The 221,262-nt window shown below is 37.7% G+C and overlaps 6 protein-coding genes across 11 annotated transcripts; 4 read left to right on the top strand and 2 right to left on the bottom strand.

Annotated features, from left to right (window-relative positions):
* The first annotated feature begins 5,894 nt into the window (after positions 1–5,894).
* On the top strand, positions 5,895–17,924 carry LOC121726875 (beta-1,3-galactosyltransferase 5-like). The gene is made up of 7 exons (XM_042114509.1): positions 5,895–6,034; positions 10,176–10,231; positions 11,863–12,043; positions 13,381–13,552; positions 14,055–14,274; positions 15,949–16,071; positions 17,416–17,924. Exons 2-7 carry the CDS (start codon positions 10,186–10,188, stop codon positions 17,727–17,729), a joined length of 1,056 nt encoding a protein of 351 aa, XP_041970443.1. The 5' UTR covers positions 5,895–6,034; positions 10,176–10,185; the 3' UTR covers positions 17,730–17,924.
* A 1,723-nt stretch (positions 17,925–19,647) lies between these two features.
* LOC121726855 lies at positions 19,648–26,811 on the top strand. 5 transcript variants are annotated; one of them, XM_042114462.1, is made up of 8 exons: positions 19,648–19,773; positions 20,223–20,567; positions 22,196–22,261; positions 22,678–22,818; positions 23,503–23,571; positions 23,822–23,956; positions 24,039–26,327; positions 26,644–26,811. In XM_042114462.1, exons 1-8 carry the CDS (start codon positions 19,707–19,709, stop codon positions 26,793–26,795), a joined length of 3,264 nt encoding a protein of 1,087 aa, XP_041970396.1. In that variant the 5' UTR covers positions 19,648–19,706; the 3' UTR covers positions 26,796–26,811. The 5 variants fall into 5 exon arrangements, with proteins under 5 accessions (XP_041970396.1, XP_041970406.1, XP_041970414.1 ...); XM_042114472.1 differs by lacking the exon at positions 22,678–22,818; XM_042114480.1 differs by lacking the exon at positions 20,223–20,567 and having other exon boundaries at positions 19,651–19,773.
* A 912-nt stretch (positions 26,812–27,723) lies between these two features.
* LOC121729841 (probable serine/threonine-protein kinase samkC) lies at positions 27,724–30,817 on the top strand. The gene is made up of 6 exons (XM_042118487.1): positions 27,724–27,855; positions 28,163–28,370; positions 28,504–28,559; positions 29,343–29,411; positions 29,623–29,706; positions 29,787–30,817. Exons 1-6 carry the CDS (start codon positions 27,813–27,815, stop codon positions 30,815–30,817), a joined length of 1,491 nt encoding a protein of 496 aa, XP_041974421.1. The 5' UTR covers positions 27,724–27,812.
* A 4,806-nt stretch (positions 30,818–35,623) lies between these two features.
* Positions 35,624–58,221, top strand: LOC121728551. Its single transcript, XM_042116724.1, has 6 exons — positions 35,624–35,737; positions 51,153–52,196; positions 52,276–52,482; positions 53,482–53,644; positions 57,399–57,551; positions 57,948–58,221. The coding sequence occupies exons 2-6, from the start codon at positions 51,167–51,169 to the stop codon at positions 58,030–58,032; spliced, it is 1,638 nt and encodes a 545-aa protein (XP_041972658.1). The 5' UTR covers positions 35,624–35,737; positions 51,153–51,166; the 3' UTR covers positions 58,033–58,221.
* Positions 58,222–63,493: 5,272 nt separating this feature from the next.
* LOC121728540 (leukocyte receptor cluster member 8 homolog) lies at positions 63,494–201,538 on the bottom strand. Of its 2 annotated transcripts, XM_042116712.1 has the most exons (11): positions 201,485–201,538; positions 198,868–198,998; positions 79,560–80,244; positions 79,173–79,401; positions 73,072–73,238; positions 72,644–72,776; positions 72,045–72,169; positions 69,697–69,788; positions 68,059–68,236; positions 64,645–64,907; positions 63,494–63,931 (listed from the first exon to the last, which is right to left on the bottom strand). In XM_042116712.1, the coding sequence occupies exons 2-11, from the start codon at positions 198,985–198,987 to the stop codon at positions 63,857–63,859; spliced, it is 2,067 nt and encodes a 688-aa protein (XP_041972646.1). In that variant the 5' UTR covers positions 198,988–198,998; positions 201,485–201,538; the 3' UTR covers positions 63,494–63,856. The 2 variants fall into 2 exon arrangements, with proteins under 2 accessions (XP_041972646.1, XP_041972638.1); XM_042116704.1 differs by lacking the exons at positions 198,868–198,998; positions 201,485–201,538 and having other exon boundaries at positions 72,045–72,181; positions 79,560–80,503.
* On the bottom strand, positions 153,359–155,677 carry LOC121728559 (lipase 1-like). Its single transcript, XM_042116733.1, has one exon. It carries the CDS (start codon positions 155,176–155,178, stop codon positions 153,934–153,936), a length of 1,245 nt encoding a protein of 414 aa, XP_041972667.1. The 5' UTR covers positions 155,179–155,677; the 3' UTR covers positions 153,359–153,933.
* Positions 201,539–221,262: the final 19,724 nt, after the last annotated feature.

Here is a 221,262-nt window from a genome sequence, read left to right as displayed (position 1 = left end):
TTGTATAGCTTTATTAACTTTATACAATAAATTTTAAGTTAAGTATATAATATGCAAGAATGATAGACAAAAAATAAATATTTTTTACAACCACTTTGTTTTATTTCCATATAAGAGCTACAAATTTTTGTTATATACTTACTTAATTATTTTAGCTAAAAAAATATTAAAAAAATATTTAGTATTTCTTGTTAATGTGCCCTATGACTAGATTGTTTTCTGCTTTACATTTTTTTATTGTACCTATTTGATTAATTTTCAGCGAATCATAATTAGCGTCGTTTTCGTCATGTGTCTTGTGATGACGAGCCTGGCCCGGCCCCAGGAGTTCGAGGACGAAGACGACAGCGCGGCCGGGGACAGAAAAGGTACTGTCAAAGTCACATAACACAATATAGACTTAGGACGAGTCGGCGCATGAGTACCGAAAACTATTCCACCTCAATTTTTTTATACGATCCTCTTCAAATTGCCTTCCTGATGATATAAATGCATGTTGCCAGGGCGCAACCCGGTGCCATATTGTTTAAACAATAATTGCAAGGAATTGTTATTTTTCAACCAAACAATTTTTTTAATATTCTTTATTAAAATACCAATAAAAAGGTCCTATGATTTTTTACGATTAAGTTAATATTTTTCAAGATACCTATGAATTTTTAAAGGTTCGAAAAACCTCAAATCTGGGTACTATCGACCGATGAAAAATATATTAAAAAAATAAATAATATCAAGTAATATATTTTTTTAAATTTTGTATACAATAGTTAATAATATTGTTAATAGAGATTTCAAAAAATTTCATTGTTTATATCTTTTTTTTATCTTAGCAAAAGTAGACAAAAAATTGTGTTTTTGTATGGGGGCTCCCATACAATAAACGTGATTTTTTGGCCTTTTTTGCTCGTAATCAATAATAGTAACAGCGAGGCACTTGAAAATTTCACGAAATCCTTATTTATATTTTTACTTTAATAATTAGTAATAAAATTAAAATAAAGTAATTGTTTAAGGGGGGCTCCCATACAAAAAACACAATTTTTTGTCTACTTTTGCTAAGATAAAAAAAAGATATAAACAATGAAATTTTTTGAAATCTCTATTAACAATATTATTAACTATTGTATCCCTTTGCCTGTCCCGACCGGGACGAATTAACAAAAAAAAAATAAAATTAACTATTGTTTAAAGAATTAAAAAAAATATATATATTTGACATTATTATTTTTTTAAATATATTTTTCATCGGTCGAAAGTTTGAGGTTTTTCGAACCTTTAAAAATTCATATCTTTTAAAATATTAACTTTATCGTAAAAAGTCATAGGACCTTTTTTATTGGTATTTCAATAAAGAATATAAAACAAAATGGTTGGGTTGAAAAATAACAATTCCTTGCAATTGTTTAAACAATGTTTGTTTAAACAATATGGCACCGGGTTGCGCCCTGGCAACATGCATTTATATCATCAGGAGGGCAATTTGAAGAGGATCGCATAAAAAAATTGAGGTGGAATAAGTTTTCGGTACTCATGCGCCGACTCGTCTTAGTCTAATAAGTAATAAGTAGACGTCGGATTATATTATGCACGATCAAAGTGCCGAAATATGCATGCAAGTATGCACGATAAATGGCCGACAAAATTTGCACAATCAAAAGTCATTTATTATTAAAATTTATTATTTTTTGAAGAGCTTTCCGGTGGTGCCGTTAATAAAAGTGTAAATTTTTATAATTTCATCAAATCCAGTCTTTTTCATTTTTTATACAGCATTTAATTTTCTACCAACATTTTCCGATTGCAATCTTATGGCCCATGGAAGTTTAATAAATCGGTAACTACTTTATTCAAATTTTTTACTAATGTTGCCAACTACAAAGAAAAATTTTGTTTCTAGAAAGATATTGTACCTATCGGGTGTATTGCATTCTTGAAATGTGGATGGAGCTACATATTTAAAGTGTTTTGATCTTTCCTACCTCTGTTTTGTGGCCTCAGTGTGTGTCATGGTAGCTAGTTTGGAGACTACGACCGACGACAACTAAAACTACCGAAATATGCACTATCAACGAAAAATTCCCAAAATATGCAATATCGCCTAAAAGTGCCATTATATGCATTTGCATATGCAAGTATGGAAATGCATATAATCCGATGTCTGGTAATAAGTTATCATTATCGTTGATTTTGTAGTGAGTTACGCGCAATATGTAAAAAATAAAGCCATATTTACATACTAGCTGTTGCCCGCGACTTCGTCCGCGTGGACTTTAGCTTATAGCGCGCGGTGTCAACAAAATTTGTGTCAAATTTAAAAACTTTTAAAAACCCTGGTAAGTGGTATCCCTCTTAGGGCCGCGCTACACCGGAATGGCAGCGCTGAAAGTGTTCGCCTCGCCGCCGCTGCCATTCCGGTGTAGCGCGGCCCTTTATTAATCAAAATACCCAAAAACAGCTGTGCAGTGTGCACATAATCTATACTAATATTATAAATGCGAAAGTATCTCTGTCTGTCTGTCTGTCTGTCAGTCTCGCTTTCACGCCAAACGCCAAAACTACCGAACCGATTGTAATGAAATTTTGTATACAGATAGTCTAAAGCCTGAGAAAGGACATAGGCTACTTTTTTACTGAAAAAAAGGGTTGTCAGGAGGTATAAATGCATAAATTTGTTCAAATTAAGTTAGTTCCAAAAAATCATAATAGATGGCGCCGTGCGTCTTCTACATCGCTGACGCTTGCTCAAAAGTCTTTATATAAGAGGTGATATCATCTTACATTTAAGTTTCGATTTTTTTCGATTGTTATATCTATTCTACGGTATTAAATAACTCAGTACTTTATCTGTGCAGTGACGTAACCTTAAACCTATCAATGATAAATAGATTATGGGTAAAGTTGTGTAATTGGGGGGCTAAATAAGCTTTAAAATTTGGCATAAAATATAAAGTTTAATATAAAAAAATGATATACTTATTGTGTGCACACTGCACAGCTGTATTGATTTAAGGGGTACCAGGGTTTTTTTATAAAAGCTTTTGACACCAATTTTGTTGACATCGCGCTTTATAAACTGAAGTCCACGCGGACGAAGTCGCGGGAAACAGCTAGTAACTAATAAGTATGATTAGTCGCCATCTGTTGAATCGTATTAGAACTAAAATGTTCATTGCATCGATATATTTAAGTAAAAAATAAAACGCCATCTGTTTTCATATATTAGAAATTAAAATGTTGATTGCATTGATATATTTTCTGGATGGAATATAAGGCCAACACGGTACACTTGAACTCCTTTATTTTAGAGCGCCTTCTGTTGTCAACTTGTCACATATATTAGAAATGCAGTAGGAGTTCTATAAGATAAGATAGATTGATTATTATTATACCAAGTGATAATATTATTAAACATAATATTCTAACGTATTACAAACTATAAACAAAAACATAATAACTAATAAGTATGATTAGTTCTATGTTACAATGAAGTAAAAAATAAAACGCCATCTGTTGAATCGTATTAGAACTAAAATGTTCATTGCATCGATATATTTCTGGATTTTTTATAATATTATACATAAAATATATTAAAGATTTTTTAAATTTTATTTTAATACATATCCAAGACCCAGGAACATTGAAAACTTTTTGTTCCGCCTGCGGGACTCGAAGCCAGGTCCCCCGGGATGAGCGCTGGCCACGAGCAATACGAATTCATTTTCATCGATATTTTCATGGAAATAAGATATTTTCCCACATCAAAATGTAGCCTATGTCCTTTCTCAGACTCTAGAATAACTGTGTACAAAATTTCATTGCAATCGGTTCAGTAGTTTTGGCGTGAAAGCGAGACAGACAGACAGACAGGGATACTTTCGCATTTATAATATTATAGTATGGATAGCATATTAGTCATTAGTTACTCATTACATTAAATTATTACAGATTATTATTGTAAATGTAACGAACTAATCTCAAACACGCTGGAGCCACACTGTAGACTGTAGCTAATGAAAAATAATAGGCGTAGAGACCTTATAAAATACTATTATCATTTGCGTGGCTACATCATTTAATTTAAAACAATGTCACAGTTTGGCCCATTAAAAATCGGCCAAACTGCGAGTTTTATGCGTATGTGTGTGAACGTAAATATAGTAGAGCCTACTGCCTCGTGCCTATATAGTCCAATTAGTATAGTAAGTTCACCTCGGAATTCGAGATACCCGGCTGTTCATTTAATTTGTTATTTGAATATAGGCCTTCTTTGACCCTTTTCAGATGATGTCCAGCGAGTCCAAATCAAGGTGTACCGCGGGCCGACGCAACACGACGGGTACGCGCCCTGGGGCTTCTGGGTGAAACAGCCTTCCGATGACGAATAGACGCGACACTGTAGATAGAATATTATATAGGAACTTAGTTAATAATGATTATTGTTACTTAATGTAAATGAAAAACCAATTATTATTGAATATTAAGATTATTAACCCCCTTGTTGATAAGCATCGTATCAGCGTTACTTACTTGCTATGTTTTATAAATGAAAAACTTACACGTACTTACCTATTTAAAAAAAAAAAAACAGGCTGTAGTCACGATTATCAGCAAAAATAAATAAAAGTTGCTCACGCAAATTACAAACCAAAGAACGTTATTGTTATAGAATAAAATAAAATGTTAGAGCTAAAACTGGTATTATTTATCTATTCCAATATATACAAAATCATTCCCTAGAATCAAACTGTGCAAGTTGCGAAAACTTTTTTCGTTTCATTTGAAATAGTTACTTTTTAGGGTTCCGTACCCAAAGGGTAAAAAAAGGACTCTGTTACTAAGACTTAAAAGTCAGTCCGTCTGTCCGTCTGTCTGTCTGTGCATCTCCAGCACTCAAGAACCGCTATAGCTAAACTGAAATTTTCACACATTGTGAACAGACCTATATCTAATAACAGCTGTTGCCGCTATAATAACAAATAAGTAGAAACAAAATAAATTAAATATTAAGTGGCTTCCATACAACAAACCATAGATTTTGTTATGTCTAATTATTTATTTATTATTATTGACAATTGGTAATATTTAAATAAGTTAACCATACAGTACAATTAGCCTCTTTTATTTAACACATTTGGAATAAGTATATAATATTTTATACTTTGTTAATTTGTAAGAATAGTAATATTTCATATTATTATATTGTAGTTTATAAGCTAAACATTTGCATGCCCAGTTGGGCAAATGTGATGATACCATTGTGAAATCTACTAGCATCTTTAAGTAGGTATTAACTCTCATTTTGCAAATAAAGAAATTGAATTGAAACGTGATTTTTTTTGGAAATTTTTGCTCGATACCAATAACGACAACACATCTAAGACACTTGAAATATTCACGAAATACTCGGTTGTATTTGTAGTTTAATAAATAATAATAAAATTTAAATAAATTAAATAATGAAGGGGGCTCCCATACAAAAAACACAGTTTTCAGCCTATTTTTGCTCTATTGTGGTACGGAAACCTTCGTGCGCGACCAGCGCGAGTCGAACTCGCACTTGGCCGATTTTTTATATTAAATAATAAACGCATTGCAACGCAACAGGCACATTTCTATGAAAATCTGATGCGTCTGCGCAACGTAAGCATAAATAGAACACGCACAACATAAATAGGGATAAGAGAACAAAAATAGACAATATTTCGTCGTCTATAAATTCTAAGCCACGTGGCCAACCATTCATTAGAATTATAAACAGAATCATACATAAAATGCGTACAAATTTTTACCTGAACTCTGAAGTAATAATAAACTTTAGGCCCGAGTAAATAGATAAACGTATTGAAAGCAAACGATAATGCGATACCTAATCAGTTTGCCCAAGATAAGGGACTTAGGTGGACGTGCCCTGTGGACGCCTGTGGTCCGCAAGAAAAATTAAAAAAAAAAGTGTTAAAAATACCGCGCTCGCGCTGTCAAAAAAAGTGGCGGGAGATAAAAATGTAGATTTTTTGGAAGTACCTACGTTGAGTAGGTAAGTGATGTATCATGTAATGATGTCATTGAGTGATGTCGTCATTGGGCTTACAGTGGCCTAGTCAAGGTAAAAAAAAAGTAGCTACTCCCACAAGGCACCCAAAGACACTGCGCCGTTATTATTAAGTAGCTTTTTCAAGCAAACGTTTTATTTTTGGTTGAAATAATGAGTTCAATGTTTACATTTGTTTGATATTTCTCATGTATCTGCGGTTGTGTATATACCCGCTAATTGCTAAATACGTTACTTGGTTTACATAATATATTAATTATAATAGCTACTTGAGCTTGCAGAATACTACAAGTGTCGATTAGTTTACTTAGCAGGAAGTTTTGTCACCGATGACTAATTCATATCAATGTGCGACAGGCGAAGACGTCGGTGCTCATTAGTTATATAGAATTTGTGAAAGTGTCAAGCTCTTATTATATTAGTTATATAATAAGAGCTTGACACTTATATTAGTTATACAATGATTGTCGAAGTCTTCGATGCCGAAGACGTAGAAAAAGGAAAAGAGTTTGTGGAATAAAATTCTTCTAGATTTCTCGCGATAAACTTCCATACTAATTAATTTAAAATATTATTATAAATGCAAAAGTGTGTGTTTGTTACCTCTTGGCTCTTCACAAACCGGTGAATCGATTTGGTTGATATTTGGAATGGAGATACAGTGAGTCTCCGGACATACTTAGGATACTTTTATCCCGGAAAAACAGTTTTCACGCGATGAACGAATTTTGGCGCAACGTAGTTGCAGGCGACATCTAGTATACGTGGGAGAGCCGTGCTTCGGCACGAATGGGCCGGCTCGACCGGAGAAATACCACGTTCTCACAGAAAACCGGCGTGAAACAGCGCTGTGTTTCGCCGAGTGAGTGAGTTTACCGGAGGCAAAATCCCCTACCCCATTCCCTTCCCTACCCTCTCCTATTGCCCTATTCCCTCTAAAAGGCCGGCAACGCACTTACAACTCTTCTGATGCTGCGAGTGTCCATGGGCGACGGAAGTTGCTTTCCATCAGGTGTGACCCGTTTGCTCGTTTGCCCCCTTGTTTCATAAAAAAAGTATCACTTTGTAGCTATCAAAGTTTCTAACCGACTTCCAAAAAGGAGGTTCTTTACGGCTGTAGATATTTTTTGTTTTATTTCTCTCGTATCTGTTGTGATTGACTGGTTGTTGTGATGCAACATGTTAGTCGTAAGTACTATCGGCGTGGGCAGCGGAGCTTACGAAGCTCTGCCGTAAGTCGCACCAGTAATGTGGTCGAGGTCATCGAACTGCGTACAGTCAGCGATAACGATTGATCTTATTATAGATCAATGGTTTTTCCAAATCGATCGTAATATTGAATGATTATGTAAGTACTATCAGAGAAGGAAATCGGGGACCTAAGTAGTTTGGTTGCGTTACGTCAAACCCAGCTGACAGATCACAATTAACATTGAATTGACATATTCGACCAAATAACGTTGGTCTGTCATTTGTATAGGAATCAACTTCCTCGATGGTACATAGTTGAGATGAAGAAATCAGCAAATAAAACCAATGAGAAACAAACAAGACCAGAAGACAAACATAATTTAGAGTACACATAAGGATAAGTTATAATAAAGTTACTTGCTAGGTACACGTGCTTCCCCGCAAAATATTGCAGATAAAGCAAGAAAATAGCATTTTTCATATCTTAGCGTACAATAATTATTTCTTACTGTATAGCTTAAACCTAAAATATGTTTATCAGAATCTGGTACGTAGTTTCATAAGTTATAACACTTCCGCAGTAGAGTCCATGAGCATAGAGCAGGGGTCACCAAATGGCGGACCGCGGTTCGCCGACCCGTTATGTGCGGACCAAGCATTTTCGAATTTTTCGAAGATAAACTTTGTTAAAAATTTATGCGCCAAAATTAGTTTATCGCGTAGGAACCGTACATTTTTTCGGGATAAAAAGTATCCTATGTCCTTTCCCGGGACTCAAAGTATCTCTGTACCAAATTTCAGCCCAATCGGTTCAGCCGTTTAGGCGTGAAGAGGTAACAGACAGATAGACAGACAGACACATTTTCGCATTTATAATATTAGTAAAGTATATCTTGCACCAATTTCCCTTTTTTTAATATTTTTTTTTTTATCATAATATGACTGTGTCATGTGTGGACCGCGAAGGTCATTTCATTTCTTAATATGGAGTATTGACCCCGAGCGAAACTAATTGGTGACTCCTGACATAGACTAATGTAATCAGTCAGTGGTCAGGGGCTTTATTATGGATTGTAATTTGTGACTGTACAGCCGTGAAAATTAAGTAAATATTATGGGTAAAAATATTTTTAAAGTATTTTGTTTTTTAAAAAGTGAGGAAAATGAGAATGACAAAACTTACTTGCATTGCGAGCTAATTATTTTTAACGAACTTCTAGTTTTAATAATTTTTAATGAAGCAGGCAAACGAGCATACAGGTTACCTCATGGAAAGCAACTACCGTCACCCATGGACACTGGCAACATCAGAAGAGCTGCAGATGGTTTGCCGGTCTTTTAAGAGCTAATACGCTCTCTTCTTACAGGTTGCTTGAAAAAGCTACTTATTAATAACGGCGCAGTGTCTTTGGGCGCCTTGTGGGATCAGCTACTCTACTGGTCTTGAGTAGGCCACTGTAAGCCCCACGTACGAACTAGGTACTTACATATTATTATGTGTATGTACCTATTTCGGACAAAAAAACATGTTACTTATTTGAAATCACCAACAATAATATAATTTATGTGTCTCTTTCGACTGTACATTTTAACTACCAGACATACTGCAAGGTCCGATGTCACTTCAAAATTCTTATACATTCATTAATTATTTATCTAATGAAGCGCGTTTACTCATAGGCCATAATGTTTAACTAACAGCTGTAAGCTGTTACATAATATGTATACAACTTTAATATTTTTACGTTAAGGTTCGCTATAAATAGAAGATTACAATTTAAATTATTATTTTTAGGGTTCCGTGTCAACAAGGAACCCTTATAGTTTCGTTCTGTCCATCCGTCTGTCCGTCTGTCTGTCCGCGGTTTTGCTCAGAGACTATAGGACCTACAAAGCTGTAATTCAGCAAGAATGCAGATATTAATGATGCCGACAAAATGATATATACATTCTTAAAAAAAAACATTTTTTTTGGTACCTCTACACAGTACACATCAAGCGGGGATGATATTTTTTCGCGTCCACCCGACCGTGTGGGGTGTCGTTGGATAGGTTTTTTAAAAATATTACGAGTATTCATAGATCACTTTCCGATTTACGGATCCATTTGTGAAATACGAAGTTTTAAAGTGGAAAAAATCATTAGAGTCCAGTGTCCCCCCCTTCTACGAGCCAAACGGTCGCTTCTTGAAATGTGAAAAAATTTACGAGAGTACAAAATATGCTGAATTTAAAAGAAAAACAATCAAGGCTAAGAAGACTTCATAAGTTTTTGAGTTATAGTCAAAAACTTATGAACAACTAAATCAACTAAAAAAAAATGTATTCGGCGTACGTTTTAAGGAATTTGAACTTTTCGTTCAAATTCCTTAAAACGTAACTGAGATGATGTTGTTAGTAGTGTAAAACAAGTTATAAATGTACATTCATTGACCATACAAAAATTATCAAAAACTAGCGGTACTACGGAACCCTATATTGCGCGCGTACCCGACACGTACTTGGCCGGTTCTTAGTTTATCGTAAACAACTGTAACGTATTTGCTTGTAAAAAGATCCATACTGTTATTGGTATTCTATTATTATAAAATAATATTTTTAAGCATGTTATGACTGCAATCAACAGTTAGGTACTATCAGAGAAGTTGATTCATTGGCAGATGGCGGACCTAAGTAATTTGGTCGCGTTAAGTCAAACCCATCCAACCGATCACAGCTAACATTGAATTGACAATTTGACATACGCCGACCAAATGACGTAGGTCCGTCAACTACCTAGGAATCAATTTCCTCGATGGTACAATCTACTAAATACTAATAAAACAATAAATGAGACAAGTTAATAAATAACCAATATCTTTTAAAATAATTACTAGTAAACTAGTAAGTAACGAAAATAAATAACTGACATAAAATATTCTTGATTTTTTTTCAGACCATCAAAAATGCGGCGCGGCGGACGACAGACAACAAACTACCTTTTGTTAGTTGGTGAGTTAATCAACAAAGGTCAAAATACACTAATTTTGAAAGACTTCTTTGTGACAACCTAATCAGTAACCAGATAATTTGACTGAGTACTCTGGAGCACGGGAGCCAAGACGAGTAAGCGAAGCTCTACATACAAAGGGTCTACCAGACTAACTTTTCTTAAAATTATTCGAATTTTTGAGCACTCATGTATATTATAATATATTATAGTTAAAATATAATTTCTATTTTAACAATCCCAATCAATATTGTACAATATGTGTTTATGTAACTAATGTAACTAATCTATAGATAATATAGATCTCTACTTCACATCATTTTTGGTATGCGCCCGCGCCGCTAGCGAGTTCAAATTCGGTCATTTTTGACAGTGATAACAGCTTCAATTAACATCAATTAAGTTGAGGTTAGCTGGGTATTTAGACAACTTGGATTCGATAATTTCGACAGGCAAGTTAGAATTTCACAATAATTATATTTGGCAAAATGAGTCGCTTGACATGCCTTACGATAAATCTTATTATTTTTTCTAACTTTGCCGTCGAATTTATCGAATTCACGTTGACTAAGAACCCGTGACGTTAACTCACAGAATATTGGGTTAACCACATTATAAGACCATTAAACTCGATGCGATAATGATTCCCACTTCCCGCCTATGCGACTGTACTAAACGGCTATTAACTAATTGATTACCGCTTTTAAAATTTAATTAACATTGATTAAAAGCATTTTAAACGTTTAAACTATTTTATTGGAATTAATATTTATTATGTAGAGTATACGGTGTAGACATTAATTAATGATCTTTTTAATTTACCTCATTTACGGAGGGGATATTTTGGCGACTTGCCACATGCTTAAGTGCACATCCACACTGTGAAGACGGTCTTGTCAGTTTTCTTGTGTAAAAGATTGTTACCGTCGATACTTAATTAAAAGTGAGTGTAATTTGTTCTACTTTTTATTGTAAGAACACTATCTACGAAGAATTACTCACCTCAAACCATCAAAACAATACACAGGTGTTATCAAAAACTTGTCTCGGCTTAAATGATTGCAGTGGAAATGATAAGGAATACACAATGGATCATACATCGTATAATCCTGCATCGCACTATCGAAGTTTCTGTGGTCGGCAAAACATATTATACGTCTGAAATAACGTCAGCGGGCTTCGGCTTGACCGAGCATGCTGTCTCGCTTGGAAGGTCTTTTTTGCGGCCACTTCGCATATTCTTTATTTTATATAAAATAAGGGGGCAAACGAGTAAACAGGCCACCTGGGGAAGCAACTACCGTCGCCCATGGACTGGATACTCGCAACATCAGATGAGCTGAAGGTGCGTTGCCGCCTGCCGGCCTTTTAAGAGGGAATACGCTCTTTTACTCATATTGAGGTCGTATTGGTCCGGACTCCGGAAATACTACAGGTTCATTTCAGAGATTTACAGTGCGCGGCAGAAAGTTACGCGAAAAACGCACGGTGGACGACTGCCACTCATCATATTCCAACAACAATATTTAAGTCACAAAATAAAATATCCTCAGTCAATCTATAATGTGGCTACCTAACCTGCTGGTTTACTCTTATTTTAAGCTCGCTAGTCTTATTCCAACGTTTATTCCAGTGCCGCGTCGGAAAGGCGTGACAGCACGTCTGCTGCTGCTAGTGCTGTCAGCGGCGGCACTGGCAGCAGGCTGGGCGCTGGCGGACCGCATTGCGACAGCGCTGCTGTACCCGCTGCCAACAACGAACACCCTAGACCATCTCCGGATAAACAGGAGCTTGAAGTCCTACTTGGATAATATGTAAGTTAGAATCTAGATTGGTAACCTACATGAACTAATAATATAATAATAATAATAAGTAATAACTCCCATACCGGTTTCGGTGACGGTGGCCGGTTTCATGGAAACCAGGCCAGTTAAGCAGGAGTAATTTTTATAGTGCCCAAGTGTGTGCACAGTATACAAGAGCAGTCTCTGTTCCTTTACTCTGCCCAGTGGGACGGAAGACCGACACGACCGGCGAGAGATCAGGCGCAGGACCAACTTTTTTACATGCCCATCCGACGCATGGATCATCTTACTTGTCAGACAATCAGGTGATCAGCCTGCATTGTCCTAACTAAAGTTGGTAATAACATGTTTCCAACGCGGGAATTAAACCCAAGACCTCCGAGTCAAGAGCCATGCTCTAATAAACCTAAACCACTGGACCACGGAGGTGTTCTAATAGTTGCTGACTTCTAATGTAGGAGGCCCTTATCTTTGGGGTTCCAGCTGCCCCAAGTTATCATTTTCTGGCACTCTCAAAAAGCTGATACAGCTCTATGGGTATTGCTATGGTAGATACTGGCTAAGACACATGAAACATGATATTTTGCATCAATAACGATTATCATATCGATGATAAATATCTTTTCTATCTACTATTTTTTTTATTGTCAACAGCCATATGAGTCTGTCCGTCTTGAAAGATGGCAAATCCAAAAATGATTGCCTACTTACATAAGTATCAGACTATCACTCCATAAATTACAGAAAAAAAAATAGAAAAATGTGTTTTTAATGTTAATCAGTAGCGAATAACAATGTCAAAGTTCAAGTTTTAACTAAAACGTGTAGGTAAATTACTAGCGGTTTATTTAAGTAAGTAACTAAGTAATAATTATTATAAACTAATAAAAATTATATAATAACATCCTTAACTATTCGATTATAGTGGTGAGGTCACAATAACAAAATAATATTATGATAATTTGATAAAAATTGTTTAGTGGGTTAAGTCAGTTGTTTATATTTAGAGCTTAGTATTGTCATTATATTAAAAAAATGCGCTTTCTTATCGATGGAATAAAAACCTTATCAGAATAGTATCTAATATCTATTGTAATCAATACTAAGACTTAATCAACTTAGCTATGTTATTAATATTTTTTTCGATTGCGTGATGCGTCGGAGTTTTAAGTTTTTCGAGTAAATCGTTTATGCTATTAGGCCTATAACTGTGTTTAGTAGCTGACCCGGAAACGTTGTTTTCCCATAAAAAATATTTCTAGTATCAATATAATAAAAAGTAGATACAAACCTATTCTCAGGCCTAACGTGACACGAGAATTTTATATATTAGAGATAACTTCCAGCACGCTTCTACTGGAGCCCTCACCATCATGCGCGGGCGCCCCCGTGGTGGCGGTCGTCACCTCCACGCCGCACCACTTCGACCAGCGCATGGCCATCCGGGAGACCTGGGGGAGACACCTGCCCACATACTTCATCCTGGGACTTAATGGTACCGCTGTCGAGGACCTATTGGTGGGTACGTTTTTGCAATTTTGTGGTACTGGTAACTGGCTTTGCTTTGTGTTTAAAGACCCGATTCACAATGCGCAATTCGAAAACTTTATCGCGCAACATCCAATAAACGCTCGCCGCGCTAGGCGTTGACCAATGACCGTACGGTAAAGTTTCCGATTTTGTGTCGAATGGAAATCATGAATCACCCTACAGATTTTCAAAGTCTGCCTTTACAAAAAAAATGGATGTAGTAAAGCTAAGTCATCCATAAGGGAGATCGCAGACGGCACACTTTTTGTGTGATCGAGTCTGCGGCGCACATACAGTCTGCATGGCCGCGCCATGCCATTCGAATATTTACACATTCGAATAAGGAAAGCTTAATATTACTTATATCAATTCCATACATTTTGATCGACGATTCTATAAAGAAGCGATAAAGAAAACGTTTTGGCTAAAGCGATAATATTGTATGCATATTATAACTGTTTCCATTGTACCTAACCACATTGCTCTCCAGGTAGACAACTACATAGAAGCGAAAGAGCACCGTGACATGATCGTGTACCAGTTCCGCGACCACTACCAGAACCTGACCATCAAGACGGCGCTGCTGGTGCGATGGGCGGCGGCCGCCTGCCCCGGCCTGACCTTCCTCTTCAAGGTCGACGATGACATCCTCGTCAACCCCTGGACGTTGAAAGATGTTGTCAATAAGAGCAGCGATGCTAATTTGATAGGTAATTGACCGTTTAATCGATGAAAATTCTCGCCCAAAGGCTCATTAAAAATCATGGTTGGGTATCTAAAATATCGATAGTGACCTCTCTTGTATGTAGATGTGTCGCCTATTCCTCCTACCAGTTTATGAGTAAAGGAACATGGTGTCCTTGTGTACTATCAGAGAAGTTGATTCATTGGCAGATGGCGGACCTAAGTATTTTGGTCGCGTTAAGTCAAACCCATCCGACCGATCACAGCTAACATTGAATTGACAATTTGACATACGCCGACCACACGACGTAGGTCCGTCAACTGCCTAGGAATCAACTTCCTCGATGGTACAATAAAATGGCGGACCTAAGTATTTTGGTCGCGTTAAGTCAAACCCATCCGACCGATCACAGCTAACATTGAATTGACAATTTGACATACGCCGACCACACGACGTAGGTCCGTCAACTGCCTAGGAATCAACTTCCTCGATGGTACAATAAAATGGCGGACCTAAGTATTTTGGTCGCGTTAAGTCAAACCCATCCGACCGATCACAGCTAACATTGAATTGACAATTTGACATACGCCGACCACACGACGTAGGTCCGTCAACTGCCTAGGAATCAACTTCCTCGATGGTACAATAAAATGGCGGACCTAAGTATTTTGGTCGCGTTAAGTCAAACCCATCCGACCGATCACAGCTAACATTGAATTGACAATTTGACATACGCCGACCACACGACGTAGGTCCGTCAACTGCCTAGGAATCAACTTCCTCGATGGTACAATAAAATGGCGGACCTAAGTATTTTGGTCGCGTTAAGTCAAACCCATCCGACCGATCACAGCTAACATTGAATTGACAATTTGACATACGCCGACCACACGACGTAGGTCCGTCAACTGCCTAGGAATCAACTTCCTCGATGGTACAATAAAATACCTCCTACATTGCTGCTTGACAAATGGCGACGAAAGTATGATATCGACCACCGTTACTGAAATGGGTGTGGGTTGTAGATAGATGACTATTTATTTGCACTCACTCACTCAGTCTGCTCCAAACATTAGATTGCCTGATAAGATAAAATAGCAATGACGCTTTGTCCGCTAATCCTCTACAACGGCCTGTCTTTATCAGTATGTTTACATATTCGTCATTAGTCAGGTAATATTTACTATTTACATAGGTAGATCAAAAACAGTCCGACAGATAAACCGGTCAGCGGCCTTGTTTTGGTAACAACTCAGGTATAGAGGAAGTAGTTTTGTAAAGCTGTTATCGAATTGTTTGGATAAAATATGCCCTTTTTTGAATCGCAATGATCGAAACCAGGACACCTCCTGGTTTGGATCATAGCCATTGAAAAACTAAGTCACCACTAACCTAAATTCATATAAAATGCCGATATCAGTATAAAAAGTCTGAATGGTCTCATTGACTAAATCTGACTCCATCCGCGCTCTTCACACGCCCTGCACTCTACACTATCTGCAAAAATGATTTGAAATAATAAAAACTGTGCATTTTATAATTTTATAGATAAAGTAGATAAGTTACAAGGTTTTTCTCAAATTATAAGGGCAAAAATGAGTAAATGTTCATAGGTTACAAAATGTTAGTTATCGTGTTCTTCCACTCACGTCTTTAATTTTTTTCCTAACTTGAATTTCTGATGGATTTACTAATATAGGGTACCGCAAGGAGAACTCGTATGTTCACCGCGACGAGCACAACAAGTGGTACCTGCCGCGCTGGCTGCTCCGCCCGGACCTCGTGCCCGAGTACCTGTCGGGTACCGCCTACCTCATTAACGGTGAGTAAAGTTAAAATAATACAGGGAAAGTCTGAGAGCAAGCGATTATTGTTGATGTTGTCAGTGGCGGCCTTCACCATTGCGAGGCCCCGGGCGGCAGGTCTTTACGAGGCCCTTTGGTCGTCTATCTACCGCCGCCGACACCGGGACCTACCGCCAAAAAATCAAATAAAATGGCATTTTAAGACCTTTTGCTTTACGCGAGGCCCCTGCAAGAGCGAGGCCCCGAGCGATTGCCCTATTCGCCACCCCTAAGACCACCACTGGCTGCTGTGACAACATAAAAAAACTTCGCTTTATGCCACACATAGATACTGTAGCTCTACCATGAGTTTAAAGCTATAGTATTTGTCGATACTCGATACCGACTACGTATTAGTATGGCAAATTTCACAGCACCTCTAGCGGTCACTTGCGGAACTAAAATCGTCATACTAAATATTTAATAATAATAATAATAAAATGTTTTATTCATACATAAACACAATGCACTGCACACACTAAGCAAAAAAAAACAAACAATAAACCAAAAGAAAAAACTCACTGACCTCCATTATATAATAGAGGTCAGTGAAAAACTGCTTAACTAAAATAAAACAAACAACAAAAAAAATGGCATCACTAGGCAGTGCATTGCATAATGCCGAAAAGGATACCCACTCAGGTGTATTACCATGGTGCAGAACACTGCACCGCGGTACCTGATCTTCCGTGGTTCCTATATAATATTACGCCTGACGCAGGACAGATTCAACATAAATAATAATAATAATATACATATAATAATACAATAAAATAATAAAACCTCATTTAGAATACTTAAATAAGAGTACGGTAGCTGCTATTTACGATACTCGGTATCGAGAATCGATAAATACTAGCTTTAAACTCATAGTAGAGCTACTGATATAACAAATACGAAAGTGAGTCTGTTTGCCTATATGCCCGTTGCTTGTTACCTTTTCGCGCTACGCCGCAAAACCGACAGATGGGTTTGCTCGCACGTCATTCAGTGATATCGGTTGCGGGCGACATCTGGTGAACATACCCGCATGTATGAAAAACGTTGTAACTTGTAGTTGTAACGCTGTTCTTGCCAAGATTTTCTTGCAGTAACATTATTGCATAAGAACCCAGTTATAAGACTGAGAGCCTGTTGAACCACTTCCTGATAAAGTGCCTGATATGCTATCCCCAACTTTTTTGACAGATTCTCCATACTTGATCTGTGAAGTTAATTGGTGGATAGCCTTATCAGGAAGTGGTGAAATAGGCCCTTATTATTTCTTCTTACTTGACTACTTTTGAGATATCCTTATTTCATCCATATTTCATCATTTCCAGGTCGTCACCTCACCACAATCCTCCACACCGCATTCAACATCCCCATGATCAACCTGGAAGACGTGTACTTCACCCACCTGGTGGCCAGCGAGCTGGGGCTGACCTTGACTCATGACCGCCGGCTCAGCCCCTACAAGCCCTGGGCTCCAGCAGCCTGCCTCTACTGGACCCTGGCTTCGGCCCACAGCCTGACTCCCCAGGAGATGACCAGGGTCTGGCCTGGTCTTAGCTACCTTGGGGAACAGTATGATACTGGACAAAAAGTCTGTGGATTCTATGAAAAGTATTTGAATAGTGAACTGTTATTGTATTAGGATACGCGTACATATGACGAGGCGCAGCAGAGTGGGCCGCATTTACCGTGTTATATTTATCATGGCTTATCTTAAAAAGTCTTAAAAAACTTAACATAAACAACAGAAAATGCGGCCCGTTTCGTCCCCTATTATAACATGATGGTGTTCGTTTTAGGTATAAATTACGTTATATTGTTAATAGCACGGGCGTATATATAGCTTTGATGAGGGGGGGGGGGTCCCTAACGTAGAAAAGCGGCCAAGTGCGAGTTGGATCCACCCATTAAGGGTTCTGCAGCAGCCTAATTGAAAAAAATACATGTACCTCGCCGATGAAAATCGGTGGGTACATAATATGTCCCCCTTATATATACGCCCATGGTTAATAGCAGGTTCATTGTAGCCAAGATACTTTGGAGATGATGATGATAAATTGAAATGTGATGCTATTTAAATTTTAGCATTTTAATAGACCCTTGTGGCCAATATTATTTAAATATCCGTCATGTACAGTAACAAATCGTTTATGAGTATGACCGGCTTTTGGCAGTCGGTAAAAAACTAAGGTTGTGTGTAGTGCCATGTTTTTGCATTTAAAATAGTATTAATAATGAAAGAGTGCCTCTAATCATGCCAAAGTACTTTATAATTAAATGACTTTTGTTGCAAGTAGCGAGTAAGATAAACATAACATATTTTAAGAAATGTTTGTGATGCTGTTTTTTACGAATGTACATAATATTTTAATAATATAATCTGTTTATTACAACATTTTATTATTTTTAAATTTCCCTCATATATTTTGCAACACTTAGACGAAAAACTTCCCATGAGTAACTTTCCCGTTTTGGTGAGAAAAGTCTATTGTGCTGTGGGATGACATTCGATATCAAATAAATAATTATATAATTATAATGAATTGTTTATTGCACGCAGAAAAGTAATTAAGTACATAACATTCTAAAGAACACATTTTAAAATTATTACGTACAATATCTTGTTAATTGCGCAGAACTATACTAAGAAATTCTTATCCTGTAGGGGTTGCCTGCCAATTGATAATATACAGGGTGTCACTTTAACTAAGTGATAACTGATAAATGATAATACTTAGCTTAGGGCGTGCACGAGTAGTGTATGTCTATTGAGGAGTAGTAGAGCGGCCACGTATAGAGCTTGTGGAAGTTGCAAATATATAGGGGTTGTCATTTCTTAGTCAAATGTCCTACTGCGGGGCTAAAATGGTCACATTTAGCAATTCCTCTCAATCAATTCAGCAAATGAATTGTCAAAACTGTCAAACTGACAAATGTCGAATCAGTACAAAAATACAGAAATAAATTGCAAGCAGAGTTGCATTTTGCGATTTTAGAAAAATGAATCATATTATGATTCATGTCATGATTCTTCAAAGCGACCATTTTAGCCCCCTGGTTATATGAATAGCCTACTGGTTACATAATCTACGGAATATTCGGCGCTTCTCTCAACATGTCGGCGTCCATTGTGCGGCAGGTGCAGCGATAACGATTGATTGGGTTTCGTTTTATTTGCGGCATGTTGTGGGTTATTACCGATCAGTGGCAGAGACGGACTGTAATTAACATTAATAACCAAAATATTGTTCTACTTGGACCATCCCATACATCAAAATAATTAGCCTGCACCGTTTAGTATCTTAACATCGACTAGTCTCCACCTTGAAAGAAACTTGAACTATCATTATTATGGATATCTTGGCGATGAAGATATTTCCGTTTTAAGGATACCAAGGTTTAATTATTAACAATATGTATCGACTTTCCTAATACTTACTCAAAACCTTAATGGAAGTATAAGTTATACCTAATTTATAATATTTATTATTAATTATACTCCAAGTTTCTTCAAATCCGGGCCTCGATTATAAACAATCTTTTAAACAGTCAACGAAGCAAAAAGCCATATAATACACTGCTCTGGACAGAACGCCACAGTCATCAGCCGCAATCAGCCATGGATTTCAAACTGGCGCTAGTCTTCCTCGTACTTGTCGCCCTCGCCGGCCAGTTCGTATACGCGGGTAAGCACTAAGCATAGTAGCAGTAAAGGTAGATAAGATAGAATAAGTAAGATAGAATGGATGTCGATCCTGGCGACACCAGGTAAAGCGGTGGGAATGTGTGGTGCCAAAGCCCGATTAAAAGATAGAATGGAGGAGAAAGACGTGTCCAGCAGCGCATAATTCTTAATCGTACTATAGAAGTTACTTGGCTTCGGCTTAATCGAGAAAAGCAGTCCGCTCGGTTAGATAATCTTCTTTTGCGTGTTGCCACCTTCTCTCTTATTAAGAGAAGACGTTGTTAGATTTCATCAACATCAACAATTCCCACTTTTAGTTTAGTTAGAGGTCGATGTTCAGCAGTGCTTAGCTTTTAAAGACAAATAACTGACCCCGAAGCATTCCTCTTGGTTGGCTAGAGATTAACCTTTATAAGCCTTATGTATATAAAGTAAATGACAACATTCAAGATATGTATTACGACCGCTTTTCGGAGCGAGCGAAGGTGGTGGCCGGTTCCAGTTACAAGTGCTCCCCCGGCACCACCACCGTAAAGATCGTCGCCATCACGCGGGCGAGGGATTCCGAGTCGGAGTCGGACAGCCAGGAGGCTCTTCGGACCCACATGAACTCCGGGATAGAGGAGAAGAGATGCCTGATCTGCGTCTGCTCCGTGGACGGCACGGAGGAGCACTGCCGGGGCCGGCCGGCGCGCAACGCCAACGAGTGCCTGCGCATGGACTCCTTGAGGGCGGAGATGGAGCGCGGCCTGCCCTACGACCACGACAGGATCCTGGCGTACCGCATCCGGCGAGGTTCGCACAACGGAGCAGTTGAAATACATTCAACATGCCACTTTAAAACTGATCACATACGTATCCTCACAAATTCGCGCTAAAGTACGTCCGGTAGGCCAATTCATGCATGTTTTACAGTACATTCGACAACGACGGTACATTTGACAAACACAGAAATTCTATCGCAGATTATATCTGGCATTACGACGAAATTCCTTACGAGCCTAGAGCGCGGTGCCGGCGGGGCACGTCGTACTACACGAGCCACGTCCAGCCCAACAGCACGACTATCCTCGACCACGCCAATCGCACCTCGCTGCTGGACTACGCCAGCAACGACACCTGCTTCGCCTGCGTCTGCTCGGTGCACGGGCGGGAGGTGGGCTGCGTCGCCCGCCCGGTCTGGTACTGCAGCTACTACCGGGTCATCGCCCGGCCCGGATACATCAGGGACTGGTACAGCCGCCTGCTCGGCCAACCCAGCCCCGGATACGTGGCGAGCCTGTCCTACAGGTCGAGGCGGAGGATGGACACCGCGTTGTATGATCTGCTGGATCTAGGTAGGGTTTTGGGTCGCGTCGCTCGTGTTGGGACTCTTGTCTCTGTTCAGTCGGGTCGGAAGTCGAAGCCCGCAACCAATCTTTTGTTTAAGCCTGTTTTTTTAAATTTAAGTTTTTTTTTCTCGGTGCCTGAGTGAAAGATTGGTTGCAGGTGGAGACGCGCTGTGCTGCGACCACCCCAGCGGCCACCGGAGGAACCTGCACCTGCGAGTCCGGGACAAGCTGCGCCAGCTGCGGAGGAAGGTGCCCCGGGAGAACATCCTGGGAGACAGTCCTCGCGGCGACTACGTCGACTTCATTGTCAACAATGACTAGAACACAGAATCCCTGAACTTCAATACTTGGACATAGAATCAAAATATTTTTTTATATTTTAAAGTACTTTCTAAATAATTATTTGGATACTTTTTTTATTAAATACTAAAGTAATGTTTTTCACTTTTTTAACTCTGAAATAGATTTTTTATATTTATCTGTACTCTGTGTATCTTTATTATTTAATTTTGTAAAACGTTTTTAATAAAAGTTATCGCTTGAACTATGTTTTTGTTATTTGAAAATTCAGAGATTCTATGCTATCCCGACACTCGCACTGCACACTGCACAAAATATTCACTTTAACTTATTCACTTTTTTGCACTTTAATACTCACAGTTTAGAGTGACTGTTTCAACTGCACCGGTGTTTTTTTTAATATTTTATTTAAGTACAAGAATTTATTAATAACTTTCCTTAATATAATTATTAACTTTGAATTTGATTAAGAAATAAATATATTAAGTCTTGCAATAGGTTCATAGAAAGTAATGTTTTGCAAAATAATTTATAAATGGGGTTGGTAATATTTCATTGTAAGTAATGCATTTTTTTTTAATTTATTCGTTAATTCAGTCTGTATTCTCTAAACGAGGCCTTTGCATCCGTTGTGGATGATTAATACAGTATTTTCAGAGCGATGTAATCACTCTTTATAAAATTTACTGTAGTGCCTGGGACAAGATTTTAAATCCCTTACTCTCTAGGTACACTAATTATTATAATATTTGAATGTTAGCGTAGTTGTTTAAACTTTTTTATATATTCCAGTTGGTAATGTCAATAGTTCTACACAGTGTACGCCGTTCGTGTCTGAGTACAACGATTGCTCGGAGGGTAAGTGTGTGTTATTTTTAAGCTATCAAAACTAACCCATACTTCCATACTTACTAATATTATATATGCGAAAGTATGTCTGTCTGTTTGTTACATCTTCACGCCAAACCGCTGAACCAATGCTGCTATGGAGATACTTAGAGTCCCGGGAAAGGACATAGGATACTTTTTATCCCGGAAAATGTACGGTCCCCGCGCGATAAACGAATTTTGGCTCATCAGAGTTGCGGGCGTCATCTAGAATTAAAATAAATGCTTTATGCTAATGCATGTCAGTCTGTGTGTAACCTCTTTGAAGCTGAGCCGCGAAAACGATAGAGGTAAACATTGTTGATTGTTATTAGAGAAAATTTATGGATAGCAAAGTTGCGGCATAAAACTACTCGGCTAAAATTTATAATATTATGTTTATACAGAAAATCAGTGCTCCGGCTGCACTCGGTGCACCTGTGACAAGGACGGCAACTGGGAGTGCAAGAACGTGGTTGACTGTGCTGCTGATAATGATGATGAAGAACCAGTAGCATTGGACGTTACCCTGGACACCCTACTTGAAGGTTTGTGTTACGTAGTACATGCCCCTGAACGTAATTGAGTTGGAGCTCGCTCCAAATTTCTGTGAAGAAATTTCATCTCGCTCCAACTCCAACTCTGTCTTGATGATTTTTTAACTTAATTCATAATAATTGCCAGACAATAGACGATGCACTTTTATTGTACAAATAAATACATAATATTTATGCACGATATATATACATATTTAAAAAAAAACAGATTTCTTAGGTACTGCTGTTATACGTGCAACCGAGGATCAGAGCAGGCAAACTCTGATCGTAATGATTTTTTTTTTATGAAATAAGAGTACAAACGAGCAAATGGGTCACCTGATGGAAAGCAACTTCCGTCACCCATGGACACTCGCAGCATCAGAAGAGCTGCAGGTGCGTTGCCGGCATTTTAAGAGGGAACAGGCTAATAGGGGAGGATAGGGATGGGAAGGGAAGGGAATAGGGGAGGGCAGGGAAGGGAATAGGGTAGAGGATTTGGCCTCCGGTAAACTCACTCACTCGGGAAAACACAGCGCAAGCGCTGTGACACGCCGGTTTTCTGTGAGAACGTGATATTTCTCCGGTCGAGCCGGCCCATTCGTGCCGAATGCCGCATGGCTCTCCCACGTCTAAATCAAGGCAAAATTAAATTTGTGTCAATTTTAAATTATTTTTATGTTTTTCATTTAACAGAATTGAAGGAGAGAAAGAAAAACCGAGTGTTAACGCCAGCACCAAAACCTAAGAGTGATGTCGTAGTTGGTAAGGCATTATATACAATGGACAGCAAAGCATTATTTTGGTCAAAGCTTTACACATTTTTAGTTATCACATAAGCTTTACTTTTTTTCAGGTTATATTATTTCTATCTAATCACGATGCACCGATGTCGTCAATAAAAGTTGCACTCGCACTACTGTTTTATTTGCACCTTGCACCTATGGGCGGGTGGTAAGTATTGTTTTTTTTTATTTCAGGCTTGCTAAATATTAACTTCAAGTTATGTTTACAGGAAGAGCCACGTTTGAAGATTATTTCTCGCTACCACCCAGATTAAAGAGGTCGGTTGAGAGCGATAGTTTAACAAGCGACGATCCTGAAAATCGAACAATAAAGTTTTATAATACCGGAAATGAAATTCACGAAGGTAAAAATGTCATAAACTTGTATAATACTGTACGGAACGTAAATAATTGCAACTTGCTAAAATATATATTGTTTCTTTGCAGATACATTAAAAAGAAGTACTAATGACTCTGGAACTGTTAAAGCCCACAAGTTTGGTATAGAAGCTGTACCAAAAAATGCAAGGAGAACTTCTTCGAATCAAAACTATAGCAAAACAATACACAATATGCTGCATATTGAACCGACGCAAAATACAGAATTTGATCAAGGTGGAGAAAATAAAATAGAATCTTCAAACAATGAAAAAGTTTTACAAAATAAAAACATAGTTGGTAACTACTCTCAAAGTAAAAAGAATGCAGAAATATCAAAAATGGTTGCTAATGAATTGAAAGATGGCATAGAAATTATAGGAGAAAAGGGTTTAAATCCAGTGTCTAATATAACATTCACTCCGGAAAATGATACAGTAGTGGCAATGGCGTATGTGGCGGGAAATCTTTTAAATAAGTTATGGGAGATGGAAAAATATACAGGATATAGTACTATGGGGGCAGACACGCTTAAACATGAAAAAATTAATGAATTACTAGATTTATTTAAAGAGCCTTTGAGCATAAAACAAGAAACTTTGCTAAAAAATGCACTAGAAAAGTTAGCCAAGTCTATTGTTAAAAATAAAAATATTAATAACTTTACGTTTTGTGAAACTTTCCATATTAATGACGATAATGAAATGCCTTCAAGTGACAGCGAGAGCAGCGATGAAATTGATTTTCAATTTAAAACAAAAAATAGTGATAATAAACCATCGTTGACAAAGAGAATAGATTCAAATAGAAAAATTAAAACTTTATCCAAAATGAAAAATATTTTAGATTCAATAAATGATTTAGAAAAAGTTCAAAGAAATATTGAAGATGTGGGGAGATCACCGGCTATGCTTAGCTCGACAAAACATGAACATTCTGGTTCGCCAGCACCAGACACTATTAAATCTTTTAGAAATGTTGTAAATAAAATATCTAAGCTTCTCATGCCAACGACAAATGTACGAGGTGACAAAAAGGGTGATATCAAAAATGATGATAATATGACGTTCAAAGACCAGCTTATATTACAATACATAAAACTCATAGAGAGTAATTCAAGCTGTTTCCAGTTCAATAATAATTTAGAGACAGAAGCACAAACGTCGATTTTAAAAATTGAGGGAAACATCCTTAATAACATTTCAGAGTTTCTGAAAATAAAATCTTTTGAAGATCTAGTTAAAATATTGAAAAAAGAGACAAAGATAGACCCTATAAAACAAATAATTACAACGACTCCAAAATCTGAGCTCAGAAGCGAACAGGAGAAATCAATCAAATCAATCCCACGTGGAGAAAATACGACTAAAATGAAAACTGTTAAAGAAAACCTAAAGAAACATTTAAAAGCAGTAATTGACGACTTGATACAAATTCAGAGTGAGAATAACAGTAGCGAAGTAAAAAAGATTAACATAGCTCAAGCTCTACCTTGCATTTATGGTTTACTGAATGAAAAGAAGCCCAATTTTACCAAACCAAAAAATACAGAAGCGTCTATTCAAAATATAAAAACATTATTTAATGATTTGAAAGCAGATTTAAAAACCGGTGGCCCAACTCGGAGACAACATTCGCCTGAAGCATCATCGCAGTCGATAAAAGTTTTTGAGAGAATTTTAAAAAGTATGGATAAATTGCTCAAGCAAAAATCTCGCAGAAACTCGATGCAAACCAAACCCAAGACAGTTGGACAAATTGAAAGCATGATCGATAAAGCAAAATTAACTCATAGCTTATTTGATAACATGAAAGTGTTATCAAACATTACTGAGAAGAATCAGCTAATGTTACTCAAAGCTATAGAAGCTGAAACAAATAAAAAAGAAAGTATATTGACAAACTTACAAAAATCTATGGAAGTTATTGCGCAACTACCTGCTGATAAACAAAGAAAGATAGAGGATTTCATCGAAACTACTAACAAAAATATTGATTTGGGCCACAGACTGCTCGAAAATATTAAAAAAAAAATAAACGTTAAAGAATTGACAACATCAGCGCCGGAAAATACTGATAGTGAAGGAGCAACCGGCCGAAAATCAGACGAGGCTTCAGAGTATCGTAAAAGTAACTACAGATTCACTAGAGATCAAATCGTAAGTCAGCTAATCAAGAACCGCGTTACCGCTTACATGAAGAAGAGAGAGGCCATGGGGATGGACCTAAGCAACAATATTAAGTATCTAGTGGCTGGAAAAATTTTGTCGAAGCTGAGAGACGGTAACCATGAATTGGCCAAGGAGCTTTTTGAAATTTTCATCAACACTGGCGACGGAGACGCTATTTACTTCGAAAGTAAGAATTATTAACATCTTTAAAATAATCTTACGCTTTAAACCATTTGTACTTATTTACTTTTTGATGAGTACACAGGTTTGTACGTAATATAAATTATGGTTTTATGAGTAGTATACACTATACAGTTATTATACTTTTAAAGTTTTTTAACCTAAAATATGTAGGAAAGGAATTTCCTATTTCCTTCGACCCCTCCAGGGTTCGTGAGTCCCGAGGCACTCGCGACCCACAGGTTGAAAACCACTTTGTTATACAATGTTCGAACTACAGATTTTCAAACTTCAATATAGTTAAAGCAAAACCTTTATTTCAGACGATCGTGATAGAAAACCCGACCCAAGTGTTATTAAGCCCAGCAACATCCTTGGGGATGTTTTGGATGAGTCCGATTTGGAAGCAATGGATGCCACCCGTTCTCAACCCCCTGTCGACTACCTGAAGAATTTGCCCTATGTCTTTAAATAAATATTATGCCAATTAATTTTTACACCTAAGGGTCAAGTCAGACCGCAACGTGACGCGTAGATGCATTTCTGAATTTGTACTGAATGGACAGATTTCGATTGCGCGAGACGTCTTGCAAATCTGTCAAATCCATACAAATTTATAAATGCATGTACGCGTCACGTTGCGGTCTGAATTAACTCTAACTTATTATTAATGCCTTTTCCAATCAAACAGTAATTTATATCGGGCAATAAACCGCGAGGAAATCGACTTAAAACACTGATTACGGATATGGCCGAACGGAGACGAACATTGTTTCTTTGTAAGTTGCAAACGATTGTCGGAGGTGTGGGGCAGAATTCAACGATGTTAATATTATGTAGTTGGAAATTTTAAGCACCTTGTGATTTAAAAACCACTCTCAGAATGATTAAGATGTTTTGGCCCTTAAGATTAATTAATAACTAATTTATTCACTAGACATTAGTCACACTAGTAATTATTTTTACAATGCTTTATCTACAAATTATGATTAACTACGAATAATAAAAACTTATTATTCGCAGTTGATTAAATATTTTTTTAAACAGAGGTTTTTTATTTTATCTTTATTATTTATTATATCGCGATTTGGTAAAATCAACATACAAGTAACAAAACCTATTTTCAAAAATGTTTAATATAATTATCAGATTTATTAGATCAGGGAAAAAAATTATTAATCGTGTTTTATCAGCTATGCTTTATAATATTATGATCTAACCAAATTATGTAGGACCACCGTCTGGCCCCCCGCCTTGCGTGCTAAAAAACGATACATTCAAAATGTACTCTACATTTTTGGGTACTATCAAAAGTAGCTTGTCTTTTTACGTGGTCTGCTTCATCAAAATCATTTCCGAAAGACTCCTAGTTATATTTCTTCTTTATTATATTAGAATACCAGTCCGTTCCTGCAGTGTTGAATGTTAATATTTACTAAAACATCCGACCACTAACTAGATACAATTACTGTCTCACACTACATTGGACACCATGCTAGTGCTGTTGCTTTTGATTCACACAGTGTTAGCCAAAGGTATAACAATCTATTTAATTCTACTTTTATCAAAAAAGTTAATGAAATAGTTACTGTCAAAGAAATTTAGTCTTCGACACAAAAGTTATAGCCTCAATATAGCACCCAGACAGTTTGTGGCGTGGTAGCAGTTATTATAGCTATTTTAATGACAGGTTTACCTAATGTTGACACGCAGGCGACCTTATTTATTTTACATCGAGTTGTTAAAACAAATTACATAACATGTAACGTTGCTAATTACATTATCGCATTGTTTTCAAAATACAAGAAGTCTAGCTGACAAAATGGGTACCGCTCATTTCAGAATTTTCAGATACCCAAGACCACCCGATATTCAGAAACGTAAGCTCATGTCCAGAAGTTGGATATTTCTTGAGTAGTGGAGCAGGGGAGAACATCAGAGGAAAGCAGTGCCACCTTTGCTTCTGTCAGAACAATGGAGTAGCTGTGTGCTGGAAACATCAAAATTCAAGATGCGATGCAAAGACCTACGTGCACGATAAAAAAATAAGGTAATAGAAGTTAAAATAGGTTTTTTATAAGCTTTATTTGTAGTGCTAAGCAATGTGCTAAATAACTTTAAGTTACATTATATTAACCTTTCTACATATATTATTTATAACATGCCTTTCCACTTTAATCCAGGCCACGAAGAAGTCCGGGCTTTGCAGACCTGTTCTTCAAGGACGCAGCACGTGATAGTAAGTTTTATTATAAGTGCTAAGTCATCATCACTGGATTCCAGTGATGGATCTGCTTTTGCACTGTAACAATATACACGATCCATTATATATCTATGGACGCTTCACACCACGTCAGTCTGGCCCCGTGCTAAGTACCTAAAGGACTTGTGTTACAGGTACCAGACAACGGAAATATATTTAATACTTTTATACTATACATATATTTAAGATTTTTATTATATCATACACATATTTAATACACATCCAGACCCGGGAACTTTGAAAACTCTTTGCTCCGTTGGCGGGATTCGAACCCGCGACCTCCGGCTTGAGCTACCGACGCGCTCACCACTGAGCCACAGAGGTCGTCAAATCCATTAGCTGTAAAAAAGATCATGTTAAGTCCAGTATCCAGTTCATGGCAAAGCAATTGTACCAATTAACACTATAGCAAAACCAAGGACATCTGCAACACCAAAGAAGTTGCCCGCGTTACTCGTAATATTTCAATGAAACACAGGCGCGTTGATTGCTGATGATGAAATGATTATAGCTCTGCGTATGCGCACGCTAATTGCTTTGTAATAACGACGACGGAAAGTGGTAGGAAGCAGCGCGAGGAAGGTGGAGATTAAGCAAATTGGATAAAATGGAAGTAGCTGAGAGCGTTGACTAATTATTCAAATTTGAAGGATTACTTGCAAAGAATTTTAAACATTTTGACAATTCTTTTTAGCATTTTTCTAATTCACTACAAGTGAATTGGAAAATAATAAGTGTACCTATTTTCTTTGTTTATAGTGTTTCAGAAGCAGACGCCCGAGGAATGCAAGCCTTTTCAGGGAAGCTACAGCATCGGCTGTCCGCCAGGTATCACATTCATGTTATAGACGACAGCAAAGTGTTGTAAGTTTTCATATACGAGGATCAAATTTGCCACGGTGAAAATAGACGTGATACATTATGAGAAAAAATAGCAGAATGATACACAAGCTGTTGCTATTTTTCTTAAAAAGTGAATTGTAAATTGATTTAAGTACCAGCGTACCCAAAGTCTCATCATTGTAACCACTATTTTCAGCGGACTGGTGTATCGGGTGTACCGTGTGCGACTGCAACGCTAACGGCAGGTGGGACTGTCACGTCCTCAGCTTCTGTCCCGGTGGTAAGACCAACTTTGGATAAATAACAATTACTATATAGGCTGGTTTGTGATGTAACATCGTCTTTTTGTCATTGTTCCAGACAAACGCAAGAAAAGCAGTAAGAAAAGGAGGACAGTAATTAACGAGATGAAAATGAAACCTCCGTTGCATTATTCAACACCGACTCCAAAACCAACAACCAAGAGAACCCCACCAACAAAACCGACTACGAAAAGAGCAATGCAAACTAAACGACAGGCTCGAAAATATATGACAGTTCAGTCGAAAATGAAGGGGACAGCACCAACGAAATCAACACCTAGAAAAACTACGCCAATTCAGTCAAAAGTTACTATGCGAAAAAAACCAACAACTAGAAGATCGACGACGACAAACCAACCAAAAACCAAAAGAACTGTTTTAACGAAACCAACGATCAACAAAACTGTACAAACAAAACCAGCAGTCAAGAAAAACATGGACACAAAATCGACAGTAAAGAAAACAATGGCATCGAAACAGGCAATCACTAGAACTGCAACACAGAAACCAGTAAAAAATACCACCATTAATAAACTTAACAAGGTTCGGCAAATTAATGTAAAGCTACAGAACCTCAATACAACAAAAATAAAAACCAACCAAATGATGAGAATAAACACTAAACAACGGAAGGACACGGTGAACAATTCGCTCTCAAAAAAGCCGGTCAATTCAGCTAAACCTGTTCAGAAAAAAACTCTAACGGCAAATGTAAATCCCGCAATGAAAAGTTTTCAAAAAGTTACAAAAAAACCGATGAAGAATAATGTTAATAATACCAAAACAGTAACCAATACAATGATTTCGGTGAAAAATATCTCCAGTAAAATTATGAAGTCCAGTGAAAAAATTATAAACGAGAAACAGAAAAGTGTATCAAAACTAATCAAGATAAGTGATAAAGACGTACAACCAAAAAATAAAATAATTAATAATTTTAGGTCCGAGCCTCAAAGAAACGTTACTGTTATTGAAACGACAAATAAAATTAAAGAAAAGATAGTATCGAACAAAAAGTATGGAATGGCTTCCAAAAGATTGAATCGAAAAAAACGTTATACAAATCTTTTATTGAAGACAAATAAATAATCTAAATAAACTAAAATATAACTATATTTCGTTTTGTCTTTCATTAATGCTAGTCGTTTGGTGCTGAATGTTGATTGGTAGTGACTTTTTCTTAGTAACCAAAACTACACCTACATATTTTAAATTCTGTAGTGAAAAAAATTTGAAATGTTACCACAATTATTACAATTAGGCCAAATAATGCAAAAATATAGTAAGTGTTTTGGCATGGTCAGAAAACCTTATACTTATTATAAAGGTCACTAATACTGAACGAGTAAATTAAAATTTTAAACATATTATTTCTGTAATTGCATGAGTATTATGTACTTATTATTAAATGAGTAAAGCTATGATTATTACCTATTGCAAAACATCATCAACAACATCATATTCAGTATTCACACAATATTTTACGAATCATTGAATCGTTTTCGATAGCCCAGCGGCATTTTCTGACCTACAAATTAAAATAAATGCTACTAATAAGTGTCCTTACATAATAAGCTGTTGACAAGTTGCAGGCAGCTACTAAGTACGAATTCGGCGACGCTGACACTTCAAGAGCTATTTTGTACGAAGGGTGTTCCAATTATTGTATAGTGGATTAAACATATTAATATTATATTTACAGCCGATCATAGAATCGGAACTTTTTTGGAAGTCAGTCCATAAGTTGAAAGTATGGAATATATTGATATTAAAAATAAACCATAAATATTTAACGCTTTACTACTAAAACAAAACCAAAATAAAAAAAACTCCAATATACTAAACAATCAGTTTATTCTTAATCTATCTAGTTTTTATAAATACCACAAAAGGATCGGTTTGAGTAAGTGCCGTCTTTAACTTTAGTATCTCTTTACGTTTTGATCTTTCTACTTTATAGAAGCAGATAGCATTTAAAAATATTTTCGATGTTACAGGCGTCACACATTAAAAATACACAGAAAATCTACTCTATAATATCCTGCTCTTTGTCTATCTACTCTACTTAAATCACTCCCTACATCAACAAACGCAGAAATTCTGAGACGCTTCAAATTTTATTCTCTACTTTCTATTCCCAAACATTTTAGTTCTATAAGGGGCTGTTTCACCACTTCCTGATAAGTGCCGGATAGGCTATCCTTAACTTGACAGATAGAGTATGGAGAATCTGTCAAATAAGTTGTGGATAGGCTATCCGGCACTTTATCATTAAGTGGTGAAACAAGCCCTAATTCTCTGGTCATAGAGGCATCATCTCTATGCTTTATTTTATACAGTGTGTACAAAAATAAGTGATAATACTTTAGGGTAGAGAGTTTACTGTGAAAGTAGTAGCGCTGAAAGACGATTTTTTCACTTTTGTATGGGAAAGGGTCACGAGTTTCCCCATACAAAAGTGAAAAAAAATTTGGTCATTCAGCGCTGCTACTTTCACAGTGAACTCTCTACAAGGAACACGTACAAACCCTAAAGTATTATCACTTATTTTTGTTACACGCTGTAGAATTTTTTTGCAAATAACCAATAACGTAACTATTGAAGGTGCCACGGTACGGTAGTGTGTGGTGACCGCATATTTACCAATCACAGTAATGGCTCTTCATCGTGTTTTTGACAAATTATCTTAATTGTCTCTTCATTAAATAACCATTGGAACGCCGATGGTGCAACAGAGGTCGCACTTGCAGTGTTTATTGTAATTTTTAGGTCGTTTCTACAAAGGTCAAGCAACAAGTTACATAAACTCTTTGTACTGGTTCTGGTAATATAGGTCTACCAGAATCTGATGGCAAAAAGTGAGAAAATAATTTGACTCTAGCAACACCAGGGTAATGGAATAAAACATTTTGATCCTTTTTTTCCTTATAGCGGCTGGTTCTGTGTGTGAAACATTCAATTTATATAAAAATTTATCCAATGATCAAGGATATATTTTTTGAAAATCTGCTATCAAAATTTGCCATCAGATCCTGATAGACTTATAAAATATGTTATCGATAAAATAATTTATGGATAAATTATCACGTTTTTAAAAATAGGGATCAATCAAGGTATATGGATAGTCGATTATGTTTAAAACACAGAACAATAAAAACAGGTTTAATACGCCTAGGTTTGCAGGGTCCATTACTTATTATTATTATTAAACTAGGAAAAAAAATAATTATTTACGCCATCACAATATAAGAAACCCCAAAAATAACAGTATTTCTCCACTATTTAATTAATGTTATTATACTTATTAACCTTCCTCTTTAATCACCCTATCTATTAAAGAAAACCGCATCAAAATCCGTTGAGTAGTTTTAAAGATTAAAAGGAACAAAGGGACATAAGGGAAAAAAGCGACTTCGTTTTATACTATGTAGTGATAATTATTACACTTTTAATGAGTTAATGCTATGTTAAATGTTTTAATATCACGTTAACTTCTTCTTCGTACGAAAGATAAGGCCTTAATATATTTTACAAAACAATTTGCAATACAGAATACTTTAAATGCTTATTGTCAAGTACAGATTAATCCACCAGCATCCTAGGTAGATTCCTGCCAGAATGTATCTTTTGAAGTTTACAATACCTAATTACAAAGCCTAGGTCCTTTGTTACTAAAGGAAGTGTCCACGAGCCGCTCATCTCCGGTGCAGCGCGGCGCTGCGCAGGCGCATGTTGCAACGTCACGCTTCGCGCCCGCGCCGCTATTGCTTCCTCTTGCAGCAACCCTCGAGAACTTTATCGAATGAACCATTAAATAATCATTTTTTAATCATTATTTTTAATTAAATGTAAACATAATATAACTTGTGGATTTTAATTCCGAAAATATTCAATGTCAGATAAGTTGTGTGGGTATGTAAAAATAGAAAACAAAACAGCACTTAAATTTTACGAAATTCCCATCATTCATAAAAAGTTTCAATGAGATTTACGAAGGCTCACTTGCTGTAAGTTCTCTAAAGTCTAGATTAATCATGGATTTAATATTGTTATCTCTATTATTCTCAGTGTTGATAAAAGAGAAGGCACGATATTTTGACAGAAACCCTGACTGACGTAAGTGGACTTAAGCAGGGGCGTACCGAGGGGGGGCAGGGGGGGGGGCAGCTGCCCCCCCTGCCCCCCCTTTTTATATTTTCTCATTTTAGCAATAGAATGGTAAAGTTACTCTCATGTACAGTAATTTACGTCTAGAAGCCATGAACATCTTGTTGAAAATACCCTATTGGAGGACAAAACTATTATTTTTTCGTGTCGTATTTTTGGTTACAATATAAAAATCTTTTATCACTAAAGCTAAAATAAGTACAAAAAATATGCTTTAGAAATGAAATATATTTAAAATTAGCATAAATATAATAATTTTTGTCATATTTTCATAGAACTACAATTATTCGCAATATTTAGTTTGTTATTTGCTTCGTTTGTGTAGGTAAAACAAATAATAAAATTACCTCAGCATAAATATTTTATTGAAATTCGAACTACTAATAAGCCCTGGCTGTGTTAGGTCAACTCAGGCAACAATACTATGAAAATTGAAACCGAGTTTTGTAGTAACGTTGATAATTTTCAAGAAACAGGGTTTCAATAGGCAAAAAACTTGAAATACGTTACAATATCTAAACAGGCAAGGCAAAAGGTTTTATTTGTGCACATACTATATTTGTAAATATATAACCATTATTTTTACATATAAAAATGTGAAATTTTGGACCATTTATGTAAATACAAGTATTTATCCCACTTTTGTCCTATGAGTCATTGACAAGTCTATTTTGGTCCAGTTTTTTTTATAAATTTCAAATCAAATTTTAAATACAATACACACACAAAACATAATAATAATAAAAAATTAAAAAAAAAAACTTGCAGGAAAAACCCACTTTCTTTAGAAATTTTATTTAAGCGGTCAATTGACCGCTGCGGTCTTTCTAGGTAGGTTGTTATTTAAAACTTATAATTATTGAGCAATTGTTAAAACCACGTTATCACAATTTAAACAATCGAAAATTATCAAATGTCACGAGAGGAAAACGAATTTCACGCAACGGTAGCAAAAATATCGCAAATTAAAAATGAAAATGCGGTCATTTGACCGCTCCGGTCTTTCTAGTGTTAAGAAATTAGATGAAAGTAAAGATAAAGTAAGTAGTGAGCACGTGTACCGGTAGATAGTTGCAAGTGCTGGCCCTTCGCGTTACATAATCTGTGCAACGTTGCGTTTGAAAATGGAATGTAAACACTGCAAGTGTGCCATTTTTGAACGAAACTATTTACTTTTGCTTCATTTCTAATGAAATTATGTTACTTCTTCCAACTAACGTAGGGTATGTGATATTTGGAGTTGTGGCAAAATTTGTATAGACTGATTGCATGATTAATGTTTATTATTATAGATATAGTAGAGCGTTCCGCAGCACGGTGGACCGACGATTTGAAGATTGTAGCTGGCAGCGGATGGATGAGGGCTGCCCAAGATCGGGATGGTTGGCGCTCATTGGGGGAGGTCTACGTTCAGCAGTGAACGGCAATAGGCTGATGATGATCATGATTATTATATCTAGATATTTTCTATTTAATCTGTGATTTAAAAAACTCTCTTTTTCCTTATAATTTTTAAATAACATTATGTTTTGTGTGTTCTAATACACGTACAAAATCAAATTTAAATTATATCACCATTCACCTGTAACAATTAATGATAACTGACAGATCTAATTAGGATTTCAATTGAAAAACCTGAAATTCCTTCCTGATATGATTGTGTAAGTTCCTTTCACGGCCGCCACCCGCCTGACCCGCGCGCTGACATTCGCTAAGTTTGGCGCCAACTGCCGCGGACGCAATACGGTTGCAGAAAACGCGCTAATCGTGTGTTCCATTTTCAAAACTGTTTGTTTTGTGCATCGAATTTTGTGTTGTGTTTTTTTTTATTTAAAAATTTAGGTGCGTATGGAATATAATTTTTTATGGTGGGCTGCAATTTAGTTAATTAATAGGAGTATGAATTTGATAGATAATAACTTATTAAAATACTTAAATAATATTATAATACACTATACGGCAAACAAAAACAATTTCGAAAGTTTTTAAAACTACAAACTAGCATGCTGCCGCTTAAAAAAAAATTGTGGAGTTCGAAATTCACAACTTTTTAGAAGGTCAAACTTAGCCATCCTGAAACTAGCTCTGTATGTACCTACAAATTACTTCTATATTATATTTACATAATTTTGTTATAGTATGACCATATTAGTATATGGTCTGACTTTGCAATGATTTTTATTAAAGTCAGTAAGCTTGCGGTCTCTTTGACTTCAGATCTGCTCCTGGCTTGGCCTTCTATTAAGTAGATTTCAATGCAGTTTTCTACTCAAGACTGTTCAATCTTAAAGTTTATAAGTAGAAGTATAAAAGTTTATAATAATAAATTAGAGGATTCGACGTAAGAACGTTTGTGATTTTACAATTTGTCTCTCTTTCAGTTTATTCCAAACCCTTTTTCAAACCAACTCGCTGTTGCCCACAACAAATAGATCGCTTTATGGTTTAGTTATTGAATAAAATACAGAAAATCTCGCTAGTAAGCTCTAGATAAGCCTCTAGTTTTTTTGTAACCCAATAAATGTTTTCGTAAGATTCGATCACAGATTGTAAAGAGATTTGACCATGAGACGGAACAGCTTGTGGTGGGCAAAACACCCAAACTATCGTAAACCATTAAATTAATTATACCTAGACGTTTTAGAATTATTACAAACCTTAAACGGCGTTTCAATTATAGAATTTCTGTTTATAGCTTTGAGTTTGATGTTCGTGACTTTGTTGCTATTAATAACTTAATACATAATGATAGTATTTTAAATACTGCGTGAAATTTCAATGGTTGTTTTCCCGCAGTAAAATGATTCTATCTTAGTAGTACAATAGATTTATGAAGTTTTTTTTATGCAAATCATAAAAAAAAATCGCCGGGTCATAGCCGCTCGCTCCTATCGGCATAAAGTTGCCATAGTTCGTCATACAAAATATTTTTAATAAAAAAAAATAACTTGCATGATTCGATAGTACTATCGTCTGTCAAGAAAGTGAATAAATTAAAAAGTGGCAATATCGTAGTGTCATCCCTTTCAAATCAATCTAAGAAAAAAAGGATGACACTACGATGTTACCACTTTTTGATTTCTTCACTTTCTAGTTTCTTGACGGACTATACTATAGGTAAATCGTTCTGCTGCGGAAAAACAACCACTAAAATTTCACATTGTATAATTGTATAATTGCATATAATATAGTTAATAGAGGCTGTTAGGAGTCACATAAGTTATTATAAAATATTATTATAAATACTGGGCTATAAGTAAATTATAATTTATAACCTATACATTTTGTCAGTGTTGTTTTGATGTTAAATTATGTTAATAAATTAAGATATAATATTTTTAACTATCTTTGCGGTTACATCACGTTAACTTGAGTTTAACCTGTTTTATTTACGTGTTTTATGTTGTTTTATAATATACTAGCGACCCACCCCGGCGTCGCACGGGTATAAAATATATAGCCACTGAAAAAATAATTAAAATCGATAGCCCATGATCCTTCACCTGGTCTACTTCTTATCTGTGCCAAATATTTCGTTCGCGAGATAAGCCCTTTCAAATAATTTCCCCCGTTTTTTCCACATTCTCCTATTATAACTGGCTTCTGATAGCGACTTCGTTACTGCAAAAGGGAGACTGCCCGCGGCAACTCTACATTTCACTGCGAAAAAGTAGCCATTCCGTGGTAGACTCTATGTGCCAAATTATTAATATAATTAAATTATGCATAATGTATATTAACTCTAGCTTATCTACTACATTTATATACTCTAAACTAGATGACCCAGTGAATATATACGTGGGAGAGCCATGCTTCGGCACGAATGGGCCGGCTCGACCGGATAAATACCACGTTCTCACAGAAAACCGGCGTGAAACAGCGCTTGCGCTGTGTTTCGCTGAGTGAGTGAGTTTACCGGAGGCCCAATCCCTTACCCTATTCCCTTAACTACCCTTCCCTATTCCCTTCCTTACCCTCCCCTATTCCGTCTTAAAAGGCCGGCAACGCACATGCAGCTCTTCTGATGCTGCGAGTGTCCATGGGCGACGGAAGTTGCTTTCCATTTGCTCCCGTTTGTTCATTTGCCCCCTTATTTCATAAAAAAAAAATCATGTAACTTCCCTCTCAATATATAAACCATGAATATTTCAATACTAAGTAATATTAGCCGAATCGGTTCAAAGTTCGCGAGTTTCAGCAGGACTTACAAAATTATTTTTTTAGAGATACAGTGTGTAACAAAAATAAGTGATAATACTTTAGGATGTGTACGTGTTCCTTGTAGAGAGTTCACTGTGAAAGTAGCAGCGCTTTAGTCTTTTAAGACGAAATTTTTTTTTCACTTTTGTATGGGGAAACTCGTGACGCTCGGGCCCTTGCCCATACAAAAGTGAAAAAAAAATTCGTCTTTCAGCGCTGCTACTCTTACAGTGAACTCTCTACAAGGAACACGTACACACCCTATAGTATTATCACTTATTTTATTTTTGTTACACACTGTAGATAAATTATTATCTTACTAAATTTATTACAGTCCGCAAGGCTCTTTATTCATGATTATTTTACTTTTTATTCACTTTTTAAAGTTTAAATCAGTCGTTTATGGTGTTAAAATTGTATACACCGAACGACTGATTGTTGTGCCCTAATGACTAATTTCAATGTCTTGTTGAGTAACTAATTGTATACTACTGTGAGAAAAAGTGTTCTGAGGTCTTGAAGTTCATTTATCAAATACCTTATATAAGATAGTTTGGTCGATTTCCACGACACTAAATTGAAATTGAACGTCTAGGTATTAGATATCCATTTACCATACTAATGTTAAAAGCGAAAGTACGGATTTCTATTTTTTTTTTAATGAAATAAGGGGGCAAACGAGCAAACGGGTCACCTGATGGAAAGAATCTTCCGTCGCCCATGGACACTCGCAATATCAGAAGAGCTGCAGGTGCGTTGCCGGCCTTTTAAGAGGGAATAGGGTAATAGGGGAGGGTAGGGAAGGAAATAGGGGAGGGTAGGGAAAGAAAAAGTAGAGGGTAGGGAAGGGAAAAGGGGTAGGGGATTGGGCCTCCGGTAAACTTACTCACTCAGCGAAACACAGCGCAAGCGCTGTTTCACGTCGGTTTTCTGTGAGCCCGTGGTATTTCTCCGGTCGAGCCGGCCCATTTGTGCCGAAGCATGGCTCTTCCACGAGCAACGTTTTCACGCTTAAGCCGCTGAACTGATTTTGATGATTGGATGTTCGAGTTGTGCAAAAGGATATCGGTTAGTTTTTGTCATGAAAAAATGTATTTTTGTGCTTTAAGTATATATAAATATTTATGAACGAAAGCTACAATAAATTTGAGTATCCTTTCATTATAATACTTTAAATATCCTAAAATAACACTTAATATAAATGCCAAAGTGTGTCCGTCTGCCTGTGTGTCTGTGTGTTACCTCTTTACGCTTTAATCGCCGAACCGATTTTGATGAGTATGGAGATACTTTGAGTCGCGAAAAAGGATATATATGACACTTTTTAACCCGAAAAATGTACGGTTCGCGCGAGAAACGAATTTATACAACAATGGAGTAGCGGGCATCAACTAGTTCTGTATAATATGTCACTCGTGGCGTTAATTCCAAAATTTTCGTAATATATCTGTATATTAATACGTGAGCCAAAAACTTTGTATCCCTTTTGACGAAAAATGGAGAAACGTAGGTGAATGTGCACAGTTATAGTTTATATGGTGAAGGAGTGCATCGAGCTAATATTATTTTGAAATGATGCTTTTATCATACATTTTTTTAACAAATAAAACACACTAAAACACACACACAAGGAAAAATGACAGATTTTTTATTGAAAAGCCTATATATACGAATTATACTCTTTTATTTATGGTTGAAGTCTGTTGACAACAAGTTGACAAATTGAAAATGGATTATAGTTTTTTTTATTGAATCTTAGATACTATTAGACAATGCATACACGGCCAGTCTGAGATCAGCTGAGTCCCAGAGACAAGTTGAAAAAATATGATAAAGTCAATATTTTTTTTAAAAGGTAGTAGTCCTAATGTCGTTGAAACTAAGGTCGAATTTCGACCATTGGGCGATCTCTAGTATTTATTATTTATTTATTTATTTATTATTTATGCACAGAGTTACAAAGTCACATTATTATAGTTCTACTGGCAGCAGGTCAGTTTTAGATTTCCTCATTCTGGCCGAATAAAATGATGTTGAAAATGTTTCGTCATATAAACTGTATCGCAGTATCGTTTACCGCGATCTGACCGGCGGCGGCGGCGGCTGCGCAGGCGCAGTTTCGCCATTGTTGTGTTTCACCATCATGTTCTGGTACAAGGCCGTCACCGACGTGATTTTGACCTACGATCTTAGGTATGAACCGTCCACTTTGGATGCACATCATCCAAACATTGTTGAATACCATTTTAACCATTATTCTTCTTTTCGTCATGATAGTTCCGGAACTGATGGTAGACAAGGAAGAGGAAATCTAAAAATCTAAAATTGATTAATCTAGACAGAAATAAAATATTTTGAATTCGCAGAATGAATCGGAGAGCTGCGAACTCGTCATTCGGCATCCATGCGTGCGGCATTGCATGAGTTTATCAATTATTTATTATATACTCTAATAGTCTTAAGTGTAAAACAGAACTGAGGCGTGCTAATATAAAGTTTTTTCCCTTGTCTCACGGATTTAACTATACAAGTATACAGCCTAACGCGGATAATAAAACTTTTAAAAGAATATGTTAACGTAGAACTACTTTAGATGTTATCATGGCATATAATATATGCAACATGCGTTTGCGACACGTGGAGTTACGAGGGAAATCCAGATGTAGGTGATATCCGGGATCCGCATGCCCTGGAATTATAAAATCTGTACGACATTCTACTTTCGCTACTTCACAAAGCTAAAACAAAGGATAGTGACAGGCACGTCAAAGCGTGTGTATTTTCCGGAAATTGAACGCCTCCGTGGTCCAGTGGTTTAGAGCGTGGCTCTTGACTCGGAGGTCGTGGGTTTGATTCCCGCGTTGGAAACATGTTATTTCCAAGTTTGGTTAGGCCAAGTTTGGTTAGGACAATGCAAGCTGATCATCTGATTGCCTGATAAGTAAGATGATCCATGCGGATGGGCATGTAAAAAGTCGGTCCTGCGCCTGATCTCTCGCCAGTCGTGTCGGTCGTTCGTCCCACTGGGCTCTGAAAGTAAATGAATAGAGTGCTCTTGTGTACTGCGCACACACCAGGGCTCTATAAAATTACTCCTGCGTACCTGGCCCGGTTTCAATCAAAAACCGGCTACCGTCACCAAAACCGGTGTGGGAGCTATTATTATTTTCCGAAGCCTCGGAGGCTAAAAAGTCAAGTCAAAGCCAAGTGCGAGTTGCACTTCGCGCATGAAGATTTAGGTTTTTTCGGGAAACAGGTTTTGTTTTTCGGGAAATTCGATTTTGATGATTTTGAATAAAAACTGGTTATGAAACCCCAAAACTAATAAGTGCAGTTAATCTTGTGGTTAAGCACACTTATGCAGTTGTATTACCATTAAGCATCTTATGCCAATGACATAAGGATCACTCCCATACAAAATCCAAGGCAAAATAAAACTTAACGGAGTATAATTGTCAGCAATAAAAGATGCATATAAATTAATTATGAAAAAAAATAACCAGTTGCGGTGACATAATTGTTAAGTTACACGCTAAGATTGTCTAAAACTGACCGCACATTTGTCAGCACCGTACGCGTCGAACGCACCGCATAGTACCTACACAAAGTGCAGTGCTACAATGGTCACATTTAGCAATTCCTCTCAATCAATTCAGCAAATGAATTGTCAAAACTGTCAAACTGACAAATGTCAAATCAGTACAAAAATACAGAAATTAATTGCAAGCAGAGTTGGATTTTGCGATTTTAGAAAAATGAATCATGTTATGATTCATATCATGATTTTTCAAAGCGACCATTTTAGCCCCGCAGCGCGTACGGTGCGGGCGAATGTGCGAGGTTTCATATCGTTTCATACAACTAATTCTAAAATGCGGCGCGTTCGCCGCGTGCGTACTGATAAATGTGCGATCACCTTTATACCGAACTCCCGAAAGGCAATCAATGGATAACTCATTATGTTACATAATACTGTTAATTAAATATGTATTTACGTTGAATTATCCGATAAATGCAGATGGCGGACCTTCGTAATTTAGCTGAGTTATGTAAATAGTAGTACAAGATAAATTATTCTTTTTTCTACGTTGAATCAAAAATGTTTTTCTTGAAATATATACATATAATTATCTAATATTAATATTATATTAGTATATTATATTTCAGTGAAAGACCGTTTCAGTGTCCGTCTATCTGTCTCTTTACGCTTAAGCCGGCTAACCGAATTGAAATTTAATACAAATGAAATTGACATTGGATATTTTTTGCGAAAAAAAATATACAAAAGTTGAAGGCAACTTTTAGTGCAATATAATTAAAATATTTGTTGCCTTTGTAACTAAGTAACAGTAATTCACACTTGTCAGTAGGAAATTGCAGAAGCAAATGAAATTAAATACATAATTACATGTTATTACAATACACAGCTACAGCTGTATGTATGACGTATGTCCTCAGTACGCTGGCTGCGAGCCGCGGCGCGCGTTTATGTCTTATGTCTGGCGCGATGGATTTTAACAAATTACTCATTTCTTACGTTTTTTAAATTTGTTTCGTTTATCAGTGCACATTTTATTGTTAACTAATTTTTATATAAATTAAAATGTAAGATTAACTACTTAATTAGTATAAACACCGACTGTTTTTGTGACACAACCCAGTGAAACTATAACGAATTCACGACTAACGGCCGTTCCCAATATTTGATCTATCTCTGGTTTGCCCTACTAGAGATAGGAATAGCTCACAATTGACATAAAATATATATCCCTAATGTCTAATGTGAGCTATTCCTATCTCTAGTAGGGCAAAACCAGAGATAGATCAAAATATATTGGGAACGGCCGTAAGTAGATTGTAATAATGTCTATTTGATTTTGTCTAACATAACGATGATTAAGGTTTTAAACTGTATATTGTGGTCGTGTTAAACATTCAAGCGAAAAGTTCCTCGGGGATTGGGGCATACCAAATGTCTTCAAACTCTACTTCTTACCTAATTTAATAGCTCGGTTTCTTGGACCTTAGACTTTTTTCTGCTTTTTTTTTCAATTGGGGATATCAGCCGGGGCATGTGGGACTCCTTCGTAGTCAACCCAATAAAACCCCATGGTGCTCCGCTCCTCGCTTAAGGCAGAGTTTCGGGTACGATAGAACCTACCGCAAAGACTTTTTTTGCCTAGACAATAATTATTACAAGAAAAGCGTCCTAAAAGGTTCAATAGATTTTATAGTGAAAACGTGTCTCAGTTGGAAGCTGATTGAATGGCGTTACAACAGCGCCGCCGCGCCGGCTGACTGCGCCGCGCGCCGCTGACATAACACGACTCCGTGACAACACACTGATCGATATTCGCCGCGGAAACGGACACCTGTGACCGGTCACAGGTGACAGTACACTAAGGGTCAATTCAGACGGCAACGCGACGCGTAGATGCATTTCTAAATTTGTATTGATTTGACAGACTTCAATCGCGTGAGACGTCATGCATCAAATCTATACAAATTTAGAAAAGCATCTAGGCTAGATTTATAGGCAGCGGCGCAAAAGCGCTCTTTCGTCGCTACACCGCGAAATGAAGCAAATATAATATGTAAATAGAAGCGTGGTCGCACTGTCGTTGACATACATTTGCTTGTCATCTCGCAGTGTATTCGCCAAACCGCGAGTTCCGGCGGACGCATAATCCTGCCTGAGGTTAATTGTGATTTGTGCGGTCCCAGAAAAGATGTCATGAAACCCATGCCCCTGTCACTATAAGCCACAGGACTCTAGTAACATATTTTGAATGGCGACTTCCTTTTAAAACTTTGTTGAATGTGTTTTTTTCGGGTCACCTGATGGAAAGCAACTTCCGTCGCCCATGGACACTCGCAGCACGAGAAGAGCTGCAGGTGCGTTGCCGTCCTTTTAAGACGGAATAGGGTAATAGGGAGGGTAGGGAAGGGAATAGGGGAGGGTAGGGAAGGGAAAAGGGTAGGGGGTTTTGGGCCTCCGGTAAACTCACTCACTCGGAGCAAGCGCTGCTTCATGCCGGTTTTCTGTGAGGCCGTGGTATTTCATCGTATAGCCTTGCAGGCAACTGTAGCCTTGATATTTAAGTGTACACGGAAACAAGAAACGTAGCTAACATTAACAACACTGATACATTATGATAATAAATTAAATTACGACTGCATTTACATTTGAATACCGCAATGTTCTCACAACATCAGTACAAGGCACCGAATAATTACTTTACATTTTGCACCTATAAATCGTTTATATTCAATATAATCTAAAAATAATTGACCTCAAATAGAAATAAATTAGACTATAAAATACAAAATCACGTTTAAATTAAATTAAATTTTTAAATGTGTACTTACATAAAAGCTGCGGTTTTCGGCGAGCGGGCGCGCATGTGTTTTCAACACAACCTTCTGTTGCTACACTTTTACCCGTTGTTGACCCTTTTGGAATATTATCGTTTTCATCCGAAGTATCATATTCTACCTTAAAACTTTTGAGTATTCAATAATATATTACATACTGGATCAGCTATTTTCAAAGTGTTCTCTAAATTTTTCATCCAAAGTCCGAGGTAGCATGGAGACAATCTATGATATTCTATTATAAAAAAAGGGAGACAATTCATTCAAAGACAAATAAAAAGGAAAAATAATGTTCTTTGGGGGTCGGCTTATACTGTAATTTTTTTAAAAATTTTATTATAAAAATTGGGGCCGTGTAATGGACTGTTCGCCCATATCCTTTTTTTGTTATTTTATTATTTAGATTTTTCACACCAAGGATAATTGAAATAATATTAGGTATATATTTTTTTAATTAATTAATTAATTTAAAAAATTATAATATCACTTTACAACCAAAAAAATTTGAGCTCAGCTACTAGATATTGTACTCAGATTAGAATCTGAAGTAATACATATTGAACAACCACCATCTATACCTTTATCCACCAAACCTTCATTTAGTAATTATAGCCGCAGGCTTATTTTCCAGTTAATTTGTTTATGATACATGATAGGCAGTTGCTCAACAGCAAACATATTGACTGTTGCTGGAAGGCTGCATGTCGCAATACTCGAGTATTAACTCGGTAAATATTTTTATAATAATATTGCCCAATATGTTTATTGTACAATTAGCTACGCTTATTAGGCATGTACCTTCAAATGGCCAGCGAGGTCTCAAGTAATGTACACTTAATATTTATTTTGCCTTTAAGTCATAACATAAAGACAACTTGTAAAAGATCCTAATATAGTGTCTGTTTTGTCTTACCTTACCTCTCTATCCATTATAGTACCTACCTAATATATTTTGCGTAGATATGTACTTTGAACAATGTGTAATGTTGTGAAAAATGCTTTAAAGTTACCAATGTTCTTTTTTAAAATCGCCCTACATTATTATAATGGATAGGATAAGATTAGCTGCCGAATACTATTTACGGCTTATAACATCTACCTTCCGAAACCAGAGCATTGATATAATGATAAGATAAGACAGGTAGCGGACCAAACAGCATACAATCCTGACTCGCGCTATCGAAGATTCTAAGATCTGTGCGAAACAACGTTTGAAATAACCACAGTAGGCGACTCGCGCTATCGAAGATTTGAAATAACGACAGTAGGCATCGGTCTAAGTATACAGGGTGTAACAAAACTAAGTGATAATACTTAGTTAAGTGTATACGTATAGGTATCCTATATCGAGTTCGCTGTGAAACTGGCAGCGCTGAAAGAGTAACTTTTATTACATTTGTATGGGAAAATTTCTAATGCTCGGGGGCTTGCCAATATAAATCACAAAAAATGATTGCTGCTGCAGAGCTGCTACTTTCACAACGATCTCTGTGTAAGGGGTCGCCCTAAGGTATTTATCAGTTTTATTACGCCTTGTATAACCTCGCCAGGTCGCAACTCAAAATATTTTCCTTCAGGGCTCTCAAGCACAATATTCCTACTACTAACGCTTTACTTAGCTTAATAAGCTTTATAGCTATAAGCTAGCAGCTTACTGGAGCTTATGCCGCACGCCGGCTGCCACACTCCCACGCGCTAGCCTTCGACCAGCTCACATTCACAAGCTAAAATACTCAGTACGAGTATACACCAGTACACTAAATACAAACATTTAATGTTAAGAATGGCTCCCACACAGATTTCAGTGTCGCGAAGGCTGGTTTCATTGAAACCGAGCCAGACACTTTGTTATTATACGTGGGAGAGCCATGCTTCGGCACGAATGGGCCGGATCGACCGGATAAATACCACGTTCTCACAGAAAACCGGCGTGAAACAGCGCTTGCGCTGTGTTTCGCCGAGTGAGTGAGTTTTTCGGAGGCCCAATCCCCTTACCCCTACCCTATTCCCTTCCCTACCGTCCCCTATTACCCTATTCCCTCTTAAAAGGCCGGCAACGCACTTGCAGCTCTTCTGATGCTGCGAGTGTCCATGGGCGACGGAAGTTGCTTTCCATCAGGTGACCCGTTTGCTCGTTTGCCCCCTTATTTCATAAAAAAAAATATATATTATAGTGCTTCAGTGCGCGTGCAATACACAATTACACACTGTTCCTATCGTCGTTCCCGGTCTAAGGCTCCCAGTCTTATACCCAAAATACATACCTAAAATATTGACAGGAACATAATAAAAAACTTTTGTTCCTTTGGCCGAATTCGAACCGAGGGTCGGGCCCTTGGTTTGATCACTCGCACCCAACCACTAGGCTACAAGTCACACGGAATATATTTAAGTTGCGTTTTTAATAATGCTTATTATGAGTATTTAAATGGATTGTGAAATGTACACTAAGTATATCATTTCAATTTCATGGTACATACGCAGAGCGAGGTACGTACTCCGCCGAGCGTATCATTGTTAGAAAATATGTTATGAATAATATTTATAGCAACAAATATAATTTTGACCCTAAAACAGTGTTGAAATTAATTACGTAAATAATAAATATTATGTATCTTATGTTCCCCGCAATTTCCTTATTAACGTATTAAATATCACCACAATAAACATTGTGGTGATAATTTTTATTTAAGTAGGTTGATTACTCACTTAAGTTAAGTTACAAAATATGAGTTAATATTATAAATTTAATTCGATTATAGTAATGTAAACAATTTGATCAATAATTGTATAAAATTAAATGAAAGAAGATTAATACAAAATTTCAAGTTATTATAATACACAAATGCTTAACTGCGTCCATTTGTGATTTGGTAGTTGTCCCACTATGGATATGATTGGTATGCAAATAGTGGGAATTTCTGTAGTTTGAACGCCAAGTGCCAATAATTCTGTGTTACCTTATATAAAATAGAATTTTGCTTGTTGAGCGCAAGGCCTCATGTACTCGATATCTCCAAACAAAAGCGGTATTGACTGTACAGCGGTGAGCGGCTGCTGAGGCCGCGGAAAGGCCAAGGCGGATTGCCACAGATATTCTTATCATACACCTGATACCATTGTTCCGAAGTTTAGCACCGACACTGGTTTCGGTGACGGTAGCCGGTTTCATTGACACCAAGGACTGTTCAAATGTATGCGCGGTAAAACATTCCTAAGACTGGCAACGCACCTGCAGCTCTCCTAATGTTGCGAGTGTCCATGGGCGACGGTAGTTGCTTTACATCAGGTGACCCGCTTGCTCGTTTGCTATTTTTATAAAAAACCTCATCTTTGGATTACTGTTCTTTGAGTAAGAAACTTGTGATTATGTATGGTCTATGAATTTATGGATGTAAAACTTGGCAGTACTAATGATAATAAATCTTTAGAATTCAACCCCCCTTTTGTAATTAAAATGTAGATGATAATTTTTATAAAAGTCTAATATTATTGCAATCGAAATCTAGCATTTAAAAGATGATTTATGTCCCGAGACTGAAATTAGATAGTAGCAAACAATATATTTTAGTATCAGTACAATTAAATTAATTATTAAATAATGTTCTTCGCGCCATATTACTAGAATGTATATAAAATTGTTCGCTATAACGTTGCTCTAAAGCTGGTTTCAGACTACGTTATAATATAAAAGTGATATGGACACGTTCACACTGTACTCAGGTACTATATATTATTGGCTTCTTATACCCTATAATATATGGTGCGCGATATTATTGTCTATGACAATGAGTTTCTAAAATACTAGAGTAGCAATGTCTTACAAAAGATTCTCAGAAATGCGTAACCACTTTTTTGTTCAAAAGACAATGTCAAGTCATATATTCGTTATGTCATTATATATGTGAGATATGCCTGCAGGCATCTTCGAAGTGGCAACGCGTTGCTACCGTAAACTTCCAATCTAGTTACGTTAGTAACATAGAATATCATTGGTCTATGAACTATAATATATTATATATAAAATTCTCTTGTCACAATGTTAGTTACCGTACTCCTCCGAAACGGCTTTACTGTTTTTTACCAAATTTTATATTGCATATTCAGTAGGTTTGAGAATCGGCTACTGGGTACTTTTTATATTGATATTTCTTCTTTTTATATTGATCATTTGTTGAATAAATAATAGTTAATTATTACAACTGCGTCCATAGATATTATTATTATTATTTAGTAACTTAAGCATATAAGCATTAAGCATAGAGTGAGCTTAATCTGAAAAGTATTTAAAATCGGTAAGTGAAATCCTGAAGACCAAGTAATTTATATATTTTTTTTTAGTTTATTTAAAAAAATCAGATATATTTTAATGGACTTCGAAAAAGGAGGTTTAAATTCAAAATCAAAACTAGCCAGTTTTCGTATAAGTACGTTAGTCTATATGTATATCAGCGTCCGAACACATTTGCAAAAATTTCAAAAGTATGTATTTATGTATGTGTGTTTGTTTTTATGTTTGTGTTCGCATATCTCCGGAACCGCCAGTTCGATATGAGCGATGTTTTTTGTTGTACTAGGTATTTTTCAACTTAGGGGAACACAGCAAGTTATATCAAAATCGGTACCTTTTGAGATAGGGGATTTTGAAGTAGGGCTTAATTTTTTCGTTTTGATCCCCTTTCTTATTATTTCTCGTACCCAAAATGCCGCATGACTACTAAGTACTAAGTAATCGTAAACAGTAATTCAGCTAAGCCTGTCGGTTATTCAACGTATACTATAATGAGGAATCAATAACAAACACGTTTCTTACTCACGATTAAGTAATTCTACTTGCTCAAAATTGCTACGGTTACATATTACGTTGATAATAATACCTAACCATTATGGCCGGTTTATTCCAATCCAGCCGTGGATTACTATTAGAATAATCAATAATGTAAACGCCAAACGGGCACTGGACTGCAAATTGCAATTCGGTACAATCTAGAGCACCTTAACCTTTTTGTTATAGGTTCGGACCACAAACAAGATTTGGTCTTGGTGACGCGGGCCGCAAGCTATAGGATTTCGTCGAACTGTCGTTTACATACATTAATTGCTTGTCACCTCGCGGTGTAACCGCCAAAACGCGCGTTCGCGGCGCTGCTTATAAAACCAGCCTTATCCTCCTATATCCTCTCTCGATCCTTTGGGGTTCCCACGGTCCCACTGTAATAGTCTACTGCTGATGTTGAAATTAACAACCGTGATTACCAAATAAGAGAATATACATTTCATACCCCAAATACTATCAAATACCAAAACCACAGATTGTGGTTTATCTAGCGGTCATTTCGCAACCCTTCTCGTTAACTGGCCCTTCGCTAGAACATTATGTTACAGCGCACTGTGATTATTCGTATTATATAAATTACGCGTAAATGTTTATGTAGAAACAAGTTCATGGAACCGGTAATTTAATCTTTGAATAAAAAATATTTAAAAGAGAGATACAATATTAGGAATAAAAAAATATTTAACTGAAAGATGCTTGCAATCATAATAAATATTCATGTTTTTATTACGAGATGTTGCCACCATTTCTGTCGTCTTTTCCCTATATTATCTTTCACCAAATTGGGTCCAACGGTTGAAGGCAACAGAGAGCCAAACTTTCGTGTTTATATTAGTATGGACGTAATCGTTATAAAATGTCGTCTCTCTCGTCAGGAAGTAGGAACATAACTGTGTAAATAGAGACAATTGCATGCAGATTAGTGTCGATTTATTCTATTGTCGTCGAGAGGAAAATGCGTAACATTTTTGCATTCATTGTTATGCAAGTTTAGGAGAAAGCCATTTACATACGCACAATGGTTTATTATAATGTTCGCACCTGTCCCACGGTGTTGGGCAAGTGTCCTCCCGTTGTCTAATATATAACGCCGGTCGCCGGTTGCGGTGGGAACTTAAGGTTGTCTATGCAGACTTACTGGTTTTGGCAACCATTTTGTTATGCAAATTATTATGATGTTATTGTAAATCGGATCCTATCGGATGTCAAAATGTATCTGGCATCCTTTATTATCTAATTTGCGTGGATTGAAATTAATTGATGTTGTTAAATCCTTTGACTTTAGATTTTATGTTTGTCAAAGCAGTTGACTCATACAGTCAAGTATAAATATTTCCTTAAAGTTTTCAAGTATAATGTTACGAGTTAATGATGATTGCAAAATTGCCGGTACCAATGCCATGACTGGACTCTAGCACTAGATCAGCGTTAACGTGCAGTGTAATGGAAACATGTTTACGTAAAGCTACTGAGCTAAACGGAAACATAATATTTGATCCCAGCCCAGTATCCAGTAGATACGAGGCGCCAACTATTGTATTATTGTGAAAGTATTTGTATAATTAATAAAATATCAGAATAACTAGATGTAGCGACATGTGTAAAATAATGTATGATTTTAGCCTAGACCGTAGTAAACTTTACAACGCTTTATAACGCAGCTATGGTCCACGTAAAGTTATTTTACTTCGGAATTTGAATGAAAATGATATTTTAATAATCATATGATTATTATATACAAAAGAATATTTACGGAGTACATTGGTACTCCGTAAATATTCTTTTGTAAGTAAAATATTTGTTGACGGGTGAAGTTTTATTTTAACTTTGTTCTTTTTGTTTCAGATGGATTCACCAACATGTATCACAGAGTGAGACGAAAGATGAGTTTAAGGATACGATATGGTTTAATATTATTAAGTTATTTATCTCTAGTCTTAAGTAAATCTATCGATATCAAACGGGGGTTTGGCACCGACCTCGACGACATCGACAACGATATTGTCGATTTCGACGATGAATATTATTTTAAATATAACAAGAAGCTAGGAATGACTCCGTGGAGTGCCAATGATTACCATAAGGACTCCTACAAATACACGATAGTGAACCACGAGGTAACAGAGTCGATGAAAACGAAAAATAAGACAGAAGAAGACAGAAGAAAAGATCTAAATAAGAACGATACAAGTATTAATCTCCAAGCAATTCTGCAGGAGAAGACGACAGAGCTCAGTGTCATTCCCTTAGAGTTACTGAGTACGACAGATATACCTGTGGAGGTTGAAAGCACCACGGAAGATTTGACTGTGATACCCTTGAGCACCGAAAAGGTTCCCACCAAAATAACTATAAACCAAACGGTGACGGTGCCGGCGTCGACGGAGATGTCCGAAGATTTTAATTTGACCACAGGGTTCTTTGAGTTGACTACTAAACCTTATTTAAACGAAACCACCACTGACCCGGAGAAAAATGTAACGGAAGAGGTCACAACAAATCCAATTCATGAAACTGCTGAACTACCGAGCTCCAAGGAAGCTGCTCATAAGCGTGAATCTAAAAATATAAAGGAAATCGATGATAGCGAAGAAAGTATAGATACAAACGAAGACGTACCGATATTCACAGAATTAGATACAGAAGACGTAGAAGAGGTTCCAGAAGATTACTACGATTCAAAAGATGTAGTTCCGACCAGCGCACCAAAAACTGACGCGCTGTCAGTGCTATTCGGTTTCGCTGGGAGTGTAGTCGGGAGTGTTATGGAGACTGTGGCCGAGAGAGTCATGCCTAAGGGACTTATGGATTTGTTCAAAAGGATGCAAAAGCAGAATGAAGCGTTAGAAGCTGAAAAGCTGAGAAGTCGAGAAGAAAATGGCGGTATTGGTATGTACAGATTTTTGCTCTAGCGCGTTGTCTTTCCATGTTTTGGATATTGAGTCAAATTCATTGTTTACTTTTATAGGGCAGTTCACTCGAGGAGTCATCAAGTCCATTTCCTCCGGTCTCAGCAAGCCCCTCACCCAGCTGATGGCTGGAGCTAGAGACAACGGCTCCCTGGACAGCGATCACGGGTTCGTCAGCAGTTTGGCTTCCGGAGTCAGCAGCGTCGCCAACGTCGCTAACTCTATGGTGGACTTGTTTAAGGACAGAGTCCAGGCAATATATCCCGGTGGGTGAAGGATTTAACTTATTTGAGTGTACTTTTGATATATTTTTTTAATGGAATAAGGGGGCAAACGACGAATAACGAGCAAACGGGTCACCTGATGGAAAGCAACTTCCGTCGCCCATGGACACTCGCAGCATCAGAAGAGCTGCAGGTGCGTTGCCGGCCTTTTAAGAGGGAATAGGGTTATTACCCTATTCCCTCTTAAAAGGCCGGTAAAGGGGAGGGTAGGGAAGGGAAGGGAATAGGGGAGGGTAGGGAAGGGAATAGGGTAGGGGATTGGGCCTCCGGTAAACTCACTCACTCGGTGAAACACAGCGCAAGCGCTGTTTCACGCCGGTTTTCTGTGAGAACGTGGTATTTCTCCGGTCGAGCCGGCCCATTCGTGCCGAAGCATGGCTCTCCCACGTATAACTATTTTAATTAAAATTACATTGTAATGTTCTAAGGACCTATATTGTTATACTTACGTATAACAATGAGTATATAATTTTAAATCATAAAAAAACCACGCCATTCGTTGAGCACTTTGCAAACTTGACGTACGTCTTTACTCTCAGATTTTTTATCTAGTCAATTAGTTACGTATGACAAGAGCAATTTGCTTTCATTGTAAAAATGTTCATTATTTTAATGGCACAATGATGGGAGCCGCTTAGAAAGTAATTACAGGCGCAGATCGGCCGTGACTTCCGAATGGAAAGCGGCGGCAGATCTTACGTTATCTTATTACGATCACAATGTGCGGTATCTCCTGTCTGGTTTTCACACTTGGCAATCTGGTTACAATCGAGGAGTAGTAAAATTATGAAAAATCGTCATTTAGGCGAAATCATGCTTCAATGCACTTTTTATTAGGTTTTTTTTCACTTCTTTTAAAGGTGTCAATAAAAGCTTCAATACATTGCACAGAGATGTCTATATGCTGCTGGTATCTTCTGCTGCTGCTGTTAATACTAATAGCGAAGATGATGTTACTCATACTGATGTTGGTACTTCCAGGTACGGTGTGGTGTGGAGACGGACGGTCATCATCAGCCCGCTCCGGGGAGCTGGGGCTGTTCTTCTTCACGGACACCTGCTGCCGGCAGCACGACGCCTGCAAGCTGTACATCCTGGCCGGGGAGACCAAGTTCGGGCTCACCAACACGGGGCTATTCACAAGGTAAAAGAAGGAATAAGGAAAATCCGTAAAATATTTTTAAATATTATGTGTACAGACTACAGTGTAGACGTTATCACTTTGACCTGTGACCTGTCACACTCGTGACCGGGGTCGATGGCGATAATCGATCACAAAAACCCTTTTATGATCTGAGGGACAAATAAAGGATTCGCATTGAAATAAATAGTGCGACTTTCGTTTGATATCTTCCTGAATAGTTCCGCTGTCGATGACTTGCGTTTCTTTCATCTCTACATTAACAATGTACCTTTCTAGTCGTGTAATTGATGTTTTGTTTAGAACCGGATGTACAAGCTATTATTATAGCTTCTAGATGCGAAACATCTTTGAATAATTGTTTGTTGATAACCATTAAGGTACAAGTGGAAGCCCGCTACATGAAGCGGCAGCAGACGACGTGTCGTCGCGACACTGGGCCCGTACCATGAAACGGTTTTGAGACTCGAACAATCGGACGAGAATGCCGCGTCCTGCTCTAACAACGTCATTTCACGTTTGTTAGAGCAGGACGCAACATTCTCGTACGATTGTTTGAGTCTCAAAACCGTTTCATGGTACGGGCCCTGGTTTCTATGTATTTCTATAAATAAGTGTCGTGTCGCTAGCTGCGGAGGGTATTTCATAGAAATACATAGAAACTAGTTGTGTCGCGAGGACACGTCGTCTGCAGTTGTCGTGTGTCTCTATCGTATCTATATTGAAGACTTTTTAATCGTAACTCGTAAGCTTTATGAGATTTTTGACATTTGTTTCTGTTTCTAATTATTGCACTCTTAATCTTGCATCAAAGGGTCACGTGGCGTATGTCACTAGACCAAGGCTCAAGCGGGTATGATGCAGCAAAAACGACCACCATTAAAACCGGCCCATGATCATTTCGAAAGGCATTTTTGCCTGATAATCGTATTTCGCAAGGGCCAGCCTATTACAATATTTTGTGCACGTGTTGTGGTGTAACGACATATTTGTGATTATGATCTTCATGATTGTGAGCTTTCGTTTTGCAGCGTTCTCTAAATTGGCTCTCGTATAAACTGCTTATAGTTAAATCTGATAGCGATCTTTGATGTGAGATTTTGATCGTAAGTTTTTATGCAAGTCAAAGTTTTGAACGACAACGAAGTTAATTAGAAAGCTATAGTGCATAGTATCCATACTAATATTATAAATGCGAAAGTGTGTCTGTCTGTCTGTCTGTCTGTCTGTTCCCTCTTCACGCCCAAACCGCTGAACCGATTTTGCTGAAATTTAGTATGGAGATACTTTGAGTCCCGGGAAAGGACACAAGATACTTTTTATCCCGGCAAAATGTATGGTTTCCGCGCGATAGACTAATTTTGGCGCTACGGAGCGGGCGGGCGTCATCTAGTTAAAGTATATACCACAGATCTGCGCTTACGGCGAAGCCAATAAATGGTAATGGTTTTTGTAGTTCTTAAATTGTTCCTTATACGGTATACCTTTCGAGTTAAAACGCATTAAGAAAAAACCATTATGAAATTCATCTCCTAACATGTAGGTATATCTACATAATGATGTTTATTATAATAATGATAACTTATGGTGTTATAATTTAAAGCCGCTTTGACACCTACGGTCTCTCGATCACACCAGCCTTGTTCACGTAATAGTTGTTATGAAATGTCAAGATCATACAGTTTATACACATTTTGAACTCTATCACCAAAGTAATAGGAGCTAGGTTTGAAACTGTGTTATAATAATATAGGGACAAAAACTCGGAACATGACCGTGATTGTCACTTCACTGTTCAGAGTCAGACATTAATAGAAGACACGAGTGGATGATCTGGGTAACTAACATTTTACAACATAAGATCAATTACTCATAATTCCTTTTACAATTTGAACAAAGTCAGACATTAATAGAAGACACGAGTGGATGAACTGGGTAACTAACATTTTACAACTTTTTTTTTTTTATGAAATAAGGGGGCAAACGAGCAAACGGGTCACCTGATAGAAAAGCAACTTCCGTCGCCCATGGACATTCGCAGCATCAGCTGCAGGTGCGTTGCCGGCCTTTTAAGAGGGAATAGGGTAATAGGGAGGTTAGGGAAGGGAAGGGAAGGGAATAGGGGAGGGTAGGGAAGGGAATAGGGTAGGGGATTGGGCCTCCGGTAAACTCACTCACTCGGCGAAACACAGCGCAAGCGCTGTTTCACGCCGGTTTTCTGTGAGAACGTGGTATTTCTCCGGTCGAGCCGGCCCATTCGTGCCGAAGCATGGCTCTCCCACGTATAAAACATAAGATCAATTACTCATATTTCCCCTTCCAATTTGAACAAACCTTCTAACTTATCTTCTTCATCATCTAGCTAATACAGGGTGTAACAAAACTAAGTGATAATTCTTTAGGGTGTTATGGATGCCCTATATAGAGTTCGCTGTGAAAGTGGCAGCACTGAAAGAGTTCCTTTTTTCACCTTTGAATGAAAAAAATCATGACAAATTACAAAAAAAAAAATTGCTCTTTCAGCGCTGCTTCTTTCGCAGTGAACACAATATAAGGAACACACACATCCTAAAGTATTATCACTTAGTTTTGTTACACGATGTATACTGGGTGTAACAAAACTAAGTGACAATACTTTAGAATGTGTACGTGTTCCTTCTAGAGAGTTCACTGTGAAAGTAGCAGCGCTGAAAGACCAAAATTTTTTTTCACTTTTGTAATGGGAAACTCGTGACGCTCGGGCCCTTGCCCATACAAAATTGAAAAAAAATCGTCTTTCAGATCTGCCACTTTTACAGTGAACAAGGAATTCGTACACACCCTGAAGTATTATCACATATTTTTGTTACAGTCTGTAGATATAGAGATAGATTCTATTTATAGCTAGATACATAGAATCCACATTTTTTAATTTCATATCATTTTCCCGGTCCTAATGCCTCTATTTATGCAATAAAAACGTCAGTTTTCAAATTATTAGTTATCCACCCCATCCACTCATGACTTCTTTATAATACTGTCTGAATATTAAATTCTAGTTACATTCAGAGCCTTTGCTCACTAAACCTTGGACTTTGAATGGTCCTGATTTTAACGCAACAAAAAATAACTAAATCTACCGCTATTTTGACGTTAATATCCTGTATGTATGAAAAATTGGAAACACTCAAGATAGTTAATAGCACCAGACATTGCTTCACGAAATTCCATAGCAAACAATTTCATCTATCAATGATAAGATTAAGGATTTTAATGTTTTTCAAAGCATATTGCTAGATTATTTTTAAAATTTTGAAAATTTTTACTATTAGTCCTTTGGTCCTTTTTCCATTTCAGGTTTTTCCGTCAGTGTTTCTTTATTTTTAATGTGGCGGCGCCAAAATACATTTTAATTGGCGGCCATATTTGTCGCCGGGTGATAGCCGCCAGATCGATGAGATAACTTGCATCACCGGTGAAAGTGTGCCAAGCGCGAGTCGAGAATTAACACGCACTTCGCGCCGTGTTACGTTAAAAAACATAAACAGAAGAAGAATCGGCATGCAGAACACGTTAAAGTACCTCAGTGACCCATCTATGGTTGAACGGCATTTTTAAATTTTTCACTCATCTTATACAGTGTACATCCCTTTTATGATGATTTACGACAGCACAGTTCAGGTCAAAATTAATTGTCAAGTCCGTCTAATCCGCCGATCACTCCTCACTCACAGCACAGGTTTTGCCTCCGTTCTGACCTGACGTTTCCTCTTTCCAGGTCTCACTGCAGCTGCGACGCAAAGTTCCGGTCGTGCCTGCAGCGCACCAACTCGCTGGTGTCGTCGCAGATCGGCCTCACGTACTTCAACGTGCTCGGCCCGCAGTGCTTCCGCCGCGCCCACCCCATCGTGCGCTGCGTGAGGCGCACGAGGTACGATGACAAAGTTTGCAGACGAACAGCCTCAAAAAATTGCAATCTTCCTCCTGGAGTACGACTCTACGTAACTGAATAAAAAAGAAACGACTTCGACTTTAGTCTACTCCATATTTCCACCACTGCTACAGGAGCAGTCAGTCAGAGCCAGGGTCCGCTGATGACTGCTTTGACAGCAGACGTGGTTGTACTGTGTATCAAGCGATGTGCGCATGTGAGCGACTTCACAGCGTTTTTGAGCGATTTTGCTTTTAATAATTCAATTGTTTCTGACAAATATGATACCACCTTAAACAAAGCATAAGTAATACCCTCAAAATATGTTTCAATAAGCATTTAACCTATTATGTTGTTACTTGGATCAGAATGTTATTAACAATTTTAATTTAACAGGATAACGGGACAGAGGTGCGAGGAGTACGAGCTGGACGTCACCAAGCCGAAGATGTGGCAGTGGTTCGACAACGAGACCTTCTGAGCCAGGAGTCAGGACAGACTTGGCCCCTGGAACCGTACCATATGCAGTCAAAACATACAAACATTTGTGAAGAAAAATTAAGTTTGTTGATGAATTGTAAAGTACAAATTTTTAGTTTCTCGACGCAGAAAAAAACGATAATCTTGATTTTTATACATGCACTTTGCATCCGTTACAGTCAAACCTGGATATGAGCGTATAATATGTGACCAGCCTGCCTAGCATACGCCAACGAGATATCTCACTGTACATGTTTCCTCGATGTTTGATGGTTTGTCTCTTCATCTCTATTGACCCTAGAATGACAAACATTTATTCTCGCGTAGATCTATCATCGAAATAACACATTTTTATAGAGTTGTGTCGAGATAATGTCGAGATTTTTTGACATTACGAGACGAGTAGTTTTTAATTATCCCGAGAGTAATTTAGATTTAGTCATTAAACATATTGTGATAATTAAATTAATATGATTAAGTGTACTTAAACAGTGACAAACACTGAACGTATCAAATGTATAGTTTTTTACGCGTACAAGAAAAAAATACTTTTTTTGTACAAAAACAATAGCCAGACGGTATTTAAATAACTACACCGAATCTAAATACACCTTGTTATATATTATTATTTATTAAAACCTTTAAAATATTTTAAGACGATAAAATGTTTATACATAGGTTAGTACTAATAAAGTGTATTATTTTTACAATTATTTTTACTCATGCATTTTTAATTTTTAACTTCTCAACTTCTCTTCTTCTTCTTCTATAATTTCGGGATAAAAAATAAAACAACACGGTATTTTTATATACGAAACATCAGAATATATTTCAAAACTTTTACATAATATCATAATTAATTAATAAAATGTCAATATACTACAACGCAATTGCTATAACTGTCAACAAATGAACATCAAAACTCGTGCTATGTTAAATTGGTGATTCCCAAAATTCGTAGATCAAATCTAAACGACCGCAAAATTTCCAGGGGGAACCACCAGTAGTTTATATATCAGTATAAATATTTTTAATTTTTAACAGAAATTTCAATGTTTACTCAAAAATGAGTCAATTACAACTGCACTCAGAATTATTGCTATTTAACCTTAATTTAATGATGACTTTGTCATATAATTTATGTAGTTATGTGATCACTGCGGCTGTTTGTCTTAAAAAGAACTTTGCTGAATGATTTGTTTAAACTAGTTTAGAATAATTTCGTTTATTTTAGACGGCTCGTTCTGTAATTTACCAGTGGCTCCCCTGGCGGCGGCTGTACGGACTATTAACACTAAAAACCTTGACAAAATGGACGTATCGCTACCATTCTACGGATAATAAATTGTGCATTAAAAGATATGTTCAGCAATAGCTTGTTACTGATATTGAATATTAAGGCTATTTATATTTTCAAAGTATCGAAAAAAAAAATATATTTTTTGCGTTCGATCACCGCAGAGAGCAGTCCGCAAAGAGCAGCGCCCGCAAAGTATTTTTTGTGGATATTGGCAAAGTTATTTTATTAATTCTAGGTTAATTCTACGTCAACGAGGGTTTGGTACCTATTGAAATATTTATTGATCAATAATTTAATAATTATTAATTTTGCGTCAAAGCTGCTCATTACGAAAATAAAAGTTAGAAGCTAAGAAAATATTTTGTAATTTTAACGTATAATATTATTTACAACAAAGGTGGAGTTTAATAATGGAGGCAAAATAATCCTGATTTTTTAAAGAAATTACCAATGCTATTTATATTTTATAATTGTGTCCAGTGCTAAATTAAATAAATTTAAAAGTGCAAAAATAATATCTCGAAAAAATATCATATCCATTGTAAAACATTTACTAGTTTGTTGAGATAAGGTAATTTTATTTATTACATAATTATTGGGTAGCACACGTTAGTGATATATTTACTATATTTAATTACATGAGTTACATAATATGTTACTTTAAACACATAATATCTTGTAATGGACACACCGAAGACACATCAGTCACATGATTAAATAATAAGAATAATTGGAGTGTACCAAATATTAATAAATAATAGGTATAGCCTAAAAGGGCTGGGAGTAGTTTTATACTATTTAGTCATGTGATTGAAATATTCATATCGTTACAATATTAATATAAAAGTCTATGGTAAGCTACGCCTACAATACATGAAAAATCTATTGGACTATAAAATACAAAGAAATATTGCTTAACATGGTCCAATGGGATTATAATTATTAGGCTCAAATTTAGTTGAGGAGTCAGACTCGGGTCTCCTGGACTTCGAGATCAATATTAATTACTTGAATACGGAAAAAAATCTTCAGACTAGGTGCAGGAATTACCTTGTCTTGATTTGTTCACGGTATTTTATACATCTGAATTCTATCACCATTCTAGCATAGATATAATTAATTCAAGTAAATATTAAACTCCAAGTGCAGATGCAAAGTCATTTAAGCTGTTTTGGAAGAATATAATTAGCCATTTTAACAATATTGGTATGGCAGCATTATTTTAATGATTCTAAACGCAACTATCCCTGTTTTCCAATTGCAGCACTAGAGCGCATTATGCTGCATATTGCTCATGCTTGACGTTGAACGTATCAACTGCAGCAAAAAAAAATTACGTTCCAATTGGCATTCTTATGTACCTTAGGGTGAAGCCAAATGAGTTGTGAGTCGCAGAATTTCTGCCGCGTAAATATATTTTCATACAAATCATGACTCACAAAATTACGCTCGTGTGAATAAAACAGGACTTTTGTATGAAACTGAATGCAGCAGAATTCTGCCGAACCGAAATTCTGCGACTCACGACTCACAAATTACGCTCGTTTGGCTTCACCCTTACTGAGTCGTATTATTCTCTGCAATTGGAAATCAGGGTGTATGAACTAGCAAGCTACGATGGGCCAGGACAGTCCAAGGGCGAAGTGAGATTGGTGTTCTGTTTGGACCCTGGGGTTACATAAGCGTTACTCGTTGGGTGACTACACACTCATTTACTCCAACTACGAGTACATCTATAAACTATATGAAGCGATTTTAATGTTTGTGGTAAAAACAGCATTCTTGTGTCTCGAAAACAAATATAATTATTGAGGATCCATTTTCTTGTTTTGATCTTCGTGTTAAAAGCTGGTGTGAAACACAATTGAGTCCAATTTGTGACGGTGGGTTCTGGCTGCCGATTAAAATCGCTCCAACAACATTGGAATGACGAACATCGATATATTAAAATACATTTAGATTTCAACGATACATCTAGTAATTCAGATAATTTCGTCCTACTAATACTTACAGTTCCTAATCTAGCGTCGTCGACACTCGCAGCTACGAAATCAACTAACATAAGGCAAACGGGTATATTGGAGGGACTTAACATATTTACTAAACAGGCACTAAAATTTCATAATTGGTTTGATAATTTCTAGGATTATTGGGATCTAAACAACGTAAACTAACGACCGCTACATCTCTGTATCGCGACACACACTGAGCAAAGATGATACTATAAGTGTACACTGTACATATTATAATACATTGCTCATATTGGGCTGTAGTATTAATAAGTAGGGGAGTTACATTTTCTATACTTTTTATATGGCTAATCGCAGAATCGATCATAAGAAGTATGGTAAAACGCAGATTAGAATATTGTGCACATAGCGTATTAAAGACAACGTAACGTTTTAAATAGTTTGTAACATCATGACATGTTTTACTTGTCATGGTCGATTTTTGTCTATAATTCCAAATTCAAGAAATGTACCCCAATAGTACCATCCTTACATTCTAGTGTCCTGTGTCTTACTTTAATACTTTTTAGTATTTTCTTGGATGGACTTTTATTAGCAGTTCCATCTGTATACTCGTTCTAGGAGTTGACATACTGGGAATTTTAAAATCCCGCTTACTGAAAAAACATTTACTATGCATTCGCGTTTGGTTGCCATTGTCTGGCAAGTGGCTTTTGCAACTTAACAGACAACCACGCAAATGCAAAATCTGTTATTCTCATACAATTTCAAAGTGTTAATCGGAAAACTTTCCATATTTTTACCTTTATAAATTGTGATAAGTGGTAAGATTTTATTGGTTTTATTTATAGTTCCCACAGCCAACTCCTCCTCGTCTTTCCACCATCATGCGTACAGTGTACACTGAGTCCTCTAAGCCACTAACTACCTATTCCTAATTCGTTAGCTCAATTTCTGAAGCCATGGACCCAATTTAGTTATAGTCACTAAAATTTATTTGTATTCGAAAACTCTATACTCCAAATTTGTCCGACAAATCTAGATACAAAAGCTTGGGAACGTAACGGTATAGTGAAAGTTAGGAAGGAGTAATATAAAATCTAAGGAATACTGACATTAACCTGCCATACGAAGGTTCTCTCATCCCCACGATCACACTAATAAAAATTTTACATTATCTAAATTACATTAAAATTATACAGTAGGTATATGATGTCTACGTTTATAATCTAGCTGTATAGTGCAAGGCTTTAAATTAATGTGGACGGGGCGCTGCTGGTAAAGGAGAATTGTTAAACACATGTCAAAAATGACGTTTTTGTATGATAGAAGCGTAAGTTCCTTTTCTCGCCACGTTTATTTAAAGCCTTGTCGAACTGTAGTAAATTTTGACTAAAAACTGCGTCATGTTATGTGAATGTTACATAGATTACTCGATATAAACAGCGGATTTAACTCGTATATAAAATATTAGCGTAATGTAAATTGTAGCAAATTATTGCTAGTTATGCCTGATCCAGTTTCTCTGGATCAGACTCTGCAAAGTACTTCGCAGCACGACAACTGTGCTAAGGATACAATTTTAGTTATTTCATTTATTATGTAGGAATTTAAAAAGGAAATATTTCTGAAACACATTAATTACATATTTTTGCTTCCTCCGTCTGAAAGCCGAACTCTGAAATTATATCACAATAATTTTTGGTAATGAGTATTTTTTGGGAAACGATTTAAAAAATTATTGAGATCACATAAATACTTAAGATTACTAATACTACGAATAAAATACACAATAGTAGTAAAATGCGCTTCAAAATACTGAACAAACATCAACCGCAAAGAGCAGTCGCCACAAAGTATTCCCGATACTTTGCCGCGCTTGGACAACTCTCATTTACCTACAAACGGCTGACCTTACACATACTTAGTTTGTCGTATGTCTATTCTATACACATGTATCATCATCATTTTAAACCCTTTTAATCATTGTCTCTTATATTTTACACGCCGGCCCGTGATTTTGCGCCCAGCCTTAAATGCCTCCTCGTTATAATCTTTCAGCAGCAATAAATCAAATTTTATTACCTAAGCGAATATTTATAATAAAATAATTGTATATAATAATAGCAATAAATGCGTTAATACTGCTCGTAAAATCACAAAATAATAATTATAATAAAGTTCATCAAAATTTAAATGTCCTACGTAAATTGCTTAAACGGTTTATGTAATAGTCGAGCTCGGATAATAATTAAGTTACAAATAATTAATTATGGTTATTACTACAAAGGTGACGTCGCTACTGTAATGCTGGATTATAATAGCTCTTTAACCTTTATAATATAATCTCGACTCGTATAATCATTAGTTAGATGAGCCAAAATTATGTAGTTACTTCACATCGAAACGAAATGAGACTATACTTAATATGTCTTTTTATCCAAGCTCGACGCCATGAAGTTAGGTTCGGTACGAAGTTGTAAGGTATGAAGTTAGGCGAGGTTGGGCGCGCAGTCGAAGAAGGGGAAGCAGGCCACGGGCTCGGCGGGCGCGTGCTACAGCACGTGCAGGTTCTCGCACGACTTGGACTTGGAGTCCCGCGCCCACACGCGGCCCAGCAGACCGCGCACCTGGAAACGACAGACATGGTATGAGATCAGGGCCTGTAGACAAGTGGCAAAGCGCTAACGCTGACGCTAACGCTAGCGCTACAAAATGTATGCGATTTGACATAAGTCATCGCTTCGCTAGCGAATACTAATGTCAAATCCATACATTTTGTAGCGCTAGCGCTAGCGTTAGCGTTTTGCTACTTGTCTACGGGGGCAGATCATGTGGTGCACAGATCTCTTCAATATAAAGTCATCTGTAGCAGTAAAGCAAACTGTACAAAACGTTACAATCCTCATTGCATCGTAACAAATAGCATCAAATAGCGTGACGCCGCGTATATTATGTATACTGAGTCTTTGTGAATAGTTTGTGAGTGTTACTTTGGAGTCATCTATCGACTAGGAATATATAAAGGATCAGTCAATAACCAATATTAAAGTAGTATGAGTTACGTTATAACTAATAAGAGGGTTTGTGAGGATATGACGAGGAAGTATTAACAGGAAGTGCAATCAAAAATCAAAATTGTTTTATTTCTGAATTTAAAAATAAATATTTTCAGAAGGTTTTATATGGTGCCTACGACCGGTTGTGGTACAATGTTAAATACTATATTATTACTGTTAAAATATAACACCTAGATAAAAGTAAAAAGGTTCCAGAACCGTTAATCTGGGTGAAATTTAAAACGAGGTTTAGTAAACTTGAAGATGATGAAGCCAGTGTATACCTTGACGCTGGCGGAGAGCCTGGTGCGCTTGCGCGGCGTGCTGGCGGCGGAGGCGGGCGGGTCGGGCTCGGCGGGGGCGGCGGGGGAGCGCGCGCGCGCCCGCGTCTTGCGCGACGTGCTGCGCTTGCGGGCGCGCTCCGCGTGCTGCTGCTTCAGCCGGATCTGCGTCAGCAGCCCCACCAGCAGCTCGTCCACGTTGTGGTTGATCCCCACCGACGTCTCGATGAACTTGCACTCGTACGACGTCGCCAGCGCCTTGCCCTCTGTAACGTGATGACGATATAAAGGTTAGGTTGTGTAATAAATGGTATGGAATAGAATATGATGATCATTGGGTGTGTGAGCGAAACACAGTCAGCGATAGCTGGGTGCAAATCGGAGTATGCCTCGTATTAATAGTTTCTGTAGAGGCCCATCCTAAATAAAGATTTTCCCTACAAACTCAAACTCAAAATTTTTTATTCAGAATAAATTTTTTCAAATATTCTCTGAACGTCGGGGCTACACAGATGCCTACCACCGGTAGTACAAATCTTGGTCACTGTTGTGTGAGAATTTCGTATCATAGATACGACAATAGCGGGCACTATTCCTGCATTTAAGCATGTGTATTAAAAGCACCGACACTAATTTCGAATATCGCGTCTGATGATACTAGACAATACAATCCGATTCCCAGAAACAGTTCGCAAATCAAAGGAAACACTGGAGCACTGTTAAAGCGATTACTGGTCCAACTACACATTCCTCCGTCGAGAGGTCCTCGGCCACTTAACCGACTTTGCCGGCACCGCCCACTCCGCTCCAAAATTACCTGAAAATATTTCAGCCCGAATACTTCGGCCCCCAAACTTTGTTTCGGCACATAAATTTCCCGAGTCGTTGCGGGGAGTTGGCAAAAATGGTAAATTCAATTGCGGGGCTTTTATCTCAAAGTTTGTTCTAATTGATGGTAATTAAATGTAAAACGGCCGGGGACAGTCCTCGCCTAATTGTCCGTGACGAGCGCCGAAATGACGTACTACAAACTGTTGTTGCTACGTAGCGTAAGTACTTTCAGAGAAACTTATTTATTACAGTTCGGGGGCATTCGTTATTTGGTCAACTTATGCCAAGCCAGCCAACAGATAACGAATAACTTTGACTTGACATAACCCGACCAATAAGGTAGGTCCACAATGTGCATATTATGAGTAAATTTTTTGATGGTACTTGAGGTATTTTACTATAGGTTGAGGCAATAATTTGACAGATACAGTTGTGAATGAAAACAGGAGAGGCGTGTGATTTGGTGAACTTCAAACATTGAGAGTTGTTCTACCTTAAAATGTTATTCACCTCGTCACTCGTATTTAAAACGTAGAAATCCTTTGATCAGCTCGGCACTGAAATAAAATACGAGTGCCAAGATCACGAAGCCTTTAAACCTGAAGATTCACAGCCGCCGTGACGTATTATTTAGACAGGTAGTTAAATATTAAGCAGGCAATAAGATACGTGTGTGGCACAAACGAGCCACACGCAATCGCAACTGCGAAAACCAAAGCTTGTTATTGGTATTGGCGGATTGATACATTTCTTTAAGTTGGATATCCATAGATGAATTGGCAGACTCCTTAAAATCTACATAAACTTTTTTTACCAAGTGAGTATAAGGTCACCGGCTTAAATTTCAATTCATTCAAACTTTGAAGAACGGTACAAGTAGACTTGAAACTCTGGCCTGGGAATAGGAATAGGAACTAGGAAGCTTGTGGTCGGTCTGCGGCGACACGGGGCTTAGCTCTCGGAGCCCGGTACGAGGTGCCAATCAATCTGGCTCAGGTTAAGCCCCTACCGGAATCGAACCCCGTCAGTTTCCTGATGCTAGAAATTCTAATTATGTACTGTAATTTACTACCTCCATTCAAATGCCTCCAATATTATCTTGTGAAGTAAGAATGGTATAAGTACGTGTTTTATTCTATAAAGTTTTTCGTACCGTACTTATGTAAATGTTCGCCTATATTTTTTACTCATATACAGTTCAGTACAGTTCATTAATCATATTTTTGATTGAATGATTATTGAACTGTACTAAACTGTATCATTGGGAAAATTACGAAAGGACGGTCTTCTTTTAAATTGCCATTTATTTCTACTTAATGCGAACTAAATACGAGCAGGGCCGGATCTACCATATGGCTATTTGGGCTTAAGCCCAGGGCCCCATGAGTTCAAGGGCCTCCGCCCCCAGCTAAGTCAAGTCAAAAATAGACGATAATGCGAAATAATTCATAATTTTATTAAATTTTTGTTGGTATCCCTAAGAATCCTACGATCATGGTTATTATACAATTTAGGTGTTGGTACTACGAACTGACAGTTAAAATGTTGTGGCCCTAAGTAGTTTCAGTCCAGGGCCCCGTAAGCTCACGGTCCGTCCCTGAATACGAGTAGCTAATTTCCGTATAGTACTGCACCAAAATGGCTTAGCTGAGAATTACCATTTAAATTACGTAGGTTTTTATAATCTTAACGTTTATTCTTCGTTTAAAGTCACTTCCACGGCGATTCTCGCACAGAGTATCGTGTTAACGGGCCAGCAGCGTTACTTCGCATATAAATTGCTCCTATTACACCGCTACATAATGTTTACCCCAGGTGGGGCGATGGGGCGTCGGACCTCTTCCCCATCCGCCTCGTGCTCCGTGATAAACGACATCGAGATTAAAACGGGTTCACCTGGAAGACGTAATGAAAATACTAGGGTCCGATTAATTGAAAAGTTTTATACGCATTAAGTATTTGTGGAGATGTTAGTTTTTTTCTATGCGGAGTTTAATCCGACTCGACGAGCTTGTTATGCAGTTGTCCGCAGTAAATAAATCCTATCAAGACAAAGTGATATCAGCAATAACATCATGCGACTTCTCAATGTCGGCCATGATTAATCGCGAATTCGAAAATATAAAAGAGCGTTAGCGCAAACTCGACGTCCATTATTATTTATTCGCCTATATTATGATTTTGTACGTGAAGACATATTAAGTGGATGTCGTAGCACTCGTAGCTGGCAGCGAAGATTTTACAACTTTTTTCTCTTTTACAATTTGAACAAACTTTGTAACTTACTAACTTCATTAACTAGCTACTATATTTAGCTGTGCATAGAATCCACATTTTTTGATTTCAAATAATTTTTTTGGTCCTGAAGCCTCCATTTATGCAAAAACCGTCACTTTTCAAATTGTTAGTTACCCACTTAATCCACTAATGTCTTCACATGCTATCCATCATAGGCCAATCTGGAGACGAGAATAACGTGCGATACAGCACAGATGACAGGAATCATACAAATGTTTTCCACATTACGAATAACCTCGTGGTTTTGACTACAGCTGTCTGTACCTATAGTGGCATACTGCGACTCACCGTCAGTGGGCACGACGCGCGAGCGGGCGAGGTCCGCCTTGTTGCCGACGAGGATGACGGCGCGGCGCGAGGTGTGGCCCGCCGCCCACAGCGCCTGCAGCCGCCGCTCCGCCTCCGCGAAGCTGGCGCGGTCCGCGGTCGAGTACACCACGCAGTACCCGTGCGCACAGCCTTCCGTCTGTATAAAAATTGTTCAAAATATATATATCGACACATAGATCTCCTTCGGAGGAAATGTAGGAATTGCGGCTACCAACGCGGGCGCGTGTTCACACATTTGTGCCACCACCTCTGCTAGCAGAGGACCTCTAATGGATTGCATTTATATAAGTCAGTGATCCACCAAGAAGCATTTCTGGGACAATCATTTCGTTTCGACAAGTAATGTGCTTTCTATATTTTGCTTCATCTCCTACACCTCTATAACTGGTCTGAGTTATTGCTAATAATAATTACTTATGAAGATACGCGCGTTATTTGTAATAAATAAGAAAAAATATATTGCATGATGTTAATCTATGATTAATTCTTAGACTGGCTAATGCCATAAGCCTAAGGACCTAAAATGTGTTATGATTCCTCTTTTCAGAAGTTTTCCATTTCACATTTAATCAGGCCCTCAATTTTAATCTGTGTCCTATTGTTTGGTAGGATTGGGGAGCTTTGAGCGTGATCCCAATAATCTGGATGTATAGTGGGGGTATTGTCACGGCAAACTCATAATGCCCAACTTTAACGGCCCGAAGTTTCGACAAATATTAATCGCATCATCGCTTTGTTCTCAAAACAACTTTGTGGATACCTAGCAGATAATATCACAAGCCACAACATACAGCGAACTACTGGTTTTTTTTAAATGAAATAAGGGGGCAAACGAGCAAACGGGTCACCTGATGGAAAGCAACTTCCGTTGCCCATGGACACTCGCAGCATCAGAAGATCTGCAAGTGTGTTGCCGACCTTTTAAGAGGGAATAGGGTAATAGGATAGGGTAGGGATAGGAAGGGAAGGTATTCTGTTCCCTACCCTCCCCTATTGGGAGGGTAGGGAACAGAATAGGGTAGGGGATTGGGCCTCCGGTAAACTCACTCACTCGGCGAAACACAGTGCAAGCGCTGTTTCACGCCGGTTTTCTATGAGAACGTGGTATTTCTCCGGTAGAGCCGGCCCATTCGTGCCGAAGCATGGCTCTCCCACTGATGATGACTGATTCCATAAAACAAGTATACCTTAGCAAGGGATTAGACGACGTGATGATTGGCTACTTTGTGCTACTGTGTATTATTTCTATGAGTTTAAAGAATTTAAATAATAAAAAGAACTAATGTTCAACTAGTGCGACTGCTCAATAAAGGTACGTACGTAATTTAATATGTCAGTCGGACCCGTGTTGCGTGGGTGGGGCAATCTTTCTCATCGGAAATGTAAGTGAATTTATTTTGATGTTTTCCTTATCTCCTACTTCCTATTGTACGACATATAACTCTCTGGCACCTGAGATCAGAAGGTTTCAAAACGAGATTTAATAGTCCTTTTTACTTACCGCCCCAACGGCCTACAATTCCCTAGAGGTCATAAGTATCTAGTATGTCTAAAGGCAAAAACAATTTTACTGTAAGTAATGCCTCAGTCACTCACCACCATGTAATCGGGAGGTTCGTCCAGAAAAGTGATCTCCGACTCCTCGCCCGCCAGCAGCACGCACACCGACTTCTCACCAGACTCGTCGTCTGAAAAGTTCAAAATAAAGCCTTCAATCATTTAAAACTGCTTGATAACCTATTTCTAATTCCTACCCAATTAATTATCTATTTCGCAAAAAAATCTCTCAATTGCGTTTGAGACGTTGAAATTTGCAAAATGAAAAAGGTAGTAGGTAAGCCTTTGTTGTATCTGGAAGGCTGTGGAACATCAAACGGCGTAATTAAAGTCGTCATTATCGTTCGACGTGATCACTGGAGCGATGCTTTGATCTTCGCCAGTTAAACACGTAAATATAAGGTTCGCGATCGAATATTTATGGGTCTGAGACTGGTAAAATTTCTGGCACGAATGGAAAATCACTTGAATGGAGCAAGGAAATTGGGCAGAATATGTAGGTACGATTTTAGATCAGGAAAAGACGCACTAAATAGTTGTTAATTCAATCAGATATGAATCCTGATTCACAAAGGCGGTCCAAATTTAATTATCGCGCGGTTATTGGTCAACGCTTTGTCACTAGTCAATTTGACTGCCACGCGGCTAGCTTTGACATGAAATGTGAACCAATGCAGTGATCTATCGCAATGCGGGCTTCATTCATTTGTATTTAGAATTTTAGTTCCAATTTAAGGTTGTCTATAGGCTGTGACTACCACACTGAACTCTATTATACAAAAACGCTGGTCTTACGATACCCTTTGAAATGACAGCTGTTTATTGTGCCTATTTGAAGCAGAATCAGCGCCCCCAATTGCCCCACCCGGGGGAAGAGAACTAAATTTGTCGTAAAAATGACGTTTGAAAGTCGCCATATTGGCGCTGATAGCAGTAGTGGGAGTACTTGGAACTAATACTAGTTTCTACAACCAATAGCGATTAAGTGGCCATTGGCAAGTTACGTCAGATTTAGTTCTCTTCCCCCGCATTGGGGGTGCTGATTCCGCTTCAAATAGGCACAAAAAGCAGGTTGGTATCATAAGTCCAGCGTACTTGTATATTGGAGATCAGTGGACTACCATCTATTACATTTAAAATTGTTGTCAGCTAGCTCTATCTTTTTAATTGTCTTTATAATATTTTATGCAAATACTCGTAAAACTCCGCAAACGATTCCGAGATGAACCATAAAAATGTTCATTCAGCTCCTAACTTGTTAAACTATTTAAAACTTACCGTTCTTGGCTCGTGCAACAGCTCTTCAACGTTTTTACATCCCAATTAGCTTCTGAACCTCAGCTCAGACTTTTATTTTAATCATATGAATGCGAGCGTACTTGGGAACGTTTGAAATGGATTTTTAGTGAGGGTTTTTCTAAGAACTAAAGATGCTTTTATAAATGTGTGTAAATATCCAGGATGTGGTGCTTATGTGTGGTCGTATTAGTTGCCTCGAGCACCTTCATGCAGCTGTCGTTAAGTTTTATTGTTTTCAATAAATAAAACGAAAATACTTAAATTGTGTACGGTTCACCAAAGTACTTCTGTTACACAAGCACTTTTTCTCTCAAGTGGGTACTTTAACGCTAATAGATACCAGCAACATCAGATTATACCTGTACGGTCAACAGTTTGTCGACAATATCTACATCACGTTTCGCACTGTCAGCGTGTACGCCGCCACGCGTTATTATAATTTACTTTAATTAACCAGTTCGCGTCAAGCCGCCAATCGGTTCGCGTGCTCTCTTTACCATTTAATCATTAAACCATTTTGGCATAAGTTAAGGATTCAATAAACCTATTGAACCTAACTTGTCTTTTACTCTGTACGGAACCAAACCACCGTACAATACCTGTGTCTGAAATTTTCTGTCTGTTTGCCTCTTTATTGTGCATAGTTTGCCATTCCACATAGTATAAAACGATTCACCGATGCAATTTTTAAGCGGAAATCTGAGCTACCATACCTACCCAATGAGCCAAGTCGAAAGCGATAACCAACCACAACAACCCTTTCTTGCTAAATACTCACATACGGATTTGTTCGATCGAGCAATAACGTCGAGTAAAACCCGCGGCTCGGGCTTTCGTCCACACATTCAGCATTGCTCGATAGTTTTACTCTAAATCGAAATATTATCTATTTAATTCCATCGAGCCGGCTCGATGTGAGCCTTCGAGCTGTGAGTTTGCGGTCCACACACACAGTAATTATTATTACTCGATTTGGAGTAAAACTATCGAGGAAAACCATAGGTGAGTACTTAGCATTATGATTTCAAGAAGCCTGATAGACCAGCAACGAAATGAATCACAAGAAAAGAGTAGGAAACATTACTCACCGATGCTAGTGTCGTACGCGTGGAGGTACTCCGAGGTCATGAATTGCCCCACCAGGCTGGACTTGCCCACGCCCGGTCCGCCCAGCACCAGTACCCGGTACGCGCTCAGCCCAGCGGACGAGTCTCTGGAACCGAACCTGTGGTCATCGCCACTTCATATCGTACTACAGGTGGGTTCAGTTCACATCATGCACAGGTTAAGGTCTAACATGCAAATGGTATTAGTTAGGTCTGATACATTTCAGTTATGATAACAGGAAGTTACTCTGTTACTACATTTTACTGTGATGCGTAGGTCTAAAAAAAAGATTTACACACAGTTCATAAATTCGGGTATATTATATCTACGGAAGAGATGTCTTCTGCAGACTACGTTGGCGGGGTTGTGGTGGTAACTACAGTTAGACCTAGAGCACAAGCCAAAAACCTGGACATCGGTGGGTTTAACTTGTTGAATCCAGTGCTTTATTAGGGTGCCCTGGTCTACTCCTTACTACTAAAACAGTGTTTACTGCAGATGCCTATGGTGGTAAGACGTGGGTTGGACGGTGTGGGCATACCCTCAGTAAATATTTCTATGAAATGGGGTCTGTATGTACCTGGAAGAGGCGAGCGAGCAGGGCGCCGATGCCCGGGTAGCGGGTTCGGTGCTGGACGCGCTCGATGCCACCGACGTGTTGGATCGCGACCGCCGCGACCGCAGGGAGTCGCCGCGGTTCACCACACCTTTGCCTGGCGATGAATTATAGCTATAGCAAAGCAAAGAGCCAAAGAAACATCAATGTTAAGAGAAAACAATGGTAACCTAAGGTTTTTTTTTAATAAATGGCTTCTTAAGCTGTAAGTGGAAATAACGTATCGGGCTGCGATACATGGACTTAACTTCAGTCCAAATACTTCCTTCCATACTTCCAAAATCGAGTTTTAGGAGGGTCGAGTCTTTTTGATACCTACGGCCTAGTGGTGGTGGTAGTGGTCCATGGATTTACGTAGGCTTTATGTATCAAGGTTGTCAAGGAGGACTCACCGGTGATGCTGAAGTGTCGCAGGCGATAGTACTCCTCCTCGACGCCGGTGTTGGGCATGGAGGCGACGCGCGCGCGCTGCTGCGGCAGGCCCAGCAGCTGCCGCTCACCCGTGCGCGACCGCGCCGCCTTCACCGACTGCGACCGCGAGTGGTGCGGGCTGCCGTACCTGCAACATTCGTGATGATAACCTTCATGTTCAAAATTGTGTTTTTGTACCGTCTTGGGAATATGGAAGAAGTGAAACTAACCCACCTCGGATGTTAATGACTTACTAATTAATAATTATACCTCGTAGGAACGTACTGCTGTTTGTTGTTATTGCAAGTTTAGTATTCCGAAAAGGTGGTAGAAAAGACTCAATAATTTGAAACACTGTTGTGTTGATGATACTGAACTAATCGGAACTGTGTTGATGATCGAGATCATGAATTAATTAGTAACGCATAATGACTATTACCAATTGTAATTATAATTATTCAAATCCAGGTAAGGATTAAATTAAGAGTTTCCAATGGGAAGCACCATTTTATGGGGGAGTAGAGATGACAATATGAAATCAAGAGATAGAGTACATAATATCAGTGATTACATAATATATGAATTAAATAGCAGTATGCTACATGTTACTGCTACTTTTGCCAGGCTATTACATATATAAACAACTGTGAATACTGAATAGTGACCTGCACTACGAGTCCTTAAACTTCTCTCGCACAGACTCGAGTGATATTTAAGAGCAAGTTCAGTGCCAGGGCAATAGCACTTACTCTCGCCCCATTTACTGGTGACAACTCAAATATATTCTACAATTCCACTAAGTACTTGTCGCTTTGCGTCCTTCTCATTGCAGCCCGATTTTCAGCAAAATACACGCTATATATTTTCATTTAAACTAATATAGCTACATAGTAATATACTAGGCAACATTGCAAGCTCACGTTTTAATATAAAAGAAAAGGGTTGGCTGCGCGATATTTTTAGATATTGTAGCTCAGGCGTCGACCTTCATTTTTTGCGCCGCGCTCTGAAGTCCTATTAAATATTAATAAAGACATCGGGGGTTCCGGGAAAAACGTTTCGGATCCGGAGGCTGCCATCGAATTACCATTCGGATAAACGTTCGCCTCGCGCCTGTCAAACGGAGCGAAATTCGCCTTCTCGGGACAATTTCCCAGCACGGAGTTGTCACTTTTTCCTCTATTTCGTCATTTTCCAGGGGAGAGTATTTTATAACGCTAATGAATTTTGCGTAATAAAACATGACACGCCGCGACAGGTTATGAATAAAAGATATCTACGTCTCGGCCGACTTCATTACATTTTCTTTAAAAAAGAAATTTATAATATTTCGTCCCACTGCACTATAACACTGTGACAGTAATCGAGTTCACCTCGCAGGACGCCCCGCGCCATCCGCGTCGATCAAATGATGTCATTCGAAAGGGCTTTAAGAGGATTCCACACCGCCGTTTTTCCATACAAACGCTGTCCCCTGTTTCCTCCCTGGATAATGCCGGTAGAGTTATGATTTTTTTCCTAATATCTATGGCCACTATTAGCATGTCCCTATGTTTTCTTTTTTTTCATAATTTAATTATTAAAAAATATAAGAACGTCCAAAAACCCAAAAAAATGGCCAGATTTTCCTCTGTGTTCAAACACCCAGAAAACAAAACTGGCTAGAATATACAAAAAAAATAAAACATAGGAACACAGCTCAAGCCTTGCTTTAATTCTTAATGAAAAAATTACTTAAATCGGTTAAGTTTTGGAGAAGGAATCAGCGGACAACGAATCGAAGATTTTCTGTTCTTTTATTAGAACTTTTGTCGTGTTGTCTCTATCGCGCTCTGCGGTGGGAGACTTGAGATTGGTGAGACAGCAATACATTTTCAAATACCTATTTTCAATTTCTCTCGCCCCTGGTGTATCCTCTTAAGGCCCAGTAGTCCCTAAAATAAGCAGGTCGATGTCTCTCAGTACGAATATCGACGTTAAGGACAAAATAACATTCATATCAGCGCGCCTTGTACAGTGGCTGTTACGCGCTCGCCGCGTGCCTTGATAATAGAAAATAGGAGTAAAAACCTTTTGTTTTTAGTATTACACAAATCAAATATATCAAATCGTTTACGTTAGGTTACGACACATATACTACATTTTTGTTTTTCTAGAAAGTGTGTAATTTAGCCATAAAATGATTTTATTATGAAAAACAGCGTCCTAACAGTCATCTTTGAGATTTTTTTTCTATCAAGCAGAATTGTGTACTGATATACCTTTGCGTATAGGAAATTTTCTCAATTTTAAAACGGTACTTATTTTATACTTAAATAAAGAAAGTAACGTGTTTTAAAAAACCTATTTCACGTAGTTGCAACAACCACAGCGCCTTAAGTTCGAATCCAAGTTTTAAACGAAATTTCTAATCGCCTCATTGAAAGTAGCTTTAGGGTCGTCTCTGTTGGCTGACGAGTGTTCGATGAATATTCATCGAGCCTCATTGTAAGGTTTAATGTTTTAAACTGATTAAGAAACGAAGTTAACCTTCGACTGGAGATTAGTAGATTACTGTAGGTGACCTAGGTTAGCCTCATCGGGTCTTACTACTGGCAAATGAAGGACTTTCTCGGTTATCTTCAATGTTAATAAAATAAATATAATAATATATATTATGTATTTAATTAAACATCAAATACATTTTTTTTAATTTAAGATGGTGGTTTAACTAATACAAGAAACATATAATTTGAAATCGCACTATCCATCATATTAGGCAATTATTAGACAATAGCAGCTCATGTAAAAAGTAAATGAACCGTACAGAGTTTTTGTCGAAACCGAGGCCGATTTTTAATTATCCAGATTGTCTGCAACTTTAGAATTCAATTTCGAATTTGAAAAGTTTAAAATTGAATATTTCTATCAAACGTAAAATATTAAAACGAAATAATGCCAACAATTTCGGCCTATTATTTAATTCACGCTTGTTTAATGCCGACATTTGTTTTCTAAAAAAAATCGGCCAAGTACGAGTCGGACTCAAGGGTCGGTCGGACGCACAAAGGGTTCCGTACCATAATATTTTAAGAGCAAAAATATAAATATAAGAGCAAAGATATTATGTTATGAGATTTTATTTTTATTATTGATTGTAAAAGTACAGGTAGGTACTAATTAGTATTACGTATTTTCTAAATATTTCAAGTGTAGCTATTATTCATATGAGTACTTAAAGCAAAAACGGCCGAAAATCACGTTTGTTGTATGAGCTAAGACCCTTTTTTTAGTATTTGTTATTAAAGCCGTAACAGATATACATAATCTGTGAATTTCAACGCTCTAGCTATTATCGTTCTTGAGATACAGCCTGGAGACAGACAGACGGACAGATAGACATCGTAGTCTTAGTAATAGGGTCTCGTTTTTACCCTTTGGGTGCGGAACTCTAAGAATAAGCCGTCAGATTCGTTCGTAATTCGGTCTGAAGCCAAAAGTTGGTCTGAATTTAATTATTGCAAATGAATAGGGCCTAAACCAAAGTCGGCTTCGGGGCTTCGCCCAGACACAAATTAAATATGGAGGTAAATTGCTAACATGCGTATAGAGCAGCAGTACTCAACTTTTTATACGGGTCACAATTACATTTTATTCTTGGCGTTGTGACATGAATTATTTAGGGGTAAAAATAATGTTGCTTAAGTGATTTAATATTGAAACAATGGGGATTGTCCATTTTTTTTTAATTTTGCTCATTACAAAAACATTTCGAGGAATAAGGTCAGTGATCGTTTTTCTGTATATAAACGAAAAAAATACCCATTACTTATATTTTTGAACAAATCCGTTTACCCTTTGTTTGACCTTCAATGGCGTTAAATTAGCAATAAATTCGACCAACATTACGTTTCGAACTTTTGCTAAGCTTCTCGTATCAGCTTTCACATAATGAGAACTTGAATTTGACGAACCAGCCATTATAAATAAGATTGAAAGGAAATTTAAAACAAATGCAGAGGTCAATTGGCGGCCGATGATGACGTCAGAGCGAAACTTTAAAAATTTATTGAGAAAAAACTAGCCAATGAATTTCAAAATTATTTAATTTATATTCTTAAAATACCCTATTTTAACGAAAAAAAATATAAAAAGTACATGTGATTTTTTTGGACAATGCCCATTGTGGCGACTTATACAACTGTGCAACGAAATGTTTTTGTTAGGCACAACAAAATAATAAACCCATTCATCTTGAAACAATCTACACTTAACTTTCCGGTGGGCCGCAGGTTGATTATGGCTGGTATAGAGCCTAAGCCTTTTATGCACCTACATCATGAATAAATTATACAGTACAAGCTACAGTACAAGTATACAGACATTGTATACAAAATATAGTGTACATTGTACAATTATTAATTAGTTAACGCTGATCTATGCGCGGCCGAGCGTGTACCGGAATACATTGATTGATAGCTGATCACTACAATAGCTTATTTAGTCACTGAATATCGAGTTACAGTGTACCTGAGTATTATATTAATTATTATCAGTGTGTCATGCTTGCAAATAGGATTCATTCTCAAATGCTAAACTTCTACTACTAAAAAACCTACTCCCTACTACCAACATTGTAAAAATAAAGGTTTAGAATGTTTGTGGCAATTCAGTGCAATAAAATTAAGAAAAAAGCCGCTGTTTAAAATGACAAAGACTGTTTTTACAATTGGGGCGGGTCACGAAGTGGCGCACAAAAGTGCTAAGCGGACGAATTCATGACGCCTCCTCGTCATTATTTAAACTTCAGTACTTATTCCGCGACTGTCACAGCTCGGGATATTACAATTTTCATAATAAATTCTACGCATTCGTATAATTCTACGCACAAAAATATAGGCGATCCTATTCTTATATTCATGGAGCACAATTTAACAGTGTTAAGAGGATACACCAGGGGCTAAAGAAATGAAAAAAAGTACGTGTTATATCTATAGCAGCTGTCTCCCTTACCTCAAGCCTATACCGCAGAACGCGATAGAGACAACAATCAGGGGACAACGATTCGTTGTCCCCTGATTCCTTCTCCAAAACTTAACCAATTTAAGTACTTTTTTCATTAAATAATTAAGAAAGGCTTGCGATGTGTTTCTATGTTTTATTTTTTTTGTATAATCTAGCCAAATCTGTTTTCTGGATGTTTGAACACAGCGGAAAATCTGGCCATTTTTTGGGTTTTTGAACGTTCATATCTTATTTAATGATTAAATTATGAAAAAAAAAGAAAACATAGGGACATTGCATTAGTGGTTGTTGATATTCAGAAAAAAATTATAACTCTACTAGCATTATCCAGGGAGGAAATAGGGGACAACGTTTGTATGGAAAAAGGGCGGTGTGGACTCCTCTTAAATAAGTATGGGAATGTGCATACGCGGGCAAGATCTTATGCTTAGTCAGGCCGAAGCCCTCTGTAATAGTTACTACTACGACCGACGTAGAGCCCAATATATTTCAATGTGACGTAGCAAAAATACTACGACGTAGAGTCCAATATAATATTTCAATACGACGCGCGACGCAGTAAAATTACTACGGCGTTAGCTTAGATATTAATACTTACTTTGTAAACCAAAATGGTGGCTAAAATGCTTAAATGGTGCAATGTAGATTGTAGAGTTTATTTTACGTAAACATAAATGCACTATACTGATTTTATTACATACCCGGTAACAGTAATAAGCACAAGATCGTTAAAGTTATTAGCTATTAAGTATTTAATTGTTGTCTAATAAACTTGCAATAAAACTACCGCGCAATCAGCAGAAGGTAACAAAGTTTTACTTGTTTTGCTTTCAAATTATTTTGTATTATACGCCAGCTTCATGAAATTAAAGGCGGGGTGACGGCTAGGCACACGACTTACGCTTATTTTGTCTCTTTAGTAAAAAACAATTTTTGATATTACGCCTTTATTGCCCGGGATCAGCGATATAACATAACGACCCGCAAAACAATGTTTCGAGTAGAAGCCGTAACATTTCGAGCTTCGAGCTTGGAGAGATCAGAGAACGCTAAACCATGGTAAAACAATAAAACCCACCTCTTGTCAAACTCATGCAGGTCCTCGGACGTGAACTGGCTGGTGACGTCCAGCAGTTGCTGGATGTGGTCTTGGCGGCTGGCGCGGCGGCCGTCCTCGTCCCGCACCAGGATCGTGGAGCAGCCCCCGTAGTCCAGGGACAGGGATGGCTGCTGCACCACGATCGTCGTCCGCCCGGACGGGATGGACGCTGCTGACTCCAGGGGGTTCGCTGTGACGTGGACTTGGGCTGTTGAAAAAAGACGGATGATGATGGTACATAGGATGGGATGCTTTCGTTTATTTCTCTTCTCTTCGTATAAATAAAATGGAGACGATAGAACGCCTATCAATGTGCATTGAATATCGATAGTTAAATTTTTGTCAGTTAACAACGTAAACACCAACCGGTAGACTGTCTTCTGGAGGAGACAGGCGGCACGGAGTGCTGGTGCGTGGAGGATCTTCTCCTGCTAGTGGTAAACACCTCCGTGCCCTCTAGCTGTCGGCGCAGCTTGGCCACCTCCTCCTTGTAGTACTCCTGTTTCTGCTTGTTCTTCAGGCGCGGCTCGCTGCCCCGCCGCCTCGTCGCCTCCGGCTCGAACTTGAAGTGGGTCTCGTACTTGGAGGTGTTCGCCTTCGGGCTCCGGGGCTGCTCGAGCTTCGGGTCGAAAGGGATCTGGATTGAGGTGGAGGGGCCGCTGGTCTGGCTCACTTGGGTCCGGTTGCGCTTCTCCGGCGGCGGCGGCGGGGGCGGCTGCTGCGGGGGCGGGGGCTGGGGTGGCTGCGGGGGCGGCGGAAGCTCGGGGTCGGGCGGGGGCAGGTCGAAGACGAAGCGCGCGGGCGCGGCGGCGGCGGCGGAGTGCGGGTGCGCGGGCGCGTCGTAGTCGCAGGAGGCGCGCGCGCGGTGGTAGGAGGGAGGCGCGGTGGCGGGCGGCGGGGGCGGGGGCTCGTCCATGAGGCAGGCGGGGGGCTCGGGCTCGGCGTCCATGGAGTCGTCGGTGCCGGTGACGGAGGTGAGGGCGGTGGCGGCGCTGTCCGTGCTCGTGTTGATGGTCTTGTCCGACGTCGTGCTGCTCGTCATCGCCGCCACCTGCAGACAACGCCGGCGATGACTCATCGTTACATACTCGTTCAAATTACAAGGGTTATAATTATTAAAATAATTTAAAACGCTTAATTTATTGCTGACATGTGGAAAGAGAAGGCACATTATTTGTGCCAAATGCCTCCATATTTTATAGAAATGGAACACGAATCTGCGCTTTTTAACATGTTATACAATTCAATGTTTTAACATTATTTAAACACACAATAAAATACGTATCTTAGAAAAAGCGGCACCGCGCTACGAAGCTCCTCTGTAGAAATAGAATCTATTTAAATAAATAGCTGGTAAAATGAAAAATAATCATAATCTTAACGTGGAATATCTAAAAGATAAAAATACAGTAAGACCCCAGTTTACAGTAAGTGAGTGTCGGCCGACCTCGCGGCTTGACCGACATACGCTTTCAGAGTGGATAATAGCTTGCGCAGCTTGTGTAGCTCACTGGCACAGCTCGTGTAGCTCGCACGAGGTTTCATAAGGGTAGTTAAATAGTAGTGACCGACCGAACTTTCGGTTTCGGTTTCGGCCAGTTTCGGCCAAAAAATCTAGTTTCGGCCTTAGTTTCGGTTTTGGCCAAAATATAGCCGAAACTTTCGGCCCCCCCGAAACTCATGCGTCGTTCGGTAAACTTCGCAGTTAACTCGTGCTTGCTTGCCAGCGAGGCCCCGGCTCAGTTCGCCACCATCTATTTAATCGTGATTTGAGATTATGTTTTCTATATTAGTCCCAAATCAAAAATTAGCACTTCGTTTTATTTTTATTAAATTGTGTAAACTTATTGCTATCGAAATTATATTATTAAATTTTATTTCTACGACAAACGCAGGTTTATTTAATATACATAACATTGGCAAATTACGTTATATTTTAACAATATTTCCCAAACAATCGATTTAGTAATTATTTTTTTATTTAAATATTTAAAATTAACTTTTAACTATGGACACGCTATCTTTTAGACCATTCATACCCTGCTAGAATCTTCCCGCCCAACTTCCCCGTAAGCTTCACTCTTGCGGCCCTCGGTATATTTTTCAGGTTTAGTGGCAAAACGCCTTCTGGAGCAAAAAATGTGACGTCAACTGCAAGTTTGCTTAGTAATATTTTCGTTTTGAACTACAACCGTGGTCATGTCCGTGTTTCCCATAAAAATAATATACTGCAATTGATTGTGTTTTCAGTAGTACGTTATCAGATTATATTAGAGCGCGGTTCTTGACTCGGAGGTCGTGGGTTCGAATCCCGCGTTGGAAACATGTTATTTCCAAAGTTTGGTTAGGACAATGCAGGCTGATCACCTGATTGTCTGACAAGTAAGATGATCCATGCGTCGGATGGGCATGTAAAAAGTCGGTCCTGCGCCTGATCTCTCGCCGGTCGTGTCGGTCTTCCGTCCCACTGGGTTATGAGAGTAAAGGAATAGAGAGTGCTCTTGTGTACTGCGCACACACTTGGGCACTATAAAATTACTCCTGCGTAGCTGGCCTAGTATCAATGAAACCGGCCACCGTCACCGAAATCGGTGTGGGAGCTATTATTATTAGTACGTTATTAATGTCTAAGGGAGGATTTCGCCAATCACACAACTACGTTTTATAAAACTCAGTTCTCATTAAACGCGTTCCTACGGGGATGTAAATCTCGTTTTGTTTCAAATGGATTTCATAATCTTCTCTTAATCACGATTAATAAATCTAAGTTTATGTGACGTCACGCAATGATTTTATATTGTTTTATCATTTTGGAGTCTAGTTACGTTATTTTATCATAAAAAAAGCAAGAAACGATACATAAACTATCCAAACGCATCATTTTTTTCGTCTATGATTTTCGATTCGCCATGACACTACACTTTAACGGCTTTTATGAAGTTTAACCGTACAACATTGGACGTTCTGAAGATAAAACTCGGATTTGCTGTGACCGTTATGTTAGTGAAATGCAATTTGATGCTATAAACGCGTTTATACGTTTAGAACCGATTTAGTGTACACTAAGCGCGTTCTATTTCTTAGGTGAAATCGCACCTAAATAAAATGACTTGAAATAACTTATGATCTTGTTTCTTAGGGTAATCCTCCGTTAGAATACAGTAAGGGGAATTTCACCAATCACACTTAAAATTCGTTTTATTTAACTAAGTTCTCATTGAACAGTTAACGCGTTTATATGGTGACATAAATCTCGTTTTGTTTCAAATTGATTTTATATTCTTCTTTTAATCGCGATTAATGAATCTAAGTTAACATTACGTCACGCGATGATTTTTATACGTTTCTATCATCTTGGAGCCTTGTCACGTTGTTTTAGTGTCAAAATAGCAAGAAACGATAAATAAGCTAACCAAACGCATATGTGAAAACTGTCAACTTTACCATTTTTTTCGTCTATATTTTTCGATCTGTCATGACACTGTACTGACAGAACTTAAATGTGTTTTATGAAGTTAAACCTCGAATATTGGGCGTTCAGAAGATAAAAATCGGATTTGCTGTGAACGAGTTTAGTTTATGTTGGTAAAATGCAATTGAGTGTTGTAAACGTGTTTATACGTTTAGAACTGGTTTAGTGTGCGCTAAGCGCGTTTAATTTACTTTGGTGAAATCGCACCTACTTGGAATCGCATAAAAGTACGGAATATAGTACAAAAAGTTTCTAGGTAAAATATTTGAGTCTAAGATTAATAATATTTATTTTAGGAATGTCGCAAAAACTAAAAAATTCAATGTAGTACTTTCTTTAGTTTAAAAGTTGTAATTTATGTTAAAAATCAATAAATTTCAGTTTATAATCGTAATTTTGAATGTTTTACCAAGTTTCGGTTTCGGTTTCGGTTTCGGCTGAAAAAACAGTTTCGGTCGGACACTATTAAATAGACATACATACAGCCATTTTAAATAATTTAATTACAACTTTCAACACGAGGTGGAGAACAATAGTACATACATTAATTGTGATGGACATTTTGATGACATTTTTTAAGAGTCGTATAAATAGAAATAATGTAACTGCCGAGTTTATTCCTTAACTTTTTAGGATTAAGTTATGAACCCAAATAATTTTATTTATTTATTTTATTTCTTAATAAAAACTTAACTTAACAATATACAATTAAAAGTTATAGAATTAACTAGAAGCCATTGACAAGTTTTTACAAATAAATCCAAAGTTATCTTATTTCTCAACTCTACCTTCTAAGTGTATCGACATATAAACAAATGTTTGGATAATAAATTAATCTCAGGAAACAAATGAGGAAGCAAAACGTTATAATTACTGTCGTTTTACACGAAATAGATGTCCTGTGGGTCACGCGAACCAATCATCATCATTACCAGTTTGTGCGGCCAATACGCATGTTTTAATTAAGGGACCGAGGGCCGCTCGTTAAAGATAATGAGAAGGGCGATGCAGCACTTAAATATTGATAGAAGGGCTCATTGGATATTCCATCTTCGTCCTTAGATTGGAGACGTTTTAATTTTCAGTGATGTTTCAGCGTCATCTATGTAAGTTGGTGAATTAATTATTGTCCAACTAGGGAAAAGATATTTATAGGTATAAGTATATATAACTAACCCAAATTCTGTCCGTGGGAGAGCCATGCTTCGGCACGAATGGGCCGGCTCGTCCGGAGAAATACCACGGGCTCAAAGAAAACCGGCGTGAAACAGCGCTTGCGCTGTGTTTCGCCGAGTGAGTGAGTTTACTGGAGGCCCAATCCCCTACACTTTTCCCTTCCCTACCCTCCCATATTTCCTTCCCTATCCTCCCCTATTCCCTTCCCTACCCTCCCCTATTAGCCTATTCCCTCTTAAAAGGCCGGCAACGCACCTGCAGCTCTTTACGGAAGTTGCTTTCCATCAGGTGTAAGGTCGTTTGCACCCTTATTTTATAAAAAAAAATATATTATACGTTTTTTCCAGTAAGTTACGTAAGCATTACATTATATCATATTATGTAGATGGACCCTTATTTTGGATCCTTTTGAGCAAACATTGTGTAGGTTGCTATTTCTAGGCGTTGATTTTCGTTACCTTGAGCAAAACAATATTTTGACTCTTTTGTTTTCAATCGTTGTAAATGGAATATTACTACCTACTTTTCATGTCTATCTCGACCTAATAAATAAAGATGGCCGTGAATTTATCTTTTATATCGAATCAATCTATAATTCATATTATTGTTATTATAATTTTAACGTTTTTAAGGGATATTTTATACCTAGGTAGCTATTACTATTCTTACGTCTACGCTTACGTCATGAAACAGGTGGTGATGATGATTTAGACACGTCGGAGTTTGTAATTGTTTTGGAAATAACTCAGGGAGAGCGGGCGAAATTCGTGGAAGTTGGTCGGAGGAAATTACATTCGAGTTATATGGGAACAAGTTAAGAGGATACCACAGCGGCTAGAGAAATGAAAAAAAAGTACGTGTAATATCTATAGCTGTCTCCCTTACCTCAAGCCTATACCGCAGAACGCGATAGAGACAACTGCAGAAAATCCAGAAAATCAACGATTCGTTGTCCCCTGATTCCTTCTCCAAAACTTAACCGATTTAAGTACTTTTTTCATTAAAGATTAAAAAAAGGCTTGAGCTGTGTTCCTATGTTTTGCTTTTTTTGTATAATCTATCCAAATCTGTTTTCTGGACGTTTGAACACAGTGGAAAATCTGGCCATTTTTTTGGGTTTTTGAACGTTCATATCTTATTTAATAATTAAATTATGAAAAAAAAGAAAACATAGGGACATTGTATTAGTGGCCGTAGATATTCAGGAAAAAAATTATAACTCTACTAGCATTATCCAGGGAGGAAACAGGGGACAACGTTTGTATGGAAAAAATGGCGGTGTGGAATCCTCTTAATATCGCGTTGTATCGACACAACCAATGCGGTGCTGAGAATATGTTGGTTATTTATGTTTATGTTTGATGTGTTATTTAGAAATTGAAATATTATGTTTTATTTCATTCGAAATATGAAATCGTTTGTTGCTATATTTATAAATTGACACCTTCGGACTAGCGGTTTAGAGCGTGGTTCTTGACTTGGAGGTTGTGGATTTAATTCCTGGATTGAGAAAATGTTGTTTTAAAATTTGTTTAAACAAGGCTAGTCAGTAGTAAAATCAAATCAAATAATTTTTATTCCGAGTAATTTTTTTGGGAAATTCTTTTTTTAACGTCGAAACTATGATGCCAACCAATTTTAACTCCGTGGCTCTTGACTTGGAGGTCATGGATTTGATTCCTGATTTGGGAAAATGTTATTTCCTTTGGTTAGACAAGGCGGAGTCGGGCTTCTCTGACAATTCGTTGGGATGGAATGGAATGCAGGAAGTCAGTTCTGTGCCTGATCCCTCGATTGTGTTATCCATCCCACTATCTTATGAGAGAGGATCTGCAGAGAGTATCCTTGTGTATTACTCACATACTTGAAGGCTATAAATAATTCCAGGGCCTGCTCCCGTCGGCATGGCAGTTAATCGCTGATTAAATATTCCCTATGCCGTTCTTCGTACACAACAACTAAGAGAGTGATGTTGACAAATCAAAAATAATATCTCAGACAAGCGCAAGTTGGTCAAATTTCGGTGAATATTGTCGCATAGCGACATGGATATGTCACATAGCGACATCTTTTAAGCGTCTTTGTTACCTTTACGTCTAATCGATTGCGATCGTTTGAATAAAAAGTGAGGTTGGCAGCGCCATCTTTTAGCAAATGTTGTAGACTGATTAATTCTCTGCTGAGATATCTGATATTTTTATCAGATGTTTTCCTTTTTATTAGACTGTTTATTAATTAAATAAAAAGTATTGTTTTTTTTAAATACCTATCTAAAAATATATTTTTTATAACTTTAAATAAAAAAAATGTCCTTCCACCTTTGCTCTTTGACAGTTGTCTTTGTCAACTTTAAAAAATATACCGGCTCGAGGGTATAAAAACCCTCCAGCCCGGTACATAATCCTTTTTTATTCCCTTTTAAAAGGTCCCCAGTTTAGGGGTGCTCTGTCCCGGACTACTTTGCCCTGCTCCATCCGGACCACTTGCTCTGTCCCGGACCACTGTTACGGCTGGACATCTGCTCTATCCTGGCTGCTCTATTCCGGCTGCTACTTCCCTGTCCGGACCACTGCTATCTTGCAGCAGAGTTTGCTTCGCCTGGAGTCGACCACGTGCTGCTCATGCCGACTGATTGACGCACCTACCAAACACTGAACTAGCTGCCACCGACGGGGTCCCGAACATCTCGGCTACCAACAGCTGGCCGTCGACACGGCGCCTGTCTCAAGGTCAAAGGAGACCTGAGGAGCTGGAGTCCCGCAAGTCGCTGTCTGACCCAGATAAGTGTAGTGTCCCTACCCGTGACTTCCAAAGACTACGAAAAAGACTGAGGCTAGGCTTCGCGTTACCCGCTCTCCGACTAGTTAGGTTTCTCTTTTTTTGTTCTAAATAAATTTGTTAAAATGTTATTTCTTCTTTTTTATTTATCTCTTCTCTTCCTTTTTATTGTCCCTGCTCCGGACCAGGTGACAATATGGGTATAGCTGCAAAGTTATGAAGTCAAAAGTCCGCTAAAGTTTGAGCGGTCACGACCTGAGAGCAGAACCCTTAGAAATTGAAATTTTGTTAAGCTCAATTTGACACGTATCCACATCAATATTAATATTTTAAATATGAAAGTGTGTCTGTCTGTTACCGGTGTAATTTTGGCGCAATTGAATTACAGATAATATCATTTAGTACTTATATGTTTTGTTTCATGGTGCTACATCGCATTAACAAGGTCGGGTGTAAACCTTCAGTGTCAGTTCCGTACACAATAATTATTACTGCTCAGCCGACGGACAGCTGACACCACCCGCGCCCACCACACAGCACTATTGTTGTACAGTAATTAGTCAGTCAAATACCATTTAATAGAATACCAATTTTGTCTCATGTTAGTAAAACTTTTAACGCGATGGATCCAAGTTTCTATTTATACAAAATTGATTCACTTTCTGATATTGAGGAGAAAGCTTGGTATTTAAGGCATCATTTACAATTTCTTCTTAATGTTTAAATAGCGCTGGAAATATCAACTGTAGATATAACTCAGAATTTCACCGGCTTCGTGGAATACTGTAATACGTCTATTTATCGATTAATTTCATTAGAAACAATAAACGTATTAGTTTCCTACACGTCTACACCCGCAATAAATTTTCCCCTGTTCCCGCCGTACGTCCCACAAATATCCTAATATTCCGAAAATAAGATATTGTTATTCACAATTTCGTTTGCGCAAAACAAGTTAACCCCAAACCGTGCATTATGCGGAATGAACTCCATGTCCTCTGATCAAATGTTGTCCAAATTGGTTCAGCGGTGTATAATCAGGGCAAGCGAAGCGAGCCCTAGTATATCCTACAACCTGTACATTTTGTGTTACACTTTACAGAAAAACTATATAACGCCTATAATATTGACTTGCGCTTTAACATAGCATTTTTTATTTATATGTAGATGTGTTATCACCAGTCAGTCAAGTGACGACGCGAGCCTTCACAAAGCTCGGCTTTTAGCTAGTAATATAATAATAAATAATAATAAACAGGTAAAGCGCGCAAGATTGAATCTATTTTGAAATGACGCGTAGCGCTTCTACGGCTGGCGTAGAATGGCTACGATACTTCGTAGATAGGAGATACACGCAAAAGGATTATAATAATTATAGCTGTTGCCCGCGACTTCGTCCGCGTGGACTTCAGTTTATAGCGCGCGATGTCAACAAAATTGGTGTCAAAAGCTTTTATAAAAAAAACCCTGGTACCCCTTAAATCAAAACAGCTGTGCAGTGTGCACATAATATATATATTTTTTTAAATTAAACTTATATTTTATGCCAAATTTTAAAGCTCATTTAGCCCCCCAATTACACAACCTTGTCCATAAACTATTTATCATTGATAGGTTTAAGGTTACGTCACTGTATATACTTAATATAAAGTAAAATTATTGACTTATTAATTAACGTAAAAAAGAAATAACAATCGAAAAAATTGGAACTAACATGTATGATGATACCACCTCTTATAGAAAGATGTTGGGCAAGCGTTAGCGCGATGTAAGAGACGCACGGCGCCATCTAGTATGAATTTTTGGAACTAACTTAATTTGAACAAATTTTCGTATTTTCACCCCCTTACAACCCTTTTTCCCAGTAAAAAAGTAGCCTATGTCCTTTCTCAGGCTTTAGACTATCTGTATACAAAATTTCATTACAATCGGTTCGGTGGTTTTGGCGTGAAAGCGAGACAGACAGACAGACAGAGATACTTTCGCATTTATAATATTAGTATAGATTCCGCTTGAATGGATGAGGTAACCATATATTTTGTATAACTTTATATATGTGTTATGACGGCATAAAATTGCACTCAGTATTTGCAATATAATAAAGTAAGAATATAAAATACTGCTATTAAAAGATAAGTAACAAAACGTAAATAAATAATGAAAACATGCGCGATAAAATACCTCTTACAAAGTAACATTAACAGCTATTTATTATATAATATAATAGCTATTAGGCACAAATTCGTATAAAACGTAGCATTCAGTATTTTATGTAGAGCTGTATGTACAGTACATGGAATAATGTGAGGTAGAGCCAGGTAGAGCGGACGAGGCCTGTGTCTGACAGCCCGTGCTCCGTAGCTTCGGTAGAGTATGCGCTACGAACAATGTAGAATGTTACCTAAATTTGATTATTAGCAGTCCACATTCTCTGTCAAAAATAAAGAATATTAGTGAAATAATTACTTGGATACGTTAATTAGTTTCCGATTTATAAGCAAAACAAGTTGTAACTGTACGATGCGGGCAGCCGGTTACGGTGTGACGTCATAGCACAATACCGCCGCGCGGGCCCTATACAATAAACGTGATTTTTTGCTCTATCTCGATAACGGCAACAGGTAGGCACTTGAAATTTTCACCAAGGCCTTAATTATATGTGCAGTGTGCACTTTAATAATTAATAATAATATTATGATAAAATAAGGGGGGCTCCCATACAAAAATCACAATTTTGGCCTATTTTGCTCTATAACGTATATCATACGTGGGAGAGCCATGCTTTGGCACGAATGGCCGGCTCGACCGGAGAAATACCACGTTTTCACAGAAAACCGGCGTGAAACAGCGCTTACGCTGTGTTTCGCCGAGTGAGTGAGTTTACCGGAGGCCCAATCCCCTAACCCTTCCCTACCCTCCCCTATTTACTTCCCTTCCCTTCCCTTTCATAAAAAATAAATAAATAACGGTATGTGTATTCATGAGCGTGTCCGATTAGTAAAAAAATATAAATAAATAATCGGCCAAGTGCGAGTCGGACTCGCGCACGAAGAGTTCCGTACCGCCACAGTGATTTTTGTATGAGACGCCCCCTTCAATTTTTATTTTATTTTAATATTATTATTAAATATTAAAGTACACATATAATTAAGGCCTTGGTGAAAATTTCAAGTACCTACCTGTTGCCGTTATTGAGGTAGAGCAAAAAATCACGTTTATTGTATGGGGCCCGCGCGGCAGAATTGTGCTATGACGTCACAAGCGGTCGCGGGACTGTTAGCGGGAATCGATATTTTTAAAAACTTTGAATGCCTATAAAATCAAAACTACAAGGTATTTTTGACTGCAACAAAAACTAGTGTTTTTGTATACATACAGGCTTTACTGTGACAAAATTTCAAGCAATTTGGCATACCTAGTAACATTCTCCATTGTATGTAGCTGCTCAAATTATTGTAAGTATATAGCTGCTGCCCGCGACGTCGTCTGCGTGAAGGCAAAAGTGGATAGCGTTATAATATTATGTTGCCTATATGTTGACACAACCTCTAAGTAATATGCATGCAAAAATTGAAGTAAATCCAAGCAGTACTTTTTGAGTTTAGCCCGGACGTACATAACGGCAAACAGACGAAAATTCTATAAACTATATTTTTGGTTTCGATATCGATTGTAGCACGCCCTAAGAATTTTTTTTAATATTAAATGTACTGTTTTGACTTCCCTTCTATTTTATTATAACAATATGTCTACAGCATCTTGTGGAAGATACATGAAGAAAATCGGCGAGAAATTTTGCACAACGCCAAGTAACTAGAAGCGATCCGTCTGCAAGTTTCTTAATTCATTTAAAATTACCTAGCTATTAATATGAATGGGTAATCAGTAATCACTAATCATTTGGTATGGCTACACAGACTACGTTCAGCAGATTTTAATGTTATAATAACTAGCTATTTGACCGAGCTTTGCTGGGTATTCGATAAAACACGAATAAAATGTCATTTTCTAAAAATGATTCCTAGCTAGATCGATTTATCGCCCCCGAAAACCCCTATGTACTAAATTTCATGAAAATCGTTGGAGCCGATTCCGAGATTCCAATTATATATTTGTATACAAGAATTGCTCGTTTAAATATATAAGAAAAGATATAGCCTTCTGATATACCAATTTACTTAAATAAAAACATTATGTCTATACATTTTTTATTCACTGATCATTTCCTGAGCTCTTTAAATAATAAATACCCATCGAGTAAAACGTAGCAGTGAATACAACAATTTAATATTCATAGAAATATCAGAAAATAGGACCTCGTTCGAAGTTATCATGCCTTTGTCATCATCCTTTTTCCCTATACATAAGGATCACTTTTGTACCACTTCATGAACTGTGACATGTTATGAGGGTCCGGACGTCCGCCATTACCGAACCACGTGTCAACATAATAAGTGTTTTGTTACGTTAGGGCTTACAGTTTATATTTCCGAAAGCAAAACTGTATTGAGTAATGTATTGTAAATAATTGTAATGTAATATTAGTCTTTGGGGTAACAATAATGTAATGTTACGTATAACTTCTTAGGTTAGTTAAAGTCTGTCTGTCAGTCTGAAGTGGTAGAGCCATGCTTTGGCACGAATGGGCCGGCTAGAACGGAGGAATACCACGGGCTCACAGAAAACCGGCGTGAAACAGCGCTTGCGCTGTGTTTCGCCGAGTGAGTGAGTTTACTGGAGGCCCAATCCCCTAACCTATTCCCTTACCCTCCCCTTTTCCCTCTTAAAAGGCCGGCAACGTACCTGCAGCTCTTCTGATGTTGCGAGAGTCCATGGACAACGGAAGTTGCTTCCCATCAGGTGACCCGTTTGCTCGTTTGCCCCCTTATTTCATTAAAAAAAAATACTCTGAACCGAATTGGATAATTGGTTTGAATATACTTGAAGTCCACGAAAGTACCTACATACGGTTGCTTAAACTACGAACATTCGAGTCCATACTAATGCTATAAATGCGGAAGTGTGTCTGTCTATCTGCCTGTTTTCACATCCAAAGCGCTTTTTTTATGAAATAAGGGGGCAAACGAGCAAACGGGGCACCTGATGGAAAGCAACTTCCGTCGCCCATGGACACTCGCAGCATCAGAAGAGCTGCATGTGCGTTGCCGGCCTTTTATGAGGGAATAGGGTAATATGGGAGGGTAGGGATGGGCAGGGAAGGGAATAGGGGAGGGTAGGAAAGGGAATAGGGGAGGGTAGGAAAGGGAATAGGGTAGGGAATTGGGCCTCCGTTAAACTCACTCACTCGGCGAAACACAGCGCAAGCGCTGTTTCACGCCGGTTTTGTGTGATAGCGTGGTATTTCTCCGGTCGAGCCGGCCCATTCGTGCCGAAGCATGGCTCTCCGACGTGTGAAGCGCTGAACCGATTTTGCTGAAAATTATCATGGAGATAATTTGAGTGCCTGGAAAGGACATAGGATACTTTATTATCCTGGAAACATGTACGGTTACCGTGCGATAAATGATTTTTGGCGCAACGGAGTCGCGGGCGTCACCTAGTGCTTTATATTCAGTAGACTAGGTTAGATTTTGTCGCAGCTAGGCCTTGGTACATTAATGTGACCTAAACTGTGTACAGTATGATGTATGCGGTTCGGAAGTGACCCGCTTTTTAGACCACAGGCCGGCCTCGTTGCTTTATTTACTTTACATACACCTATTTACCATAATATAAATGGTATTTCATGTTACATAGATCTAGAACTGTAGCTTACTTATTACTACAATTACTAATGGGATGCGTATGAGATACAAGTTACCTCATCTACTGTCGTAGTTAGTAAAAGTGTGTATATTGTAAACCTGGCAATATGTTATTTACAGCTTAGTATTATAATGATAACGAAGACGTGAGTGGAAGAATCGAACAAGTAACATTTCGTAACATACGGACAATAACTCATTTTTTCCTTATTATTTTCGAAAAACTTGCAGATTACCTACTTCATTACCTAGCTAATACATCTGGTTACACATATCTTCCACAGTTTTTCTATTTCAAATAATTTTCCGGTCCTAAAGCTTTCATTTAAGGCCCTGTATTCCCAGAAACGGACGATTTTCAAGATTTAAAAGTGACAGGAGGCATAAAAATATAGTAATTTAAATTCTGAAAAAAGATATGTGCTAGTTAAGGATCTAACACAGTGGTATATTCCACTAGCTGTTGCCCGCGACTTCGTCCGCGTGGACTTTATAGTAGTTCCCGTACATCAAATGAGTCGTTTACGCGCAAATCAGAAAAGTATATTGTGTGGGAATCGCACATTTTTCCGGGACAAAAAATATTCCTTGTCCCAGATACAAATTAGTATCTCCAATCTCCATGCCAAATTTCATCAAAATAGATTAAATAGTTTAGGCGAGAATCATAAAAGTTTATTGTGCGGGAACCGTATATTTTCCGGGATAAAAAGTATCCCTTGTCCTTTCCCGAGACTGAAAGTATCGCCAAACTAAATTTCATCAAAATATATTGAATAGTTTAGACTTTAGGCGATAATCATAAAAGTTTATTATGCGGGAACCGTACATTTTCCGGGACAAAATTAGTATTCCTTGTCCTTTCTCGAGGCTCAAAGTATCTCCATACCAAATTCCATCAAAATACATTGAAAAGTTTACAGGCAAATCATAAAAGTATATTGTGCAGTAAACAGTAATTTTTCCGGGACAAAATGTATCCTATGTTCTTCTTCGGGACTCAAAGTATCATTATACCAAATTTCAGAAAAATGGGTCCAGCCGTTTACGCGTGATGTCGTGACCACGCGAAATATAACGTTCCGCGCAGCTTCGCCCGCGTAAATTAGATATTTCACAGACAAATTAGTCCACAAAAAATAGCCTATGATCCTTCACGTGGTCTACTTTTTACCTGTGCCAAATAACAGAAAAATTGCTCCAGTAGTTCGTGAGATAAGCCCTTTCAAATAATTTGCCCCGTTTTTTTCCACATTTTCCTCTATTTCTTCGCTCCTATTAGTTAAAATATAACCTATAGCCTTTCTCGATAAAAGAGCTATCTAACACTGAAAGAATTTTTCAAATCGAACCAGTAGTTCCTGAGATTAACACGTTCAAATAAGCCATTTCAAATAATTTCTCCCGTTTTTTCCAGACTTTCCTCTATTTCTTCTCTCCTATTAGCTTTAGCGCAATAAAATATAGCTTATAGCCTTCAACAAACAAACAAACAAACTAACAAACTCTTCCGCTTTATAATATTAGTATAGATTACATAATATCATGAACTTCACTCGATAGAAAAAACTCCCACAGTTACCTCTTCTTTTAACGAAATTGCCATAATATATCCAAATTATTTGGAATTGTCAGATAATTTTTGTACTGAATTAAAGACAAAAAATATATCTAGGGCGTTTCGTTTTTTTGACTCGATGTAATTGATGTATAAAAAAACGACGATCAAAAAACTATAAAATTGCAGGCGCCCTTTGTGCTCGGGCTCGGGCTCGGTTTGTGCCCTTTCAGTCGCACACTTTGCGCCTGTAATTTTATATTTTTTGATCGTCGTTATTTTATACATCAATTAAATCGAGTCAAAGAAACGAATCGCCCTAGATATATAATATATTTTTTGTCTTTAATTCAGTACAAAAATTATCTGAAAATTCCAAATAATTTGGACATAGTATGGCAATTTTGTTTAAGGAAGAGGTAACTTTGGGATTTTTTTCTATCGAGTGAAGTTCATAATATTATGTAATGGAATATAAATACCACTGTATTAGATCCATAACTAGCACATATCTTTTTTCAGAATTTAAATTACTATATTTTTATGTCTCCTGTCACTTTTAAATCTTGAAAATCGTCTGTTTCTAGGAATACAGGGCCTTAAGCAAAAAAACGGGAAGTTTTTTCATGTTAATTACCCTATTCTTCCACTCACGTCTTGGATTAATGATGTATGTCATGATGGTTTCGACTATCACAACATAACCTGCGTTTTTTCAGCTTCGCGCTTCTAAAGAGGTTGCTTAATATGAAGGATTCGATAGTGATGAGCAATAAAACTGTTCCTTAAACCGACAATAGGCGGGTTACTGTGTCCCGGTAATGGATTGGTCCGGGGTTTATGTCCCATCCCCTCCCCCTAACCTCCCCCAGCTCCCCGCGGCCGGCCGATACCATCCATCACTCACACAATAACCGATAAATAAATGAGCTGTGTCAACGTCTAGTGAATGATGCTGCACAGCTATTTATATATGACCTTTGTGTATAAAATAAAGGGGCTAGCAAGCAAAAGGGTCACCTGATTGGAAGCAATTACTATCGTCGCAAATGGACACTCGCAACATTAGAAGAGCCTGCAGGTGCGTCGCCTTTTGAGAGGGAATACGCTCTCTTCTTGAAGGCTTGCACTTTGCAGGTCGTATATCCTACTAATATTATAAAGGCGAAAGTTTGTTTGGATGTATGGATGTATGGATGTGTGGATGTGTGGATGTATGGATGTTTGTTACTCTTTCACGCAAAAACTACTGAACGGATTTTAATGAAACTTTACAATAATATAGCTTATACATCAGAATAACACATAGGCTACAATTTTAACCAACTTTCAAAATGAGGGAGGTGTTATGTTCGTTTTCTTATGTTCAACGATTACTCCGCCGTTTGTTAACCGATTTTTAAAATGATTCTTTTGGTATATAGGGTATCATCCCAATTTGGTATTATATTCACAAAAGTGGTGATCTGATGAAGGATGCATAAGTAATCGAGGGAACTCCTCAAAAAAATTTTTTTTCAAATACTTTATTCACTTTATTGCAATTGTTTTACAGTATACATTAATACGCTAAACTGAACAAGCAGTTTGTAGGCGTTCCGCTCAGTGACAAAAATTACATGCAATTGTAATACAATGATAAAAATTACACAAAATATAATTCTAACAAGTAACATAATTACGAACTAACTAAAAAGTGTGTGTGTGTGTGTGTGTCTGTGTGTGTCGGTGTTTGTGTGTGAGAATGAGTCTAAATTTTTTTATTACATTTTCTTAGTATATCCAAGCATTTCTTTGAGTTTTTGTTTTAATTTCTTTTTACACTTTATTTTCTTTTCCTCTCTTAATAGCTTAAGGCGGGGATTAATCTCAATCAAAAACGATAACCTTGCACACAACCAAAGACCAAGCGTATACGCATCGCAATAAGATTCATTTTAGCTTAGCATAAAACTACAGGTTCTCGGGCAGATCTTCTCTATTTTTCATGTTTTTTTAAAATATGTTTGGAAATAAATATTAAGAAACAAAATTGTTCGGTTAAAGAATTTTTAATATAGATTTACTAACAATTTATTCAAATAAAACGTACAATTATCCTAGTTAATACTTATACTTCGATGAAATAGAGTTTTTTCGGAGGTAAGTTTGTAAATTAATTACAGCCAAAGTATTACGTTTTATTAAAATGTTTATGGTTTAAGGTATTTTGAATATTGTGCTTTATATCTCATATATTTTTAACACTTCGTTATTATATTGGAACTAGGTAAACCGGGAGTCACGGAATAACAAATTGGGGTTTATCCTCGCCTTAAGCCCCAATTTCACCAACGACTGTTAAAGTTAACGCCGGAATTAGTATGACGTTACCTCTTTCGATTTTCATATGAATGAAAGAGAAGACATTACATTTTAACAAGCTGTTAACACTAACAGACGTTGGTGAAATTGGGGCTAAACTTATTACATAACTTAGGCACTATATACTTCCTAGTTCTTTCCCCTTATTATTATATGGAAACATGTGGTGACTTCAGTTTCGTGAGAAGTATTCTAAGCATATGCTACCAACAAGTAAGATTTTGCACCGAGGTATACCTGGTATACCGTGGTTCGGAAGGTGCTGAGAGAACTCCTGATTCTTTATAGATACAAGTTTGGGAGTTTCGGCGTTGTTTTAAGAACGGAAAGCATATGCTACTATGCAAATTACATTCATCATCATCATCATCATCATCACTACCATAACTCTATACTAATATTATAAATGCGAAAGTATCTCTGTCTGTCTGTCTGTCTCGCTTTCACGCCAAAACTACCGAACCGATTGTAATGAAATTTTGTATGCAGATCGTCTAAAGCATATACTACTTTTTTACTGGAAAAAAGGGTTGTAAGAGGGTGAAAATGCGTAAATTTGTTCAAATTAAGTTAGTTCCAAAAATTCATAATAGATGGCGCCATGCGCCATGCGTCTCCTACATCGCGGTGAAGCTTGCCTAGACTTCTTTCTATAACAGGTGGTATCATCTTACATTCGAGTTGCGATTTTTTTTCGATTGTTATTACTTTTTTACTTTATTAAATAACTCAGTACTTTATCTATGCAGTGACGTAACCTTAAAAGTTAAACCTATCAATAATATAAATAGTTTAAGGGTAAAGTTGTGTAATTATGGGCCTAAATAAGCTTTAAAATTTGGCATAAAATATAAAGTTTAATTTAAAAAAATGAAATACCATGTGCACACTGCACAGCTGTTTTGATTTAAGGGGTACCAGGGTTTTTTTTATAAAAGCTTTTGACACCAATTTTGTTGACATCGCGCGCTATAAACTGAAGCACACGCGGACGAAGTCGCGGGCAACAGCTAGTGTCCGCATATTTCATTGCATAAGTTGATAAAAAATGCTATGCTTTATCGAGACAGTCCCAGAATGCCACACGTATTTTTATTTATTTGTATGTATAAAAATAGTTCGTTTCGTTATTTACTTAATATAACCCAGTTTAAATTATAAATTTATCTCACAAACTGGTGAGATAAACCACGTCGTATGGGCGTGCATCGCTACAAAGTTGTTTAATAGGGCGGACTAATCCGCTTTGCCGTCGCGACGTCCACGTTATATGCTATCAAACTAAAATACTATGCTAAACCAAAGGGAAATATATTAGAATTTAAAAGATCTACATCAATATAATTATAAACTATATTCCTTCATACTGATTTTATACAAATATATTCAATTCTTATGCTTGACCAATGATTGCGAGGTTGCGGGCAACAAGTAATGTATTACAATCTGCTCCTTTTTTGGAAGTCACTAAAAACAGGAAATGGAACGAAAGATGTCCATGTTTCATCTGTGTAAGTAGATTGCATAAGATAATACAAAAGGATCATAGGTTCTATTTATGCATCACGTAAGCATACATACTTCCATACTAACATAATAAATGCGAAAGTGTGTCTGACCTCTTCACGTCCAAACCGCTAAACTGATTTTACCAAAATTTTGTATGGAGGTATTACGAGTCCCGGGAAAGGACATAGAATGCTTTTTATATTGGAAAAATGTACGGTTCCCGCGCAATGTGCAACGGAGTCGCGGGCGTTATCTAGTTATCAATCACCGATTCTGATGCTAATGATTATAAATGGTAAAACCAAATTCTCTTATTAGGCAGATTCATAAAAATCGAAATGAGCAGAGAGCGGTAATTAGTAAAAGTTATGTAAGCTCATCATATGGTTTAATCTTATTTTTTTGGGCATTGGATTTATTAGATAACTAGATGACGCCCGCAACTCCGTTGCGTCAAAATATATTTATCGCGCGGGAACTGTACCTTTTTCAGGGATGAAAAGTATAATACGAGTAATATGTCTTTTCCCGGAACTCAACGTATCTGCATACCTTTAACGCCTCCGTGGTCTAGTGGTATAGAGCGCGGCTCTTGACTCGGAGGTCGTGGGTTCGATTCCCGCGTTGGAAACATGTTATTTCCAAGTTTGGTTAGGACGATGCAGGCTGATCATCTGATTGTCTGACAAGTAAGATGATCCATGCGTCGGATGGGCATGTAAAAAGTCGGTCCTGCGCCTGATCTCTCGCCGGTCGTGTCGGTCTTCCGTCCCACTGGGTTATGAGAGTAAAGGAATAGAGAGTGCTCTTGTGTACTGCGCACACACTTGGGCACTATAAAATTACTCCTGCGTACCTGGCCTGGTTTCAATGAAACCGGCCACCGTCACCGAAACCGGTGTGGGAGCTATTATACCTTTCAGCAAAATCGGTTCAGCGCGGTTTGGGAGCGAAAAAGTAACAGACAGATAGACACACTCTCGTATTTATAATATTAGTATGGATTTTACACCAATATTTTAATTGGTATTTCGCAAACAACTTGCTCATCAAATCTATACTGAAACGCCGTAGAAACATGAGCGTTATATAGTCTAATTGGCTCACGGGTCACTAGGTCTTATAATAATTGGACTTATTTTAGGGTAAATTTTTAAATAGTATTTAATAAACATTTCTACAAAATACATGTAGTAATACTTTAGTTTAGTTTGGACAAATCTGTTGTTGTTGCCCGGTAAAGCTATATTTTCTATGATCTATAGCAGCCTTTCTCAAAGTGTGCTCTGCGGAGACCTGGGACTCCGCAAATGCCTTGTAGGAGTTTTAGAAATGAGATCGGATGCCAGCATTAAGCATAGAGGCAATTCGTTCAAAGACAACACTACTTTTTTGGTAGTCGGTAAAGTATGTTTTTATTTATTTATTGCAAAAAAGTGGTACAAAAAGGTATTAAAAGGGTTCCAACACCAAAAAAGTTTGAGAAAGAGGTGTATCTTGATACCCATCCGGCGAGGCGAGAGACAAAGTTTATCCAGAACCTTTTTTAGATCAGCGTAACGCTGATCTAAAGATTCTGGATAAACTTTTTTACCTCTCATTATTGCGTTTCCGTGGCGGTTTAGAGTTTAGCTCTTGACGTGGAGGTCGTGGATTCGATTCCCGCGTTGCAATTTTTTTCGATAACAATGGAAGCTGATTACCTTGTCTTTCAATAAAGAACCAATTTTCGAATTTCGTTACAACAATGCAGGCTGACCACCTTATTGTCGGAGAAAAATTAAGAAAAAACAAATCAATAAATCTACTACTTGAAATTATGTAGGTACGTTTTCTCTGTACTCAGTATAAAACAAAGTCAATTAATAAGGACTCGCGTAGCGACATCGGAAATGAATAAAACTTTACCTCATCTCCTACTTTCGTTTGTTTTTCACTAACTTTTACAAAGTTCATTCAATAGCGCTGAAAATCAATGTTTATTACGAAATTATTAAGATAAAATTTCCAGTGGCAGTCCAGATAATTGCGAACACGTAGGAGTTATGACTGAGGGCCGGATAATCGAGTTTCTACTGTATAGTATATAATATTCGGTATCTATATATTTTTAAACATTTTTCCATCTATAGGTATGTTACGCGAACTTCGTTTTATGGCAATTCGTTAATCGCTCGGCAGCTGCACATTTGCCGGGATATAGCCCACCTTATGTATTTTCCCGGGAATATAGGTTACATCCGAATACATAAAATAATGTTTTATTCAAAAAACTAGATGTCCCGCGCGGCTTCGCCCGCGTAAATTAGGAATTTTACAGAAACCGTACATTTTCCCATAAAAAAATATTTTCCCCGTTTTTCCCGCATTTTCCTGAGTTTCTTCGGTCGTATTAGTCTTAGCGTGATAATATATTATATAATATAGCCTATAGTCTTACTCGATAAATGATCAATCTAACACTGAGATAAGTTTTTAAATCGGACCTGTAGTTCCTGAGATTGACGCGTTCAAGCAAACATACTCTTCAATGTTGTTATATTAGTAAGTACCTGATGGACTTGTGTTACAGGTACCAGACAACGGAAATATATTTAATACTTTTATACTATACATATATTTAAGATTTTTATTATATGATACACATATTTAATACACATCCATGACCCAGGAACTTTGAAAACTTTTTGTTCCGTCGGCGGGATTTGAACCCGCAACCTCCGGCTTGAGCTACCAACGCGCTCACCACTGAGCCACAGAGGTCGTCAAACTATTTTTAGACATAAAATAAAGATTTTTTTTAATTACCCGGCGAGAAGAACCATCGTAAGAAACTCGCACGGGGCCCACTTTTTTACCAAAAAAAGTAAGAAATAAATTAATCTTTTAAGATAAAGTTTACAATTTTGTAACTAAATATTATATACAATATCCACATACATAATTGTAAGTCCTATAATAATGAAGAAGTAGCCTTGCAAGAAGCCATCCTACTCCCAAGGTGTGACATCGTTTATGAAATCATTGACCTTATAATAGGCTTTAGCACACAAACGTTCTTTAACTACTTTTTTAAATTTATTTGAACGTTTTCTGGGATTTTGTTGTAAAGGCGTATACATTGACCTTTAAAAGATTTACTGACTTTACTAAGTCTGATCACCGGCATATCTAGCTTGTGCTTATTTCTAGTATTCCTAGAGTAAATGTCACTTTTAACTTTAAATTTACTTATATTTTTTCTAACATATATTACATTAACCAAAATGTATTGAGAAGCAACAGTTAGAATACAAATTTCTTTAAATTTATCTCTCAGAGATTCTAAAGCAGACATTTTATAAATAGAACGTATGGCTCGCCGGTTCGGGAACTAGCCCGACAAGAAGAACCGGCGGAAGAAACTCGCACCGGGCCATCTTTTACCAAAAAGATGAAAAATTATTCTTTGAACTGAAAGAGATTTAAATAGGCACAGATTTAAAGAAACTTCTTGCATTTATATTATTAGTAGGAATAGAATTCGTCTCCAATATCAGTATAAACAATAAATATTTTCGAATTAAAGTTTGAACTGTCCGATGCTCGGATTATTTATGACGAGTTAAGCTGCGCTTAAAGCGGTCTTAAGTCTAGACGGGCTCGTAAAAGTTTAGAGAAGTATTATGACGGGTGATGCTGCGACGCACAGATAAACGAAAACAATATACCATAGACTTATATATTACAATAGATAGATCACAGAACGAAGAAGTGTTCTCGAAAATACGTTTGACGGTTTGACGTAGTATGCGGTATGCCATATCGGCCTTGCCGTGACAATGCCTTGCCCAGCAGTTCATGGACACCCCATAAAGTTAATATACCTAGCGGAATAGAGAAACAAAGGCCTGAGCAAGAGAGATGTCACTATCAGTAACACTGCGTGGTAAAAAGAGACGTGTGATACATGACAGCAGCACTTTTTTTTTGACGTCCAGTCGGCACGTGCCGCACGTTGACAATTTTATCTCATATAAATCATGTTCAATCATGCTTGTGTAAGTGTATACGTACACATATTTTTACACACAGATGAAACCAATTTCGGTTACGTTTGACAGCTCGAGATTGTTGCTCTATTCCGCTAGGTATATTACCTTTATGGGACACCCTAAAGTACTACATCAGGGGTCACCAAATGGCGGACCGCGGTCCGCATCCGGACCGCCGACCCATTGTGTGCGGACCGAGCATTTTCGATGATGAACTTCGTTAAAAATAAATTTCGATCTCGACTTGCTGATGAACAATTCCAGGATATAATATCAATTACTTGCACTAATTTCACTCTAAACATCAGAGATAATAATTAGTTACAAAAAAATTACACTTTTCTCATTGATAATGTAAAAAACTTTGTAATTTCCGTAGTTAGGTACCTTTGTTTCATACTTAAATATTTTTTTGAAAAAAATTGTAAAAGCGATGAAGCGAGGGTGCGACCAATTAATATGTAGTTGTCTCTCATTGACACAAGACTGAGATAAGTATTGGCTGTACGCTTATTTTCTCTCTCTCTAGCGAATGGCCTATCAAAAGTGTGTTGCTGAGTCCATTATCACAGACTAACACTCTATGTAATATTATGTATATTATGAAAATAAGGAGGTTGTAGGACTTTGTTTATATGATATTATAGTCGCCATTGCTTTATAATCGCAATTGCAATACTCTGAGAAATACATAATTAATTATTCACGTCTCAGTCATCATTCTTCGACGAATACGACGCGTGAAAAATGATTACCGAAATGAACTTGGCTCGGTTGTAACGAACGTTCTATTTTTAAATAAACGTCGCCCCTGAGCAGTAATCAAAGCGTTTTCCCGCCTCGATTGACGTTTCACCAGGCTGCATCCGACCGCCGAGCAATTTCACACCCCACCGCCATCCACCGGTACCCACCGGTACCCACCGGTACCCACCGGTACCCACCGGTACCCACCGGTACCCACCGGTACCCACCGGTACCCACCGGCACTCATCGGTACCCATCGACACCCAGCCGCCGCGTAACAGAAGAAATGACAGAAATGACGTATCATCGGGGAGGCCACCCATTTGTAATTGATTAATTTGATACATCGCAAATGTTATCATGTAAATCTATGGTATTCTATTATAAAAAGGGCATAATATTCGTCGATGATTGCCCATTAGTAATAGCCAATCATGGTCAGTTAGCCATTATCTACGTTGACTTTGCAATTTGCATGCTATATTATCAACACAGCTTTACAATAACAAATTCCAAACATGGTTATCGATCAGTCGGGCCTTTAATAGGACTTATCGTCTATTAAAATAGGATTCTTCAAAGAAAACAAACTGAAAGATGGATTAATAAACTACAAGATTAATAAACTACTTTTAATTCATTCCATTCTCAGGTTGTCCCGCTTACACGTTAGGCCTTAAAAGATCGATTAGAGATATGAGAATTAAACCCCTAGTAACAAAATCGCGTGCTAATCTGACAAGCTGTAACACTTAACACGTCGCTATCAGCTCGCGTGTTGCCCGCCCGTGGCCAGCCCACGCGTGGCCAAAATGGCCAAACCGGTGGTCATTCCTTTAAGGAAGTCCCAATTTCATTAATGGAAACGTCATTCAGTCGCTTGTCTCATTAACGTCGAACATTTCTTTTATGATTATTCATAGCTTTAACTTAGCTTTAACGGCAGGATATAAATTGTGAAGCAGTTTACATTTAATCTACCATTTAATATTATAATTAATGCTTTACAAAAATATATTTGACGTGGGAGAGCCATGCTTCGGCACGAATGGGCCGGCTCGACCGGAGAAATACCTCGGCACAGAAAACCGGCGTGATACAGCGCTTGCGCTATTTCGACTTTCGCCGAGTGAGTGAGTCTACCGGAGGCCCAATCCCCTACACTTTTCCCTTCCCTACCCTCTCCTATTTCTTTCCCTATCTTCCCCTATTCCCTTCCCTACCCTCCCGTATTACCCTATACCCTCTTAAAAGGCCGGCAACGCACCTGCAGTTCTTCTGATGCTGCGAGTATCCATGGGCGTCGGAAGTTGCTTTCCATCAGGTGACCCGTTTGCTTGTTTGCCATTTTTTATTTCATAAAAATAAAAAAATGGCGTTACTTTAGAGTTTGGTAACTAAATTTATGGAACATCCAGATTTATTATACCTAATACTAGCTGTTGCCCGTGACTTCGTCCGCGTCAACTTAGTATACCTAATAGCAAAGATGGATAGTCCGCTAACAAATATGAAAAAAGTAAAATATAACCTCCTCCTTTTTGGAAGTCAGTTAAAAAGTAGCCTAAGTTACACCTTACTACATCAGCTATCTACCAAAAAAAGTCCCGGCAAAATAGCTCCAGCCGTTTCAGAGATTAGCCGGAACAAACAGACAGACAGACAGACATACAGACAAAAATTGTAAAAAATGTTGTTTGGGTGTATGTAGCGTATATAGATTCATATGCATGTAGTAAAAACGGTTCTTTGAATATTACAAACAGACACTCGAATTTTATTTATATGTATAGATGTATAGATTAATACCACAGTTTTGTTCTGGAAAACCAAAGTTACAGATATTTTATAAAACTCTACGAATAATCAACTACTAAATTATTATACTAGGCAAACATAACAACTCCATTATTATCTATACATATAAATAAAATTGGAGTGTCTGTTTGTAATATTGAAAGAACCGTTTTTTACTAAACTCCGATTTTTAATTCAAGATCAAAAAAGCTACTACAGATACGTCACTGTCAAAGGTGTCAAAGTGACTTATGTCATTGTCAAGTGAATATTTCAGGTTTCGCCAACCTTTTCGCAATATGTTACTTTATTTATTATTGGCATTACTGGTCAACATAATGATTAAACAAGGTTTTCGTCAAATAATCCTTATTGATACAAGCTTTTATATTAATATTAATGGTTTTTACTAGAACCCAGATGATACTCTTACATCTTAGTCTAAATAGGACGTCTTTTATGTTTGAATAGCATTCGTCCCTCTCGCACTTACATAATTTACAGAATAGGACAAATGCTGCTGTAAAACATATAAGACATCATTTTATCATATTTTTAATATTATGGGAAAGAGATTCGGAAAGGTGAAAATAAAATCACTTTTCATGCGCATTTTTTATTCTTCTTCACTATAAAAAAATGGCGGCGATAAGATAACGACCATAAAGCGAGCTACATACAATTTTTCTGCTATCTTGTAAATTAGGTACATGTATATTCAAATTATATATTAAGTATGCTACTTTAGCCTGTAAATTGTTGCCCAAATGTTATGAATACCTGAAGTGATTCATAACCATAAACCATAGATACCAGTAAAATACCAGGTATACTACCAAAAATTACCGATGTTTAAGATTTTATTAGGGCGTTTTGTATTTATGTAAAATAAAATAACTCAGGTTACTTATTTAAATCATCTGATTAAAATTACTAATAATTAAAATTATCTAAGCCTTGTTTTTTAGAAAAAAAGGAATATACTCTTGCACAAATATTTTATTGCAGTGGCAATATTGTAGTAGTTTTTTTGATCTTGAATAAAAAATCGGAGTTTACATGCATATTATGAATGTATATACGCTACATACACCAAAACAACATTTTTTACAATTTTTGTCTGTATGTCTGTTTGTTCCGCCTAATCTCCGAAATGGCTGGAGCGATTTTGACGGGAATTTTTTTGGCAGATAGCTGATGTAGTAAGGAATAACTTAGGCTACTTTTTAACCGAGTTCCGAAAAGGAGGATGATATATTTTACTATTTTTTGTAATTGTTCTCGGATAACTACGCCATTTGTGGACCGATTTTCAAAATTCTTTTGTTGTTGTATAAGGTGAACCCCGATTTCGGTCACATGGTCACAAAAGTGGTGATCTGATGATGCGATCCATGAGAAATTGACGGAACTCCTTGAAATTCATATAGAAACATAACTAAAGTTTACGCGGACGAAGTCGTGGGCAACAGCTAGTATTGAATAATTGTGATGGTAAAAGCAAAATATTTTATCGATGCCGTAAAAATTACAGTTTTAGGAATGAGCTATTAAAGTTTAACGTTTAGGCCTGCTTTAATGTTTTGCTTGAGAAATTCTTTCGTGTTAGTAAAGTCAGAGACTATGTACACTACTACATTTTACATGCGAATCCCCATCACCTTGATGAGTATTGAGTGGTGCCAGTCTTCCACCGTGGGTTTTTCGCGTAACTTTCTGCCGCGCACTGTGATACCCTAGAATGAACTGTCACTGTAGTCCGGGTAAATACCTGTCACTGTAGTACAGTCACAGTTCATTCACTACGACCTGCAAACCCTCAAGAAGAGTGCGTATTCCCTCTTAAAAGGCCACCAACGCAGATTGCAACTCTTCTGATATTGCGAGTGCCCATCGGCGACGGTAGTTTCTTTCCATCAAGTGAACCGTTTGCTCAGTTACCCCCTAAAATAAAAAAAAAACCCCTTGCTAATAAAATATTTAAACAGCTTGTCTTTGAAAAACTCACGGCATGACAGAATAACAATTGGCGGTCCTTACAACGTATAGGCCATGTCAAAATTATTAATGTGAACTTTGAGGTTCTCATGCCGATGCCAGAGCCTGGTTAGGAGTGGGTAAACGCAATAAATAATAACTAATTACTCGTATTACTAATTAATGTCGTTAATCGAATGGGCATGTAGAAAATCAGTCCTGCGCTTATAATCATTAAAATCCTTATCTACTCTAATTATAAAATTCCTTTTACATTACTAAGTTTATACATAATAAACATAATAATAATATGAATATTGAATACAAACAAAAATGTTACCATGTGCAAATACAGAATTGCTACAATACTTTTACAGTAGAGTTAGGCCGTGTAGATTCAGAAGCTTGACTCTACATGAGATCTCATATCTTTTTCACAGGGTAAACGTTACGTAGTCGTCTCGGCAACATTTTACAAGGAATGTTTTTGATGGGATTTTAGTTCATTTGTAAGTTGGTTCTTGTAAGTACTTATTTAAAGGTTTTTTAGTTACTGTCCCGTGTAAACTCTTATGTCCTAAAAAAAATTGTGAAAGTCTCATATAAACCTCCACCCCCCGCCCATTTTAGGAGATGGAAGGCGAAAGTTATAAGTTTACTAGCTGTCCCGGCAAACGTTGTTTTGCCATATAAATATTTTTTGGTATGAAAAATAGATGTTGGCCGATTCTCAGACCTACTCAATATGCTCACAAAATTTCATAAGAATCGGTATAACCGTTTCGGAGGAGTACGGGAACGAACATTGTGACACGAGAATTTTATATCCATACTAATATTATAAATGCGAAAGTGTGTCTGTCTGTCAGTCTGTCTGTCCGTCTGTTACCTCTTCACGCTCAAACCGCTGAACCGATTTTGCTGAAATTTGGCATGGAGATACTTTGTGTCCCGGGAAAGGACATAGGATACTTTTTATCCCGGAAAAATGTACGGTTCTCGCGCGATAAACGAATTTTGGCGCAAAGGAGTTGCGGGCATCATCTAGTATAAGAATTTTTTTTTGTTGGTTGTATACTAAACTTAGATTACACACGAAATTTCAGCTTTTTAGCACTTCAGGAAGTAGCCAAACATTTTGATGATCATCAGTGTGTTAGTGACGAAATCGGTATTTTTGCGATATCAATAAAATCAAAAGTATTAAAGCTATTCAATTGAAACTTTGTATGTTTAATTAATCTATTATTGACATAATATTCTGAGAATATGAACTATCTGGTACATCGGAAACCAACTCTATGAGGGTTCAAAAAACGACGAAGCTTGGCTCATCTCGGCGGGTGCACTACCGTGCACCCAGATATGTAAACGATTGTCTCGATGTGTGTGTATCTCTATTATTATTAATTACAGTTTGAGGGTTTTTTACTGTGATTGTTTGTATATATTATGTTCGATTTCTATAGAGTTTTGTCGATTTCCAAAATGAGAATGATTTTACTGTGTTTTTATAAACCATTCTCGATATCTATTTATCAATATAAATAAAACTGAGTTTTTTTTTAGTCTTGCCAAAACTCCGAAACGGCCGAATTTTAGTCCTGAACGATTTTAGGAAGTCCGAGGAAGTTTTATATAAGAGGGAAGGGATACGAAGTTCGCCGGATCATCTACTGATTTATAAAACTTTTATATTGAGCGAAGTGCACGTTTTTTGGCACGAGCCAGTTATACGTAACAATACAATTTTATTGCTAGTGATCGTTTTATTTATTGAAAATAAAAGGATCCATTCGTGAATAAAAATTGTATTGAATAGATGTTTGTTACTGTCGCGCAAAAACTACGTTTGCGGATTTAGATGAAACATTTGCTGTTTTCAATATTAACAGTGTACTTGTGGACCGACCAACTGTATGTGAGTACTTAGCATAACCCGCGTTTCACACGTAGGCGGAGTCGCGGGAAAATCTACGGGATTAATTCACATAAAACTCCCAATTCTGGCGATAATCGTAAAAACATAACTTTTATTTACAATTAAAAATGAAACAATTACCGCTCCGCGAGTGTCTCGGCCGTTAAAGGCTCGGAATACTCTTGCAACTTTTAATCGGCGTTTTATTGAATCCAGTATTGCGTCTGTAACGACCTCCCGACGGTTAATAGCAGGCACTTCGTGTCGACCAAATACTTTCCTATATTGCCCCATAAATACTAGATCGCTATTTAATGAGAGGCGTCAATGGCCAGCGGACGAGCCTTTGATTCGTACTATTCGATAAGAACATTATACAAACGCTCGTACGGTGAAGGATAACATCGTAAGGCTCAATTCACACTCGGGTTGAGTCGAAGCGTATGCTATGAAGATGCTTTCATATTTTCGTACTTAAATAATAGAACAATGGACATAAATATGCTTCGGAAAAAAACATGACACGTCGCGTCGCTTCGAGTCTGCCCCAGTTTGAGTTGAGCATGAAAATTTGTATATATTCTTCTGGACTAGACAGACTTTATGAGCATGAGGATACCTTTATTTTAATTTAATTTTATTTATTTATTTTGGCACATCAACAGCTTGTAGGAGTTTACATTTACTCTTAAATACCTATCTCGGGCACTGCAGAATTTGGTTAATGCGCTCAGATAGTGTTCAAAATGTCATCTACGACGGATAGGCCGGTGGAAATTAACATTAAATTCGCAAAGCATGATGTAGTGCTGCATTTTTGGTATATTGTTTGGATCAGTTAGGGTGATGTAAATCCCAATTTGCAACTTCGAAAAAGTTGTGCTCGCTGCGCACCACGTGATAAACTGCGAAAATTTTCGATTTTTTTCACTTTTTGCTCTAAAAGTCATAAACTATGCGTTTCCGACAAGTAATATTCACTACATAAATGAAGTTAATTAAATTGGCAACAATTTAAGCCTAACCGCAGCTCTCTAACCTTATAACAACTAAGCTATGGCCCTTCAAAGATGGTCCGTTTTTCCCGATAATTTGATTTTGTTTTTTTTGTTCTCCTCTGTGGGTTGGGTTCTGCCAGCACTAACTTGCGCTTTCAGAAACGTGAACGTGGCAGAACAGGTTGCATTCAGTATACCACCAGTGCGTTCAACCGAGGGGAAGTTGAAATGCCCAGTGGGTTTGAACTCTTTCTTCACGCATTTACTGGATGTGACACCACATCTGCACTTTTCTGACAGGGAAAAAGAAAATTGTGGGGACAATTTTAGAAGAGGCAGGACCTAGTAGATCTGGCTGCCGTCTTCCTCCTAACAGATGCAATGCATGAAAGTATTGCTGAAGCTGGCGAAAAGTGTCTGGTGGCACTTTACGGAGGTGCTCCGGATACTCAGAGACTGCACGACCGGAGGTTCAAGCTGTTCGTGAAGACAGCGCCAAATGCAAAAGTAAATCTTGCACGTCTGCCTCCAACCATCGAGTCTTCCTCTTTTCATGCGTACCACCAAGTGCAAAAGTGGAGTAGAGATGGACCCCATCGAATGGGGTTGGGAAATGAGCTCTTGCGGCCTTATTCCAATAACAACTCACAAAGAGCCAGCCCCACCACAGCTTCTCAAAATCATAGCCTGCAAATGGTAAAAAGGATGCAGGGGGGCATACATTTGCCTAAAAGCTGGGCTCAAATGCTCGGCTTTATGCTTAAACTGCTCAGGAAAGTCATGCGATAACGCCGTCTTGATTTTGATAGATGAAGATGATAATGATCCCGAGGAAGTTGATAAAGAATAGGAAAGTGAAGAGCTTAACGAACCAGAGGAACGTGACAAACCTGAGGAGGAAGGAAAAATTGAACCTCAACCAAAAAAAAAAACGCCGAGTGACTGCAGCTTCTTAAACATTCAATTTGAGTATAAACTTTTATTTTACTTTCCCATTTTGTACTTTTGTTGTTTTACCTAGCCTGCAAAAGTATTATCCTTTTTATGATTTTATATGCCTTTTGTTTTAATTATTTAAAAATCTATTTCTACCCTCTTTTTGTTTTTCAGATATCGTGAGTGAACTATTTGTCTCACAGACTTTGTTATGTGCTCTAATGAAAGAAAATTAAATGTACTACAACTGTATTTTACGACCTTCTCATAGAACGAGCGGTTTTGCCAATGTTTTGCTTCAAACGGGAGCAAAACTAAAAATTTCAAATTTTCGGGAAAAACGGACCATCTTTGAAGGGCCACAGCTTAGTTGTTATAAGGTTTAAAGAGCTGCGGTTAGGCTTAAATTGTTGCCAATTTAATTAGCTTCATTTATGTAGTGAATGTTACTTGTCGGAAATGTTTATGACTTTTAGAGCAAAAAGTGAAAAAAGTCGAAAATTTTCGCAGTTTATCACGTGGTGCGCAGCGAGCACAACTTTTTCGAGGTTGCAAATTGGGATTTACATCACCCTAACTGACCCAAACAACATACCAAAAATGCAGCACTACTTTTAGGTTTACTATTTAGGGTTTTTTAGTATCGATTTCTACTGGCCTATGATACGAAAGGCCTCGATTGAATGATGATTCAATTTCTGGTTGTCAGTCAATCAATCAATCATTTATTTACTTCGTGGAAAAAATTGATTGATAATAATATAATTGATTGAATGCATTTTTATTTATTTCGTTGCAACCCTGATTCAAAGCTAGCTGATAATGAAACTAAGAGCTTCTCGATAATATCTTACAATAAGCTTAAAAGCTACAATCACGCCTACATAAAAACTTGTGGCTTTTCTTACCGGGCTCGAAAACATGCGTTGGAAGAATTCACTCCTACGGAATTTAATTTACATGAACAATATTAACTTAACTTCATCTTAAAGTAAAAAAAGAAAATTATATCACAACCCACGGCGCTCAATTGTGCCGCAGGCTACAATGTAAGTAAGTACTTAACGTTATATAAAAAATGTATTTTAAAGGTTAAATGCCCATAAGTTCGAAATATAAATAACATTGAAAACATAATAAAACTTTTACAATAACTTACATTAACTAAACTCATACATGGGAGAGCCATGTTTCGGCACGAATGGGCCGGCTTGACCGGAGAAATACCACGTTCTCACAGAAAACCGGCGTGAAACAGCGCTTGCGCAGTGTTTCGCAGAGTCAGTGAGTTTACCGGAGGCCCAATCCCCTACCCTATTCCCTTCCCTATTCCCTTCCCATCCCTACCCTCCCCTAATACCTTATTCCCTCTTAAAAGGCCGGCAACGCACCAACGCACCTGCAGCTCTTCTGATGCTGCGAGTGTCCATGGGCGACGGAAGTTGCTTTCCATCAGGTGACCCGTTTGCTCGTCTGCCCCCTTATTTCATTAAAAAAAAACTCCATAGTAATTTAGTAAAGTGACAGTAAAGTAATTTCGAGTTTTGCGACTTAGCCCAATAATCTCCAATCGGTCCGCTTATTGCTGTGCAACGATAGTTATCAACTCTAAGAAGTTTTGGTTGAAAATCGTCCTCATTTTAGCTCATGCGTAGTTTATGACTTACAGACTACAGACACATTGCACATTATACCGGCAAGTCGGCCACGGGCCAACATAATCCAATGTAGTTATAATTTATACTCGGCGCGGAGCACGCGAAGCCGAATTTATGGCCGCCCAGGTATTCCAGCTGTCTACTTTACTACGAATATTTACTTAACATTTTTCATAATACTATTTTTAATGCTTTTAAAGGTAAAAAGTTTGGAGTAAATATTTTTTTGGTCGCTAACGTCACATTAAAACTATACCATGTTCTACGTAATTGTGCTTGTTATGTTTCACAATCTCCTCCATTCACAATTTTAATGTCTGTTCGAAACAGAACGAAACAGAAAATGTCTAATTTCCCGCCTCCTCCATGTTTTCCGAGCCACCTTAGCTGACAGTCTGGGCTTCGGCTTGACCAACCGCGCTCGATCGAAAGCCCATGGGGTTCGCACACATTCTCAATATTAAGGGCCTATTTCACCACTTCCTGATAAGTGCCTTAACCACTTAAAGCCACTTAACTTGACAGATCGAGTATGGAGAATCTGTCAAAAAAGCTGTGAATAGCCTATTCGGCACTTTACCAGAATGGTGAAACAGGCCCTAAGAATATGATGTCAATTGTCAAATTACTTATTACCATTTTCGAAAGCAATTTAAATATACTTTTGGCTCATGAAATATTATTTTACCTTTGGGAGTGTAAGTTTAGTCTCCATAAGTTGTACTCTCCGGTGGCGCTCGAATAGAAAGTTTATTTTCATGTCATTTCAATATGTCGAATTTATCATTTCGGCTCAGAAAAGGAATTCAAGACAAAAATAAAATGGTGTGACTTTTAGAAGGTCCTACCAGAGGCTACCGCTGCGCGCCGGTTCGGGAACTAGCCCGGCGTAAAAAGTTCGCACGGAGCCACCTTTATAAGCTAAGAAAGTAACATAATACTAATATTATGGTGCAGATCAAAAACTAAAAGAGGCAAGCAAAAAACCAAATAAGATCTTACAAGGATGTTTTGTAAAATGTCACACGGGAGTCAGTAGGTACCTGTTCTCTTGTATTCCTAAGTTTTAGCACCAACCTAAACTCTTTTAAAAGAAATACCGAAAGGATTTTAATAAGAATAAGTTTTAACCTCCATTAGCATATAGATTGCTTATTCTAGAAAATAATAAAAGGTTACAGTAGATAAAAACACCACTTGCTCGAAGGCAAAATCAAAATTATTAATAAATAATGCGAATTACTGACCCAATCAGGCCTTTGCCGGATGATTACGGTTCGTTCGTAATTTATAATTTAAAACAAGATGGCCGCTTTGTTTTTGATTTCTGAAACATAAGTTGTTTTGGTTATTACGCCTACATAAATTAATGTATTGAAAACTATGTTAAGCGTTATGTTTGATGCTGTACACTTTGATTCTGATAAATGATAATATTATGCCTTATCACTATGATATTATTAAAACATCATTTCCCTATAATGTAAAAAGTGTAACAAAAGAAAGTGATTCTATTTTAGGGTTTCTTTGTGTCCCTTATATAGAGTTCACTGTGAAAGTAGCAGCGCAATAAGAACAATTTTTTATTGTTATTTGTATGGGCAAACGCCCGATCGCTTTTTTCCGACTTTTTCCCATACACAAGTAAAATAAAAAGTTACTTTTTCAGCGCTGCAACTTTCACATTGATCTCTATAAATTATTATAGGAGATCCATACACACCCTGAAGTATTATTAATTATTATCACTTAGTTTTGTTACATCCTGTATATTGACGCCTCCGTGGTCTAGTGGTTAGAGCGTCGCTCTCGACTCCGGAGGAAACATGTTATTTCCAAGTTTGGTTAGGACAATGCAGGCTGATCACCTGATTGTCTGACAAGTAAGATGATCCATGCGTCGCATGGGCATGTAAAAAGTCGGTCCTGCGCCTGATCTCTCGCCAGTCGTGTCGGTCTTCCGTCCCACTGGGTTATGAGAGTAAAAAAAGGAATAGAGAGTGCTCTTGTGTACTGCGCACACACTTGGGCACTATAAAATTACTCCTGCGTAACTGGCCTGGTTTCAATGAAACCGGCCACCGTCATCGAAACCGGTGTGGGGAGTATTATTATTATCCTGTATATAGTAGTAGCCAATAACTAGCAAAATTAAATAGTCCAAAGAATCCTATTAAAAGTACAAGTCACACAAAGACAAAATACTTCCGGTTTGTATCCGAATTCAGAAGTTCTATTTATTCTGTTTACACTGAACACAATGAAGATGCGGGTTTGTTCAAAAATAGTAAATAAAGGAGAAATCTGTAGCAGAAACTATGTACACGTACCTAGCTTAACTTAATCTGTTTATAGAAAATATTTTTATTATAACCTAATTGCTTTTAAAACTAATCTAATTTCTTTTTGTTGTGTATGGGCATTTACCCCATTTCTGTTTTCTATTTTTTATTGATTAAAGGATAAGTTCTATGTTCCATAATATTATTATTATATAACTTCATATTTAGTTAAAATGAAATAAGATAGCAGCAGCGGCCATTGAACTTTCTAGTCTAGGAGCGATAAGTAAAATGCTCGCACTGTATTGTGTTAGCTATAACAAAAATTTAACTCTTATAAAGACACAGTCTATTAAAGATTTATCGGAAAACCTCTCGGTAACTCTTACAATGATAATAATCTCCAACTTATTTTGAGTTCAATGCTACATACGATAATATCGCCCTTAGAGTGGGAGTCACTTCATTGTCAATTGCGGTTTGTATAGAAAACGATGAAATATGACAAATTTTTTGACCAGGAATCAATGACCTTGTACACTATCTTTACTTTTTAGATATTTTAGATCGTAGCGTTACGTAAGAGGGACCGCAGACTTCCAATTTCAAATTGACCGACTAAATCGTATAGTATACTGTTAGCTATGGCGGCATAAGAGAGCTCGCACATTGCATCCAACTAAAAGTTGTACAATTTAGTTGGATGCAATGTGCAAGCTCTCATAAGCCGCCATAGCTAACAGTCATACTATACGATTTAGTCGGTCACCTTGTAATTATTGTAAGTCTGCGGGGACCCTAACTGCTCTACGTGTTTAGTGTGTGTGATGATGATGACTTCTCTTTTATATTTTTACGAATTTAAAAATATTGTTGATACCGTTGACGGTGAAAATATTTTAGTGTAGACCGTAGGGACCACAGTAGGGACACACATAATACATGACATACCACATTTATTTGCAAAATAATTTGAATGCGTTCCATTTTAACGTTTATAAATTTTTCACCAACGACAGCAGAGTTTTTCATGTCACATAACAATTCACGCCGGTGCCCGAACACGTTTGAAATAAAAAATGTAACTGTCATTCGCCGTGCAGTTCGAAATTTGAATTTAGAATTCGCCCATGACTATTAACAATGTCGGATGTGCAAAATCGTCATTTTCATTTTATTTCATAAAATATGTCCTTATAACCAAGGCTATCATGAGCTGAAAAGAAAAAATTTATATTGTGCGTAGTTTCTGAAATAGCCACATTAAAAATGTCATATATTCGTCCGCAACAATGTCGGTTCTGGCACTTCCGACAAATCAGCATTACTCGTACCCCGTTAAAAAGGTCAGAAGTGACTTTTCTCATATTTAGGCATAAAATACGAGATACTCATAATAACATATCAAACGTAAATCTATATATATAAAAGAAAGTCGTGTTTGTTACAACACTTATAACTCGAGAACGGCTGGACCAATTGCCATGGTTTTTGATTTGTTGGATTTGTTTCCGTCCCGAATAGCAGAATACATCTTAAAAACAATGAAAACTCGATATGTGTAATGATTAATGAATACTTTATCATTTCAATAGATGCTGATTTGTTTATTACATGTCAAACATTTGTTGTCCAATCCTGTCAAATAGTGTAACAACTATTATTTTTTTTGGAGCTTATGGCCTGGTTGCTGAGACCTTTAGCCCGGCCGCACATTGTCCGAAATTTCTGATACGAAACATTTGAACGTCGGCCGGACCGCCACACCGCACACTACGTCGGAAGCTGGCTGAACCGGCAAGACTAGACGATAAAGTACGAGACGTCATCTTGCAGGAGTTAAAGGGCGAAGAAGGTCATGACAAATTTACCGGCGAAAATTACCAGCAGAGTCACCGGGAATTTTTATAATTTTGTAATTTAGAAGACAAGACTTATTTTATTACTTATTGATTATGTTTATTTTTATGAAGCATTTTTAAAATAGGTTTTGATGATTATTGCGCACATGTTGCCTCCCCCGGGAGTGTATTTATTTTTTGTAAAATGTCTACAAAGTTCAGGTACTGTTATATTTGTTTGTTTTAGACATTAATTTTCGAAATTTTTTTATTAACTGAAAATAATACCTAAGATTTACCCATTATTGGTTCCGCCACCAGAGCCATTGTGCTCCCTGCTTTATGGCGAAACACTAGAATCACGACATTTTCCTTCGGTTTTCCTTCCTGGCGCTATAACTCGAGAACGCACGAACCGATTTCCACGGTTTTGCATTCGTTGGAAAGGTCTCGGGCTCCGTGAGGTCTATAGAAAAAAAATCAGAAAAACCTTCAAGAGAAAAGCAGGAAAATAGGGAAAATAATTTTATGGCAAAACAACGTTTGCCGGGACAGCTAGTAACTTATATAGTATAACCCTGAAATTTCAAGATCCTACTTGAAATAAGTAAAAAGTTATGCACAATTTAGACTTTGAATCGCTCTCCTGTAAAGTTGTCGTTTTTCACATCCGACATTGTTAATAGTCATGGGCGAAATTATAGTTATTGATTTGAAGCTGCGTCTGCGTATGCTTCAATGGATGGATGTGAACTAGCATATTGTTACGTGCTAGGGTTCGAGGATTTGGAGAGAAAGACCTGGTGACTCTCTTGAAGATTTTATTAACACTGCACTAAACACTAGGTCACAACACTTAGCACTAAGTCCAAACACTAATCACTAGGTCCAATCACTAAGCACTATCACTGTCCTAGGTCGTAGCCAAGTCGCAGATTTCACTGGTTCACTCACTATTGATCACTTGTTGTCGCCTAAAAGATCGCTCAGATCGAACTGAACTGAATTGCCGGGCTGTCTACCTGCGGCTTTTTATATGGCGAGACGAATTCCAGAAAGTTCCCGATACACGTAAACAAGTAAACAAGTGTGGGAAATTTCTAGGAGGCTCGAGCATGTACCACAATAAACTTATACAACTAAAAGTAACTAAAGTAGTAAACACGTAAACAAAATAAACCGGTAAACACGTAAACAAATGTTGGGACTTTCTAGAAGGTTCGAGTATGTACTTGCGCACCTCATGCCATCTAGTGTTCCCTCGATAAGTTTCGCTGGTTTGACGCTAGATGGCACTATATGTCCGTGACAATCTATACTTATAAAATTACATGTCGTAACTGACTGACTGACTGATTCATCATCGCTGAGCAAAAACTGTAAAAGTTACAGCCACGAAATTTGGTGAGTAGGGTTGTTTTATTAAGTAGACACTAAGGAAGGAATTTTGAAAATTTTACCCCGAAGGGTGTGAAATAAGGGTTGAAAGTTTTAATGAAAGTCCGTCATTTCTTGAGTTAGAAACGTGAAACTTTATGTTTGGGTTACTGATTAAAAATGATTGGATACGTGTTTAAGCGTTTCTGAAAATTCTACCCCCAAGGGGGTGAAATAGGGGTTGAAAGTTTAAATGAAAGTCCGTCATTTCTTAAGTTAGAAACATGAAATTTATTTTTGGACTGCTGATTAAAAATGAATGGATAGGTATTTAAGCGTTTTTAGAAATTCTACCCCCAAGGGGGTGAAATTGGAGTTGAAAATTTGAATGAAAGTCCGTCATTTCTTGAGTTAGAAACATGAAACTTTATTTTTGTGCTACTGATTTAAAATGAATGGATACGTATTTAAGTTTTTCTGGTAATTCTACCCCCAAGGAGGTGAAATTGGGGTAGAAAATTTCAATGAAAGTCCGTCATTTCTTGAGTTAGAAACATGAAAGTTTATTGACGTTTGCGTTTGACGTTTGCTTAAATATTTACCCTTTGTATAAGGAACCACAAAAACAAAAAGGAGAAAACTATCCATCTTTGTTATTATACTATGTTAACGCGGATGAAGTCGCGGACAACAGCTAGTATTATTATATGCCCTTCTTGGAAGTTGGCTCCAACACCGGATAAAGCCGTAATAGCGGATGCTGAAGTTGATGTGATGTGTTGATGTTAATTGTACATCTTTTACTACGAGCCCTAAATGAGACTAGGAAATTGAGGAATCTTAAATCTCTAGGACTCTGAAGTCTGAAGTGCGAATTCCGACCTGAGATATATTATCGGTCCGGTTTCGGAGGTTTTTTGACACGAATATATTAATTACTTAATACTTTTAATTGGTTTAAGTCAAAATATTAACCAATAAGGGCTTTCGCCCACTGCGACTTTTAGTACCTAGCGAATAGCGATACAGTCGCGCGAATATGAAGGGCACGACTGCATAACTACTAACGCGCGTTAGTCGCATTTGCAACTCCATACAAAACACACAGCTGGCGACTGCATCGCGACTGCATCGCTACAAAAAGTCGCAAAAGGCGCACGGCCTAAATCTTGCTGTTAATATATCCTCAGAAACTGACTACATATTCGACTAATATAATTTTTATATTATAGAGTTCGCAACGACGAGACATTTCACATTCTATAGAACTGACGTTCTACAAACGTGAATCTGACGTCTTACAAAAGTCAGTTCCATGGAACGAGAAGTGTCGCGTCGTGTCGTACTGTCACATCAGTGCGGTCTTGCCTTTATTGTAAATGTGTCTTATTAATATTTTTTTAATATAAAATTAAAACAGCAGAAAGTTCAAATTCAAAGAAACAGTAAAGGATTGAGTAAATATGAAAGGGTTAAGTAAATTTACATTTTAAAATAAATAATTATACAATGGTCACGGAAAACTACTGTTGTGCGATGTAACATAGAATTTTATAGCGTAACACGCAGATGTTAACTAGTCACCGCGTTCTAAAGAAACTCTATGGACTGTGGAGTATGGAGGTAGGCGCCAATTATTTAATTTCTGCGTGTAGTAGGTTCATTGTACAACGCCTGTTCTGCTTGGTGGCAAAACGCGAAGCAGAAACAGGCGTTACTGTTTTTTTACATAAATTAATGATATTTTATACTCTTTGTACACGCCTCGCACTTAGTGTTTAGTACTTAATTATTTATATTTGTATAAACATGTTCTAGTTAACATGCTAATGTTAGTAAGTATTTTTATCAAACTAGGGTTCAGTTAGGTAAGTATTTACATAAAATGATAAATAATTCACACAGCCAGACACGTCCTCGCATTTATATTCGCAAAATGTTAAGAATGGAATGTTGCAGTTAACATGTTCATAATTTTAAATAGTATTTTAAATAAATCTGTTGTCAGGACTAAACACAACATTTAAATAATTTTCACAGACAGGCGGGCATTTTTACATAAAGTTTATATGTATTAATATTAGTACGGGTGTAGGTATGGATTATTATAATATTATGGTTGTGAGATTATTTTGACATTTCAGCTGCTCGTCCGTTAGTCTTATAGTATAATATTACTAATTTTGTGTTATATAATATGAGTCATGCACTTTAATTGATTTTTTAAATGACTATAATATTTAAAGAAATAAAGTTAAAATGAACATTATTATGTCTTCCTTCTGAAAATTCTGTTTCGGCGATATAAAGTTTTTAATAGCTGTGATCAAGCGGCGGGCGAGTCAAAGTATTGTTTTTATATTCCGCCATATTGGGTCAGCCGCAATATTTCACCGAACAACAATGGTGCATTTCAGAACGCGCCCAGTGAGGCGAAACGACACGTCATATCGATAAAAAAATGTTTCGTACGAGACGACTTTACAGGCAGATTTACATCGAGTCAGTAACTGACGCCAGTCCACCGCGCCGCCGTGTCAGTGCACTTCCATAGTGTCAATTGATTTCAATTCAGCACAGTACACTGACGATAGCCAAGTGACTGACTCAATGTAAATCTGCCTTTACACTATGGCACTGCCAGGTCAAAACTGACCTGTCAGTGGACTGACGTCAGTTACTGACGCAATGGGAATCTGCCTTTATATCGATATTTATGCATTTATTGTCGATCTAATTATAACTTACTAGTTGATGCCTGCGGCTCCGTCGCGCATTTGATAGTTGGGCGGTAACTGTACATTTTTCCTTCTTGTTGTTATAGCAGCAATAGAAATGTACAATCTGTGAAAATTTCAGAAGTTTATAATGGTTTCTGAGATAAAGCCTGGAGACGGACAGACGGACAGACAGACCGACTTGCAACGAAGTTATAGAGTCAAGTAATAGGGTCCCGTTTTTACCATTTGGGTACGGAATCCTAAAAATCCGAATTATATGCTACTTTAGCATCATTAATATATTTTGTAATATTTTGTATTTAATATTATAGTTTGCGTCAGACGTTCAGAGATTAGTATCTGGTAGGAAGTAGGATATCATCATATTATTATTATTTTACAACAAAGAGAATCTTAAGTCTTAATAGAATATACAGGGTGATTTTTATTGTATCTCGATCTATTATAGGATCTACTCATAAATATACAAGAAACTTGCTGTGCAAGAAGCATTCCTATTCGACAAAAAAAAAAAACAATTAATATTTGCTTTGCTGCTTTTTGCAAACTTTTATTCGACAAAAAAATCAGCTTTTTTTGTCAAATACGAAATATTTGTATGAAAGCAGCTTATTTTGTAGGGTAGAAAAGTTGTTTGGTTTTATGAATACATTCACCCCGTAACGGAATGAAATCGCCCTGTACATTAAATTGATGGTGCCATTGTGGCGTAGTGACTGTAAGTAATAAGTATGGGTACGTTAACGTATACAATGTATTACTTAGTATAAGAATACCTAATGCATGGATTCTTATACTAATACATTGTATACTTTAATGTACCTATAACTTATTACTTATAGTCACTACGCCACACCATTTATTTGAACTGCTGGTGACATTTATTTGAACGAAACGAAACAAACATTATGGCAGATTATTATCAAAACCTGTTGACTCACTGTGACACGACGTCATTGGTTCCACGTGTAAAATTTTTTTGTGGATCTCGATAGACGATAATATTGGTTATACATGTAAAACGATATGAAATTTTATATTACTAGCTGTCCCGCCAAACGTTGTTTTACCATATCTTTTTTTTGGTATGAAAAATAGATGTTGGCCGATTCTCAGACCTACTCAATATGCTCACAAAATTTCATGAGAATCGGTCAAGCCGTTTCGGAGGAGTATGGCAACGAAAACTGTGACACGAGAATTTTATATAAATAAGCTCTGCGCCAAACAGGATAAATTATACTCGACTTGGAAAAATAGTTCGCATGCCCCATCCTTAACATTACAGTATAATATAATAAGAAACAATGTACATAAGCTTTTAGAAAATAAAAGAAACGCCTACTACATTAATCACATACAAGATAATTTCAAAAATATAAAAAAAAAAATGAGATTATAAGTCAAATGATGGGTCGTGTTAAGCTTTCACTAGATGAAATAATTTTGAGAGCCTTTGATGCGCAGGGAGCTGGCACAAAACTTTGCGAGTGAATTTGATAAAGCGGCTAAAACAATTGTTCCAAAATGCAATATAAGTCTCCTAGATCATAATACTTACACTAAACCTGTAAATTGCAGCATTCTATTTAAAAAGGCAAATTATAAGTCCACAATATAATTAAAACATTAAAAACAAACAAGGCTCCGGGAATTGACAATATCAATGTGTCGGATATTAAAATTGCTGGAGATGGTCTAGCGCTAGCAATATCGAATCTAATCTATAGTAGTGTGGCCTCAGTTAACTATCCCAATGAATTAAAAATAGGATGTGTTAGACCTATCTACAAAAAAGGAAAACGGAACGACTACGACTAAACGATATGTGTAACTGTCTTAAATTTTGTTCATGTTATCAATTTGCGGACGATACTTGTCTGTTGTCGGCCGATGAGGATCTCCGCAAGGCACTCGAGCGTTTACAAAAAGATTTTGACGCAATTCAACGCTGGTGTCATGATGCTGGCCTAGTAATTAACGCTTTTAAAACCAAGTTATTGTGTATTAAGTCACCATATCTTCGGAAACAATCTGTGAACCCTAAATTAATTGCTCATGAGCACAGCTGCTTGCATCTTACCAAAGTTGACTCATGTAATTGTCCAACTATCGAGGAAGTAAGCTCCCAAAAATACCTTGGGTTGATAATAGACGATAGATTTAATTGCAACCATCACATTAAAATTATATGCAATAAACTACGTCATTTTTTGGCCAACATTACCATATTAAAAAATAGAATTCCATTTAAAGTTAAATTAATGCTATACAATTCGTTTGCCGAGTCTTACATACATTACGGACTGAGCACATACGGTCGTACCTACAAAAGCTACTTGAATCAAATATATACTCTGCAACTAAGAATTCTGAAATGTATAGTTTCTCCAAACATAAAACAAAAATATCACAATAACGATGATGGATTATTTAAGCATTGTAAAATTTTACCGATTTTTACGAAATTTAAGTATACTGTGTTAAAAGAACAATATTTTAATGAAAGTTTAAAAGTATTAACCGAACACCCTGTAAGAACTCGAGCAGTCACACATAACCGGCTCCTGACGACTCGAGCAGGGCCTGCAATAGGCGAGCGAAGTACTAGCTATATCGTTCCGCGCCTTATCAATGAGTTACCTTATGAAGTAACAAATAACTTAACTGAGAATAACATCAAATCTAAACTAAAAACCTATTTTCTTCAAACAAACATTTAAGTACCAAATATTTATCTATCTTGTTCCTAATTATTAACGTTTAAAATAACTTTATAGTACCAACTGCTAATATAATATTTTATAGTTTGTTTAATTTATAACCACACCTGTGAATAGGACTGCATGGCAGCATTGCACAAACCTCATTGGTTTTTAATGCTGTTTAAATTAAGTTTAATAATTGTATGTCTTATTTGATAAATAAATAATAATAATATATTAGATCTTTTTTTTTTTTTTTTTTTAGTCGGGAAATGCATTATGCATCCCCGGCAGTGCTGGGGAAGACAACCGGGGTATGTGGGACTCGCTGCGGCTGATGAGATGGTAAGTGACCGCAGCTCTACCCACTAAAACCCGACCGTGTTCCTTTCTGCGCCGCTACTCGCAGAACCACGGGAAATGTGGGGCCACCGCAGTTCTATCAGCGGGCGTCTGCCTGGTCGTCGGCAGACACGTCTGATCGAGGGTGTTCAGACACCCTCCAGGCCTAACAGAGACCCTACTAGGGCTTGTTTAGGTCATTCCTCTGTATTTACGTCGCGATGCACTGGAACACATAGTGCGTCGCGACCCGCTCGGGGGCTCTGTACAATGGACATCGGCGTCCCCACACCGATGCCCCGAGAACCCCGGCTATGGCGGAACGTTTCGGTAGTCATTATTGACCCTACGTCGCCTTGGCCGGCTACGTCTTCGAGGGTCGAGCGCCTCCCGCTCGCGTATGCGCTCGGCCTCCTCTTTGGCGGCCATTACATGCTCAGCAAAGTCTTCAACCGCCCTCCATCCTTGATTGCTGCCCAGCATCGAGCGAACCAATGCTGGGAGCGAGGTGTCATATCCGATGGCGGCCGTGAGGGCCGCACGTTGTCCATTCCAAGAGGGACAGACCGATACAGTGTGCTCGGTCGTGTCCCTGTCTTCGTCACAGTGGTGGCATCTTGGGGTCTCTTCCCTTCCGACGATCTCGCACAGGTACCGACCGAAGCACCCGTGCCCGGTCAGCACCTGTGTGAGGCGAAATGAGAGAGTTCCATCCTTGCGATCAAGCCACTGTCTAAGTACTGGGCGGATGGCCAGAACTAAGTCCACGCTGGCTTGCGGCTCTTCTAGCCGCTCTTGCCACAAATCAATTGCCATGTCTCTCGCATCTCTCCTCCACCGACGTACGGCATCCGGTAGGGGGTTGCTGCCCCCCGCGCGGACCGCAGCGCAACGCCAGAATACATCGGCGAGGGCACGCGCATCCAAATCTCAGGGGATGGCCCCCGCGAGCAGGCAAGCCGCATCTTTGGAGATTGTGCGGTAGCCGCGGACTGCCCGGATGGCCATCACCCTTTGTAGTCTTCCTAGCGCGAGACTGTTTTCCTTGCGCAATCGGTCTGCCCAGATCGGCGCCCCGTACATTGCCATTGAGCGCACGACTCCCAAATAAAGTCGCCTGCAACTCAGGCTTGGACCCCCGAGATTTGGGAGCAGCGAGGCCAGGGCACCTGCCGATTTTGACACCTTCGTTTGGAGCTGTTTGAAATGCTCCCTAAAAGTCCATCTTCCGTCCAGGACGAGACCCAGGTAAGTCATAGATGGAGTGACTTTTATCTGGATCCCGCCAACTACTATCTCCAGTCCGGGTGGTGGAGGGTTCCGGGGCCTGTGAAAGCACATAGCCTCGGACTTTTCCAGGGCCACTGTCAGTCCTAGTCCGCGGATCTGACGGACGATCTGAGCGACTCCAGCCGTCGCGCGGACCACTGCCTCATGATATGTCTTGCCGCGGCTGATGGCAAGAGTGTCATCCGCATAACAAAATTTCTCGACGCCTGGTATATCGGCGCCAGAGAGCACTTTGTCGTATCCTAAGTTCCACAGGGGTGGTCCAATAGCTGACCCCTGTGGAACGCCGCAGTCCACCTCTTCTTCCTCCCATCCATCTTGGGTTGGAAACTGCACGGAGCGATCCGACAAGTAATTGCCGACAACCATATTAGATCTACCATCTCACAATTACAGAATGAGGCATTTTTCAAATTTATTCATGACTAGCTGACCAGGCAAACGTTGTTTTGCCATATAAATTACTTGTAGTTGTAATGCAGTTCTTTATTTTTAAAGAATATTATTATTATGGAATAGAATATTATTTTCCCACCTGGATTAAGAGCTTGCTGTCAGAAATATCAAAGCACGCTAGCCCCGCCTATACACCCCTCTATTCTTCAATCGTGAAAATAGTAATGATTCCATGAATCGTGCCACCGACAATTGTGCTTTGCGCTGCAACTAATAGTGAACAATATCGCGTAACATCGCTTCCCTCATTATAGCACGAAAGTAAAGGTCGTAAGTCCCAAAAATGTTTTTATGATTACTTAAAAAATTAAATACTTACAATACTAATAGCCATTATTTTATAAAGTGTGTGTTTATAGTAGTGCAAGTTATTTAATGATAGTAACTCAATAAATATTTGTTGAAAAGCCCAGAAAGATTCATAATTTCGAAAAATATTACTATCGAGTCAAAATAAGTGAATCGTGTTTTCCGTTAGGCAAATATCAGATAAATATACAATGATTAAATAAGTCTCAATTTCATTTGTCAATCGTCTTCCGGGATCGTTATACTTATTAGGAAACACCGTGGGTGTACCGAGGGGGTCCCCCCCCCCCCCCCCCGGATCATGTTGACGTCCCTACTAAGTATATTATCTAGTACTTTTATCTATAAAAAATTAAAATTAAGAAAACGATTTTTTGCCATTTGTTCGCGCGCGCTCGACTAGATACCGCGCTGCAGAGAAAATTTGATTTCAGAATGCGGCAACTCAATATTGTAGTGTGTGTGTAAAACAATGCAGAAATATTGTTGTGTGCGTAGATAATCGGGTTACCAGATACGTGACTGGTGCCCAATCAATGGGGAAAAATTAGTTGCTGTGGTCTTGTAATTTATTATTATTGTATAGTAAGTGCTGATTTTTCAATCACCAGATAAACTTTACCATTGGAATAAAGTCCATTCGAAAAGAATGCGATAAAATAACAACGTTGTTTAGGTCAACGAAATAATATAATGGGTACAATATTGATGAGAAAACAATACAAAAACAATGGTAGGAAGTTTAACGAAAATTAAGAATGAGTCATAAAAAAGCAAATGTTAAATTTGTTTTCTCATTTGTTACTGTATTGTGTACATAAAATGTAAACTGTATTTAAGATTTTTTATTTTAATATGATACTCCTAATTCATATTTATTAATACACATTCATGATCTAGGAACTTTGAAAACTTTTTGTTCCGTTGGCGGGATTCGAATCAGCTACGCTAGCTAGAGATTTTAATGCGCTCATCCACTCAGCCACTAATCACTATGTATATGTATATAAAAAATATATAATAAATAAATAAAAATCACAATCTCAGAAAAAATTGGGAATTTTCAGTTTATGGCAACTGGCAACACTGAACATCAAGCGGTACTCCGATCCGAATTTTCAGGTTTATATTATTTTTCTGTGTTTATGACGATTTATATTATATTTACTGATGGTATGTGATGCCAGTACCTTTCTTGTTTCTTGTAGTGTTATTATTGCATAGTCTCACTACGCAAACTGGCATTTTGCTACGGACGTAATTAAAAATTTCGAAAATTATCGACACATCTACCTCACCCGAAGCTTGCGGCGCGACTGGCGCGGTTACGCCGCATCAGGCGTATGATTTGTTGCCGCATTTTTCAAGTACTCCGACGGTATCTAGTCTTACCGAGTACCGACGACCTTAAAGATGATCTAGATATTGAACGGGAGCGGAGGGCTTTGGCGGTTCGAGGTAATATGCTGGCCCGCAGGTTTGCACGTTGTACGGATAAAGTGAAGATCGCACTCTTTAAAGCATTCTGTCAGAATCTGTACACGGGCGGCCTGTATATTTTGGAATTCCTAAGTAAATATTAGTAAGTATTTATATACTTTAGCCTTTAGTTAACTTTTTATTAGTTTACCTGTCTATACTCAGCATCTATATATTAATACGTGAGCCAAAAACTTTGTATCCCTTTTGACGAAAAATGGGAAAACGTAGGTGAATGTGCACAGTTATAGTTTATATGGTGAAGGAGTGCATCGAGCTAATATTATTTTGAAATTGTGCTTTTGTCATACATTTTTTTATCAAATAAAACATTACACACACTACAACACACACACTAGTAAAAATGACAGATTTTTGAGTGACAAGCCTATACATACGAATTATACTCTTTTATTTATGGTTGAAGTCTGTTGACAACAAGGTGACAAATTGAAAATAGATTATAGTTTTTTTTTATTGAATCTTATTGCGGCTCTTCACGATGGGCCAGCGTAGTGGGCCATCACGATGGGCCAGCGTGTGGAGGACGTAGTGGCGTAGGATGGCCGGTGGCGCCAGCGCTGGCCGTGGAATGGCGCCGGTGTCGGTTTTTCGACCGCACATCAAACGATGATGGCCCAGCGATGGCGGTACGCCTCTACACGCTGGCGATACGACAGTCGGTGCCTGACCGCGGTCGCGTGAGGACGTCGTAATTCGTATCACAATTTACGAATTTCATTCAAAATGACGAGTACGTGGTCTCATAATGAATCAAACTATATTAATATGATAAAGCCGAAAGTTTGTATGGATGTTTGTTACTTTTGTTACTCTTTTACTCAAAACTACTGAACGGATTTTAATGAAACTTTACAATAATTATTATAGCTTTTACATTATATATGTACATAACTCCTGACTCTTTAAAAATACAATTTTGGGAGTTTCGGCGTTGTTTCAAGAACGGAAAGCATATTATGCTATTATTAATACATTCATCATTGTCATCATCATCACTACCATAAACCATCATACGTGGGAGAGCCATGCTTCGGCACGAATGGGCCGGCTCGACCGGAGAAATACCACGTTCTCACAGAAAACCGGCGTGAAACAGCGCTTGCGCTGTGTTTCACCAAGTGAGTGACTTTACCGGAGGCCCAATCCCCTACCCTATTCCCTTCCCTACTCTCCCCTATTCCCTTCCCTTCCCATCCCTACCCTCCCCTATTACCCTATTCCCCTTAAAAGGCCGGCAACGCACCTGCAGCTCTGCTGATGCTGCGAGTGTCCATGGGCGACGGAAGTTGCTTTCCATCAGGTGACCCGTTTGCTCTATTTCATTGCCCCCTTATTTCATAAAAAAAAATATTTTAATTCTAGTCTCGAAATAATTATTCGTAGAATTCAAGAGAAGGTTCATAGTAGGAGGGAGGTGATACGAAGTTCACCGGGTTATCTGGTGAAGTCATAAATTATTAAAAATGCACGTTTTGCATTGCCGCAATGGCTAATGCTTACACGTACATCTTGAACGACGTTTAGATCACAACTGAACACGGCCATCATGTAGAGGCGTTGCGACCATTGCATAGCCATCGCATGCGCCATTCGATCGACCAGCGCTGGCCCATCTTGAAGAGGGGCCATAAGATACTATTAGACAATGCTTACACAGCCAGTCTCAGATCAGCTAAGTCCCAGAGATAAGAGTTGAAAAAAATATTATGATAAAGTCAATATTTTTTACAAAATGTAGGTAGTGGTCCTAATGTCGTTAAAACAAAGGTCGAATTTCGACCATTGGGCGATCTCTAGTAATAATTAGTATCTAATTGTTGCTCGCCCCTCTCAAACTTGTCTATTACTATTACCAAGAAACTGTCCTTTCTTGGTATCACCATAACCCCAAGACAACTAACAAGGTAACAGACATACAGACTTTCGAATTTATAATATTAGTATGGGCATCGATATCGATATCGGATATTCCAGCACATCCCCACCCCATGACCGTTTCTGGAATCTCTCCTCCCCTCCCCTCCCCGCTTCCCAACTTCCCCACAAGCCCGCACGTCAACAACAAAGCTCTGTTGTTCGCCGCCGCTGGAGCTCGCCACACTAATTAAAATCATTTGTCACCGAAAATACAGTTTTCAATAGCGATTGTAAGCCCCGAAAATGAGAGTTTCCTTATTATGGACGAAACGGACATTCGTATACAGTGTGTAACAAAAATAAGTGATAATACTTTAGGGTGTATACGTGTTCCTTGTAGGGAGTTCACTGTGAAAGTAGCAGCGCTGAAAGACCAAAATTTTTTTTCACTTTTGTATGGGAAAGGGCCCGAGCGTCACGAGTTTCCCCATACAAAAGTGAAAAAAAAAATTGGTCTTTCAGCGCTGCTACTTTCACAGTGAACTCTCTACAAGGAACACGTACACATCCTAAAGTATTATCACTTATTTTTGTTACACCCTGTATATATTATTATAAATACGAAAGTGTGTCTGTCTGTGTGTTACCTCATCACGTCTAAGCTGCTGAACCGATTCCGTTGAAATTTGGTATGGATAAACTTTGAGTTCCGGGAAAGGACCAAAGACTTCTATTTAAACTGATAATTCTTTGGAAAGGACACAGGATACTTTTTATTCCGGAAAAATGTACGTTTTCCTTCCTTCCCTCTCGTATCAAGGCTGCCAACCCACTTCCGGTTAGGTGTTGGTTTGATATGCTGTTCATAGACGACGGTAATGAACAGATGATATTATGATGATATTTTATTACCATTGAAAAAAGTAAAGTACCTACTCCGGCTATGACTGCTAGTCACCTCACCAATTCGGATGTTCAGATTAGACTATACAGTGGTTTACCTACTTAAACCAACCAAATAATAAATATATACCCGCCAAAACTATAAATTAGTAATAACTAATAACCCTTCTTCGTCATTGTCGGTTAAAAAAAATAATTTCCGTCCTCCCTTTGCCAGAGTAAGTAAAAATAAGCGAATTTCAATAGGTACTTACTGTCGTTTCCGGTTCCGTTAATTAATTCCTTTTTTTAGGGTTCCGTACTCAAAGGGTGATAACAGGACCCTATTTATGATATTTCGATGTCTGTCTGTCCGTCTGTCTGTCCCCAGGCTGTATCTCAAAAACCGCTATAGCTAGAGTTCTGAAATTTCCACAGATGCGTATTTATGTTGCCGCTTTAACAACGAATACTAAAAACAAAATAAAATTAATATATTTAAAGGGGGCTCCATACAACAAACGTAATTTTTTTCGCCTTTTTTGCTCGATATCAATAATGGCAACAGGTACTTGATATTTTCACAAAGGCCTTAATAAGGTTAAGGTAATATAAGGTTGGCCTAGAGCTGAAAATAAAATATGATTTGTGCTTACATACATTCTACCAAGAAGTTGGTCACACCAAGAACTTCCTTTAAAAAGCACGGTCCGTTTGGATGGTAACCTTCTAAGTTTAAAATCAATTACGTTTGGATGTCTTTTAAAGATTGGACCTCATCTGGCAGCACGGAATCGCATTTGTTCCGCCTGTGCTACCACGTGCTGCAGTGTGCTGCCGCATGCGAACGAGCGCTATCGCATTCCGCAGACAAAAAAGGCGATCGCGATAGCAAGTGATCGACGGTAAAAGGATGCGTTAGCATGCTATCGCGCGCTTCAGCGTTCCGGAGTCTCCCTGCCGACCATTGCATTTTTATTTTTTTTTGTCCGTGATGCCGATCGCCTCGAGGATTCCTCCGCGTGCTATCGCATTATGCTTTCTGTCTCAGTCTAGCAAATGGCAATTCTAAGCGACAGAAAGAGAAAGGGCGAACGATGCCCTAAATGGCCGCTCTATAATTGTATTCCGTATGTGCTATGAGAGAAGTTGATTCATACCTGATTGAGGTGGCCCTGCGTAAGTTGGTCGCGTTATGTGATATTATGTCAAACCCGAAAGATCACATAACCCGACCAAAAGACTTAGATCTTCAAACTGTCATTGAGAAACAAATTCTTCGATGGTATTTTCGTATAAATATGTATTATCATTAAAACACTTTGTGCAATATGCAAGTGACCAAAATGTTTCATGCTATCTTAGATAATAATATCAATTTTAAATCTATATAATAATCCTAAATATTAAAAGATATGCAAGTATGTACTATCTGCTATAATATGATTATTTATCATACAGATGACTTCGAACATATAAACTTGTTGTTTATTAAAATAATAATTGCCCTTTACAAAAGCAACAATAAATAAATATAAAGCAAAATAACAGCACCAACTGTTTTGTAAAAATTTAAAATATTTTTGTAATTCTCTCAGATAACACTGGAATACATTTAAATGAAATAAATATTAAGTTAAACTCAACTATTATACTATACCTTAGATATTAAAGCAATGACGTACTCGTAATTATCACGAATAGTACAAGTCTAAATAGTTAAAGTGAATAGTATAAGTTTAGACTTATAAATTACTAGATGACGCCTGCAACTCCGTTGCGCCAAAATTCGTTTATCGCGCGGGAACCGTACGTTTTTCCAGGATCAAAAGTATCCTATGTCCATTCCCGGGACTCAAAGTATCTCTATACTAAATTTGAGCAAAATCGGTTCAGCGGTTTGGACTTTAGGCATGAAGATGTTACAGACAGACAGGCAGACAAGGCAGGAAATCCCGAATCCGCATTTTAATTAAAATTATTCATACAATGTATCTAGCTAATACACTCTTCGTGTTTTCAAATTAAGAATTTCAGACGGTCCTAGAATAGAATCCAGCATTTAAAGCTGATGATGATACTTCATAATTAACTAGCATTACTAGCAAACCGCCCCGGCTTCGCACGGGTACAAAATATATAGCATAATAATATTATGTGCCCCTGAAATAATCAGCCAAGTGCGAGTCGGACTCGCGCTCGTGCGTGAAAAAATTGGCCAAAAAAATTTTGTTATTTTGTTTGGGAGCCCCCCTTAAATTTTAATTTAATTTTGATTTTAAGTACATACGTAATTGAGCAGTTTGTGAAAATTTCAACTGCTTACCTGTTGTCATTATTGATATCAAGCAAAAAAGAACAAAAAATCACGTTTATTGTATGGGAGCCCCCGTAAATATTAATTTTATTTTGTTTTTAGTATTTCTTTGTTCTTCTTCTTCTTTTTTTCTTTTCTTGTTCTTGTTCTTGTTCTTGAGATATAGCCTGGAGACAGACAGACGGACAGAAAACGAAGTCTTAGTAATAGGGTAACCGGTAACGTTTTTACCCTTTGGGTTCGGGACCCTAAAAATGATCAAAATCGATCCAGTAGTTTTGATTTATATTTGTCGCAGAGAAAGAGGATATCAGGGATTTCACGAAATCCCGGTAGATGCCGAATATTCTTGTTTAATATGACGTCTTCTTACTAAAAATATCTAGTGGTATATAATTTATAATATATGTCATTTCACTAAACTAAATCTAGTGAAATTTCAGAAAAGCGGATACCGCCGAATAAAAATCGAGCCACGCATTACCATACCCACACGTGACACGGGCACTAGTGAGAGTGAAACACACGCGTTCTTGAGATACAGCCTGGAGACAGACAGACAGACGGAGAGACAGTTTTACCCTTTGGGTACGGAACCGTAAAAACTAGGATAATCGAAGATCTGGAGTACCTGGAGTACCTGTGTTTTCTAATCAAGGTGACCATGATTAGAAAACACATAAGAGCCTAAATAAACTGCTAACAGATCGTAGGGTTCAGTCTGCGTTTGCAAAGTAAGCGGAAAAAAATATTGTAATTATTTAGGACATCACATTACAAACCTCAAAAAACACCAGTACCTCTCCACTATAGGATGTTATTATACTTAATATAAACCTTCCTCTTTAATCACTTTATCTATCTATATATTAATACGTGAGAGAAAAACTTTGTATCCCTTTTAACGAAAAATGGGGAAACGTAGGTGCATGAAATTTCTCACAGTTATAGTTTATATGGTGAAGGAGTGCATCGAGCTAATATTATTTTAAAATTATGCTTTTATCATATATATTTTTAACAAATAAAACGTTACACACACTACGACACTACTACTAGGAAAAATGACAGATTTTTGAGTGACAAGCCTATACATACGAATTATACTCTTTTATTTATGGTTGAAATCTGTTGACAACAAGTTGACAAATTGAAAATGGATTATTGTTTTTTTTATTTAATTTTAGATTAGGCAATGCTTAAACGGCCAGTCTGAGATCAGCTGAGTCCCAGAGACAAGAATTGAAAAAAACTATGATGAAGTCAATATTTTTTACAAAATGTAGGTAGTAATCCTAATGTCGTTGCAAGTAAGGTCGAATTTCGACAATTGGGCGATCTCTAGTTTAAAATAAACCGCATCAAAATCCATTGCGTAGTTTAAATTTTAAGATTAAATTTGGAGACAGAAAAAGTGACTTTGTTTTATACTATGTAGTATGTAGTGGCTCTGGTAGTGGTGTGGTGATAACAGTTGGATGCAGAAAGCTGAAAAAGCTTTTATTATAGGATTCCTTGGTACAAAGTGGCACTATTTAGTATTTAATGTATTGCATAATAATATACAGCTTACGTAACTGCTATTTTTTGCGAAAATCAAAAGGACATTATAACGATTTAATGTAATACAAAAAACGTAGATATGTCTATCTCGATCTGTAATCAACAACACATTTTGCTAAAAATTCAGTCACTTGTAGTTTTTCTTAGCGCGAGGTACGTGCGCCCTGCTGCACGATAATATTATTCGAGTGTCTATAGTTAATGCGATAAAGATAGGCATCCCGTTCCTCATCATACGTTCGTTCGAACACGGCGATGGAGTCCAGGGACGCGGTGAAGCTCCTCGTGATGGTGTCGCTGGGAGTCGGCACCCTGGTGCATCCGGTCGGCGACGGCACCCGCCGCTACCTGGACCTGCACCACCCGCACCGCAACTTCACCGAGACGTGCGCCGCGCACCGCTACCGCGCCGAAGAGCACCGCGTGCGCACCGCCGACGGCTACCTGCTGACCGTCTTCCGCGTGGGCCGAGCCAGCTGCGCGCCGCGCCGCCCGCCTGTGCTGCTCATGCACGGCCTGCTGCAGAGCGCCGACGCCTTCCTGGACCCCGGCCCGCGCGCCGGTCTGCCCTACCTGCTGGCCGACCGCTGCTTCGACGTGTGGGTGGGCAACATGCGCGGCAACTACTACGCGCGCCGCCACGAGACCCTCGACCCCGACCGCGACGCCGCCTTCTGGGACTTCTCGATCGACGACATCGGCCTCCACGACGTGCCCGCCACGATCGACTACGTCCTGAGCTCCACCGAGTCGCAAAAGTTGAACTACGTCGGGTACTCGCAGGGGGCGACGGCCCTCCTCATAATGTGCTCGGAGCGGCCCGGCTCCTGCGACAGGGTCGGGCTGCAGATCAACCTGGCGCCGGCCGTAAAGTTGACCAACATGCGCTCCACCCCGTTCCGGGCACTGGCCGCGTGGCTCAGCGGGGCGCACCGGGCGCTGGGACCGCGCGAGGTATTCGCGAGGGAGTCCGCGTACCGGGTACTGGCGTCGCTGCTGTGCGCGGCGTCGACGCGGCTGTGCGGCGGCGTGCTGGCGCTCGTCGACGCGGCGCACCCGGGCTCGGTGGAAGGCGCGGCGCTGCACCGCGTGTTCGCGCACTTCCCTGCCGGCGCCTCCGACAAGATGTTCGTCAAGTACGCGCAGAGCCTCGCCAGCGACGGCTTCGAGAAGTTCGACCACGGTGCGGACAACGTGCGGGTGTACGGCGCGCCGCGCCCGCCGCCGTACGACCTGAGCGCAGCGACGGCGCCGGCGGTGCTGCTGTACGCCGACAACGACCACCTAGTGGACGCGCGCGACGTGCGCTGGTTGCGGCGGCGGCTGCCCGACGTCGTCGACGTCATCCGGATCGACAGCCCGCTGTGGAACCACTTCGACTTCCTGTACAGCCAGTACATCCCCGACCTGCTCTATTTGCACATCGACAGATATCTTACGCTGTACACTGAGCTCTAGCAGCAGCAGGAGTAGTGGCCAATAAGAACCTTATTAAATGCCTGCAACGATCGACGCTGCAACGTTCGCTTGTGACAAGTCTGCTGCACGATGTGACTTTCAAATACAATAACGTGTTTATAAGCTTTGTGGTCCACACCGAGATGGTGCGAGCAGGACTTTGAACTATTTGCTTTTTATCTACATTAAATACAATTGTCTACTCAGCACACACGTTCCTAGTTCCTTGGCCTTGATAACGGTCGTCGGTCTACTTATATCTATTTGGGGTGATGATGAGTAAACCATATCATTATGTCATAATGTTGCATTAGAGTTTGTAAAAACTTTTAGATACTTAGGACATATAGTTGCAGATGATTTGTCAGATGACGATGATATAGAGCGGGAGCGAAGGGCTCTGGCTGTTCGAGGCAACATGCTGGCACGCAGATTTGCGCGCTGCTCGTGTGAAGTTAAGATAACCCTTTTCAAGGCCTATTGTCAATCCTTTTATTCGAGTAGCTTGTGGTTTCGTCATCGGCGTCGGACAGCCAGTGCCCTTCGTGTACAGTATAATGACATTTTCAGGGTGTTGTTGCGGCTGCCTCGCTTCTGTAGTGCTTCTTCAATGTTTTGTGAAGCACGTACGGACGATTTTTATGCGATTATTCGCAAAAAAGTAGCGTCTATGCGTCAGCGCTTACGTGAAAGCAGCAACAGCATCCTGCAAATGATATATGCAAGATTTGACTGTCCCATTCAAGATAAATGGATGAAAATCTTAATGGGACTAAAAATAGGATAGGTTTGTCATAATTTTAATGTGAACCGTAAAATTAATAACATTTGAAGTGATGATTTGTATGTGATGATGATTTGTTCTGATAATGTTTGGTAACGCAATGACTTAAAAAAAAAAAAAAAAATTCTATGGATGTTAATCTGAAAATAAAATGATTATTATTATTATTATTATTATTATTATTACATTTTCATACCTCAATCATTATCTTGATTCATTACTATTATAAGGAACAAGGGTTTCGATGTCCAAGAGTATATTTCTTGACCCAGGTGAGTGGTGACAAAACAGTGTGATTAATTAGTTTTTAATTTGTTTAGTCTAAGTGCCTTTTTATACCTTCTGGTTACCGGTTACCGGGTAGCCAGTGCCGGTTGCCGGGTAGCCAGTGCCGGTTGCCGGGTAGCCAGTGCCGGTTACCGGGTAGCCAGTGCCGGCTACCGGAAGGTGTGAAAGGCTCTGACGAGGTACAATACTATTTTAAGTAAATAGTTTAAGTTTCAATCATAGAAAATAAAATTCCCATTTACCTGGCCATCCATTTTTGTTTTTAATGGTTCCGTAGTCAACAACGAATCCTCATAGTTTCAGTCTGTCCATCCGTTTGTCTGTCCGTCTGTCCGCTCCGCGTTTTTTTTCGCGTCCACCCCACCGTGTGGGGTGTCATTGGATAGGTTTTTTAAAAATATTACGAGTATTCAAAGATCATTTTACGATTTAGGAACCCATTTGTGAAATATGAAGTTTTAAAGTGGAAAAAATCGTTAGAGTCCAGTGTCCCTTCTACTATCTGAACGGTTGCTCCTGATTATTATTTTTAACAAAGAATTAAAACCGACTTCCAAGGTAAAAACAATAATAACATCCTTATAATATGAACTAAAAAGTATTATCATCATTTTGAAGTCGGTACCAGATAGCTGAGTCTTCAGTTCTCTGACAGAATATTTGAAACTTTTGGAACTGGCACCGACTTTAAAATTATGAAGATTGAGTACAGAAATAGTTGAGGTTTAGCCGAATTCGGAAAAAGGCACTACTTATTAGATAGGAAAAAATATTTAATACTTTTTAGTTCATATTATAAGGATGTTATTATTGTTTTTACCTTGGAAGTCGGTTTTAATTTTTTGTTAAAAATAATAATTTCACTCTTTTTAGTTACCTACTAACCATCGCGTAAGTATATTTAATATTCTACTTATCTTAATTCTTATTACAATTTGTTAAGAGTCACACGTGCTCACAAATATCAGGTAAGTAGATAATTTTAAACAATACATTTAAAAAATCGAAGTGAACAGTAAACACGTGCTAGCCGCTAGGCAATTATTGTACCTATAAACTTGCATAGGAATTCGATTTTCGATTTTCGATTCGAAAAAAAAAAAAAAAAAAAAATATCCACAGCCGAATATATAACCTCCTCGTTCTTTGGAAGTCGGTTAAAAACAAAAATTTCGTTAAAAGAAGAGGTAACTTTGGGATTTTTTTCCATCAAGTGAAGTTCATGATATTGTGTAATGGTGTAATGGAATATAAACTCTGGACACTGTGTTAGATCCTTAACTAACACATATATTTTTTTCAGAATTTAAAATACTATATTTTTATGTCCCCTGTCACTTTTAAATCTTGAAAATCGTCCGTTTCTGGGAATACAGGGCCTTAAGTATAATATACAGTATTATGATTGAACATAACAAATATTGTCGTATCTTTATTTGAAATGATCGAAAAACCTCGATTTTATTATTAAGTACAAATAGTTAAACACTTAAATTAAGATATTATTATCATTATTATGTGAAAAAAAATCACTGAATGAGAAGGTAAATTAAAAGGTTTTTGATTTTATATTTCAGTTGATTTAATGAGAGTTAAATTAAGGTTCACCATTTCTGACGTATAAAAATAACTACTTGCTAGATCTCGTTCAAACCAATTTTCGTTGGTAGTTTTAATAGTAATGTACATCATATATTTTATTTAGAATTATCATCACTTTAGAAGTTAGAGGGGGGACACACATTTTACCACTTTGGAAGAATCTCTCTCGCAAACTATTCAGGTTAGAAAAAAATGATATTAGAAACCTCAATATGATTTTTGACGACCTATCCATAGATACCCCACACGCATAGGTTAGATGATATTTTTTTTTGTTTCAGTCAAGTACCTATACCTATATACCTACCCCTTACATTTATAATGTTTTTTCCGTTTTTGTACCAAAATCTTAATGTGGTTTACATACATATTGTACTTACCAAGTTTCAATAGTATAAGTTTCGGAGAAAAGTAGGTAGGTTTACTCGTTGTGCAACTCGGGTTAAGATTATATTGTTTAAAGCTTATTGCCAGTCTTTTTATTCGAGTGGGTATAAGAATGGTATGGGTTGGGTATAAGAATCGAACCTGTGACGCTCTGCGCGTCCAGTACAACAATACTTTCAGAATGCTGCTGGGGCTACCGTGGCGCTGTAGCGCTTCTGGTATGTTTGCCTCTGCGGGTACCGACGGTTTTAAAGCGGTAATACGCAAAAAAACGGCTTCACTTATCCAGCGTCTACGAAAATCAAACAACAGCATTCTGAAAGTAATTGCAGATAGATTTGACTGTCCTATCCAAGAACATTGGATAAGGATAGTCATAGGAGTAATTTAAGTTAAGGAAAATTATTACTAACATCACTAACATAATATTTAGTATATTTTATAAGCATTTGTTATTATTTATTATTATAATTTTGTAACTAAAACACTAACATTACTATGGGCACATTGTTTTGTCTGAAATAAATGTTTTTCATTCATTTATCATTCATTCAAAGTGGTTGTGACATACGGACGGAAAGCTACAGACAGACAGACATGACGAATCTATAAGGGTTCCGTTTTTTGCCATTTGGCTACGGAACCCAAAAAAGTACTTACTTATATAAAAATATTTATCTTAATACGACAGCATGATTATAATTATAATATTATGTAATAATGTTATATAGAAAAGATGTATGCCACGTATGTTTAAAATATAATAATTATTTCAAATCAAATAATTCAATCAATCAAATTAGCCTATAATATTCGTCCACTGATGGACATAATATTATATCCTATTGTATGGCCGATATCCTGTATATTGTATTATATTATTATTATATTTATATCCTGTATATAAATATAATAATAATTATGATTAAATAATTATTATTATATTTTTCGGAGCAGCCACCGTTTCTAATAAAAATATTTAAATAATACTGCATCATTGTATTTTTTTCAATCAATCAAAAAATCATTGTATTATAATAATATTATAATAAATTCTATTCTCATTTAGATTGTGCTTGTAACAAAATCTATTCTTTTATCCACACCTTAATTAAACAGCTCTGCTGTTTAATGAATAGATATAAGTACGGTATGTTTTTTTTCATAAGTACATAAAATGTGAACATATTTTATTATTAAAAATATATAAAAGTTAAAAACAGTTTTACGACCCAAGAGACTGGTTTGACTAAAAACTATAATATCATTCTATACCTTATATTATAAAACTATTTATTTGTAATAAGTCATAACTGAGCAAATTAAACTGTATGTGTTAAAAAAAACAGGGTAAGTAATTAAAAAAATGCAATAAAATTCAACAAATTGTATATTTATGGTTTTTGGTGGGGCGCTTTTCCTCAGTGTTTCGACGTACGAAACCTTTTTTAACTTTTTTTGTTGTTTTTCCATAAGTAATATAAACTATAAAGTATTTCGCCCATGGGCCCTATTATGAGCTCTTAAATCCATTCACTTTACGTCCTTATACAGTCAGATAAGGACGTAAAAAGAATGGATTTAAGAGCTCATGATAGAGGCCCATATTATTTTATTGAAGTGACTAATGGCACCATGGCAACGTCCATCGCTATGCCGTCGCACAAACAATGGTCGCCGTCAGTCTCGAGTTGTAATAATTTACTATTATTTATTCAACAAATGCACTTATCAATATAAAAAGTAGCCAGTAGCCGATTCTCAGACCTACTGAATATGCATAATATAAAATTTGGTAGGAATCAGTAAAGCCGTTTCGGAGAATTACGGTAACTAACATTGTGACACGAGAATTTTATATGAGTATAATTTAGTATATAAGCAAATACTATGAGCAAAACTGCTTTATTTTGTTGTATGAGCTCCTAGTATACGGAAGCACGTACGCACGCAGCTGATTTTTATTATAAATGCCTGTTTGTTTTTTCATTGGTACGCAAAATATATTTTGCTGCCGCTTTTTGACAGGCACAAAATATAGGATAGGAAATAGGAATATTTGTGCGAGTATACGAGGCGAGTAGTGATAGAACCATGTAAGTACGAATTTCTAAGTACGGTACGGTAAATGTGGCCACATGATAATTGATTATTAAAAGACGTAAGTGGACAAAGTGGATATAAACTACGTTACTAAGTGTAAGAAGTGGATAACTTTTTTTATGAAATAAGGGGACAAACGAGCAAACGGGTCGCCTGATGTAAAGCAACTACCGTCGCCCATGGTCACTCGCAACATCAGAAGAGCTGCAGGTGCGTTGCCGGCTTTTTAAGAGGGAATACGCTCTTTTCTTGAAGGTACCCGCAGTATTTCCGGACCTATACGACCTGCAAGGTCGTATAGATACGGAAATAGGTACTGCTGGTGATAGTTCGTTACAGAGTTTTACAGTGCGCGTTTTAAAGGGCGGTTAAAGATATTATAATATGATATTATAATATCTTTAACCGCCCTTTAATCTGAATGAAAAGAAGAAGTGACTTCTTCAACAAATTTCATATTTTATAACAAGAAATACGAAAACAATTCTGCTAGATTTCAAATTTTGTAACAGCTGATTTTGGTAAAACAGTTTGCGACAACTAGCTCCATCTAGCAGATATCAACAGAAACAATAACTAACTTCTATCTTGTACCATAATGGAAAATATTACATTCAGAAGAAAAAATTTAAAGGCTAATTCAGACACTAATATCGCTATGATTTTAGACGATGAATCACTAATAAATATTTCATCGCGGAATTACGCTCAGATGTGGCTTCACTCTGCATCCTCTATCGGTTGTATCACGGGGAGTGCTCTGAGGAGTTATTGTTCGAAATCATACCACCTGCGCGAAAAATATACCAACCCTTATCACCTTGGTGAGTGGCAATCTTCCACCGTGCGTTTCTCGCGTAACTTTCTGCCGCGCACTGTAAAACTCTGGAACGAACTATCACCAGCAGTATTTCCGTACCTATACAACCTTGCAGGTCGTATAGGTCCGGAAATACTGCGGGTACCTTCCAGAAAAGAGCGTATTCCCTCTTAAAAAGCCGGCAACTCACCTGCAGCTCTTCTGATGTTGCGAGTGACCATGGGCGACGGTAGTTGCTTTACATCAGGCGACCCGTTTGCTCGTTTGTCCCCTTATTTCATAAAAAAAAGTTATCCACTTCTTACACTTAGTAACGTAGTTTATATCCACTTTGTCCACTTACGTCTTTTAATAATCAATTATCATGTGCCCACATTTACCGTACCGTACTTAGAAATTCGTACTTACATGGTTCTATCACTACTCGCCTCGTATACTCGCACAAATATTCCTATTTCCTATTCTATATTTTGTGCCTGTCAAAAAAGGGGCAGCAAAATATATTTTGCGTACATACACAACGTAAATTTGTTGAAGAAGTCACTTCTTCTTTTCATTCAGATTAAAGGGCGGTTAAAGATATTATAATATCTGCATGTAATATTCACTTGCTTAAAAATTAAGGTCTAACAATCCACTTACTAGTTTTGGTCTGTTTTGAATTGAAATGTTGAATGTATCACTTCACAAACTTCACAAACAATTTCACTGATGTGTTGAGTGTTTTAGTCTATAATAATCGACTTTTACTCTCAATAAATTATGATAGCTGTCACCCAATTTTCTTATATTATCTTATATATATATATATATATATATATATATATATATATATATATATATATATATATATATATATATATATATATATATATATAAGAGAGAATCGTTTGCTTGTTACGCTGCGGATCCCTATGAAGAACGCCGACGCAGCACCCGACCACAGTCACGCGGCAGCGGCACGAGGCGCGGAGTCAGCATTCCTCAGTTTACAGCATTTTTGCAATAGTTATTTCGCGTCACTTATTATTCGATCGTCGAATAGTCGAGTCAATTTAATTATAGTTTAATTATTGTAAGATTTAATTAATAAAATATTTTAAGAAATTTTGGTTTTTTTTGGAAGTCGAACTGCTGCGAAATATAATTGGCGCAGTCGTACGGATTCGGAAGTAGCCCTCGTAAAGGATATCGCAATCGTGCGCGTGCGATCGCTACTTGGCTTCCAAAAGTCTTTACCGAAGAAAGAAGAACCTTCGCGCAGCAGAAGACTGTATCCAGCCATCGATACGCCCAGAAAGAGCCGAAATGCAGCTTATGTGAGTACTTTTAGAATCACTCTGAATTTGCTCCTTTCTTATCCTTTAAGTACTTAATTTTATTTCCAAGATTTTCCATCCGCGACAATCGAGGACTTCTAGAATTAGTAGTAGATTTAAATTTTTAGATACGATTAGAGAAATTAGTGAAGAAAATTCAAATTTAAATATGGCAACTATGGATGATATTTTTAAAGCATTAAGATTAGTACCAGATTTTGATGGAAACTCGAATGTCCTTACTAGATTTATTAAATTATGTGATCAGCTCGTAGAAAAATTTGTAGTTCCAGGGAATGATTTAATTAATTTAGCTTTAATTAATGGTATATTAAATAAAGTAACTGGACCTGCCGCCAGGTTAATTAATTCGAATGGCATACCCGATACTTGGCAAGGTATTAGGACAGCTTTAGTGAATAATTTTTCGGACCAACGTGATGAAACCTCTTTATATAATGATCTTGCACTTTTGACACAGGGGTCTTCAACTCCTCAGGAATATTATGAAAAATGCCAGAACATTTTTAGTACCTTAATGACTTATATTAGTTTGCATGAGACGATTTCCACTACTATTGAGGCAAAACGTAATTTATATAAGAAGTTAACCCTGCAAGCCTTCCTACGTGGTTTAAAAGATCCTCTAGGTTCCAGGATACGCTGTATGCGCCCTGAAACTATTGAAAAAGCCCTTGAATATGTTCATGACGAAATGAATATAATATATATGCAGGACAGAAATGACTCACATACTGACCGACGTAATCATCATAAAATTAATAATAATTTTAATATGCCCGGTACATCTCGTTCATTTAACCCTCCACAACCACCACCTCAATTTTGGCAGCAACGACCTCAAAATAATATGTGGCAACCTAGGCCTATGTTCAATCAAAATCAAGGACCTTCTCGTACTCAACAAATTTTCCGTGCTTTACCCCCAAATTTTAACCCTCAGAGTAATGTCTTTAGAATCCCCAATAGAAATAATTTTTCATCGAATAATTTTGCACAGAATAATTTCGGACGGAATAATCAGAATAATAATAATTTTAATAATAGTAATCAATCTAATAGACCTGTTCCTATGAGTGGTGTTAGTCATTTTACCCCTAAGCCGTTACCCTTAAGAGGACATGACTGGACTAAACAGGGAAATCCGCCCCCATCGAATTATTTTAAATCCCGACAGTTAAATTTAAATGAGTGCTATGACCAGACTTACTGTGACCCTTACATGTACTATGACCCTAATGAATATTATACAGAACCCATTGAATATCCTTATGACTATTACTATGACCAACCTTCTTTACCTATGACTGAAAATAATATTAGCTATGAAAATTCTGACTCTCAGGACACTGAAAGCCAAAATCAAAATTTTCAGAAAACCCCGAAATCAGACAAACCACGATAGAAATTAATTTACAGACTCAAAGACAGTTACCGTATATTCAAATTAAAAATCCTCCACTTAAATTATTAATAGATACAGGAGCCAATCAATCTTTTATAAGCCCTAATGCAGTTAGTAGATATTTTCCTAATTTTCCTTGTAATTATGAACCATTTGAAGTGACCAATGTACATGCTACAACCCGTAACGATTATTCTATTACAATACCTTGTTTTTCAGAATTTAACGACAGAAATAATATAACTTTATTCATTTATAAATTCCATGACTATTTTGACGGACTAATTGGACTTGACTTACTTGACAAATGGGAAGCTAAAATTGATTTAAAGAATAGAAATTTAATTACTACATTAGCCAGTAATCCAATTTTAATGTACGATTCAAAAAGTTGTAATTTATATGAAGATATAATTCCCGCTCAAAGTTCTAAAATAGTTAGAGTTCCTATAAATGTTCATGACGGAGAAGCAATAGTTAACGAGCATATTGTATGTCACTGTAAAATAAGAGATTGCATTACTAAAGTTAAAAATAATAGAGCTTATATACAGGTAATTAATGAAAGTCCAAATGATGTAATATTTTCTTTAAACCAACCAATTAGTGCAGAATCTTATAATATAGAATGCCATAATTATAATATTGTTAGTGATAGAGCAAAAGCAGTTTTATCTAAACTTCGTACTTCTCATCTTAATCCCGAAGAAACTAAAAATATAGAAAATTTATGTGCCCGTTATGCAGATGTATTTTATCTAGATGGAGAAACACTTACATTTACAAATAAAATTAAACACAAAATTAGAACTACTGATGAATCCCCTGTACATGCTAAAAATTACCGTTATCCATATGTCCATAGAGAAGAAGTTAGGAACCAAATTAATAAGATGTTAGATCAGAATATAATAAGACCTTCAGACTCTGCATGGAGCTCTCCTATATGGATAGTACCAAAGAAGGCTGATGCGTCTGGAAAAACTAAATGGCGTCTCGTAGTAGATTTTAGGAAACTAAATGAAAAAACTATCGATGACAAGTATCCCATCCCCAACATTACCGATGTACTAGATAAATTAGGCCGATGTCAATATTTTAGCACATTAGATTTAGCAAGCGGATTTTATCAGGTAGAAATGGATGAAGCAGATATTCAAAAAACAGCATTTAACGTAGAAAATGGTCATTATGAATTTTTGAGAATGCCTATGGGACTTAAGAACTCTCCAGCTACTTTTCAAAGAGTTATGGACAATGTTTTAAGAGGACTCCAAAATCAAATCTGTTTAGTTTATTTGGACGATATCGTTGTTTTCAGCACTTCCCTTCAGGAACATATGGTAAACCTTGAAAAAGTATTCCAGAGACTTAGAGAATCGAACTTTAAAATACAGATGGATAAATCAGAATTCTTAAAATTAGAGACAGAGTTTTTAGGACACGTAATTAGTAACGAAGGAGTTAAACCCAATCCAAATAAAATTAAAGCCATTGAAAATTATCCCTTACCGAAAACCCCTACAGAAATTAAGCGTTTTCTCGGATTTTTAGGTTACTATAGAAAATTTATTCCAGACTTTGCCAGAATTACTAAACCCATGACCCAATGTTTAAAGAAAGACAATAAAATAACTTTAGATGAAAATTATATCAAATGCTTCAATCATTGTAAAACTTTACTATTAAATGACCCAGTACTACAATACCCAGATTTTACCAAGGAATTCATTTTAACAACAGATGCTTCGAATGTTGCAATAGGCGCAGTGTTATCACAAGGTGTTATAGGTTCAGACAAACCCATTGCATATGCTTCCAGGACTTTGAATTCAAGTGAAACCAACTACAGTACAATAGAAAAAGAGTTATTAGCAATAGTGTGGGCAACGAAATATTTCAGACCGTATCTTTTCGGACGTAAATTTAAAATAATAACCGATCACAAACCACTCCAATGGATGATGAATTTGAAAGAGCCCAATTCTCGCTTAACGAGGTGGCGCTTAAAACTTAGTGAATATAATTTTACAATAGTCTATAAGCAAGGAAAAAGTAACACGAATGCCGATGCCTTATCACGTATAGAAATAAATATTCATGAAGATCCAGGTTTAGAATTAGAATCTATTATAGCTAATATGTCTCACGATAGTCGTACAGTTACAGCACCTGAAATAGCAGAATTATTAGATGACTCCAGAACACTTACCGTTCACACTTCCGACGAAAATCCAATTTTAGAAATCCCAATTACTGATGAACCCTTGAATAAATTCAAGAGACAGATAGTTTTTAGTATAGTAGGCGATATTAAAAGAAAACCCATTTTAACAAAACCCTTTGACACTCATACTAGAATTTCAATACAGTTATCCGAGTCAAATCTAGAAGAAGACGTAGTTAATGCAGTTAAAGAATATGTGCATCCCAATATTAAAACAGCTTTACTTTTTAATCCCCCTTTGGCAATGTATACAGTTATTCCTATTTTACAAAGAATGTTTAAAAGTTCAGCTATGAATTTAGTTTGTGCAAAGAAAGAATTAGAGAATATAAAGGAATATTTAAAGCAACAGGAAATAATTAATAAGTATCATGATGGTAAAACAAATCATCGTGGTATTAATGAGTGTTATCTTGCCCTTTCTAGTAGATACTCTTGGCCCCATATGAGAGAACAAATTACGAAATTTATTAATGAATGTATAATTTGCGGACAAGCCAAATACGATAGAAACCCTATAAAGCAGCAATTTAAAGTAGTTCCCCCAGCCAGTAAGCCCTTTGAATTAGTTCATTTAGATTTATTTACAGCTCAAAGTGAAAAGTTCCTTACAATAGTCGATTCATTTTCAAAGTATGCTCAAGCTTATTATTTAAAAGATGGTACAGCCATTAGTGTAGTTCAAGCTTTACTTCAATTTAGTACCCACCATGGATTACCCATAACAATTATTACAGATAATGGTCCCGAATTTTCCAACCAATTATTTAGCGAATTTATTAGGTTACATAAGATTCAACATCATAAAGTTGCACCGAATACACCGAATGAAAATGGTTTAGTCAAAAGATTTCATTCAACTCTATTAGAGCATTTACGTATACTTAGATTAGAAAAGAAACATGATTCCGTAGTACTTTTAATGCCTTATGCAATTTTAGGTTATAATAGCTCTATTCATAGTTTTACAAAATGCAAACCAATAGATTTAATTACAGGACATTTTGATCCAAGAGATCCTTTTAATGTAGACCTTACGTCGCATCTGTTACAGCAGTATATGGTAGATCATAAAGAACGTTTGAAATCAGCTTACTCCTTAATAAATGACATGACTACTGAAACTCGTAATAATGTAATGGACAATAGAAATAAGAATAGAGAACCTGAAAAAGAATACTTACCTGAACAACAAGTTTTTATAAAAAATCCTTCAGCATCCAGACAAAAATTAGCTTCTAGATATACTCACGATAAAGTTATGGCAAATCTCCCAATTCATATTTATACTAAAAAGAAAAAGTTACCCATAGCAAAATCCCGGCTGAAAAGAGTGCCTAAAAGCGCTCAATTGTTACAGGACAATACTGACAATACTGACGACTCTACATCTAAGCAGAACGCAAGAAATTCAACTTGAGACACTTGACGACGGACCAGGACTCTTACCTTTCAAACTTGGACAGACCAGGATCATTCACCAATATCACACCTTTTTACAGCATGTTAACCTAGAAGACATAGAATCTAAAATTAATTTAGTGTATTCCCAAATTCAAGATTTTCGTCCTTTACTTAACAATAAAACCCTATCCTTATATGAACCACATTTAGAATATCTCTCAGGCAAATTATATAAAATTACAGAAATATTGCAAACGTTTAAAGTTTCGCGTGTTAAAAGAGGTTTGATCAATGGACTAGGATCTATTATAAAAAGTATATCAGGTAATCTTGATTATACTGATGCAATTAAATATGAAAATGCTTTAAAAGTTTTAAAAGAAAATCAATTTAAATTAGAATCTGAATATAATAATCATATTAGTTTAAATAGAGAATGGTTACAGCATCATACTAAAATATTAAATACTATTGTAGAAAATCAAGATAAAATTAATAAGACTTTAAATTATATAATGGAAAAAGATTTTAAGAGAGAAACTGAATTAATTAAATACGCTCATTTATCTCAATATCTTTTAATTTTAGGTGATAATATAGATAGTTTAACGATTGAATTAGTTAATTTAGGAAATATGTTGAACTTGAGCTTTGCATCGAGCACAGCACATTCAATTATTAGTGTAGCTATGTTAAGAAGTATGATTTCGAAAATTAAAGTTTTATATTCAAGCGAATTTACTTTAGATATAGATTTGAGAGAATATTTTAGAGTTATGAAATTTGGATATTACTATCTAGATAATAAAATAGTTTTAGTTTTTAAAGTGCCGATTGTCCTTCCTAAACCTTTTGACCTTTTCAAACTCTCTGCAGTTCCTAACCGAAATCATCAAATTCTTATTCCCATGTCTCCTTATATAGCAATTCAGGAAAGAGATTCTAGGTACATAGAAACAGAATGCTTAAAAGCTAATTCGGCATATTATATCTGCGAGGAGAATCCTGCTCATACCTTCAATAATCATGATGAATGCATCCACACTCTTATTACGAAGCAGCAGCTCTTGCCATCCTGTAAACTTACCTCTATATCCCAAGAATCTGAAGCATTCGAGCAATTAGACCAGAAGCACTACATTCTTAGTTTTCCGAAATCAACTAAAATTCAAACATCCTGTGGAAAATTGCAGTATAAAACTCTAAATGGAAGCTATCTCGCTATTATACCTCAAGGCTGTTCCATCCAGACTCCAGAATTCACTATTTCAAATTCAAATGATATTATTAAAGGACAACCCTTAAGAATCTCAGATATCGTTCCTGTAAAAGAAAATCAACCCTCTGAACATATTTTAAATTTGAAATCTATCAACTTAGAAAAACTTCATAAAATAAATTCAGAAATCATGGCGCAACCGAAAATTGATTTAAGAAGCTCTCAAGATTTATCTATCTATCACACTACTATTCCTGTATATCTGATATTAATAATTGCTATCATTATCTGCATGACTATGTTCCTGTATCAGCGTTTTAGCAAGTTGCAGCCATCAATGGAGCACAAAGAGACTCAGAATCCTGGAGAAGTGAGGGTTGATCCATCAAGCATCCCAGCAACAATTTTAAGAAAATAGTTGCTGATCTTCGGGGGGAGGTGTTACGCTGCGGATCCCTATGAAGAACGCCGACGCAGCACCCGACCACAGTCACGCGGCAGCGGCACGAGGCGCGGAGTCAGCATTCCTCAGTTTACAGCATTTTTGCAATAGTTATTTCGCGTCACTTATTATTCGATCGTCGAATAGTCGAGTCAATTTAATTATAGTTTAATTATTGTAAGATTTAATTAATAAAATATTTTAAGAAATTTTGGTTTTTTTTGGAAGTCGAACTGCTGCGAAATATAATTTGCTTAAAACAAAACGGCTTCGCGTCATTAGTGTTGCGTTTGTTTTTTTCTCATGTTTTAAGAAAATACTAAGTTACTTATTTGATGTGAATATCTCAAGGAAAACAACACATTCAGTTTTTGTGTGAGGTTAAATTACTATTTGGGGGGCTGCGCCCCCCCTTCCCCCCGCTCCAAGAATAGTTTGCTTAAAACAAAACGGCTTCGCGTCGTTAGTGTTGCGTTTTTTTCTCATGTTTTAAGAAAATACTAAGTTACTTATTTGATGTGAATATCTCAAGGAAAACAACACATTCAGTTTATGTGTGAGGTTTAATTACTATGCGGGGGGCTTCGCCCCCCGAACCCCCCTACTTGGGGGGCTCCGCCCCCCCTTCCCCCCGCTCCAAGAATCGGTTGCTTAAAAAAAAACGGTTTCGCGTCGTTAGTGTTGCGTTTTTGTATCATCATATCATATCATATATAGATTAATTAAAAATAAAATTTAAAGAAAATAAATATTTAAATAATTAATTTTTAAAGAAGGAATATATTAATATTATATTATCGTCCAAATTAATGTAGCACTTTGAGATATACGCCAAATGAATGGGCCTAAAAAGTTGAACATTATATTGTATGACGAAAAATCTCTAAACCATGTAATGGGAGAAAGAAGTTAATGAAGGTAAAAGGTAAGAAAAAAATCACATAAAAACACCCTATACCGCACATATGTGCAATAAGGTGTTTATTGAAGGTGTTTAGTTTTTTTTTTGAATCTTAGATACTATTAGACAATGCTAACACGGCCAGTCTGAGATCAGCTGAGTCCCAGAGACAAGAGTTGAAAAAAATAATGATAATAGTCTCTGATCTTTTTTACAAAATATAGACCGTAGTAGTCCTAATATCGTTGATACTAAGGTCGAATTTCGACCATTGGGCGATCTCTAGTAAGGTTTTATTCCCTACAATGCCCCATATAATAGTGGTCGCTATTAACGAGAAAAATATAAAAGTGGTCCCTGGACCCTGACCAAGGAAAGGTTAGGAACCCGCAGCCGCGCGACTTCCATACTAAAACGAGCTCGTTTTAGTATAGAAGTCGCGCGGCTGCCGCACTGTGAATTGTGAAGGCAGCCTAATATTGCAATAGCTACGAATACTACATTCAAATTGACAAAATAAAGCCGTTGACAATAATTGGCACACAAAGTATTCGGGCCACATTTTGTAAAGCCATTTTGTGGCTTATTCCACAAATCCCCGTTGAGAATCGGAACACATTTTTTGACACTACTTCCTTAGTTTTTATTTTATTTGTATTATATTATTCGTAGCTTGTAGCTCATAAAATTTGACCGAAAAAACTGTAGCTGTATTTTTCCGGAATTAGTATTTTAGATAGATTTAGCTGTCAGGGATGGCATAGCGACATGGAAGAGGGAGGGACTTCTAATTATTTACTGATTGTCCTGAACTTTATCTCGAAGATCTCTGTCAGTCTTAATACCCCGATTTGACATTCATATATATAGAGTATTATCCATGATTATTTTTCCGACCCAAATATCGACCAATAAAATTGCACCATTCGACGTCACGTGGTACAACCTACATGGTATTATACTGATAATTTTTTGAAAATTTTCTCTGGTAGTTGCTATATATAAAAAACAAATTCTAATTCTATTGGCCGACATTTGGGACGGAAAAATAATCCCCCGAATACCACACGAGCTTCAAAATTATCTGGCATTTCCCTCAAGGTTCCCTGCAAACAAATAAAGTCGTCAAGTTTTTCGCGCTCGTGATTTTTTAACCTGAAAAACTTGACTCCTTCATTTGTTTGCAACGAACCTATCGGGAAATACCCGATAATTTTGAAGCTCTTGTGGTATTATAAGTGATAATTTATCACTTCATATTGGTACTGTATCAAAACTGTACATTTTTTAAAATGAAATAAGGGGGCAAACTGGCAAACGTCACCTGATGGAAAGCAACTTCCGTCGCCCATGGACATCGCAGCATCAGAAGAGCTGCAGGTACGTTGCCGGCCTTTTAAAAGGGAATACGGTAATAGGGGAGGGTAGGGAAGGGAAAAGGGTAGGGGTTTGGGCCTCTGGTAAACTCACTCACTCGGCGAAACACAGCGCAAACGCTGTTTCACGTCGGTTTTCTGTGAGCTCGTGGTATTTCTCCGGTCGAGCCGGCCCATTCCAGCCGAAGCATCGTTCTCCCACGTCACAAATCATTATATTATATACTACACAGTACACAATCGATAAACTAAGGAGTGATAATTATATGCAAGCGCACGTGGTGACCCGGTGAATAAGTACAATGTTTCAATTGTTTTTGTTGTACAGAAACAAGAATTATAATAATTATTGTGAGGAGTTGCACAAGTAAAAACAAGAACAAAAAAACCAAATTATCATAGCAATTACTTTTGTAAAGTTACTTCTATTTATATTGAGAATATATTTTGTTAGATTGATTTTTTGTCTATTGGCCATTCCGCCTGCGAAGGTGAACCTTTCAGCCATTTACATAAAATGGTTCTAGTTTTAAAATTCATCACCATAGAAATAATATAATTAACATATATACAATAATACTCCTTTTTTTTTTCATTTCATTGAAACCAGGCCAGCTACGCAGGAGTAATTTTATAGTGCCCAACTGTGTGTGCGCAGTACACAAGAGCACTCTCTATTCCTTCACTCTCGTATCCCAGTGGGACGGAATGCCGACACGACTGGCGAGTCTTTTAACACGCCCATCCGATCCATGGATCATCTTACTTGTAAGACAATCAGGTGATCAGCCTGCATTGTCCTAACCAAACTTGGAAGTAACATGTTTCCAACGCGGGAATCGAACCCACGACCTCCGAGTCGAGAGCCACGCTCTTAACCACCACGGAGGCGTTTTTATTAATTATATTATTAATTAATACAACGTTGTGTAGTTACACGATAATTAATGTTGCCGGATAAGATATCGGTCCCCAACAAAATATTATTATTTATTATACTTAGTTCAGATTTATTCAATTGTATAGGTATGTCAAAAATGGTATGTTTAGCATAATATGAATTCTAGTTTGATTTCAAGATAATATAACAAGTTTAGTTACAATTAAAGATCTAAGTAATAAAAACTTCAGACATTGAAGTTATAGGTTAATAACATAAAAATAACATCACGTTAGTCATGTTAAAGTTAATAAAAAAAACGATGAATAGGTACTAGGAGATATAATTTATGCATGCTTTTTAGGGTTCCGTAGTCAACGAGGAACCCTTATAGTTTCAGTCTGTCCGTCCGTCTGTCTGTCTATCCGTCTGTCCGTCTGCCAGTCCGCGGTTTTGCTCAGAGACCAAAGGACTTACAAAGCTGTAATTCGACATGAATGCACATAATATTAATGGTGCCGGCAAAATGGTATAAATAAATTCTTAAAAAATATAGTTTTTATGTTACCAGCAGGGCTAAAATGGTCGCTTTGAAGAATCATGATATGAATCATAATATGATTCATTTTTCTAAAATCTTAAAATGCAACTCTGCTTACAATTCATATCTGTATTTTTGTACTGATTTTACATTTGTCAGTTTGACAGTTTTGACAATTAATTTGCTGAATTGATTGAGAGGAATTGCTAAATGTGACCATTTTATCCTCGCAGTACCAGGTTTATACACATCAAGCGGGGATGATTTATTTTTTCGCGCCCGCCCCACCGCGTGGGGTGTCGTTAGATAGTTTTTTTTTAAATATTACGAGTATCCATAGATCAATTTCCGAATAAATTTGTGAAATATGAAGTTTAAAAGTGGAAAAAATCGTTAGAGTCCAGTGTGGGCCTCCTTTCTCTAGCTAAACGGTTGTTTCTGAAAATGTAAAAAAAATCACGAGGGTAGGCAATATGCTGAATTTTAAAGGAAAACTATCAAAGCTAAGAAGATCTTATTAATTATTGAGTAATAGTCAATCATCTAAAAAATGTATTCGGCGAAGTATAAAGGAACTTTTTGTTCAAATTCCTTTGAACGAAACTGAGATGATGTTGTTAGTAGTGTAAAACACGTTATAAATGTACATTAATTGACCAATCAAAAATTAGCGGCACTACGGAACCCTAATTTGCGCGTGGCCCGACACGCACTTGGCCGGTTTTTTCATAAATATAGACTCCAAAATATTAAAAAATCTTAATTAACATTAATTAAATAATTTATTCTCATGTCCTGGCTGAGAGCCAGTCCACACGGCGCGTTGCGTCGACGCAGCGCTGCCGTAGCGTTGTTTACATACAAATAACCAAGGTGTTCACAATGACGCACATATGACGGACAACAGCCCCCGAGACGAAGCGGTGTTGACGTAGACTGTAGGCCTACTATGAAACTGTTTTGAAACAATCGGATGAGAATGCCGCGTCCTGCTCTAACAACGTCAATTCACGTTTGTTAGAGTGGGACGCAGCATTCTGGTCCGAGTCTCAAAACAGTTTTATGGTACAAGGCCTGCTTCGTAATAAACACGGCCAGCTATGCGTCAAAATATTTTAGCCAGTCCACACATCTCAACGCACCGTGAGGACTGGCTCTAACTTGAGCGTTGGCGTCATCCTCAAAAATGGACTTTTAAAACCTACCTACGAGCTTACTATAATTTTATATAACTACCTACATACCTAGGTTTTTGGCAATCGATTAAATCGTTCACTTACACCTAATATCTACAATTGTCCACAGCCAATAGTCAATACACTGGTCACCGATTTACAATGCAAATCTCCCGGCCGGCCGCCGACATCATACTCGCAGATCACTTCCCCGGCCCGAGCGCGCTGACCGGCTACGTGACGCTGTACCGCAGCAGGTACTTGTACACGGTGGGGAAGATCATGTCGGGGATGTGCCGGCTGTAGGTGCAGTCGAAGTGGTTCCACAGCGGCTCGGCCACCTCCGTCGCCTCCAGCACGCGCGGCAGCCGCCTCACCAGCCACGCCACGTCCTGCACGTCCACCAGGTGGTCGTTCCGCCCGTACAGGATGACGCTGGGCGCCGTCACCGCCGACAGGTTGTACGAGGGCGGGCGCGCGTCGCCGTACTCGCGCCGGTTGCGCTCCTCCCCGTAGTCGAACTTGGCGAAGCGCGGGCTCTCGAAGCTCTGCGCGTACCGCACGAACGTCTTGAGCGACGTGCCCGCCGGGAAGTGGCCGAACATGTTGAACAGCGTGTCGTTCGAGATGGAGCCGGGGTGGAAGGAGTCGAACATCGCCTCGGCCGTGCCGCACAGCTTCTCCGATTTCCACGACAGGTGGCACATGAACGCCAGGAACTCGTGGCCGAGCGCGCCGCGCGCCAGCACCTCGTTGTAGCCCGCCATCGCCAGCACGCCGCGCAGCTTGCGCAGCGTCGCCGCGAACGCGCGGTAGATGACGGACCGCGTGTGCGTCTGGCGCGCGGCCGGCGCCAGCCCGATGTGCACGTTCACCTTGTCGCAGGCGCCCGGCACCTCCGAGCACATCACGAAGAACGTCCCCGAGCCCTGCGAGAAGCCCACGTAGTTGAGCTTCCGGGCGCCGGTGTGCTGCAGCACGTAGTCGATCGTCGCTGGGATGTCGTGGAGGCCGATCTCCTCGACGCCGAAGTCCCAGAAGGCGGCGTCACGGTCGGGGTCGAGGGTCTCGTGGCGGCGCGCGTAGTAGTTGCCGCGCATGTTGCCCACCCACACGTCGAAGCAGCGGTCGGCCAGCAGGTAGGGCAGACCGGCGCGCGGGCCGGGGTCCAGGAAGGCGTCGGCGCTCTGCAGCAGGCCGTGCATGAGCAGCACGGGCGGGCGACGCGGCGCGCAGCCGGCGCGGCCCACGCGGAAGACGGTCAGCAGGTAGCCGTCGGCGGTGCGCACGCGATGCTCCTCGGCGCGGTAGCGGTGCGCGGCGCACGTCTCGGTGAAGTTGAGGAGGGCGGCGCGCGGGGTGCCCAGGTAGCGCTTGGTGGCGTCGCTGACGGGCAGCGCGCTGCGGGCCAGATGCGCTAGCACGACCGTGCACGCCAGCAGCAGCGCGTGGAGCGTGACCTTAGCTTTAGACGCCATGCCGCGGACTGCTGACTGCGGCCGTACTCGGGGCGCGTGCGCTCGCGCCGCTACATATATGCTAATTATAATTACGTCAAGTGAATCCTGCTTTATATTAGAGGACAGGTTTACTCGCGATTTTTGTGATAATCGCCCGGCGAGGAAATTAATATTCTACGTTTAGGTATACCTATTAATTCACGTTTTTCTGGCGAGTTTTAATCGGTCGAGCCGATCGCGTGACGGATAAAAATAAAAACAGAGTACACGTGAGTCGCGAGTCGTCGCTCGACCGGTCGGCACTAGCGTAACTCCGAATAATCATAAACTTTATCGGTCAGCTCGTTGTGAAATAGGACAAATTCTCGGTCGTCCGTATGGAACAGGGCGAGGAGTGCGGTCGAGCTCCCCAAAATACTACGTAAAATGTAGCACTTCACCGCATTTTAAGTCGCGGAGAGACCGAGACGGAAGTACCGCTGCGAACTGTGCAGTTAGCAAAAAACCGGCCGAGAGCCATTCGCACTCGAGTACGACGGGTTCCGGACAAAACACTAGCAAAGACGTCTGTTGGACGGAAACTTTAGAATTTCATTTCATTTTCTTTCGTTATCGCTTCGATAACTAAATCATATCATCAACTATTTATCAATTATAATAATTACATATAACATGGGGACGATCACAGGGAGTGCAGTCCTAGGAAAGTGGTTTTACCCTTCGGGTACCGAACCCTAAGGTCCTACACGAGCATCGAGAGCAGCAGTAAGTTTCCGCTGCTATTTCATTGCTAACTCGTCCTGACCTTCTCCTCGCCTCGCGAGCTGGTCTGGAATCGTAATGTTGCTTATTATTTATTATTGCTTATCGACAAACGACTATTGCGTCTTAACCGAGAACTGAGCCTCGGAGAATCCCACAATACAAGGGTATTTCAATACAACTTTTTAGAGAAATGAACGAGTATTATTTGCTATTTCGGGTATTTCATTAGTAACATCTGATTAAAAAATATTCGTGGCGACAGAATTAAAAGAACAAACGTTTTACACGAAATACCATGTATTACAGAGCTAAAATAAGGTTAAGGCTTAGCCTTATTTTAGCTTAGTAATTTTTATTATTATTTAAAGCCTTACCTTATAATATATAATTAAAATTACCAAATCTTAAGTGGCTAGCTCCAAATATCTCATCTGTATTGTCTAACCGTCTGTCTGATGACTTTTCACTGTCCGCCTGAAATCTATAAACATAATAATCTATAACTACAGTTTTTATTATCAGAATTTCATTGAAAAAGTACAACAAGTGCAGTAGCATTGATCGTGAACTGGCGATTCCTTGAATGGGTTTACTGACTTCACCTTCACACCGCGGCTGTTCAGCTCAATAATATCGCACTTAATTTCCTGCAGACAGCAGAACCGACAGTAAATAAAAAATATATCTTAAATAACTATAAATAATCTTAAACTCGACATAACTTGAAATATTAAATGATTTTTGGGATTAGACTCACAATTTTATAGTGTATAGTGTAGAACAACTGCTATAATAATTATGTGGACTTGACTCAAACAATATTTTTTCAATTCAGCTTTACATCACATCAGTATAACAGTCCCGTGGACGTAAGTTCCCGAACTCGTGGTACGGGTGTAAGTTAAAAGAAGATCGATAATGGTACTAGAACAATTTTTTTTGTGGTTACTATCAAGCTAATTTTTGTAAGTAGCTTCATTTTGATAAGACGAACAACATTTTATATTCGAAAAATCTCGAAAGTGGTAGCTAACAGTGATAGAATGGATTTCATATATTATTGACTTGATGGTCCTAAAATATGGATTGTTCTATTTGTAGGACAATGTTACTCTTAAATCATATGACTATTAATCTATCAATATACAAAAAATCAGCTCGGTAGGATTCCGTTATAGGGTTCTGTAATTAACAAAACTTGGTTGACTACTGAACCCTAAAACGGAACACTAACAAGCTGATTTTTTGTATATTGATAGGTTAATAGTTATGTAATTTAAGAGTAATATTGTCATACAAATAAAACAATCCATATTTTAGGACCATCAAGTAAAATACGTATGAAATCCTTTCTATCTCTGTTAGCTACAAACACAAAAAATTTGCTTGTTAGTAATGACAAAAAAAATTGGATCCCGTACTAAATGTTATTATTCCTTACAAAATATTATATTTAAATATTATCTTTAATAGGGCGCAGGGCGCTCATAGCACATACAGTAATTAGTTTGACATTTAATTGCACACGTCATATCAGAATATTGACAGAAAGGTTGTCAAACGTTTTGTTTACTTTGCCTGTGCTGGTGCTAAATCTAGCGACAACTTGCAGTAGCATATCTTAGCGGGCCCTCTTGACCACTGATCCACAGAGGTCGTTAAAGTATTATACAGGGTGTAACAAAAATCAGTGATAATACTTTAGGGTGTGTATGTGTTCCTTATAGAGAGTTCACTGTGAATAGCAGCGCTGAAAGACCAATTTTTTTTTCACTTTTGTATGGGGAAACTCGCGACGTTCGGGCGCCCACACAAAAGTGAAAAAAAATTTGGTCTATCAGCGCTGCTACTTTCACAGTAAACTCTCTATAAGGAACACATACACACCCTAAAGTATTATCACTTTTTTTTGTTACACCCTGTATAAGTAAATGTATTATAATATTATGTATGTTAGTTTTAAGGTATTTATAATATGAGTCTTTGTTGCCCGAAGTAAATAAAAAAGTATAAACTCCTATCGTTATTGGCAAACGATATTTTCTTGTGTAATGTAGTAAGTAGAGCTAGTAACAGGAAAGCGTGGCACGGTCACGGCCCAGCAGACCGAATCATGTCCGACTGCAGTCAACGAGGACGGACGAGGACGGACAACACGCGGACGTTGGTGCTAAATACTCACCATTAGCCATTTGGCAACAGCAACTTTGGCTAGCCCTCTGGTCGGTTACCCATAAGTCTCCCGCAACACTTTTGATTAGTGTATTATATTTCGTGTATACCGGTGATGAGGGTGTAACAAAACAAAGTATTATACTTTAGGGGTGAGTACGAGTTCCATGTAGAAAGTTCACTGTAAAAGTAGCAGCGTTGAAATACCAATTTTTTTTTAACTTTTATATAGGGACACTCGTGACGCTGTTCCCTGGGGCGCTTGCCCATACAAGAGTGAAAACATAAGTACTTGGTTTTTCAGCGAAGCTTTTAACATAATTTTGTTACACCTTGTATGTACAACCAAATTAAATTCTTAGCTAAATCAATCACTTGCTAATAGCTCTCGGCAATAACCGTTTATCGTTGTAACAGACGATGTGTGAAAAACGATGATTCTTAATATACATTTACATCGCAGACAATTGGACGCTGTTAAGCATTAGTGTCCTAACCCACACAATTTTATGTTGTTTAATTTTGAATGCAGTCTTGTTCTAAATCATCTAAGGAACATACCTGCATTCAAAACTCAGTACGCAATTTTTTTGTGGGTTAGTACACGAATGCTTAACAATGTCCAATTATGGTTATACTTCTTGTTGAGATTCAAAATATACCTTTTCAAAAATATTAGGTGCAGTTTAATGTTTTGCTGCCTCTCCACGTTAGTACTTAAGCGGATACAACAAGGGAGCTAGAGAAATGAAAAACATTAAGTATATTTTGTAAAATCTATTTCTATTGATGTCTCCCAAACCTCAAGCCAGAGATGCAGATGCAGAGGGCGATAGAGATTAGAGACAATTACTAAGTACAAGTACAGCTTGCACTGTACGTCTGAACCGAAAATCCCCTAATTTCTTCTCCAAAACTTAACCGATTTTTTCATTAAAAAAAAAATAAAAAAAAAAAAAATATCCACAGCTGAACATAATATAACCTCCTCCTTTTTGGAAGTCGGTTAATTAAAGCAAGGCTTGAGCTTTACTTACTTGAACTGTGTTCCTATGTTTTTTTTTGTATAATCTAGCGTTTGTTTTCTGGATGTTTGAATACAGCTGAAAATAGGACCATTTCTTTGGGTTTTAGAACGTTCATAGTATCTTTTTTAATATTATAATTAAAATATAAAAAGAAAGGAAACATAGGGACAGGGTAATACTTGGCCATTAATATTTAGGAACAAAATTATAACTACCGGCATTATCCGGGCAGTGGACGGCAGTCGCCGGACGCGTCGACGGCAGCCGTCGAGTGCCGCCGACTGCCGTCGACAAGTGGCAATACAATGAAAAAAAATCCAGCGACTGCCGTCGACGCGTGCCGTCGACAAGTGCCGTTCGTATGTAAGAAACCTTAAAGGGCATATCCGTTTGCCATAGTGCCCATAAATACGTCGATTTTGCATGCCACAGCTTCGTAATCATGGTTATAATATATCCAACGTAAAGAGGGGCAGTTAGAGTCAAACAATAACAGCTCGTCATCTTATCTAATAACACACAATACAGCGGCAAACGACGAGCGAGAAATTAGATACGAAGCAGAATATAATAAAATAAAATAAATAATAATATAAGTAATAAAATAAAAATATAAAACCAGTTATAGACTTAAAATCTCCCAGATAAAAAGTTAGTTTAGTATTCATTGACTATATAATATTATGCTCATAATCACATAGAGTATACACACACATATAAACTACTTAGACGTGGGAGAACCATGCTTTGGCACGAATGGGCCGGCTCGACCGGAGAAATACCACGTCCTCACAGAAAGCCGGCGTGAAACAGCGCTTGCGCTGTGTTTCGCCGAGTGAGTGAGTTTACCGGAGGCCCGATCCCCTACCCTATTCCCTTCCCTACCCTCCCCTAATCCCTCCCCTTCCCATCCCTACCCTCCCCTATTACCCTATTCCCTCTTTAAAGGCCGGCAACGCACCTGCAGCTCTTCTCATGCTGCGAGTGTCCATGGGCGACGGAAGTTGCTTTCCATCAGGTGACCCGTTTGATTGCTTGCCCTCTTATTTCATAAAAAAAAAAGTAACATAATATTTATAGATATCTAGACTAGATATATATTAGTGTTGGCCGCAACTTTGTGCCGCCACAATTTCAATTATTACGAGTTCCGACCGTACTTCTGTGATGAAAACTATCTTATGCTAATATCTTATTATCTTATGCTAAGTACTCACATACGGTTTTTAACCGACTTCCAAAAAACGAGGAGGTTATATATTCGGCTGTGGATATTTTTTTTTGTATGTTCGACCACTACTCCGCCGTTTGTGAACCGATTTTCAAAATTTTTATTTTGTTATATTAGGTTTCATTTCTATTTGGTCCCATTTTCACAAAAGTGGTGATCTGATGATGGGATCCATGAGTAATCGAGGGAACTCCTCAAAATTTATATCAAAACATATGGTGATTTTGGTTTTATGAGAAGCATCCTAAGCATGTGCTACCAAAACGCAAGATTTTGCACCAATGTTTACTATGGTTCCGAAGATACTAAGAGAACTCCGGATTCCTTATAGATACAAGTTTGGGGGCTTAGGCGTTGTTTTAAGAACTGAAAGCATATGCTACTATGCAAATTACATTCATCATCATCATCATCACTACCATGTCAGGGTCACCAATGTCACAACTCACATGGTTGTAAATGGATACAATATACACACAACACCATAACCTATCATCAGTCATCACGTTATGTCCTTATTTATTTGGTACATTTCAAAGCGATTTAAATACAAAAAAAAATATACTTAATGTTGTTTCAAAATACATAATAAGTATTTCAAGTAAGTACCACAAAATTGAACATAAGTAACAAATTCAACCTTTACTCCAGAGCGTAAGGCACACATTTGGGTTGGACTGAAGAAAACGGGGCACTATGAAAAGACTTAGAAAAATTTTTCGTCAAAATTTTAACCTCTTATAACCACCCTTTTTGAATATACCAATCGATAGGGGGCGCCAAGGGGAGCAAAAAAGCTCAGATAAACTTTAAATATACTTACGCGATGGTTAGTAGGTAAGTAACTAAAAAAGTGAAATTATTATTTTTAACAAAAAATTAAAACCGACTTCCAAGGTAAAAACAATAATAACATCCTTATAATATGAACCAAAAAAGTATTAAATAATTTTTCCTATCTAATAAGTAGTGCCTTTTTCCGAATTCGGCTAAACCTCAACTATTTCTGTACTCAATCTTCATAATTTTGAAGTCGGTGCCAGTTCCAAAAGTTTCAAATATTCTGTCAGAGAACTAAAGATTCAGCTATCTGGTACCGACTTCAAAATGTTGAAGATTGAGTACAGAAATAGTTGGGTTTAGCCGAATTCGGAAAAAGGCACTATTAGATAGGAAAAATTGTTTAATACTTTTTAATTCATATTATAAGGATGTTATTATTGTTTTTACCTTGGAAGTCGGTTTTATATTTTGTTAAAAATAATGCTCGATAGTTTTACTCGAAATCGAACAAAAACCACCGTGTGGACCGCAAAACTCACAGCTCGATGGCTCGCATCGAGCCAGTTTGAAGGCTCGAATCGAGCCGGCTTGACAAATTTTTGACACAGTTATTCTTCCTTAGTTTTATTAGTCGTAGCCACAGATTCGTAGCTAATTTCCTTCGAAATGTAGTAAAACTATCAAGCAATACTGAATGTATGGACGAAACCCCGAGCCGTGGTTTTTACTCTACGTGAATGCTCGATCGAGCAAAACCGTATGTGAGTACTTACACTTATATTCTTTCCTGGCTCTAAATATTGTTTTGTGCCAGTGAAGGTATTTTTATTTAAATACTAGTTGACGCTCGCTACTCCGTTACGCTAAAATACGTTTATAGCGCCGGAACCGTACATTTTCCGGTATTAAAAGTACTATGTCCTGTCCCGGGTCTAAAAGTATAGAATACCAAATTTCAGCAAAATCGGTTCAGCGGTTTGGACGTGGAGAGATAACAGACAGACATACTTTCGCATTTATTATATTAGTATGGACACCAATGATTATGTTTCCACTTGTTGGCAACACCTAGAAGTCGACATCCGGCGACCGCTGATTGGCGCGTTTTTGCTGTCTGGTGGGGCGCCATGTCGAGTGGGGGCGCCACTGGACTGAATAAAACGGACGTGCTTGGCGGTTTAAGGGCTTTTTGCAAGATCACTGCAAGATTGACGTTAAAAGTTATAATAGTGTTCGCGTTTCCCTTGTGATTAATTAGTGTCATATCGTTTATTTAGGACGTTAATTATTAAAGTATTTATTGAAGATTTATGACATTTAATGATTTAAAATAAATACCTGTTAGACGGTGTTCACGTTTACTTAGTACCCGTTGTTAACATCAGAAGTGCTTATCTACGCGCCATGGGGAAGCATAAGAAGAAAAATCGTAAACGCGCTCGATCATCCAGTAGTTCGAATAGTTCTAATAGCGCGGTAAGCTCTGCCAGTGCCCGAACCCCGTCACCTCGTCCGCCGAAACATAAGCGGAGGACAAGAGACCGGTCAAGTAAGCCTACACGTTTATTTGGATCTAATCTGGTGAGTCAAAATAATTCATCTACTTTAAATAATATTATACCAGAATTTGACCCTTTGAAAGACGATATTAATGCATGGCTTAAAATTATCCAGTCTCACGCAAATACGTTTTCTTGGTCTGACGAAATAACCCGTTATCAAGCGTTAAATAAGCTTAGAGGTTCAGCCAAATTATGGTATGACTCATTGTTACGCACTGATCATCAATGGCCGTCGTGGAAATGGATAGATTGGCATAATAAGTTATCTGTTAGCTTTCAAATTCAAAGAAATATGTTTGAGCTTTTAAAAGAAGTAATAGAACGTAAACCAGTAGAAAACCAGTCGTTATATGAGTTTTACTTTGACCAAAAATGTAGAATAGATAGGTTACGTTTGAATTTTTCTGACCAGGATGTAATTTCAATCGTTCTCGGTAATATTAGTGATGGAAATATAGAAGCTAATTCGTTTAGTTCGTGTGATCAGTTCGCAAGTTATTTGCATAGTCGAACTTATAAATCAAAAAAACAAGCGAACGTCTCACATTCAAAAGTTAATAATATCCAATTACACGCGGGTAGTAGCATAAATATGGCGAATAATAGAACGGTGTCGTCGGGTCTGTCCGGTTCGAGCGAGAGTGGTTTACAAATACGAAAAACAATAAAGTGTTATCTATGCGGTGGCAATCATAAACGTATGCAATGTGATATTAAATGTGAGTTTTGTGGAATTAGAGGGCACGTTGATTCTACATGTAACCGAAAGAAAAATGTTAAAAGTGAACAAAAATGTGATAAGCCGGAAGTTAAGTTAGTATCGTCGTCGAATTCACGGGATAAATTTGTTAAGAGTGTGGTTTTTAATAATACGCTATTTCACGACGCGTTCATTGATATGGGTAGTAGCTGTTCGATTATTTCACAGTCGTTAGTAACGAAATATAATTTACGACCGTCTGTATTACCTGTTCCGATTACGTTACATGGATTTAAAAAGCATTCGGTACAAACTGTAAATACTGTGTTAAAAGTGAATTTAAGACTTGATTCTGTGGACATAAAGGACGTAGATTTTTATGTAATGGACGGCTTAGACGGATGCGATATTTTGATTGGGCGAAATGTTACGGAACGATCTAATTTAATGTATGTTAGAATAGGTAAAGTTTTGCAATTTAGTTACGCGGAGGGTTCGAATGAATTTTGTAATAGCATTGGGGAAGAATTTGTTTTTGATACCGATTCTAACTACAATGAATTAGTGACGTTGTTTCAAAAGTATAGTGATTGTGTAGCTAGGTGTGTCAAAGAATTAGGAAAAGTTAATAATCATGAAATGGTGATAAATTTGACAGATTCCCGTCCAATTTACTGTAGGCCTTTTAGATCATCGTTAAATGATAGAAAAATTATCCGTGAAATGGTTGATGAGTTATTAGTTAATGATATTGTGCGGCATAGTGATTCTCCGTACGCCAGTCCGGCTCTTTTAGTAGGCAAGAAAAATGGCGAAAAGAGACTTTGTATTGATTATCGTGCCTTGAATAAAATTACGATAAAAAATAAATACCCGATGCCACGAATTGAAGATTTAGTTGATAGGTTACAAGGAAACGAATGTTTTACTAGTCTCGATTTAAAAAGTGGGTATTACCAGATACGAATGAGTGAATCTTCAGTATCAAAAACGGCTTTTGTTACGGAAGACGGTCACTATGAATTTTTGAGGTTACCATTCGGGTTGGTTAATGGTCCGTCATGCTTTCAGGAAATGATGAACAAAGTATTAGGGAATTTGAGATTTGGAAATGTGATAGTATATTTAGATGATGTTTATTTGGTCACTAAAACAATTGAAGAAAATTTAAAATTATTAGAATCAGTGTTAGAAATTTTTCAAAAAAATGGATTAACTTTAAATTTAAAAAAATGTCACTTTTTCAAATCTGAAATTGAATTTCTTGGCTATAAAATAAAACCAAACGTAGTAATGCCGAATGATGCTAAATTAGAAGCTGTGAAAAGTTTTCCGACACCCAAGAACGTTCATCAGCTTCGTCAATTTTTGGGGTTGATAAATTATTTTCGAAAATTTATAAAGAATTGTGCAATGATATCGGCACCTTTAACTAAATTACTAAAAAAAGATTCTGCTTGGGTGTGGGAAAACAATCAAAATACTGCATTCTTGATTTTAAAAGAGAAATTACTTTCTGGTAATGTATTATCTATGTTTGATCCATCAAAAGAAAAAGTTCTGTATACCGATGCCAGTCGAGAAGGTTTAGCTGGTATTCTTATGCAGGTTACTGACGAGGGTGAAAAACCTATCCATTATTATAGCAGGCAAACGACAGAGGATGAAAAACGTTATCATTCATTTGAACTCGAGTTACTTGCAATTATCGCTTCATTACAAAAGTTTAGACTTTACCTATTAGATTCTCCGTTCAAAATTATTACTGATTGTAATGCGGTTAAGTATGCCTTGACAAAAAAAGAAATAATACCCCGAATTGCACGATGGGTTTTATTGACACAGGAATTTGCTTTTGATATAATCCATAGAGAGGGCTCGCGTATGCAGCACGTTGACGCATTAAGCAGAAATCCCGTGCCAACCGGGGAAAAGTACGAATCGGAAGTAATTATGTCGATCACTGAAGGTGATTGGTTGTTATCCGTTCAGTTACAAGATCCAGAATTAGTTAAAATCAAAGGAATATTAGAGTCAGGACAAGCCGATGATAATAAGGATATTTTTGATAAATACGAAATGTTAGGTAATAAAGTTTACAGAAGAACAACTCGCGGTCGTCGCTGGGTTGTTCCAAAAAAATGTATCTGGCAAATAATTAAAAGTAACCACGACGATTTAGGACATTTCGCATTAGATAAAACGGTAGAGCGTATTGAAAGTTTATATTGGTTTCCTAGAGTACGTCATACGGTTAAAAAATACATTAAAAATTGCATAAATTGTGCTTATTATAAAATGAAAGGTGGTCCTAAAGAAGGCGAGCTTTACTCTTTGCCTAAGCATGCTCAGCCTTTTCACACACTTCACCTCGATCATTTGGGTCCATTTGTAAAATCAAAGTCCGGAAATAAGTATCTTTTAGTCATGGTAGATTCTTTTACTAAATTTGTTTTTATATCCGCTGTAGAAACGACTAGCGCAGCTAATGTAATAATGGAATTAGATAAAATATACAAACATTTTGGAAATCCACGACGTATTATAAGCGATGCTGGTACGGCTTTTACATCTAAAGACTTTATTGATTATTGTACAAATAAGAATATTAGACTACATAAAGTTGCTACAGGAATGCCTCGTTCAAATGGGCAGGTTGAAAGATTTAATAAAACCATCCTAGATGCCATGCGAACTTTAGGAGCTAATAGTGATGACGATTGTTGGGATCAGTACGTTACAATATTGCAACAAGGTTTGAATACTACGATACACAAAACTATTAATGCAGTTCCAAGCGAAGTTTTCTTCGGGTATCGCTTGCGTACTGACGGTGACAGCATTATAGGTCTAGAACTTGATAACGGGGATATAACGGATGTGACTGATTTGCGTAAGAAAGTGGATCGAAATTTAAAAAGCAATGCAATTAATCAGAAAAAGAATTTTGATAGTTCACGAATAAGGGCAAAGAAGTATGAAGTAGATGATTTAGTACTCATAAAAATTCAGAGCAAGAGTAATGAGGGTCAAAGTACAAAGTTAATGCCAGTATTTAAAGGTCCATTTAGAATTAAAAGCGTGCTAGGCAATGACCGATACGAGGTGACGGATTTGAGAGGTTCAGAGCGTAGTGACAAGAAATATACGGGCACGGCAGCTGCCGAGAATATGAAGCCCTGGATTAGAATCGATGATTGGGCTATGGAACAAACAGTATAGTAAGTACACCGTGTTGGCAAGTATGTATTAATTAAACGGCTCTTACAAAAAAAAAAAAAAAATTAAAGTATTTAATAAGTGCTGTAAAACATTTTGATTTCATGATGCAGATTGCTGATTAATAATTATTTTGGTTAAAATAGTTTGTTTTGCGTATTTAGACTGATGTGTTATTGGAGTTGTTGTACTTAAGTGAAGCGGTTACGCTCTTTAAGTGTATGAAACTCTAAGTAGCATTGTGGTAGCTCTATCGATGTGATCAGATCAACTCGGTCTCTCAAGTGAAGCGTGTGCTCTTTGGGTGCGAGGGTCTGGTGATCGATATAGTGTGTTAAGGTTGTTACGCAAAACAAATATTTGCTATTTAAGGTATAAACTTTTGATGAAGCTTATTAGTATAGTTTTAACATTCTGTAATATGTTTCAGGATCATATTATCAGCATGAGGGGTGTCAGGGGCTGACACCGTGCAGAATGGCCGTGTTGGCAACACCTAGAAGTCGACATCCGGCGACCGCTGATTGGCGCGTTTTTGCTGTCTGGTGGGGCGCCATGTCGAGTGGGGGCGCCACTGGACTGAATAAAACGGACGTGCTTGGCGGTTTAAGGGCTTTTTGCAAGATCACTGCAAGATTGACGTTAAAAGTTATAATAGTGTTCGCGTTTCCCTTGTGATTAATTAGTGTCATATCGTTTATTTAGGACGTTAATTATTAAAGTATTTATTGAAGATTTATGACATTTAATGATTTAAAATAAATACCTGTTAGACGGTGTTCACGTTTACTTAGTACCCGTTGTTAACACACTTTGCAGTAATAAAATAGATGATTGTTTCCAATAAGTCAAGTTCTAGCGTTGACCTCAACCTTGATAATATGTATAAATAAGACGATAAAAAATTATATTAATATGACGTCACAAGAAGATTACGATGTAGCTAACTAGTTTATGTCAATAATATTGAATATAGAATTGAGATAAAGCTTTTCACGTGAGGTAGGTTCATAATTAACGCAAACAGCCAATTTCGAAAGTTATAAAGTATAATTGTCATATTTTTGCTGTCTATGCTTTATTTCTGCTAATCAACTATTATCTAAACTTTAAAAATAAAAATTAAAAAAAAATGTTTTATTTCTGAATAGATTTGAATCAAATACTTTGAGAACGTTGTTGCTACTGGTGCCTACTGCCTGTCACTGATTCGAGAACTAAAACTTTAGTTATTCATTTTTGTTTATACATAAAATTTAAAGTTATGCCATGTGAGGTCTGAAGACTTTGTATGTAAGTTTTTATTTTAATAACATCACACACGTCAATTATAATATAAACACTTTATTGAGATGACGTTAATTATTCTTAAGGGCACTTAGATAATTTCCATACAAACAAGGTTCATTCCTCGATAAGAGGTACAATCTTGACATTGTTCCAGAATACAGAAATAAATCAAGATAGAACGGCTAAGCGGGTGGAGTGCGCGTGTTTCAATCTTGCTCTGTCGTGCAAGATTCGTTGAACGTTTATTTAGTCAGCGCGCACGTCTCGACTTGATTACACCGGAGTGGTTGTGCAAAAATGCCTCATTGTGCAGTGTCTAATTGTAAAAACAGAAGCACGAAAGTGAATCGGTCAAAAGAAGGTATTTCTTGCCACGAGTAAGTTATTTGTTTTAACTAAAAGCAAAGCAAAAATTGACACGATCGATTCCTTAGCAACGCACGCGCGTCGCTGTTCTATCCTGATTTACTTCTGTGTTCCAGAATATTTCATTGATAGCCGTATGATAATTGAATGCAAAATTGTTCATTTAGTAGATGATTAATTTTATCAATACTTGATTATACTATTCTGATAACGCACCTGCAACTCTTCGAATGTTGCGTCAATGGGCAAATGGATGGTAGTTGCTTTCCATCAGGTGAATCATTTGCTCGTTTGCAATTTTATAAAAAAAGGGCCGTTCAAATGTTAAAACAAGTAACCCGACACCGCGAGAGGCAAGTCTGTCAATTCAATTTTTCTTGTCTCGTTTAATTTTTAAATCGCATCACCTCGTCCCGTTACGAACCGTTGCAATGTAACTTAACCCTAATGCCAATTTCATCAAAAGTTAAAGTGAAAATCTCACGACTTCGTATCACTAATACGAAAGAAAGAGACCATTAAATCAACGATTAACAGAGCCTGCAGGCGTTAATTAAATTAACACTTGTATCGCAAGAAACGTTTACTCAGAGCAGTTTTGTGTAAAGGCGACCCCAATATCCCAATGACTCCCAATCCTCGCAGCAAGCGACCGCGACTGACAAAAATTCTAATAAAATGCAACTTTGTGACATAGGCAATAGGTTTTATTTTGCTCTACACCATTGCGAAGCAGCGGCGCCATACGTCGCTAGATCAATGTTGGTAAAAAAATTATAAACCTTTAGCTTAGTTCATAAGTATAGCATTTCATTTGAGTTTTCGTCGTGCGGCTTGCCGCGAGGATCAGAAAGTCACCTGTAGCCGTCGAGAGAACCCTAAAAAAAGATCTTCAGGGCCTTGTATTATTCGCAATGTCCATAATTTAAAACGATTTAATAACAAGTGATTCAATAGCTGCTGTATCTACGTGCCTGTGTTGTCGAGCACCTAATAACAATTCACAAGTCCTTGCAGGTATTTAGCAGCATTAATAATTAAAGCAGATCATGTGGCATTTAGATTTACATTTTGTGAAACGGTTTTGGGAAAGGCTCGCGGAAAACAGAACAGATTGGCGCAAACGGATAATAGAGGGTATCAAATTTTACGATGATGCCTGGTTCCAAGCTCTTAAAGCCAAAAAAGAGAAAAGTCAAAGTCAGTGTTCTGTGCCATCCTCTCTAATTTACTGTGGTCGCCTATGTCGCTCACGTATCGTCTTGCACAGCCATCAAAAGAGCTGTAACACAGACTAATACGCCGTAAATCGTCTGACACAGACGTAAAGGCCAATGGTGATGAAACGGTTATGTACAAACTACATCACAGGTGAGCACGAATATCTGATCGTTTCAATACTCTATTATATTTTATTCTTATTATGTTATCATATTCTTGGTAGCTATTCTAATCATAATAAAATCTGAGAAAACAATAATATTATCTTTTAATTAACATAAAATAAGACAACACGATGAACAATAATTTATGTTGCAAAACGATACAGTGTAACAAAAAATAAAGATTAATATTCTTACAATCATACTATTATAATATATAATAATTAATTTTCCTTGAGTACAACGATACGATTATTTTTGTTACCCAACTGCGTCAGAAGAAGGGTTTTGTTTTTCGAGTGTATGTGTATAATTGTGTGTAATGTATAACTTTATTGCCAAATTCTGGAAATGTTGAACCTGGCTTTTGTATTTGTGCTAAACCTAGATAGAGTCTTAGCTATTTGACGACCTCTGTGGCTCAGTGGTCGAACGCGTGGTCAGCGCTCAAGCCACGGGTCGCGGGTTCGAATCCCGCCGATGGAACAAAAAGTTTTCAATGTTTCTGGGTCATGGATGCGTATTAAATATAAATATAATGTAATATGTATCATATAATAAAAATCTTAAATACATTGTATAGTATGAAAGTATTAAATATATATTTCCGTCGTCTGGTACCCGTAACACAAGTCCTTTAGGTACTTAGCACGAGGCCAGAATGACGTGGTGTGAAGCCTCCATAGATATCATTATTATTATTTATAGGGTCTTTTGGGATAAGTTTTTTCCAATATCGTTGTTGACTGGTTATAACGACGGTAACGTGTTTGACATTAGCCACGAATACTAACCTCTGTTCCCAATATTTGATCTATCTCTGGGTTTGCCCTACTAGAGATAGGAATAGCTCACAATTGACATAAAATATATTAAGTATGTCTCTAATGTCAATTGTGAGCTATTCCTATCTGTAGTAGGGCAAAACCAGAGATAGATCAAATATTGGGAACGGCCGTAAATTAATAGAGTTTTGGCTTCTGACAATAAAATGCCCCAGAAACCGGGCACTTGTCAAATCATTGACACTGCATACATTAAACTTTAAAGGGTTGTTTGCACTGACCTCTACATATAGGGACCGTGCAGAGCGATGACACTGCCACTAGTGACGAGTAGCCGAAACTTTTACGAAAATTTTATTGACAAGCTCAAGTCAAGCTACGGAAAATTAAAGGATTTCTTGAGAAATTTGAGTATTTTCAAGCATTGTTGTATTCCCGGATGTTCTAATACATACAAGAAAAATAAAGGCAAATCGAACGATCTAAAATTTTACTATTTTCCTGCCAAAAGTATTCACATGCCATGGCTTATTGAAAAACGAAAGAAATGGATAAAAGCCGGTAAAACATACGTAAGTACTTAAAAAGTTCCATGAATGTTATGTGTAGACTCGTAAAAACACTGAATTTTGTAGATTATAACCGTAAATTCATTTAGATGAACACAATATGAACCTAACCTATAGCCGTTGCTTCTTTCAGTAAACATCCAAACTGACTTCCAAGTTCCATCTAAATATTTTTTACATACCTATGCACCGCTCATTTAATTGGCCAAGATCGGAAAATCCTGTACACCCGGCATATAATATACCTACCTACAATTTTTCCTGGAGAAGAAAATAAAAAAACTCTTTTAAAAAAGAATTTCAAAGACATCAACTAGAATGCAACAAGTTGCATCAAAAGTAAGGACTAAGGATCATTTGGAGAAGTCCTGTCAGGATTTCAACACTGAGGCACAGAATATAATAATTAGTACTCCGTAATAGTGTTTCTATCTGTAATCTTGTCAACGTGTTGGTTCTCAAAAGGATGATTCTTCAAGTAGGAAAACTATTAATAGTGCAGTCTTTGTGTGTTATTTAAAGAATACTTATATAGTGTTTACACCGATGAGGTACACTAGTTAAAAATAGTGACAGACAAAAGTTGTAAAGATGGTATCGAGCGAATCGCAGAAGGTTGATGAAATAAAAGCATTTATTTTAGTGAACTTGTTTTATTTTATTAATCCACAAGCATTTTCAGTAATTATTATAAGTATTTTTGCATCTTCATTATTTTATTGCAATATTTATCAAGTTTTTACTTTCTATGCTGATGGATGCTACTAATTACTTTTTCAGATATTTTCTTAGATAACTAGTTAAGCTTTATACATTTTTATTCACGCTTTCGTTCTTTCTTTACGGTTAGAAACTCATCCATACTCAATATTATAAATGCGAAAGTGTGTCTGTCTGTTAGCACTTCACGCCCAAACCGCTGAACCAATTTTACTGAAATTTGGTATGGATTTACTTTGAGCCCCGGGAAAGGAAATATAATACTTTTTATTCCGGAAAAATGTACGGTTCTCGCGCGATAAATGATTTTTGGCGCAACGGAGTTGCGGGCGTCATCTAGTCTTTTACTTTAATCCTTCGATCGCGGATTCTTGGAAATCTGTTGTTGTTCTCGCGGCCGCATGTGGCAACTTGGGGGTGTAAGTATTAAATCATTTTATAGTCTAAAACATATAAAAAACACTTATAAACTAGCTAGGGTCAAAGAGAATGCGAAGCCAAAGTCACTCACAAGTTACTTCTTTTACTCGCACCGTGTCGCTGCTGTCGAATTACGACGGCCTCTATAGTTTCTGCACGGTCCCTATAATACACTGGACAGGCTATGCCGTACAAAATGACAGCTATTTTTTGTGCCGATTTGAAGCGCCGCGGTGAGCGTACTGTGAACTAATTACATAGAAAATGACAACCGCCATTTGCAAAATAGTAGTTCCAAGTACACTCACTACTGCTTTCACATAGCAATCAGCGTCAATATGGCGACTTTCAAATAGGAACATTTTATTGATAGCGATCGCCTGTCCAGTGTATTATAGAGGTCAGTGGTTGTTTGTTTTTGTCAATAAATGGTAATTATACACACAATATTACGACCCAAGAGCCAGCGACAAACAGACTCCTGTCATTTTATAAAAGCTGAATGTTTATTTGTTTATAACCCCTGTAGAGGTAAGAACGACCATCAACTATGGAGTTATAATACTTATATCTATGGACGCTTCACACCACGTCAGTCTGGCCCCGTACTAAGTACCTGAAGAACTTACGGGTACCAGACAACGGAAATATATTAATCAATACTTTTATACTACTTATATAGTTTTTATTATTCGTAGACTTATAAATATATTATTTAAGATTTTTATTATATCATACACATATTTAATACACATCAACGACCCAGGAACATTGAAAACTTTTTGTTCCGTCGGCGGGATTCGCACCCGCGACCCCCGGCTTGAGCTGGCCTGCCACACACTCTTAACCACACACCCTTAACCATGTAGCCTGATATAAATAAAAAAAAAATAAAAAAAAATGAGCCACAGAGGTCGTCAAGTCAAGTCAAAAGAGGTTTCGATCGCGGTTATTTTAGGAGGCATCTAGTTCTGAAGGTCTACTTAATCGACCCGAAACTCCGTAGTTACTGGTCATTCTTACCTCATTCCGTAGGGGTCATATACAAGGAAACTTTAGCTTTCATGAAATGATGAAAGTGTGGTTCTCGCTGGCTCTTGCTCTAACAGGATAATAGTGTCAATGTGATCTGTCTGTTTATTTATCAACATTCAACACAAACTTGATATTTATCATCAGAAATATAAAGTGAGTTAACAGCAAGGACATATTTAGGACACATAATAATTTATAATATATTCAAAGGTCTAGGGCAATTCCATTAGGCGATCTGTCAGCTCGTTTGGATAAACGGTTGACGAATTAATAGACAGAAATCTGTGTACGGAACCCTCAAACATTACGACCGACAACTAGTATCATTATAATAATATTTTTATCCTATCCATATAATTAATAATAGTTTAAAAAAACTAAAAAAAAATCGGCCAAGTGCGAGTCGGACTCACGCACGATGGGTTCCGTACCATTATAGAGCAAAATTAGGTCAAATTTTGTGTATTTTTCAAAAATTTAGATTGTCATTGGCATTGTCATTAGCTTTGTCCACACTGCGCCTTTTTCTGTTCGTCAAGGGCATGCGTTATAACAACGCGGTCAACAGCGAACGTGAGGCATGCCCGCGACGCATGCCCTCTGACCGTATCCAAAACTTCAAAAATGACAATATTGGCGTTGCGTTCCTTGACGCATTCACTTATTGAATGCGCCAATATGAAAGTTGATGACGAAAACTGAAGGTGAAAGTGCACAACGGACATAGCTATTGGCTTCTTGCCTCAATACGTAATTACGTAAGCAAAGTTTCGAATTAATTAGACTGCTGGAGATAGGAAAAATCTCGCTCCGAATTTCCGTTACATACATACAGCCCAAGCTAATAAAAGCGTGTTAAAAATGAATTTTCCATTTTGTTAGTCTCGTTAATACTCGAGAACGGCTGAACCGATTTGGCTAACTTTAGTATTGAAATGTTTGTGGAAGTGCAGGGAAGTATGGTAGGAGGACAGTACGAAGTTCAGCGGATTATCTAGTTAATAATATTTTATTGTATTCCGATAGACCTAGGCTATTGAAATTTGTCCCAGTCCCTTTCTTCAACAGCATACCGGCAGTCGGCCGCGTGACCCAGATCGCGGGATCGATACCCGGCCGACGACCCCGCGACGAGCCCGCTACGACACGATACTACCCTGTTCATACTACTGGCTACTACTACTAGGTACTACTAGATAGGCATAGTATCTTAAATTTCTAATAATAATAAGCCTAGAACCGTTTAAAGCAGTAAAGGCTACCAATTTGTTTCAAAATTGTCGGGTTGCACTTCGAAGCCCCGGAAAGCCGGCAGAAGTGCAATAATACATTTTCGCCGCGTTATAGAACAGTTACATTTTCTCCCTACGTTTTACAAAATTTCGATCACGTCACGTGTCCTTACGCAAAAGAACTTATACTTAAATAAATTAAGAGTCCCTTGTAAGACAGTAAACACTATATCGATATATCGCTCACTTCCTGACGCCAAAGTTCAGTGTTAACATTCAGTTATGCAGTCCTTGTGGACGCATACCGACTTATTCATAGAGGAGTTTTCCGTCAGACTACACTAGAATCACACTAACAACGTAAGGGTCAGACCGCAACGCGACGCGTAGATGCATTGCTAAATTTATATTGAATTGCCAGACTTGTGTGACGTCTCACCGCTCACGTTCTTGAAATCTAGTAAATGGAATCAGGCGTTACTTTGCGGAAATCCATAACTTAAAATTTAGTTTGTTATTATTTTTAGCAATATTCCGCGAAATAAACTTCCACTTTTAAGTAAATGAGTGAGTGTACGCATAGGCATGCGTACAGCACCTCCCTCCTCCCACACTGCCTATGCGTACAATCGCATGCAAGAACCTGCAAACACCACCACCACACAAGCAATAATGTTGGCAAATCCGCGCAAGGCCCCTCACCACCATGCTGCATGCAGGTTGAAAACCTCGGAAAACACCGGGGCATTTTCAGAATGTGGACTCTACGAACTTAACGGACGTTGTTCGTAGAGTCCACATCCACTAAATTTTATTCTTGAAATCTGTCAATTAAATACAAATTCAGAAATTGCGGTCTAAATTGACCCTAAGTCCGAAGTCGTGATTTTCCGTGAGACTACGCTAGGACCACACCAACGTATGCCTGGAAATGCCAAGCAGTAATAAGGATTGTTGGAATTATTGAGATCCATTGGAAAGGTCAAGCTAGAATTTTCCTCAAAGGCATGGTGCATTTCCATGGTGCAACGAACTAGAAAATACCTTATAATCAATTACCTATTAAAAGTTTTAGCCCGACTACACAAATTATATAACTCGTCTAGAAGTAGGATAAAAAGAATGAAAATATTGTACAGGTATTTTAAAATATTGTTTCCACGCACACGTTAAGCCGGATAACCTAATTTTCGAATGCGTCAATGGGTCTATTAATATTTTATTGACAAAAATGAATTTCAATTAGTGTTTTCAAACAACAACTTCAACAGGAACAGCGGGGCTAAAATGGTCACATTTAGCAATTCCTCTCAATCAATTCAGCAAATTAATTTTCAAAACTGTCAAACTGACAAATGTCAAATCAGTACAAAAATACAGAAATGAATTGCAAGCAGAATTGCATTTTGCGATTTTAGATAAATGAATGAATCATTATGATTCATATCATGATTCTTCAAGGCGACCATTTTAGCCCCGCTGGAGGTTCTGCCGTAGTTAGGTTAAACGTAGTCATCGTCGTTTCCAGTAGGTCTAGCCCTGTTACGATCGCGTGCGTCCGCAGGGACGGGCGACGCGGCGCGCGGCGCGACGTTGCGTAACATAACGCGACGGTGACCGTCGCCGCATACCGCGCCCGATAACGATCTAGACTAGTCTACGATAACCCTTTTTTTATTACGCACTTTAGTGTCAATTCAGATTGCAACGAGACGCGTGGATGCATTTCTTTTGTACTGAATTGACAGACTTCAATTGCGTAAGACGTCTTTCAAATCTGTCAAATCTATACAAATTTAGAAATGCATCTACGCGTCGCGTTGCGGCCCTTATACGCCCCCCGGGTTGGGGAAGTGTCTCGTACTGAAGCACCCCGGGGGTATGTGGGACAGACTTTTACCCACTAAAACCACCTGCGATTTGCCATCAGCCGTAAAACGAAGGGTATCCTGGATCTAGTAGACAACCCTGCGTAGTTTTGTATTAGGGTCAGTTAACATTGCGACGATTAAATACTTAAATAGTTACTGACGAGGCGTTGCAATAAATCAGCCATATATAACTTAATATAACTTAATTATTTTAATTCCTAGTTTTTGAAATAAAAACTAGGAATTAAAATAAATAAATAAAAAGAGGGCTAAGATAATATAAAATTAAGTTATATAAGTTATATAATTAAAATGAATAAATGAAAAGAGGGCTAAGATAATATAAAATTAAGTTAAAAATGTTAGTAAATAAAACATAAAAAAATAATACAATTAATGTAAAAATTTAATAACTGTAAGCAATTGTCCCACCTCCTTGAAGGGGGAACAAGAGGTCCCATAGTAGGCGCCGCAAAAAAATCATCCATTCAAATTCGGAATAGTCAGCCCAACACGGCGAGCGGCTAGTCTAGCACTTCTTCTTCTTGATAAGCTAATAAAGTTTAGTTAAAAAGCTTAATTTAAAAATTCATCGCATAAAATCGCATAACATTGGTTTGATTAGTAGGTTAATTTTGATATTTTGTATTATAAGGGCAGATGACGCAAATAGTAACTTAAAACCACTTACCACAATAGCCAGAACTAACTCTGTCTATTGTGGTAATAGACTATTTTTCATGGGTAGAGTTCCGCTGTTTGCGTTCATAAAATAACGGAACAAATCTATATATTTTGATGACTCTACATTTTTTCATAATTTTTATGCACCGAAAATATTGCTTATAAAAAATAGCAAAACACCTTCCAATTTCAGTGCCGAAAAACTAGAATTTTCGTTCGCTCGTCGGCCAATTTTCATCTGTAAAAGGGAAAAAACGCGCCCGCGGCTGCAGGCCTCGCATTTGAATACCGCCGACGTCAGCCGTTACATTTGACTCGCAAATCTGTTCAATTGTTTTTGTAAGTAGTTTGGTAGCGGGGAACCGTTCACAATGATTTCCCGAGCACGGCTTATAGGTTGAGAGCTTAGAGAGGAAAATTAGCCTCAATTGGCAATGCTGAACCGCGAAGTTTTGACATTTTCAACCTCTGCACGTAAAATTTAAAGATACCTACGTTTAGTTATACGGGTTATAACTAAACGTAGGTATCTTTAAATAATTAATAGACTAATCACTGAAGTTCGAAGAAAGTAGACGCGACCAATGTATGATTTATGAACAACTTATTTATATGTGCGTCTCACGATTAAACGGATAAGGCTTAAACTGATGCTTAAACTAGGCCTTTAGGATATATCTTGCAGAAAGTGTAAGCTCCCACTTCCTATAAAACATTATCCTGCTAGTCTGTTGTCTTGTAGTGACGTCATATCTGTGACGTCACAGTACTGTATTCCACGTACCGACCCTGGGGCGGAACTATTTAATATCGCTCGTAACTCGTACAACGCTCGATTGTCTTCGACCTATCTAGCTGTGGACGTAGACGGCGGTGGACCTTTGTCCACCGCCGTCGCCGGACCGTCACCGAGAACGAGATTATTTTTAACCGACTTCAAAAAAGGAGGTTATAAATTCGACGCGTATGTAGTATGTAATATATTTTGTCAAACTAATACATACCAAGTTTTCGTATATGTTAGTCTATATCAGTTTCTGAACAAATGTGCCTTTCAAAAGTGTATGTATGTATGTTTTTATGTTTTTGTTTGCATATCTCCGTAACAACACGTCCAATTTTAAAAGTTATTTTTTTGTTGTACTATGCATTGTTCAACTTAGGGAATACTGCAAGTTTCATTACAATCGGTTGAATAGTTTTTGAGGGAAATTTTAATTCTCAATTACGTACAAATTGAAGTCAGTTTAATCTTTTTAAAATACTATTATAGGACCGATAAAATCCAACTGCATGACTTAGGCTATAGGTTTCATTATATACTGACATTGGTCTAGCGACCCATGCCGCCGCTTTGTAGTAATAATATCATCATCATCATTTAGTGCCCTCTTCATAACGAAGTCCTGGGCTAATTTCTTTAATTGTGGGTAGCTACATCTGGTCCATTCCTTTATGTCATCTATCCGTATATAGTAATAATATACCTAATTGTTTTTTTTTCTTACCACAATGTACATTAATTATGAACTTAGACTTTGTTACAATAGCAGGTTGTTGTAGGGGACCGGTGCCTAAACCTGTACTTCAGGACACCGGGTCGCAAGTCCAGATATAAAGTTTAGTAGTGGCGTAGAGCAAAATCAGACCTATACATACAGTGGCATTTTATCGTCCCAAAATAATCTCGTTTTCGGTGACGGTCCGGCAACGGTGGACACAAACTCTTCAAGTTTGTCCAGAGTTCTACGAACTCTTTATCAAATAATTATATCCATTATCACGCGGACAGTAAGGTCAACGTGTCTATTATCAACTTATCACATGAAATGCCATGGGAAACACGGGACAGACAATGTGTATTAAATATGTATTAATTAAACGAATTTATACATATTTAATACACACAAAATTATAATCGTTATCAGTAGTATCTACAACACAGATTAAGTATTATATTATACTAGCTGTCCCGGCAAACGTTTCTTTGCCATATTATAAAGTACTAGATGTCCCGCGCGGCTTCGCCCGCGTAAATTAGGACTTTCATAGAAACCGTACATTTTCGAATAAAAATAGCTATAAATACTCCTTTCACGTGGTCTACTCTATATAAGTGCCAAATATTGCCCCAGTAGTTCGTGAGATAAACCCTTTCTAATATTTTCCCCGTTTTTACCACATTTTCCTGAGTTTCTTCCGTCGTATTAGTCTTAGCGTGATAATATAATATAATATAATATAGCCTATAGCCTTACTCGATAAATGAGATATCTAACACTGAAATAAGTTTTTAAATCGGACCTGTAGTTCCTGAGATTAGCGCATTCAAGCAAACATACTCTTCAGCACGCAAAAAAAAAAAAACATACTCTTCAGGTTTATAATATTAAGTATAGATTTTTTTTAATTATCGCTTGACAAACTCGAGCCTTGATCTAAAAGACTATGAAAAGGCTCATAATCATGGGACGATGCATGGTATAATATTATGGTAGTGATGATGATGATGATGAATGTAATTTGCATAGTAGCATATGCTTTCCGTTCTTAAAACAACGCCGAAACTCCCAAACTTGTATCTATAAAGAATCAGGAGTTCTCTCAGCACCTTCCGAGCCACGGTATACCAGGTATACCTCGGTGCAAAATCTTACTTGTTTGTAGCATATGCTTAGAATACTTCTGACGAAAACGAAGTCACCGCATTTTTCCCCATAAATTTTGAGGAGTTCCCTCGATTACTTATGGATCCTTCATCAGATCACCACTTTTGTAAATATAATACCAAATTTGGGATGATACCCTACATACCAAAAGAAAAATTTTGAAAATCGGTTAACAAACGGCGGAGTAATCGTTGAACATAAGAAAACAAACATAACACCTCCCCCATTTTGAAAGTCGGTTAAAATTGTAGCCTATGTGTTGATTCTCAGACCTACTGAATATGCATATAAATTTTGGTTAAAATCAGTAAAGCCGTTTCGGAGGAGAACGCGGCATAACATTGTGACACGAGAATTTTATATACATATAAGAAGTATATCTACACTAATATCATAGACAATAATATCAAGGAGCGAATTGTTTTTGTGATTTGTATTTGCAAGTGCCTCTGTGTCAAAAAAAATCCATCCAAAAATAAAGTTGCTCTTTCAGCGCTGCTACTTTCACAGTGAATTCAATACAGAGGATACATACACACCCTAAAGTATTATCACTTAGTTTTGTTACACCCTGTGCATAAATCAAGACTCAGCTTCTAGAGCCCTCAGTACTGAGCTTCATGCCTTATCTTCTGAAGCGAAATAATTTCGAGTACGAGACTCGAGTGAAGGCACGCCGTTCAATTAATTTGAAGGGCTGTTTTAAATACGTATCCCAGAGATTTACTTCAAAACGTTCAAATATTTGAGGGAAAGGCAAATATAATTTAAGAGTTGTCTGCGGAAATCGTGGCCACACTGTTCAATCTTATTCAAATGAATTTGAAACGTCTACAATATAAACACTCCTTCGTCTCAGAGTAGACAGAGAGTAGAGTAGATAAGTCTATTGTGTTCGTCTTCTGGCTGAACACGGCTTCAATTTGTTCTGAATTGGGAATCGGGAAGGAATAATAATATTATGTATAGAAACGTTGTGAAACGTCGAACAAAACATTTTGTTGACTGTCTGTGCTGGTACTGCGTGTAGAGTAAAACACTGCAATAATATAATAAATAAATATATCCTAGTAGCATTTTATAATAAAGAAACTACAAAAAAAATTAACGTGACCAAAATACGAGTAGGTATGTTGTGTATTTGACCTATTTGTTTTCTGGGCGCGGTGAGAACGAGACCCTTAAATTGGTAGTATAATACCCGCATAACAATAAGCTCTTACATTTATTTCAAAATGAACAAAACAGTTTCAATAAATTCGTCATAATATTTCAACTTTCGATCCGATATCAATAAAAAGTCAGCATGGGCCTTTTGTGTCGCCGTCAAAGTTGAAACCTCGTAATTGAGTCCGCGAACGAGTTCCGGGCAAACGCGGGAACTCCCGGAGTTTTCAGTAACTATTACCCATTTAACAACTATTTCATTACAGGTTTAAAAGCTTAAATATTTAACTAATTAAAAATTACACACATACATTGTAGCACCAACATCACCAATATTCAGATTAGCAGCCTGTTTTTATTGGCCCATGAAGGACCAAATACGTAACATTACAAATGTGTAGATCGACGTATTATGATTGGCAATCGTGGTTACGCATCAACTGTTTCAAGTTAGAGAGGCCTAAGCGCCTATTTTATCTGGACCATTGTTACGAATCTGTTGATAACCCATTCTTTAAAATCATATCGTTAGGATTTAGATCAAGAGGATACACTTAGCTAGGCATTTGATTGGCTAGTTCCTGGGCCCGTACCACGAAACGGTTTTGAGACTCAAACAATCGTACGAGAATGCCGCGTCTTGCTCTAACAAACGTGAAATAACGTTGTTAGAGCAGGACGCGGCATTCTCGTCCGATTGTTTGAGTCTCAAAACGTTCATTCCAGAGTTTTACAGTGCGCGGCAGAAAGTTACGCGAAAAACGCACTGTGGAAGACTGCCACTCATCAAGGTGATGAGGATGGTATGTTTCTCGCGTGAGACGATAGCGAAAAGTTGCAGGTGGTATGATTCCGAACAATTCCTCAGAGCACTCCCCGTGATACAACCGATAGAGGATGCAGAGTGAAGCAACATCTCGGCGTAATTCCAGGGGGTCCAAGCTGTTTGAAACACTATGGCAGTCAACAATTCGAGCAGCCCTTCGTTGGATACGATCCAGAGGGAGCAGTTGGTATTTTGGCGCCCCTGCCCAGAGATGAGAACAATATTCCATATGAGGCCGAACCTGCGCCTTGTAGAGTTGTAGGCGTTGGTCCGGACTGAAGTACTGTCTCGCTCTGTTAAGAACGCCAACCTTCTTCGAGGCTAATTTGGCCTTACCCTCAAGATGATATCGGAACTGGACTTCGCTCGATATGTTGACGCCAAGTATCTCAATGCTAGGGGAGATGGTTAAAGATGTGCCCTCGAAACGAGGATAAACGACCATTGGTGACTTTTTAGTGGTGAACGCGCAGACTTGTGTCTTGGCGGGGTTGAATTGGACTAAGTTACGTCTACCCCATTCAGAGACCTTCTCCAATGAATTGGAGCTACGGAAAATTAAAGGATTTCTTGAGAAATTTGAGTATTTTCAAGCATTGTTGTATTCCCGGATGTTCTAATACATACAAGGCAAATCGAACGATCTAAAATTTTACTATTTTCCTGCCAAAAGAATTCACATGCCATGGCTTATTGAAAAACGAAAGAAATGGATAAAAGCCGGTAAAACATACGTAAGTACATAAAAAGTTCCATGAATGTTATGTGTAGACTCGTAAAAACACTGAATTTTGTAGATTATAACCGTAAATTCATTTAGATGAACACAATATGAACCTAACCTATAGCCGTTGCTTCTTTCAGAAAAACATCCAAACTGGCTTCCAAGTTCCATCTAAATCCATCTATGCACCGCTCATTTAATTGGCCAAGATCGGAAAATCCTGTACACCCGGCATATAATATACTTACCTACAATTTTTCCTGGAGAAGAAAATAAAAAAAAACTCTTTTAAAAAAGAATTTCAAAGACATCAACTAGAATGCAACAATTTGCATCAAAAGTAAGGACTAAGGATCATTTGGAGAAGTCCTGCCAGGATTTCAACACTGAGGCACAGAATATAATAATTAGTACTCCATAATAGTGTTTATCTTGAACCATCTTGTCAAAGTGTTGGTTCTCAAAAGGATGATTCTTCAAGTAGGAAAACTATTAATAGTGCATTCTTTGTGTGTTATTTAAAGAATACTTATATAGTGTTTGCACTGATGAGGTACACTAGTTAAAAATAGTGACAGACAAAAGTTGTAAAGATGGTATCGAGCGAATCGCAGAAGGTTGATGAAATAAAAGCATTTATTTTAGTGAACTTGTTTTATTTTATTAATCAACAAGCATTTTCAGTAATTATTATAAGTATTTTTGCATCTTCATAATTTTATTGCAATATTTATCAAGTTTTTACTTTCTATGCTGATGGATGCTACTAATTACTTTTTCAGATATTTTCTTAGATAACTCGATAAGCTTTATACATTTTTATTCACGCTTTCGTTCTTTGTTTACGGTTAGAAACTCATCCATACTCAATATTATAAATGCGAAAGTGTGTCTGTCTGTTAGCACTTCACGCCCAAACCGCTGAACCAATTTTGCTGAAATTTGGTATGGATTTACTTTGAGCCCCGGGAAAGGACATAGGATACTTTTTATTCGGGAAAAATGTACGGTTCTCGCGCGATAAATGATTTTTGGCGCAACGGAGTTGCGGGCGTCATCTAGTCATTTACTTTAATCCTTCGATCGCGGATTCTTGGAAATCTGTTGTTGTTCTCGCGGCCGCATGTGGCAACTTGGGGGTGTAAGTATTAAATCATTTTATAGCCTAAAACATATAAAAAACACTTATAAACTAGCTGGGGTCAAAGAGAATGCGAAGCCAAAGTCACTCACAAGTTACTTTTTTTACTCGCATCGTGTCGCTGCTGTCGAATTACAACGCCCTCTATAGTTTCTGCACGGTCCCTATAATACACTGGACAGGCTATGCCGTACAAAATGACAGCTATTTTGTGTGCCGATTTGAAGCGCCGCGGTGAGCGTACTGTGAACTAATTACATAGAAAATTACAACCGCCATTTGCAAAATAGTAGTTCCAAGTACACTCACTACTGCTTTCACATAGCAATCAGCGCCAATATGGCGACTTTCAAATAGGAACATTTTATTGATAGCGATCGCCGGTCCAGTGTATTATAGAGGTCAGTGGTTGTTTGTTTTTGTCAATAAATGGTAATTATACACACAATATTACGACCCAAGAGCCAGCGACAAACAGACTCCTGTCATTTTATAAAAGCTGAATGTTTATTTGTTTATAACCCCTGTAGAGGTAAGAACGACCCTCAACTATGGAGTTATAATACTTATATCTATGGACGCTTCACACCACATCAGTCTGGCCCCGTACTAAGTACCTGAAGAACTTACGGGTACCAGACAACAGAAATATATTAATCAATACTTTTATACTACTTATATACTTTATTCGTAGAGTTATAAATATAGTATTTAAGATTTTTATTATATCATACACATATTTAATACACATCAACGACCCAGGAACATTGAAAACTTTTTGTTCCGTCGGCGGGATTCGCACCCGCGACCCCCGGCTTGAGCTGGCCTGCCACACACTCTTAACCACACACCCTTAACCATGCAGCCTGATATAAATTAAAAAAAAAATTAAAAAAAATGAGCCACAGAGGTCGTCAAGTCAAGTCAAGAGAGGTTTCGATCGCGGTTATTTTAGGAGGCATCTAGTTCTGAAGGTCTACTTAATCGAACCGAAACTCCGTAGTTACTGGTCATTCTTACCTCAGTCTGTAGGGGTCATATACAAGGAAACTTTAGCTTTCATGAAATGATGGAAGTGTGGTTCTCGCTGGCTCTTGCTCTAACAGGATAATAGTGTCAATGTGATCTGTCTGTTTATTTATCAACATTCAACACAAACGTGATATTTATCATCAGAAATATAAAGTGAGTTAACAGCAAGGACATATTTAGGACACATAATAATAAATAATATATTCAAAGGTCTAGGGCAATTCCATTAGGCGATCTGTCAGCTCGTTTGTATAAACAGTTGACGAATTAATAGACAGAAATCTGCGTACGGAACCCTCAAACATTACGACCGACAACAAGTAGCATTATAATAATATTTTTATCCTATCCATATAATTAATAATAGTTTAAAAAACTTTTAAAAAAATCGGCCAAGTGCGAGTCGGACTCACGCACGATGGGTTCCGTACCATTATAGAGCAAAATTAGGTCAAATTTTGTGTTTTTTTGTATGGGAGCCCCTCTTAATTTTTTATTAAATATTAATATTATTATTAAATATTAAAGTACACATAAAACTAAGGATTGTGTGACCTATTGCTATTATTAATATAGAGCAAAAAGGCCAAAAAATCACGTCTGTTGTATGGGAGCCCCCCTTAAATATTAATTTTGTTTTGGTTTTAGTATTTGTTGTTATAGCGGCAACATATTATATACACAATCTGTGAAAATTTCAACTCTCTAGCTGCTATTACCGTCCTTGAGTTGCAGCCTGGAGACATACAGACAGAAGGACAGAAGGACAGAAGGACAGAAGGACAGAAGGACAGAAGGACAGAAGGACAGAAGGACAGAAGGACAGAAGGACAGAAGGACAGAAGGACAGAAGGACAGAAGGACAGAAGGACAGAAGGACAGAAGGACAGAAGGACAGAAGGACAGAAGGACAGAAGGACAGAAGGACAGAAGGACAGAAGGACAGAAGGACAGAAGGACAGAAGGACAGAAGGACAGAAGGACAGAAGGACAGAAGGACAGAAGGACAGAAGGACAGAAGGACAGAAGGACAGAAGGACAGAAGGACAGAAGGACAGAAGGACAGAAGGACAGAAGGACAGAAGGACAGAAGGACAGAAGGACAGAAGGACAGAAGGACAGAAGGACAGAAGGACAGAAGGACAGAAGGACAGAAGGACAGAAGGACAGAAGGACAGAAGGACAGAAAGACAGAAGGACAGAAGGACAGAAGGACAGAAGGACAGAAGGACAGAAGGACAGAAGGACAGAAGGACAGAAGGACAGAAGGACAGAAGGACAGAAGGACAGAAGGACAGAAGGACAGAAGGACAGAAGGACAGAAGGACAGAAGGACAGAAGGACAGAAGGACAGAAGGACAGAAGGACAGAAGGACAGAAGGACAGAAGGACAGAAGGACAGAAGGACAGAAGGACAGAAGGACAGAAGGACAGAAGGACAGAAGGACAGAAGGACAGAAGGACAGAAGGACAGAAGGACAGAAGGACAGAAGGACAGAAGGACAGAAGGACAGAAGGACAGAAGGACAGAAGGACAGAAGGACAGAAGGACAGACGGACAGACGGACAGACGGACAGACGGACAGACGGACGGATGGACAGACAACGAAGTCTTAGTAATAGGGTCTCGTTTTTACCCTTTGGGTACGGCACCCTAAAAAAACTTTTTTGTGTTTTTTTCAAAAAATTAGATTGTCATTGGCATTGTCATTAGCTTTGTCCACACTGCGCCTTTTTCTGTTCGTCAAGGGCATGCGTTATAGCGCGGTCAACAGCGAACGTTAGGCATGCCCGCGACGCATGCCCTCTGACCGTATCCAAAACTTCAAAAATGACAATATTGGCGTTGCGTTCCTTGACGCATTCAATTATTGAATGCGCCAATATGAAAGTTGATGACGAAAATTGAAGATGAAAGTGCACAGTGCCAGTATGGACATAGCTATTGGCTTCTTGCCTCAATACCTACGTAATTACGTAAGCAAAGTTTCGAATTAATTAGACTGCTGGAGATAGGAAAAATCTCGCTCCGAATTTCCGTTACATACATACAGCCCAAGCTAATAAAAGCGTGTTAAAAATGAATTTTCCATTTTGTTAGTCTCGTTAATACTCGAGAACGGCTGAACCGATTTGGCTAACTTTAGTATTGAAATGTTTGTGGAAGTGCAGGGAAGTATGGTAGGAGGACAGTACGAAGTTCAGCGGATTATCTAGTTAATAATATTTTATTGTATTCCGATAGACCTAGGCTATTGAAATTTGTCCCAGTCCCTTTCTTCAACAGCATACCGGCAGTCGGCCGCGTGACCCAGATCGCGGGATCGATACCCGGCCGACGACCCCGCGACGAGCCCGCTACGACACGATACTACCCTGTTCATACTACTGGCTACTACTACTAGGTACTACTAGATAGGCATAGTATCTTAAATTTCTAATAATAATAAGCCTAGAACCGTTTAAAGCAGTAAAGGCTACCAATTTGTTTCAAAATTGTCGGGTTGCACTTCGAAGCCCCGGAAAGCCGGCAGAAGTGCAATAATACATTTTCGCCGCGTTATAGAACAGTTACATTTTCTCCCTACGTTTTACAAAATTTCGATCACGTCACGTGTCCTTACGCAAAAGAACTTATAAATAAATTAAGAGTCCCTTGTAAGACAGTAAACACTATATCGATATATCGCTCACTTCCTGACGCCAAAGTTCAGTGTTAACATTCAGTTATGCAGTCCTTGTGGACGCATACCGACTTATTCATAGAGGAGTTTTCCGTCAGACTACACTAGAATCACACTAACAACGTAAGGGTCAGACCGCAACGCGACGCGTAGATAGATGCATTGCTAAATTTATATTGAATTGCCAGACTTGTGTGACGTCTCACCGCTCACGTTCTTGAAATCTAGTAAATGGAATCAGGCGTTACTTTGCGGAAATCCATAACTTAAAATTTAGTTTGTTATTATTTTTAGCAATATTCCGCGAAATAAACTTCCACCTTTAAGTAAATGAGTGAGTGTACGCATAGGCATGCGTACAGCACCTCCCTCCTCCCACACTGCCTATGCGTACACTCGCATGCAAGAACTTGCAAAAACCACCACCACACAGGCAATAATGTTGGCAAATCCGTGCAAGGCCCCTCACCACCATGCTGCATGCAGGTTGAAAATCTCGGAAAACACCGGGGCATTTTCAGAATGTGGACTCTACGAACTTAACGGACGTTGTTCGTAGAGTCCACATCCACAAAATTTTATTCTGGAAATCTGTCAATTAAATACAAATTCAGAAATTGCGGTCTAAATTGACTCCACACCAACGTATGCCTGGAAATGCCAAGCAGTAATAAGGATTGTTGGAATTATTGAGATCCATTGGAAAGGTCAAGCTAGAATTTTCCTCAAAGGCTAACCATGGTGCAATGAACTAGAAAATACCTTACAATCAATTACCTATTAAAAGTTTTAGCCCGACTACACGAATTATATAACTCGTCTAGAAGTAGGATAATAAGAATGAAAATATTGTACAGGTATTTTAAAATATTGTTTCCACGCACACGTTAAGCCGGATAATCTAATTTTCGAATGCGTCTATTAATATTTTATTGATAAAAATGAATTTCAATTAGTGTTTTCAAACAACTACTTCAACAGGAACAGCGGGGCTAAAATGGTCACATTTAGCAATTCCTCTCAATCAATTCAGCAAATGAAAATCAGTACAAAAATACAGAAATGAATTGCAAGCAGAATTGCATTTTGCGATTTTAGAAAAATGAATGAATCATTATGATTCATATCATGATTCTTCAAGGCGACCATTTTAGCCCCGCTGGAGGTTCTGCCGTAGTTAGGTTAAACGTAGTCATCGTCGTTTCCAGTCGGTCTAGCCCTGTTACAATCGCGTGCGTCCGCAGGGACGGGCGACGCGGCGCGCGGCGCGATGATGCGTAACTTAACACAACGCGACGGTGACCGTCGCCGCATACCGCGCCCGATAACGATCTAGACTAGTCTACGATAACCCTTTTTTTATTACGCACTTTAGTGTCAATTCAGATCGCAACGAGACGCGTGGATGCATTTCTTTTGTACTGAATTGACAGACTTCAATTGCGTGAGACGTCTTTCAAATCTGTCAAATCTATACAAATTTAGAAATGCATCTACGCGTCGCGTTGCGGCCCTTATACGCCCCCCGGGTTGGGGAAGTGTCTCGTACTGAAGCACCCCGGCGATATGTGGGACAGACTTTTGCCCACTAAAACCACCTGCGATTTGCCATCAGCCGTAAAACGAAGGGTATCCTGGATCTAGTCGACAACCCTGCGTAGTTTTGTATTAGGGTCAGTTAACATTGCGACGATTAAATACTTAAATAGTGACTGACGAGGCGTTGCAATAAATCAGCCATATATAACTTAATATAACTTAATTATTTTAATTCCTAGTTTTTGAAATAAAAACTAGGAATTAAAATAAATAAATAAAAAGAGGGCTAAGATAATATAAAATTAAGTTATATAAGTTATATAATTAAAATGAATAAATGAAAAGAGGGCTAAGATAATATAAAATTAAGTTAAAAATGTTAGTAAATAAAACATAAAAAAATAATACAATTAATGTAAAAATTTAATAACTGTAAGCAATTGTCCCACCTCCTTGAAGGGGGAACAAGAGGTCCCATAGTAGGCGCCGCAAAAAAAACCATCCATTCAAATTCGGAATAGTCAGCCCAACACGGCGAGCGGCTAGTCTAGCACTTCTTCTTCTTGGTAAGCTAATAAAGTTTAGTTAAAAAGCTTAATTTAAAAATTTAGCGCATAAAACCGCATAACATTGGTTTGATTAGTAGGTTAATTTTGATATTTTGTATTATAAGGGCAGATGACGCAGATAATAACTTAATACCACTTACCACAATAGCCAGAACTAACTCTGTCTATTGTGGTAATAGACTATTTTTCATGGGTAGAGTTCCGCTGTTTGCGTTCATAAAATAACGGAACAAATCTATATATTTTGATGACTCTACATTTTTTCAAAATTTTTATGCACCGAAAATATTGCTTATAAAAAATAGCAAAACACCTTCCAATTTCAGTGCCGAAAAACTAGAATTTTCGTTCGCTCGTCGGCCAATTTTCATCTGTAAAAGGGAAAAAACGCGCCCGCGGCTGCAGGCCTCGCATTTGAATACCGCCGACGTCAGCCGTTACATTTGACTCGCAAATCTGTTCAATTGTTTTTGTAAGTAGTTTGGTAGCGGGGAACCGTTCACAATGATTTCCCGAGCACGGCTTATAGGTTGAGAGCTTAGAGAGGAAAATTAGCCTCAATTGGCAATGCTGAACCGCGAAGTTTTGACATTTTCAACCTCTGCACGTAAAATTTAAAGATACCTACGTTTAGCTATACGGGTTATGTCAAATCAATGTTATAGTAGTGACTAGGCATTATAATTTATAGACTAATCACAGCTGAAGTTCGACGAAAGTAGACGCGACCAATGTATGATTTATGAACAACTTAATTATATGTGCGTCACGCGATTAAACGGATAAGGCCTAGAAACTGATGCTTAAACTAGGCCTTTAGGATATATCTTGCAGAAAGTGTAAGCTCCCACTTCCTATAAAACATTATCCTGCTAGTCTGTTGTCTTGTAGTGACGTCATACCTGTGACGTCACAGTACTGTATTCCACGTACCGACCCTGGGGCGGAACTATTTAATATCGCTCGTAACTCGTACAACTCGATTGTCTTCGACCTATCTAGCTGTGGACGTAGACGGCGGTGGACCTTTGTCCACCGCCGTCGCCGGACCGTCACCGAGAACGAGATTATTTTTAACCGACTTCAAAAAAGGAGGTTATAAATTGGACGCGTATGTAGTATGTAATATATTTTGTCAAACTAATACATACCAAGTTTTCGTATATGTTAGTCTATATCAGTTTCTGAACAAATGTGCCTTTCAAAAGTGTATGTATGTATGTTTTTATGTTTTTGTTTGCATATCTCCGTAACAACACGTCCAATTTTAGAAATTATTTTTTTGTTGTACTATGCATTGTTCAACTTGGGGAATACTGCAAGTTTCATTACAATCGGTTGAATAATTTTTGAGGGAAATTTTAATTCTCAATTACGTGCGAATTGAAGTCGGTTTAATCTTTTTAAAATACTATTATAGGACCGATAAAATCCAACTGCATGACTTAGGCTATAGGTTTCATTATATACTGACATTGGTCTAGCGACCCATGCCGCCGCTTTGTAGTAATAATATCATCATCATCATTTAGTGCCCTCTTCATAACGAAGTCCTGGGCTAATTTCTTTAATTGTGGGTAGCTACATCTGGTCCATTCCTTTATGTCATCTATCCGTATATAGTAATAATATACCTAATTGTTTTTTTTTCTTACCACAATGTACATTAATTATGAACTTAGACTTTGTTACAATAGCAGGTTGTTGTAGGGGACCGGTGCCTAAACCTGTACTTCAGGACACCGGGTCGCAAGTCCAGATATAAAGTTTAGTAGTGGCGTAGAGCAAAATCAGACCTATACATACAGTGGCATTTTATCGTCCCAAAATAATCTCGTTTTCGGTGACGGTCCGGCAACGGTGGACACAAACTCTTCAAGTTTGTCCAGAGTTCTACGAACTCTTTATCAAATAATTATATCCATTATCACGCGGACAGTAAGGTCAACGTGTCTATTATCAACTTATCAAATGAAATGCCATGGGAAACACGGGACAGACAATGTGTATTAAATATGTATTAATTAAACGAATTTATACATATTTAATACACACAAAATTATAATCGTTATCAGTAGTATCTACAACACAGATTAAGTATTATATTATACTAGCTGTCCCGGCAAACGTTTCTTTGCCATATTATAAAGTACTAGATGTCCCGCGCGGCTTCGCCCGCGTAAATTAGGACTTTCACAGAAACCGTACATTTTCGAATAAAAATAGCTATAAATACTCCTTTCACGTGGTCTACTCTATATAAGTGCCAAATATTGCTCCAGTAGTTCGTGAGATAAACCCTTTCTAATATTTTCGCCGTTTTTACCACATTTTCCTGAGTTTCTTCGGTCGTATTAGTCTTAGCGTTATAATATAATATAATATAGCCTATAGCCTTACTCGATAAATGAGATATCTAACACTGAAATAAGTTTTTCAATCGGACCTGTAGTTCCTGAGATTAGCGCATTCAAGCAAACATACTCTTCAGCACGCAAAAAAAAAAAAACATACTCTTCAGGTTTATAATATTAAGTATAGATTTTTTTAAATTATCGCTTGACAAACTCGAGCCTTGATCTAAAAGACTATGAAAAGGCTCATAATCATGGGACGATGCATGGTATAATATTATGGTAGTGATGATGATGATGATGAATGTAATTTGCATAGTAGCATATGCTTTCCGTTCTTAAAACAACGCCGAAACTCCCAAACTTGTATCTATAAAGAATCAGGAGTTCTCTCAGCACCTTCCGAGCCACGGTATACCAGGTATACCTCGGTGCAAAATCTTACTTGTTTGTAGCATATGCTTAGAATACTTCTGACGAAAACGAAGTCACCGCATTTTTCCCCATAAATTTTGAGGAGTTCCCTCGATTACTTATGGATCCTTCATCAGATCACCACTTTTGTAAATATAATACCAAATTTGGGATGATACCCTACATACCAAAAGAAAAATTTTGAAAATCGGTTAACAAACGGCGGAGTAATCGTTGAACATAAGAAAACAAACATAACACCTCCCCCATTTTGAAAGTCGGTTAAAATTGTAGCCTATGTGTTGATTCTCAGACCTACTGAATATGCATATAAATTTTGGTTAAAATCAGTAAAGCCGTTTCGGAGGAGAACGCGGCATAACATTGTGACACGAGAATTTTATATACATATAAGAAGTATATCTACACTAATATCATAGACAATAATATCAAGGAGCGAATTGTTTTTGTGATTTGTATTTGCAAGTGCCTCTGTGTCAAAAAAAATCCATCCAAAAATAAAGTTGCTCTTTCAGCGCTGCTACTTTCACAGTGAATTCAATACAGAGGATACATACACACCCTAAAGTATTATCACTTAGTTTTGTTACACCCTGTGCATAAATCAAGACTCAGCTTCTAGAGCCCTCAGTACTGAGCTTCATGCCTTATCTTCTGAAGCGAAATAATTTCGAGTACGAGACTCGAGTGAAGGCACGCCGTTCAATTAATTTGAAGGGCTGTTTTAAATACGTATCCCAGAGATTTACTTCAAAACGTTCAAATATTTGAGGGAAAGGCAAATATAATTTAAGAGTTGTCTGCGGAAATCGTGGCCACACTGTTCAATCTTATTCAAATGAATTTGAAACGTCTACAATATAAACACTCCTTCGTCTCAGAGTAGACAGAGAGTAGAGTAGATAAGTCTATTGTGTTCGTCTTCTGGCTGAACACGGCTTCAATTTGTTCTGAATTGGGAATCGGGAAGGAATAATAATATTATGTATAGAAACGTTGTGAAACGTCGAACAAAACATTTTGTTGACTGTCTGTGCTGGTACTGCGTGTAGAGTAAAACACTGCAATAATATAATAAATAAATATATCCTAGTAGCATTTTATAATAAAGAAACTACAAAAAAAATTAACGTGACCAAAATACGAGTAGGTATGTTGTGTATTTGACCTATTTGTTTTCTGGGCGCGGTGAGAACGAGACCCTTAAATTGGTAGTATAATACCCGCATAACAATAAGCTCTTACATTTATTTCAAAATGAACAAAACAGTTTCAATAAATTCGTCATAATATTTCAACTTTCGATCCGATATCAATAAAAAGTCAGCATGGGCCTTTTGTGACGCCGTCAAAGTTGAAACCTCGTAATTGAGTCCGCGAACGAGTTCCGGGCAAACGCGGGAACTCCCGGAGTTTTCAGTAACTATTACCCATTTAACAACTATTTCATTACAGGTTTAAAAGCTTAAATATTTAACTAATTAAAAATTACACACATACATTGTAGCACCAACATCACCAATATTCAGATTAGCAGCCTGTTTTTATTGGCCCATGAAGGACCAAATACGTAACATTACAAATGTGTAGATCGACGTATTATGATTGGCAATCGTGGTTACGCATCAACTGTTTCAAGTTAGAGAGGCCTAAGCGCCTATTTTATCTGGACCATTGTTACGAATCTGTTGATAACCCATTCTTTAAAATCATATCGTTAGGATTTAGATCAAGAGGATACACTTAGCTAGGCATTTGATTGGCTAGTTCCTGGGCCCGTACCACGAAACGGTTTTGAGACTCAAACAATCGTACGAGAATGCCGCGTCTTGCTCTAACAAACGTGAAATAACGTTGTTAGAGCAGGACGCGGCATTCTCGTCCGATTGTTTGAGTCTCAAAACGGTTTCGTAGTAGGCCTACTGGTTCTATTCTCAAGTCAGGCATTAAATGGTTTTATTCTTTGTTAATATATTTTTTTATATATTGTTAACTCCAGGAATACGAAGAAATAAGATACTTCTATTTATTGTACAAAATAAATTCAATATCAAATACAGTAGTAGTCTTGGAAACTCCAATATATACATTTAATACAAATTGTCCAAGTCAAATAAAATGTCTCAATAGACGGTCGTATTGGAAACCTTTATATTTCTCGACAAAGGATTACGATTTCAGATTTCTTTCAAAGAAACAGCCAATTCTTTGCAAGTAACTTTTTTGTTGGTCGTGGAAAAGTAAACAACGGTCAGGAACAAACATGGTCATCAGATGTTTGACTTGACACTCACGTGTTGACCAGGAACTGATACCTCGAGTGCCCTTCGCTCTGTATCTTTATGACATAATACAGATAACAGATTAAAGATATTCAGCAGGCTTAGGAATAGCATGAGAATTTAGAAATAATTATCAACCTAAGATAAATGATTTATTAACATAAGATCTGAGTAAAACTTTGCTTTACATCTAATTTATATTTAGATCAAGAGTCAATATTCTTTTGAAAAATAAATTATTACACAATATCATAATAATTAGTAGCTCAGTAATTTAATTTCATATCAAACAGCTAGTCGCGTTGTCTACTGGTTGTCAATTTTAACATAAACGTTATAAAGGACCTGGGGGTGCTCGTATTACACCGATGACCAATAATTATGAACCACTTATCTAGAGTGTAGAGCTGTAGACTCTTAAATTAAAATCTTGTTTCAGTGTTCGAGACGTCAAACGTCATAGACAATTGACAGCTTTTTTTTTTTCTACCAATGTTATGCACATGGTATAATATTTATTATCTTTTAACTCTTATTTTCTTTATTAATTTATTTAGTATTTAAGTTTATTAATTTAGTATGCTCTTAGTTCCTAATTGTATTGTTCAAACTATATTATTGTGAGCTCACTCATTGGTCCCAGCAGAAAATCAGTGCAGCAACTTGCTGCTCATGCTGAGTTGGGGTCCATTTTTGTGAGATCACACAATATAATCTAATTAAGTATTGTACTGTATCCTGGTTCTTTCGTCCTTTGTAATTTATATTGTGTTGTGTGATGTGCAAAATAAATTTTTCTTATTCTTATTCTTAAATAATAAACTGCAGATTCTGATTTTTAATTCCACACGTTACACTGCAAATAAAAATAACTCTTCCTTAACGAATTAAAAATCCTTTGTAACCTACGAATAATAAAAACTATTTGTAACTGAATAGACGGCGAGATCGTATAAGTCGTTTAGGCAGTTAATACGCCAGTTCAGTTTTACTGCGGGTAGTATAACGCGCCGTTTCATTGGCTGGCGGTTTACGAGGGAGCCAGCCGCCTTATTAGTTCCACACGTGCACATGGATACTGCCCACGTGACCAAGCAACTCGAGTATTAGAGGCTTACAGGGCCGAAAGGATCCTGTCATGGGGGCAAGGATGTAAAGTAGATCTTATCTAAAATTATATAAACGTTAGTTGTCGTTTGGGCTAATTGAAAATTGATGCTTACTTAACTTCGACATGAGGATTTGAGTCAGGAGGCGTTACTTTCAATAATTTTAACAAGGCACTTTACTACGAATAACAAAAACTAGGGATTTAATTTTCAAACACGTAGGCATCATATTACAAATACGTAGCTACTAAGGGTGGGTTGCACCAACTTACTTTAACTTTAACTGCAACTTTAACTATAACTTTAACTACAATGCAAAATGTCAAATCTTTGATTAAAGAAAAAATGGACGCCATATTTAACTATAACCATAGAGCTCGACAACGCTTTAAATGCCCGTGGCGAAAAACGCCATTTTTGACAGTTCTCCTTTACCAGCAGCGCCCCCCGCCCACGTTCATATAAAGCCTTGTCGGACCAGCAACGTCTTCTGTCAAATTATGTGGTCAAAGTTAAGTTTAAAGCTAAATTTGCCTTAACTATAACTATAACCTTAACTTTAACCACGCCTCTGGTGCAACCCAACCTAATTGTTTTGCTAAGCCTTCAAGTTCATAAATTGTCAGTAAATATGAACCATCTAGGTCGAGACGAAATTAAAAAAAAAACTTTAGGATTAAGGTATTTTTAGGCTTCGAATAAAGTAATCAAGGTATGAAGTCGTGCCTCACAATTCTCGCAGTATTGTGTAGCTCCAAGTTTCATTACACTGATGTTCAGTAATGGCGCTGGGCGGGCGGAAATGACGTCACTATCCATTTCCTATTAGTGTGCGGCTGACTCATGATTGGATTATGTTGAGACATTATTGTTTGATTTGATTTTTCTTTCATGCGCGATATTTCTTATTTTGTTGAAAATTACTATCTCTTAGGAGTTAGGACATAACACTACTTTACTGTTGCAATACTGGACATAGATTATTTGCAGACTGTGGTCTAATAGAATCGGGCATTGGGACCCATATTCAACGGTGAAATTATGATATCTTAATGTTCGTAGTGACCATTATTTTGAAGACAATGTTATTAAAAATAATAATAATGAATACAAGCTTTCATTAATCATTTTCATTAATTATATCTCTTGTCTAAGGGTACGAGGTATATTTTGTCGGATGTTTTTAGAGCAAACAGTTCGGTCGGTCCGGCAGACTTAGCCCGGGGCGAAATTTATAAAATAGGTATTACAATAATCATTATTATCAGCTCAAGCAGCATGCTAGTAGAAATGCGTTACAAAAATAGGATTATTAACAGTTTGTAGAAGAAATTAATGTTTTTAAACTATTGCACAGCTTTTACGGGCTTTGAGCCTAGCGACTCAATCGAGAAATTCCTTAACGAAAGGAACCTACCAGTCGGTTTTTTATTAGGCTCTAATCGCACGCACCCAAACAGTGTGCGTGCGATTAGACGAATGCGAATAGGCTTGATGACACTTTTTTTTTCTTATTGGTAATTGAACGACCCTTAAAAAATAGAAACATCGCTGAAATAATGACTGATAGCTTAAAAATTCACTAAGATATGACAATTCAAACATCTCATAAAATAGACCTGCCCGAAACGCTCCATACAAAGTGCTACGAAAGACTGACGTCACTCTTTCGTAGTTTGTATGCATCGGGAGAGAACTTTGTTCGATAAGTATATTAAATATTGCGTTTATGAAAGTGGTTTTGTAACAAAAGTTGCTTTTAATTGCATAAGTTATCGAATGGTATACAAATATTAAGAAATATAATTGAAAAAAAAATCGACTTGATTATCCAACTTTGAAGGCGCATAACAAAAAAAATACAAATGCTATCGAGCTGAAATTTTGGGAACACTTATTTTTTACCGTGATTTCTTTATTTTATTAACAAAATTCGCTAATCTTTGACCTTGGCACCATCCCTATTATAATTGCATAAGCTTTACCGCGGCAGTCCCCGAGTGCCACACGTATTTTTTTAATATTTTTTTTGTCTACATCTAGTTATAGAAACCATCCTTTAAATAAATAACAAATAAAATGAATTTAAAGAAAACACCAATACTAAAACATCAGATCACGAGACTTTGGGTCCCAGGCACCGGAATTTCGTTTAGCATTGTCTCAGGCGCAAAGTCTGACAAAACTTTGCTGAAAGCGAAACGCGTAGACGGAAAATAAATTACTAAAGTTTCACCAAAAATTGTACAAGTTGAAAACTTTGTTTGACGCGTGTATCTTGTGAATTCTTTCCATTTAATATTCTAAATATGGATGAACAATAGTGCGTCGAAAAGTATATTTATTTGTTATTCAATTCACATTTCGTCGGGATTTAGTCGACTCGACGCTGCTACTGGAATTCAAAAGCTTTTCTCGAAATCTTACAACAATATACGCGGAGCTTGAAAACTTTCGAAATACCGTGGTTTCCGGAGACGCCGTGAAAAGCTTCTACTAAACAAAAGAAGCAGTACCGTATGTTGAAGCTGTGTTTTACGTAAAATCGTATGCTTTTAAATTTATTTATTAGCCTACCTACTTTTAGAGCGTACATTTTTAAATAGTCTAATCACGTGGTCCTCTCTAAATCTGTCCCGAATAACATAAAAATTGCTCCAGTAGTTTGTGAGATACAATAAAAACCATTTATAACCAAGGAAAATTAGTAATTATTTTGCTTCTTTGACATTGGGATTCGAATTCCGGCCTCAGCGCCAATGGACCAAAGAGATCGCCAAAATAAACAACATGCACAAAATATAGGTACCTACTATTCCTTTTAGAGAGTTGGTCGCTTAGGTACTTAGGTAGTGGGGGGTGCTTGGAGTGGTCGCTCGACTTCGGTCTGATGATCACTTCTACACCAGCCGTCACCAGAGTACTAGTGTTCAGTTATACGTTATTTCTGTGTTTAATTCACTCGCCCAGACATTGTACATACTGTACAAGTGATATAATATTAGGTTGCAGATGTACTACGAAATTAGTAATAGTTTCATCCACACCACCACCACCACCACCATCCAACATTTTACAGAAACACGTTACAGACCCTAAGGCCATCTTGCGCCACTCTAAGGTAATATGCAAAAATGATGCCTTTCATCGTAGCCTACAGCTAGCCTATGATGTTACTATAATCATGAATGTCGTATTGTCGCCTGATTACATATTATAGAGTTCTCACAAGATACTCTGGTCAAAAAAATGGCTGCCTAATACACCTGGGGTCATGTGCAGATTTAAGAAAACCTTTAATATCGGTCTATGGTAGTGACGGTTTATATGGAGGAGTAGATATGGCCTAAATCTAGACTGACCTTGGAGGAGGTGTGGTGCCTGTTGGCGGCGGAGTGCGCCCTCCTGGTGGCGCGGTAGTGCAGCCGCCGGAGCGCGCCCCCCAGCCGCTCGGGGGAGTCCTCGCCGCGCGCCACCGTCATGCTGTCCACACCTGCCGAGAGGTACCAGTTAAGCAGGCCATACACGCAAGGGTACCCGATAGGTTTGCCTGAACAAGGCGATAGTTCAGGGAAACCGGAGCGTCTACGTTACAGAACTGTGCAGATTTTGCCTCAATTTTGCCTAAACAGGCGTAACTGCACAGGGAAACCTGTCAGGTACACCCTTGCGCTTATGGCCTGCTTTAGAGGAGTATGCTATGGCTTAAAATATACATAACAGATGACGCCCGCAACTCCGTTGCACCAAAATTCATATACCGCGCGGGAAACGTACATTTTGCCGGGATAAAAAGTACCCTATGTCCTCCCCCGGGATTCAAAGTATACCCATGCCAAATATAATCAAAATCGGTTCAGCGGTTTGGGCGTGAAGAGGTAACACTTTCGCATTTATAATAATATAAGTAAGGATGTAAAGCTGTCAATAGTTTTGACTGCAGTTTTATGATAGTGGTTATCTACAATTGATCAAACATATATATACGAACAAAGAGAAGCTGTCGCTTAAGGGTTGATTCAAACCGCAACGCGACGCGTAGAATAGTAGAATAGTAGTACTATAACATTTCTTCTTCTTCTTTTTTAAAAATGGCTCCTTAGTGAATCGCCAATGTCAGAGTGTGCTGACGAAAACTCTGCCTTATAAGTAGGTTTTATGGAAAAACAAGGGTACGGTGAATTACGGACGTGTACGGTGTCTGTTGACTATTCCTTAACCTAGAACAAACACAAACATAAAGAGTTAGTACCACACCTTATAATTTAATTTGGTTAGTATATATAAAATATGTACATAAAGTTTTTACAAAGGGAGTATTTACAAAGGATAGGATAGATTTGAAATCGGTAGGGCGAGGGATTTTAGGAGGAAGGATATAAAGAGGATTGGTTCTTTGGACAGGAAAAGAAAATATGGTCTAAAGTGCCCTCGTCTATGCCACACTCACATAGTGTGGCATCTCTAACCCTAATTACTATAACATTTCTAAGCTATACAGGATTTGACAGATTTCAATTGCGTAAGACGTCTTGAGAATCTGTCAAATACATATAAAATAAATGCATATCTACGCTTCGCGTTGCGGTCTGAATCAACCCTAATTATTCGTTTTATTTCAAAATATTATTGGCTAGTTTCAGTTACGAGAATTAAGTTTTAGAGCCATTTTGTATTCACCTAGATATGTAATGACTCAGATTTGGTTATTTTTCCTTGTTCCTAAGATACAACAATAAAAATAATTAACTGGTAATTGCGTAGCAGAGTCTGCCAGATGGCTGTGAAATATAAACACCCTGTTTTTATGTTTTTAATTTAGTTAATGAACATTTTTCAGGACACTTATTTAGGCAATTACATCCTCAAAACTCAACAGCGGTATAAAACTCGGTAATTAAATAAAAACTCGTCATTAATTCCCGAAAACAGGGGATTTTCACTGGGACACAAAACAGATGTCCATACTAATAATATTATACGAAAGTGCGTTTGTCTGTCGGTCTGTTATCTCTACACGTCCAAATTTGGTATGAAGATACTTCAAGAGAAAAATGGACGGTTTCCGGGCGATAAACGAAATTAGCTGCAACAGTCGCAGGCTTCATCTGAATGCAAATGAAATGAAGATTACAAGTTTCGCGCAAAAAATACGTTTTATCATTTCGATAACGCTATGTTTCTGTGGCATTCGCGTATTTTTGTGGCTGGGAAATGAATATGAACAATAAATAATTTAAACATAAATAATTTATGTATTTATCGCCAGCCAGGCGTAAAATACAATGCATAGGGATACATTTTAAATTATGAGTGGAGTGCGAACGGACGACCAACAGGCTGGTTGGTTGCCGACAATTCAAAACATTGTTAGAAGATAGTATTGTTCTTTCAAAGCGGCCGAAAGAGCTAAGTCATTAATTGCTAATTCAGCACCAAGCATTTTCCACTTTTCCTTTTCTTACCAGCTTTAGATTAACTAAGGTCTCGGGACCTTAACTTAGTCATTCCCTGGATACCGTTTAAATAGTTGACTAAGTTTAATTAAACTATTGTATTGTGGTGTACAGTCTGTGCCCTAGGGCCTCGTTATTAATTTAAATTGCTTTTGTTTTAGATTTTAATCAGAATGAGTCCCAGAGCACGAACTTTTGACCAGACGAATTCCGAATTCAAAAGTGTACCATAGAAGAAATTGGTTCATAGGCAGATGGCAAACGTTCGACATTTGGTTGGGTTATGTCAGTTCAATGTTTGACATAACACGACGAAATTACATAGGTCCGTCATCTATGAATCAACTTTTCAGTTAGTACCTACAATAGGTCTGCCATGACAGCACGATCCCAAATAATCAGACAATTTGCCTGGGGGCTAGTTTGTATGTTATCTTAAATGTTAAATTCCATACAGTGTTCAACAATTTCGACATCGTAATTAGCAAGAGCAATTTGGCTAAAGGCCCTGGGTATTTCTTACCTGTGGCGTGCTCGGGCGAGGGTCGGGGAGAGTGGATCTTGGAGGCCTGGGTACGCCCATCCGACTGAAACAAACAAACGCACATTATATTTGATATATTAGTGAATTTATAATTGTAAACATAGTTTAAGAGTAGCTTTATATTATAGTTGCGAAAGTATATCTGTTATGTCTGTGTGTTCCCTATATTCACGCTAATAAGGCGCCTAAACAATACTGATAGAATTTACAGGAAAGAACATAGAAAACTTTTTTTTATTGCGATAAGACGTGTGGTTATTGGTTATACATGCGTTTTCATACGAATTATAGTCATATATAAAGTTTTCATTCATGGTAACGAAAAGCTGAAAACCAAGAAACATCTATGTATTATTATTTATCATTATAAACATCTTTATTATACTATTTCTGAATTAATTATGTTCTAATCTAATATTTAGCCAGTGAACTTGAACGCGAATAATTTTAAACTTCATAACTTCATAATCAGAACTTCTAGAAGTTTCGTAGCTAATTTAATGAAAGCGAAGTTAAAGGCGTTGCTTGGGCTTAGGTAATGTTTCAATAATAGTTTGAAGTATTACAAGATGTATTAAATTTCGTTAAAGCTTATAGTGCGGGAACCGTACATTCTTACGTACGGGATAAAAAATGCTATGTCCTTTCCTCAACCTTAATTACTCCATACCAAACATCAAAATCTGATTTGTGATTAACTCTAATAAAAAAGTAACGGACAGGTCGACGGAGAGGCAGGCAATCAATTTTTAATATTAGCAATGATTATCTATTTTCATCGATCCATCTACTAAGCGAGCACTTGCATAATAAATGGGCAAATAATCTTACGATGCTGAATAGTAATGTAGGGTGCGAAGTGCTAATATTTTGCTTAGTTAAATATTAAAGTATTACCTATTAAGGATTATCGGTAAAGTAAAGTAAGTCTTACTAGAATGTTGTCTGCATTATTTACGTGAAATATGTTTATTGCGTTGTAACTTGTAACCGTACATTTTGTTGATAAAATAACTATTATAATAATATGTAAGGACATAATATCATTATTAAGGTTTTTACCAAATTCGATCTAAAACATCATTAACATTACTTTTTGGCTTTTTATAATATTATGACTACATAATAATATTATTACGTATCATAGCTGCTATTATAACACTATTGACTCCAAAAATCCAATTCGTCAATGCATTATCATTTCTACCACTGCCACATCAGTCATCACATCAGCCTCAGGCCGAATACAACAAACTACAGAGATGACCGACCACTTACATCCCCGGGGATTCCCCGCCTGCGGGAATCCTGTAAATTGATAACTCCCCGCGGCCTACCCTGACCGCTACGTCACAGTTTAAATGCTGCGTAGTGCGTCTAAACAATTAATGATGTCCGACTCAAGTCGGAAAGGTGAGATGAGGCGTAGAAATTTATACAAATCCATACTACCTATATTACAAATGCGAAAACGTGTGTCTGTCTGGATGCCTGTTACTTATTCACGCCCAAACCACTGAACCGATTTTCTGTTTGATATGGAGATAATTTGCGTCCCGGGAAAGGACATAGGATACTTTAATCCCGGAAAAATGTACGGTCCCCGCACGATAAACGATTTATGGCGCAACTGCGGGCATCATTAGTACTATATACATCATTATTCAACTATGCTCTGTATACATACGGTGCAGTTATATATAATACTAGATGTCCCGCGCGGCTTCGCCCGCGTAAATTAAAAATTTTACAGAATCCGTAGGTACATTTTCCCATAAAAAATATTTCCCCCGTTTTTCCCACATTTTCCTGAGTTTCTTCTGTCGTATTAGTCTTAGAGTAATAATATAATATAACCTTCTCGATAAATGATGAGTCTTACTCGATAAATGATCTATCTAACACTGAGATAAGTTTTTAAATCGGACCTGTAGTTTCTGAGATTGACGCGTTCAAGCAAACATACTCTTCAGGTTTATAATATTAGGTAGATATAGATTTTTTTAAATTATCGCTTGACAAACTCGAGTCTCGATCTAAAAGACTATGAAATGGTATAATATGGTAGTGATGATGATGATGATGATGATGATGAAGAATGTAATTTGCATAGTAGCATATGCTTTCTGTTCTTAAAACAACGCCGAAACTCCCAAACTTGTATCTATAAAGAATCAGGAATTCTCTCAGCACCTTCCGAACCACGGTATACCAGGTACATCTCGGTACAAAATCTTACTTGTTGGTAGCATATGCTTAGAATACTTCTCACGAAACCGAAGTCACAATATGTTTCCCTATAAGTTTTGAGGAGTTCCCTCGATTACTTATGGATCCTTCATCAGATCACCACTTTTCTGAATATAATACCAAATTGGGATGATACCCTATATACCAAAAGAAAAATTTTGAAAATCGGTTAACAAACAGCGGAGTAATCGTTGAATATAAGAAAACGAACATAACACCTCCCCCATTTTGAAAGTCGGTTAAAATTGTAGCGTATGTGTTATTTATTTAATATTTTAATCAGCACATGAATTGAATAACAAAATTTTTTTCAAATTAATCGTAGCACCATCTGTCAGGACAAACTAAAATTGAAATAGAATAATATTGAATGCGATGATAGCGCCGTCCGCCGGATCTAATGTAAAACATTCCAAAATCAACAACTCCTTATAAATAAGAAATTAATTGAAAAAACATTTTCCAGTAGACCAAACTGTAAATCTAAACCATTCTCGAATCTCCACGAACACACACAAAAAATTTCATCAAAATTGGTCCAGTCGTTTAGGAGGAGTTCAGTCACATACACACGCACACAAGAAATATATATATTAAGATAGTGAATCCACTGGCAATATTTGCCCTCTATGTTAATTTTAGAATATGTTTGAGCTCAAGAACGTAAATATATTCTAGCTACTGTATTGTTCAATATTAATTAATCAATATATATAGCAAAATATATTTTTTATTTCTGATTATAATTGAAACAATGTTTTCCTTATATGCCAAGCCAACTTTAAAATGCATAAGTACAACTTTAGTAAATAGTTACAACTTAAAATAAATATTTATTGTTATGCACAAAGAAGGAAAGAAAAACCGATCCAACACGTAAAACTACTAAGTGCTCGTAAAATTTGAAGTTATTTTGGAGGAACTGGCAAGATAACATTTTATTGTGTTTGATACTGCAACAGCGGTACTTTTACTGTCAACACTGTGATAAATAAATAAAATGATAAACGAACATTCACTTCGATAGGGGGCGAAATTTTGTATCACACCGAGAGAAAAAAGTGTTTATTCAACGGCCGTCCTTTCTACATAAATTAAAATCCTAAGAAGCAACAGTAGGTATAATGAAAATGAAGTATGGGCGTAGCCACACTGGGGCAAGCCGGGCCCCCCCCCCCCCCTGGCTCTGACCTATAAGGTGCCTAACTAAACAAAAAAAATATATAGCTTACTACAATCATAATTCGTAATATCCGTAAGAAAGTTACACAAAAAAATTAGTCGACATGAAAAAAGTGCGATCAAAACAAAAAGCGCGCACGACTTACGCGCGCATCGCGGCGGTCTTTTGAAAGCGAGCCGTATTATCGAATAAGTCTGTATTACATTTTATTAAAACGCATAATTCATAACACTAACTATTCATTAATTAAACAGCTGTAATGTAGCCGCGGGGAGGGGGGAGGGGGTTGACTGCTGCCCCACCCTGAGCCCAAGGCTGGCTACGTCCATGCCTATCACCAATGCCTATGCCTAGCACTAATTTGGGAACTACCGCGGCGAGAAGAACTGGCTTAAGAATAGTCTGTTCGCGTGAGATAAATTGATTATGATTTTGAACAACAATAAATTTCTAAGACTTCGTTTATTAGATCCATGGATCTAATGAACGAAATTTTTTTTTTTTTTTTTTTTTTTTTGTGCGCAGGGGAAACCCATCATGGGTGCCCCGGGTTGGGGATGTGCCTCAGTTAGCTGAAGCACCCCGGGGGTATGTGGGACTCTTACCCACTAAAACCACCTGCGATTTGCCTTCAGCCATATACGGAGGGATATCCTGGATCTGTCTAACACAGGACTCCCTCCATGACCGGCCGGTCTGCCTCAAAAGAGACCGGACTTCCACCAAAGTAAGGGAACACTCCGGCAAACTGAAGCGTTCCCCTCGGCGCCGGGACTAGCTAAGCCGGGCAGGTTCCCATCCTTGCCCGGAGCCCCGGATTAGACGGAAGTTTGGAGGTTCGCGTAACGACGCCTCCGCACTCCCGTCCTACGCCGGCGGAGCGGAACGGAGGATGGGTCATCCTCTCTGTTCCGCTCCGCGGCCTCTTTCTGCGAAAGGACGGTTTCGCAGAAAGAGACCGCCGCCTGCCTAATGAACGAACATGTTTTAAGCTACCCAATATTATAAATATCAGTTATACGATTTTAAATATCGCCATGACATCAGTTAGCGGAGGCAGTAATGCGCTTATATACCTACATGGAGGCCAATCGAGTCGTATCGGACTGATCACAGGCCGACCGGCGCGACGTATGGAGTCGTTTTGATATCACGCCAAACAGATTTAGTCTTCCAATCCTTATGTGGGACACTTGTATAATAATGGAACTTTACGACTAGTCGAGCATTATAGCCCCTGTAAATGGAAAATTCCAATTTATTAAAAGAAAACATGGGTCTACTGCGCGGGCTATGTCGGTCAACCCCATTCTGTCCCCGGCTACTTTATTGTCTCCTAGCATGGAACGACGCGACGCCACGACACAATATAAACACATGCAGTACTACATATTGCCTACAACTTCGAAATTTTGCTGTCGCACGAGAACTTTACATTATTTTAGAGATATAAAACTATGCATGTTCTTTCCCGGGACTTAAAGTATATTTTTACCTAATATCAAAATCGGTTCTATAGTTTAATTGTGAAATAGTAACAGATACATAGACACACTTTCGTATTTATTACAAATTATTACATTATATTCAATACTAGCTGTTGCCCGCGATTTCGTCCGCGTGGACTTTAGTTTATAGCGCGCGATGTCAACAAAATTGGTATCAAAAGCTTTTATAAAAAAACCCTGGTACCCCTTAAATCAAAACAGCTGTGCAGTGTGCACATAATATTTCATTTTTTAATTAAACTTTATATTTTATGCCAAATTTTAAAGCTTATTTAGCCCCCCAATTACACTACCTTACCCATAAACTATTTATCATTGAGAGGTTTAAGGTTACGTCACTGTATATAATATAAAGTACTGACTTATTAAATAACGTAAAAAAAGAAATAACAATCGAAAAAAATCGTAACTCGAATGTATGATGATACCACCTCTTATAGAAAGACGTTTGGCAAGCGTTAGCGCGATGTAAGAGACGCACGGCGCCATCTAGTATGAATTTTTGGAACTAATTTAATTTGAACAAATTTTCATATTTTCACCCCCTTCCAACCCTTTTTTCCAGTAAAAAAGTAGCCTATGTCCTTTCTCAGGCTTTAGACTATCTGTATACAAAATTTCATTACAATCGGTTTGGTAGTTTTGGCGTGAAAGCGAGACAGACAGACAGACAGACAGACAGACAGAGATACTTTCGCATTTATAATATTAGTATAGATATACATAATAATATTCATCATCATCATGATCACAAAAAAGTCTGAAAAATGCTGTAATTATTATAACTGAGTCGTGTCCAAAATCAAGTACACAGTGCAAGTGGCATGTTAAACCTGCGTGAAGCGACGACGCGACGCTGCGTTAATTCGAGTGGTCGAGTGGTGAAGATGGTCTACTATATACATTTCTATTGTGGTCGCGTTGTGGGAAATAATGTTGTGATAATTTTGTGAAGAAACTTTTTGTGGATATATTTTCTAAACCTTGCTACTTGTCTTACTATACTACTTTACAGATATTGTTATTTAATTCGAATATACCTATCACCATTTATAACTATCACCACAAATGGTTAAGCTACTAGTACATTAATCTTATATATAAAATTCTCGTGTCACAATGTTCGTTCCCGTACTCCTCCGAAACGGCTTGACCGATTCTCATGAAATTTTGTCAGCATATTGAGTAGGTCTGAGAATCGGCCAACATCTATTTTTCATACCCCTGGCCTTAAGTAATAAGGGTTGTTCACATTATAAAAATTATTTATATGGCAAAGCAACGTTTACCGGGTCAGCTAGTCTTATATATAAAATTCTCGTGTCACAATGTTTGTTCCCGTACTCCTCCGAAACGGCTTGACCGATTCTCATGAATCTTTGTGAGCATATTGAGTAGGTCTGAGAATCGGCCAAAATCTATTTTTCATACCCCTAAGTAGTAAGGATTGTTCACATTATTAAAAATTATTTATATGGCAAAACAACGTTTGCCGGGTCAGCTAGTATTATTTAAATGAGTATAGAGATTAGCGCGTTCAAACAAACAAATTAAAGCTTCGGCTTGATAATATTAGTATGAATATTAGTATCTATACGTGGAAGAGCCATACTTCGGCACGAATGGGCCGGCTCGACCGGATAAATACCACGTTCTCACAGAAAACCGGCGTGAAACATAACCCCTACCCTATTCCCTTTCCTACCCTCAACTATTCCCTTCCCTTCCCTACCCTCCCCTATTACCCTATTCCCTCTTAAAAGGCCGGCAACGCACTTGCAGCTCTTCTGATGCTGCCAGTGTCCATGGGCGACGGAAGTTGCTTTCCATCAGGTGACCCGTTTGCTCGTTTGCCCCCTTATTTCATTTAAAAAAAATATATCAAAGCAGTATTAGTTGTTACTGATAGTTTAACTAGCAGAATCATCCCATATTTGATATTGCTCTAAACTTTGTATACAGTATCTGCAAGAAATATTTACAGCTCTGTAACGTAACATTTGTTCTCGAAGATGCTGCGGACCTCTCGTCTATACACATATTGTTTACATAGTTGTAGCTTGTACCACAGTGAGACCTTAGGCTAGCCAGACGCCCGCATCACTCTAAAGGTGGGCCTCCGATCTTTGCCGCGAGCGACCGCGACCTACATTCAAACAAAATGCCACTTTTTCTACCGACGTTGATCTAGCCATCCATGGCGCGGCTGCTTTGCTGTGACGTAGATCAAAATGAAACCTATAGCTTAGGTCATAAACTTAGACGGAAGACATTTTGAGACTTTGACTGCTTTTCCACCAGAGCTGAGCGGAGCTGTGTAGCGAAGAATGTGTTTTTGAGATGCAATAGCATCGCCGCGCTGAGCGATGTCATGGCAAAGTCATGTCAATGAAGCGATTCTATTGGTTTTCAAAAACATATTCCTCGCAACACAGCTCCATAGTGGAAAGGCAACCTTAAGCTAAATTCTTTGTGTGTACCTAAAATGCCACTTTATGAACTAGGCTATAGGTTTCATTTTCTACCGATATTGGTATTATTGGCATTGGCCGTGGCATTTTATTTAATTTTTTTCCGTCGCGTGTCGCCAGTATCAGAAGACCACCTTTATAGTCGAGACTGATTAAAAGCTTGTCTTATGTGAACGCTTAACCTAACTTACGTAACCTGCGGATCAACGTATAACTCACACCGGGTACAACTTGTATGTGTGTTATAACTTGATCAAATGAAACTTTGTTTGGCTTGGGATTTGACGTAAGCGTCAGTCCACAGCGATGAGCTATTCTCAAGGTATGATAGAAAATTAAACTTCATTTGCAACACAAAAGGATTGAAAAATCGTTTTGTCTGTTTCGCATTCCATATTATGGCGAATTTTGTCGCCCGCTTTGCACTCCATGAGTAATTATTTCTACGGGTACCTAACGGGGAAAATTATTTGAACGCGCTTAAATTTCACGAACCACTAGAGCGATTTTTATGTTATTTTGCTCAAATATTGAATAGACTACGGGGAAGGACAAAGGGTACTTTTTTGCACGAAAATGTTAAAAAAACTGTATACATTTTCCTCGAGCCGCGCGTAACGCCTTGTATATCTGTATAAATTTGGTTAGCCCGTGTACATAGATCTAAGCACTGGAACGAAAATATTCTCTGAAATCTATTAAAAGACGGTTCTTTACGTGAATAATATAATTTATTCTTCGGTCGCGTCTCGTATAGAGGTGGAGGCGAGCATTCACAAGCGAATAATAAAAATAACGCCTATAATACAATTCTTGTAAATAGCATTAGGTAGCATGTGTCTAATACAATCTTCGGAATTATATTCTGCGAAGCCTGAATATTTCCCAATGATATGATCGGCTCTTATGTGGAGGCATTTCTAATATTTGTACAGTTTCAATGTTATTTTATTTTGAAGCAAATGTATATTTCTTAATTTCCTAAGATTTTTTATCTAAATAAGCGTCTTTGAAAACATTATCTTTAAATTGTACAGGAAGACTTAGTATGAATAATGATGCTACGTATTCGCAACGTTACCGAACGAGATACAGTTATCATGAAAGTAATAGGTACAGTTTGTGAGACTTGACCCTATGTAGAACAACGAAATTGAGTATTTACCGATATTGTGTTTACAGTGCGAATAGTCTATGTTTACATGTGGACGGTGTCCGAGCTGAGGGCCTACGCCAACGCCAACGCCACAAAAATTCGCTAGCAAAGCGATAACATTATGTCAAATCGCATAAAATTTGTTAGCGTTTGCGATAATCGCTTGCCACTTGTCTACTAGGGCTGGCCACTTACGGCCATTCCCAATATTTGATCTATCTCTGGTTTTGCCCTACTAGAGATAGGAATAGCTCACAATTGACATAAAATATATGTCTCTAATGTCTAATGTGAGCTATTCCTATCTCTAGTAGGGCAAAACCAGAGATAGATCAAATATTGGGAACGGCCGTTAGTGGTTGACCGATAAATTAGTGCAGGTATTCCAGTGAATCAGGCAAACGTAACAACGCGTAGAGGCACGTCACTAAAGTGATTACAATATTACTCACTAAATATAATATTTATATTTTCTACGTGGGAGAGACATGCTTCGGCACGAATGGGCCGGCTCGACCGGAGAAATACCACGTTCTCACAGAAAACCGGCGTGAAACAGCGCTTGCGCTGTGTTTCGCCGAGTGAGTGAGTTTACCGGAGGCCCGATCCCCTACCCTATTCTCTTCCCTGTCCTCCCCTATTGCCTTCCATTCCCATCCCTACCCTCTCCTATTACCCTATTCCCTCTTAAAAGGCCGGCAACGCACTTGCAGCTCTTCTGATGCTGCGAGTGTCCATGGGCGACGGAAGTTGCTTTCCATCAGGTGACCCGTTTGCTCGTTTGCCCCCTTATTTTATTAAAAAAAAATTGAGTCACAAAATCACTATAAATTAAGTAATTGCGTTATCACGTTGTTTTATTACACTACACCCGGTAGATTTATACAATTATTTTTACTAGTTTTTGTCTAATTATTGTCCAAAATTACTCGAGTTCCATCTGTAGGATACTGTATTAACGGATGGTTATAAACAACATTTTAACCGACTTCCAAAACTGACGAGGTTTTTCGGCTATCAATTTTTTTATTTTATTTTAATTAGTATTAAGAGGGCGACTTACCCCAAAAATCAAAAATCGTCCTTCTCTCTTCACACTCACGCCCGTCTTTCATATGCCAGGTGAAAAAGGACGACGCGGATTCATCGCCAAATTAGTTTTTTCTCAATAACTCGATAAATATACAACATTTTAAAAATCCGCTAGGTCGATCTCTCAATGATAGAATTTTATACAATGTGATAAAATATTAACTTAGTTCAATGCACGGTTATGGCCATAAATGAAAAATTCATGAAAATTAGATGCATCTTTGTGATTTTTTTCTATCGAGAAAATTTTAAGATATCGTGTTTTTGTTCAGATCGAATTCTCGGAAATATAATGTAGTATCAAATTTTTTGAAAATGAAACAATTCGGGGCATATTTTCAAGTATAAAAATAAATTATAAAAACGACACTTTAGGGTTAGTCGCTCTCTTAACGCAGGAGCTACTTTTTGGTTTAAGCGGTTCGTATAAGGAAACGAATTAAATGCGATTTTTTAATGTAAGCACACAGATTGTTCCGTATCGTCAGGAATCAATGACGCAAGTTGTGTAAATATTACACGGCAAAAAGACGAGCAAAAAATACAGAAACGAAATGGTTATTTAGTTTTTATTCTAGATGATTATTTCAGACGCAACGGCCACACTCGTAGACATTTAATATAACTCTATCTTTAATTTAATTAAGAATTGAATAGAAAATGTATCCAATAATATTAATGTCAACATATTTATTAAAGTAACACTATTATTTATGGATCCAATACACTACAGGTGCCACAAAAAGTATAACTTAGGTATCCTAAAACTATGTAAATAATATATACCTGTACAACATATTCTGAAGCACGTAAATAACTCAGTTTAGATCGTTTCATTAACATACAATATTAACATAACAAATGCGAAATAATTAAATCCACGCATAAAATGACGCCCGAGCGCTCCGACGCCATGTTGGAAATGCCAGTGACGGAGTTACAGGCAAGGTGCCTATGGGTCCCCAAGATCAGGTCTGTCAATCTCTGATTTACTACTGTGAGGCTCGACTCACAGTGGCGCAGAGTTAACAAACACCATATTATCCATCTATTCTGTTTTATTTTTTAAGTGCAAATGGCTACCATAAAAATAAGGCATCCCACATTTTCATTTCGCTTTTTAACGAATATGTTGTTTTCGAAAAACATGACTCGTCGTGACGCTTCTGCACTATCCTATCGTGAGTTCAGATTCATATTCAGACAGACAGTGTCATGTGTGTCAGACAGCAGTAAAAACTCTGATGGTAGTGTCAAGTATCAACATAAATCTTGCCAGTTGTTATAGGGCCCTACTTTATGTTTTGCCCCGGCGTCCTCGGTAACTTAGCTACGCTACTTAGGGGTGTTGTGTCGGGGCACAATTTGTGTAATTCCGTTGAGCCTCATCCATACTATAAATGCTATAAGGTAGATCAATCCTATAGTACAAATAATAATATGCAATCTTACCTTATCTTCATACAAGACGAAATAGGTCACGCGTCATTTTAGGTAATTAATAATAACTTCTCTTTCTCTCTTCATTAAAACCAGGCCAGTTACGCAGGAGTAATTTTATAGTGCCCAAGTGTGTGCGCAGTACACAAGAACACTCTCTATTCCTTTTACTCTTCATAACCCAGTGGGACGGACGACCGACACGACTGGCGAGAGATCAGGCGCAGGACCGCCTTTTACATGCCCATCCGACGCATGGATTATCTTACTTGTCAGACAATTAGGTGATCAGCCTGCATTGTCTTAACCAAACATGGAAATAACATATTGTTTCCAATGCGGGAATCGAACCCACGACCTCCGAGTCGAGAGCCACGCTCTTAACCACTGGACCACGGAGGCGTCATTTTAGGCCATTATAGTAAGCAGAAAGATGCAGTATATCACGTATGTGCGCAAAAATTATCTGTATTCAGCAATTTTAATTTGAAGAACATGACTGAGTAAATATTATTACTAATAGCGTATACACGTAGTATATAGTACTTACTACACGTAGTATGTAGTACTACTGAGTAATATTTATACTGTGATAATACTGTTGAGCCTGCAACCCGTATAATTCACGGGATTAAGCCATGAAGTATAAAGGTACGTAGATATTATAACGAGTTGCAGCGTGGTGGGCTGCGTTTCTGTACATTGTCAATGGCTCATTTCACACTAAGAAGTTGCAAGAATATTGGGTTTTAATAATGTTAAACAAGAATTTTCACCAAGAACCTACAATACTATAAAACTAGGCCTTTACATCCGTTGTGGATGATTTATACAGTATTTTTCAGAGCGAAGTAACCACTCCTCAAATATTGTAGTGCCTGGGACAAGATTTTTAAATGTCCGTATGGTTGCCCAAGCGCATACGGCATTCTCGCATCATAGTCGGCCTAGTCCAGAGGAAAGAACTAGTCAATACGTCTCCAACTATGTGCGGGTTTCCTCCGGGTCCGTATTATGTACTTGAGATCAGAAAATATCTCATAGGTACACGCCTCCACCCGGGTTCGAACCTGCACCCTCTAGGAGTGCGAACTGAAGGTCTGTCCATTAGGCCACGGACGCTCTCTTACAGTACTATAGTAGTACAGTACTATAAATAACTATAAAATAAAAATAAAATTAAGTATGGAAATACTTTGATTCCGAAGGGCCTTGTCACAGATGCCGAGTAGAGTTGCGTGTCAGTGGCGAGGCAGTGGTGAGACAGTGGAAACAGACAATTTGATTGGCCGAGTGCACTATCTCGCCATTCTACTCGGTAGATGTATTTAAAGACCTATGATAGGATATAGCATAGTTTTTATCCTCACAAAACGAATCGCGCGTTCACCAACGGAAACTAAGTTATTTAATTAAAGCTCAATCCTTTGTCTATATCCGTGCCGCGACAGTCCATAGAGTGCGAGTCGGATTAAACTCGGTGGGACGATTTAAATGCGAAAACTTTTCAGATAAGCTTATCGGAGATTCGCCTGCCTTCCAGGGGACGCGGGAGGGAGGGTCGAGGGGGGAAGATATCGGAAGTATCAAACTTTAACTTATGCAGTTATAACTCTACGTAAAACGTCGTAAATTGTGTTTATCGACGGAACATAAACATAAGGCGATGTTCACATTGAAAGGCTCGACCTTTCAATGCATGCATAATTTAATGAGTCATTCAAAACTGAATTTTATTTACTACACAAGAAGATACACATTGCATTGACAGACTCATTTAAATTCTCGGCGACTCGCGAAGTCGCAATGTGTACTGACCATAACTTGTATTTATCGACAAAACATAAACGTTAGGGTATAAAAATCCCATAAATACGTCATAAAATTTACAGACGACGTTAGCTGCAGATAAAGACCGATTTGGGATGAAATTGTGTCCTTAAGTAGTCACAGTTATTTTTCATGTGGCAATAACAAAGATCGTACAACACATAATATATAGATAGTAATATTATACTGTGATTTAAGAGTTCCGTACCTACAATCCATACCAATTTTATAAGTTCTGAAGTTTCTCTGTCTTATTTTACTCTTCAACTAAACAGGTTTTATGAAATTTCGCATGAAGATACCTCAATTACCTCAATTGGAACAAATAATATCCGCACAAAACGACGACTATGACCACGACCACGGTTTTTGACCATGACCACGGTTCGCGTATTAAGGACATCAGCAAAGTAGCAGGCAATATCTAGAATATGTTTTAAAGTATATAATATACATGTAACATAATATAATATCTATAGTTATTATCAACAGCAGTGCCGTCGAGCGGATAATCATAATATAATCATGTCACACGCCGCTGACGTCGCGTTTTTTATTGCCGCTGCTGATTGTTTTAGCCCCAGCCCCCAGCTATTTGTATCTCGACGGGGGAATATTCATCATATTTCTCTCTTTTTAACTTGATATTACAATAGGTGATATATTTTGATCGAATACCATGGCAAAATTAAATAGATATTGAAACTAACGACAGATTTAATATAATCTACTCGCTTATTGTCAAATATGTACTATGATACCATATACTATATAATATAATAGTTGGTCGCATTGTATCAAACCCATTCGACAGATCATAGCTAACCAAAGACCTCAATGCAGCTATCATTGAATTGACATAACCCCACCAAATGACGCAAGCGGGTCCGTCATCTGCCTATGAATCAATTTCTTCGATGGTACATCAACTACGAAACTACGATCAATTTTACGCAGATAACTAATTACTACTAATAGAACGATTACTAGTAGTAACTAGGCTATGATATAATATTTTCGACACAGCTACCGACTTTCTCCACGTAGCGCTACGCTGCTACGTCGAGCTACAAGCCTCGTATCCCGCTACGTCACGCTACGCCGCCCTACACCACGCTACGAGAGCCGTATCCCGCTACGCCGCGCTACGAGCCTCGTATCCCGCTACGTCACGCTACGCTGCCCTACACCACGCTACGAGAGCCGTATCCCGCTACGCCGCGCTACGAGCCTCGTATCCCGCTACGTCACGCTACGCCGCTCTACGCCATGCTACGAGAGCCGTATCCCGCTACGCCGCGCTACGAGCCTCGTATCCCGCTACGTCACGCTACGCCGCTCTACGCCATGCTACGAGAGCCGTATCCCGCTACGCCGCGCTACGAGCCTCGTATCCCGCTACGTCACGCTACGCCGCTCTACGCCATGCTACGAGAGCCGTATCCCGCTACGCCGCGCTACGAGCCTCGTATCCCGCTACGTCACGCTACGCCGCTCTACGCCATGCTACGAGAGCCGTATCCCGCTACGAAACGTTACGACACATTTTTCTTACTAATAAAAAATATAACGATCCCTACTTAGACTCGACGAGCTGATCTTGAGGAGCACCGGTATGGAATAACGCGTGTCGTTGTGTCTGTACTGGATACGAGTATAATATGTAGATATCATCCACAATATTATTATGAAACTGAACCAAGAGCAAAAAGATCCTGATAGCAAAGTAAAGTCCGCAATATTTTGGATTGCAAGGATTTGCCACATTATTTGCCCAAATTATTATTTCAAGTTTGACTATGAATAAAATACACGGGTTAGAAAAAGTTTGAGATACGCTTAACATAATTTATATGAGTTTTAAGAAACTCGAAAAGCTGTGTGGGCGGTCCTCGGCTAGAGGCATGACCGAAGCTATTCTGGACGAGATACATTTAACCCGTCTAGTTCCTCGCTTAAATATAGCCTTACATTTCAGAGCTATTCCATTCATTTTAGTCATTCAATAACATCAGAGTTGTGTTGTAATACAATTATTTTTTTTATGAAATAAAAAAAAATTATTGCAAACGATCGCCGCAAACGAGCAAACGGGTCACCTGATGAAAAGCAACTTCCGTCGCCCATGGACACTCGCAGCATCAGAAGAGCTGCAGGTGCGTTGCCGGCCTTTTAAGAGGGAATAGGGTAATACTGAAGGGTAGGGATGGGAAGGGAAGGGAATAGGGGTGGGTAAGAAAGGGAATAGGGTAGGGGATTGGGCCTCCGGTAAACTCACTCACTCGGCGAAACACAACGCAAGTGCTGTTTCACGCCGGTTTTCTATGAGAACGTGGTATTTCTCCGGTCGAGCCGGCCCATTCGTGCCGAAGCATGGCTCTCCCACGTATAATTTCTGATGTATGTTTAAAACTTCTATGATAAATACCTTAGCTTATCTTAATATACCCCTTTATGTAATAGCAATAATATTAAGTACGTATAATATCATGATTACGAATAGTACTATCAGAGAAGTTGATTCCTATGCAAATCGGGGACCTAAGTAGTTTGGTTGCGTTACGACAAACCCAGCTGACAGATCACAATTAACATTGAATTGACATATTCGACCAAATAACGTTGGTCTGTCAATTGCATAGGAATCAACTTCCTCGATGGTACAATAGATGAATACCTATAAACAAAATTATTATAATAACTGGACTCATCGATTTAAATTTAGTTAAAAATTTAAGACGCCAGTTTGTGTTATTGCTATATGTTTTTCAAAGTAATGTTATCAATCTTAAATGCAATGAAGGAGAAATTAACTTATTCCACGTTTAACTGAGCTATCCTTGAACATAAAAATAGAGATCAGTCCGGATAGCTTATAAAATGAATGTACCGATTAGACTTATTTCGATTTTCAATTTATAGTCGTATCTGTTCCGAGAAAAAATAAATATTGACTCTATATTTTATATTATGACTAGATGTCCCGCGCGGCTTCGCCCGCGTAAATTAGGAATTTTACGGAAACCGGATATTTTCCCATAAAAATAGCTCTTATGTCCCTACTCCCTTCACTTGGTTTACTCTATATCTGAGCCAAATATTGCCATAAAAATTGCTCCAGTAGTTCGTAATTTCTAATATTTCCCCCGTTTTTCCCACATTTTCCTGAGTTTCTTCGGTCGTATTAGTTTTAGCGTGATAATAAATAGCCTATAGTCTTATTCGATAAATTAACTAACATACTCTCAGTTCAAGCAAATATACTCTCAAGCAATATTAAGTATCGATTTTTTTAAATTATCGCTTGACAAACTCGAGTCTCGATCTAAAAGACTATGCAAAGTACCAATAACAGGGTCATTATAGGCTCATAAGTCATAACCATGGGACGATGTATGGTATAAAATGGTAGTGATGATGATGATGATGATGAATGTAATTTGCGTAGTAGCATATGCTTTCCGTTCTTAAAACAACGCCGAATTTCCCAAACTTGTATCTATAAAGAATCAGGAGTTCTCTCAGCACTGTAGTTTCCACCAAAGTAAAGAAAGTTCTCGCGCACGTAACCACAAAGATAGATATAACGATAATATAATTTTTTCCGTGCTCTGAAATGCGACAGGATGGAATGACATATCAGTTGGTTGTCAAATCTAATGTCAAATACATATTGAGATTGCGTTCAGAATTTAAATTCAAATTCAAATTCAAATATTTTTTATGTGCCAGAATATGGTACAAAAAGATGTTAATAATAATAAATAATAGCACAAACATATTCTGCCATACACGGCGTGCAAATATTTAAATATAGATAATACATAATAGCTTGGATTACAATAATTAATTAAAACAGTAAGATTGAAATAAATTAGATACAGTAAATAACATTTTATAAATTCATTAATAACATTTTATAGATTCAATAATTACATTTTATAACTTTAATAATTATTACATTTTATAAATTTATTAATTACATTTTATTCTTAACTTGTTAACTTAAGATTTATAATTTAATTTGTCTTTATTATTATTGATTTATCTTTCGATTTCTATATAGTCTTATTAAAAAAATAATCGGACAGAGTAACAACTTAAGTTAGCTAAAATAAAAAAATAATCGGACAGAGTAACAACTTAAGTTAGCTAAAATAAAAAATAATCCGACAGAGTAACAACTGAAGTTAGCTAAAATTGTGTTTATTTATGTACTATGTATTTTGAGACTATGCAATTTTGTCGCGTTCGCGATTCACTTTCACTTTTGTTGAGTTTCAGAACGCGATATTAGGTCCTCCAACGCGCACGCGAATTTGAACTTTATGCAGCGGTAATAAATTACAAATTGACTCTCCATTTTATTTAGAAAACGTTTGTATGGGAAATAGAAAAATGCTGTTTTGAGGATTTTCCCGGCAATTATTCGAATTTTTCTCACCTTTTAAACCTTCCCTAGACCTCCACGAATAATTCAAGACCAAGATAAGATAAATCCGTTCAGCCGTTCTCGAGTTTTAGCGAGACTAACGAACAGCAATTGATTTTTATATATATAGATTAAAAAATTACGTAGATGTTACATTTTCCTGTTGATGTTATAGAACAACCACGTCGGACTCAGGAATACTGATATACAGGTGTAACAATTACTTTAGGGTTTTTATGTGTCTCTATTAAAATAAAATAAAATAAAAAATGTTTTATTTCTGAGTAAATTTGAATCAAATTTTTTCAGAATGTCTACCTGATGGCTACCACCGGTTATTAGTACGGGAAGCCCTAGAACTTTGTTTTTTATTACTATCAAGCTAATTTTTTGTGAGTAGCTTCATTTTGATAAGACGGACAACATTTTTATTTGCGAAAAATCTCGAAAGTAGTAGCTAACAGAGATAGAAAGGATTTCATACTTTGACTTGATGGTCCTAAAATATGGACTGATTGTAGGACAATATTATTCTTAAATTACCTATATGACTATTAATCTACATAAATATACAAAAAATCAGCTCGTTAGGGTAATCCAATAATAGTAGTAATAAAAAAATGTGTTCTAGGGCTCCCGTGCTATATACTAAAAGTAACAGCGTTGCAAGAACATTTTATTGTGATTTGTATGGGCAAGCGCCCAAGCGTCATGAATTTTCCCAGGTAAAAATTTTCCAAGGTAAAAAATTTTAACTCTATCAGTGCTGCACTTTCACAGCAAACTCTATATAAGGAACCAATTCGCACCCTTAAGTATTGTCACTGAGGTTGGGTTGCACCAACTAACTTTAACTATAACTGTAACTTTAACTACAATGCAAAATGTCAAATCTTTGGTAAAAGTTAAAAATAAACGCCATCAAGGCGCCATATTTGACTATAACCTTAGAGCTCGACAAGGTTTTAAATGCACGTTGCGAAAAAAGGAACTAACGCTGTCATCATACAAAAACGCCATTTTTGACAGTTCTCCTTTACCAGCAGCGCCCCCGCTCACGTTCATTTATAACTTTGTTGGACCAGCTGTCATCTGTCAATTTCTCCGGTCAAAGTTAAATTAGCCTTAACTATAACCATAACTTTAACCACGCCTCTGGTGCAACCCAACCTTAGTTTTGTTACACCCTTTATAATAGAGCGAGATAAATAATAATGATATTTTTAAATCCACGATTAAGTTTACTGATACTTAAGCGGGCTGAGTAAAGTGATTCGAGGCGAAGCAGCGTAACGCGACGTAACCCATTTAGCGGCGTGAATGGAGGCGCAGTAATCCGGTTACTGCGACACTCATACCCCATACCCCTTATCTCACCCCCCATACCCCATACTCCATGCTGTATACATACTAGGACCGGTCTAAAGCAAATCTTAAGAAGTAAGGTGTATACTGGTTAAAATTACCAGTGTTTCTTCTTACCGACTTACAAAAAGGAGAAAATTCTATATCCGACAGTTTTTTTTGGCTAATTTTGCTGGTAAGAATTTCTTTATTTAAGTACATCCAATAATTGATCTCGTGGGTTAGTATTTTGATATACTTAGATCGTTTTAAATTGGTTAGAAATTTCGTTTGCGATATATTTATTTTCGACGGTTTCAGACGAGTTTGCCCGATCAGCAGAAACAACATAATATTCAAAACCCTACACTGAAATATCAGAAAAACAGTAGTAAAAACACATTCAATCTACAACAATATGTATAGCAATTATTTGTTTCTGAAAAATTACTTTAGTTTTGCAACTTTAATTTACAGTCAGGGGCGGATCTTGAATTTGTGGGGCTCTGGGCTAATACTGCTTAGGGGCCCTGCCTAATTATTCAACTAATTGCCATTTTGACAAAAAAACTGTTTTCTATAGTGATGTAGGCATATCTATACTAATCTATACTAATATTATAATGATCTATACTAATCTATACTAATATTATAATTGGGAAGAGTTTGTTTGTTTGTTTGAACGCGCTAATCTCAGGAACTACTGGTACGATTTAAAAAAATCTTTCAGTGATAGTTAGGCCATTTATCGAGGAAGGCTATAGGCAATATTTTTTCACGCTAAGAATAATAGGAGCGAGGAAATAGAGGAAAGTGTGGAAAAAACGGGGGAAAATTATTTGAAAGGACTTATTTGAACGCGCTAATCTCAGGAACTACTGGTCCGACTTGAAAAATTCTTTCAGTGTTAAATAGCCCATTTATCGAAATAGGCTATATTTTATCACGCTAAGACTAATGGGAGCGAAGAAATAGAGGTAAATGTGGAAAAATGGGGGAAATTATTTGAAAGGGCTTATTTGAACGCGCTAATCTCAGGAACTACTGGCCC

Source organism: Aricia agestis, chromosome 1 (assembly GCF_905147365.1).
Source record: "Aricia agestis chromosome 1, ilAriAges1.1, whole genome shotgun sequence".
In the NCBI taxonomy this organism is placed as follows: domain Eukaryota; kingdom Metazoa; phylum Arthropoda; class Insecta; order Lepidoptera; family Lycaenidae; genus Aricia; species Aricia agestis.
This window is presented reverse-complemented; position numbering and strand designations above follow the sequence as displayed.

Excerpts from the sequence above, each read along its gene's own strand:
- LOC121728551 (XM_042116724.1), top strand. The coding sequence starts at position 51,167 with ATGTATCACAGAGTGAGACGAAAGATGAGTTTAAGGATACGATATGGT. Across the intron at positions 53,645-57,398 it reads AACACGGGGCTATTCACAAG|GTCTCACTGCAGCTGCGACG; the intron begins GTAAAAGAAGGA and ends TCCTCTTTCCAG. Across the intron at positions 57,552-57,947 it reads CGCTGCGTGAGGCGCACGAG|GATAACGGGACAGAGGTGCG; the intron begins GTACGATGACAA and ends TTAATTTAACAG.
- LOC121728540 (XM_042116704.1), bottom strand. The coding sequence starts at position 80,364 with ATGTGCCTTCTCTTTCCACATGTCAGCAATAAATTAAGCGTTTTAAAT. Across the intron at positions 79,402-79,559 it reads CTCCAGAAGACAGTCTACCG|CCCAAGTCCACGTCACAGCG; the intron begins GTTGGTGTTTAC and ends TTTTTTCAACAG. Across the intron at positions 72,777-73,071 it reads GCGACACTTCAGCATCACCG|GCAAAGGTGTGGTGAACCGC; the intron begins GTGAGTCCTCCT and ends ATTCATCGCCAG.
- LOC121728559 (XM_042116733.1), bottom strand. The coding sequence starts at position 155,178 with ATGGCGTCTAAAGCTAAGGTCACGCTCCACGCGCTGCTGCTGGCGTGC.
- LOC121726875 (XM_042114509.1), top strand. The coding sequence starts at position 10,186 with ATGCGGCGCGGCGGACGACAGACAACAAACTACCTTTTGTTAGTTG. Across the intron at positions 13,553-14,054 it reads CCGCTGTCGAGGACCTATTG|GTAGACAACTACATAGAAGC; the intron begins GTGGGTACGTTT and ends ATTGCTCTCCAG. Across the intron at positions 14,275-15,948 it reads CAGCGATGCTAATTTGATAG|GGTACCGCAAGGAGAACTCG; the intron begins GTAATTGACCGT and ends TTACTAATATAG.
- LOC121726855 (XM_042114462.1), top strand. The coding sequence starts at position 19,707 with ATGGATTTCAAACTGGCGCTAGTCTTCCTCGTACTTGTCGCCCTCGCC. Across the intron at positions 22,819-23,502 it reads CCTGGACACCCTACTTGAAG|AATTGAAGGAGAGAAAGAAA; the intron begins GTTTGTGTTACG and ends TTCATTTAACAG. Across the intron at positions 23,957-24,038 it reads CGGAAATGAAATTCACGAAG|ATACATTAAAAAGAAGTACT; the intron begins GTAAAAATGTCA and ends GTTTCTTTGCAG.
- LOC121729841 (XM_042118487.1), top strand. The coding sequence starts at position 27,813 with ATGCTAGTGCTGTTGCTTTTGATTCACACAGTGTTAGCCAAAG. Across the intron at positions 27,856-28,162 it reads TCACACAGTGTTAGCCAAAG|AATTTTCAGATACCCAAGAC; the intron begins GTATAACAATCT and ends CGCTCATTTCAG. Across the intron at positions 28,371-28,503 it reads GTGCACGATAAAAAAATAAG|GCCACGAAGAAGTCCGGGCT; the intron begins GTAATAGAAGTT and ends ACTTTAATCCAG.